At 35.5% G+C, this 246,464-nt stretch overlaps 1 long non-coding RNA gene across 1 annotated transcript; it reads right to left on the reverse strand.

Annotated features, from left to right (window-relative positions):
* Nucleotides 1–63,224: 63,224 nt before the first annotated feature.
* On the reverse strand, nucleotides 63,225–235,798 carry LOC120225718. The gene is made up of 4 exons (XR_005526873.1): nucleotides 235,737–235,798; nucleotides 156,119–156,196; nucleotides 154,814–154,980; nucleotides 63,225–63,335 (listed from the first exon to the last, which is right to left on the reverse strand). It is a non-coding gene; the product is annotated as an uncharacterized LOC120225718 (long non-coding RNA).
* Nucleotides 235,799–246,464: the final 10,666 nt, after the last annotated feature.

Below are 246,464 nucleotides of genomic sequence, written 5' to 3' on the forward strand. Positions count from 1 at the left end.
CGCGTCGGGCTCTGTGCTGACTGCCAGCTCAGAGCCTGGAGCCTGCTTCAGATTCTGTGTCTCCCTCTCTCTCTGACCCTCCCCTGCTCATGCTGTCTCTCTCTCTCTCTCTCTCTCTCTCCTAGAAATAAATAAAACATTAAAAAAAATGGATTAACATTCAGAAAATTTATCTTTTTATTAAGGTGACTGTCTTAAATGTTTAATTTGTTACATATATAAATGTAACCATAGAAAAAGACATTACAACAATCAATAAATACATTTATAAGCATATTTAGAAAAACATGATTTTCCTGGAACTGTCAGTATAGAAACTATAAAATAAAAAACTCTAACCCATAATTTATAATGTAAATAATGATAATACTGCCTGTGTAAAGACTAAAATTAAGTCTCATAGTTTTATATTTTATCTATCCAGTAAAGCTGCATAAATATTACGTAAATTATAATTATTTGCCTGATGTAAGAGTTTAGTTGTGCCACATTTTAAGTATGACATAAGAAATTATAGAAAGGAAAATGAAATACTTTCAATTCCTAAAATATATAGATTTTTTTTTGCTGTAATACATTCATAGATAGCACTTTTTCTTGTAATTAATTAACATTTGATTGAATTTCCTAATATTACAGTTCTGTTAACATACAAAACCTGTATAATTTGTGCAGTCTTTTTCCCATCAGGCATGAATGTAATTATCCCTTATCTTTCGAAACAGCCAAGCCCTGTAAATATAATTACAAATTTTATGTTTACTCAAGCATAAAAAAACTCCTAGAATTAATATTGTATTTATCCTCTTTCCTTTGTCAGTTATTAAAATGCACCAGGGTTTTCTTGAATTTACCCTCCATGCCTACAATTTCTAGCTAGAATTAATTTTTACCTTGATTTTCAAACTTTAACAAAGGCGCTTACATGTATTCAGACTTTAGGCAGTTGTTAGAAGTTTTTGCTTCTGACATTCATAAAGACTGAATTTGGATGAAATCTTAAAAACCAAAAAATTTTAAGTATTAAAATTAATTTGGAAGACCGTCTTTAATCAATGTACCAAAGCACACCACTTGGAAAATACATATATTTCAAAAATTGTCCTATGGAAACTTGGGTGTCTTTATTTCCTAATATCTCAATATGAAACTATAAAGTATACATTAAGTGATAATAAAAGTCATCATAAAAGGCCATTTCATCACAAGATGGATAACCCATTATTTTTAACATTTTTTTTAAATTTCAAGTGTTCAGTAAGTCAGTCGTATCCTAATAGCAATAGCCCTAGGTGATCCTATAAATTCTGAAGCCTAAGGAATTTTGATGAAAATTGAAAGGTGGTCTCTTTTTATCTGGGCAACAATATAATTATTCAGTAGATGGGATCTGCAGAAACTAAGTGCCAGCCTTCATGTTTGTCCTGCTGTTGGCTGGTTGGTTTTACTGATAACTTTTCATTCTGCATTAAATATAGGAAAACTGATATTTTTGATATTAGCCTCCCCGAATTTGCAAATTAACAAGACGTAAATAATGACCAACTCCTGGGATAGAACTTGCTCAAGAGGAAGTATTAGTTATATCTAAGCTATAACTTATTTCCATGGATTTGTTTAATTTATATTAACATGTAGTGTTTTCTATGGATTTAAACCACACATTCTATAGAATCATATATATATATTGGTTATTGACCCTAAAGTCTATAATTTTCACTTATATTTCAAAAAATTGATAAAAACCTATAGAAGTTTATATGTGCCAGATACATTTCAAAGCAGTTTATAAATAATACTCATATTAGTCTTCATAACAGTATCAACTCCATTTTACATATAAGCAAACTGAGGCACAGAAAGGTTATATAAATTTCTTAAGGTCACACAGCTATGAAGTAATAAAGTGGGTTTCAGAAAGGGGTATTATGGTTTTGAGAGTCCATAAACTCTATTCTGTTTCTCTGTGTCAAAGATGAAACAGAACTCTGTCCTGTATATTGTCTCAAAGGCACTAATAATGCTGTTTCTAGCTGTTTGCTCACTAGTTATTCACATTACACTAATATTTTATGCCCTTGTTATTTTACTCCTTCTGAAAGTAGTAAATAGAGTACAAAGGGGATATCTGTACTCTAGCATGGGCCAATCTGTTTTTAGATTTATTTTAACAAAAATCATTGTGGAGATAATAATTACAGAGTAGAATTAATCTAATAGTTACATTTGCATTGTGATAGAAAAGACATCAATATATCTCAAATCAAATGTATTCTGTGGTTTTCTGATACAGTTATGATGCTAATGAGATGGATGGATCCTATCTACTAGAAAATACCCTTGCCTAGAAACCTCTAAAACCAAAACTTTGTCATCTTTCTCCTTTCCTGAGGAGCAAGTTTAGCAATTAAGTATTTCCATGAAAGAAAAACTTCTAATAATTTGAAATCAACACAAGAAGTAATCTACCATTGGAGCATTTATAAATTGTGATATTAAAATCACTCAACTACTTGAAGTTCATAATTTTTGTCACAACTTCTTCTAAGTTGTTCAATTTGTTGGCATATAGTTTTTCATAGTATTCCCTGATAATTGCTCATATTTATGAGGGGTTTGTTGTAATCAGTCCATTTTCATTAATGATTTTGTCTATTTGAGTGCTCTTTCTTTTCTTTTTGAGAAGCCTGGCTGAGGTTTGTCAATTTTGTTTATTTTTTCAAAAAACCAACTCTTGGTTTTGTTGATCTGTTCATCTGTTACTTTGGTTTCTATATTGTTTATTTCTGCCCTGATTTTTATTATTTCTCTTCTCCTACTGGGTTTGGGGTGTTCTCGTTGCTCTCCCTCTAGTTCCTTTAGGTGCGCTGTTAGATTTTGCACTTGCGCTTTTTCTAATTTTTGAAATAGGCCTGGAGTGCAATGTACTTTCCTTTTAGGACTGCTTTTGCCGCATCCCATAGGGTTTGGATTGTTGTATTCTCATTTTCATTTCTTTCCATATATTTTTTAAGTTCTTCTCTAATTGCCTGATTGGTCCATTTGTTCTTTAGTAGGGTGTTCTTTAGCCTCCATGTTTTTAGAGGTTTTCCAGACTTCTTCCTGTGATTGATTTCAAGTTTCATAGCGTTGTGATCTGAAAGTGTGCATGGTATGATCTCAATTCTTTTGTATTTATTGAGGGCTGCTTTATGTCCCAGTATGGGATCTATCTTGGAGAATGTGCCATGCGCACTTGAGAAGAAAGTGAATTCCATAGCCTCAGGATGTAGAGTTCTAAATATATCTGTCAAATACATCTGGTCCAATGTGTCATTTAAGTCCATTGTGTCTTTATTGATTTTCTGTCTAGTTGATCTGTCCATTGCTGTAAATGGAGCATTAAAGTCCCCTGCTATTAGCACGTTCTTATCGATGAGTGTTTCTGTTTGTGCTTGTTTTATGTATTTAAGCGCTCCCATATTTGGTGCGTAGACATTTATAATTGTTAGTTCTTCCTGATGGATAGACCCTGTAATTATTATATAATGCCCTTCTTCATCCCTTGTTACACTCTTTATTTTAAAGTCCAGTTTGTCTGATATAAGTACAGCTACTCTAGCTTTCTTTTGACTTCCAGTAGCATGATAGATATTTCTCCATCCCCTTACTTTTAATATGAGGGTGTCTTCCTGTCTAAAATGAGTTTCTTGTAGACAGAAAATATATGGATTTTTTTTTTTTTAAATCCATTCTACTACCCTAGGTCTTTTGATTGGGGCATTTAGTCCAATTACATTCAGTGTTATTATTGAAATATATGGGTTTAGAGTCTTTGTGTCATTTGTGGGATTCATGCCTGTGGTGTGTCTCTAGCATATTGCATTCCTTGCCACATTTCCCTCAGAGAGTCCCCGTCAGAATTTCTTATAAAGCTGGTTTAGTGATGACAAATTCTTTCAATTTTTGTTTCTTTGGAAAGACTTTTATCTCTCCTTCTATTTTGAATGACAGGCTTGCTGGATAGAGGATTCTTGGCTGCATACTTTTTCTGTTCATCACATTGAAGATCTCCTGCCATTCCTTTCTGGCCTGCCAAGTTTCAGTAGATAGGTTTCCCTTTGTATGTTAGGGCCCTTTTCTCCCTAGCTGCTTTCATAATTCTCTCTTTTTCCTTATATTTTGCCATTTTCACTATGATATGTCGTGCAGAAGATTGATTCAAATTACGTCTGAGGGGAGTTCTCTTTGCCTCTTGAATTTCAATATCTACTTCCCTCCCCAGGTTCGGGAAGTTCTGTGCAATAATTTGTTCCAGGACTCCTTCAGCACCTTTCCCTCTCTCTTCCTCTTCTGGGATTCCTATGATATGGATATTGTTCCATTTGATTGTATCACTGAGCTCTTGAACTCTCCTTTCATGTTCCTGGATCAATTTATCTCTTTTTTTCTCAGTTTCTTCTTTTTCTATAATTGTGTCTTCTAAATCACTTATTCTCTTTTCTGCCTCTTCAATCTGTGCATTGGACGGCTCCAGTTTATTATGTATCTCATTTATCGCATTTTTAATTCATCATACCTATATTTAAGCTCCATGGTGATTGCAGCCATAGTTTCTTTGATGTCCTCTATGCTTTCTTCAAGCCCAGTGATTAATTTTATGATTATTGTTCTAAATTCTTGTTCAGTTATGTTGCTTATATCTGTTTTGAGCAGTTCTTTAGCTGTCAATTCTTCCTGGAATTTCTTTGGAGGAGAGCTCTTTCGTTTGGTCATTTTGGTTAGCTTTCTCTCTCTTGTTAGTTTTAAAAGCTTGTGATGTTCTCTGCACCTGTGAGCGCTGCTGTACCCAAGAAGGTTTTTTGACTGCCTAGGGCCTATCCGTTCAGAAAGTGTTCTTTGAATGGTATCTCTTGGTCTCTCTTGTTGAGACCTTGGTTATTTTATTTTCCTACTCGTAGTGGTATTTGGGACTCTCCACCATGTGTACTTTGGCTTGTTTCTTGAGGTAGCCCTTCCAGGAGCTGGAGTGGGAGAGACCTCACCTTTCTGCATTGCTTTCTTGGTTGAAGATCAATTGAACATATATGTGTAAACCTATTTCTGTCTCAACTATTCTGTTCCATTAATCTTTAATTCTCCTTTCATACACTATCAAAGCACTATCTTGATTATTCTAGTTTCACAGTAAGTCATAATATTAGAATATGCCTTCCAATTTTGTTCTTTAAAATTTCTTTTGTTATTCTAGATTCTTTCCACTTCCGTATAGATCTAGAAATCAGCTTGTCAGTATGTTTTTAAAAAGTCTACTAGGAATTTCATTATGATTGCATTAATCAGTTTGAAGAGAACTGGCATTTTTATAACACTAAGTTTTACAATTCATGAATAGGATTTATCTCTCAGTTTATTTAGGTCTTTCATTTTCCTTAACCATATTTTGTGGTTTTCACTATAATAAACTTGAGTGACTTTTACTAGGTTTATTTCACGGTATTTTATGAGTTTAAAAGATTGTTTTTTAATTTAAATAATATTTTGAGTGGAATTGTTTTCATTTTATTTCATTTTCTGAGTGCTGCAGGAATATAAAATGATGTTAATTTTTGTATATTAATTTTCTGTTCTTGCAAAAAACCTTGCAAAATTCATTAGTAATTGCTGTAGATTCCTTGGGATCTAGTTAACAAACATACAATTATAAAACAGGGACAGTTTTATTTATTTCTTTTTAAAAATTTTTTAATGTTTATTATTATTGAGACAGAGAGAAACACAGCATGAGTTGGGGAGGGGCAGAATGAGAGGGAGACACAGAATCTGAAGCAGGCTCCAGGCTCCTAGTTGTCAGCACAGGGCCCGATGGAGGGCTCGAACCCACGAACTGTGAGATCATGACCTGAGCCAAAGTTGGTCGCTCAACCCACTGAGCCACCCAGGCGTCCCTTATTTATTTCTTTAAATCTCTATGTTTTTTATTTATTCTTCTTGCTGTTTGGCAACATTTAAGACTCTTAGTGCAAAATTAAATAAAAATGATAAAAGTGATGAAAAGAGCCACTCTTGATTAATTTTTCCCAGGTTTTGGAAGAAAGCATTCAGCCTGTCACCATTAACTATGACTATATTTTTTCATACTCTTTATCAGCATAAGGAAATTCCCTTTTATTTTTAATTTGCTAAGTGCTGTTTATTATGAATGGAGGTTGAGTTTTGTCAAATGCTTTTTCTGCATCTTGAAATTATTCTGTGGATTTTCTTCTTCATTCTCTTACAAAAGTTATTAACATAGATACATTTTCAAATGTAGAGCCAATCTTGCATTGCTGAGGTAAGTCTTATTGATCATGGTATATCAGTTTTATTTTTTTGAATTTGATTTGCTAGAATTTGTTAGGAATTTTTCTATCTATCTTCATGAGGATACCAATTTATGACCTTCTTTTTCTATGTCTTTGTCAGGGTTTGCTACTACAGTTAACAGTTATGTTATTAGAGGTATATTATTAGAATCAGGCATTGTAAATTAGTTTCACAATATTCCCTCCTCATTTTTTTTTTGGAAAAAATTTTTGGGTAATTGTTTAAGATTGGCATTGTTCTCTCCTTCACTTACAGAATTCATAAGTAAAACCATCTGGGACTGAAGTTTTCTTTTTAGAGACTGTTTTGCTAATGAATTCCATTTATTTAATAAACAATGGCTTTATGTTTTTATTTTTTATGTCAGCTTTGAGTCTTGCATCACTTTAATTGTTTTTTTTAAGTTTATTCATTTTGGGGGGACAAAATAATAGGGGGAGAAGCAGACAGGTAGACACAGAATCCAAAGCAAGCTCCAGGCTCTGGACTATCAACACAGAGCCCCAAAATAGGCTGTAACCCATGAGCCATGAGATCATGACCAGAGCCAAAGTTGGATGCTCAACCATTGAGTCACTCAGCTGCCCTGACTCTTGCATTTTTTAAGGAACTTATCCATTTCATGTAAGTTTCTTGATCAGTCCTACTGAAGGTGTGTCAATATTGTTGATATTTATAAAGAACTAATGCTAATTTTTGGATTGATTATTTTCTCCATGTTTATCTATCTTCTTGACTGTTCCCCTTACATTTATACTTTTCTTCCTTCTGCTTACTTCGATTTCACTTTGCTCTTCAGTTTCTTGCTTCATGAAGAAGAGATTTTTGGCCATTAATTTTGGGCTTTTCTTCTTTTTAACTTGTGTAAAGCTATATATTCCCCCTTAAGTATTTGCTTTTGTAGCAACTAATAGTATTTTGATATGTTGTATATTCTTGTCATCCACTAGAAAAAATATTTTCTAATTTTCTTCTAATTTATTTCTTGACCAATGATTTATTTTGATGTGTTGTATTTAATGTTTTCCTGAGTCAGTTATTGTTAATCATTTCTAAATAAGTTCCATTGTGGCCACATAGTAGACTGTGAACGTATATATTTTTTGAACTTCCCTTTTAAAATACATGAGAATAGTCAATGTATGTCAGAGGTATTTGATGTTGAATGTAAAATGAAAACTACCTTGTTTACAGAGTCAACTCTCACATATTAATATTTGATATTGCAGGAGTGGAAGTAGACCCTGATTAAATGTTAGCTGAATGAGTAATCAATTAACTTTTGCTCTCCTGTAAGGGGTTTGTCATGAAGTATAATGAGTACAGTTTCATAATTTTTGTTTTTATGTTTTGAGTGATGGTCAGGCATAGGGAACAAGATAAAACTGTTGTTGACTTTTATATTTTCCAAAATAGTCAATGCTACAGGAGGAACTGCCTGCACTTGGTCTTTTTCAGGGATGGCTTGAAGCCCACAACACTTTGAAGCCACTAATTTCATAGCATATGCTGAAACCATAAGGGACTTATTAAATATATAGATATCTTCCACTGTAAAGAAAAATGGCTTTTACATACAGAAATCGTTATTTGAAGATCTTGTCATAAAAAGGAGGAAAAATCCTTTTAAATTGCTAGTTGGCCTCCACAGTGTTACTAATGAAAAACATTACTTGTCTTTAAATAAATAAATGCCTGCTACTAAATTTCCTGAGGCACTGCTATACAGGCTCACCCCAGCCCAAATGGAAAACAACTCCATCGCAAATCAATCTCTGCTCAGCAGACGGCTCCTTCATCTCCCCAAGGACCTATCCTCAGAAACTTCAATGGGAATATTGTGTATAACACCATAGCCACACTTTAAGTTAGACAATGCCAAGCTTACTCTCTAAAATTTGATGAAAATCATTTATCATTCCCTGATATGGTAAGTGACATATAGAAGGGTTTTCTTTTCTAGATAGGAAAAGAAATATACCTTAATAAGAAGGGTATGTTATTTAGTATTAAAACAATCATTCTGCTATAAAGGATAGCTCAACCTTGTTAAGTGTTTACCTATACCTCTTTAGTGTCACAATTCCTACATCACAAATGTGTTATAAAAACTAAGTGAAATCATAAGCCTTAGAACAATATGTAAACCACATTATAAATACTAGTTTATCTTAACCTCTCAGTTGCAGAAAATAGAGAGCAATCACTGAAGATATACATTGAACTACACTAAAACGGGGCAGTTGGTGGCTCAGTCATCTCAGCATTGGACTCTTGATTTCAGCTCAGGTCATGATCTCATAGTTCTTGGGATTGATCCCCAAGTCAGGCTCTGTGCTGACACCATGGAATCTGCTTGGGATTCTCTCTTTTCTGCTTTCTCTCTGCCCCTCCCCCACTCACACTCTCTTTCTCAAAATAAATAAATAAACATTTAAAAAACTACACTCAAATGTTTACGAAGTAGAAATTTTAGAAAACAAAGCTATTAAAAAGTAATTTTATTAGGGTGCCTGCGTGGCTCAGTCAGTTAAGCATACAACTTCAGCTCAGATCATAATCTCATGGTCCAGGAGTTCAAGCCCCACGTCTGGCTCTGTGCTGACAGCTCAGAGCCTGGAGCCTATCTCGGATTCTGTGTGTGTCTCTCTCTGCCCCTCCCTCACTCACACTTGTCCTCTCTCTCTCAAAAATAAACACTAAAAATTTTTAAAAAACAATTTAAGTTTATTATTTTAATAAAGATTGATTTTTGATTTACAAAATATGTCATGTGATATTCAGTTAAGTCCTAGAAAGATAATCTGATAAAGAGAACTGCCTATATTTCTAAACAATGTCAATTATATTAAAACAATTTTAGAACAAGACAATTTTTTTAAAATCAGAGGTATCTATACTAAGCTATGTAAGATCCCATTTATATAAAATGATTTTTTAATTCTAAAGGAACATATAAATGTATAAAAATGAATTAAATATAAAAATCGCATCCTCATTTATAATAGGTATATTTTATACATTAATATAAATTGTTTAATATCATCGGCTTTAGAATAATTAGTCCTTTTTAACACATGGTAATATTTCTTGGGAAATAACAACATATTTTCAAACTGAGGCAATTTAGTAATTGCAAATACTTCAAGTGATTTAAGTTTAACCCAAGACGTTATTATTAGATCATGCCAGTCTTCAACTTTACCTAGTCCTTGACCCTAGTTTGTAAGCGACCAATGTTGAGCTGGCTGCAGATAAGTCCAACAGATAAGAAATGATGGGTATAAATTTTCTTTTCGATAAAGTCTTTACTTAGAACTAGTGTAGGGAGCATATTTTTTCTTGCTTTTGTAGTTTACAGTTTAAGCAATGGAGATACTAAAGAGGGGTATTATTTGACCATGTGCGTAATGCAAAAATCACAAAAAGTTGCTGAACAATTCAACTCTCACCCAGAATATAGCTTACCTACCGAGTACTTAAAAAAAATCCTTGAAATTCTGTCTTTTCACTTTTTTCCTTGATTGATGAGGCTATTTGAGCTACTTCTGTTTTACGACTCTCTTATGTCATAGACAATAGATGTGTTATTCTGTGTCACATTTTGCAAGACATGACTGTCTGGAGTTACTTGTTCTAGACAATTACCTTCTCAAAGACAGGCACACAATACAGAAATTTAATTTTCTCTATTAAAATTAATATACATCAATTTAATGATCATTACTGGAGATTCCATAATTTTTAGCTTCTCCTTAGGGAATTGATTCTCAGCAAAGATAATCACATCCTTGGAGAAGAGGTGGCAGCATCATATTTGATATACATATAATTTAATACTTAAAAGAGTATCCTAAGTAAGATATTTTCCTAGAGACTACATTCTAGGAAAAGAAAATATTCATCAAGATTCTGGAATTATAGAAGTCTCTAATATGAAAGATTTCATTTTTTCTTGTATTCTGAATATAGAATTATTACAGGGAATTTCTATATACAGTATAATCCGTATCCAATTCCAGATTTACTGAGGCTGCCATGCTCTCTCTTAGTAATGAAAATATTCCCTTTGAACTGATCCAGATCTCAATTTCCTGGAAAGAGACATGACTTTAAGTTGTTTGATTCAATCATTATCCATTGCTTTTTTTTTTTTAAGTGTATCTATTTTGAGAGACAGAGAGAGACAGAGAGAGAATCCCAAGCAAGCTCCACAATGTTAGCATGGAGCCTGTTGCTGTGCTTGGACTCATGAACCATGAGGTCATAATCTGAGCCCAAGTCAGATGCTTAACTGACTGAGCCACCCAGGCACCCTCATTATCCATTTCTTCACTCTCCAGTGGTGTGGTTTTATTTTACTCTAGAACATCTTGTCCATTGTGGAGTAACATGAACATCTGCTGTTCTACAAAAACAAAAAGCTTTTAGACTCTGTTGCCTGAATATCTCATTCAATTAATTAAATAAAAATATCATGAATTTGTAATTTTAATTTAATTTAATTATCCATCAAATGAGAAAATCTCCCAGCACATCATCATTTCTCAGGAATGAGAAATTCTCTGATAAATTTCTTTTTGCCTAGTTTATAGTTTTTTCAAAAGATTCTGAAAGTTGACACAATTAATATTAATCAAGTAAATCCACAAAGTAAATTATGTATAATAAATACAGTATTTTTCATTTAATAACACTGATAATAGGAATTGCAGGTCAATGTTTACAACATTTTTAATTTAGAACACCAAAAATATCTTAATGATTAGTATTGTGAAAATCAAATGAACTAGTCTGATAAAATTTTCATTCTTCAACAAATTGTTTTGTTACTGTGGATAGTGAAGTATTACCCAGAGGAGCCCTAAAGGAAAAGTGCACTGGAAGGAAGTGCTATCAACAATACTGAAATACTATATTATCATTCCTATGGTATTTTGTAGAAGTTTACTATAACTATATTTTATAATTTTATTTCATAAGCTTTATTGAATAACTATTATAATTTACTTATGTATGCTAACTTAGGGATTATTTCTATGTGAAAAAGTTTTGGAAGTTTTTATTTTAATGAGCAATACTGGTTTAATATAAAGCCCTGACAAAAACACTCAATTAGGTAATTGGGTACTTTCATGCTTTACTGTTTAAAGATTAGAAAAATAAATACTTCTAGGGCCTCCTGGGTGGCTCAGTCAGTTAAGCGTCCAACTTCCCCTCAGGTCATGATCTCACGGTTCGTGGATTCGAGCCCACATCAGGTTCTGTGCTGACAGCCAGGTCAGAGCCTGGAGCATGTTTTAGATTCTGTTCCTCCCTTTCTCTCTGACCCTCCCCTGCTCATGCTGTCTGTCTGTCTGTCTCTCTCTCTCTCTCTCTCAGAAGTAAATAAAAAAACACTTAAAAAAATAAAAAGAAAGAAAAATAAGATGAGGTTGTTCCCATATTATCCTCAGCAAATAATATCATTAGTTTATAAGGATTCAATGAAATTGGATAACCTGATGTTGTAAGAAAAATAAACATTATCTTCTATGTATTCCACCCAATATAATTTGTCCTCCTATAGCATTTATTGACTTCCAGTGGGATTCAAATAGACATAGTCATTATCATAGGCAGTAGCTTATTTCATGATTGTATAAGTTTAACAGGTATCGTTGAATAACAACCACCACCCCCTGCCCAAATTTGGAGAGTTACAACAAGAAGCATTTAATTAGCTCAAGTCTTTGAGAACACGTGAGTGCTAGACGGCTCTGTGCATGGATCTTTCAATTGCCTGAGCTGTGGGCCAATTTGGTGTTTGGGATAGACATTTTCAAATGCCTAGATCCTCCGTTGTGCTGAATCAGTTAGCTCAGCTCTGCTCCCCATGGCCTCTCATCCCTAACAGTCTAGCTTGGGCTTATCCACATGGCAGCCACAGGGCTTAGAGACTGAGAATGTGTTGCAGTCTCCTTGTGCACGAAAATGATAACCACCATATCACTTCTACCATATTCTTATAGACAAAGCAAATCATAAGGCCAGTACAGATTCCAGGGATGAGAAAAAGGCTGCACCTCTTGATGAAATAAGTTGAAAAGTCATATTGAAAAGATTATGGATTAAAGGAGGAAAGAGTTGAAACATTTGTAATTCATCTACCCCAATATGTTTTGTTTATATATTTCTTTCCAATATTGAGCTGTCTCTTTCATAGCTGCCTTTGGAGGAACACAGACACATGGTATATGCTCTTTCCACCATGAATTTAATATTAGATTAATGTCTTCATGGGATGGATCTTTCCATCATTCCTCTCATAAACTCATCATCCTGGTTACCTTACTTTTGAAGCTTTCCTGTTCATCAAGATCCCTATTCAAATTTGACTTCCAGAACTAAAACCACAACTACTGATACAATTTAACAGTAAAGGGTACATAAAGGTACTTAATTTAAATGATTTGGACATTCCCTTTCTCGTAATTCAACCAAGAAAGCTAGCTTTTAGGGGAAACCCATGTATTAATGGCTCAGCTCAGTTTCAAAAGCATTTATCAAGCACTTGACATAAGCAAAGCATGGTCCTTACACTAGATACATAAAATAGAAGCAAAAACAACATCTCTGCCTTCAAAAAGCTTACATGTAATAGAAAAAGTAGTCCAACCACATTTCCAAGATGATAATTATTAAGGTAAAGAGCCACATAGGATTCTACAGGAGAACAGAAGAGCACAGTAGGGTATAAGGATTATTTAAAATTGTGATCAATTACTTCTTAGTTTAAGCTGCCAAAAATCACTAGAAAATGGAAAGCACAGATTTTGAAATCAGATTGATTTGACAGTATGAGCCATATTGTCAACTACTCATTAAAAAAATAAATTTCTACAGAATATTTTTTATTCTAAACATGTAAAATGTATTTTTTATAATTTTTAATGTTTATTTCTGAGAGAGAGAAACAGAGTGCATGTGGGGCATGGGGGGGGTGGAGGGCAGAGAGAGAGGGAGACAGAATCTGAAGCAGGCTTCAGGCTCTGAGCTCTGAGCTGTCAGCACAGAGCCTGATACAGGGCTCAAACTCACAAACCATGAGATCATGACCTGAGTCAAAGCTGGACACTTAACCAACTGAACCACCCATGCATGCCAAGGTATAAAATGTATTTTAAGGAGAAATACAAGATTTAATATTGAGTCTTTATTTTGTCTTTCATCATTTAAAAATCCTTCAACTTAAGTGAGTTTTCCAATCAATTTGGATACAAACTCTGTTACCTTTTATCTTAATAATCTCTTCCCATTTAACATGCACATTCTGTGACAATTGTATTTTCATTTAATTTTGAAATATTACTCTTCCAAGGAAAAAGTAGAATAGAAGTATTTTAGAGACTTCATTCCACTCTGTCCCAGAGAGACCAACATTCTCTATTCTACTGTTTAACCCACTACATGTGGCCAACTTTTCTCCCTCTTACTGAAATGAATTCTCTTTGTCAAATGCTTCAAAAATTACCGTATTCCTTTGCTCAGTTACATAACAACTTTGCCACAAAAACAAAACAAAACAAAACAAAACGAAGTTAATTTGGCATGACATTTTCTTCAGAGTTGTTACTGGCTTCTTTCTACATTCTTTTGCTCCATGTCACATTCTTTCCTAGGCCTCATAAACTTTCTACCAGATGAGTTTTCAGAGACTATATTAAGGGATTAATTTAAGCAGTTGCCCTTTTAGTAAATCAGAGTAACATATATCAGTATTCCAGTTTTCTGGACCCTGTCTCCATCTCCATGCATTTCTAACTCAAATTCTAATGTATGCAAATCTATTATTAGCTCCTCAGCTAATCTGAAGGAAGAACTTTTTCAACATTTGTTTATTATTTCCTATATACTTTTAAGGCTCTTTGCCTTTTTGGAGAAAATGGAAGAAATACAATTTCAGTAATTGTCCTTCTCAGTGATATCTGCTATCATTTTCACTGTAGATCTGTTTCTCTTGCCCTGCCATCTTCTTGCTTTCTACAGAGATGAATATAAACATTTCACTGCTATGAACTCAAGCCTTAACTAGTTTTGAGATTTTTGTTTCCTAAAATTATCCTATCAGGTTTATACTACCATTTAGAAGTTTTCACTAGGAACTTACTACCCTGTCCATTTTTCTAAATGTTATATAGAAATTTCTCTTTCAAGGAGCACCTGGGTGGCTTAAGAATCTGACTTTGGCTCAGGTCATAATCTCACAGTTCATGTGTTTGAACCCTGTGTCGGGCTCTGTGCTGACAGCTCAGAGCCTGAAGCCTGCTTCAGATTCTCTGTCTCCCTCTCTCTCTGTCCTTCCTCCACTCACATACTCTCTCTCTCTTAAAATAAACAAACATTAAAATTTTTTTGAACAAAAGAAATTTCATTTTCTTTTTAAATTATTGGATCATCAAAGAATTTCCTGTACAGTCCTGTTGTTTCATAGACATTCTTTATATCCCTGGCTATACTCCTGACCAATCCCAGCCATCATTCCATTACACACAGACACACAATGGACACAGCCCTTCTCATTTGTATCACTATGATGGAGTTCACTGAACAATCTATAATATTTGCTTATAATTTCATCATTACTTGCTCTCCCTTTGTAACACTAATTCTGTTCCACTCAGGTTCCATGCTCATGTTGAAAATTTACGAACATAAATTCCTTTTATTAAAAGCAACTTTAGCTTTTATCAAAAGCTAACTTATGTCCCATTAATATGATTCATTTATCACATTACAATGGTACACATAAAATTACATTTGCTTTCTTTTTTGGTACATTTTTTTGTTAAATGGTGTTCTAATAGATGTCTTAGGTCCTAATTATTATTTATCAGTCTTCTTGTTATTTTCGCTTAGAAACTGGCAAAATTTGTCTTCCTTTAAGTGTTTTTTACAATGTTAAATATATTTTCATTATTCACAGCCAGGGCTAAATGACCAAATTAGGAGTGGAGCAACAAATTAGACTGGATTAGGTGAGAATTGGAAGTCTAGGTAAACAGTTGCATCAGTAGAATATGAAGGCAGGGAACAATTTGGGAAAATATAATTAATTTTTTTCTCCCAAACTAGAAAACCTCTCCACAAAGGTAGAAGAGAAACACAACAATTTTGTTATGCAATAAGCATTAACCCAGAATGTGATGTGCATCACAGGCAATATGCTAAGAGGTTGCAAATACAGGAAGAAATCTCACCCTTCATATAGCCAAGCAAGTTACAAAGAATTATATACATGTTCTCAAGATAAGTGGGTCTTCAAGTAAGAGGTTTTAATAGCATCCATTTATCACAAAGAGTTTATCCTAAATTCACCTGGTAATTGGGGTGGCTATATGTATCAGTTAATTAAAAGAAAAAATAGGGGCACCTGGATGGTTCAGTCGGTTAAGCGTCCAACTTCAGCTCAGGTCATGATATCACAGTTCAGGAGTTCAAGCCCCACACTGTGCTGACAGCATAGAGCCCGGACCCTGCTTCAGATTCTAGTTCTCTCTCTCCTCTCTCTCTCTCTCTCTCTCTCTCTCTCAAAAATAAATAAACATTAAGAAAAATAAAAGTTTAAAAGGCAAAATAAACTGCTCTTTATGCTCATTATAACAAGAGGTAGTTTTGCAACTTAGAGTCAGGATCGTGTGGAAGGTAGACTCTTATTTTCCCAGAAAAAGAGAGAGATAGCCCTCCTATTTCCTTTGATGTTTGCATTTCAGAGATATGGATCCCAAGTCCTTTAAAAAAATTTCTGGACCAGCTTGATTAGATTTTTAAAAATATTTACGTTGGGGAACCTGGGTGCCTCAGTCAGTTAAGCATCCAACTCTTAATACCAGCTTAGGTCATGATCTCATGCGATGGAGCCCCATGTAAGGCTGTATGCTGAAACACAGATCCTGCTTGGGATACTTTCTCTTCCTCTCTCTCTGTCCCTCCCCTGCTTGTGCATCCATTCTCTTTCTCTCAAAATAAATAATTTTAAAAAAAAATTTTAAAATATAAAAAGATTTACATACATTTCAAAGACACAGAAAAACTTAGAATTACAAATTTTCTATGTAAATACTCTTAGTAAAGATCATGAAAAAAAAATTCCTCCCTTGTTTTCAATAGGGATAACTAATCCTCTTCTTTTTATTTTCTTTTGGTCTGTACAGTAGGCAACAATTTACATAGAAAAGTTGACTAGTAGAGGTAGAAACTGGAGTTCGGGAACTAGGTAATGGTGTAAGAAAATAGGGACATTACCTAATTACTGAAATTGGGGTACAAGATTTGATAAGGAACAAAGAAATGGTTTGTTTTGGAATTGGTATGAAAGGAGAGATATTAGCTAAGTCAGTTTGGAAATTTGAAATACTTGGCCTAGAACTTTCTCCATTCAACCTAAAAGAAGGCTTGATCCTAGAACCTATGGCAAAGTGGGACTGCACAAGTCACTAAGCAGATCTGGATCGATTTAAAGGGCTTGGGAGCAGGGAGTTAAATACATCTATGCTTCCAACACACAATTTTTTTGTTTTAGTTCATTTTTTTCTCTCTTGTCTTAAATTTAATTTGAAGCCATATTGATCAGCCCACCAAGCCTTTTTTCAAAATCATTAATTTTCATTCCATAATAACAGCTTTTCATTTTTATTTCATTAGTCATCATTTAGAAAATTCAATCATTTGCTTTACTTATATCTATATAGTTCACCCACTATTTCATCCATCCTCTTTCAAACAGATTTAAAAGAAATGGGAAAACAACACCTGTTCCCTCAAATTCCCTTGCTTCCTTCTTAAAAATTCACTAGTGTCTCATTCCCAATTGTTTTTGGACTTTATAATCCCCTCCACATGAATCAGCAAAAACACGTGTGCTTGTAATGACTAGCAAGTACCTCATTATTTGAATACATACATTCAATTCAAACAGCCTCCTTTTCACTTAGCTTTGGCAGGCTGCCATATAACCCTTAAGGGGAAATTTCACCAAACCCGAACTGCCAAGCTCTCATTCTTTGTCATTTCCTCTCAACTTCTAAGACTTGTGAATTCATTTCTTATTGTTTCAGTTGAAATGACTGTTCCTTCAAATTCTCTAGAATCATTCCCCTCCTGGTATGGGATAAAGACGTTAGAAAGCTGCTCACCCTGTCTGTGTAGCAAAATGGAGATAATAATAATGGTTATTATCACATAATACTGTTATGAGGGCTGCATGAGAATATATTCACACAGTGTTGAATATAGATCCTAGAAAATAGTGAGAGCTCAGAGGCTAATTATAAATATATTGAACTGTTATTTCTAATGCTCATTCAGTTGTTAATTCTAACATATAATCAACTCCAAGAAAATATGTTACATATTCACACTGTGATATGTTTTCTATTGTATATATTTAAATAGCTGGCCCTAGAAAATTGTCTCTTCTTCATCCCCACTGACTTCTTTCTTGAGTAGAATGCTTCATCCAGTCTAACAAGTACAATAGGGAGAAGTGTTATTGAAGCTTTTTCACATGTATCTCCAAAAGAATGAACAAGCTTTCACATTTGGCAGTGAACCACATCAAGAACAAAAGACGTTATTATTTATCTGTTAAAGGAAAAAAAGTGCTCATAGAAATGCTAAGGAAGACTTCATCAAAGACACTTCAATAGGGTTATTGCAATAAGGGAGATAGATGGAACTCAACTCTGAATAATGCCAAGACAGCTGGGAAGTTACAGCCAAGGAGCAGAATGAAGGGCTCAGTAGATAGCCAGTTACTAAGAGGAGATATCAAAGGATCAAGGGCAGGAGGAATCTTGTTAAACTGGCCTAACAGGATTCTTGCTGAAGACAGCCCAAGGACTTAGACATTCAAGGTGGGCCATGAGATACTTGATCGCATATCAAGGTGATCAGATATTAAGAGTGGGAGCATTCTAGCTAAACTGACTTAGCAGGATCTTGCTAAAACTTGTCCAGGCAGGCCAAAGACAAAATGGAGCCAAGATTGAGACCCAATTGAAAAGAGTCCTCAGAGAAGGCTGAATAAAGTTTGGTCAGGGAGTGAGTATTTGGCATACCCTATGTTCATATATTAGTTATTCAGATTAGCTTTAAATCCTAAATCTACCCCTGAAAAACTGCAACAGAAAATATGTGTTTCAATTATTACCCTAGTGTCCATAAGAGAAACTTTTAAAAACTACTTAATCTACTTCTCCATCAAGTTTAACATTATATGTAGCTAGTGAGTTTTATTAATTGTTGATAAACACATGCACAGAAAAAATGTACTTTGGTCATAAAGTATTTTGGAATATACTACATGACATGTCACTTTGGAAATCCATATTAATACATGTATGAGTCTATGGGAGATCCTTTAATATTTTTAAATTTTATTTTATTTTTGAAAGAGAGAGAGAGGGTGGGGGGTGGGAGACTGGGAGGGGAAGAGAGAGAGGGAGACACAGAATCCAAAGCAGGCTCCAGGTTCTGAGCTGTTGGCCCAGAGCTGACACAGGGCTCTAACTCATTAACTTCAAGATCATGGACTCAGCTAAAGTTGGGGCTCAACTTTAAAGACTGACCTTCCCAGGTTCCCTCATGAGAGATCCTTTAAATAAAAATAATGAAAAAAGCAAGCCTCTAAATTTCACTTAACCCAGCATTTCTCATTTTCCCCCAGAGTTTTTTTTCTTTACATTTGTTAACATCTGTAAATCAATGTTTCTTTTATTATTTTTATTATTTTTTAAATAGTTTATTGTCAAGTTGGTTTCCATATAACACCCAGTGCTCATCCCCACAAGTGCCCTCCTCCATGCCCACCAACCCCCTTCCCTTCCCCCCTACCCCCATCAGCCCTCAGTTTGTTCTCAGCATTCAAGAGTCTCTCAAGGTTTGCCTTCCTCCATCTCCCCAACTATTTTTCCCCTTCTTCTCCCCCTTGTTCCTCCATCAAGTTCCCCCTAATCCTCCTATATGTGCAAACATATGGTATTTGTCCTTCTCTGTCTGACTTATTTCGCTCAGCATAACACCCTCAAGGTCCATCCATGTTGCTACACATGGCCAGATTTCATTGTTTCTCATTGCCATGTAGTATTCCATGGTATAGATAAACCACATCTTCATGATCCATTTGTCAGTTGATAGACACAGGCCCTTTCCATGTTTTGGCTATTGTTGAGAGTGCTGCTATGAACATTGGGGTACATGTGCCCCTATGTATCAGCACTCCTGTATCCCTCAGGTAAATTCCTAGCAGTGCTATTGCTGGGTCATAGGGGAGTTCTATTGTTAATTTTTTGAGGAACCTCCACACTGTTTTCCACAGGGACTGCACCAGTGTAAACCAATGTTTCTTTAGGACCAATTATGGAAAGACTGGCTTAAGCATAGCAGTATTTTGAGAGAGCTTGTATATAGGGTAGGGGAGCACTGTATGTGTACTCTGCATGTGTTATATTCAGTATTATATCTCCAATACCTAGCAAAGTAACCTGCCATTAATATTTCTTGAGCAACTGTTTAACAGATTTCTGTCAAAATTTTACAAAATTTAAACTGTATGGAACACATAGAATAAGAAATATAAATTATTCTTCCAAACTTCAACTTGTGGCTGGGTTTACATCTACTTGTGTCTGATGCTTCTAGTAATCAGGTACCTCTGAGAAGTGTTTAACCCTGCTTAGCTCTGTGCTTCCTCTAATTGACAAACAGATAATCATCCTTTATTTAACAAATGATAGAGAAAAATGACTCAAAGTTTTTGTAAAATACTGTGTGACTTTTTAAAATAGGCAGAGATAGATGAAAATTATTCTAATCAAACTAAAAACAACAATTCTTTAGAATTTAACATTTCACTAGATCCAAACATCTTTAAAAACACTTATAAAATGGAACACAATATCAAACATTCACAACCACCCCAGAAATCCCATTTCTTTAATTGAGAACTATATGAAGCCAGGACAGTTAATTAAAGAAGCTAAACACTCAAAAGAAAACTGAAAAGGTTTTAGGTTACTTAGCATTCAGTATCTTATAAAAGATAGAGCTAAACATTTTTGGAATAATAAATATAACAATTATTTATTGACCAGGCTGTTTTACAAATGTCAATTGATAAAGTTGAATAGTTTCTCCAACTATGGTTTTGCAAAAAACATGGAAACAGAGTTCAAATGTATTATATATATCAACTATCAATGAAAATGGAAAATAAACACAGAGCACTTTTCAGTGAAGACAATCTTCTAGGACTTCAAACTATACCTATAGGAGCACCTGGGTGGCTCAGTTGGTTAAGTGTCCAACTTCAGCTCAGGTCATGATCTCCCAGTCTGTGAATTTGAGCCCTGCATCAAGCTCTTGCTGAGAGCTTGGAGCCTGGAGCCTGCTTTGGATTCTGTGTCTCCCCCTTTCTATGCCCCTCCCGAGCTCATGCTCTGTCTCTCTCTGTCTCTCAATAATAAATAAGTGTTAAAAAAATTTTAAATTAAAATAAAACTATAGCTATAGAGGTCTAAACTATAGTAAATACATAAAATTTACTGATAATCATATTTCTGTCTTAACACTAAGGTGAATCACAGACATCCTTGAACTAGACAAATTTTATCATTTACCAGTTAGATCATGTATCATTTTATCATTTACTAGTGGTTTGGGAAAGATTATGTAACATCTCTGAATTTCCATTTTTCATTTATAAAATGAGAGTAATGATTATACTTAGAATAATATCTGATTGCATTATAAATACTATGTAACTATTGGGTAAAAAATTAAAAAGCATAACTTGAAAGAGCTATCAGGAGTTAGTAAATTTTGCTAAATATTATTTCAAAACAGCCCTTGACAATTTAAGACTGTAGTTAATTTATGATTGAGTTATTTGACAAGTAATTGAAGTGCTGTGTTTTAATACTGTTAATTGAAGAAAAAACCATGAACTGATCTGTAAAGGAAAATTCTGTTGTGAAAGTTTGGAAGCCTGATTTATATTCTCATTATACAAAGGGTAAGCATATTTTAGATGCAGGAATAACTCTGAATAGAATCAATATATTCCTGCAAAAAAAAAATTGGCTTGATTATTAGAACAAACACTTAAGACCACAGAATTCTATTACACAGAACAAAAAGAATATGATTTTCCACTGAAAAAAAAAATTTAGGACATATGTTAAAATCAGCAGCTTAAACTATAAAAGAATCTTGGCCAGACACTTGGAAAACACCTAGTTTTTACTAGTTACAACTTTTTGTCAAACATTAGTTATACATATAATATATTCTAAGTATTATCATGAGCTGACCATTTTAATGGGGTTTGTAAGTAATATACTTAAATAAATGGAGATAAAAAGTTATTTTGGCACCATGGGTGGCTTAGTCTGTTGAGCAGTGGACTCGATTTCAACTCAAGTTATGATCTCAGGGCTGTAGGATTGAGCTCTCCTCCGTTAAGCCCCCCACTCAGTGTAGTCTACTTAAGATTCTCTGTCTCTCCCTTTTACCCCTCTCTTCTGCTCATGCACTCTTTCTCTCTCTCCAATTAAAAAAAAAAAGTAAGTAACAGGAGTTGCTGGGTGGCTCAGTCAGTTAAGCATCCATCTTGGGCTCAGGTCATGATCTCATGGTTCGTGAATTCAAGCCCCACATCGGGCTCTGTGCTGACAGCTCAGAGCCTGCTGCTTGCTTCAGATTCTCTGTCTCTGCATCTTTTTGTCCCTCCCTTGCTCATACTCTCTCTCTCTCTCTCTCAAAAATAAACTTAAAAAAATAATAATTTAAAAAAGTGATTTCTTGTACAGATTCAGTTGTTTTGTAAGTCAGTGTTCCTTATTTGAGATCATTTAATTAAATTATCTACATAGATAATATTTCTTTTGTGGCCACAATTCTAATTCCTCCAAAAATTCATGAATTATTAAAATTCATATTAGAAAAAATACTCACATACTCATATTCATTTCTTTCGTGGTTAGCATGGATTTTGCTGGTTTGTGACTTAACATCATTGTGCATCATTAGCATATGTACTACAATATCACTTCTGTATTTTTCAATAATGTATATAGTAATCTAGTACAGAAGTATAGACTCTCAAATATTCTTCTCATTCTGGAATACACCACTCTTTCTAGAATTTTCTTTTACTACCAGTCTGCACTGAGGAATCCCACCAGCCTTGTTCAGCACTTTTTCCCAAGGCTGTTATCTAAGTAGTTCCTCTTGCCCAATAAAATATCTGTCTTCCTCCCCAACTACAATCATTTTACCTTTCAAGATGACAACTAGCTATTTACATAAAGAAATATATGAAAACACACTAAGTGACAAAATTGAGTCACTTTTTGAGTGACCACTAACATAATATATGCATTTTTCCAAGGGCCTTTTGGTAATAATGACCATATTGTGTTGATAAAATCAAAAGAATGATTCCAGTGGAGGGAATTTCATGCCATGTAGCAACTGCAACACCTAAAAGGAAAGTGTATGGAATGAATCAAGACCATGTTGGATTTTCAGCATCAAACAGTTATTAGTCACCACAATTTTACTCCAAGTAGAAACATATTTTCTGTTTTCTTCCAAATATATTTCAAATAATACAACTGCCATTTATAAAATTTAGAATGTACATCAGTTTACTGTGATATATAATATGAATATTAATATTGCGTAGCAATAACCAAATATTGACAAATGTTTAGGAATCACTATATTTTTCATTATCTGTCTTCTATTGGTTCTTTAAAATGGCGGTGGTTCTGGAAAAATTACAGGTCTCTGTAAACAACAGATCAGTTTAGCAAGCTCTTTCATGATTGGCTCATCTTCATTCTTGGGGACTTTCATTCCTGTAAAAAGCTCATATAACCAGCAAAGTCACCTCTGTGACAACTAAAGCAGAATTTGTCATTAATTTCTATTCAATTAAAGGATAATTCATCCAGTTCTATTTCTAAAGAAAAATATACTCTACATACAAACTGCTGATAGCAAGAATTATAGACACTTTAAGTCAATGTAGGGTGTATACATGCACTTGTATACTTACACCTTAATGGAGACTGCTGGGTTAACCACTAGAAAAGTGGCAAAAGGAAGCTCTATGTTGATGCTCTGCATATGTATTCCTCTGAACAAATACAACCCCAGTCAGTCAGTTATTAAGTCATTTACCTGAATTAATAGAAACCCCTTTAATTCACATTTCTATTAAAGCTTATGACTGACTGAGTGAATGCTCCCACTCACTCATTTCAGTGTTAAGTATGATGTACACAATGTAGATTCTCTACTATCTAGGGGTTTTAAAAAACAGTTTATTGATATATGATTTCTCTACCATAAAATTCACTGGGTTTAAGTGAACAATTAAATGGCAATGAATTTGCAGAACTGTGCGTCCATCTTTCCAATCCAACTTTAGAATATTTCCAAATTCTGAAGATCCCCTTACTTCAACCGTGTACCAGACATTCATATTCATTATATTCACCACTACTCTGAAAGGTGGATTTTATTCAGGTTTCTATTAAAGCTTATGATGATTAAATACATTTCCATAGTCACATAACAGACCCAGTGACTACCAGAACCAGAACTCAAATCTGGGTCTGTTTGCTCCCAAAATCCAAGATTAGCCCATGACACATGCCATCATGCCTGTTTCTCCTTACAATTCCTGCTGCTGTGTACCACGGCAGTTTCTCCCTCAGTTTCCTCTCAGTTTCTCCCACCTTGCATGGTACTAAGTACATAAAAAATATTTACTAAGAACTTATTGCTTGAAAATTAAAGTACTCAGATTTTTAAACACTGTAATAATTCAAAAACTTGGGAAATTTTTCTTTGAATAATCAACACTGATAAATTAACTAACTTATTAATTAGTTAAGTCACAGATTAAGGGTCTCTCTAAGCCAGAAATCATCTGGCCTGACAGCTTTACAGGTTCTTTTGGAACTGAAGTTTTTGTTTTATAGAAAACCCAGGTTATAGAAAATTCCTTAGTTGTGATGCCTGGGCGGCCCAGTTGGTTAAGCATCTGACTCTTGATCTTGGCTCAGATCATGATCTCATGATTTGTGATATGGAGCTGACATTAGGTTTTGTCCTGATGGCATTGAGCCTGCTTGGTATTCTCTTTCTCCTTCTCTTTCTGTCCTTCCCCCTAGCCATGCTTTCTTCCAAAATAAATAAATAAACTTTTAAAAAATTCCTTAGTCAGTAAAATTCAGGGGCACATGGGTGGCTTTAGTCAGTTAAGCATCCAACTCTTGATTTTAGCTCAGGTCATTATCTCATGGTATGTGAGTTTGAGTCCCATGTAGGGCTCAGCCTGAGCCTGCTTGGGATTCTCTCTCTTTCTGCCCCTCCTCTGCTGGCTCTCTCTCTCTCTCTCTCTCTCTCTCTCTATCTCTCTCTTTCAGAATGAATAAACTTAAGAAAAAAAAGATAAAATAAAATTCAGTTGCTGAAAAGAACACCAATTTATTAAACCAAAGAAACTCTACTAGGGGATGATAATTAGTCAATACATTTAAAATCTAAGCATTGTGTAGCGAAATAAGTCAGGCAGAGAAGGACAAATATCACATGTTTACACATATAGGAGGATTGGGAGGAACTTAACTGAGGACATGGGGGAGAAGGAGGGAAATGGTGGGGGAAAGGGAGAGAGGCAAACCATGAGAGACTCTTGAATGCTGAGAAACAAACTGAGGACTGATGGATGTGGGGGGGAGGGGGGAGATGGGCATGGAGGAGGGCACTTGTGGGGATGAGCACTGGGTGTTATATGGAAACCAATTTGACAATAAACTATTTGTAAAAAATAAATAAATAAATAAAATCTAAGCATTGTGATCTTAGTTAACAAGAACACTGGAAAGCTGATGAACAATCTGTTTACGATAATCACTCATGCAAATGCTAATGGGTCTGTGATCTGTAGAAGATTCTCAGTAAATCAAATCTTCATAACTTCTGCCTAAGTTTCAGAAAAATCTGTATAACAATTACAGAAGATATGCCCATCTGAAAATGTTTTACCATTTTGTTTAATGACCATAAAATAAAGATGATGGAAGTCTTGATATTCATCTATCTTATGATATGTGAAAGTGAATCTGAGTCCATTAACTTTATATTTAAAAGAAGAAAGTAAAAATTCCAGTACAGAGGTCCAGATAAAATAAAAAGCTTCCTTTATTCCATCAAATGTTTGTTGACTTGATCCTTTGAACTTCTTTAAAACTGACAATGTATAAAATCAGCAAAACCTTTCCAGGACCTAGAGATCAGTCAATATAAAGAGGGTCTCTTGAATGGAACACAGCATAAAACATAATTATTTTATCATATAACCAAAAGCAACAGTGGGGAAAAAAATCCCCTGTCTACATTGCCCTATTCTAATGCTTAGCCCAACAAAATGACAAGTCTACTTTCTGCTCCTATAGAGTTTCTTATTCTGGACATAACAAATGAATGGAATCATACAATATAAGATCTTCTGCGTTTGGCTTTTTTAATTTCACATGATATTTTCGTGGTTCATCTATATTGTGTCATGTATCAACATGTATCAACTACTTTTTATTGCTAAGTAGTATTCCTCTACCATTGAGTTTTTAATATATAAAATATGAGCATAAAAAATAATGTAATTATCTTTTTAAAAAGATATCTTTTAAAAAAGATAATGTAATTATCTTTTAAAATGACCTTAGTTTAAGAAGATGTAGTATATTATATATATGGAATGGAATATTACTTAGCCATCAATAAAAATGAAATTTTGCCATTTGCAATGGTGTGGATGGAGCTAGAGTATATTACGCTAAGTAAAATAAGTCAGTCCGGAAAAGACAAAAACCATATGACTTCACTCACATGTAGAATTTAAGAAACAAAACAGATGAACATAGGAAAAGGGAAAACAAAAAAAGAGAGGGAAGCAAACCATAAGAGACTCTTAACGATAGAGAACAAACTGAGAGTTAACAACGGGAAGTGGGTGGGAGATGGGCTAAATAGGTGATGGGTATTAAGGAGGGTGCTTGTTGTGATGAGCACTGGTTATTATATGTAAGGGCTGAATCACTAAATTCTACTTCTGAAACCAATAACACTATATATTAACTAACTAGAATTTAAATAAAAACTAGTGGAAAAAACGACCTCAGTTTCCTCTAGTCTGTCTTTTTTTCAAAGTAAATCTGAAAAAATCAATTTATAAGAGAGATTATTTTGCTTTAGAATTATCAACATAATTACAAAGGGCCATAAGGGATTATTTTCAAGTTTCCTTAATGCAAGTTATTGTGTTATTTTTCTCTTTTTAATGTTTATTTATTTTTTAGAGACCATGAGCAGGGGAGGGGCAGAGAAAGACAGAGAGGATCTGAAGCAGGCTCCACACTGACAGCTGTGTGAGTCTGATTGGGGATCAAATTTACAAACTGTGAGATCATGACCTGAGACAAAGTCAGAGGCTAAACCAACTGAGTCACCCAGGCGCTCCTTAAAAATTAAAAAAATTATGAGATATTTTGTCACACTTTATCTTGAAATTGACAGATTGAAGCTTATACAGATTGTATAATTATTTTTTTAGCTTACTTATTTATTATTTTTTTAAAAATTTACATCCAAATTAGTTAGTTAGCAGGTAGTGTAATAATGACTTCAGGAGTAGAATCCAGTGATTTGTCCCATACATATAACTCTCAATGCTCATTCCAACAAGTGTCCTCTTTAATGCCCCTTGCCCATTTAGCCCATTCCCCTACCCACAACGTCTCCAGAAACGCTCAGTTTGATCTCTGTATTTAAGAGTCTCATGTTTTGTCCCTCTTCTTGTTTTATATTATTTTTGCTTCCCTTCCCTTATGTTCATCTGTTGTGTATTTTAAATTCCACATGAGTGAAGTAATATGATATTTTCTTTTTCTGACTAATTTTACTTAGCATAATACATTCTAGTTCCATCCACGTTGTTGTAAATGGCATGATTAAATGGCATGATTACATTCTTTTTGATTGCCACAGAATATTCCATTGTGTATATATATGTGTGTGTGTGTGTGTGTGTGTGTGTGTGTGTGTGTATGTGTGTGTATCACATCTTCTTTATCCATTCATCCATCAGTAGACATTTGGGCTTTTTCCATACTTTGGCTATTGTTGATAGCACTGCTATAAACATGGGGGGGGTGCCCCTTTGAATCAGCATTTTTGTATCCTTTGGATAAATACCTAGTGGTGCAATTTCTGGGTTGTAGAGTAGATTTAGTTTTAATTTTTTGAGGAACCTCCATACTGTTTCCCAGAGTGGCCACACCAGTTTGTATTCCCACCAGCAGTGCAAAAGAAACCCTCTTTCTCTGCATCCTTGCCAACATCTGTTGTTGCCTGAGTTATTACTGTTAGCTATTCTGACAAGTGTGAGGTGATATCTCATTGTGGTTTTGATTTTTTAAAAATATTTTTATTTATTTCTAGGAGAGAGAGAGACAGCGTGAGCAGGGGAGGGTCAGAGAGAGAGGGAGACACAGACTGACACAGGCTCCAGGCTCTGAGCTGGCAGTCAGCACAGAGCCCGACGCGGGGCTCGAACCCACGAACCGCGAGATCATGACCTAAGCGAAAGTCGGACGCTTAACCGACTAAGCCACCCAGGCGCCCCATCATTGTGGTTTTGATTTATTTTTGCCTGATGTTCAGTGATGTTGAACATTTTTTCATGTGTCTGCTAGCCATCTGGATGTTTTCTTTGGAAAATTGTCTTTTCATGTTTTTTGCCCGTTTCTTCACTGGATTACTTGTTTTCTGGGTATTGAATTTGAGAAATTCTTTATAGATTTGAGATACTAACCCTATACCCGATATCTGATATCTAATTATTTGCAAATATCGTCTCACATTCTGTAGGTTGCCTTTTAGTTTTGCTGATTGTTTTCTATGCCATACAGAAGGTTTTCACCTTGATCAAGTCCCATTAGTTCATTTTTGCTTTTGTTTCCTTTGCCTCTGGAGACATGATGAATAAGAAGTTGTTGCACCCAAGGTCAAAGACATTTTTGCATGCTTTCTCCTCCTATCTCATTTTTAGATATTTCATCCATTTTGAGTTTATTTTTGTGTATGGTATGAGGAAGTGGTTCAGGTTCACTCTTCTGCATGTTGTTGTCCAATTTTTTCCAACACCATTTGCTAAAAGACTGGTATTTTTTTCCATTGGATATTCTCTCCAGTTTTGTCTGTGGGTCAATTTCTGGGTTCTCTATTCTATTCCACTGATGTATGTGTTCTATTCTCTTGATCTGCTTTTGTGCTAGTACCATACTGTCTTGATGAGTGCCACTTTGTAACAAGTCTTAAAGTCTGGGATTGTGATGACTCCAGTGTTGTTTTCTTTTTCAGGATTGCTTTCACTACTTGGGGTCTTTTCTGGTTACATACAAATTTTAGGATTTTTTTCTAGCTCTGTGAAGAATGCTGGTTTTATTTTGATATAGATTGCATTAAATATGTAAATTGCTTTGGGTAATATCAACATTTTAACAGTATGTGTTATTTCAATCCACGAGTATGGAATACTTTTCCATTTTCTTGTGTCTTATTTAATTTTTTTCCTAAGCTTTCTATAGTTTTCAATGTATAGATTTTTCACCTCTTTGGTTAGATTTAATCTTAGGTATTTTATGGTTTTTGGTGCAATTCTAAGTTGGACCGATTCCTTGATTTCTCTTTCTGCTGCTTCATTATTGGTGTATAGAAATGCAACTGATTTCTGTGCGTTGATTTTATATCCTGGGACTTTGCTGAATTTATGGATCAGTCAGAAGTTTTTTGGTGGAATCTTTTGGGTTTTCAACATAGAGTATCATGTTGTCTGTGAAGAGTGAAAGTTTCACTTCTTTGCCAATTTGGATTGCCTTTTATTCCTTTGTGTTGTTTGATTGCTGAGGCTAGGACGTCAAACACTATGTTGAATAACAGTGGTGAGAGTGGACATCCTTGTCATGTTCCTGACCTTAGAGGGAAAGCTCTCAGTTTTTCCCCATTGAGAATGATTTTAGCGTTGGGTCTTTCATATATGGCTTTTATAATCTTCAGGTATGATCCTTCTATCCCTACTTTCTTGACGGTTTTTATCAAGAAAGGAGCTGTGTTTTGTCAAATGCTTTCTCTGCATCTATTGAGAGGATCATGTGGTTCTTATCCTTTCTTTTATTAATGTGATGTATCACATTGATTTATTTGCAGATATTAAACCAGCCCTGCATCCCAGGTATAAATCCCACTTGATCGTGGTGAATAATTCTTCCAATGTATTCTTGGATCTGGTTTGTTTGTGTCTTATTGAGACTTTTTGCATCCATATTCATCAGGGAAATTGGTCTGTAGTCCTCCTTTTTAGTGGGGTCTTTGTCTGGTTTTGGATTTAAGGCCTCATAGAATGAGTTCGGAAGTTTTCCATCCATTTCTATTTTTTGGAACAGCTTCAAAAGAACAGGTGCTAACTCTTCTTTAAATGTTTGGTAGAATTCCCCTGGAAAGCCAACCAACCCTAGATTCTTGTTTTTTGGGGGAGATTTTGATTACTAATTCAATTTATTTACTGGTTATGGCTCTGTTCAAATTTCTATTTCTTCCTGTTTCAATTTGGGTAGCATACATGTGTCTATGAATTTGTCCATTTCTTACAGATTGCCCAATTTATTGGCATGTAATTGCTTATAATACTCTCTTATTATTGTTTGTATTTCCGCGGTGTTTGTTGTGATCTGTCCTCTTTCATTCATGACTTTATTTGGGTCCTTTTCTTTTTATTTTTGATCAATCTGGCTAGAGGTTTATCAGTTTTGTTAACTCTTTCAAAGAACCAGCTTCTGGTTTCATTGACATGTTCTACTGTTTTTTTGGTTTCAATATCATTGATTTCCATTCTAACTTTATTATTTCCCATCTTCTGCTGGTTTGGGATTTTATTTGCTGTTCTTTTTCCATCTCTTTAAGTTGTAAGACTGGGTTGTGTATCTGAGACCTTTCTTCCTTATTTCAGTGGCATCGATTGCTTTATACTTCCCTCTTAGGATCACCTTTGCTGCATCCCAGAGGCTTTGGGCTGTGTGTTTTTCTTGTACACATTTTCTTTGGTTTTCTTGTACTTTTTAATTTCCTCTTTAATTTATTGGTTAACCCATTCGTTCTTTAGTAGGATGTTTAATCTCCAAATATCTGTGGTCTTTCCAAGTTTTTTTTGGTGGCTGATTTCAAGTTTCATAGCATCGTGGTCTGAAATTATGCATGGTATGATCTTGATCTTTTTTTATTTGTTGGGAACTGATTTGTGTCCCAGTATGTGATCTATTCTGGAGAATGTTCCATGTGCACTCAACAAGAATATATATTCTGCTGCTTTAGGATGAAATGTTATGAATATATCTGTTAAGTCGATCAGGTCCAGTGTGTCATTCAAAGCCAGTTATTTAACACTTCCATCATCTCCCATAATTAATGTGTGTGTGTGTGTGTGTGCGCGCGTGTGTGTACGTGTCTGTGGTGAGAACATTTGAGATCAACTCTTTTGTCAACTTGACTCATCTTTCTAAGTCTAGCCTATAAAAAAACTCCACTAGTTTCTTTCAGTTCTCATTATCACAAGTACAGTTTAAATAACATAATTGATGTGTCTCTTTTGAGGGACATCTAATTTACCTTATATAAGTGTTATTTATTCACTTTTCCTTGCCATCCTTACTAGATTATTAATTTTGTCATAACTTCTAGCACAGACCTTTAAAAAGTATTTAGTAGATAAGTAGATAATAACTAAGGCTCATGTATATTTATTGGTTTTTGCATAATTGTGCTTTTTTAACTCTATACAGTTGGGACAATTATAAAGTTATAAAGTAGCATTCTAAATATCACAGAATCTAATATCTAAATATGTCAGCAGGAAAAGGAATCTTGAGTAAGAGCAGTAACAAGCAGCTTCTGCTTTTTTTTTTTGTCCCATCAGAAGGAAATAAAGTACCCTTCCCTAGGGTAACATAATAGGCAGTAGGAGGAGCAGTAGAATAATGCTACTACTGTTTCTCTAAAAGCTTTTTATTAATTTTTAAAAATTTATTTTAGAGAGAGAGACAGAGCATGAGCAGGGGAGGGGCAGAAAGAAAGGGAGACACAGAATGTGAAGCAGGGTCCAGACTCTGAGCTGTCAACACAGAGCCTGATGCAGAGCACAAACTCACGAACCATAAGATCATGACCTGAGCCAAACCCAGACACTTAAGTGACTGAGCCACGCAGGGAGTCCTACTACTGCTTCTCTAGATGAGAACTTATGGCAGCTACACCATGAGCATAGTGGAGCTCCCTGAGCTGCAACACCATGGCCAACCTGTTTCATAATACAACCCAAAGAAGAATGACAACCTAAGAATAACCAAAACTAAGCAAAAAACAAAAACAAAATTTACCCACATAATTACTATTTCTACTTCTTAGACTCCTCTTTAACTCAAGATTCATAATGGGTTCATATGGGTGGAGTATAAGCAGATAAAATTATTTTTTATGTGTAAGCTCAAAATTTTTACTGATCTATATCATTCCATAGTATCCCAGCCATGACTTTATAATACTACCAATGTGTTGCTCTCTGTTTATGTGTTGCTAGGTAGGGCTTAAAGGTTGACTAGCATATTGAAGATTTAATTTCAGTGCCCCTGGAAGATACAATGGAATATTGAGTAACTGTCCCATAAGATAGGGTATGTGCTGAAGTAGGAATGGCCTTCCTATATATAAAATGTAACTGACAAAAACAGTTCTGCTGTTGAGAGGGTGTAATACCCCTGGAATGACTGCATCCATCAAGAAGAAAATAAGAAACAGATTTTTCTTAAAATTTTGTGTAAATTTTCTGGTTGATTTTTTCCCTATAGCTACAATAATTCTCAAATATCAGAAGCACATTGCAGACAGATTTCTTTGCCATTATATTTTGTTTTTAATACAACTTAACCAGTTTTTTTTGCCAAGTCAGAGATCAATGATATCTTGGATTTTGTTAAAATTATGTCACAAGATTACTTATCATAGATACATTTCACTTATGGCATTATGGCAGAATTTTTGAGCATCATGATGGACAAATATCTCCTGAACACATGCTTAATCCAACGTTTGAGAATAAGCAGAAAATTGCCCCATCTCTCTATTTGGGGATAGAAGACATACAGATATAAAACAATACAAAACAAAAGAAAATATCCATACAAAAAGTAGGAAATGAGTACTTTAGGAGGTGAAAAGGAGGAAAGAATAATTAGCTGCAGGTGCTTTAGGTAGGAGATGGGATCTGAAAGATTTTCAGAATTTATAATATCAGGAGCAGTAGTGGGTAAAGGCAGCCAGATAAAGGGACCTAAGTAAGCTGAGGCACAGAAAGACAAACATAGCACATGCACAGAGACCAGTAAGTGGGATAAGAGAGAGACACAGAGAGACAAGCTCAGGTTAGAGACAGCCAACTGCAAGGGGAAAGAGGGAAAAAATTAATGAAAAGGAAAAAAATGGCCAAAGCTGGAGAGAAATATAATAATAATAATAATAATAATTAATAATAATAAAAGAAGGGTACTAAATAACAAGAACACACATAACTTAAGTAAGGGTTCACTGTTGAAAGAAAGGTCATGAGTGGGATTATAGAGAGAAAATCACAATACACATGTCAATATATAATTCCAGTTTTGTTTCTATATAACCTTTTCACCTAACCTGAAATTATTCTGGAAAGGCTCACGAGAAATCCCCTAGAGATGAATAAAAAGGTCTCTTGCCCAATTTTTATGTTTTAGAGGCTTCTATCATGGTAGTTTTGCCTTAAAATTGTCATTCAGAATAACTATTACTTTTTCTATGTGACTAGGGAAGAAGCTTATTAAACGTCTAATATATTATTTTATCCAATAGGAAAATGTAGGATTTGCTGCTTTGGACATTATCAGAACTGGAGTGACCTTTTTTTTTTCTTTTTAACCTCCCCTTCCCCAAATGGAGTATCTTTTGTTCAACATGTACACGATTTAAATTATCTGATTCTGCATTCATCTGACTGCCTGGTGATAGATAGTTCTGAGAATGTCTGACAGTATTTCTTGTAAGCATCAGACATGATAGAGAGAAGGGTACTGATGGAGCAAAAGACTTTGAAATGTCATTTTGGATCAGTGCACAGCATGATTCAAGGTTGCATTGAAAGAAGAGTCAGAGGAGCTATTAAAAAATGTGTGTGTCGATATCTTGAAGTGCAATGTGAATCTAAACTGGCTGCTCCTTTCTTTTAAGCTAATTGATGTGTTTATCTCAGTTTTTCCCATGAGAGATTTTATGCTATCTGAAAACTAAGATTAATTAGGACTAATAACTTAATTTAGTTATTTGAAGCAAAAGTCAACATGTAGATTGAGTATCTTATTTTGATGATTGATAGACATTTCCTACACATTACAAGGGCCAGGCAAATCAGATATCTGTCTAAAGTTACATGCACACACATACACCACAAATATAGCTCTAAATAAGGAACTTAATTTGACATACCAGACAGAATATGTAATCACAAAAATTCACAGGTATATACTGATATGATCTTGTATGATTTCAAATTTGTGAAATCACATAGGATTCACATATACATATATATATGAATATATATATATATATCAAAATCTGTCTTGTATCGACAGTACAGAATGAAATCTTTTTATTAGTAGTGCATTTATGCATTAATCTTTGCAACTCCTGTAGTTTCTCTTTTTTTAAAAAAAATTCTTAATGTTCATTTATTTTCGTGAGAGAGAGAGACAGTGCAAGTGGGGGCAGGACAGAGAGAGGGAGACACAGAATCTGGAGCAGGCTCCTAGCTTTCAGCTGTCAGCACAGAGCTGACGCAGGACCCAAACTCATGAACCACAAGATCATGACCTGAGCTGAAGTCAATCACTTGACTGACTAAGTCACTTCGGCACCTCTGTAGTTCCTCTTTAAAGGGAATTGATGTTTATTGGTACACAAATGTTCATAACTATTGTATCTTCATTGTAAATGCTATCTTTTAGCATTAGAAGGTGCCCTTTATGTGATCTTTAAAACTTTTTAGTTTGTATTCTACTTTGATATAAGGATTGCAACCCTTTTATTCTGATTAATAAACCAAAACACTGCATTTGTCAATCTTTATGTTTAGCCTTCAGTATCGCTATTTTAGGTGGATTTTGAATACAATGTATGATAGAAACTTTTAATTCTGCCATATCAATTTGTTATAATTATGATGTGTGTTATAATTGCTATTTCCTCTTTATATATTTTATTTTTTAGCTCTTTTCATAATTAAAAAAAGGTTGATATTTTTTTCCTATTTCCCTTTGTTTATGCCCAGATCCCTCTATTTTGTTATTTATCCTTTAACTCTGCTATGTCTATTTTAGGTTTCATGAGCTTATTCTCTTTTCCTTTACTTCCTCTCCCCGTTTTTTTAGTTTTATTATTTCTACTACATGATAACATCTTCCACTGCTCCCCATGTTCTTATTGCCCTCCTTATGATCATTATGACCTTCTGCTCCAGGAGCTTACCTCAACTCCCTTGCCCCTCTCTTTCTGCACTGAAATCATCTGGCTTATCAGTCTCCTATTGCTACTGTAGCAAATTGCTACAAGCTTAGTGACTGACAACAACACAAATTTACTCTCTGACAGTACTGGAGGTCAGAAGTCTACAATTGGTCTCATGAGTCTGAAATCAAGGTGTAAGCAGAGCTGATTCCTGCAGGAGGTTCCAGGGGAAAATCCATTCCTTGACTGTTCCAGCCTCCGGAGACTGTTTGGTGCTCCTTGGCTCCTGGCTGCATCATTCCAATCTCTGCTTGAATCTTCACATTGCCTTCTCCCTGCTCGGATCTCCTGACTCTCTCTTACAAAGAGTCCTGTGATTACATCAGGCATATCTGGGTAATTCAAAATAATCCCCATCTCATTTGTGCAAAATCCTTTTCTGTTGTTGTTGTTGTTGTTGTTGTTTAATCATGTGTGCAAAATTCCTTCTGCCATATAAAATAGCATTCGTAGGTTCCAAGGATTAGGACACGGACATCTTTAGAGGTAGGGGTGTTATTCGGCCTACCACACTTGTAAAATCTGGACCTCCAACCTTAGAGATAACCAATTCTGTATCTATTCTGTGTTTCCACCAAAGTAATTGAATATGGCTGTGAATTAACAAGCAACCATGCTGTTAAGTTTCATGTTCAGTATAAGCTTTCAAAACTCAAGTGGGCCCTAGGGACTAACCAGAATCCTAATAATATCTCTATTTAATTTACTTCTCCACTCTAACAGGTGACAAGACAACTTCAATAATAATCTTTTAAAGCTTCTGAATAATCCTTTCTAATTCTTACCCTCAGCAAGGCCCTAAGCATTTATTTCACTGGAAAAAAAATAACCTATCAGAAGAAAACACCCATGTTCTCCCACTGCCAGACTTACATTCACGTGTTCCCGTATGATTCTGCATTTCCTTCTGGTACAATGGATAGACAACTAGTATTCCATTAAGATCTTCCTATTTGTTCACTCATCTTATCTATCTGAAAATTCTTTCTTGAAAATAGCTCCTCCTTTCCCTATTTCATCAGATCATTCCTCTCTGGATTATTCCCATAAGCTTGCAAACATGCTATCATACCTTTCAACTTAAGCGAATGCTGCCCATGACTCCAAAGTCACATTAATTTTCATCACATTACTTAACGTTGTCAAAAGAGTTATGTATACTTAATGTCACCATTCTCTCTTCTCTATTATCCTTACTCTGTCCCAATTAAACTTCCATTCCCATAAACCCAACAAACATGATTACATCAAGATTATTCAGGATCTATAAATTACTAAATCCAACGGTCAGTTCTTAGTCCTCATCTTACTTTAACTCTTAGCAATATTTACATATGTGGCTCTCGCTCCTTATTGAAATACATATATTTTTAGCTTGAGTGACCAAAAAACTGATCTAATTTGCTCTTTGCTTTTCTAATGATTTCTAAGCCTTCTTTGGTGGATCCCTCATCCTCTTAAACTTAATGTTGGAATGCTCCAAAACTTGTCTTTACATTGTTTTTCTCTTCTTGCTAGACTTCCTTTCTTGCTAAGTTCACCTATTCTTGTGGTTGTTAAGTATATGCTGATGATTCCCAAAATGGATTCTCTAATCCAAAATATTCCATTGAACTCCACTTGCATATTTAATTGCCTACTTAACCTCCTCTTAGAAATCTAGATGCATCTCAGATTTATTATTTCTAAACTTGATCCTTTATTTCCCATGCTTTCTTTCCCCTTAGCAAAACCTGCTCATCCTTAGAAATTCATTATTATTAAATGGTAACACTATTCAGTGAGTTACAAAGAGCCAAAATCTTGTGAGATATCTTTGCTCTTTTCTTTATACTCCATATCCAATTCTGTTATTGCTACCGCCAAATATTTTATGAATCAGACCACTTCTCCCCAGTGCCACTGCTAATACATAAGACAAAGTCATTCTATCTCTCACTTAGACTACTGCTTGTCCTCTTTCATTATCATGTAGTAACTATAAAATTTAAAAAAAGAATAAGATTATTTCAAAACTCTATGAAACCCTTTGATATCTTCCATTGCAATTAAAATTAAATTGAAGTTATTTACCCTGATCTATCAGGCAATGAATGATCAGATTCATGCCTACCTGTCTAACATCATCTTCCTCATATCTTCCTGTCTCACTTTCTTCTAGTCACATAAACATCTTGGCATACAATAAATTTGTTAATGGTAAACATTAAAAATTCTAGTTTCTGAGAGTTGCTTGTGAATTTGATATTAATCTACTAATTCAAGCTTATTAATTGCACTGTACAAACTCTATATCCTCGTTTATTTTTATCTACCTTAAATTTAAAAAATAAAGAAGCATATTAAAGTCTCCCATAATTTTTATTTCTGTGCATTGACCCTATGACATTTTGCTTTATATATTGATGCTTGATTATTCAGGACAAAAGGATCATGATTATTCTAACATTTTATGGTATATATGCCAATAAAAATGGAGTCTTTTATCACATTTAATTTTGTTGACTGGAATTATATTCAGTCTTGATTATTTAATTCCTTAGTCCTTTTATTATTGGTTGTGTTTTGTATTTACTTAATATATATTTGCCAATTAAAAAAATTTTAAACTTTATTAATTTTTAGAGTGAAAGAGAGTGTGTATGTGAGTGGGGAGGAGCAGACAGACAGGGAGACACAGAATCTGAAGCAGGCTCCAGGCTCTGAGCAAGCTGTCAGCACAGAGCCCAATGCCGAGCTTGAAACCACAAACCCTGAGATGATAACCTGAGCTGAAGTCAGATGGTTGACCAACTGAGTCACCCAAGCGCCCCTGTTTTTTGCCAATTTTTCATGTTTAATCTTGTGTACCATTTAAAAAATATAATTTCTTGTCAAACTGGCTTCCATACAATACCCAGTGTACCATTTGTTTTATAGAGGATGCTCAAAGTTACTGTGAGATTAAAAATTATTATTTTAACTTCTATATTATTTAACTTTTAACGGAGTCTAAAATTAATTCTTATATTTTGTTAATTTTTATCTTCAATATTTTCTCAATGCATTTATTTTATGATCTTTGTGTCTTATGTTTCCTTACTTTTCTTATTTGTTTTTTTTTTTCTTTTAGTCTGTACACCAAATTTGTTACCCTGCCCTATAATGTGGGGGTTTCCCAATCAGATGGGGGGGCACTAAATGTGGGGTGAATCCATCAGGTGGAGGCCTGTGGCACAGGTGGTAAAAGAATTCACCGAAGACAGAACAAAGGAGATCGAAGTTTATCGAATACATTGCAAGGGAGCAGTGGACAGGATAGCAAGGGAAGAGACTGCCACAAGCCCTGGATAGGGGTAGGGGGGATGGGGGGATGTAGGGGAAGTGGAGGAGAAGGTAAGGAGGTATGAGAATGTATGGAATTTTCTTTTTTCTTTTTCTTTTCTTTTCTTTTCTTCTCTTTTTTTTTTTTTTTTTTTTTTTTGGTGCCTATGTTTGCGTGTAAATAATCCATTGGTCAGCTAGGGTTTGTGGATATTTTGAGGTGGGTGACCTAATGGACCTGTTTGTATGTAGCCATTGGGCCATATTGGACCCTTCCACCTTACTCAGGTTTCCATTGTTCAAACTGGTTGCCTAAAAGAGGCCTCTACAGGGGCGCCTGGGTGGCTCAGTTGGTTAAGTGTTTGACTTCCGCTCAGGTCATAATTTCACAGTTTGTAGGTTCGGGCTCTTTGCTGACAGCTAGCTTAGAGCCTGGAGCCTGCCTCAGATTCTGTATCTCCCTCTCTCTCTCTGCCCCTCCCCTGCTCTCTCTCAGTAGTAAAAAAAAAACATTAAAAATTTTTTTTAAATAAATAAAAGAGGCTTCTACATATAAGGCCATGAATGATCAGATTCTCACTCTAGCTTCATCTTCATTTCCTCCTTGCCCATTTTTAGATTATTTCTCCATTTTCATTGCTTATTTAAATTGGCGTAGAAGGAAGACGTCCTGTTTCGAATTTAGTAGATTCTTCAAATATTATTTAGCCATTTTTTTTCACAATATCACACATATTTTTTCAAAATATTAAAACATTAAAAACTTCATCTTTGGAGTTTCCTCCATGTGATGAAGGATTTAGAAGAAACTCCAACAACAAAGTTCCCTTTCTTCCATTCTAAGATCAACCTCTCATTCAGTGTGAATACATCTTCCCGTAATTTTTTAAAGAGTTAGTATATTTTATGCGTTCTTGGATGTCTGAGAATATCTGCTGTATTCACACGAAAGACAAGTTTTTGGGTAAAATAATTAGGACAAAATTATATATGTGTTCTATTATATTCTAGTCATTAGCTTTAAACACAGAATCTGTGAAAACAATCTAACTTCCTTCCTCAATAATATTTTTTCTTCCACTCTAAAACCAATGGATTTTATTCTCTACCCTTATAATCCAAATAGTTGTCAGACATATCTAATTTGCAGCTCTCTTTTTATTGATTTTTGCCTACAGCAAGGTAAGTTTTTCAATCTGGATTGTCAGATCTTTTTCAGCTTATTACTATTTTCTTCAATATTGGGTATTATCATTTAGTCTGTTCAATTTTCTTCTCAAGCACACTGTTATTTTTTAAAATGAATCAAGAACATTTTATTTCTGTATTGATCATTGTATTTTCTCTTCGACCTTTTCTACTTCATCTAAGATTGTTTCTCAGGTTTGATCTTTTCAACTCTAATGTTTCATGGTGACAATTCTCTCCTTAGGGTCATCATCATGGATTTTCAGTTTGCTGCTAAATTTTTACTTTTTAATTCTTTCTTGCATCATGAACTTCTCAATTTAATCTCATGATATTTTTGTTTCTAGATTTTCTCTTCTCATGACTTTTTCCTATTTCATAGCTAGAATGCCTTGTATACAATGGATGAGAACAGCATATTTTCTGAGATTTTCTTCAAGTTTCAACAAAAAACTTTTCAAACTATGTCTTCCTTATTCATAAATATGATTTTCCCTAGGGTTCCTGGGTGGCTCAGTCGGTTAAGCATCCGACTTCAGCTCAGGTCATGATCTCACAGTTCATAGGTTTGAGCCCCTTGTCAGGCTCTGTGCTGACAGCTAGCTCAGAGCCTGGAGCCTGTTTCAGATTCTGTGTCTCCCCCTCTCTCTCTGACCCTCTCTTGCTCATGCTCTCTCTCAGAAATAAATAAAAAATATTAAACTTTTTTAAAAAAAATACATGATTTTCCCTTTTTTCTGGTAGGGCATTATTGTATTTAGCTATAAATTTTCTGTGTATATATCTACAGACACATATACATACACATGCACATATATATTCTTCTTCCACTCCTCTTTTTCTTTCCCTCCTTCACCTTTTAACTCATTCTCAAGGAAGAAAGATGTATTTATAGTCTGTGTTTAAGTACAAGCGGAATGTGTATCTAGCCTTCATCCTATTTAGCTGTCCATTTGGGTGCTGACCAGATTTCAGTCCAATACTTGATTTTTGATATTCAGATGGTTCTCTTGTGCTGGAATCATAATTCACTTATCCTATTCCACTTTGATATTTTGTGCTGAGTATGTGAAAACATAAAATGTCTAGAATGTCTTACTCCTATGGCTCAGTATGTTCCATTCTAGGGGTTTGCTTGGGAGAATTTAACCTCTCATAAAGAAGCCCAATCCTGATAACCCTTCTCTACCTAAGGCTCTATAGTATTCTGGATGTTATTGAATCTGAAGGACTATTTAAAAAAGCATTGAAAGGGGAAACTTGTGAAAGAAAACAGTACTCAGGCCCAATAAAAATGCAGAAATAGCACAATAACATTGTCCAAATTTGTATTTGGTACAGCTTGAAGTAGACAGTCATCTCAGGTATCTCTGTTGAAATAGGGCATTTTTAAATAAGTAAGACTGGGTTCCTATAGGAATTTTCTTTATTCAGTTGATTCACAGTTTTGTCTATTCATTCTCTTCAGTCTTAACCGGATTTATGAAACATTTGTGCTATTCCAGGTTCAACTACACATGGTTTTCACTATGTTCTATCAAATCCATTAGGGAGTAGTCATTATATGGTCAATGTATAAACATCTAAGGATCACATGAAAACCATGCCCAGCTGCATATTCTGAAACCATAACTGAGCATATTTATTCATTTATTCATTATTACTATGTCATTCATTTCCCAATAGAATGTCAGTCAGTCATTAACATTCTCAATGAATGTCAGTCATTCATTTCTCAATAGTTTACTGAGAAACTATTTTATGTCAGACATGTTTTGTGGTAGAGATATAATAGTGATAAAAAGTAAAATTCTTTACTGAGTCTACAATACAGTTTGAACAGTCACTAACCAAGCAATCATATTAACAAATATTAAATTAGACAGTAAAAGAGCTACTTTAAATACATGTTCCATAAAGCACCAAGATAGGGGATATGGTGACAGGTAGGGTCAGAAAATATATATTCCTAAGGAAATCTCCCTTTGACCTGAAATTTGAAGGAAGAGTGGAGATTACCTAGAGGAATAATACAGAGGAGAAATACAAACAGAGGGAACTGAATGTGCAAAGGTTGTATCAGTGCAAAGCACTGTTCCAAGTGCTTCTTTGCATACCTTTCTTAAAGCTCATTGTCAGTGTGGTAAAGTCATCTTTTTCTTTTCCATTACAGGTATTTAAGGAGAAATTTGGAGTGACTGTGTTTTGGGTTGCCAAATGAACACAAAATTTCAAGTCAGGTTTCTAATTTTAATATAATTCTACATAATATAGCAATTCTTAAACACAGTTGAATGTCAGTATCAAGGAAACACTGAATAGTCATCTGCAATCCTGAGTAGTGTTTTGTCTTTCAGAGGAAGCACATATAGGTTTAATAGTTTTCACATCATAAGACAATTGTAGTTCTCCTGTTAATTTTCTTTGGATGGCAGAAAACAAACTGATGTTAGGGAAAACTTACTTGCAAGGGTAACTTAGTTTTAAGAAAATCTTTTTCCCAGGCTTTTAGCCTAAAACTAATATAGACAAACCCAAGTAAAAGAGATATTTAATTCCACCGAACTTGGGTAAATTTTCATTCCAGTTCTATAGAGCCAATCAACTTGTTGGTATACAAACAGATCCCCAGAGAAACTGGGTCACACCTTTCACATTTTAGTTTCACAAGTAATGCAGAATTTCAGTGATTAAAGTTCACATGCCACACTTAGATTAGCCTTTGCAAGCACTGATTTAGGGAAGCTGGGATTGATAATACCCAAACAAACTTAAATGAATTTTCATTGAATTAAATTTTTAGGTTTTGGAGAGGGAATTAGTGAATTTAAAGTGAGGTACCAACATAGACAATAAGACTTAATGATGCAGAACCTAAAACATAATTACTCTCAGCTAGAGTGTAATAATGGTTGGTTATCTATACAAATACTGTCATAGACTTCAGGTCTGGAGTTCTCTCTTGTCCAGCAAGAGAGTGGGATGCAGGATTAAAATGTGAGAGAGACTGCTGTCTAGGAGGAGACAAGAGCCCCTGAGTAAGGATCCTTGCTTTGTTTTTATTTGGACCGGAAGGCTTACAAGCATGATGGGCATGCACAAAGAGACAATGAAACTGTGAACATTAACTCATGGGCATGGGGGAAAGGGGATTTTGGGATATGTGGTGTTAGGGGTTTGGGTCAGTACAAAACAAAATTCTGGTGCTGCGTGGAAGGTTGTTTACAGCAAACATGAGGCTACCTCTTTTTGCCTGAACTGGTCTAGGGGACAAGAAAGATAGAGCATACTACCTCAGGGTCAGCAAGGCACCTTTCTTTTGATAATTTGCTCCACTCTGGGCAACTTGTGGCTGCTGTCTAAAGTCCTATTTTCCTATTTACCTATTTTGGTCCCTCCTTCCTATGAAAGCAGCTTTCTGCTATTGTACTAAGTTGGGGGGCATTTCTACTCTGAAGGTTTCTCTCATTTTTGATGCTTTCATCCTGAGGCTTTCTATTCCTATACTTCTGTCCTATACTGAGGACCTTTGCCCTGTTTACCTAATCTTGTTTACCCAATCTTGGGTGTGTTCATCCTATGGCTTTCTAATTCTTTATGGCTTGTTAACCCATCCCTGCAGGCTCAGGGAATTCCTATGCTTATTCCCCACAAAATACCTTTTAAAAAAGAGATCAAAGTTGCACAAAATAGAATCTTATATATTTATCACATGTCCCTGCTCTTGGACACTGCTTCCCTTATTTTATAAGGCTTTAGGAGTGTGTGTGTGTGTAGTGTTGGGGGGTGAGGAATCAGCTACTATGATAGTGGCTGTGACAAAAAGCTTTGGGGACAGGGTTGTTTCCAATACTCAGCTGTGACCCTCAACATGTTGTGTCTTGATGGCCAAGTCTAATCAGAGCTGTGGAAAAGAGGCAGAAAAGCAAGTTCAGGAGTCTAGAAATCTGATATAAGTTCCACCTCATGATGTGTTCCCAGTAGTATGAGATATGAAAAATTACTTTCCTCTCTGATCTCAGTATCTCCTTTATAAGTTTGGGATAAAATTGGTGTCTACTCCATCCTTTTCATAGGAATTTGATGAGCATCATAGTGATGAGGGAGCAAGGGGGAAGCTGAGGGCAAAGTACAGGGTAATAGCACATCCTTCCTCTCCCCTCACCTGCCAGGTGGAATATATGTGATATTCCTCAGACACTCCTGGCTGCCCAAGACTAGAGGGAAAGAAAAGAAAGCAAATAGTTGACTGATAGAGATCATGGTCATGCAGGACAGGAGTCTCCTTCAGTTTGCGGATAACTTAGTAAATTGCAAGAAAAAGGCCATCTTATCCATAGCCTAATGTGCAGAAACCTATAGACTGTTTCCTGGAGCCCTAAGATCACCCTCCTCAAAATGTAAGGGGGTTTTAAGTGCTTGCCATGGTGATGAGGGAAACAAAGGCAAATGAAAAATTAAATTCCCTTACTACCTACAGGCCATTGACAACAGGCCTTGAAACAGGCAGAGTGACCATCCTCTGGGAGCTCAGTTGTGTCGATGATGACACTTTGCTAGGGAAAAAAGGGGAAAAGGGAAATATTGGCTTAACATTATCCTGATCCCCTCAGGATCCTGTAAGTCTACTTTAACATATAAAAATTTCTTTGGAAACTTCCTTTATCTCAACTACCTCAAGATATATGCTGGCAATCATACTCCAAGCTTCTGGCACCCTAATATATATTTGAGGGATCTCATGACTGAGTCTTACTAAATGGTAATAAATGGCATTTCTCTAGCAACAGCTAGCCCCTCAAGCTCCTAGAAACCTTGCTTATAAAATTCCTAGAGACTTACACTGTCCCTAACCCCCTCACAACCTGGGCGTATAGAATGAGTTACTTGTCACAACCGCAGTGCAGCTCTTTCTGTGTGCAATCCCACAGGTCCTATTCCCATGCTTTAATAAAATCACCTTTTTGCATCAAAGACATTTTCGAGAATTCTTTCTTTGCTATCGGCTCTGAGCCCCACTGTCATCATCTCATAACTTCATCAATATGAGATCATAGCTGTGAAAGTCTCTGGTTGATGGCCCTGCTACCCAATTATTTGTTTAATCATTAAATATGTATGGTTGCCTCTACTGTACCTTTGATTTCTTGATGCTCTAGAAGGCTTATGAATATTGTGAGGAAATGAAGAGATATGGTATACCAGAACTGAGTAATGTTTTCTGGGTACACATCTATAAATTAAATATTCCTTCTATATTCTAAACGTATTCAGACTTATTTAGCATACATTTTATGTGGTAACATCGTAACTTCAAGACAATGCTGCAAACCTCAGAATGTCTTAATCTTTCTTAAATTTTCTATTCAAGACTACATATATATGACTTGTTTAATGCCATCCTGTTGATAGAATCATTTAAATGTGCATTATCTATTTGATATTTATAAGTAAATTTTTCTGAATCTAACAGGAAATCTATCAGGAGTACCTTTCTCTACACTTGGAAAACTGTATATTTGTAAGGAATTTATTCATTTCTTTATTCTATATATTATCTATTGACCACAGAAACCTTGATTAGCAACAGGAGTTCACTCTGGTCCAAGCCATCCAACAGCTCTTGGCTTGATTACCACAATCAGCTCTTAGTCTCCTGGCCTCCTTTGCCCCTTTCAGTCCATAATCAACATGGCAGTCAGAGTGAAATTTGAAACACAAATGTCAGATTATATCATTCTACTTTTCAAAACCTTGCAATGTCTTCTCTTCCTTCACCTTACTGACTTGCTCCAGACATGCTAGCTGTTCCTGGAATATTCTAGTTATGAACTTGCTGTAGGGCTTTGTGTTGCCTATTATCTCTTCTCCCAGATAACTATTTTGTTGACTCTCTTCCCACCTCAAAGCTTTGTTTAAATGGGGCCTATCCCAACCATCTTAATATTGATACACATTCCCTCCCACCATCCCATCATTCCCATCAATTTTATTTACTATCTCTCTCTCTTCTCTTTTTTTCATAGCATTTATTATCTTCTAATATACCATCATTAAATTAGGGCTATTTTTGTATTAAATTAGGGCCCCTACTAGGATGAGAGTTTCAGGATGGAAGGGATCTTTGCTTTGTTTACTGATATATCCCAAATGCTTAGAACTGTGCCCGACAGAGAACAGCCATTTATTAGGTTCCCTGATCTTAAAATATGTTCTGCTTAAGAAAGGAATGCAGGGTCAGTTAAAAGTGAACACTCTCCATTTCTATCCATGTCTGTTTTCTGCTCTTTCTGGAACAATATTTTAGCTAGATACAACATTCTATCTGGCAAGTATTTTTAATCTATACTTTGATATCATCAGTGCTTCAATATGCTGTTTCTTCTGCATCTAATTTTGCTGTTGAGGTGGATGCTTTCAGACTAATCATTGTTCCATTGTGAGTCACCTTTTTTCCTCAAGTTATCTTTCAGATCTCTTTATATCTAAAGTTTTGCAGTTTCCCTAAAGTGTACCTAAGTGTACATTTATTTCCATGTGTGTGCTTTGGAGTTTGCTTTATTTCCTGAATCTGATGCTGTTATCTTTTCAAATATTCTTTTCTATACTACCTGTTTTCTACTTTTAGAATTTCTGCTAGACATATGATGGACTTTCACATGCTATGCTCCATGTCGCTGACATTCTTTTTTCGCTTTTTCCATCTCTTTAAGTCTCTGTATCTCAATGCACCTGCCCATTCCTTTCCTTTGTCCATATGACTTTACCTCCTTGTTCACCAAGTGAACTCATATTTAAAGAAGTAGCTAAGAGGCACCTGTGTGGCTCGGTCAGTTGAACAGCCAACTTGATTTTGGCTCAGATCACGATCTCATGGTTTGTTAGTTCAAGCCCCACATAAGTTTCTGTGGTGATAGCACAGAGCCTGCTTGGGATTCTCTGTCTCCCTTTCTCTCTGCCCCCCCATCCATGCTCCTCAAAAGATAACTAAAATGTCGTTGTTAGGACATTCTCTAGCCAATGAAAGCTTGATCTTAATGTCTCTAACACAAATGACTTATCTGTATGCCCTGCACTTTTAAGTTAGGTTTTGTTGGTAAGAACATTCTCAGATTAACACTCATTAATTTCTACCTCAGTTGTATTTATCATGCTGTTCAACTCATTAATCATGGTTTTATTTTATTTTAGTGACTATTTTTTACTTCTAGGAGTATTCTTGATTATGTTTAAAGATTACTATTTTTATCATGATATCTTATTATTGTTTCAACTGATATTTTTAACAACTTAAAACACATTTACTTCAAATCTCTTAGAGGGGTCTAATTCTGCTTTGCTACAGTTGCCCCTCATTGATTCTTGATTATTCAATTTTATGTTCCTTAATTTTAGATTGCTCCTTAAATTTGCATTGTGAATTTATCTTCAATCTATGGTAAACCCATTCTGCCTGGTTAAGGGCATGTCCTTCCCAGGTGCTCAGTGTTTGCTTCTGTTCAACTTTGGAGTGTTTAACTGTGAAAATTGCCCTGGGACCAATTTTGTATTAATTTCTCAGCTTGGGAGTTGCTGAACAATGTGTATAATGCACATTTCACCCCAAACCTGCAACACGTTAGGTCTATGGCTTTAAATAATTAAGGATGACTGACTATATTTACCTGTGATCTAGGAAAGAGACAAGTGTTTTTATGTTTCTGTGGCAGCTAACACAATATGCAGTCCAATTTTTTGACATGTTTTTAGACACGCAAAGATCATGACTAACTAAAGATTTCATTCTCATTACTTCCCAAGGTCACAGGTTCCTTTTGTCTCTTTAGGCATTGAAATTTAGGCCTCAGTATTGTATATTAAGAACCCCAACTCTAACACATTTTCCCTTCAGTGCAGGTACAAAATCAGCTCCTGCTCTCTTTCATAGGCCTATTCCCATTTTGGACTGTGTATATACTGTTTCCCTTCCTGTGGGCTCATCTATTTATTTAACATTATTGAGGGTGCCTGAGTGGCTCAGTCAGTTGAGCATGACTTCAGCCCAGATCATGATCTCATGGTTTGTGGGTTTGAGTCTCACATCAGGTTCTGTGCCAACAGCTCAGAGCTTGGAGTCTGCTTCAGATTCTGTGTCTCCCTCTCTCTCTGCCCCACCTCTGCCTCTGTCTCTCTCTCTCTCTCAAAAATAAATAAACATTAAAAAAATTAAAATGTTGCATTTTTGAATATTTTATTTATTTCTTCTGTAGTTGTACAGCCTTTCTGCTCAAGTGCATGAGCTTCCACATTGTCTGAAACTGAAATGTGTGCTTCAACAAAGAATAGTTTCCATACACCCACTATATATGAACATTTTAACCAAAAAATTCAGTCTTCTAGGAGTTGCATTGTGTGAAGGGGTGAAACAGCCAAATAAACAACTGCAATTAAATGTGGCAAGTGTTAGGAGGGTGCTCTGACAGCACAGAGAAGCTTTGTTAAATATAGGGAGGGTAAATGTTTATCAGGGAAGGTTTCATGGGGGAGTTAAATCTTCAGCCAGGATGAGAGGATAGATACTTCAGACCAAGATGAATGAAGATATTCAGAGAAATATAACTAATTATTTGTGGATGAAACACAGTGTAAATCTGGAAGAGTAACTGAAGGTAAAGCTGAATAGGATAGTGAAATCTAAGATCATGAAGAGATTTCTGTTATACTGAAGAGTTTAAATTAGAATATTTCAATTGGGTTAATGACATCAGCAGTTGTGCATGGTATAAAGTGTATTATAGCAACAATCAGTGTGAAAGGTGGATTGAGAAGTAAGGGATGGAGGAGCCCTTGCAGTAAAATACTCCATAAAATGATGGGAGACTCAACAAAGGCATTGGGAATGTGAGGGAGAATGGACATACTTAAGCAGTAATTAAGGGAGACATAAGCAAGTGCAGAACTTGTAACTGGATAAAGAAAGAAAATTGTAGACTCACTTTCAAGTTTTTAGTTTGGGCACCTGAGTGTTTATGTTAATCACTAAGAAAGAAACTGCAGTAGGCATATCTGGCACAAAGATAATATACCAATCTTCAGAAAAGTTAAATGTGAAATACATATGAGACATTTAGATAAAGATAACCTCCCCTCACACAAACACTGACAAAAACTCAGGCATACTTCTTTCACTGGACATACAAGCTTGGAATTCTGCCACTTGAATGTCAAAATAGGTATTTCCATTTTATCTGGTACCCTCGAAAAATTAGGCCTTCAGCCAGAATTATTTCCCTGGTTCTAAGTTCAAAAGATATTTTGAAAGTGTTCAATCAAAAGTTAAGAGACAGAATCACCTCCCACAGACCAGATTTCACTAGGTCTGAGTATAGTCCATGAGTACACATTTTTTGAAATAGCTATCTTAGCTGATTATCATGCAGTTATTTCACTGAACACTCATTGAAAAACACTGGTGAGGATCCATCTATTCTCAAAATGAGACCTACAACTTCAATATCTTGGTGTATTACTGAATTTAAATGCCAATCAATGTTGTAATAGGAGCAGAAAGTTTATGCTTTCACTGTTGATGTGATTGTTTGACAGGAATTTTACATAGAAATTGTATTACAAGATTTGACTAAACAGTGAATAAGTAACCAGAGACAATGTGAGTGTCAAACATCAAGCATTATACAACCTATAAAACTGATCCAAATAAATACCTAGGTGTCATATATCAACCTGTCATATTACCAATAGAGCATCAACTCCTGGTCATTTTCTTGGTTACAGTCTGGGTACTGGACAGTGGAAACTGTCAAATGTGTAGTGGTGAGAGGAAAGAGAATTTTCTCAGACAGAAATGATAGGTATAAAAAGCTCTGCCTGTCTTTTCAACAAATGGTGTCAGAACAATGAGATATTCACATGCAAAAAAAAAAAAAAAAAGAACCTAGAGACAGACCTTACAATTTTCACAAAAATTAACTCAAGAGCGATCATAGGCCTAAATGTAAAATACAAAACTACAAAATTTCTAAAAGATAACATGGAAGAAATCTAGTTGACCTTGAGTTTGGTAATTGTTTAGAGACAATACAAAAAGAATGTTCCAGGAGAGAAAAAAGGGATACATTGGACTTCACTAAAATCTCAAACTACTTTTCTATGAAAGGCACTGTTAGAAAATGAGAAGACAATCTGTAGAGAAAATATTCACATAACATCTGATAACTTCTGATAAATGACTAGTATCCAAAATATATATATATATAAAAACCTGAAAACTCAGCAATAAGAAAACAACTTAATTAAAAATGGCTAAAAGATATGAACAGATATCTCACCAAAGAAGATATAAAGATGGCAAATAAGATATAAAAAAGAGTTCAACATCATATACAATTATGGAAATGCATTTTAAAACAACAATGAGATACCAGCACGTACCTCTTGCAATGGCTAAAATCCACAACACTGTCAACATCAAACGCTAGCAAGGAGGTAGAGTGATAGGAACTTTCACTGTTGGTGGGAATGTAAAATATATAGCCACTTTGGAAGATAGTTTGGCCATTTCTTATAAAGCTAAACATACTATTACCACATGTTCAGCAATTATGTTCCTTGGCACTTATCCAAAAGAGTTAAAAGCTTACATTCAAACAAAAACCTGCACATGAATGTTTATGGCAGCTTTATTCATAATTGTTAAACTTGGAAATGACTAAGATGTCCTTCAATCTGTAAGTGGATAAACAAACTGTGATACATCCATACAACGGAATATTCTTCAGCACTGAAAAGAAATAAGATATTAAGCCATGAAAAGACATAGAAGAACCTTAGATGCATATTGCTAATTGTGAGGAGTCTATCTGAAAGGGCTATATACTATATTATCCCAATTCTTCAAATAATACATTCTGGAAAAGGTAAAATTATGGAGAAGTAGAAAGATCAGTAATTGGTAGACGGAAGGAAGGATGGATAGGTGAAGCATATAGGATGTTTAGGGCTGTAAAACTACTCTGTATGATACTAAAATGGCAGATATGGGTCATTATACATTTGTCAACATCCACAAAGTGTACAAGAATGACCCTAATAGGGGAGTCTGGGTTGTTGAGTGAGTTGAATGTCCAACTTCGGCTCAGGTCATTATTTTGCGGTTCGTGGGTTTGGGCCCATGTTGGGCTCTGTGCTGACAGCTCAGTGCCTGGAGCCTGCTTCAGATTCTGTGTCTCCCTCTCTGTGTCTGCCATTCCCCCATCTCATGCCCTGTCTCTTTCTCTAAAAAATAAGTAAACATAAAAATTTTTTTTGAAAAAGAATGAACCCTAATATAAACTATGGACTTTAGTTAAAAATAAGGTATTAATAATGGGCCATCAACTGTAACAAATATACCATACTAATACAAAATGACAATAATAGAGGAAAATGGGGAAGGGGAACTGTCTGTATTTTGTGCTCAGTTTTTTGTAAAACCTAAGAATGCCTCCACCTAATTAAGTCTATTAATTAAAAAAAAGAAAAGAAAAAGGATCTTTACCTGGAATGCTATACTCACTTGATACATTAATGCATTGTTCTGTCAACATCTCATTATTTTGCTTAACAAGTAGCTGGGATTATGGTTTGCAAATCTCTAACGTTTGGAGTTGAAGGGATGGGTAAATGCTAACAATTATGAGACAGAGACTAGAAAACATCTCTCCATTTTAGCAAAGACTTCTTTAGAGATCCAAAAACAGATGTGCTTGTGGTAGAGCCCACCCTAAGGAATGTGGTGGAGGCCTCCTCAGATTAAAGGAAGGCAGTGTGGCCCAATCAACTCCTATACATGTATGCATAGCTCTGATAGGACTTTCTAACTTGGACTGTATCCAATCAGACCATATGCCACCATATAGGGGAGACAAAGAAGTAGAAATTGTATAAAAGGCTACACCCTGCTGTGCTTGGGGCTCAGTTTTTGGGGAAAGAACCCACTGAGCCCATGCCAGCATGATGAATAAAGTTGCTTCCTAGACAGAAAAGCCTTGGTGTCCCATCTCACTTTGTGAGAATCCTGCTACATGCTGACCTATACATAAGAAACTCACTGTTCCTCAACTCAATTCTGAAAAAACTGAGACTTAAGACAAAGAAAAAGTAGAAAATTCTCAAAGTATGATCTTTCTTACTAATAAAATCAAGAGTTCAAGCTTATAGCTTAGGTAAAAAGCCAATGGGCTTCCTAATCCCAGATGAGGCCAATTTAGCCACTGAGACAGCAGTACTGAGACACAGCACTGAGCCTAGCAGGTGACCGTCCATTAAGGGAGGAGCCTGCCTCTGGAGGGACAGTACAGATCAATGTATCTTGTGGGCTGCCCATTCTTAATTGCAACAGAGCAACAGAACAACCTCAATTTAATATTCCTGAATTAACCAACCTTATAATGATCTCAGTGCCTCTGTACAAGGATAGAGAGGAGCTAGGATTGTTAAATTAATCCTTCACATTCAAGGAATCATCAAGAATAGAAAAGAAGCATTCACTCCCTCTCAACAATTATACTGTGAGAGAGACAGTATTATGTCCAAATATAAATTTTGAAAATATATCCCTTTATGCCTTTTACAAATATGTGGATCCATGAAGATTGAAGTGTCCTTCAAAAATGTTAAAGATCACCCACAGGAATAGGAAAATTATTTCTCCATTTGTTGCAATCATAATACATTGACAAAGGGCCAAAGTGAAGCATTATATTGAGGAAGAATGTGAGGTGAATCTTGGCTCAGCAATAAGGCTGTAGTGGCTCATATGGCAGTTCTGGATCTACTGTGTAGTTTGAGACTGCTAACTAAAGGTTGTAAGGTTAGATTCAAATGCATAATTTACAAGGTAAGATGTCTAACTTAGGTACTAAAATCTATATTTTAGGTTTGTAAAACCAAAAATTGTTCATGCAATTTTTATTCAAATGATGACATCTTACAGCTATTAATTGACACAGAATTCCAATTTAGCCTGGAAAAGAATGTAGCTGAAGGTGCAAAATCAAAAAAGCCTACATATCTTTGAGGAGGTACAACTATGTCCTTCTAGCATGGGGAGGATGAAATGGGGAGTGGCAGTAGGTGAGACTAGAATAGACTAGAACAATAGCTTGGAAACATGAGCTAAAAGACTTCAAATACCAGGCAGAGAGCTTTGTATTAATTCAGTGTGTAATAGAGAGTCACAGAAGGATTTGCACTAATGAGACCCATGATCCGTGCTTCACTTAGCAAAGAAGATTCACCTTTCAGCAGTGTGAATGATGAGTAGGAATGGATGGAGAAGGGAAAGAGTGACAGAAAAGATTTTTGATCAGACATCATCAGTGAACTGAAAGGTCACCAGAAGCCCTCCACAACATGCAGTCCAATCTGTGACGAGGCCATTAGAACACCTGGAGGAAGACACTCTGACTGTTGGAATATCCCTCCTCATTAGGTTCTGTCCATTTGTCCTAATTCCCCTTTTTTGACTTGTACAGAATGACCTAACCTTTGATCCTTATGACTGGACTTCAATTTAAGCAAATAATTGTTTGTTTCTTTGTTTGTTTGTTTGTAACCACATTAACACCACCAGTGGTTTTGAATGTTCCTTATACATATTTAGTTTGCTGACCCATGACTAGAACTGAAATCAGGCTGCCTATGTTTCCTGAAGACTGATGCTTAGAAATGAAACCCTATTATGTTTCATCTAGGCCAGAGAAGAGGAAACTCTGGTTTAAACATTCTAAATTAGATAATTCCATTAGTCCAACTCAACAATGTCTGCTAACATTTTTGAGCATTACTTACCTGCCAAGCATCATACCAAGCATACTACATGCAAAATATTATTCAGTACTCACAAAACCTCTAAGAATTAGCCACTATTATTGTCATCTTAGAGAGAAAATAAAGGTCAAGACAGATTAAGGTCACACATCTTGAAAGTAGTACTGGGACCAGAACGACTTTTATCTTACTCCAAAGCTCATGCTACAGAGGATGATTTCCTGAGCTCCTTCTCTTTAGATCACATCAGCTTTTCTTTATTCTTTTTTTTTCTCCAAGAGAAGGGAGAGATATCACACAACTAATCACAGTATGGTAAAACTAGTGGTTATGAAACTTGACTGCACATGTGAATCACTTCAAAAGCTTTTAAAAACTTCTGCTTGGTCCTTACCTGAGGGCCAATTAACATGAATTTCTGAGGGTAGATCATGTGCACTGGGATATTTAAAATCACTGAGGTGATTGCAATGTGTAGTCAGAGTCAAGATCTATTGCCTTTGGTCCTTTTTATATATGCTGTTGTTAAATCCAGTCTCCCTTATACTATACTTAAGTAGTTGATTTGAGGATACAAATACAGAATCTGATGTGTCACAATTAAAGTTTATCTTATTGGATTTTGTCTAGTATTCCAGCCTGTCAAGACCTTTATGAAACCTAATTCTTTCACCCAGCATATTTTTTAAACTTCCTAGTTTGTCATCTAAAAATGTCATAAGGATTCATTTGATATTTCATCTAAGTCTTAAAGAAAGTCAGTGAATAGGAAACAGCCTTCAAGCATATTGGCTTGATATCCTTAGACACAGGCATCCAAATACAAATATATATAATTATGCTTGCCTCTGGTTCATTTTCCCATTTTGTACATAAGAATGCCATAACTGACCTTTAAAAAGACTTAGCAACACATAAATATACTATGTGTAGCACATTTCTCTGCCCTAGCAATAAATAGCCTTTTGGCAAAAAGAAAACTGATCTGTGCCATGGCTTATTCTTAGTTATGGCTTATTCGCTATTCTTAGTTTTGGTTTATTCTTATTCCCTAAAAATTCTCCTGCATACTAATTCTCATCTCAGAGTCTTCCTCCCAGGGAATTCAACCTACAGCACAGAGGGTTTGTTCTGAAGTCACATAGTAAGATCATGGTAATGTGTGAGGCCACTGAGGAGATGAGTAAAAAACAGCAATATGAGGTCAATAGACACATATCATGTAATAACCATGTTTAGGGACTTAACAAAAGAAGTTTTGCATTGATAGAAACTAGAGACCTGGGAAACAAGAAACATTAAGAGTAGAATGACATAGTGGCCAAGAGAGAAAACAATTTCAAGAAGGCAAGTGTTACCAATATCCAATTATATATGAATGTTGAGGAAGATGACGCTTATGCAAAGGTGTCCCTATGTTCACGCCTGCACTCGGGTGCTTTAGGATGACCTCTTGGGATCATAATGTGTGGAAGGAAAGAGAAGGAAATGGAACTGGGCAGAGGAAGGAGTTGCTGCAGCTGTGAGGCAGTCTCAGGGGGAAACTTAGCTTACCCTGTAAGGAGTTCTGAAGGTAAACCATGAGGATGAGGTGAGAGAGTGGGCCCTTTATGCTTCAGTGTTGAGCAGTCATTAAATAGAAGTGAGTGGGGAAAAGGTTGACATTAGGCAGGAAGAGATAAAGGACCTTCAGGGAGGCTGACTGCAGCTGCAAGTCGAAGACTGAGGAAGCCACAGTGGCAGTGGAGTTTGGGAAGAGGATAAGATAAACATGTTTGGACCTGCCCAAGTTGGGTGCCATGCATGAAGTCTCACAGGCTTTCTGATACGGTCCTAATAAAAAGTCAGGGACAAAGCCCTCAGTGGCTACCCAGGCGGGACCCCTCTCATTCTTGAGAGCTTTGTACTTTCTTTCAATAAACTCTACTGCTTTGCTTACTCTCTGTTATCCATGAGATTCATTCTTTAACTCTGTGAAACAAGGACCAGCATCTCTCCCACCCTCCCATAACATGGGTGCCCCAGGAAGGGAGCAGTTGTCTGACTACCTACAATTGCCCATAGAGTAGCTTTGGTGGACTGTAAAACAGAAAATTTAGATCATTTCATCTGTCTCTCAAAGGTCTCGAAAGGCTTCTAAACACACTCCTCAGACTGATCCTGGCATCTCTGATTTTCCTGTCCATCCAGATCTGCTAATCCTCTGTTCTAGCCTTTAGGCTACTTCTTTAGCATGCCAGATGAAGTCCCACCTCAAGGCTTTTCCACCTTGCTATTCCTTCTTTTTATTTTTTTAAATGTTTATTTATTTTGAGAGAGAGAGAGAGAAAGTGTGTGAGTGGATGAGGAGCAGAGAGAAAGGGAGAGAGAGAATTCTTTGACATTGGGCCCAAACCCACAAACTGTGACACCATGACCTAAGCCGAAATCCAGAGTGAGGCGCTTAACCAATTGAGCCACACAGGTGCCCAGACATGCTGTTCCTTCTACCTCCTTAATCTACACTACCTTCACTTCATACATGTCACCCGCTCAGAAAGTCCATTCCTCACCAGACAAAAACAGACTTCCCCCTGACACTCTCTTTTCTTGCCATTGTTTTCCTCATAGCAGTTATTATTTCCTGACTGTGAGTCATATAGTTATATAATATAAATATCTAAAATAATGATTTTGTATTATACATTAAAAAGGTGAATCTTTGCCTTCAGCTAAACTGGATCCACAACTCAACATGGAATATATCACATACTATGGCCTGGAAATTTTACTTCTAAAAGACTGTTATTTAAAGTCTTACATTAAATAATAAGCATTAGAGGAGGGATTCATACTACAAGTCTTATATAGTGAGCTAAACCAGGAGAAAAGAATTATTTTGCTTCCTATCAATGAAAATATATTATTTTTCATCAATATCAAGTAAAGTAAATTACTTTTTCATCAAATCTAAACAGTATCCACTTAGAACTCTTGACTGCTTTGGGGCGCCTGGGTGGCGTAGTCGGTTAAGTGTCCGACTCTCGCTTGGGTCATGATCTCGCGGTTCGTGGTTTCGAGCCCCGCGTCGGGCTCTGTGCTGACTGCCAGCTCAGAGCCTGGAGCCTGCTTGAGATTCTGTGTCTCCCTCACTCTCTGACCCTCCCCTGCTCACGCTGTCTCTCTCTCTCTCTCTCTCTCTCTTAGAAATAAATAAAACATTAAAAAAAAATTAAAAAAAAAAGTCTTGACTGCTTTGTACAAAATTGAACTATAAATACCACCTTATCATTTTAATTTGGGGAAATCAAGTTGTTCTGACTTCATTGCATTATGTTTGATTATTACTGGTAGAAATTCCATTTTGCGCTCAAAAGTTATCTTTTTTCCTTTCAAAAAATGCATTTATTTATGACTTATTTCCTCCACTGGAATGTGAGTTCCATATGGGAGGGACTTTGTCTTCTGCACTCCTAGTCTTACTCACTCAGTACCAGAAAGTGTCTGGTACATAGAAGGCATCAAATACTTTTCAACTCATGTTGAATTTGTTCTCTAGGAACACTGAGAAGTAATTCTTAGGAGAATAGTGGAAGTACAAGCAAAAATGCAGAAGGATAATCTGTGAGAAAGTAAGGAGTATACGGAGCCAGCCAAGAGTCTATCGTTTAAGGGAAGCAAAGACAGTCCTAGCATAGACAGAGAAGAAAACTTTCTGTAATATGAGGGAAGAGAGGGGATCTTGGGGCATATCTACACTGAGAGGAGAAGCTATTAAATGAATGTAAGATAATTAAGAGTCAAATAAGGAAGAATTACATTGTTCAAAACTCTCCATTACAGAAACTCTCATTGAGCTAGATTAGACAAAACCTAAATTTTGACTCAATCAAACTTAAAGAAGGAGTATGGTGCTGGCCTTCAAAAACTAAAACTAGTAACATGTTTATTGTCAATATCTTTCCTTTTTTTCCCCCAACTCATTGTTGCTTCTTTCTCACAGGTTCATTATTATCTATCTACCGGCTTTCTGCACATGTGCAAAGTACCAGTGGCCTCTAAACTGATACTCTCAGAACTTTTTAACAAGTGGAATGGGTCTGTTCCCTAGAACTGATGAGAAAAAAATAAGAGACTCTGGCCCTCATTGGTTCAGGTGCTCACTCATAGGCCAATCTCTGTGATAAAGGAGGCAGGGACTTACAGAGTGTGATTCCCACTTGAAACAAAAGGTTAAAAGAAAAAAAGACAAATGTCGCTCCTCTACTAAAGAAGAAAGGCAGACAAAACAACTAAGGTCTATTACACATTATGATTAGTATAATTAAGTTAAAATTTTATTTTGAGGTGCCTGGGGGCTCAGTGGGTTAAGCCTCCGACTTCTGCTCAGGTCATGATCTAACCATTAATGGGTTGGAGCCCACAGCCAGCTATGGGCTCTCAGTTCAGATCCGCTTTGGGTTCTGTGCCTCCCTCTCTCTCTCTGCTCCTCCCACACTTGTACGCACTCTTTCTTTCTCTCAAAAATAAAAACAAACAAAAAAATAAAATGAAGAAATGCATTTTTATAACTGAAGAAATAAATCCAGGAAGGACCAAAAAGAGATTCCTTCTATGTATATCTTTCAGGATTCTTTATAAATACTCTTACCCACATTTATATTTCAAAGTGTGTCTTATACAATATATATTGCCTTACACAATAAGTTATTTTTCCTTAATGATTTTTTAAAAAACACTAAATAGCATATTTTGTCTTAAAGCTTCTTAAAATCAACCATAAACTTCTAGTTATGGATGAGATAAATAAATTTTCAAAGTTAAAGAGATCATAATTTTCATATACAAAGAAAGCTGTTTGTCTAAAAATATTCGTATTTTCGAGTAACACTGCCAATCACAATTTTAAATATATGGAAAAGAAATGCATTGACCTTAGGAAGTGAATGTAATTAAACTCTCAAAAGAATGCAACCTGGCAGCAGAGTGTTGTGAAATCGCTTCTAATGTACTTTGAATATCTAGTGTAAACTGTTTAGCCACAATTCCAGGAAACAAAATGTTAAAAAAAAACATATGTAGACACAAATATTGATATATCTGAGTGAAAACTGTTTCAGAATCACACATACCAAAGAGCAAGCTATGTATGTTTTCTTTGATTTTCTTCAATATCCAAAGTTTGGATCCCTAGTCATGCAGTTTCTTTTTTTTTCTTTTTCAGCCCTCCATCTTTGTTATCTTCAACATTATCATCAATTTTAAACTTCAAAAAGAATGAAAAATTTTATTTCTCCTCAGGCTCTTGCTCATCCTCCCTATTAAATCTTTATGTTTCTATTTCTTAAATGTCTCTATTTGCATAAAACTGTCTACAAACAATTACAGTTAATTAAGATAATTTATCACTTGGAAGTAAAGCTGTTTTATCAGTGGGTATCAGCTTGCTAAGCAAACAAAGAATAAGTTTTAGGGAAAACAGCCTTCTTACTAAGAAGGCACAAGTGGCAAAAAAAAAAGTTTTTAATTTTTAAAAAGAGAGAGAGAGAGAGACAAACAGAAAGAAAGAAAAAGGATCCCTTCCTAATACTTTCTGTTTGGAGGAGGTGTTTTGTTTTCAGTCATTAGACATAATTAGCTGATCATATTTCTTTAGCAGCTTATTTTGCAACACAACACTATAGATTTGATAATTTGCAATTTGTCAATCTTCTTGCATATGGAATATGATAACATTCTTATAAAAACAGCAAGTACTTTAACTGCCAAAAGAGCTCTGTAGCCAGAGTACTTTGGAAATTAAATCTTTTTAAGTGTATGCAACAAAGCAATACTCATTATCAGCAGTTACACTGATTTTAGACAGATATTTATGTAGCTTTCTTATATAAATAGCAATTAAAGAGTATTTAAAATGCTGAGACTTTCTCTGAGTGTAAAACAGGGTAGCAAAATGATACACGGAAGTTTTAAAATCTTTGAAAGAGGCAAACAAATCCTTCTGAAGAGGATAGGAGAGAAACTTACTAGCATACTAAGTGTCCTGTAAAAATGTAATAAATGGAAATATCACTATTATGAGTACTGATGTTAGGAGATGAAAGAACTTTTTAATTTTAGGAAAAAAAATTTCTTGGCTGATGAAACAAATGATTCCAAAACTACATAAATTTAAAATTTCATGTAAAATCTGCTTTATATAGGTGAGGAAAAAATAACTTTCCCTGTACCCTCCTGAGTTCTTAGCTGAGATCCCTGTAATAAAAGATAGATTAGTAACAGAAAACAGTTTATTAATGATGAGGAACATGAGGCAGGCTGAGGGCTAGAGCACAAGCTGGCATCCTCCCACCCAGAGTAGAATATGTGTGATACTCCTTGGATACTCCTGGCTACCCAACAACAAAGGAAAGGGGTTTAAATTCTTGCCATGGTAATGTGGGAAACTAAGGCAAATGAAAAATTAAATTCCCTTACTGCTTACAGTCCACGGACAAGTCCTTGAAAAGGGCAGGGTGACCTCCTTCTAGAAGCTCAGGTGCTTTAATGACGACACTCTGCTAGAGGCAAAAGAAAACCTTAGCTTAACATTATCCCAACCTAGAGGATCCTGTAAGTCAACTTCCTTTATTTCAACTGCCCTGAGATATATGCTGGCAATCATACTCCAAGTTTATGGTCCTCTGATATACATCTGAAGGGTTTCATGACTGAGGTTTTATTAAATGGTAATAAATGGCATTTTCCTAGCAACAGCTAGCCCCTTAAGGTCCTAGAAACCTTGCTTCCAAAACTTATTGTATCTCTGACCCCCTTCCATCCTGAGGGTATATAATGAGCTACCCATCACAATCCCAGTACAGTTCTTCCTGCCCATGGGTCCTGTCCCCATGCTTTAATAAAATCACATTTTGCATCAAAGACGTCTTCAAGAATTCTTTCTTGGTCATAGGCTCCAGACTATCCCACCATCACCCCAAAACTTTATCAATTAACATGTAAACTTCATGTATACATAGTAGATACCTCAGAAAAACAAGTAACTCCCCCACATAGCTTAGAATTAAACTTAAATATCTTAATAAGGAAAGGGGAGGGTGGCATGCATAGACCTCTTAGGGGAGAATAAATAATTTAGGGGAAAGATGAAGGGGCCCTTAGCAGAATAAATAGCAGATAGGATGGCTTATGACCCACTTTGTCTGGTGGTGATGACACCTTCTAGTCTCCTTCCTATGATAAGAGTGAATCTTCTCTGGTTAATGAAATTCCCAGGTAGAGGATTTCTGACAATGGAGTTCCTTTCAGAAGATCAGTCTTTAGGCAGATAAGAAGAATTCAGAGAAAGCCCTACCCTGAATTTGCTGTTTTTCAAGTGGCTATAGCTTAAAAAAAATCAATATATCAAAGTAGCATACTTTGGAGTGGCATGTCCTGAACTCACTGATAAGATTGCCTTTTTCTTACAATTTACTAAGATAATTGTAAACTGATGGAGAGTCGTGTCCTGTGTGACTGTGATCTCCATCAGTTAACAATTTGTTTTCCTTCCTTTCCTTTGTTCTTGGGCAGCCACGAGTGCCTGAGGAATATCACACATATCCCACCTGAGAGGAAGGACGTGTGCTAACTTGTGCTTTGCCCTCAGTTTACCTTATGGTCCCTCAGCAGTTACCACTTCTCTCATGAACATGGATCAAAATTAGTGAATCAAATCTAATCTGTCTATCTATCTGCCCATCTCTCTATCTAGCATTTATCATCTATCTATCCATTTGTCTATGATAATATATCACAAATGAAAAGAATTCATCTTAGAAATGCAAGATTGATTTAACTTTCAAAATAAATCTGTGAAGGTGGTTAATGAATACTATAAAACATTGGAAAAATAAAGGAGTATAAGAAAAGCCCTTTAACAAAAATCAACACCCATGCATGATAAAAATGCTCAGCAAACTAGGCAAAGAAGGGAACTGATAAAGAACATGAAACTTATAAATAGCAAACAGTGCTCTCAATAGTAAAATATGAAATATTCGGTAGCTGTGGTGAGCATTGAGGTAAGAATTTCCACTCGTAGCTTTTGTTTTTAAACATGAAAAAGTAATTTTTAGGTGACTTTAAGTCATGAAAAGTAAAATAATGGCAAAAAAAATCTGAAAAAAAAGCAATGTGATTAAATATTAAAATATACTCTAGCGGGGCTCCTGGGTGGCTTAGTTGGTTAAGAGTCCTATCTTGATTTCCACTCAGAACATGATCTCAGGATTAGATAGAGCCCAGTAATTCTCTCTCTGCTCTCTCTAGGCCCCTCCAACATTCTCTCTCTGTCTCTCAAAAAAATAAACACAAACACATATATTCAAGAGCCTCAGAAATTAATAGTGATACTGACATTATGTTAATGGGCACAGTATGTATGTAGAAATTAACTAAATGAACAAGAGATTTTAATATTTGATAAAGTTCTCATGTTAAATCATTGGGAAGATGATGCACTACAAGAAAATTTGTTTCAGAAAAAACGGATGAGCACTTGGAAAAACGAAACAAACAGAAAAACCAAACAAACAAGGTTTTATCAGGATCTAACAGTATATACCAGGGAAAATGCCAGATGGTCTTATGATTTATATCTGAATCATTAAAACATGAAATTACTAAGACAAAACAAAGGTAAATGATTTATGACCTAGGTGTGACAAAGACTTTCTAACTATGACACAAAATCCTGAAGCTATGAAGAAAGATGACTGATAACTTTTTTTTTTAATGTTTTATTTATTTCTAGGAGAGAGAGACAGCGTGAGCAGGGGAGGGTCAGAGAGAGAGGGAGTCACAGACTGAAACAGGCTCCAGGCTCTGAGCTGGCAGTCAGCACAGAGCCCGACGCGGGGCTTGAACCCACGAACCGCGAGATCATGACCCAAGCGCAAGTCGGACGCTTAACCGACTAAGCCACACAGGCGCCCCTGATAACTTTGATATAAAAATAAATAAACTTCTGTTTAGCAAAAAGCAATATTGCAAAAGGAGCAGATTTAAGTTTGTGCAACACTACATCTTCTATGTTGAAGCCTCCTGCTATTAGAAAGGCAAATAGTAGGCTAACTTTAGGAGACCAATCTGGTCTCAAATACCAAAAAGCTTTGCTACTCATTGTCTACATTGTTGTTGGCAAGATAATTAATTTTCCTTTGCCAAGAACTGTGAAGAGTCTAACATTTTACCACACTTGCAAGCCAACAAGTTTGCCGTCAGCAGTGTTATAGATTCTGGTAGAGAGATGAAACAACTGGATCATAGACAAAGAACTTCATTATTAATGGGACAGAAATCAGTATGGTTCTATGCTCACTTCAATTCCCCCTTGTCCCTCAGATCCCATGGCAGGCTCATGTAGATGCTGGGCACACACTGGGTTGCCTTTTGAGAAACTACAAGCTTAGGAGATGCCAATATTTTAAAAGAGTCTGTTAGCTAAATTGTTAAACACAAAAAGATACTATAATAAATATACTGTTCAGTGGGGGGAAATCTTGCCCTTTACCTTGGTGCAAGACGCTATTAATATCTTCCAATGCACTTTGCTAAACAAACATCCTTTAAAAAATAACCTGGAATATGAGCTGATACTATGTGTACTATGAAGAACTGTCTCCCAACATTCTAAGCCCTGGTTGTTTCAGTTGTATAATGTGGACTGTCAAGCACATTATCACCGGTTACCAATCACCAGGAGTAGAAGTCAGAACACTTTTGCCCATCTCATCTGGGTATCTGAATTGCCAAGGAAAATGCAACAGGTCAAGCACGGGGTATGGAACTATGTTTTACTCACATAGAGAAGAGACAGAGGCAGGTCAGCTTCATTAGTGAGCGCTGGTCCCCTGCAGTCAGCAAGTCCCATATTTCTATCTTAGTGCTGCTACAGAACCAAGGATCCTGTCTCCTACCTGCAGAGGACAGATATAGAGATAGAGCAGTGAGACTGGACAGATGCCACATGATGCATTTCCTTAAACATAACAAAGGAACACACACTGGGTCCAAAATAGGGAAAGATATTCCCACACAAGCTGACAAGCCTAGCACAAACTGTAAGGATTCTTCATCCCTTGGTAAGAAAGTATTCTGGGTCCAAAGCCCATTCATACGTGGCAAAAGGTGATTAAAAGGCTGCCTTTCTCAATATGGCTAATGCATATATGTAATATGTGATAATATACATATGTGACATATGTGATATATGCAGTGACAATAATTATATAGGAAAATGTCTGAAAGATATCTAGGGCAATGCTAGCACCTACTAAGTATTCATAACAGACACTATTGAACTTTTGGTCATAATTATATAAACTATCTTCAAAAATTAGTCTACATTTTAAAACACACATGCTAATCTATGTTCACATATTATTTATGTCCTATAACTAAAGACAGATTTCTTTTTTACACTGAAATACAGACATTAGTATCTAGTTTCTATTAATACATGTTTGGATCCACTATTGAAGGACTTTCAAACTTAACTCTGTATTTTCAATAGTCAAAATAAATATTTCCCACAATATCTCTAACTCCAAAATAAATAAATCAGTGCTCTACATATATTATAGAAAGAGTAGTAAAATTTATTAAAGTCATATTTTAAAGGAATCCTTTTTTATTGTGTACAAAGCCAGTTTAAATTATCCAAATGTTAGGTAGCAGGGTTCAAAATCCTAAGAGCATGTTAAAAATAAATGGTATACATGGGAAATTAGATCTATCAAACCTGAAACAGATCAGTGTGAAAACTACTGATTGGCTCAGAATAGAAGTCACTTTCCCCAGAAGCTTTTCCATTTTCGGTTTTGCATGATCTAGGATTATAAAATGCTAAAAGCATCAATGTTTAACTCATCTTGAAGATACCAGACACTAAACAGACCAGCGCAGTACAAATCCTTATAAAGTTAAATAACTTAATATTTAGAATCAAAATTTGGCATCATTGATTGCAATTTTAAAAGTAAACACACTCCCTATTATTTAATCCTTGAAACACATCTTTGATTGTTAAAACACAACCCCAAGAAGAGGTACACTGTTTAATTAGGTGTTCCTGTGAAGGGTTGCATACTTGCATTTATAAAGGTATTAGCTCATCAGGGTAAACTGAATTAATGTCGTGCTCAAACTGCTAAAAAGCACAAGGAACAGTCATTTTAAAAATTAATTTAAAACAATTTTTGAACATGCCATGGGAAAACAAAAGTCATTAAGCAGTATTATTAATATTCACAGCAGCTGTTACACAATCATGCATTAAGTCTCCGTGTTCAAACTTGCTTTCTAATATAGTGTCTTAAAATACTCTATTAGTCTGTAGTTCATCATACACCAATACACTGTGAATAGCTTTAATGTCAATTTCTTATCAGTTTATCAGATTGTTCAGTACAGTTTCCACAGTATATGTTTGGAATTAACTGTTTTTGAGAAACTTTAGAGAATCCTACTAAAAAGCCTATTGTTACTCCTAAACATAATCCTGCAAACAAATTGAGATTACTTTTTCCCATGCATCTGACTCTTCATTAGGCATATCCAGATGGCTTTTAGACAGTGAATCATGTCTTCTGCTCTGTCTTCAGGTTGTCCATGCCTTTATTTATGCTGCCTACTGTTCAAAGTACTTGCATTTCTCTACATAAATTGAAGCATTTGTATTGAATCCCACAGTTGAAAACATATATCTAAGCATATGACTAGCCAAACTGGGCTAGCCTTTTCTGGTCAAGATCATTCTAGAATTTAAGAATCATATGCTCTTGGGCAGTCCTAATGTAGGGTCTTTGAGAAGTTTTAAAAAAATGATAATCTCTTGGAAGAATGACTAAGAACACAGAACAAAGAGCACAAAGAATCAACAGCTGGATAAGAAAGGGAGGTTAAAGCTAAGAGAATATTATGTATATTATGTAGAATTTAGGCTTACAAATTTCAAATGTTAGTTGAAGCAGAAAGTAACTAGCAAAAAATGCTAACCAAATAGAGATAAGAAATAGGAAATATTAAAAGACTATAACTATTATAGATACTAAATCCAGAAATAGAATTCTTCCCACATGTAAAATTCATGAGTAGATGGTCTTAACTGTGAAATTTTCTAAACATTAAAGGCAGCATAATGTCCATCTTACACAAAGTTCTCCAGAAGAGAAAATATGGGAGCACTCCTAACTCATTTTTTTAAATTTTTTACAAATAGTTTATTGTCAAGTTGGTTTCCATATAACACCCATGCTCATCCCCAGAAGTGCCTTCCTCCATGCACAACTCCCTCCACCCCACCACACCCATCAGTCCTCAGTTTGTTCTCAGTATTCAAAAGTCTTTCATAGTTTGCCTCTCTCCCTCTCCCCCACTATTTCCCCAATTCTTCTCCCCCACGGTCCTCTGTTAAGTTCCTCCTATACGTGCAAACATATGATATTTGTCCTTCTCTGCCTGACTTATTTTGCTCAGCATAACACCCTCAAGGTCCATCCAGGTTGCTACACATGGCCAGATTTCATTCTTTCTCATTGCCATGTAGTATTCCATCGTATAGATAAACCACATCTTCTTGACCAATTCGTCTGTTGATGGACACTTAGGCTCTTTAAATGTTTTGGCTATTGTTGAGAGTGCTGCTATGAATATTGGGGTCCATGTGCTCCTATTCATCAGCACTCCTGTATCCCTTGGGTAAATTCCTAGCAGTGCTATTGCTGGGTCATAGGGGAGTTCTATTGTTAACTTTTTGAGGAACCTCCACACTGTTTTCCAGAGGGGCTGTACCAGTTTACATTCCCACCAGCAGTGTAGGAGGGTGCCCATTTCTCCACATCCTCACCAGCATCTAGAGTTCTCTGATTTGCTCATTTTAGCCACTCTGACTGGCATGAGGTGGTATCTCAGTGTGGTTTTGATTTGTATTTCCCTGATGAGGAGTGATCGTTTCATGTGTCTGTTGGCCATCTGGATGTCCTCTTTGGAGAAGTGTCTGTTCATCTACCCATTTCTTCGCTGGGTTGTTTGCTTTTTGGGTGTGGAGTTTGGTGAGTTCTTTATAGATTTTGGATATTAACCCTTTATCTGATATGTCATTTGCAACTATCTTTTCCCATTCCGTTGGTTGCCTATTAGTTTTATGGATTGTTTCGTTTGCGGTGCAGAAGCTTTTAATCTTGATGAGGTCCCAACAGTTTATTTTGCTCTTGATTCTTTTGCTTTTGGGGATGTGTCATGTAAGAAATTGCTGCAGTGGATGTCAAGGGCGTTGTTTCCAGCTTTCTCCTCTAGGGTTTTGATGGTTTCCTGTCTAACGTTCAGGTCCTTTATCCATTTTGATTATATTTTTGTGTATGGTGTGAGAAAATGATCTAGTTTCATTCTTCATGCATGTTGCTGTCCAGTCCTCCCAGCACCATCTGCTAAAGAGGCTGTCTTTTTTCCATTGGATATTCTTTCCTGCTTTGTCAAAGATTAGTTGGCTGTACACTTCTGGGTCCACTTCTGAGTTCTCAATTCTGTTCCATTGGTCTATGTGTCTGTTTTGTGCCAATACCATACTGTCTTGATGATGACAGCTTTGTAGCAGAGGCTAAAGTCTGGGATGGTGATACCACCCATTTTGGTATTATTCTTTAGTATTACTTTGGCTATTTGGGGTCTTTTATGGTTCCATACAAATTTTAGGATAGTTTGTTCTAGTTTTGAGAAGTATGCTGGTGCAATTTTGATTGAGATTACATTGAATGTGTAGATTGCATTGGGTAGTAAGACATTTTAACTATATTTATATAAAAAGCATGGAATGTTTTTCCATTTCTTTGTGTCTTCTTCAATTTCCTTCATAAGTTTTCTATAGTTTTCATCATACAAATCTCTTATATCCTTGGTTAGGTTTATTCCTAGGTACTTTATGGTTTTTTGTGTAATTGTGAATGGGATCAGTTTCTTGATTTCTCTTTCTGTTGCTTCATTGTTGGTGTATAAAAATGCAACCGATTTCTGTACGTTGATTTTGTACCCTGCAACTTGGCTGAATTCTTGGATCAGTTCTAGTAGGCTTCTGGTGGAGTCTGTCGGGTTTTCTATGTAGAGTATCATGTCATCTGCGAAGAGTGAAAGTTTGACTTCCTCTTTGCCAATTCTGATGCCTTTGATTTCCTTTTGTTGTCTGATGGCTGATGCTAGGACTTCCAGCACTATGTTAAACAACAGTGGTGAGAGTGGACATCCCTGTCGTGTTCCTGATCTCAGGGGGAAAGCTCTCAGTTTTTCCCCGTTGAGGATGATGTTAGCTGAAGGCTTCTCATAGATGGCTTTGATGATGTTTAAGTAGGTTCCTTCTATCCCAACTTTCTCGAGAGTCTTTATTAAGAAGGGATGCTGTATTTTGTCAAATGCTTTTTCTGCATCTATTGACAGGATCATATGGTTTTTATCTTTTCTTTTATTGATATGATGTATCACATTGATTGATTTGCGAATGTTGAACCAGCCCTGTAACCCAGGAATGAATCCCACTTGATCTTGGTGGATGATTCTTTTGATATGCTGCTGGATTCGATTTGCAAGGATCTTGTTGAGAATTTTTGCATCCGTATTCATCAAGGATATTGGCCTATAGTTCTCTTTTTTTGCTGGATCTCTGTCTGGCTTGGGAATCAGAGTGATGCTGGCTTCATAAAATGAGTCCGGGAGTTTTCCTTCGACTTCTATTTTTTGGAATAGCTTGAGAAGAATTGGGATTAATTCTGTTTTAAATGTCTGGTAGAATTCCCCAGGGAAACCATCAGGTCCAGGGCTCTTATTTGTTGGGAGATTTTTGATCACTGATTCGATTTCTTCACTCGTTATGGGTCTGTTCAGGTTTTCTATTTCTTCCCGTGTGAATTTTGGTAGTGAGTGTGTGTTTAGGAATTTGTCCATTTCTTCTAAGTTGTCCAATTTGTTGGCATATAATTTTTCATAGTATTCCCTGATAATTGCTTGTATTTCTGAGGGGTTGGTTGTAATAAGTCCATTTTCATTCATAATTTTGTCTATTTGGGTGCTCTCTCTTTTCTTTTTGATAAGCCTGGCTAGAGGTTTGTCAATTTTGTTTACTTTTTCAAAAAACCAACTCTTGGTTTCATTGATCTGTTCAATTGTTTCTTTGGTCTCTATGTTGTTTATTTCTGCTCTAATTTTTACTATTTCTCTTCTTCTACTGGGTTTAGGGCGTTCTTGTTGCTCTGCCTCTAGCTCCTTTAGGTGAGCTGTTAGATTTTGGACTTGTGCTTTTTCTAATCTCTTGAAATAGGCCTGGAGAGCAATGTACTTTCCTCTTAGGACTGCCTTGGCCGCATCCCATAGATTTTGAATTGTTGTGTTTTCATTTTCATTTGTTTCCATATATTTTTTAATTTCCTCTCTAATTGCCTGATTGGCCCATTCATTCTTTAGAAGGGTGTTCTTTAACCTCCATGTTTTTGGCGGTTTTCCAGACTTCTTCCTGTAATTGATTTCAAGTTTCAAAGCATTGTGATCTGACAGTGTGCATGGTATGATCTCTATTCTTTTATATTTATTGAGGGCTGCTTTATGTCCCAGTATGTGATCTATCTTGGAGAATGTGCCATGCGCACTTGAGAAGAAAGTAAATTCCCTGGCCTCAGGATGTAAAGTTCTAAATATATCCGTCAGATCCATCTGGTCCAATGTGTCTTTCAAGTCCATTATTTCTTTAGTGATTTTCTGTCTGGTTGACCTATCCATTGCTGTAAGCGGAGTATTAAAGTCCCCTGCTATTAGCACATTCTTATCTATAAGCTTGTTTCTGTTTGTGATTAATTGTTTTAGATATTTAGGTGCTCCCATATTCGGTGCGTAGACATTTATGATTGTTAGTTCTTCCTGATGGATGGACCCTGTAATTATTATGTAGTGCCCTTCTTCATCTCTTGTGATTGTCTTTAATTTAAAGTCCAGTTTGTCTGATATAAGTATCGCTACTCCGGCTTTCTTTTGATTTCCTGTAGCATGATATATATTTCTCCATCCCCTTACTTTTAATCTGAAGGTATCTTCCCGTCTAAAATGAGTTTCTTGTAGACAGCATATTGATGGATTTTGTTTTTTAATCCATTCTGCTACCCTATGTCTTTTGATTGGAGCATTCAGCCCATTTACATTCAGTGTTATTATTGAAATATGTGGGTTTAGAGTCTTTGTATCTTTTGTAGGGTTCATGTTTGTGGTGGTGTCTCTGGTATCTTTGTTCCTTGCAACCTTTCCTTCAGAGCATCCCCCTCAGGATTTCTTGTAGGGCTGGCTTCGTGGTGACAAATTCTTTCAATTTCTGTTTATTTGGAAAGGTTTTTATCTCTCCTTCTATTTTGAATGACAGGCTTGCTGGATAGAGGATTCTTGGCTGCATATTTTTACTGTTCATCACATTGAAGATCTCCTGCCATTCCTTTCTGGCCTGCCAAGTTTCAGTAGATAGGTCTGTCACCACTCTGATAGGTTTCCCTTTGTATGTTAGGGCCCTTTTCTCCCTAGCTGCTTTCAAAATTCTCTCTTTGTCCTTGTATTTGGCCATTTTTACTATGATATGTCGTGCAGAAGATCGATTCAAGTTACGTCTGAGGGGAGTCCTCTGAGCCTCTTGTATTTCCACATTTACTTCCTTCCCCAGGTCGGGGAAGTTGTCTGCTATAATTTGTTCCAGGACTCCTTCAGCACCTTTCCCTCTGGGATTCCTATGATACGGATATTGTTGCGTTTGAGTGTATCACTGAGCTCTTGAACTCTTCTTTCATGTTCCTGGATCAGTTTGTCTCTTTTTTTGTCAGCTTCTTGTTTTTCTATAATGCTGACTTCTAAATCTCTTATTCTCTTTTCTGCCTCTTCAATCTGTTGTTTGGAGACCTCTAGTTTATTATGTATTTCATTTATAGCATTTTTTAATTGATCATGCCTATTTTAGTTCTCCATGTTGTTTGTAGCCATAGTTTCTTTGAGGTCTTCTATGCTTTTTGAAAGCCCAGCGATTCATTTTATGATTATTGTTCTAAAATCTTTTCCAGTTATGCTGCTTATATCTGTTTTGAGCAGTTCATTAGCTGTCAATTCTTCTTGGAGTTCTCTTTTGTTTCGTCATTTTGGTTAGCTTTCTGTCTCTTGTTAGTTTTAAAGACTTGTTATGTACTCTGCACCTGTGAGCGCTGCTGTACCCAAGAAGACTCTTTGACTGTCAAGGGCCTATCATTTCAGAAAGTGTTCTTTGAATAGTATATCTTGGTCTCTATTGTTGAGACCTTGGTTATTTTATTTTCCTACTCATAGTGATATTTGGGACTCTCCACCATGTGTACTTTGGCTTGTTTCTTGAGGTAGCCCTGGAGAAGAATACATACAGACAAACACACAGGGAACAGAGGGACACAAACGTACAAACAAATCCAACAATCAAGCTAACCAAGAGGGAAAACTAAAAAGTTATGAGAAAAGATGGAGGAGGGAAGGCAAATGATAGAAAATAAAAATACACTAAAAAGTCAAAAATAAGAAAAGGAAGAATGAAGAAAACTGATAGACAAATATCAGTTTAAAGCATATAACCAGATATCCCAGCTACAATTAAATAGCAGGTGTATGCAGTGCTTGTTGAAGATCTAGACAAAGAGAGAGATAATAGGGTGGAGATGAGGCAAAATTGGAGATAGAATGAACAGGCAGAAGGGATAAGAAGCTTTTTTCAAAGAGCTAAAGGGTGGAATATGGTTGGAGAGGTGAGAGAAAGAAGGTGGTATTATCAAGAGAAAATATCTAGTCTGATTACTCCTGAGAGGCTTTGTTATACCGCCATTACCAGTTCCGCTGGTCACTGCTTCCCTGTTGCTAGGGGTTGAGTGGAGGGTGGGGGAAGTGCCACAGCCTCGGATCCGCCGGGGTCAAGCAGCAATAGAACCTGGGTCGTCTGGGGATCATAGCAACTTCAGGTCCGCAGCGTCCGCGTCGCCTCACCCCACCGCAACCGCTTTACCGGCTGCAGCTGCTTCAGCAGGCAACTTTTCGCTCACACAGCCGCCATTTCACCGGGACCGGCAGCACTTCACCGGGTCGCTGCCGCCACCGCTTCAGTGGGCCAATGTCACGCGCGCCACTGCAGCTTCACCCGGCACAGGGACCACCTCCGCAGGCGTTGCTGCCGGTTCACCAGGCCGCAGCCGCCATGGATGGTGCCGGGTGCGCGGCAGTTCAGTTTTTCCTGGCGCCTTCTGGGACCAGGGCACCTAGTTTAAAGTCAGCAGCCCAGCCAGAGCTAAAAAACACTGTCTTTCCAAGCCGAGGTTTTTTCTCTTCTCCAGGGACGGTTCTATGAGCAATCTCAGCTTTTCTTTCCTTTCCCCTGGACTCGTGGCAGCTCGCCACCACTCGCCGGTTTATCACTCACTGCAGCTGCACGCAAGCCGGGTACCCTCCACTCCTTCCGTGTCTCTGGTCCTGTCCTGCTTTTATCTTCCCCAGTTCGCACTCACGCACTTAGGAGGTTTCCTTCCCAGTGTACTCTGTCTCTTTCTCTTCCCAAACTCCTGTGGCTCAGTGTCCTACGACTTCAGGCCTTCTTTGAAAGATGAGTGCAGGCGAAATATATAGTGCTTCCTACTTCTCCGCCATCTTACCTCCTCCCAAAACTTTTTTCGCACTCCTAACTCATTTAAGAAGCTAACAGAATTCTGTTATGAAACCCTGGCAAGCATATTACAAGATTAGAAAATTTTTAGAAGGATGAGAATTATCACGTTGGCTGAAGGAAATCTATGAATTAATATCATTCAAAGATAACTTCAAGGATACTTCAGATGTTAACTGTACAGCCCTCAATACAGAATTACAAAGTGAGTGAGCTTGCGAAGCAGACCATGACAATAACAAAAATGTGGCACTTATCAATGCTTCCAAGATGTCAAGCATCTACTGTGTGCTTTACTCACTTAACTCCCTCAACAATTCTATATAGTGAACACCATTTTAACCTGACTAAATTATTCTGCTTCCCTTTCACTCTCTCTCCTCTCTTTTAACCTCCAGCTAAGTCAGCACTTGGACAAGGATTTATAGATTCCTGATCCATAGCACTTTCTCTGAATCATGCTGTCTTCCCAAAGCAGAACGAAAGGTAGTTTCTAAGTGGGGCAGGAACTGAGATTGGCAAACAAAGGACAAAGACGGGACTTTGTCAGAGGAAAAAAAAACCAGGGAGGCAACAGGAAAAAAAAATCCCTGAAATTTCCAACTCCAATGATGTTCTGGTATATTCAGTCCCTAGAAAAGATTAAACCTTGACATTGGTCTAAGTTTGCTCCAATTAGAATGAAAAGATGACGCAACTATAAGTGGAGTCCTGAGGAGGCATTAGAAAATAATGCTGAATTGCTTTTTCCTTCAAAAAGTGTCATGACTCTGCTGTGAAATTATCACTCTGCAGAAAGTGCCATGTCCTGATTCTTGATGTGCAAATCTAGTTATACATTAAATATATATGACACATGGAATGGGTTAGAATATAGCTCCTGCTATCTATGAAAATAAAGATACTTATGAAGTTTTGGAAAGTGCTTCAAGAGATCCCCAGAGAAAGACACTATGGTAAATACAAATTATTAATAATGTTACTTTGGATTTTTATAGAGCCTTTGCTCTAAACTGCTGGAAGCACTTTCACAGTATTATTTACTAGCTGAAATGTCTCTAGTATGTTTTCTCTGAAGGGCCTATTCCCTAATGTCTTGGGCATGAACTTAAATTACAATGCTCCAGATATTTCAAAGATGACACTCCCTCCCAAATAATTTATTTGTTATAGCATTTCTATGAGATTAAGAAGGTACAGTGGCCACAGTCAGACACAAAATTTGGTTAGCATCCCAAAGCTACACACTCCTAATCCAAAACACTTTTCATCTGTTTTTATTTGTTTGTTTCTTGTTGGTTTTCGGTTTTGCTGTATAACATTTATTCTATTTTTAAGAGAAACTGATGGTATAACCCTAATATTATATATTTTAAGTTATCATTATTAAACTGATAAACTATGCCAATTTAAATTTAACTGCAAGTATTAAACTGTATAAGAAAAATTGAAAGTATAACTTAAGACTGAGAAAATATTGATTTCCTGCAAGCAGCTGAACTACCTGATATAAATAGAAATTTTGAAAGTAACCTTTTTATCCATATAAGTTTGTTCTAAGTAACTTTTCCCTACTAAGAATATGGATTATCCAGTATTTTTACTAAAAATAAGGATTTTAAAAAGTGATTTCAAATTATTTTTTAACTAAAAGTACCATTTACTTGAAAAATTAAAAACAAATGCATGGTATTTTGTAATATGTTTCATATAAAAATTGGGGGATTATCTAGAAAATTATTTTCCTGCACATACTCTATGACTGAATATCATAGAAAAGTTATAAGAGAAATGAATATCAGAGAAGAATTATAAGAGGAATTCTCTTATAAGAGAATAAGAGTTATAAGAGAGAGGGATGGGAAGATACTGAAGAAACCAGATAGGGTTTTGGTGCAATTGTGTTGTTTAACAAAACCAAAACCCCAAAAGTCTAAATTCCAGTGACTTAAAATAGTAAGCATTTATTTCTCACTTAAAGCACCATATGCAGCCTTTAGATCTACTGACCCCAACTGAGATGTTCTGATCTTGGCTCCAGGCTACGGCTTATGTTTAAGCTACTCCATATGTCTTCTTATACCCCATAGACCATAGCTGCTCCAGTCATCATCTTCTCACGGCAAATGGTAGAAGTGTGAGAGGGCAAGCCAAAGCATGGACACACAGCAAAACCTATACCTATCACACCCACTGAATAATCCATTGGCCAAAGCAAGCTGCATGGAGAAGCCCAGAGTCAATGGTGCAGGGAGAATATACCTTTTCTAGTGAAACTTTTATAGAACTGCAAAGTAGCATGGCAAAGAGTGTGTGTGAACAATTCTTTTATAGAGAGAGAGTGAAGAATTGTTAACAATAACCCAATATGCCATTTTTGGGAAATCACCATTCCCGTATTCCTTGAAGAGTAATTCTGTCTGCCTAATCATGTGCTCAGAAATGCAAATATTTCCAAGTTTTATAACCTGAAACAGATTTATTTCTGTGGGGGCCTAGTAGGAAACAAAATGCTTGGGTTAATTTCCGTTCATTTTCATAGTTCAATAACAGAGAGAATAATTATCCAAAGAAAAACAAAAAAATTATTTGTGTTAAAAGTGAAAGTGGACAGCAAGCATTTGGTCCTACATATTCAGAGAAGTGGTTTCTGGAGGCTCCTTCCCTGAAATATTTACTAATCTCTATATTTGCATCTCTCAATCTAACACAGTTTTTCATAAAAATACAGTAAAATATAACTGAAAACGTAAGTGTCCTACTTATGTTTTTAATGAGATCACAAGTATTGCACTAAAGGTTTTGTATCAGAATGATAAAATGAATTATTCCACCAAAATAAACTCTAAATAGCTTTCTATTATATCATTTGCTATGTCAATAACCCTGAATATATTTAATTTGTACAGCTAAATTTCCGAGATAAATGATGATATTTTCTTTGGTACATCACAAATGTTCATGAAGGCATTTCTCTCCAATAAGGTATTGATTCCAAATACAAACAATATACATTCTGTTCTATAACCCTTTAAGTTTCTTAACTAGATGGGAAATACATGGGTAATATGATCAGCTAATAGCATTTCTGTTAACATTTTCTAACTGGAATATTACAGATGTAACAGCTTTACATACAAAGGAGCTCATATATTTAAATATCCCTTATATAATGCTCCAAACCTTAACTTTGATTAATTGTAATCCAGTGTTTTTGCTTTATTCACCTCCCTGATATTTTAGAGAATTTCCAGGGATATTTGTGTATACCATGAAATGGCACTGATATACTTCAAGAATGTGAGAGATCTCTAGCACACGTCTAAAGGATAGAAGCTGCAGTGACTAGCCTTGATCATCACCATATCTTGATAGGCACTGGTGTCACACTGCCATTGCCTCTCACTACTCACAGTTCTGGAAATATTTCACCAAGGAAGGATAACTACCTGCTCTATCCAAGAGACATTCCATAAAAGGAGGCCACAAAGGCTATCCCGCAAAAGCAGCAAGCTTGTGCCTGATTGGTTAAATTTCCCAAAACACACATGCATCCAGAATGGTTGAGTTGAGTAGCGTAAGTAGCCATCACTGCACTGGTAACAAACAACTCCTTCCAAATCTTGAACCTATTTTTTCTATTGAGATCATATTTCCTTAGTGAGTTTCCTCTCCAGGTCCTTTTATTTTCCCCCTACTATCTGACAAAAGTTGAAGACTACTCTATTGCATTATGTATATTTGCACACACCCAGATTGCATGAAGTTAGAGTAAAAAAGTTCTTAAATTAATAGATGCAAATAGAAATGTGGAAAAGAGGCACCACCCAATTCCACCAACCAGTAGGATTTAAGTCCTAATGTAACTGGTTATGTTTCAGTAAAGATGGAATATTTAGAATATTCAACTATCTTAGCTACAGACAACCCAACTGAATGCCTTGTTCCACCCATATTACATGCATGTATGCAAATAAATGCTTCCTTTTTTAATTTTAATTTTTCCAAATAAATGTTTTTTAAAATTCATGAACCCATGTTTGCTCATGTAAAAATATTTTAGTAGCTATAATCACAGTTTTGCCCTGGACACTTTCTTATACCTCCTAACTTTCTCCCTAAAAATGTGACCCAAGAATGACAGATTATTTCACATATGTTCAGAACAATCATGAGAATATTTTGACGTTCATTAAAGTGAATCTCACACTAGATAAATAATTTTTGCAACATCTGGTATACGTACTGAAAGAGTTTCATGTGGTCTAATAAGTAAGTTGGATTTATTCAAGCCATGTATCCAAGTCACCATATATTCAACTGAGTTTCTATACATCAAACTGTATGTTTTGCTTAAAACTCAATTATTTCTTTATTCCATTTAAATGTTCTTTACAGAAATATAATAGACTTTATTTTCTTGAATGTTATTTTTCCCAACAGAACCAAGTTTTTATCTGACATTTAGTAAATTATTTTTTCAGTATATATTTAATAGGTGCCTACTGTGTACCAGGTAAAGGATGGGGAGGGGGTTGGAAAGCAGCCAAGCAAAGAAAATAGCATATGAATAAAGCCAAATAAGCCTATGAGCATGAGAACTTTGGGTTGTTTAATATAGCAGGAATTTAGAATGAGAGGGAAGAAGGGTCAATAAATTGAGCCACTTTCAAGGGTTCAGAATATAGTAGAATTTGTAAGAAGTTTGGGCTTTGTACTTAATATAATGGAAAAGCACTGAAGGAGTATAAGCAGGCAAATACCATAATAAAATCTGCATTTTAGAAAGATTACTGAAGTGCAGAGGCTATATTGGAGAGAAGTTCAGGACACCAGCTAAGAGGTTATATAATCTAAGCAAGAGATGTGATGTAGGACTGAAATTAGTGGTACTGGGAGGGAGAGAATTGAAAAAAAAAAACCAAACATGGAGCTATATTTTGCAGGTGGAATCTGTAGAATGGTGATTATTACTTGGATTACAGAATAAGAGTCAGGGAGAAGTCAGAGAAAGCACCCAGGTTTGGGTCTCACACAGTAAACTGTAGGGTGTATAATCATTGGGATAACTACCACAAGGGGATTCACATGTTATATAAGGAGGAAGATGACTGTGGTGAGTATATGTGAGCTTAAGATGACTATGGATTTCCAAGAAGAAATATCCAATAGGAATAGAGAATGTAAGCTATAATAAGAGAACTGGGCCAAAAATATCCATGTGGGAGTCATTAGCATCTAGAATACTGGAAGCTTTACGAGTAAGAAAAATTACCCAGAAATGGTGTTCAAGAGAAGAGGAGAGAGCTCTAGGATAGAATTCTAAAAGGTGCCAACAATTAAGAAACAAAGGAGTACAGGATACACAATGGGCACTGATAAGTTGAGGCAGGCAAAACACCAGGACAATATATTGGCCCCCCAAAAGCAAGAGCTCATTTCTAGGTTATTGCTGGCAAATGTTATTAGGAGGTCAAGTATGATGAAGAAGAATTTTCTATCTTTAATAACACAGAGTTAATAGCTTAACCTTCTGAAAGAAATAATAAAGTTGTGATATAGCAACTAAGTTGTAATGCTTTAGGAGTGAGTGGGAAGGGGGAGTTGAGCCAGGAGACAAGTTTCCACAGTCATATTAAAGAAAGGACAGCATGGAAAGTCTAGGTCAGCAGATAGAAAGTCAGTAATAAGTATACAACGCCAAAATTATATGGCCTTATTCTAATTGCAGGGTGATTTTTATCTCAATCATCTGTCATATTGATACATGCTTCAGAAGATTTACAAATAACTTCATGCAAAGAAATTAAACAACTCTCTCAGGAATAATTGAAAGTACTGAAATGCTTTGACATTGTTATTAACTCCAATAATCCTGTGTCTATGACATCTGAAAATATTATAAAACCCCAATTTTAATTTTTTTTAAATTTTTTTAATGTTTTACTTATTTCTAGGAGAGAGAGAGACAGCATGAGCAGGGGAGGGTCAGAGAGAGAGGGAGTCACAGACTCTGAAACAGGCTCCAGGCTCTGAGCCGGCAGTCAGCACAGAGCCCGACGCGGGGCTCGAACCCACGAACCGCGAGATCATGACCTAAGCGAAAGTCGGACGCTTAACCGACTAAGCCACCCAGGCGCCCCTACCCCAATTTTAATTTTAATTTTAATTTTCAAGGCATTGGGCTTTAGTAGTTAGTAGAGTTAGTGTTTGAGTAAAGTCCACTCCTCATAAAAACTTATTTATAATATTATAAGTCTCATTTACTTAATCTTCAGTACCAGATTTGGAATGAATTATTTTCAAGGAGATGTTTTACCTGATGTTAGCAACAAGGAGAAGTATTTTCTAATTTTTTAAGAAGTTCCTTCAGAAGAAACCCCTCCTATTACATACATCTTTAATATGTTTTTTAAATTAACTTTCTAAAATAGAGGTTCATTTATTAATTCAACTGTTAAACACATTTATCTATTTATTCACCATATCTTTTTTTAAGAGCCACCATGTACTATATGACAGGGTTGAGTTCACACTATGGTCAGTATTATAAAGGGGGAAGTTAATGAGTAAATTGGAAGAAATAGTTCTCCTTATAAAGCTCAGCATCTATGGATGATGGCTAACAAGGAACAAGTACACACAAGAAAGAGAAATATTAAAAGGTTTTATTCAAGTGTTTAACAGTAGCTGGCCTACTGTGAAGATTTACGAGAGAGTATGGTTGGATAGAGGATATAACCTTATAAGCTTGTTTGAAAATTTAAAACTAATTGTAAAAAACACCTTACCTTCACATGAATCATTATTAGCATGAATAAGTGTAATTAAACCCTTGGAATATTATTTTTTAATGAAAGAAGCCCACTATAGTTATCTGCAATTACTAGAAAGAAGATAATGTAATTTATATAATATTAAATGATTTAAAAAATGGGATGCTTTAGAAATAAGATGTTGCAGCTAATTGGATTTTCTGGTTAATTGAGCGTTAAGAGTTTTTACCACAATGTTACATTTGAATTGAAAATTTTAGAATGATCATGTATGTTAATTGGCTACAAAGCTGTAATCTGAAAGATCCCTACTTGTACTTTCTGTGGAATGCATACATTTGAACCCTTTTCCATACAACTGAAAGAAAAGTCAACATAAATGTTTTAAACACAGGCGTACTTTATATTTCACTTTAGACTCACTCATTAACTATTTTTTTAAAAGTAGAATCACCACCTGCTCTACTGTTCAATGTCGGCAGTGATTTAAACATAGAGGAAATTTTACAACAGACCTAACCCTTCTTGTAAATCATCCCAGAGGACACATATTTTAGTCTGTCATTTCATGGAAAGAAAATATTAAAAGTGAGCTTGGTACAACATACAATTCAAAACAAATTTGTTCCTGATGCCTTTAACATGCATTACATCTCATAGTTGATGATAGAGGTGGGGGTGGGAAATAACATCAACTGATTCATCTGACTAAATGATAATTGTTTTCCTTTCAGTCAAGAGCAAGTCAGCTGTTTTTCTCCACTAATGCGGGATGTGTGTGTTTCTACAGGACCTCTTCTCTGTTAATGGACACAGGAATGACAGATTCATCGGTTAGACTCATGGGTGAAAATAACATAATTAATGTTTTAAATTTTGTTCCTAAGAGGGGCGCCTGGGTGGCTAAGTCAGTTAAGCGTCCAACTTTGGCTCAGGTCATGATTTAGCGGTTCGTGAGTTCGAGGTCCATATTGGGCTCTGTGCTGACAGCTCGGAGCCTGGAGCCTGCTTCCGATTCTGTGTCTGCCCCTCCTCTGCTCATGCTTCTTCTGTCTTAATAAATAAGTAAATAAATAAACAAACAAACAAACAAAGAAATAAATTTTGTTCCTAAGAGGTCCTTACCAAGTTTTAGTGATGTTAACATTTTTGAAAGCAGCATTAACATTCTTTCCTTTCTTCCTTCCTCCCTTCCCTCCTTCTTTTCCTGTTTCCTTTACTTTCTTTTTTTCTTAAGAAATTCCACTGGCCCCATATAAATAGATATTATTGAATTGATATATTTGTTCTCTTTTCCAAAAATTTTTTGAGGTGACAATAAAATGCATGGAAAATAACTTAGTGAAATAAAGATAGAATATCATAGTGAAGGAAGATACACTCACGCATGTTCACCTTGAATATATTTGTATTTTTGCCTATTACTTCCTGGCAGACTAGGGGAAAAAGGAGAAAATAAATTGCATAGCCCTATTATGAAAAAGGAAGAATTATATCATTATCTCAGGAGATAGTAAATTCTCCCTGGCAAGAATTACAAAAGTTCTCACATGGAAACTGAAAGGATATAATGCATACAAGAAGAGATACAGCACATTCAATTAATGAAGTAATTGACAGCTATATAGGTAAAACAAAACTACAATTTTATTATTATTATGTTCCTTTGAGAATGAAGTAAATTTATCATTTACTTAAATTCTTATCTTTGGTCTGGGTTCTAGGCTTATTTGCAAAGAGTTAACGTACTTGCTTGGGTGTAAACTCTCTAATTTTGGTTCCTTGGTTTTATAATAGTTTTATATTCATGCACACATCAGAAAATCTGTTTTTTTTCCCTACATGACAAAAATTCAAATGAACTTCATTTCCCAACAGAGGCTTACAAATTACATTTAAAAAGGAATCTTGAAATATTTTAAAAATAAAAAAGGATGCTTAGTAAATTTCCCTAACAAAAAACAAACTGCAGTTATATTTCAAGTGCAGGTATATATTGAGTTCTGCCCCCAGGACATTTGAATCATGTTACACTTTAAAGACAATTAAGTGCCTGGGAAGGCTCCTGTGGTGTAATATGTAATAATGAAAGCAAGATAAAACACATACATGAGAAAACGACTTGTAATTTTCTGGCAACTTAAAAAGTAGTCTTTTTTTCTTTATTATATGGAAAGGGATATATTTATAATATTATTTATAATCCACCACCTTCCTCTCAAATATGTGAGATTCAATATAAGATTTAGAGTGAAAGGATGGGAACAATAAAACAAAAACTGAATTCTAACTTTTAGGAATGAGGTATTTGTACAATAATGTTTAGTTTCAGTTCTAATTCCAATTAAACATACAGTGTTATATTAGTTTCAGGTGTACAAATTAGTGATTGATCACTTCCATACATCACCCAGTGCTCATCACAGGTATACTCCTTAACCCCGGTCATCTATTTAACCGATCCTCTCACCTCCCCTTCCCTCTGAAAATCATCATTTTGTTCTCTTTCTTAATTTGTCTGTCTCTCTCTTTCTTTCCTCTTTGCTCATTTGTGTTTTCTTAAATTCCTCATATAAATAAAATCATATGGTACTTGTCTTTATCTGACTTATTCTGTTTAGCATTATAGTTTCTAGCTCCACCATGTCTCTGCAAATGGCAAGATATTATTTTCATGGCTGAATAATATTCCATGACATATTTATATCACATTTTATGCATATATATTTTATATATGTATGTATTTATGTATATATACCTCACATCTTCTTTATCCATTCACCAATAGATGGGCATTTGGCCTGCTTCCTTATCTTGGCTATTGTGAAGAATGCTGCTATAAACATAGGAGTTTATAGAGCCCTTTGAATTAGTATTTCTGTATTCTTTGGGCAAATGCCCAGCAGTGCATTTGCTGGATTATAGGGTAGCTCTATTTTTTAACTTCTTGAAGAACCTCCATACTGTTTTCCACAGTGGCTTCACCTATTTGTATTTCCACCAAGAGTGCACCAGTGTTCCTTCTTCTACACATCCTCACCAATACCTGTTGTTTCTTGTGTTGTTGATTTTAGCCATTCTGAAAAGTTTAAAGTGATATCTCATTGTAGTTTTGGTTTGTATTTCTCTGATGATGAGTTATGTTGAGCATCTTTTCATGTATCCGTCAGCCTGTATGTCTTCTTTAAAGAAATATCTGATCATTCTTCTGTCCATTTTTAAATTGTATTGTTTGTTTTTTGGGTGTTGAGTTTTACAAATTCTTTGTATATTTTGGATACTAACATTTTATCAGATATGTCACTAGCAAATATCTTCTCTCATTCAGTAGGGAAGATGCCTTTTAGTTTTGTAGATTGTTTCCTTCACTGTGAAGAAGTTTTTTTATTTTGATAGAATCACAATCGTTTATTTTTACTATTGTTTTCTTGCCTCTGGAGACAAACATAGAAAGAAGTTGCAACAGCTGATGTCACTAAGGTTACTACCTGTGTTATCCTCTAGGATTTTTATGGTTTCAAGTCTCAAATTTAGGTCTTTCATCTATTTTGAATTTATTTTGTGTATGGTGTAAGAAAGTGGTCCAGTTTTATTCTTTTGCATGCTGCTGTCCAGTTTTCCCAACACCATTTGTTGAATAGATCATCTTTTTCACAGTGGATCTTCTTTCCTGCTTTTTTGAAGGTTAAATAACAATAAATTGTGGGTTCTTTTCTGGGTTTTCTATTCAGTTCCATTTATCTACATGTCTATTTTTGTGCTAGTAACATATTGTTTTGATCACTACCAGTTTGTAATATAACTTGAGGTCCAGATTGTGATGCTTCCAGTTTTACTTTTCTTTTTCAAATTTGCTTTGGCTATTTCAGTTGTGGTTGCATACCAGTTTAGGATTGTTTGTTCTAGCTCTGTGACAAACACTGTTGGTATTTTGAGGGATTGCATTAAATGTGTAGACTGCTTTGGATAGCACAGACATTTTAACAATATTCGATCTTATAATCCATGAGCATGGAATGTCTTTCCATATCTTTAATTTCTTCCATCAGTGTTTTATAGTTTTCAGAGTACAGGTCTTTAGTCTTTATTGGTTAGGTTTATTCCTAGGTATCATATGAGTTTTGGCACAACTGTAAATGGGGTTGATTCCTTATGTTTTCTTTGTGCTTTTTCATTATTGGTGTATAGAAATGCAACAGATTTTTGTACATTGATTTTCTATATTGTGACTTTACTGAATTCAGTAATAGCAATTTTTGGGTTTCCTTTATAGACTATCATGTCATCTGCAAATAGAGAAATTTTAACTTCTTCTTTGCCAATTTGGATTCTTTTTATTTCTTTTTGTTGTCTGATGCTGTGGCTACAACTTCTAGTACTATTTTAAGTAACAGTAGTGAGAGTGGACATCTCTGTCTTGTTCCTGACCATAGAGGAAAAGCTCTCAGTTTTTCCCATTGAGGTTGATATTAGCTTTGGGGTTTTTATATAATGCCTTATGTTGAGGTATATTCCCTTTAAACCTACTTTGTTGAGGGTTTTTATCAAAAAAAAAAAAAGTTTTTTTGTGTGTGCGTCTATTGAAATGATCATATGGTTCTTATCTTTTCTCCTATTAATGTGGTGTCACATTGATTGATTTTGAATATTGAATCACTCTTGCAGACCAGGAATAAATTCCACTTCATCATGGGGAATGATTTTTTTAAAATGTATTGTTAGATTCAGTTTGTTAGTATTTTGTTGATAATTTTTGTGTCTAAGTTCATCAGAGATATTGGCCTGTAGTTGTCTTTTTCAGTGGTGTATTTATCTGGTTTTTGTACAAGGGTAATGCTGTCCTCATAGAATGAATTTGGAATTTTCTCTTCATTTCTATTTTTTGGGAATAGTTTGAGAAGAATAGGTATTAATTCTTCTTTAAATGTTTGGTAGAATTTGCCTGTGAAGGTATCTGTCCTGGACTTTTGTTTGTTGGGATTTTTTTTAAATTACTGATTAAATTTCTTTCCTGGTTATCAGTCTGTTCAAATTTCTATTTCTACTTGTTCAGCTTTAGTAGTTTATATGTTGCTAGGAATTATCCATTTCTTCTAGGTTGTCCAATTTATTGGCATCATCTACTTTTTCATAATATTCTCTTATGATTGTATTTCTCTGGTGTTTTTTATTTCTCTTTCTCATTTGTGATTTTACTTGAGTCTTCTCTCTGTCTCTGTCTCTGTCTCTGTCTCTCTCTCTCTCTCCTCTCTCCTCTCTCTCCTCTCTCTCCTCTCTCTTTCTCTCTCTCTCTGAATAGTCTGGCTACAAGTATATCAATTTTATTTATTTTTTTCAAAGAACTGGGTTCATTGATCTGTTCTGTTTTTGAAGCTTCTATATCATTTAATTCTGCTGTAATCTTTATTATGTCCTTCCTTCTGATGGTTTTAGGTTTTGTTTGTTGTATTTTTCTAGTTTCTTTGGATATAAGAATAGGTTGTTTATTTGAGATTTTCCTTGCTTCTTGCGGGAGGCCTGTATTACCATATACTTCCTTCTTAGGACTTCTTTTGCTACATCCCAAAGGTTTTAGACCACTGTATTTTCATTTTCATCTGTTTCCATGTCTGTCTGTTTGTTTGTTTAATATCTTCTTTGCTTTTGTGGTAGAACAATTCATTGTTTAATGGTATGTTGTTTAACCTCCATGTACTGTGGTCTTTCCAAATTTCTTCTTAGGGTTGACTTCAAGTTCCATAGTGTTGTGGTCAGAAACATGCATTGTATGCTCTCAATCTTTTTGCACTTGTTAAGGACTGATTGATGACCTAGTATGTGATCTATTCTGGAGAATGTCCAATGTACAATTTAAAACAATGTGTATTTTCTGCTTTAGGATGAAATTATGGGGATATATCTGTTAAGTCCATCTGGTCCAGTATGCCATTCCAGGCCATTATTTCCTTGTTGATTTCCCATTTATATTATCTGTCCATTGATGTAAGTGGGGTGTTTAAATCCCCTACTATTATTGTATTATTATCAATGAGTTTCTTTATGTTTGTTATTAATTGTTTTATATGTTTGGGTTCTTTCAAGTTGGGGGCATAAATATTTACATTTGTTACATCTTCTTGTTGGATAGATCCCTTTATTATGATATAGTGCCTTTCTTTAGCTCTTGAAACAGTGTTTGATTTTAAGTCTAGTTTTTCCAGGACACCTGGGTGGTTCAGTCTATTGAGGATTTAACTCTTGATTTCAGCCCAGGTTATGATCCCAGAATCATGGAATCAAGCCTTGCATCAGGTTTCATATGGAGCCTGCTTAAGATTCTCATTCTCTCTCTCTCTCTCTCCCTGTCTACCGCCTTTCTACCACTCATGTTCACTCTCTCTCTTTATTAAAGAAAGAAGCAAACAAATAAAGAATGTCTATTTTATCTGATATAAATATTGCTACTCCAGCTCTCTTTTGACTCCACTTGAATGATAAATGTTTCTCCATCTCCTCACTTTCCATCTGAAGGTGTCTTTAGGTCTAAAATGAGTCCTTCAAGGCAAAGTATACATGAGCATTTTTGTTTGTTTGTTTGTTTTAATTTATTCTGATACACCAAGTCTTTTGATTGCAGCATTTACTCTATTTATTTATTTATTTTTTTAATTTTTTTAATGTTTTATTTATTTCTAGGAGAGAGAGAGAGACAGCGTGAGCAGGGAAGGGTCAGAGAGAGAGGGAGTCACAGACTGAAACAGGCTTCAGGCTCTGAGCTGGCAGTCAGCACAGAGCCCGACGCGGGGCTCGAACCCACGAACCACGAGATCATGACCTGAGCGAAAGTCGGACGCTTAACCGACTAAGCCACCCAGGCGCCCCACATTTACTCTATTTAAATTCAGAGTAATTATTCATAGATATGTATTTAGTGCCATTTTATTACTTGTTTTATCATTGTTTCTGGAGATTTTCTCTGTTTTCTTTGTCACTTTTGGTCTTTCTTGATCTCTCAAAGAGTCTGCTTTAATATTTCTTGCAGGGCTGGGTTAATGGTCACAAACTTCTTTAGTTTTTGTTTGCATGGGAAGCTCTCTACCTCTCCTATTCTGAATGATAACCTTGCTGGATAGATTATTCTTGGCTGCAGATTTTTCCCATTCAGCACTCTGAATATATCATGACGTCTGGCTTGCCAGGTTTCTGTTGAAAAATCTGTAGCCAAGTAATATTGAAGAAGAAATCCAAAATGGGGAGCATCACAATCCCAGAATTTAGCCTCTGCTACAAAGCTGTAATCATCAAAACAGTATGATATTGGCACAAAAACAGACACATAGACCAGTGAAATAGAATAGAGAACTCAGAATTACACCCAGAAATGTATGGTCAATTGATCTTTGACAAACCAGGAAAGAGTATCCCGTGGAAAAGAGACAGGTTCTTTAACAGATGGTGCTGGGAGAACTGGACAGCAACATGCAGAAGAATGAAACTAGACCACTTGCTTACATCATACACTAAAATAAACTCAGAATCGATGAAGGGCCTTAATGTGAGACTGGAAACCATCAAAACCCTAGAGGAGAAAGCAGGAAACAATCTCCTTGTCCTCAACTGCAGCAATTTATTACTAGAGACATCTCCAAAGTCAAGGGAATCAAGAGCAAAAATGAACTATTGGGGTCTCATCAAGATAAAAATCTTCTGCACTGCAAAGGAAACAATCAAGAAAATTAACAGGCAACCAATGGAATGGGAAAAGATATTTGCAAATGACATATAGGATAAAGGGCTAGTATGCAAAATCTATAAGGAACTCACCAAACTCCACACCCAAAAAACAAATAATCCAGTGAAGAAATGGGCAGAAGACACGAACAGACACTTCTCCAAAGAGGACATCCAGATGGCCAACAGACACATGAAACGATGCTCAGCATCACTCCTCATCAGGGAAACACAAATCAAAACCACACTGAGATACTACCTCATGCCGGTCAGAGTGGCTAAAATGAACAAATCAGAGGACTCTAGATGCTGGCGAGGACGTGGAGAAATGGGCACCCTCCTACACTGTTGGTGGGAATGTAAACTGGTGCAGCCCCTCTGGAAAACAGTGTGGAGATTCCTCAGGAAATTAACAATAGAACTCCCCTAAGACCCAGCAATAGCACTGCTAGGAATTTACCCAAGGGATACAGGAGTGCTGATGCGTAGGGGCACATGGACCCCAATGTTCATAGCAGCACTCTCCACAATAGCTAAAACATGGAAAGAGCCTAAGTGTCCATCAATGGATGAATGGATCAAGAAGATGTGGTTTATATATACAGTGGAATACTACATGGCGATGAGAAAGAATGAAATCTGACCAATTGTAGCAATGTGGATTGAACTTGAGGGTATTACGCTAAGTGAAATAAGTCAGGCAGAGAAAGACAGATACCCTATGTTTTCACTCATATGTGGAACAGGAGAAACTTAACAGAGGACTATAGGGGAGGGGAAGGGGAAAAATAGTTGAGGAGAGGGAGCGAGACAAACTATAAGAGTCTCTTAAATACTGAGAACAAACTGAGGGTTGATAGTGGGTAAGGAGAGGGGAAAATGGGTGATGGGCATGGAGGAGGGCACTTATTGGGATGAGCACTGGGTATTATATTAAACCAATTTGACAATAAAGTATACTTTAAAAAAAAGAAAAATTTGTATTTAGTCTTAGGGGTTTTCCCTTGTAAGTTAAGAACTTCTTTTGCCTTGTTGCTTTTAAGATTTTATTCATTATTACTGTATTTTGCAAAATTAATTACAATATGTGTTGTTTGTCTACTGTTGTAGATTTTGATGGGAGTTCTCTGTGCCTACTGGATCTAGATGTCTTTTTCATTCTCTCTATTAGGGAAGTTTTCAGCTATGATTTCCTCAAATAAGTTTTCTTCCCTCTATTCTCTCTTCTTCTGGGACTCCTATAATACAAAGTTATGTGTAATAGAGTTACTGAGTTACCTAATTTTATCCCATGTTCCATATTTCTTTTCCTCTTTCGTTCAGCTTCGCTATTTTTCCATTATTTTGTCTTCTGTATCACTTATTTGTTCCTCTGATTTTTCCAACTTATGTTCATTGCATCAAGCCTGTTTCCAATCTTAGTTATTGCATTTTTCATTTCTGATTGGTTTTTAACTCTTTTATATCTGCAGTATGGATATTCCTCAAGTCTTCCATTTTTTCCTCAAGTTTACAAAGTGTCCTTATGTTTGTTGCTTTAAATTCTGCATCAGGCATGCTACTTATATCTGTTTCATTTAAATCTCTATCTGTGACCTTATCTTGTGTTTTCACTTGGGATGAATTCCTCCATCTTCGCATTTTTGTCTAAGTCTCTGCCTTCTTCTCTGTGTTAGAAAAGTCCATTATGGGGGCGCCTGGGTGGCTTAGTCGGTTAAGCGTCCGACTTTCACTTAGGTCATGATCTCGCGGTTCGTGGGTTCGAGCCCCGCGTCGGGCTCTGTGCTGACTGCCAGCTCAGAGACTGGAGCCTGTTTCAGTCTGTGACTCCCTCTCTCTCTGACCCTCCCCTGCTCATGCTGTCTCTCTCTCTCTCCTAGAAATAAATAAAACATTTAAAAAAAAAAAAAAAAAAAGAAAAGTCCATTATGTTTCTGCTCCTGGTAATGGCTTTATAAAGATGTCATGTAGTGTCCAGACCCTGGTGTTTCAGAGAGTGTCTCTGATGTGTGCTACATGTACTTTGCTTGTTTTGTTTTGGCTGCTCTATCCTTCGGGCCAGTCACTGGTAGAGGCTCGCGCGCTCTCTCTCTCTGTTTATTTTTTTAAAATAGTTTATTGTCAAGTTGGTTTCCATATAACACCCAGTGCTCATCCCCATAAGTGCCCTCCTCCATGCCAATGTTTGTTTATTTTTTTGAGAGAGAGAAAAAGAGAGAGAAGGAGAGGAGCAAAGAGAGAGAGAGACAGACAGAATCCAAAACAGGCTCCAGGCTCTGAGCTGTCAGCCCAGAGCCTGATGTGGGGCTTGAACCCATGAACCATGGCATCATGACTGGAGCCAAATTCTGATGCTTAACCAGCTGAGTCACCCAGGTGCCCCTATAGAGGCTCTCCTTGCTGGCAGTGGGCAGTGCTTCGTCTGTAGCCAGAATATGGTTTTAACTAAGTGTTCTCTGGTCTGCTTATTAAATGAGACCTGATATTACTTCCACTAGAACTGAAGCCCTGCAGATCTCTTTAGTTGGGAGATGTGGTGTGGGTAGGGGTTTCTGTTGGTCATCAGGGAAGGGGATTACCATGCTGAGACTGAGGTAAGCTTGACCAAGAAGGGCAGTTCTACCAAAGCATAGGGGCTGGGACTTGCTGTAAGCAGATTAGGCAGCTAGTGCTGTGCTGCTTCCATCAGATGGCTCTATGTTTGTGTTGAGAGATGCAGAAGGAAAATGGTGGCAGCTGGCTCTTTGTCCCCATAGAAGTGAACACTGCCTCTAAGCGACGCACTTCAAGTAGTGTGAATAATGACCCAGGCATTTTTCATATCATTGTTTCCACACCATCTGTCCCTGGGTTGTTTTCCTGAGTTCTCTGGAGGAGCAGCACAATGCCTTTGGGACTCTATCCCAGCCAAGATTGCTAACATTTAAAACTCATCTTTAAGCCCTGCTGGTTGTAAGAACTCACAAAAATCATCCCCTCTTATTTTCACTGTCAATGGCTTTGAGGAAATGTTCTTGTGCATTCCTTTGTATGTTCTTCTCTCTCACCTTTCTCCTGGACCACGGCCCCTCCCCTCCACAGCACCCATGATGAGTTTCCCCCCTAAATCATGTCTCCACACTTCCTATCTTTTTCAATGTAGCTTCTTCTCTCCCTTTAATTGTGGAATTTGTTCCATCAGTCTTCACGTTGATTTCTGGGATATTTGGAATGATTTCACAGGTATCTATGTGTGTTCCAGGGACAAAATGAGCCTATGGTCCTCCTATTCTCCACCAACTTAGCTCCCCCACTGACCCAATTAATCCTTATTTTATCTGTTACTGAGACCAGTTCATGGCTGTCCCAGACTTAAAAGCTGAGTAATAAATAATTCTTATCCTATAGACAAGAAGTTTAACAGTACATTGAGATGGAGAAAATATTGCCTCTGTAAAGTACAAGTTTCCTAAGCCATTCTTCAAAGTAGAAAATATTATATACATATGGTTGATTCTAGAAAAAAAAAACACATAGCAGTATTGTGCAATAGAAATATAAGCCACAAAGGCAAAGTACACAATTTTAAATCTTATATTTTAAAATTTTCTAGTAGCCATATTAAAATAAAGTGAAAAGAAACAGGTGAAGTTAACTAATTAGTTAATTAGCTTGAACTAACTAGTTAATTTCAAAAACAATATATTTAATATATCCACAATATTATTTCCAAATGCAATCAACATAAAACTGTTGATATATTTACATTCTTTTGTTTATACTGAGTCTTCAAAATCCTGAGTGTATTTAATACTTAAAGCATATCTCAGTTTGTTCTAGACACATTTCAAGGCTCAATAGCCACGTGTAGTTAGTGGTACTTCACCGGACAGTATAAATTATTTTTATTAATTTTTAAAAATGTTTTAATGTTTTATTTATTTCTGAGAGAGAGAGAGAGATTGACAGCCAGGAGAGGGTCAGAGAGAAAGGGAGACACAGCATCAGAAGCAGGCTCCAGGCTCTGAGCCAGCTGCCAGTACAGAGACCGACGCAGGGCTCGAACCCACGAACCGTGAGATCATGACCGAGCCGAAGTCGGAGCCTCAACCTACTGAGCCACCCAGGCACCCCAGGACAGTGTAAATTCTGAGTGTCTTCATTCCCCCAAAACTCTATCTGACTCCTTTGTCTTTTTATAAAGATCTAAGTGCCATCAGTATATCCTGAGTAAAAAAAGTTAATGAAGAATCAAATATTTATCTTCTCTCTGATCTCACGGATCTTACATTATAATAAAAGAAGATATAAAAATAACCATAACATGTCAAAAATTATGAACAACAGAAATTTTAAAAAATGATGTGATATGGTTTAGGTACCAAAAAAATCAACATATCTCTCATACCTCTATTTGCACCATTTTCTTCTCTATCTATATTTGCACATGAAATTATTTTTCCCTATTGTATAAATTATTGATAATGGGAATTTAATTTCTTAGTTCCAAAGCAGTTAAATAAAATTGAATATATTCCTCATTTTAGCAATTGCAAGAAACTAGAAATTGCAAAATATTTTTTGCATGACAAAAACATGGATCTCAAAATAAAAATCAATGCTAGCAATCATCCAGGGAAGATTATAAAGAAAAATAAAATAAAGAAAAAGGTTATTAGAAATAATTTATTCCTCCCAAAATTATTATGGCATCATTATCCTTTATTTCCTATTTCTCTAATTAGACAGTAGAAAATAGTAATCCATTGTTAACAACATTAGGTTCTACAGAAAATTTCAGAGTATGTAATTCCTCCTCCTCCTATGTCTCTATACTCTTTTTTTGCTATTGCATGTAGGAATTCTATTCTGCTCTCTTTTTGTATATAAACACTCTTAGCAACAAGTAAAGAAAAAAGTCTGAATGGATTTATGCTGTGCCACCTCTGAGATTTAATGTTTTTCTGTGGGAGGTATATGTGAATGTCTATGTTTTATTCAATACTTATTCAGCTGAGGACTACAAAGAATGAACAGATATGTTTGCATCTCATACAAGTAGAGACCACTTGGGGACACAACTTGGAGTTCAAATGTCAAACACTCTAACAGGGCTGTTTTCTTGTACTAGAAGTGCAAAAAAATTATTTTGACCTGTCCTGCTATCATTTATACTGAATAAATGATGTGCTCTTAGAGATGCGCTGAGTCTCCGGATTACCTAGGCAGTAGGCATGAATTGGGAAAAGTGGCCATATCCTGTGGGCACATCTCTATGGGTGTGAGGTGGAGTTTCCCAAAGTCGTGAGAGGTAGAAATTCAAACAATAGAGTTTTGAGGAAGAAGTTCCTCTTTGAGAGGAAGGAAGGCCTACCTGTAAGAGCATTCAGGCTAGAAACTAGGTTTATTCCAAAAGAGGATTCCTATGCATGGGGTTTAACCTTATGCTACTCCTGAAATAAGGGGATAGTTATATTTAGCAAACAGTGTTAAATGTGAAAATCATTATATATTTGATTTTCTCAACACTTCAGTAAACTTTGACATACCCACCCACTTTTGGTAATGGTGGTGAGAGAGCAAAAGAATTAGTTAAAAGAGAAATGGGGTCTGCTTCATATCATTTTTTCACCCACACCCATTGTAGACATGGTACCTCACACTGAGAACTGCAGGCAGCGGGCGTTCAGGCAACCAGTATGGAGGAAGATCTAGGCCTCCATGAACTTGAGAACAACATGAAGGAACATGAGCCATCAAGATGGAGCTTCCAGGTGCTGAGCCAGAAAGGGACATGAAACAACCTCTTTTTTTCTTATCTATCCAGAGGAGGACAGTTTTATTAGGCAGAGATGATGCAGTATGGAAAAGGGAGGCTTGAGGAAGTTGCACTAAATTTTTACAATTGGCATTCCTGAGTAGGACAAGGTAATGATTAAGATATTGGGCTCTTAAGTCAGATAGATGTATTTTTGAATCTCATTATCTATCACCAAATAGATGTGTGAACTGAGACAAATATGCTCTCTTGATTTCCTATCAGTAAAATGCACATAATATCAATAGTAGTGTTGTGAGAAATAAATGACATAATACATGTAAAGTTTTTAGTAAAATGCCTATTGCATAGTCAAATGTTTATTTTTTTTAAGTTTTTTTTTAATGTTTATTTTTGGGAGAGAAAGAGAGAGAGAAAGAGAGAGAGAGCTCAAGTGGGAGAGGGATAGCGAAAGAGGGAGACACAGAATTTGAAGCAGGGTCCAGGCTCTGAGCTGTCAGCACAGAGGCTGACGTAGGGCTAAAACTCACAGACCGCTAGATCGTCACCCAGTCCAAAGTCAGACACCCAACCGACTGAGCCACCCAGGTGCCCTTGCACAGTCAAATGTTTAATACTATGTGAGGTTATAACTGATTTTTTAATTTTAGGCTCACATTTTCATGTTTATAAACTGAATGGTTATTACTTTAATAATCATAAAATCATTTAGAATATCACTCTAAATAAAGATATTTCTATGTTGTGGAAAGAAAAAAATAACTCTGGCCATTAAAGGAATGTTCTGAAGTTTCTAAGTAAAGAATTATTTTAGTCGACATTTTTGATATTCAATAACTCTCCTGGCAAGTTGCAAATCACTTTCAAAATAGAATTCCTTAATTTTTAATTACTCAATAATCACTCATTCTGATTTCTCAAACTAGGAAGTTATCTTTGGAGAGGGTAAGGTTGACATATGTAAATAAAAGTTAAACCAACACGTAACAGATAAATCTAGGAAACATAAGGACTGCCAAAGACTGGGTAAACAAGAGACAGACTAGAAGCTCCAGACAGACTGGAGAATAAAAGAAAGCACAATATGTTGGAAACCAAGAGGAGGGAATTACAAGACAGAAAAGATGATCTGTGCCAAGTGTCACAGAGAGAACAAGGAGAACTGATAGGATTATTGAATTAAATTTGGCAAAATGCCAAATTGAAAGAATTTTTTTTTTTTGTAAATAACCAACAAATTCCATAAGTATCAGTTTTAGGCTATTTAACCTAAGAACTTTCCAGAAAGTAGGGATAGTGAAACAGTAAAACATCAAAGTAGAATAAATAAGGGAAAAATACTTTTAGTGTATAGGAAAGCTGATCAGTTTGGAAGCACAGGGAAATTTGCAGATACATTTATTGGCACTAAGGTTTTAAGGACTTCAAGTGTTTATAATTCCTAAAGGGGTATACAGCCATTGAACTCTACAATGCTGCCCCAACATCCCAAAGTAATAAATCCGGAAACAATCTAGATAGAAAAAGAAGCAAACGTATGTTTGTCACTCTCTGTTTAGTATGGGCCTATTTGCATGGGACTGGGCATAACAGCTCCCAATTCACAAACCAAAGCCATCTGGATTGTTTATCTAGATTTACTATCCCTGACAAGGCTGTGCAGACTTACAGGTACCTTCAGTTTCCTTCCAAACCTCCCCATTCTGGAAAGGAGTGTCTCTTACTGACCATAGAGCTTTCTCTTCATCAAACGAGAACCAGAGAGAAACTAATTGTACATTTTGTTTCTCCTCTAGGCTGGATCTTTCACCTTTGAATCTTATAAGGTCTCCCGAATATATAGTTTCTGAAAAGGGTTGAGAGACTCTCTCATCAGATCAGCTCTAATACTGGTATGTTAAGCTTTTCAGAAAAATAGCATTGAAGTCTCCATCATGGTTACCTTACATGTTTATCTGCTGTAGAAAATGGAAACTCAGAGATACTGAAAGACTTGCCCAAGGAAACTGGCTTGTGATTAGCAAAGCTCCTACTGAACATATGCTTTCTAATTATTCACTCAGGGCTTTTTAAAATGAACCAAATTGTCTCTCAATTCTTGAAAAGACTAAATTCTTAGTACAAAAATTATGGGAGTTTTAATCAATAATTGAGCCTTCCTATTATCTTGGAATATATTTCTAGTAGGCATCCTGTTTTCACTTAATGTAAGAATGTTTCTTTTTAATTAACAGAACAGATTCTATTAATAGGTTGATACTATTCTATTACCTAAATAGAATAGTAACAACCTACATCTAATAGATTAATAAATTAATAGAGCAATTATGAAGGCTTTTATATGGTGCACTATTGTTACTGATGAATGTTTCTATCTGTCTAAATAGAAATGAGTTAGTCAAAATGGATGTGCCCTTCCTTTCCATAGCAAAGTATACATTGCATAAGTTTTACACTATATGGAATGATATGACTTTAAAAGGGCCACTTTTAGTCTTGGCATACCTCTTTCTCTGTATTTACATCAGAACTTGAACTCAAACTGCAAAGCTGTCTATCCAGCCTAGAAATTGATATGGTTGAATAAGAGAAATTGAATTACTTTGATGAAAAATATTTTTAATACTCTTTTTTATTTCAATTCCAGAATAGAGACAAGTTCTCTAATTTTTTACTTTTAAAATAAAATATATTAAAAAAACTTAATATTCGAGATAAAGGCTTATGAAGTTATATTTAAAGAAGCTCTTGAAAAAATATGATGAAGATTGCATTGTAATTATACTGTTTTTAAAATAATTTCTGTAAGACTTCAAAAACTATATCTTATGTCTACCCTAAACTCAGTATTATCTGAAATATCAGCAAGGAATTTTTCATCTGTTCACTCCTTGCCCTCTCTTTAGTACTCAGTAATGGACAGTTCTTGCTTCTTCTTAAAATTCCCATATTTATGGTATAATGACAACTTCCCCTTCTGATTATTTTCAAAATTCCCTAGAGACCTCAGTTTCCTTTAGTGGGTAGTCTTCTTTCTCCAGGACCCTGATTTTCTGCCAGTCTCCACTCCTCTCCTTCAACACCTTCTTCTCAAAGGACCCCAAAAAATTTCATGCTGATAACTGTCATCTAAACCTCATGCAGGTAAATTCAAGGGCTCCACTGTTCTAATTCCTCAAAGATATTCACACAAAGGGAAGGAAATGTCTCCACCTAAACCATACCTTGCCATATGGTCAAAATTTTACAGACTATTTCACCACTGTAAAGAATTAACACACCTATATATCACTACTAACCAAATCATCAACGTTAAAAACTATTAAACAAGGTCTCCTAAATGCATTACTGTATATTTTTCCATGTCACTGCTTTCACCAAGCTATTGACAAGATGAAGAATTTTTGAATGGAGCTATTAACAACTCTTTATCTTGGAACAGCTCCATTCCAAGGGCCCTCCTATCATATCTTCAGAACACTGTTTTAAAAATTCAACTTTATAGGGCAACTGGGTAGCTCAGTGATTAAGCGTCTGACAGGCTCAGGTCATGATCTCATGGTTCATGGGGCTAAGCCCCGCATAGGGCTCTGTACTGACAGCTCAGGCAGCTCAGAGCCTGGACCCTGCTTTGGATTCTGTGTCTCCCTCTCTCTCTGACCCTTCTCCACTTGCACTCTGTCTGTCTGTCTGTCTCTCTCAAAAGCAAATAAACATTCGGGGCGCCTGGGTGGCTTAGTCGGTTAAGCGTGTGACTTTCGCTTAGGTCATGATCTCGCGGTTCCTGGGTTCGAGCCCCGCGTCGGGCTCTGTGCTGACTGCCAGCTTAGAGCCTGGAGCCTGTTTCAGATGGTCTGTGTCTCTCTCTCTCTCTCTGACCCTTCCCTGCTCACGCTCTCTCTCTCTCCTAGAAATAAATAAAAATATTTTTTTAAAAAAGTAAATAAACATTAAAACATTTTTTTTTCAATGAAACTCTATGCATGTCAATTCCCTCTCCTTCACTTAAACCAACTGGTTAACACACTGCCCTTAAGAAAAAGCCCAAATCATTTATGAATATCTTTTTGCATGATCTATTTCCTCTTTATATTTCCAATCTCATATACATTCACTTTTTCCTTCACATCCCATCTTCTAACTAAAGAGGGATTCTCTTCATCTTTCCCATCATTAGATCTTAACAGAAAGGTTTTTTTTAAAGAAAAATTACCCCATTTCTCCCCAAACCCATCATATGGTTAACTCTGCATCACATTTCATATTCCTATTAAAAGTTACTTTTGGGGTGCTTGGGTGGCTCAGTCAGTAGAAGTGTCCAACTCCTGATTTTGGCTCAGGTCATAATCTCCCAGTTTGTGAGACTGAGTCCCATGTCCTTGGGCTCTGCAAGGACAGTGTGCAGCTTGCTTGGGATTCTTTCTCTCCCTCTCTCTCTGCCCTTCCCCTACTCAAGCTCTTGCTCTCTCTCAAAACAAATAAACATTTTTTTTTAAAGTTACTTTCTTTGGGACGTCTGGGTGGCTCAGTCAGTTAAGCATCCAACTTGGGCTGAGGTCACGATCTCGCGGTTCGTGGGTTTGAGCCCCACATCAGGCTCTGTGCTGACAGCCAGCTCAGAGCCTGGAGCCTGTTTCAGATTCTGTGTCTTCCTCTCTCTCTGGCCCTTCCCTGCTCACACTCGCTCGCTCGCTCTCTCTCAGAAATAAATAAAACATTAAAAAAATTTCTAAAGTTACTTTCTTAGAGCGTATTGCATAATATTGAAGCAAAAGTTACACACTCTTCATCTATACATCCATCATGTTATTCTCTCATGCTACTTAATACAAATGTAATTAGGTAATTGTCTATTTTTATTTAAAGTCAGTCTTCTATACTAGACTTCAGCTTTATCTATCCTTTTATCTGTCAATCAAACATGCCAAGAACTCTCGTGTCTCAGTCTTATTGGGCTTGCTCTTCCCTCTGTCTGGAAGTTTCTTCTTTGAGATGTCCACACTCTTCTGTTCTCTGCCTCAGTACCACATGAGCAGAGAGGCTTTCCCTGGCCATGCTATATAAAACTGTTTCCCATCCCCAGCTTCTTCTATCATTCATTATTTCCTTTCTGTCTGCTTTAATTTTCTTCATATTAGTTATGACTATCTAAAATATTTTATTAATATATACTAAATTCTTTTGACTGTCTTCCACAGATAAAATAGAAGCTTCATAAAAGTTGGGACTGTTTTTTCATTGCTGTATCGCTGGTACCTATAAATAACAATACTTGGTATTTTGTACACATTCAATAAATACTGTAGCTATTGAATGTCCGGCTAGATTAATAATACTTTTAATTTCACTTTTCTGTTTTGATTGTTTGTATGAAACTAATGCACTAAAAGATGAACAATATGAACTAGATGTGAACTTAAATTCACATTCTATATTCACACTGAATTTCATTTATCACTACATTCAAAATGTTATTCAGAATTGTACTATTTTTCTTTATTATTATTTTACAAACCTGTGATCTACTTTTAAGAAATAAATTGTTTTCTGTAAGCTGGAGATTTAATGGATCACATCAGTAACAACTAAAAAAAAATCAATGTCATGCAAATTAATTGAAAGCATGTTGCCTCACATGAACATATTAGCTAAGATAAATTATCAATTGTCTATAACCTGTGTGCAGGCTTTAAATAGAGCAATCATTCAGAAGAGAATGATACCTCATGAAATCATAACCTCACAGCTCAGATTTGATGGGATTAAACAATAATACTTTAAGCTCCTTTTTTTCTAAAACGACCAAAGTGCCCAGCCCATTTGCCAGACAACCAGATATAACCAGTGGCTTTATAGATTTTGATAGATCTTTTATAAAATAAGAGCTTTTCATCTAGCTCATATAAATAATCCATGTCTCATAATTATCTCAGGTTTTATATTTTGTTGAGAAAGCATGTTTTATAGACATTAACATTTGTCTGTCACTTGTTTCATCAAGATATTGGTGATATGATATAGCCAATAAGCCATAAGTAGGTAGCTAATATTCAATTACTGCAAAGTATTCTGTTCAGTATGTATTCATTAAGCTTTAGATAGACAAGACTCTCTAAAGACTATTTTGCTATAAAATTGGTCAGACAAAGGGAAATATGATAATAAAGCTTTATGACAGAGGCAGGCCAATTTTAAGTATTTCTTCTGCACCACAGATTATTTCATGGTATACAAATTAATAAAATATATAAAACAGTTCTCCTATAATACAAAGTTAGAATTTCTAAATGCATTTATATTAATTTACTCATAAATACACTCATCCATTCACAAAAATAATTGACTACTATGGGCCAAGAACTAGGGTTTCCAAAATAAATAAAATTGTCCTTGTATACAAAGATCTCATCATAAAGCATCTCTCTTTAAATATTTCTTTCTCTGCTGGGACAATGAGTGGTGACATTTACATATAGTATATTTTCCCATTGCTGTACTTATAGGAGAGGCTGAGGATTATGGGTAACCTTGGGCCACCAGCTATAATTCTTTCCTTCTGTACAACTTAAGAATTCAAATACATGGGAATGCAATGACTAAGTGTTATTATAGGGTTAACCTTGAATCTACTCTGACTTATCTATTTACAAATAGAAGCATCATAATTATCATCAATTGCAATGTTCTTCACAATATAGAATACTAGAAGAGCTGATCTAGTATATCTAAATGGGAGGGAGCTGACAAAAACTGCTTCATTTTTCTTCCCCAGGGAGTTATTTTGACAGACATCTAAACCAGAAAGAAAATCTGATATCCGTGTCTCATTCAAATATTGATAAGCCCCCCATTTGTCAATGTTTCACATGTTTAGCATGAATTATCAAAATAGCCTTTTGAATTCCACAAAAGACTTTATATAAGTGATTAATCATACTACTGTTGTGTGTAGTCTTTTCTATAAAAAAGTCACTAATTATAACTGTAATGGACCAGTTAGAAATAAATTATCCCCAAAAGAATCTACAATTATTATTTATAAGTAACTGTAGGCTAATACAATACCTGTTTTAAAGAAAAGTACAATGAATTTTAATAATCTACCTAATAAGCATTCTAATGTGATTTAAATAGCACATATTTAAAAGTAGAAGCCACATGCCAAAGTAGTAAAGGAGAATAACATTGCTTAATGGTTTGATGAATGTGTGGAGTATCTATTTGAATGTTTAAATGGAAGTATTTTGTAAATGCAATGCATTAGTGCTTAACCACTAATATTATCTGAATAAATTCAGTTTACAACAGGAATACAAACGTAAGGTATTCTCTTTGCATATGTATAATCCAAATAATTCTATGCAGACAAGGTGACATGATACAACTTTCTTCCTGAAACACGCTGCTGGCTAAACGAAGTAAGAATTATGCTAATATCAACCTTTTGCTAAATCAAAGCATCTGTAATAACTGCACCTTCCAACAAAAAAAAGAAAGGCATCAAGGAAAGTTTAAGTTTGGTACTTTCAAATTTTGTTTGTATAAGTCAGAGTAGAAATAAATTCCTACCTTCCTTCCTCTAGCCCACTTACATTGTAATTGAGCATATTTGGTGTTTCTTGTAAATAGACATATATTGAAAAATTATATCCAGAACGCACTGCTTTAATATCAACAATCAGTGCACTCTTTCAAAAGACGACTGTTTAAAAATTTTACTTGACTTTTGCTTCTAACTTTGACAGGGTAGTTATTACTAGACTTCCTTTCCCATGAAAAAAATTATTAAACTGGAAAAAAAATGCATGCAATGACTGTTTTCAAGCACTGAAAGCTAGCAGCAAGGAAAAGACACTGAGAAAGGGAAACACAAAAACACAGTGGCCTACGCTTCCCTTCCATTTTAAGAAACAAGAAAAAGCAAGGAAAGGAAGTCTAAATTAAATACAAGAAGCAATAATATAAGAAGAGAAATTAATGTAGTAAAAATAGAGAATATCAACAAGGCCTAAAGTTGGTACTTTGACTAGAGTAGTAAGCACATAAGGAGTAAAATGAAGATTATCATTATGAAGAATTAAAGATGGGAGATTACTACAGATTCTATGCACAATAAAATTAAGGAAATATACTAAATTATGCCAATAAATTTGGCAACTATCATAAAAAGACAAATTCTTTAAAAAATATAGTTTATCAAAAAGTTCTATATTTTTAAAGCAGTGGTTCTCAAAGTGTGGTTCCTGGATCAATAGCATTGGCACCGCTGTAAAACATGTTAGAAATGTAAACTCTCAGGTCCCACTCCAGATCTACTAAATTAAAAAGTCTAGGAGTGTAATTTACCAGTCTGTGTTTTAACAAGTTCTAAAGGTGATTCTTGTTTTTTCTTAGTTTATTGTCAAGTTGGTTTGACTCTTAAGTATGATAAAGTTATTTGCAATAACATGGATAAATCTAGAAGACACTATGCTAAGTAAAATAAGTCAGTTATAGAAAGATAAATACAGTGATTCTACTTATATGAGTAATCTAAAATGATCAAGAAGCAGAGAATAGAACAAAGTTGCCATGGGCTGAGGGAACAGGAAAAAGGGGAATTGTAGCTCAGTAGATAAAAAGTCCCAGTTACACAGGATGAATAAATTCTACAGATCTGCTGTAACATATAGTAATTAACAATACAGTATTATGCATTTCAAATATGGTAAGATAATAGATCTCAAATTGAGTATCTTTACCACCAAAAAAATAAATAAAAAACAAATACAGAGCAGAACACAGGAAATTTTAGAGGTAATAAATACGCTCAATACTTTGATTGTGATAATGGTATCATGTGTATGTTTCTGTATGTTTCACTTATACCTCAATAAAAGGTTTTTTTAATGTGAAAACCACTGGATTAAATAAATTTAATTACAGAATCTTCCAACAAAGCAAAAAAAAAAAAAAAACAGTTTAAATACTGTTAAACTCTACCAAACATATAAGAAAGAAATACCAATTTTACATCAATTCCTTCAGGTAATAGAAGAATAGAAAACCTTCCAAATTTGCTTTAATAAGTCTATTTTGACCTTAATACCAAAACCAAAGTAATAGAAAGCAAAAATGTGCAGAACAATATCCATAATGAGAATAAACATAATTGCAAAAATCCTCTTCTAAATTATTAGCAAATCAAATCTAAAAAAACATGTACTAGTTTCCTATTGCTGTTATAACAAATTACCAGAAACTCAGAGCTCAAAACAACATAAATTTAATATCTTCCAATTTTGGGGGTCAGAAGACTGTCAGCAAAATTGCATTCCTTTCAGAGGTTCTAGGGAAGAATCCATTTCCTGTCTTTTCCAGCTTCTAGAGACTGCCTGTATTCCTTGGATCATTGCCCCATATCACTCATGGTTCTCCTTTCTTGGTCATGTTCTGGTCTCTGACTCTAATCCTCCTGCCTCCCTCTTAAAAAGACCCTTATAATTATATTGAGTCATTTCAGATAATCCAAAATATTCTCCTCATCTCAAAACCCTTATTTTAATCACACCTTCTATGTCTTTTGCCATAAAAGGTAAAATATTCACAGATTTCAAGGATTAGGATGTGGACATTTTAGGATATTAGTCTGGCTGGAACAATATATAAAAGATCACATGTCATTACAAGTGGAGTTTATCTTGGGATTAAAATGATGGCTCAACATTTGAAAATCAATTAGCCCATTTTATCAGCAGGAAAAAGGAAAAAATATACATGACCACCTCAATGCATGCTCAAATACAATTTGGTAAGTCAAAATCCACTAATGATTTAAAAAACCAAAACCAAAAAAACAACCATCCCAGCACACTAGGAAGAGGGGAGGGAAAATATTTCTCAATCTAATAAAGGGATGTATGAAAAACCTACAGTTAACATCATACTAAATGATTATGTACTTACTGAATGCTTTCTTCCTACATTGATAATATGGCAAGGATGTGCATACCCAAATGTTTTTATTTAACACTGTACTGATATCTGACCTAGTATAATAAGAAAGAAAACACATGAAGACTGAAAAAAATTGTATTTTCAGATGACATGATTCTTTATGTATAAAATCTCAAGTAATCCACAAAGCAATTACCAGAACTGCTCACTCAATTTAGCAAAATTGAAGAACAGTCAATAAATAAAATCAGTTGAATTATGGGGTGCCTGATCTCAGTCATTTGAGCACCTGAGTTGGGCTCAGGTCATGATCTCATAGTTCATGACTTTTAGCCTTGTGTTGGGCTCTATGCTGACATCTCAGAGCCTGGAGCCTGCTTCAGATTCTGTGTCTCCCTCTCTCTTTGCCCTACCTTGCTCATGCTCTGTCTCTGTCTCTTTCTCTCTCTCTCAAAAATAAGTAAACATTAAAAAAAATTAAAATCAGTTGTATGTCTATAGACTATCAGCAAACAATGGAGATAAAATTTTAAAAATAATCAACTTACAATAATGTGAAAAACCATAAAATTCTTTGGAATAATTTATCAAATATATATGAAACTTTAGCAGTAAAATGCAGAACATTTCTGAATGTAATTAAAGAATATTTAAGGAAATAGCCTTCATGCTATTATACTTGAAGACTTCAGATGTCAATTTTCCCCAGACAGGTAGATATATTGAACATAATCTGAGTCAAAATTCTAGCAGGCTTTCTTGGCAAAAACTAACAAATTGAGCCTAAAAATATTGGTAATGCCAAGGACCTGGAATTTCCAAATGATTTTAAAAAGAACTATTCTGAAGACAACTTATTTAAAAACTCACTGTAAAGTTTCATTAAGAGATTAAGGAGAACCTGCGTGGCTCAGTTGGTAAAGCCTCTGATGCTTGGTTTTGGTTTAGGTCATGATTTCATGGTTTGTGAGTTCAAGCCCTGCATGAGGCTCTGTGCTGACAGTGTGGAGTCTGTTTCGGATGTTTTCTATTCCTTTCTTCCTGCCCCTCCCCCACTCATACTGCCTCTCTCTCTCTCTCAAATAAAATAAACTTAAAAAGAGATTATGGTATTAGTGTAAGGATAGAACAATGGAACAGAATAGTGAGATTAGAAATAGATCCATTGATATAGTCAGCTGATTTTCAACAAAGCATCAAACTAATTCAATAGGGAAAAGAATATTTTTCAACAAATAGTGCTGGAACAACTATATATTTATATGAGGAAATAAAGAAAAGGAAGGAAGGAAGAAAGTAAAGAAGGGAAAAATAAAAGAGAGAGAGGGGAAGAAAGTAAAAGGAACTTCATCCCTGGCTTCCAACTTTGAAAAAATTTAATTTTATAAGAATTATAAAAATAAACATATAAAGTATAAGTATAAAACATTTCAAAGAAACACTGAAGAGTATTTTTGCTACCATGGGGTAGACAAATGAACAGAAAAATGCCATTTCACAACTCTTAATATGTACAACTTTTTCAACTTTTTAAAAATTAGCAAAAGAAACAAAAACAGACACATAGACCAATGGAACAGAATTGAGAACTCAGAAGTGGACCCAAAAGTATACAGCCAACTGATCTTTGACAAAGCAGGAAAGAATATCCAATGGAAAAAAGACAGCCTTTTTAACAGATGGTGTTGGGAGAACTGGACAGCAACATGCAGAAGAATGAAACTAGATCATTTTCTCACACCATACACAAAAATCAACTCAAAATGGATAAAGGACCTGAACGTGAGACAGGAAACTATCAACACCCTAGAGGAGAAAGCAGGAAACAACCTCCTTGACCTCCACCGCAGCAACTTCTTACTTGACACATCCCCAAAAGCAAGGGAATCAAGAGCAAAAATAAACTGTTGGGACCTCATCAAGATTAAAAGCTTCTGCACAGCCAAGGAAACAACGCAGAAAATTAATAGGCAACCAATGGAATGGGAAAAGATAGTTGCAAATGACATATCAGATAAAGGGTTAATATCCAGAATCTATAAGGAACTCACCAAACTACACGCCCAAAAAACAAACAACCCAGTGAGGAAATGGGCAGAAGACATGAAAAGACACTTCTCCAAAGAGGACATCCAGATGGCCAACAGACACATGAAACGATGCTCAGCATCCCTCCTCATCAGGGAAATACAAATCAAAACCACACTGAGATACCACCTCATGCCAGTCAGAGTGGCTAAAATGAGCAAATCAGAGAACTCTAGATGCTGGCGAGGATGTGGAGAAACGGGCACCCTCCTACACTGTTGGTGGGAATGTAAATTGGTACAGCCCCTCTGGATAACAGTGTGGAGGTTCCTCAGGAAACTAACAATAGAACTCCCCTATGACCCAGCAATAGCACTGCTAGGAATTTACCCAAGGGATACAGAAATGCTGAGGCATAGGAGCACGTGTACCCCAATGTTCATAGCAGCACTCTCCACAATAGCTAAACCATGGAAAGAGCCTAAGTGTCCATCAACAGATGAATGGATCAAGAAGATGTGGTTTATCTATACCATGGAATACTACATGGCAATGAGAAAGAATGAAATCTGGCCATGTGTAGCAACATGGATGGACCTTGAGGGTGTTATGCTGAGCGAAATAAGTCAGGCAGAGAAGGACAAATATCATATGTTTGCACGTATAGGAGGATTAGGAGGAACTTGACGGAGGAGCAAGGGGGAGAAGAAGGGCGGAAATGGTGGGGGAAAGGGAGAGAGGCAAACCATGAGAGACTCTTGAATGCTGACAAAAACTGAGGACTGATGGATGTGGGGGGGAGGGGGGGATGGGCATGGAGGAGGGCACTTTGGGGATGAGCACTGAGTGTTATGTGGAAACTAATTTGACAATAAACTATTTGTAAAAATAAAAAATAAAAATTAGCAAAAGAAAAAATATCCTTAGGGAAATAAATATAAATAGTCAAGGCAAAGACTTGGAGAAAATATTCTCAGGTAAATACAATCTAAAACAATAACAGAACACCTAAAACAACAGTAAAAGGACAGAAAGTTGTTTTGTTTTGTTTTGTTTTGTTTATGGGCAAAAGACTTGAACAATTCATTTTTTTAATGTTTTTATTTATTTCTGAGAGAGAGAGAGAGACATCATGAGCAGGTGAGAGTCAGAGAGAGAGGGCAATACAGAATCTGAAGCAGCCTCCAGGATCTGAGCCAGCTGTCATCACAGAGCCCGACATGGCTTCAAGCCCCACTAACCATGAGGTCATGACGGAAGCGGAAGTCGGACACATAACCCACTGAGCCACCCCGTCTCCCCAAGACTTGAACAATTCAGAAAAGAAAATAAACAAAGGACAATAAACACCTAAAATAGTTCTGAACATCACCAGTCATTATGATAATCAAAATTAAAACCACAAAATGATAGCAGCATACACATATTAGACTGGCTAAAATTATTGTCTGACAATACCAAATGTTGACAAAAATATGAAGCAATGAAAGCTCATACTTTACTGGTAGGAGTGTATCATGATATAATCACTTAGAAAAGTAGTTTTCAGTTTCTTATGGTATCCATCATATATATACTCTTTGACCTAACAATTCTAATCCAAAGTATCTGTCCCCCCCAAATTCAAATATAAGTCTGCAGAAAGACAAATTACATGTGTCTGTGCATTCACATACCCACACAAAGACATACAGTTATGTTTACTGAGTGGTTTTAAAAGCATTGTCACAAGTAACAACAAACATGTATAATTCAGAGATCTTGATTTATTTTACCAATAGAGCCTAGAGGCAATGATATACCAGTTAGTGGCAGTTATCATACCTAAAGCCCAGAGTTTGGTTTCAAAATACCAGTTTTTCACTAAGAGGAAGCAGGTCTTGGCAAAATAGCTAATTTTAAGGGTAGCATAGAGAAAGTGGAAGATGAGCATGGAGCATATCTTGAGCCTAAAAGCAGTAGAAGCTATCAAAAAGACACAGGAAACATCTTGAAGGGGTTCCCATTGCCAAACCTGGAACAAACTATGCCAATTTGTTATATATACATACACACATATATATGTATATATAACATTTCACATGAAGAAGGGAACTTTCTTCATTAGTACAATGCCACCTAAAAAATAAAGAAGGATTTATGGAGTTAGAAAATTAATTAACGGATACTATAAATAGTGGATAAGTTTGATAAGATGAGTTGACTTGTAGAGTCTCAAAATATCTGCTCACCAATTAAATTAAAACATTAACCACATGAACAAAGCCAACATCACTAATATTGGAACAAACAGACACTACATACATCCTGATAAGATATATTGAGAGGGGCAAAATAATACTTTTGTGGAATTCTTGCCAAAAACTCATAATCTGAATCTAATCGTATAGAAACTCAGACAAATAGAAATTGAGGGAAATTCTGACCAATATTCTTCAAAATGCAAGTCAAGAAAGACAAAGATGGGCTGAGAAAGAAGCCCATTAAAGGACATTAAAAGGTACAACAAACACAAAGTTTGATCCTGGGTTGGATCCTGAGTAAGAGGAGTAAGGAAAGTGATATCACAGAAATTTAATATGTAATGTAGATTAGATAACACTATGCCAATACAAAACTTCTTATTTGAAATTTATTCGGTGGCTATATAAGGGAAAAGCCATAGGAAATACACACTGAAGTATTCAGGAGCAAAGTGTCACTATATCGCCAATTTACTTGCAAGTGGTTTAGGAAAAACATATAACTATGTTAAAAGCTGTATTGCATGTGTGTGTATGAGTGTGTGTGGAGAGAGAGAGAAGAGAGAGAATGATAAAGCAAGTAAAAGTGGAGCAAAATATAAATATATGTTGTGTCTGGTAAGAGTATTTACTTTTATTTTACTGTTCTTAGAATCAAACTAGGTTTGAAATCATGTAAAAAATAAATTACAGAGAAAAATCTTATGTCATGAAAGAGTTGTTTATAAGAAAAATCTTATATGTGATATTAAAAAAATTGGTAGCCTAAAAAGTCATTTTAATAGATAGCTGAAGGAATTTCTGAACACTGAAACAGTACAGTACCAAACTAGTTATGAAAAATGCTCTGGAAAGTAGATTTATAAAAAGACAATACCAGGTTCACAGGAATAAATTTAAGATTTAAGTTATAGTCTATATGACATAGAAATACATATACAGGTAATAATTTCTACTATTTAGTTTTTGATAAATATTTATTTTAAAAGTGAAATTTATGAGCAAGATGAACTATTTTACTCAACTAATTTTGCTAGCACCACTTAGGATTTAACATTTCTGTTATTTTTATTCACAATAATTATGAATATGGACATTGATCAATGAAACTACTATTTATCCCAGAAATGAATTAACTTTTATCTAAATGGGCAGTATATGGGTCCATCTCTAAGCAATGTACAATTTAGAGTGAACAATAAAATTATATTTTGTCTCCATTTTACACAGAAGCCCAATTTTATTAGGCTTTCAATTGCCTTCATACATCATTACTCTGCTGGTTAAGTCACTAGCCCATGAATTTCAAAGCAATGCATGGGATTTCACCATATAACTCCTACCGACAAAATTCTTGCTTTGTGCAATGAAACTATAGGGTTCACAGAATTTGGAAATGGAAATGTCTCATTAGGTCATCCTACCCATTACTTTGAAAGATTATTATTCATTAGATGGACTTTATTCCCAAATGGTTTACCCAGTCAGGCTTTTAACAATTCTACCACTACCAGTTTTTCTGCTGACTTCTAAAGACCATTTTATAATGCCCTATGGATTTCTTTATAGCCTACATGTATATTTTCTACAAAGAACTTAAAGGGTAAGGTATCAAATTTTCATGTGTCACCCTCTAAACTGAATTTTTCCATTGATTTCTTCAATATATTTTCTTTGTACAAGTCTCACAAACTTTTGCTTCAAATTTACGAGGAAAAGATACATAATTCTCTGTGATTTGCCTGCTCAAGGAATAAACGCCATTGAGATAATATGATTGTAAATGTTTAAACCATTAAGAAGAGTTCCATTAATCACTATTCAAAAAACAACTCCATAACAATATTGTTCCCTAAAATGAAATCTCACAGCAAAATCCATTTTAATTTATTATGTAATAGCTCAGATAAATAAACCAAAAAATGAAGCTTAATTTTTCTCAAAAGCATAATTTATCTCAAAGGTAAGAGGATCAATTTTTATTTATATCAGTTATATTTTGATATTACTTATAAACCAGCACTTGGAAACTGTCTTTCTTCTTACTTAGATCTTGTTTTCAGAAATTAGTTTCACACCTGGTTTTGAGATCAGGGATTATGATCACCACTAAAGCATTTTAAGATAGCTATGAAAGGATATCCTACTCCTTAAAATATATAGAAATTCAGTCTCTGTAATTCTATTCCATTTTCATATTAACAGTCTAAGTAGAATATTGTGATTATGATTGGAAAATATTAGTGCTTTCTGTGAACATCTGAAATCTAATTATCTGGTTGTCATTTTTAATCACCATGAAATATTTATTTTGAACTGTTTAAATACTTTATTAATAATTCAATTAATTTCTATAAAATATTTTTACTTAATACACAAAGGATATCTCAATAAATTCCAAAAATCTAAAATACAAAATACATACTTTGACCAGAGTGCAAATGAAATAATCTCAAAAAAAAAAAATGAAAGAGTTAAAACCTTATCAGGTATGAAATGAAGTAAGAACAAAATCATTTCCCTGACTTTTACATAAGAAAAGAGTTAAAAACACAGTTAGGAACTTGTGATGAAAGTTTCCATAAATTTATATTTTTAATTGGTAAGTATATAATCATGGTTATAAACAAGAAGAACTCTGTTACAAGTAGAAATTACAAATACCCCAAAATAGAAACAAATGAAAGGCACCACTGTATTGTTCAACTGCAACCTCAAGAATTCTATCAAAGAATAAAAGGCCAAAATCAAGAAAAATCAGTATTTTTAGGAAAGCCAAGACACTGAAATAGAACCAGCAGATACAACTTTCAGAACTTATACCTAAGGAAAGAGACCTAATAATTATAATACTAATATAAAAAAGTACATTTAATATGTGTACAAAGATAAAGAAGACATCATATTTATGAAGTACAGTGGTAAAGAGGTACAGTTTAAAAAGCAAAACAAGTTATGAAAAATATGTTAGAAAGCTATACAATAAATATATATACACATATATATGTACATATATAATTTTGAAATACAAATCTCCTTAGATTTTTAAATGTCAGTATGAAAACAGTAAAAGAGTTAGAGTCTTTAAAGTTCAACCTGAAAAATTATCTTCAAAATCACATATCACATTAATATTATCAAATTAAAGTTGAATAATGAGAAAAACATAAAAAAATTTTAAGATCTATCTAATGAGATTCTTTTTTAAAAGGAGCTCTATAATTTTGGCAACCTCAAGAAATTCATTGACCTTTTATGAAAAATAGAGCCTGAAGTGACTTCCAGGGAGGAGAGTAGGGGAATAAACACTCTTCTTCCTCCCTACATCTTCAGTTCTTAGTTGGCCAAAATCAATATGAAGACAGACACCATGTGAATTCTACTGACATAGCCACACAGATCAGCTTCCAGGGTCAGAGAGCACCATTGAGAAGGAAGATAAGTGTATCAGGGAGGCAAACAAATTTACACAAAATGACTTTTATCTTATTCTAATTGGGTTTTTTTTTTCTTGTTGATTTGTAGGATATAGATTTTTTATCTTCTCCCTGTTTATGGCTTACCTTTTTATTGTCTTTGTGGTTTCTTTGTATCCATAGAAAGATTAAATTTTTATATCATTAAACTTATCTTTACCTCTATATTGTTTTTCTACTAAGTCATTTTTATGCAATAGTCTTTATAATTCTTACAGCAAATATATGCTTTATATACCACTGTTTTTCCTTATTTTACAGATAAGAAAAAGTCTTAGAGAGGACAAATAACTCACCTAGAAATTCCATTCAGACATTATGGATACAGAACCCACATTTTTACCCACGTCTTACCTACCATGCTATATGCCCCTTGTCAAATATTTTTGCATACATAGCTGTACACTTGTATATGTCTCTAAGTTAACTCCTAGATTTGGACTTACAAAACTGGATTGTGTACATTTGAAATTGTGATGGATACTGGCAAATTTCCTTTCCAATCTTTCTACCTCCTTGCCATCCTTGAGTACTACCACTTAAAAGAAAAATTACACCAATCTTATAAATTTAAATGTTATCATGATATTTTCTTAACATGCAAGCATTTAATTATGAGTTAGGTTTTAGCATATCAAGGCTTGGGGCATTGGTTATTTTCCCCCCAGAAATTTCTTTTTTTTAACTTAGATTTTAACATTTTTATTATTTTTACTTTTTTGTATTTTTTTAAGTAAGCTCCTTGCCCAACATGGAGCTTAAACTCACAACCGTGAGGTCAGGAGTCACACGCTCTACCAAAAGAGCCAGTCAGGCATCCCTCGGACTTTTAAAAAATATTTATTTCTTCTTTTTCTATGTTGCTATTTGTCTTTTTCAAACAATTTGGATATTAAAAACATTTTCTCTTTTTAATTACCTAAAGTACAATATCCCCTCAATTGATATTTTGCTTTTGTCTTCATATTGTTTGTGGTTTTAAACAAATAAGAGGTAAAATTTTTATATAATTATATTATTATTTTCTTTAATAGTTTTATGGATTCTGTGACATGTTATCATTGCTATTGCAAATGGTGCTTTTTATTATATTTTAACTGATTATATTTACTAATAGGCATATATTTTAAAATAGTAATTGTATCCCACCCCCCTAATTGATTTTATCATTTCTTACAGTTTTTTCAATGGGTTCTCCTGGGTATAAAGGTATAAATCATACATTTAGAAATAATTAGGGGCACCTGAGTGGCTCAGTCAGTCAAGTGCCCAACTCTTGATTTCAGCTCAGGTCATGATTTTGTGATCGTGAGATGGAGCGGAGCCTCACATCAGGCTTGGCTCTGACAGCATGAGCCTGCTTGGGATTCTCTTTTACCCTCTCTTTCTCTTTGCCCTTCCCCTACTCGTGCTCTCTCTCTCAAAATAAATTAACACTTAAAAAATAATTTAAAATTTGGGGTTTTTCCGATAATTATATCCTAAATTTTTCTACAAACTAATTGCATGGCATAGTAATTTTGGAATAATGTTAAGTGATTATGGAAATAACAGTCATCCTTTTTAATCCTTATTGTAATGGGCATTCTATTTTTAACCTATGAACAATCTTTTAATTCAATATACATTTTAATATTTAGTCTGAATACATCAGTTTCTTTTTACAAAACTTTTAATAAAAATAGATGCAATTGTTTCTCAAATGCTTCATTAATACTTGTGGAAATAATTATTTTTCACCTATTAATATTCTAAAGTACCCAGATACATTTCTATATATTGCATCATCCTTGCATTTCATGAAGAGATTCTAAAATAAACATTGTTTATTATAGTGAAAAACTGAAATCCAATACATTTTTTATAATAGAATAATGATATAGATATTAAAGTTATTCCTTTTTTCTATAAGCTTGTATTAAAATCAAGGGAGGGGGGGTGTGAGTGGCTTAGTTGGTTAAGGGCCCAACATCAGCTTAGGTCATGATCTCATGGTTCAGGAATTCGAACCTGGTGTCGGGCTCTGTGCTGACAGCTCAGAGCCTGAACCCTGCTTCAGATTCTATGTCTCCCTCTCTCTCTCCCTCTCCCACTCATGCTCTGTCTCTTCTATCTCAAAAATAAATATTTTAAAAAATTTTTAAAAATCAAAATATAGAGTTACACAGGTAATGAAAATTATTTATTTAAACTGATTTAATACTTACTGTCAATCACAAAGTGGCTTACAAATATCAGCTCATTAAATCCTCACAACTCTATGATGCAGCAGGAGATTAAATAACTCAAGGTAATACGGCCAATAGGTGGCAGAGAAGGGATTCAAATCCAGAAATATACCTGAACATTAAAAAAGCCATATGCAAAAGGTTCACAGCTAATATCCTCAAAGGGAAAAACTCAGAGCTTTCACCCTGAGATTAGGAACATGACAGGATATCCACTCTCACTGATGCTTTTTAATATAGTGTTAGAAATCCTAGCCTCAGCAATCATACAACAAAATGCAATAAAAGGCATCAAAACTGGCAGAGAAGTCAAACTTTCACTCTTCACAGATGACATGATACTGTACATGTGAAACCCAAAAGATACCACCAAAAGCTCCTAGAGCTGATACAAGAATTCAGCAAAGTTGCAGGATATAAGATCCATGTACAGAAATCAGTCAGACTTCTATATGCCAAGAAGAAAGCAACAGAAAGAAATATCAGGGAATTGACCTCATCTACAATTGCATCAAAAACCATAAAATACCTAGGAATAAACCTAATCAAAGAGGTATAAGATCTGTATGCAGAAAACTATAGAAAACTAAATGAAAGAAATCAAAGATGACACAAAGAAATGGAAAAACATTCCATGCTCATGGATTAGAAGAATAAATATTGTTAAAATGTCAGTATTACCCAAAGCAATCTACACATTCTATGCAATACTAATCAAAATTGCACCTGCATTTTTCCTAGAGCTAGAACAAACAATCCTAGCACTTGTATGGAACCACAAAAGACCCCAAATAGCCAAAGTAATATTGAAGAAGAAAACCAAAGCTGGAGGCATCATAATCCTGGACTTTAGCCTCTACTACAAAAGTAATCATCAGGACAGTATGGTATTGTCACAAAAACAAACTGCAATGGAATAGAATAGAGAACCCAGATTTGGACCCACAAATGTATGGTCAACTAATTTTTGACAAAGCAGGAAGTATATCCAATGGAAAAAAGAATGTTTCTTTAGCAAATGGGACTGGGAGAACTGGACAGCAATATGCAGAAGAATGAAACTGGACCACTTTCTTACACCACACACAAAAATAAATGCAAAATGGATTAAAGACCTAAATGTGAGGGGAAAACAAAACATAAAAACCCAGAGAAGACAACAGCCACTTTGACCTCAGCTGCAACAACTTTTTGCTCAACGTGTCTCTAAAGGCAAGGGAAGGAAGTAAAAGCAAAAGCAAACTACTGGAACCTCATCAAGACAAAAAGCTTCTGCAGTGCAAAGGAAACAGTCATCAAAACTAATTGGCAACCAACAGAATGGGAAAAGATATTTGCAAATGACATATAGGATAATAGCTAGTATCCAAAATCTATAAAGAATTTAGCAAACTCAACGCATGAAAAACAAATAATCCAGTGATAAAATGGGCAGAAGACATGAACAGACACTTCTCCAAAGAGGACATCCAGATGGCCAACGGACACATGAAACGATGTTCTGCATCCCTCATCATCAGGGAAATACAAACCAAAACCACACTGAGATACCATTTCACGCAGGTCAGAGTGGCTAAAATCAACAACTCAGAAAACAACAGAGTTTGGTAAGGATGTTGAGAAATGGTAGTCCTCTTGCACTGTTGGTGGGAATGCAAACGGGTGCAGCCCCTCCGTAAAACAGTGTGGGGGTTCCTCAAAAAATTAAAAACAGAAATACCTTATGACCCAGAAATAGCATTACTAGGAATTTATCCAAAAGATATTGGAGTGCTGATTCATAGGAGCACATGTACCCCAATGTTTATAGCAGTGCCATCAACGATAGCCAAATTATGCTTCTCTTACTCAGCTCCATTAGTCAGAAAGACCATTCTTCTCTCCTGCCATAAAACATATTCAGTTTTATATTCTGAACCTATCTTGTCAATTTCCTCAGTAAGCTATGAGATAAACTTATCAAGCTTAAATTTCAATTCCAATATTTTTCCCTAACCCAATACAATAATTTTATGTTTATTCCCGAATTCTAAAATTAATTCACAAATAATCAGTTTTATAAAAGTTAATTTGATGTCAATGTAGGCAATATGAAAAATAAAGAGTGAGATCAAAATGTTCTTTTTTATTGAAATAAGTTTGACATGTAATATTATGTAAATTTAAGGTATACAACATGCCTGATACACTTATATATCATAATTGATTACCTTGCAGCAATAGTTAGCATCTCTATCATGTCACATAATTATCATTTCTTTTCTGTCATAAAAATAAGTAAGATCTAGTCTCTTAGCAAGTTTGATGACTACAATGCAATATAGTGATTATATTAACTATACTGTATGTTAGATCTCTATAATTCATTTATCTTTAGTTGCAAGTTTGTATCCTGTTGGAAGCCATTCTGAGCCCACTAGTCAAGAAAGCTCCTGGTGAGGTTAAAGCAATTTTGCATAGTCTCTTGTCGTCAGATGACAACTGATATCCACCCCCAGTCCATTATTTCTGCTTGAGCACCGACCCCCAAGGTACCTTATTGATCGGTATCGGGGGTGACTTGTCCCCTTATTCTGGCCCTGGTATGATGATTGCACCTTGTGAAGGAACTTACTCGGGAACTTCTTCTTTTGATTATGGGAACAGACATCGTGTCTCCAGCAGGTTCTGTTTTCCTCCATACTTTCCCTTGAGCTATGAACAGGCTAGTGACCCTTACTCATAAAAGATTGACCTTTACATGTATAATTGTTTCTACCGTTGTGTTAGTCCAAGAGGTTCATACAGCTCAAATCAACTAACCAAAAATGTCTTTCATGCCCTAGCTATTCAAGAAATCATAAAACTAGACACAAAGGTAAATGCACTCAAAGAGGTTATTCTACATATTGGAAACGAGCTAAACTCTTTAAAGGTATGGTTGGCTCTCCGGTGCCATAAGGAATATAACTGGACAGTTAAGTCTTGCCCAGAGACAAAGAGCCTAACTTAGGGAAAAAGAACAGATAAGGGCCAAACATAAGTTACCACCTATACCTTTGCTAACTGGTGATGTATAGCAGTCCTGTCCCTAAGGCCTACATTCAACAAACACCTTCCCTTACACTGGCAGCTGTGATGAGGATGGATAAGAGTATCTACAACTTAACCTATGACTTAATTTTAGCGTTATTAAAATATATATGTTATCCTGTTTTTCACTAAGAACACCCTGTTATTTTCTTAGTTACTCAACCTCACTATAATTGGAGTAGTTCTGCAAGAATACTTTTGTAAAACCTGTTTTTGTACACTTTCCAAAGCGTCTTATCAGAAACAACTATCCATTGTAAAAATTCCATTTTCTGATGCCATGTTAACATTTGTTCTATAAATAAAGACACCCAAACCGACAGGGCAGAGATGCCTGCCTGGTGATCAGAAAGATTCTCATGGCTCCCTCCCTCTCTCTGACACCGTCCATCCTGCAGGGACCCCTGGAGTGGGCCTCCAACAGTGTCCTTACACACCTCCCCAATCTCTCTTTCCTCCAGCCCCTGGTAACCACTATTTTACTCCATGTTTTTATAATATTGGATTTTTTATATTCCACATACAAATGATAACATATGGTATTTGTCTTTATCTGACTTATCTTACTTAGCATAGTATACTCAAGGTCTGCTATGTTATAAATGGAAGGATTTTTTTTTCTTTCTCCTGGCTAAATAGTATTTCATTGTGTTTGTAGATTGATCAAATAATCGATAGATTGACAGATAGGTAGGTAGGTAGGTAAGTAGGTAGGTAGATAGATAGATAGATAGATAGGTAGATAATAGACAGACATCGCATCTTTATCTGTTCATTCTCTGATGTGCACTTAGGTTGTTTCCATATCTTGGAAACTGTGAATAGTGCTGCAGAAAACATGGGAGTGATCTCTTTGCTATTTCTTTAAGATCTTGTTTTCATTTCCTTGATTATACACACAGAAGTGAAATTGCTGGATCATATGGGACATCTATTTTTATTTTTATTTTTTAAGGTAACTCCATATTGTTTTCCATAGTTTGTGAATTATTAACATTCTCACCAACAGTGTACAAAGGTTTCCTTTTCTCTACTTTTACCAACACTTATTATCTCTTGACTTCTTGATGATAGCCATTTTAACAGGTGAGAAATAATATTTTGATTTTGATTTGCATATTCCTGACACTTAGTGATGTTAGGTATCTTTTCATGTACCTTTTGGCCATTTGAATTTGTCTTCAAAATCTACAATTCCACCACCTAGATAAATATATTTATAAGATTGACTGTCCTCATTTTGAGTATCAATAATATAATCAGTTTGACTTCCTACTTTCTCAACATAACATTGTAGTACTTTCAGTTTCCATTTTCATATAAATTTACCAATTATTAAATATTGCATTATATAGATATATCAGAATTTATTTTAAAACTAATATTGTTGGCTATCTGGATGGTTACCACTTTTTTCTTATTATAATTCAATATTATAGAAACATTCTATCTTTCTAGATTGTACTTTTGTGTATACCATTTCCATATTTCCTTTTTTCCCTACCTGAAAATTTCCAACTAACCCTCGAACTATCAGTTTTGAGCATTTGTAAAGTATTTTTGTAAATGCAATCATTCTCCTTCAGTCTTCTATATAAATTTGTTCCTGACTTTGCTGTCGTTTATCATTTTGTATTACCATTTATCTCTCTGAATTCCAAACTCTGTGAGACTGCATTATCAGTTTCAGTAGCAATTCTGTCTTAGTCACTGATGTTTCTTTCAGTACCTACTCCAGCATCTAATCCACAATGGAACATCAAAAAAATTGTTCAATTATTAAATGAACAGATGAATAACTGAATAAATAAATGATTGAACAAGGAAACATAAATTTTGGTAAGCTTATTTTCATTTTGGAAAACATTTATGTACAATATAAACATATAGTTTATATTAAAAAATGAAGAGAAAGATGGCACAGGATCAGGATGACAAAAGCTATATGGGCCCTGAAAGATGTTAGAATTTATTTGTAGATAATTAGTAGCCAAAGAAGTGGTAAGCAGGTTAGTGCCATGAGTATTATGAGTTTATCTTTACTGTCAATTTTGTATTCACTACTTACCCACTTCTCATAAAAATCTTTTAAAATCTTATTTACATATTTATAGGATATGGACCACTATGTACATAATGATATGGAAAGAGTATATATTCAATATTGTTCATGTCTATAGCAATACAAACTAGGGAAGTTCAAATTCCATCACAGAGGAAAGAAGGATCTATGAACTCAACATGATTTTATGATAATTAATAATAGTGCAAATTAGTTATAGTCCTTTCAACAATTTCAAGATTATGAAAATAATTTCTGAGAAAATAATATAACTGTTCTGAGGTTGTTAATGAAAAAATTTATTAAAAGAGTTAAAATTATCTTCATTAAATGTCAGGTCACCTCTTAATAGCTATTAACTTATTAATTCTTTCATCTTGAAAAAGTAAAAGGGTAATGCCTTTTATTGTTAGAAACTAACCCTAATGATGTTATGCTGAGTGAAATAAGTCAGGCAGAGAAGGACAAATACCATATGTTTGCACGTATAGGAGGATTAGGAGAAACTTAACGGAGGACCGCGGGGGAGAAGAAGAGGGAAAATAGTGGGGTAGAGGGAGAGAGGCAAACCATGAGAGATTCTTGAATGCTGAGAACAAACTGAGGACTGATGGGTTGGGGGGAGGTGGGAAATGGGCATGGAGGAGGGCACTTGTGAGAATGAGCACTGGGTGTTATATGGAAACCAACTTGACAATAAACTATTAGTAAAAAAAAAAAAAAAAAAAAAGAAAGAAAGAAAGAAAGAAAAAAAAGAAACAAACCCTAATGAGAGGTTGAAATAAGAACAGTTCATGGAGCAATTCCTTCTCCTGTCCTGACTCTGTACTGTCTTCAAGGTGGATTCAATTCTGCTACATGAAAGAGATAGAAATTATTCTCTGATGCTCTATTCATGGATAAGAAAAAAGTAAAGGTCTTAAGCATAGTGAGAACCTTCCATCAAGTAATTTTCCTGAGAATTTTGGAATTTTCCCTATTATCATTGCACTAAGATAATTTAATTGTGTGGCACTTTTATAATAAAGATTATTTTTACAAAACTTCGTACAAAGAAACTATTGCAATTGTGAATTCATAAAAATATTACAATTTTTGACTGCAAAAAAATCCAGGAAACTAGAGAAATAAAATTCATGGTTGCTAAGAAAAGCTCTTTATAGAGGGTCTACTGATTGTGTACTATATTTATTATAGTTTTCCAAATAGTGTAAAGTCTTTTTGAATAACACAGAAAATATTTTTATGCCAAAGCTCACTGTATTAGCTTTTCTGTATGCCTTGCTACATCACGAAATTATTGATGAGTTTTTTATGTCCCCATTTACAAAACATAATTATTTCAAGAGTTGATAGTCAAGCGATTCATCAAATCATTGATGTGCTGGTCCCTTGTGAATACTCAAAATCTACCCTTTTCACCCCTAGTATGAGCTTTTAAGTAAATTCTGTACTCAAGTCTTATGCTACTGAATGCACTAGCAAATAGCTGCAACCTGCTGATTCTGTAGGTATTTTATGTGAGAATTTGCCAAACATTCCCTATAGAAATCCTTTTCTTAAATGTGATGGGGGCTTTGGGAAAATAATTTTAAAATCAAAGTTGTTTCCCTGTGTTCCAAAGTGAATGACTTTTTAATTCCCTAATGCAAAATAGGCTTTTGTGGGTTCCGAATAATGCCTTTCTAAGGCAGTGCTTGTAATTATACTCAAGCATCAGTGGAAAAGAAGAAAATAAAATCAGACAATGAGAATAAAATGTCAGAACATTAAGCTGTCAACATATTTATGTTCCCAAGATTATTCACATTAGGACATTACATTTAAAGACCAAGGTAAAGTTCAGTGAGAGCTGTTAAGTCTTTAAATTTCTGTCAAAGCCTTTAGGAAATGAAATAGAAAATGTATTGTTTTGGCTTAGAATCACTTTGTAAAATGAAAGCTTTCAATGCTTTCAAGTTTAGACCTTCACAAGAACAAACTGTTCCCCTGAAATTCCATCATCTTTTGTTTCTCTGACCCTATGTCACCTGCTTCTCCCTATTATTGCAATTCCAATAAAATTTAGCAAATTGATAATGGAGTAACATTTTATAAAGCAGGATCACTTATTCAGGAAAAGTTAACAGATGAGGACAAAAGGGATTATATTGTAATTTGTTAATGTATTTTCTTAATCATCATTTAATAAAGACAATGAACTATAGAAGTCCTTCTATTCCTTAAAAAAATCACTACCCAGTGTGTACTAAAATGAATATATGTTTTCTATATGAAAGAGAAAAAACAATCTAGCCCAGTCTTGTTTCGAATTATCTTCCATGAGCTGATACATAAATGTTGAAGATGTGTGTATTTTGTACACACAAAAGCACACACACATACCTTAAAAGATATTTATAAAATAATATTTTGTGAAGTGAATTCTACTATCCCCCTAAAAGAGTAACATTTGAGACATTATTTCCTAAAGCCATAAGAGAGTGGAGAATTCACTGTAGGAGAACTGAGGACAACAGAGAGAGTACTGTCTCCAATTCCATTACCTTTTAGCATGCTTTGGGGCAAGTAAGTTGATACCAGCATGCCACTCTTCCACCCAATCAATGTACAATGAAGGAGATTATACTAATCAGAGATGGCAAATAAGTTTGAAAATTAATCAGAGGTTATGGGACTTTAAAGCTCAGAAGGTAAGAATGTGAAGCATTAGAAAAATCTACCTTAACCATGGGATGGGTCAGTGCTGACATTTATGCCTGAACTTAACCATCCCTAGGCTACACAGCAGCCAAATGTCTCCTATATATGTGTATAAATATAGTAGCTCTGTAGATGTGCTTTAAGGACAGCAATAGGGAAAGAGAGAAGGTGAATGTATTAGGGCTCCAGTCACACACACACACACACACACACACACACACACACACACACACACAGAAGGTTTCAATCAGTAAACGTTTTTTGAAAAAATTTTTCTTTCAGACTACTTTATATATTGTGCTTTTACATAAAGTTCTCAGTTCAAAGTTATTCCACTGCACACATAACACATTAATACTTTAAATTATTGCATCAGGATAAGAATGAATTATTTTTATGAAAACATAGCATATTCTCATAAGTGGATGCTATGGAAAACAACCTTATGTGAATGAAAAGATTTAAGCTCTCCCAGCTCCCAAAGCCTGAGGTAATTAGAGAGAAATTCTGAAGGAAAAGATGTCAATTCATCTCTCACTGCATGAATGGGCTATAAAGTCCAACCACTCTTCTTCCCACATTCCTCTTAAAATTACAGATTATCTTTCCACTGACAACACTGGAGGACCTGGATTTAACTTTATTATGCATTTTGGCAGATTACTTAATATGTGGTTCCAGGAGTGGAATTAATGAGTAATCCTCAAGAAAAAAAAATGAATTTTGAAGCTAAGAGCTGAGACTACAAGTTTTGCCATTTTCTGCAGAGGGAGATTCTTCAAACATTGAAAATGTGAAGTTCTTTAAAAGAATCAAAAGTTCCCTTATACAAGTATGTCAATAAATGCACGGATGAAGTGTAGTATATTCAACCTCATTCTGTCACAAGAAATAAATCTGAAAGGAAAGACACTAAACAAGTTATGTTGATAAATATTACCAAAGAAAACTATTGGTACATAAAACAAGAGATCCTGATCTACTTTCTGAGGAAATTAAGAAGTTTTTTAAAATGTCTATTTATTTTTGAGAGACAGACAGACAGACAATCTGAAGCAGACTCTAGGCTCTGAGCTGTCAGCATGGAGAGACACTGGACTTGAACTCATGAACTGCAAAATCATGACCTGATCCAAAATGAGTTGCTTACCCAACTGAGCCACCCATTTGCTCCAAGAAGTTCTTAAGAAAAAAAAGATCTTAAGTGTGAAGAGCTTACCAGATTAAAAAAAAAAAAAGAGGAGGATATACTCAGATGGGGAAATCATATGCCGAAAGTGATGGCGATAAGCACAGCTTCTTCGTAAGATAAATGGAAGAAACACAGGAATTAAGTGGAGCAAGTGGAGAAGGAAAGAAGATTGGAAGAAATGAGACTGGTGACAAAGAGAGATATTATTATGGAGAAAATTGGAATGCTGTTATGGGATTCAACTAAAGCAATAGACAAATTTTAAGCTACAAAGGGACCTTGACCAGATTTACATTTTCATGTCATCTTGGCTTCAACATAGATGGAAGTCAAAAGTAGGCACTAGAAAACCCTTAGAAGTTTACTTCAGTAGTCCAGGCAGGAGATGATAATAGACTTGGTTAGGGAATAGTAATGGGTTTATAGATACATATGAAATTGCAAATTTATTTTAAAAGCTGAGATTAAAGTAACCTATGGCCCCCACAGAAGAAAAGGCTTTTTCTTATTAAACTTTATATCTCAACACCTGAGTAGAAATTGGGATAAATCATTTATTTGTTCTTCTAAGTCAAAAATAAGTCCACAGGGCAATATAATAATAAAAATATTAGAATCAAATATTCTAGAATCAAATATTATAAAACATGAGATTTAGTTTGAAACATTAAGTTATCAAGTTATACCCTTTTGCTTTCTGTATCACCACTAGAAATGATATAAATTTACTCATATTTTTATCCTTATGGTGCTGAAAGGAAGGGAATTGTGGGGGGAAATAGATTATTATTCTAAGTGTCCTTTCCAATTAATTCCAATTTTAAACTTTTTCCACACAGAAATATGATATCTGTCATGATGCGAAAACAAAATTACATTGACATTCCCTAAAATAATTGTTGTAGTGTAATAAAATTGAACCAAAGAGTATACATGCCTATAATGATATCATACATAGTGATGGATTATTAAAAATCTTGTAATTATATAGTATAAATGCTTGAGTTGAAAAAGCTTTCCAAAAAATACACATGGGGGCAATTTTAGCAGCTGTATTTCTAAACCACCCAACAGCAACTGGAAGCAATAGTACAATATTTGACTATAATTATGCACAATATAATGCTGTCTTAAAGACATTATCAAAAGAATATCATCTTGATAGGTAATATTCCACTACACCCCTCATTCCTGAGACTGTGTCTGGCAACCACTTTTAAGAAGTATAGTGATATAACTGATATATTGTCTTTATCAACGTGAGTTACAAAGCAAGGTCAAAGCACAAATCCATGACATCATAGAAATGTGTCTCTCTTCCCAGCTCCAGATCCCTTCCTGTGATAAGAGGCCTTCTTTCTATCCTAAGCCAAATGTCTCAGGATAAGCCACATGTCTACAGCAGCCAGTCCTGCATACGTTCTCTCATAAAGGGTGGAAAATACCGTGTTTATCTTATGAGGGCGCTTGTTGTCTACTGAACAGTCTGAAAGTAGTTTCCTAACTTACAGGGAACATCACAACCTCACAGATATTTATTGAAATATTCTTTCACTTTACAACAAGAGTTTTTGCCTCACTGTTATCATAATCTGTGTCCATGTGGCTGCCGTAGCTGGGTATGGAAATGAACCACAGTATCATTCCCAAAACTCTTTTCTGAACGAGCTCTTCACAAGACACTTTGAGCTGATTCTCTGTTATGAGAATCACCAGACTAGAGTCCTCCTTATTAAAACGGGATCTTTGCTAGCATTGTGGGCTTCTAATATTATTTCCTATCACATTTCCACAGTTGAGTCCACCTTGATACATAGAGATATTATAATGGCATTGAACTCCAAAGGGAAAATAGTCTCAGTTGTGGCCCTCCCAAAAAGAGCCTTTAGCCTCTATGCAAGTTTGAATATTACAATCTCAAAACTTTCTATTTCTTGGATCTTCCATATGTATAAGATATATACAATATTCAGCTCAATATAGCTACTGAGCTGGAATTTCAGCCTGAGTACCTCATCCCAGGAAAATTGGTATTTATTGACTGCTTATATGCATAATCACAATGAACCATGCATATAGATAAACGGTTATTCAAAAGAACTCAATTATTTTCTTCTAGAAATGGCTGCCAATTTCTCTTGTAAAAAATATAAATAATAATACCAAATACAATAGCAGGAAGAGGACAAGGACCCACCTATTTTAGCCACCTTTTAAATTCCAAAACTTATGTTATCTGAAGGTTCACAACTGTTCAACAAATACTTAGCGGTCAACTAGTTAGTATGATGTACATATGTTACAATACATGTAATAATGTACTCCAAGTAAAATGTGTACTTATATTTTCATCTTTATATTTTTAGCTAAGAATAAACCAATTTTATTAATATGTTACCATTCTGAAGTTGAAGTATTTGGTTATAAGTATATTTATAACAGTGGAATATTGTAGATAGACAAGATTTAAGATCCTTTTTAAGGTGGTGATTTCTAAATGACAGTGAAACATAGAAAACTGGAGAAGGGGTGAAAAATCAGTCCTAAAAATGCATATCAGGATGTCATCTGCATGTAGATGATAAAGAGCTGGCAATGTAGACCAAAAGTTCTAGAAAAAAGCATGCTTTGGGGCACCTGGGTGGCTCAATTGGTTAAGCATCTGACTTCAGCTCGGGTCATGATCCCAGGTTTGTGAGTTCGAGCCCCACATTGGGCTTTGTACTGACAGCTCAGAGCCTAGAGCCTGCTTCAGATTCAGTGTCTCCCTCTCTCTCTACCCTTTGCCTGCTCACCCTCTATCTCTCAAAGATGAATACATGTTTAAAAAGAAAAGAAAGAAAGAAAGAAAAAGACATACCTCCTTGTAACCTGAATAATATTATGCCCCAGTACCTATTTGTGTGATCCTATTTGACAATAGAAACTTTAGAGATAATTAAGGTTAAATGAGGTCATCAGGGTTGAGCCCTAATCCACTAAAACTGGTGTCCTTATAAGAGGCACCAGCGATGCACATACACAGAGGAAAGACAATGTGAAGACACAGCGAGAATATGGTCTCCAGAACTGTGAGAAAATAAATTTCTGTTAAGTCACCTAGTCTGCAATATTGTTATAGAAGCCCTAACAGACTAATATACCACATTAGGCTGAATTTATGTACACTTCTTTCTGTTCAGGTAGACCATGAATCATAAAATAATCATTCTATTTTTTACTTTGTATTTCTAGTGGCTAGTATAGTGCCTATCCATACTAAGTCTCTAGTAAAATTTTGATGAATGAATTAATAAACTCTCAAAATCCTAACTGTGTGTATTCCCTCTACTCGTTGTCTTTATTCTCTGTTCATCTTTTTCCAAGAGTTTAACTAAATTTTTCTCTAGGCCTTTCCTCTATTTGGAGTCCAGGTTAAAAATTTCTACCTGACTTCTCTTCATTTCCAGTTGGCCATCACAACTTCACTTCATATTGAACTTATCCATAACTAATTTAATATCTCTGCCTTCACAAAACAGCTTCTCTTAATTCTTGTCCACTTATCCTTACACTTGAAATTTTAATTTCATTTCATATATCTTTCCACTGCATCCCACTGATGGTGGTATTTGCCCAAAATGTCTCTCCAGATTGTAGACTTTGTCTTCCTCAGTACTTCTTTCAAATCAGCTCTTATGTGCATGTGTACTCTTGCAATAGCCATTATCTAAGCTTTGTTCCTTCTGTTCCTCCTTTTCTCAAATGTTAAAGTATCAATTTTATCACTTACATATTTAGCTGTATAAAATATCAAGGCCTATCAATAGATCTTAATAAATACCTACTAGGCTGCCTGAGTGGCTCAGTCAGTTAAGCAACCAACTCTTGATTTCAGCTTGGGTCATGATCTCATGTTTGTGAGTTCCAGCCCTGCATGGGGCTCTGCACTGACAGTGCAGAACCTGCTTGGGATTCTCTCTCTCTTCCTCTTTCTCTGCCCCTCCACCATTCACACAGAGACAGTGTGTGAATACTCTGTCACACTGAGTATTCACAGTAAAAGTGAATACTTTTACTCTCAAAATAAGTAAACTTAAAAAAAAAACAAAAACCAAGGACAGATCTTAAAGAAAAGGAAACTAGGAAGGGGATAACACTAGAATTTGTGGAGAGTAATACAAAACTAAGCTCATAAATATAGGAATGTGAATTGAGGATCAGGAAGGAACATACATTAGGTATATGAAAAAAATGACAAATCCTGGTAATGTCAAAGTAATTCCCACACTTAAGAATCATGATTACAAATCAGCAAGAAATAGACTCTGAATGCAGTTAGTTTTCAGTTATCTGGAAAGGAACTACCTCATTGAGGATTATCCTCTATCCTATCTTCCCAACACCAATCTTTCTCCAATCTATTCACCATTTGTTTTCCATACAATCACAGGACAAGGCATTGTAACTGCATTACACAAAGAGTGCACATCTCAAGAAATGTGGAGATTTGTTGTGATTGGCTAGAAAAGATGTTTGAGGGATTATCTCCGAATTACATTTATTAATGGAACAGTAGACTTTGTAATAAAATAAAAGTTTATACCAAAATCAATCATTCTCAAATGTTATAAAATGCTATTCTGACTGAGGCTATCAGGTCCAGATTCATGGAAGATGATTTCACTTCATTTTCTTCTCCTTGTCCACGTATTGACAAGCTGGCAATCTAAGCCATCTGTTAATAATATTGCATTGTATATTTGAAAGAGAGTAATCTTAAAATTTCTCACCATAAGAAAAAAATTGTAGCTATGTGTGGTGATGGGTGTTAATTAGACTTATTATTTTGATCATTTTAGATATATACATATATTAAGTTATTGTATAGTATACCTGAAACCAATATAATGTTATATGTCAATTATATCTCAAAAACTGCCATGAGTTTTTAAATAAAAATTTTAAATATATTTAAATAAAGGTTTAGGTTTTAAATTATCTTAGTCTTGGAATTAGTCAGCTGATTCTTTCCCTAAGTCTAACTTCAGTAAAGGGCAAGAGATCTCTGATGAGGCATTTATTAGCATACAAGAACAAATGGATATTACTTTAAATGATTCCCAATGTTTATTATGAGGTAAGTTTCAGAACCAAATTTCAAGTTTAGATCCTCACAAAAACAAACTGTTTCCCTGAAATTCCAACATCTTTCCTTTAGATGTTGGCTTTAGAAAAGCAATAGGCAATTGATTTCAAGTATTCCTGGAATCACACAGGCTTTTATTTTTAACTGTCACTCATTTTTTATCTTTCAAATGCTGGTTTGGCTGATATGGATTCCTGTGTGTGTGTGTGTGTGTGTGTGTGTGTGTGTGTGTGAGAGAGAGAGAGAGACAGAGACAGAGACAGAGACAGAGACAGAGAGACAGAGAGAGAATCTATAAAAGGCAGAGTGAAGTGTTTTGTTTTTCTTTTAAAACAGTTTAAATACCAATTACAAAAGTGCTGCACTTTGAGGGAACATTGAATCTTGAGTTAAATCTATTACTTTTTAATTTAATTTAATTTAACTTAATTTAATTTAATTTAATTTAATAAGAGAGAGAGAGCATGCATGAGCTTGGGAGAGGGGCAGAGAGAATCTTAAGCAGGCTCCACACTCAGTGCAAAGCCCAACATGGGGCTCAATCCCATGACCCTGGGATCATAACCTGAGCTGAAATCAAGAGTCAGATGCTCAACCGACTGAGCCACCCAGGTGCCCTGAAAACCCATTATTTTAATATTTTTTTATCTACAATAACAAATTAAAAATAGGATATATGAGTTCACCTGTTATTACTGCCATGGTTTCCTCTCCAGTCATAGTTCTTTCAACTTTGATATTTTAAAAGCAAAGTGATTTGTCATACAATTTCTTATTTTGTTAAAGTTTATATGAAATCTCCTTCAGTGTATGTACATGAGGGGGATTGAAGTGGTGGCTGAAGACTGCAATCTAGAGTTGTTTCTGTTTTATTTTTGTAGCCACATTTTTATTTTTCCTGAACTCACCTTTCTAGAAACAGAAAATAATTAGTGAGCTGTACTCAAGTTGGATAAAAATATTTTACTGACAATTTGGATCATCTAGATTTTCACTTGAACATCGGATAATTACATCTATACAGGGATTGTACATTGAAGATGAATCACCAGACAGGTTAGGCACTCAGTACAAGATAGTTTTAGTTGTAAAGATACTATGGAAATAATTTTCATACTGATTCTCCTTACCCTTAGAAATAATTCATCAAATGTTTCTGGTGTTACATGAAGAATTATTTTCTTATCCTCCAATTAGACCATTAAAATTTTAGTAATAGTTTCCACATATCAGAATATTTTGTTTGCTTATCCCATTAGTCTGCAAATTTGAAATCATTTTTTTTACTCCTTCTTATCAGCCACTATTTACTTTTTTATTCATATATGCTGAATGTCAGCACATATATTAGGCACCTATGCTTAAATAAATGTTGTCAACACTCTGAGAAGAATATATGTTAGCTTTAATAATATATTCTAACATGCTATTTTATGTGACTATAGATTCCATTTTTTATCAGCTACTCTACAGCTTGAATTACTAAACCATTTACAGTGTAGACAGCATGAGGCCAGGTTTCATAGAGATTTCTTGAATAACATGGGCATCATGACACATTTATTAATAACTATGTACCCTGAAATAAGCAATGCCATTTTTATACTATGTTCTCTGTAGTGTGAACAAGTAAAAGGATTTTTTAAAAGCCATGTAGTACACACAGCATGCTCACTACAGTAAGAATGGACTCATAAAGTGCACAAAATTTAGACAAGTATGAAAAACATCCCCTACTTTGTAATCCCTGCTTTTCTATTCTTTAAACTTCCTCAGGAAAGATTGAAAAATATATTTTTCAAGATTGACATATCCCATATTTTTCCCCTCTTTTTTCTGACAGTGAGAATTTTCACAAAGAGTGAGAAAAGCATTTCTAATAAGTAATGTGTTATTAGGGACAGCCCAATCTGTCAAAAAATAAATTGTAAACTGTATATTATTTTTAAATGATTGAAGAATTTAAGTTTTTTAAATCAAAGCAACATATCCAGTCACTAAAATTATGTAGTCATCGTTTTTCCAAATGAAATTACAGGTGACAGAAGGTCTCTTTTGTGGGTTAAAAGTAAGTTTACAAAATCCAACCATCGTAACAAAAACATGCTTTATTAATCTTTAATAGTCAGTCCTCTGGCCTCATGTCCTTCCCAAATGCAAAATACATTTAACCCTCTAAAGGTGCCCAAGGTTCCCAAAAGTTTCCAAACATCCCAAAAGTCTCATCCCACTGCAGCATCAGGTTAAAGCACATAATCTAGTAATCATTTTATCTACTCAAAGCCCAAAACCTAAGTCAGATTCAGGAACAGATTAGGATTCTTCATTTAATCCATCAAGGAATGCGCTGAGAAAGAATTCCTGTCCATCTGTCAACATGTGAAACTAGAGACAAGTTTTCTGACATTCCTAACATACAGTAAGGGGACAAGGAGTAACACTTATAGATACCCCAGTTCAAAAATAGGGGAAATTAAGCTAAAAAGGACATAATGGGTAAAAACTTCTGGGGTAAAATAATTTCCAAGGATGATGAACAATATATAGAAAAGTTGTTAAGAGAGTAAATCCTAACAGTTCTCATCACACAGAAATGTTTTTTTTTTCCTGATAAAAAATTTCCTAGTGGTTCTCAGCTCCTCCTCCTGAGCTCTGGCTTCTGCCCTTTGAGTCATTTTTTTTTTAATGAAAGAGAGCATATATTTGCTTCTGTCCAAAAATAAACTGTAAATGGATATTGTTTTAAGTAATGGGAAAATTTAAGTCTTCTTAAATTAAAGATTTTCTCAATTCTTTTAATATCTGCTTAATATTTCACTGTATGAATGAATCATGTTTTATTTATTCTGTCCACAGCAATGGTTATTTTGATTGGTGACTTTTCCTAATTATAACAATGATGTAGTTAGTACCGTGTGTGTGTGTGTGTGTGTGTGCGCACGTGTGTGTGTGATTATGCAAATATTTGTAGGATAAACTCTTTGAAATAAAATTGCTATGATAAATGTTATGCCTACTTAACATTTTTTTTTACAAATAGTTTATTGTCAGATTAGTTTCCACATAACACCCAGTGCTCATCCCCACAAGTGTCCTCCTCCATGCCCATCCCCCCCTCCCCGCCACATCCATCAGTCCTCAGTTTTTGTCAGCATTCAACAGTCTCTCATGGTTTGCCTCTCTCCCTTTCCCCCACCATTTCCCCCCTTCTTCTCCCCCTTGGTCCTCCGTCAAGTTCCTCCTAATCCTCCTATACGTGCAAACATATGATATTTGTCCTTCTCTGCCTGACTTATTTCGCTCAGCATAACACCCTCAAGGTCCATCCATGTTGCTACACATGGCCAGATTTCATTGTTTCTCATTGCCATGTAGTATTCCATGGTCTAGATAAACCACATCTTCTTGATCCATTCATCTGTTGATGGACACTTAGGCTCTTTCCATGTTTTAGCTATTGTGGAGAGTGCTGCTATGAACATTGGGGTCCATGTGCTCCTATGCCTCAGCATTTCTGTATCCCTTGGGTAAATTCCTAGCAGTGCTATTGCTGGGTCCTAGGGGAGTTCTATTGTTAGTTTCCTGAGGAACCTCCACACTGTTTTCCAGAGGGCCTGCACCAGCTTACATTCCCACCAACAGTGTAGGAGGGTGCCCGTTTCTCCACATCCTCGCCAGCATCTCGAGTTCTCTGATTTGCTCAGTTTAGCCACTCTGACTATGCCTACTTAACATTTTAACTTATCCTCAAAATGATTGAAACCGTTTACATTCCAACCTATAAGTCATAGGATTTGTGTTCTATAAACTACAAGATTTTTCAAAAATCAATCTATTCTTTTACAATATTATATAAAATTAATATTTCACTATAGTCTGCACTTTACTAATGAAGTTCAGCAATGCTATAAGTATAATTTTCTTTGTAGACATATGTGCATGTCTTTTGTTTACCTATCTTTGAGGTTGTTCATGTTTTTTGTGTTGATTTATATGAGTTTTTATAGAGTTAGCAATGTCATATGTGTCATAAATATCTCCATGATTTTATTTCATTATTAACATGTTATACAAGTAAATATTTATTAGTATAAATATGTACAATTTACAGGATGTGTTAGAAGGCCTTGGAGATTCTTCAAGGACCCTACTCTTCATAATATATTTTTCTTCACAGGGGAAACTGATCAAATTTTTATTAAATAGGAAGCATTAAATCCCAGTACACAATATTGACTCTTCTTGATTCTAATATTGATAGTTATTATAATAAATTAATGAGGATTCAATCTTATCAGTAATCTTTGCATGCTTATCTCAAGGATCTGCTATTAAATTTGGCAAGAAATTGGGTCTCCAACAAAGAAGGAGCATTGCAGAGCCTTGACAGAAAATCCTGATTGTACATTCCTCACTATGCAACATTGAAGAGAATATTGCATTCTTGGGATTCCAGTGTAAACTGACATCATTACCATAAGTGGGCCATAGTGAGATAGTAACAGGAAATGAATCAGATTTCCCAGAACTCTTTATAGACCAAAAGCAGATGATGTTATGAAAGGAGAGTGCTAAACCAAGATCTTAACAGGATAAGAAATAATAAAAAGGACGGAATTCACAGATGAGAAGAATTAATTGCGGTTGCTTTAGAACAATGTCTTTAAAATTTTTTTTTTTTTTCCGGGGCACCTGGGTGGCTTAGTCGGTTAAGCGTCTGACTTTCGCTTAGGTCATGATCTCGCGGTTCGTGGGTTCGAGCCCCTCGTTGGGCTCTGTGCTGACTGCCAGCTCAGAGCCTGGAGCCTGTTTCAGTCTGTGACTCCCTCTCTCTCTGACCCTCCCCTGCTCACACTGTCTGTCTCTCTCTCTCCTAGAAATAAAATAAAACATTAAAAAAAAATTTTTTTTTCCATCTCTTGATGAGCATCTCTGGAAGTATGCTGCGTCTTCATATATCTCTAAGTTATTCTTTAGATATGTGTTTTGGTTTTGTTTTTTAGATGATTTGGGAATTTAAATACAATTATTACTTTGAATAATTGACGAACTAGTTTATTATAAAGTAGTTGGAGTTATAGTCTCATCAGAAAAGTGAAGAACTTTTGAAAATAAAAAGGATCTTATACTCCCACATAATGAAAAAAAACTGAAGCAATAATAATCGGTAGCGGGGCCTCTGAGTGCCTCAGTTGGTTAAGCTCCAACTTCAGCTCAGGTCATGATCTCATGTTTCTAGTTTCAAGACCTGCATCAGGTTCTGTGCTGACAGCTCAGAGTCTGAAGCCTGCTTTGGATTCTGTGTCTCCCACTCTCTGTGCCTCTCTCCCACTTGTGCTCTGTCTCTCTCTCTCTCAAAAGTAAATAAATATTTTAAAAAATCATTTTAAATAAAAAAATTTTTTAAAATAATAGTTGGTATAAAACATTTGTCACTGAACAAATATATTTGAGTTTCTACTATGTACAGGATAATTACCATGCTGAAAGAATGCAGAGAAAAGTAAAGCATAAAATGTTCTTACCTTTGCTGAACTTACATTCTAATGATGGGGAACAGACAATGTTTAAGTCAAGAGACAAACAATTAAGAACATTTTTTGATGTAAAAAATGTATGTAAAAGGAAATACACAAGGTGATGGAGTAGAAAGAACCTTGAGAAACAGAGGAATAGGTCAAGTGAAGCCTATTTGGTGAGCTAAGACCTGAAAATGAGAAAAATTCAGTATACAAACATGCCAAGAAATAACAAATTAAATTTTAGACAAACTATAAGTCAACTCTTTAAAGGAAATAAAATACACACACACACACACACACACACACACACACACACACACACAAATATGGCACCTGAGTAGCTCAGTGAGTGTCTGGCTCTTGTTTTCAGTCTGGTCATAATCTCACAGTCTTGAGACCTGGGCTTAAAATTCTCTCTCTCTCTCTCTCTCTCTCTCTCTTTTTCTCTCCCTCTGCTTCTCCTCTGCTCACACTCTCTCTCAAAAAATAAAAGAAAATAATAAAAAATAAATGAAATAAAATATAAAAAGCTAGAAAAGTATATATAAATATTTGTTATTCATATTCTAAGGATTAAAAGCAAAGTAAAATACACATGAATGAAAAATTTGATAGATTTGACTAAAGAAAAGCCGCAACCTGAAGAAAGTATTGGCTGTGACCATGACAGAAAAAAATATTTATTGGCTTTAATATATAAGCATATATATTTTAAAACAATTTAACAAGAAGAAATAAATTTCTTATTAATAATTTTATATTCTCATTTAAATAATAAGTAATAAAGGGGAAAATTCACAAAAGGAAAATATAAAGAATTAACATGACTAAAATATTCAAACCCTCTATTTATTAGTCAATCATCTGAGAGGAAAGCAATTATATATAAGATATAAAACAAGATGTGGTATTTTGTGAGCATGTATAAAAATCTCATACACTGGTAGGAAGACAAGTTACTTTCTGCCTTTCATAATGTTATTAAAAATCTTCAAAATATTTACCACCCAAATTTTATTACGACAAATTTATTCTAACTTATTCTAAAGAAATATATGATGTTATTATGAAGATTTATGATAAGGAATGTCTTTCTCAATATATTTTATATAAACGATTTTTTTAAATAATCCAACAAAAAGAACTGGTTAAAATCCTGGTAAAAATACAGTACTGAATATTGTGCCACTCTTAAAATATTGACTTATACCAGAGGTTTTGACCACTGTAGCTATGCAGTATATTTTGAAATTAGGACACATGATGCCACATTTTACAAATGTAAATGTATAATATTGTGTACAAATTTTACAAACATTTTACACTTCTTTACAAGAGAAGCTTTGTTCTTTCTCGAGATTGTTTTAGCTATTCATAGTCTTTTGTGATTCTATATGAATTTTAGGATTTCTTTTTGTTTCTTATTACTATAAGAAACTGTTATTGAAATTTTGAAAAGAATTTCATTGAATCTGTAGATTTATTTACATGGTATGGAAATTTTAACAGTGGAATAGAATAGAGAGAGAGATCCTGGAAATAAATCCATACACATACCATCAACTGATCTTCAACAAGGATGCTGAGAAATACATAATTCGGAAAGGATAGTCTTTTCCACAAATGGTACTGGGAAAATTAAATTGAATATCCACATGCAAAAGAATGAAATTGGGACTTTATTTTATAGGATACTCAAAAACGAACTCAAAAGGGAAATTTGAGACCTGAATGTCTGTAAGACATTAAGACCTGAAACTAAAATTCCTACAAGAAAATATAGGAGGAAACTTCATGATGTTAGTCTTGGCAGTGATTTCATTAGTATGACACTAAAAACACAGGCAACATAAGCAAAAATAGACAAGTGTACTATGTCAAACTTAGCTTCCTCACAGCAAAGAAAATAATCAACAGAGCAAAAAGACAATAAATAGAACAGCAGAAAATATGTGTAAACTACATATGCAATGAGCTTAATATCCAGAAATGTGTAAAAAACTTCCACAATGTAACAGCAAAACCTAATAAGCCAATCAAAAAATAGGCTAAAGATTTGACAGACAATTCTCAAAAGAAGACAAACAGCCAAAACCTGAATAATGATTAGGTCACTCAGGGGAATGCAAATCTAAACCATAATCATCTCACACCTGTCAGGATAACTATTATCAAAACAAAACAAAACAAATGTTAGCAAAGATGTAGAGAAATTGGAACATGGTATGAAGACAAAATGGTGTATCCTTTACAGAAAACAGTATAGAGGTTCCTCAAAACATTTAAATCAGAATTACCATATGACCCAGAAATCTCTCCTCTCTGGGTATTTATCCAAAATAACTGAAACCAGGCTCTTAAAGAAATATCAGCATTCTTGTGTTTACTGTAGTACTATTCACAATAGTCAAGATATAGAAACAACTTAAATGTCCATCCACAGATGAATTGGCAAAGAAATGTGGTATACACATACAATAGAATATTATTCAACCTTTAAAAAAGAAGAAAATACTGCAGTATGTGACAACATAGATAAACCTTGAGACTTTATGCCAAGTGAAATAAGCCAGTCACGGAAAGACAAATATTGCGTGATTCCACTTCAATGAGGCATATAAAATAATAAAATTCATAAAATCAAAGAATGGAATGGTGGTTGCCAGGGGCTGGGGGCAGGAGGAAATGGGAAATTACTAACCAACAGGCAAAGAGTTTCAGTTAAGCAAGATGAATCAGTTCTACAGAATTGCTGTACAATATTGTACTATAGTCAAGCTTTACAAATATATCCCATTACACTTTGTTTTAAGGCACTGCAGAACACATAAGGCAGTGAAGAATTATCAGGATATCCTATTAAAGGAAAACCTAGAGGAACTTCTGGCAGAAAGAAAATGTTCAGAGGCAGACACAAGAAGAAATGTAAAATAAAAATTAATAAATGAAAAAGTTACATATGGGAAAATATGAAAATATGAAAATGCTGCTGTATAAAAAAGTACTAACTAACCATTATTGCATTGTCCAAGAAGACAGTTAAAGTAGAAGTAACACAAGATCTTGTTAAGTCCAGAATGTATTTGTAATCTTTATGATAATTGCCAAACATATAACCACTAAATTATGTGGTTATATATATTATTATATAACTATGAGCTAACAGGAGAAAAATTGTAAAAATAGTAAATGATTAAAAATGAAGGCAAGAAAAGACAGGCAAAATGATAGAATAGATGTGATAGAATAATCACATAGATGTGATGGTTAATTTTGTGTGTCAATTTGACTGGCCACAAGGTTCCTAGATATTTGCTAATATCATTCTGGATGTGTCTGTGAGAGTATTTCTCTATGATAGTAACATTTGAATTGGTAGACTGTATAAAGCAGTTTACCCTCCCCAAAGTGGGTAGGCCTCATCTAATCCTTTGAAGGTCTAAATAGAACAAAAGGCTAAGCACTAAAGAAATTTGCTCTGTGTCTGATGGTCTTCAAACTGGACACTGGGCACTGTGACTTCGACTGGAACTACCACCATCAGCTTTCCTGGAAATGTGGCTTTCTAACCATCGATCTTGGGACTTTTCAGTCTCCATAATCATCTGATCCAATTCCTTATATATTTATATCTATAGCAATTGGTTCTATTGGTTCTGTTTCTCTGGAGAATCTTGACTATTATATTGTATAATACAATATAACCCAAATGAAATTTAGTTGGTTCTTTTTCTCTGGAGAAACCTGACTACTGTATTGTACAATAAAATACAAGCCTAATGGAAATTCAAGGTTTGTTTTAAAAATTGATACATTTATTCTAAAATTTATAGAAAATACAAATAATTAGAATTAAAAATTTTGAAAGTGAATAATTTATAAGTCTCATATATCAGATATCAATTTAAAAATGATAAATTCTACTTCAAAAATATTAAATCTTTCTGGTCTTTTAAAGTTAATATAAACAAAATGAAAAAGTGACAAAGTGGTTAAAAAATGTGTGCAATATATGTATTATATATGATATATATGTATATCTGATATATATGATAAAAACTTAGATAATATCTGGAATATATAAAGAATAGAAGTCAATTTTAAGAAGGCAGACACTTTTTTTTTAAATGGGCAAAGATTTGAACATATACTTTCAATAGGAAGATACATAGAAAGCCAGGAAGTATATACGAAGATGCTCATTAGCTTTCAAGAAAATAATTAGAACTACAAGATGCTACTAATATGCACATATAAGAATGGCTAAAATAGATTGACAATCCAAGTATTGGTTATGATACAAGGCAATTGGAAATCTCATCCTGTCATTAGCACTGTTAAATGCTGTCATTATTTTTGAAAAAGTGTTTAGCAATTTCTAAAACAATCAAATTTATACTGCTTTTACCTTGGGAATTCCCAAAAGGGAATCGTGTCTACAGCCTTTATATAAATGAGTATGGAAGCCTTTTTTTTTTTTTTTTGGTAACCAAAGCATTAAAAAAAAAAACAAAAAAACCCTATGTTGATTAGCAAGTGAGTAGAGAAAAATTTGTGGTGTATCCATAAAATGGAATGCTATTCAGCAATCAAAAGAAAAAAAACTAATAATTTTCTATTGCTGCTATAACACATGACCACAAACTTAACACAAATTTATTATTACAGTTCTGTAGGTCAGAAGGTCAGAGTCTGGTTTAGCTTGGATGGTTTCTCTACTCTAGGTATAACAAGGTTAAAATTAAAATGTTGATTGACTGGGCTCATTAAGAAACTCTAGGCAGACTCTGCATCTAAGCAAATTGGGGTCGTTGCCAAGATCCATTTCTGTGCTATTATAAGACTTAGGTACCCATTTCCATGCTGGCAGTTAAGGGTTGAATTGTTCTCCATCCCCAAAAGATGCCTTGATGTCCTAACCTACAATTCCTCAAAATGTGACCTTATTTGGAAATAGGGTCTTAACAAAATAGCTCAATTAAAAATAGGTCATTAGGATGAGTCATAATCCCAAATGACTGGTATTCTTATAAAATAGGGGAACTTTGGACACAGAGGCAGACATGCACAAAGGGAAGATGATGTGAAGACACACAGGGAGAAGACAGCCATGTGACTGGAATGATGCATTCAGCAGTTAGGGAACACCAAGAATTGCTGGCAAACATCCAAAGCTATAAAAGGCAAAGAAGTATTCTCCCTATCAGTCATTAGAAAGAGTGTTGCCCTACTGACATCTTGGTTTGGACTTAGCCTACAGAATTTTTTCAACTTTCAGGAAAAATTTTAAAGTTATGAAAGTGTTATTTTTTATGTTATACATAGGTCTTCTAATAAGCCTATTACTTTTTTTTGCTTATAATTGAAATTCAAGGTAACTGTTCTCACTAAAGTTGCCTAAGTTAAGATATTATTTTAATTTCAGTCAGCCTTAGAAATACACCTTAGAGACATTAATGGATGGATATAACCATATCAATCCAAAAGCTTACTTACTTTCTGGTCCATTTGAAGAATATTTAATACTTAATTTTCTTTCTTCAAACTGCGTAATGTGGCAATACAAATCAAATGAGTCCAATTTTGTGCTAAATTTTTTCTCTTAAAAATTTGAAGGTAATGAGTTATAACATAAGGCAGTTTTAGCTAAATTGACAAAAAGATAATTTTATGGGTTTTTCACTAGATTTCTAGTTATGCTCTTTATATCAGCCCACATTTTTACTTTTAGAAGAAGTTCCAATATAGACATTTATTCATATAATTTAATTTTCTAAAATTTCTCCAACTCAAATACAGTATACTACTTAAAATAAATTGTGGAGACTTGAGGAGGTATAAAATAATATTTTTAACCACACCTTGTTTAAACAAATTGAAAAAAATAGCTATTATCCAGTAAAGTCTAGCTGGGTTGGTGGCTGAAACAGATCACTTAGGAAAAAGGACTTTTGGCCTAAGTTTACATAATTATAAAGAGTAGTTAATTCTCCACTTTTGTATATCTGAAGAGAATGCATTATTTCTTCAGGCAGGAAAGAAAGCACTTGAGAAAAATATTTTATACGTAAGCCAAAATGTATTTTCATTCTGAATGATATTTGGTCACCTGCACAGACCCAATTTACCAATTTGTCAATATTACAACTTAATTTTTCACTGTGAAGATTCAATTTATACCGTTAGATCTTCCATATATTGACTACTTACCCTATGCCAGACACTACTCAAAATGCTTTACATACAATCAATGCTGATTTAGTCTGCATTAAATCCATTCAAGATGTGTATTATTTTTCCTGTTTCACCCTTAGACTAAGGTTCAGAGATCTTAAGCAGCTTGTCCAGGTTGCACTGTAAGAAAGGGCAAGAGCTGGGATTCAAGTAGAGGTATTCTGATTCCAAAGCACTTAACATGACATCACATTGCTACCTAAAATTTCAGAAAATTTCTAATGCCTTGAATTTATTTTATTTACAGTTGCTTTCAACTCACTTGTTTAACAGTTTATTTACGGAGGAAGTAAAAAATATTTTTTAAATATATCACTGAAACATTCATGTTGTATTATGCCAAGTTTGTTTCTGACCTACTTTCTGAGATGAAAAAAATATTTTGATTTAGTATTAATTCATTCTAGGGTGACATTTTTCAAATATTTTTAACCTTTCTTTAATAAGAAGTTATAAGGGGCATCTGGGTGGCTCAGTTGGTTAAATACCCGACTTTGGCTCAAGTCATGATCTCACAGTTTGTGGGTTCAAGCCCCACATTTGGCTCTGTGCTGACGACTCAGAGCCTGGAACCTGGTTTGAGTTCTGTGTCTCCCTGTCTCTCTCCATCTGCCCTGCTCGTACTCTGTCTCTCTCAAAAATAAATAAAACATTAAAAAAAACAGCAAGAGTTTGCAATTATTTTATGATTAATTCAACATTTTCTGAACATCTATGAGATTAATGTGTTATGCATCAGACACTGCTCTGTATACTATTTGAGTTTCTATGAAATTTGCTATACACTTAGCTCTGTATTTGCCTATACATTATGTGCCAGAAAGAACCACTCAAAGTTCTTATATTTTTACCTATCACATCCATCTCTCATGGTGAGTGAACTGAAAGCTGAGTTGATGGTTCATAAAATTCCCTGAAGTAAATTCATTTCAGGTTGCTCTCCCATTTCATTTTTGCACATGACATGTTTTACAGAGGCCATCGAAGTCATGTTTTCATTTGGTGTGAATTAAAAACAGATAAAATATGAAATCCAGCAATATAAAAATCTAAACAACTTGTTGATGTGCCATTTAGTGAAGCTATTTATAAAACTCATATTTCACCCAGAGCATTCATATGCCACATTATGAGATTTGCTTGTTTGTGGATGAAGGAAAGTCTGAAAAATATTCTATTAATCTTTGTGAAAGAAGTAGTGTGGTGTACGGAAATCTATAGACTTTAGATGGGTAAGGGTTTCAACACCATCTTGAATATTTAACCTCCTCAAATGCCAATCTGTTTAGCTATAAAAACATAATAACTTGATTTTGCAAGATTATTGTGAGACCTTAATAAGATAACATATATGGGTAAAGGGGATGGCAAGTAACTGGCATATGGTGGAAACAGATTCTCTGACAAAAAGCTCTAGCGGTCATGAATTTAAAGAATCTAGCAATCTAAATAAGAAAAATCTCTTGCATTTTTCAAGTATATTTTATATGTATTATCATCACAATAGTATGTTGATGAAAATAGAGCACTTCCAAATTTTACAAAAAGAGCAATGAGGAACAGAAAGTTTACCTAAACTGAGAGCAACATGATAATAACATAAGTTATTAAAGTTTCATCTTTTTAAAACATTTTCAAAACCCAGAAAGAATCCCATACTCATTATCAGTCACTCTTCATTTCTCTCCAATCCTCCCCCATCTCTAAGCAAATATTTATCTACTTTCTGTCTCTAGAGCTGCCTATACTAGATATTTTACATAAATGCAGTCATGTGATATTTTGTGTGTGATTAGCTTTTTTCACTTAGCATATTGATTTCATGTTGTAGGATGTACCATTATCCTCTCCCTTTTTATTTACAAATAATATTCCATTCTATGAATATTCCATATTTTTACACATTTATCAGTTGATGTAGATTTGCGTTGTTCCCACTTTTTGGCAGTTACGAACACTACTGTATTATAAAGATTATGACTCCATTTTTTGAGGTTTGATTGCTAACTTTTAGGATTCACCTTTCCTTTTTCCCCTTCTGCTCCACAACTGGGAAAGCTAATAACCAACCATAGATATCCCTTCCTTTGGCACCAATGGAAAGATCACACCCTTGATAAAAACCCTCATCCCAACTCTATCGCTTAACCGCCGTGAAATCCATCAGCCAGTCACCTTCCTCTGCTCTTTCAAGCCATTTTAGATCTGTTTGGGAGCCTCCCTTTTCTCCCTGCAAAGCCTTGTATGTTAGTAATCAACCCTTACATAGCCTTTTGGTGTTTTGTATGTATGGCATAATCAGTCTCAAAATTTTTTTAAGTTTATTTACTTATTTTTGAGAGGGAGAGAGAGAGAGAGAGAATTCCAAACAGGCTGTCATCATGGAGCCCAATGCAGGGCTCAGTCCCATGAACTGTGAGATCATGACCTGAGCCAGAATCAAGAGCCAGACACGTAAATGACTGAGCCACACAGGTGCCTGCAGTCTCTAATTTGAACCAAATTTTGGGTGGAGGTTCAACTGCTTCTTCAGGATGATTACAAAACACACTGCCATGAACATTTGTGTGCAAATTTTTTAATGTAGCTATGTTTTCAATTATTTGGAGTATATACCTGGGACTAGAATTATTCAGTTATATAGTGAGTCTATGTATAATTTTTTAAGGACATGGAAAATCTTTCCAAAGTGCCTGCATTGTTTTACAGTCCCCCCAGGAGTGTATGAGGGTTCTAATTACTCTATGTCCCTGACAACACATTGCCTGTCTCTTTTACTATAGCCATCCTAGTGTGTATAACATGGTATCCCATTATTGTTTGGATTTGTATTTCTCTGATGCCTAACATTGCTCAGTATCTCTTCATGGCCTTACTGGGAAATTGTATACCTTCTTTGAACAAATAACTATTCCAATTGTTTGCCCATATTTATATAGGGCTGTCTTTATATTGTTGAGTTGTAAGACTTCTTTATGTATTCGGGATACAAGTCCCTTATCAAATATATAATTTGGAAATATTTTTCCCATCCTGCAGATTTTCTTTTTTTTATTTATTTGTGTGTTTGTTTGTCTGTTTGTTTGTTTGTTTGTTTTTAGAGAGATAGAGTTCAATTGGGGAAGAGGGACAAAGGAGAGAGAGAGAATTTCAAGCAGCCTCCATGTTCAGCATGGGGCCTGATATAAGGGTTCAATCCCAAGACCATGGGACTGTGACCTGAGCTAAAATCAAGAGTCAGTTGCTCAAACACTGATATACTTCATTTTAGGTCATGAATAGTACTGCATTTCCAGTGAATATAACTGTATAGCTCCACTGAATATTATGGCATCTCACAATTTTCCAAATTCACTGTTTAGTATTGACTGCTTAACAGAAAATATAGAACTATGACTAAATTCAGAATGTTATTCATTTACTATGTTATTCATTCATTTACTCAATACTATGTACAGGACGCTTACACTCAATGAGTTTATAGTTTAGAAGTTAGCCATGGATCTCCATGTTCGTTGCTGTTCCTCATAAGCGAGGAGACAGATTCAAAGAGGTTAAGCCCCAGGAACAAAAAGTATAGTTTTTAAATACTGATATATATATAGCCTTATATATATATAATATATATAATATATAATATATAAAAATAATATATAAATAAAATATATATATATATATTGCCTTTTAGATTTAGCCATGTTGCAGGTGCTTGAAGTATCAATTTTTAAAAATTTTTTTAAAATGTCTTATTTATTTCCGAGAGAGAGAGAGACAGAGGCAGCGTGAGCATGGGAGGGTCACAGAGAAAGTGAGACAAAGAATCCAAAGCAGGTTCCAGGCTCTGAGCTAGCTGTCAGCAGAGAGCCCGACGCAGGGCTCGAACCCACGAACCGTGAGATCATGTCCTGAGCCGAAGTCGGACGCTTAACCAACTGAGCCACCCAGGCGCCTCAAAGTATCCATTTTTAAACACAAATTTAATTCAGTTATTTACATAGATCCAATTCAAAATACTGTTTAATCTGTTCCTGAAACTTTTGAAAAATCCAGAATTTTTACAACATGATTATTGCTTAAGTGTCTTAATTCAGCGTTTCAGCTGAACACAGGCACTTATAGGGTATGCAGCCAGCATCAGTTGCACGCATGCTATGAAAATGAAGCCAGTGACATGACTGTGTGACAAAGTTATGTTGCCTTAACTCTTTACGTTGGGTTTAGAAAGACAAAATGACTGGATATACTTTAATAACTATGTAACATTTAACATGCAGATACCTTTTAAATGAAAGTAAATAATATATAAAAATGAAAATTGAATATTCATGTTTCCTATAAATGAGTATTTAGCATAAATTACAAATATTTTCCAAAATGCATTTGACAGTTTCTGTCATTTATAATTTTCCTAATATTATCATCCAAGGCAAAAGTAGCCAGATATTTTAACTTTTTCTGAAGTAAAATATTTTGATCTGCCACCCAAATCTGCCACCACCTTCTTATAATTCTTCCAGTCATCTCTGCAATATTGAGAGAAAGGGAAAATGAGAGAAATAGGAGAAAAGGTACGTAAAGCAGGAGCAGTACTATAATCTTGCATGATTATTTGATCTTGGAGATATTCTATACACTCAGAGTCAACCATGCCTAGTTCTCTCTGAGCACTTTTCAGGTTATTGAAACATGATTTATTTAACATCACCTTGGCTGCTGAAATAAAGGGGCAGAGATCACTGAGGCATGTTTCCAGGCCCAATACAGAAAGTTTTATATCATCAGATGGTTCCTTCCAGGTGATAGCCACAGACAATGCTGTTTCTTACTGTGACTTATCCCTCCTACCAGTTGTTCACTTACTCATATTTGCCACTCTATTTTTTATGCTACACAGTGCCCAGACCCATATCAATGTCATGTCATTATCTGTAAAGGGCATTTTCCATGGTCATGAAAAACCAATACACTAAAATAGTTTAAATACTTTTAAGCCAGATATAAGGAGTAGGCGAGAAATGTCATGCATAGAGACTAATCCTACAGTTGGGGTTGGAAACATTGCTATTGCTTTTCTCATGTTCGCGTCTACCATTCAAAATGGGCTGGATTTGCTGTAGATGGGCATGTTTCACATCTGAATAAATATTTCTGCCCAATCTAAATTCCAGACCATTTAGCATATTTTATACTAAACTTCTTACCCATTAACATATTCAAGGAAACCTTCTCACTTCCAGCCAGATTCATGGATATATGCCATGGGCCCTGAAGATATCCGAGACTATATCAAGAATACACAACACCTAGTATATAGTGTATAGAGAAAAACTACCTAATCCAAGTTGGACTTTAATTAACACAGTTAACATATCATTATTATGCTCAGGACAAGATAATGTATTTCCATTAGAGATCAACTTATGAAAGATGTCAGAACTTAATCTATTTAAGAATTTCATTCAGGAATATATAAAAGGACTCTGGTACATACTGTATAACATTTGATAATTTGGTGGAAAATGTCTGATATATATATATATATTTTTTTTTTTAAATTCTGAAATAACGTGTAACACCAAGATGCAACATCAAAAGCACATTTTAAAAAAGGATGTGTAAAGTGCCACATGATAAACACCAAAGGGTTTTTTTTAATTGGCAAAGTACTTGTACCATGCTATATAACTCTAAATCATGCTTTTGAAAATCCTGCTTCTCTGAATTATGATAAATTTACTGTGCTTTATCTTCCAATGCAGACAATAAAATGCACCCTGATGAAAGTACCAAAATGTTTATTTTTAATGGAACACTAGTCCTAGAAATGAAAATAAATATGCATTATATTAATACATGGTTTATAAAACCTTCAAAATATATTGTAGAGAAGAGTTCTATATAGTATAGAATTGTATCCATTATTATACTTGTTTATAGTCACACTCATTCAGCTTAAAGACAAAGATATTCAATTATATGGACAGTTTTTTATATATGACACATTCAGTTTTCTCTGAAGTCTACTCTGAGTACTTACAGCATCTCAGCACTGCTATGAAGGCATATAAACTTTCATGTGCATTAGAAAATCAAACACTATATATTTTTAAAAATTATTCTTTTCACCATTACTAACTTCTATTTTTAATCTTTCTTCCTTCTTTGACAGAAAGCTTTTATTTACTATAGAAAAGCAACCAAAAACTCAGAACTGGCTGTGGGGGATATGGGAGGAGGTGGGGCCTCAGTGACAGAGAGAGGAATCGGGTCTCATCAGGACCCGCTGTGGAGGATTCCAGAAGACTTGATGCCACGTCCACTCATACAAAAACCTGACCTCCTCGGGACCCGTGCAGAAGAGGCAGATATTGCCCAGGTGTCTGAATGTCTCCCTTGGGGTACCTCTGTTTCCAATAGTCTATGTTCCTGGCTACCTCAAGAAACAAGCCAAAGTATACATGGTGGAGAGTCCCAAATACCACTATGAGTAGGAAAATAAAATAAACAAGGTCTCAACAAGAGAGACCAAGAGACACTATTCAAAGAACACTTTCTGAATGGACAGGCCCTGGACAGTCAAAGAGCCTTCTTTGGTACAGCAGCACTCACAGGTATAGAGTACAAAACAAGCTTTTAAAACTAACAAGAGATAGAAAGCTAACCAAAATGACGAAACAGAAGAACCCTCCTTCAAAGAAATTCCAGGAAGAATTGACAGCTAAAGAACTGCTCAACACAGATATAAGCAAAATAACTGAACAAGAATTTAGAACAATAGTCATAAAATTAATCGCTGGGCTTGAACAAAGCATGGAAGACATCAGAGAAACTATTGCTACAAAGACTATGGAGCTTAAAGATAGTTGTGATGAATTTAAAAATGCCATAAATGAGATGCAAAATAAAATGGAGGCATCCAATGCACGGATTGAAGAGGCAGAAAGGAGAATAAGTTATTTAGAAGACACAATTATAGAAAAAGAGGAAGCTGAAAAAAGAGCTTAGATAAACTGATCCAGGAACACGAAAGGAGAGTTCAAGACCTCAGCGATACAATCAAATGGAATAATATCCATATCCTAGGAATCCCTGAAGAGGAGGAGAGAGGGAAAGGCACTGAAGGAGTCCTGGAACAAATAGCAGAGAACTTCCCCAATCTGGGGAAGGAAACAGACTTTGAAATCCAAGAGGCACAGAGAACTCCCCTCGGACACAACTTGAATCGATCTTCTGCACGACATATCATAGTGAAACTGGCTAAATATAAGGACAAAGAGAAAATTCTAAAAGCAGCTAGGGATAAAAGGTCCCTAACATACAAAGGGAAACCTATCAGAGTGGTGACAGACCTATCTACTGAAACTTGGCAGGCCAGAAAGGAATGGCAGGAGATCTTCATTGTGATGAACAGAAAAAATATGCAGCCAAGAATCCTCTATCCAGCAAGCTTGTCTTTCAGAATAGAAGGAGAGATAAAAGTCTTTCCAAGTAACAAAAATTGAAAGAATTCATCACCACTAAACCAGCCCTACAAGAAATCCTGAGGGGGACTCTCTGAGGGAAGTGTTGCAAGGAATGCAAGATACCAGAGACACCACCACAAGCATAAATCCCACAAAGGACACGATGACTCTAAACCCATAATTTTCAATAATAACACTGAATGTAAATGGGCTAAATGCCCCAATCAAAAGACACAGGGTATCAGAATGGAAACAAAACAAAATCCACCTCTTTGCTCTCTACAAGAAACTCATTTAAGACTGGAGGACATCTTCAGATTGAAAGTAAGGGGATGGAGAAATATCTATCATGATACTGGAACTCAAAAGAAAGCTGGGGTAGTTATACTTATATCAGACAAAATGGACTTCAAAGTAAAGACAGTAACAAGGGATGAAGAAGGGTATTATATAATAATTACAGGTTCTATCCATCAGGAAAAACTAACTACTATAAATGTCTATGCACCAAATATGGGAACACCTAAATATATAAAACAATTAATCACAAACAAAAACACTCTTATGGATAAGAATGTACTAATAGCAGGGGACTTTAATACTCCATTTACAGCAAGGGATAGATCAACTAGACAGAAAATCAATAAAGACACAATGGACTTAAATGACACATTGGACCAGATGGATCTGACAAATATATTCAGAACTCTACATCCTGACGCCATGGAATTCACTTTCTTCTCAAGTGTGCATGGCATATTCGCCAAGACAGATCACATACTGGGACATAAAGCAGCCCTCAATAAACATAAAAGAATTGAGATCATACCATGCACACTTTCAGATCACAATGATATGAAATTTGAAATCAATCACAGGAAGAAGTCTGGAAAACCTCCAAAAACATAGAGGTTAAAGAACACCCTACTAAGGAACGAATGGGTCAATCAGACAATTAGAGAAGAAATTAAAAAATATATGGAAACAAATGAAAATGAAAATACAACATCCAAACTCTATGGGATTTAGCAAAGGCAGTCTTAAGAGGAAAGTACATTGCACTCCAGGCCTATTTCAAGAAATTAGAAAAAGCGCAAGTGCAAAATCTAACAGCACGCCTAAAGCAACTAGAGGGAGGTAACAAGAGCACCCCAAACCCAGTAGAAGAAGAGAAATAATAAAAATCAGGGCAAAAATAAACGACATAGAAACCAAAGAAACAGTTGAACAGATCAACGAAACCAAGAGTTGGTTCTTTGAAAAAATAAACAAAATTGACAAACCTCTAGCCAGCCTTCTCAAAAAGAAAAGAGAGAGCACTCAAATAGACTAAATCATGAATGAAAATGGACTGATTACAACCAACTCCTCAGAAATACAAGCAATTATCAGGGAATACTATGAAAAAATATATGGCAACAAATTGGACAACTTAGAAGAAATGGACAAATTCCTAAACACACACATCCTAGCAAAATTCACACGGGAAGAGAGAGAAAATCTGAACAAACCCATAACTAGTGAGGAAATCGAATCAGTTATCAAAAATCTCCCAACAAATAAGAGTCCTGGGCCAGATGGCTTCCCTGGGGAATTCTATCAGACATTTAAAACAGAATTAATATCCATTCTTCTCAAGCTATTCCAAAGAATAAAAATCGAAGGAAAACTTCCAGACTCATTTCATGAAGCCAGCATCACTCTGATTCCCACGCCAGACAGAGATCCAGCAAAAAAGGAGAATTATAGGCCAATATCCTTGCTGAATACATATGCAAAAACCCTCAACAAGATACTTGCAAATCAAATCCAACAGCACATAAAAAGAATTACCCACCAAGATCAAGTGGGATTCATTCCTTGGTTACAGGGCTGGTTCAATATTCACTCAATGTGATACATCACATCAACAAAAGAAAAGATAAAAACCATATGATCCTGTCCATAGATGCAGAAAAAGCATTTGACAAAATACAGCATCCCTTCTTAATAAAGACCCTCGAGGAAGTCAGGATAGAAGGAACCTACTTAAACATCATAAAAGCCATCTATGTGAAGCCCTCAGCTAACATCATTCTCAATGGGGAAAATCTGAGAACCTTCCCCCTGAAATGAGGAACACGACAGGGATGTCTGCTCTCACCACTGTTGCTTAACATAGTGCTGGAAGTCCTAGCATCAGCCATCAGACAGCAAAAGGAAATCAAAGGCATAAGAATTGGCAAAGAAGAAGTCAAACTTTCACTTTTCGCAGACGACATGATCCTTTATCCAGAAAATCCAACAGACTCCACCAGAAGCCTACTAGAACTGATCCAAGAATTCAGCAAAGTCACAGGGTACAAAATCAACGTACAGAAATCGGTTGCATTTTTATACACCAACAATGAAGCAACAGAAAGAGAAATCAAGAAACTGATCCCATTCACAATTGTACATAAAACCATAAAATACCTAGGAATAAACCTAACCAAGATACAAGAGATCTGTATGATGAAAACTATAGAAAACTTATGAAGGAAATTGAAGAAGACACGAAGAAATGGAAAAACATTCCATGTTCATGTATCGGAAGAACAAATACAGTTAAAATGTCATTACTACCCAAAGAAATCTACACATTCAATGCAATTCCAATCAAAATTGCACCAGCATACTTCTCAAAACTAGAACAAACTATCCTAAAATTTGTATGGAACCACCAAAGACCCTGAATAGACAAATTATACTGAAAAATAAAACCAAATGGGAAGTATCACCATCCCAGACTTTTGCCTCTACTACAAAGCTGTCACCATCAAGACAGTGTGGTATTGGCACAAAAACAGACACACAGACCAATGGAATAGAATTGAGGACTCAGAGCTGGACCCCAAGGTATACAGCCAACTAATCTTTGATAAAGCAGGAAAAAACATCCAATGGAAAAAAGACAGCCTCTTTAACAGATGGTGTTGGGAGAATTGGACAGAAACATGCAGAAGATTGAAACTAGATCAATTTCTCACACCATACACAAAAATAAACTCAAAATGGATAAAGGACCTGAACGTGAGACAGGAAACCACCAAAACCCTAGAGGAGAAAGCAGGAAACAACCTCCTTGAACTCCACCGCAGCAACTTCTTACTTGACACATACCCAAAAGCAAGGGAATCAAGAGCAAAAATAAATGATTGGGACCTCATCAAGATTAAAATCTTCTGCGTGGCAAAGGAAACAACCCACAAAATTAATAGGCAACTGACAGAATGGGAAAAGATAGTTGCAAATGACATATCAGATAAAGGGCTAGTATGCAGAATCTATAAGGAACTCACCAAACTCCACACCCGAAAAACAAACAATCCAGGGAAGAAAAGGGCAGAAGATATGAACAGGCACTTCTCCAAAGAGGACATCGATATGGCCACAGACACATGAAATGATGCTCAGCGTCCTCCATCATCAGGGAAATAGAAATCAAAACCACACTGAGATGCCACCTCACACTGGTCAGAGTGGCTAAAATGAACAAATCAGGAGACTATAGATGCAGGTGAGGATGTGGAGAAATGGGCATCCTCCTACACTGTTGGTGGGAATGTAAACTGATGTAGCCCCTCTGGAAAACAGTGTGGAGGTTCCTCAGGAAATTAACAGTAGAACTCCCCTATAACCCAGCAATAGCACTGCTAGGAATTTACCCAAGGGATACAGGAGTGCTGATGCATAGGGGCACATGTACCCCAATGTTCATAGCAGCACTCTCAACAATAGCCAAAACATGGAAAGAACCCAAGTTTCCATCCACCGACAAATGGCTCAAGAAGATGTGGTTTATCTATACAATGGAGTACTACATGGCAATGAGAAAGAATGAAATCTGGCCATGTGTAGCAACCTGGATAGAACATGAGGGTATTATGCTGAGTGAAATAAGTCAGGCAGAGAAGGACAGATACCATGTTTGCTCGTATAGGTGGATTAGGAGGAACTTAATGGAGGACTGTGGGGGAGAAGAAGGAGAAAATTAGGGGGGAGAGGGAGGGAGGTAAACCATGAGAGACTCTTGAATGTTGAGAACAAACTGAGCACTGATGGAGGTGGGAGGGAGTGGAAGGAGGGAGATGGGCATGGAGGAGGGCACTTGTGGGGATGAGCACTGGGTGTTACATGGAAACCAACTTGACAATAAACTATTAAAAAAAATAAAAGCAACCAAAAGACTTTAAGTTTCAGTATTAAGTATATATAAACAATCTATAAGTACTTTGAATATATTTTCTTAACTAGTACAGTGTTCAAATTATAAGTCTGTTAATAATTGGTGAGGGGTGATGAGATCCTTCAGGACCATCTGGATATAAATATGGTAAATTATTTGATTATTTTATACAAAGAAGTCCCCAGGGTCAGTTGGCTTTGGAATCAATTCGGTGTTTGAATCCCCACTTATTATGTATCAGCTAAATAAAAGTCTCTTCTGTAAAGTATGAATAATACATACTTCACATTATTTTTGGGAAGGATTATTTAAAAACGCAAATGTAAAGAGTTAAGCAACTGACCCTGAGTAAACACTAAGTTAGATTTTCTCTTCATCAATAGCTTAGAGTTATATCTGAAAGTAAAATAAGTAAAAAAAAATAAATTCTGACTATAAGGCTATTAAAGTAACAAACTGGACTATAGAGGATCTTGTAAAATATCCTTCTGTGATTATCTTCCCCAAATAGATAAATCTGTTTCTAGAATAGGCTATGTATGAACCTTACCCCTCACCAGACTCTGTTCCATCTTTATTGACCTTCAATCTCTTGTTGCTTCCACATATGATTTAATAGCTAGAAGCATCTTGCTTAAGAAATAAGAGCTTCTATTCCCAGAGGAATGCAGAGCTATTGATTCAAATTAAAATTCATGGTGTGAACTTCAAAAATCCTTCACCATTGCTCAATCTTCATTATATTTATCTCCTTAACTTATAGTTCAAGATAGTGGATCCTTTTATGTTAATTACTTGTTCTAGGTTATCTCTTACCGTCATGACAAGACCAAGAAAGTATAGATTTAGAATGGAAATACTTAATATTAGTCTTGATTCCAGGATTATTCCTGAGCATTAGGTCTTACATTTGTAAAATAAATAAATAAATAAATAAATAAATAAAATATCTTGTTTAAGTCACAGGATAAAGTCAGCATTCAATCACATGATGGGGCACGTATAAGATATTAAGCATAAAAAAATGAGAAATACTTTCAGACAAAGCTGAATTAGGAATTCCAAACAATTAATCAAGATAGAGTGACTGGTGTCATAATCAGGGAAATTCATGCTTTCATTTTATTATAAACCTAATATAGAATACCTATTTTACTACTAAAACATGTATTCTACTACTTTTACTCACGAAAATTTCCTACTTTAAAATTCTATAAGGGGCACTTGGATGGCTCAGTCAGGTAAGTGTCTGACACTTGATTGCAGTTTAGGTCATGATTTCATGGTGGTGGGATCAAGCTATGCATCAGGCTCTGTGCTGAGTGTGGAGCCTGCTTGGGGTTTTATCTCTCTCTCTCTCTCTCTTTTCCCTTCTTGCACTCCTTTTCTCTCAAAATAAATAAATAAACTTAAAGAAAAAGGGTAAAAGAAAAAACCTCTATAAGGCTCACTACTAAATGTCAAAACTTACCAATCCATCTATATAAGTTTCCATGTATTCTTCCAACCTCTCTATGTATATGTGTATACATATAAACATGTTCACTTATTTATCCAAAAATACATGATTGATGGATTGCATGAATCTTTCACTTGGATACATAAATATTTATCAATTTGCTTTCCTCCTCTTATTAATGACCATATTTTACTTTCATTCGTGATTTCTCACTATCCTAATATGTTTCAAGTTACAGTGTTTTAAAAAACAAATTCCTCTTGGAATTTAGTAAATAAAGCAGATATCTCAGGTAGATGTCCAATTATTCTTGACATCGTTTCCAAATTTAAAAAATAACCTAATAATCCTTATTTCTTGAACACTCAATTCTCATTTGGGTTTATGGTAAGAATACCAGATCAAACTTAAGGGGGGAAACTTGTTTTAGTATACACATATTTTTAAAATTTTTTAATGTTTTTATTTATTATTGAGAGACAGAAAGAGACATAGTATGAGCATAGGAAAGGCAGAGAGAGTGGGAGGCACAGAACCTAAAGGAGGTTCCAGGCTCTGAGCTATCAGTACAGGCCCAACAAGGAGCTCGAACTCACAAACCATGAGATCATGACCTGAGCCGAAGTTGGCCGTTTAACTGACTGAGCCACCCAGGCACCCCAGTATATTCATATTTTTTAAATGTTTTACTTGCATATATTTCACTATTATACAAGCAATATGTATGCATTGTTGAAAAAACAGTAAAAAAAACTGAAGAGAAATTAAAAAGAATCACCTATAATTCTACCAGACTGCTTATATTTTGGAGTGTATGTTTCATGACATTTTATGCATGAATAAACCATACTTTTAGATGTGGAATTTTATTCCTAGTTTTATAATTAGTTTAATTATATGTGCTAAACATCTCTTCCTTTTTTTAAAAAATAGTATATTGTCAAGTTGGTTTCCATATAACACCCAGTGCTCATCCCCACAAGTGCCCTCCTCCATGCCCATCACCCCCCTTCCCCTCTCCCCCATACCCATCAGTCCTCAGTTTGTTCTCAGCATTCAAGAGTCTCTTATGGTTTGCCTCCCTCCTTCTCCACCTCTATTTCCTCCCTTCTCCTCCCCCACAGTACTCCGTTAAGTTCCTCCTAATCCTCCTATACATGCAAATATATGGTATCTGTCCTTCTCTGCCTGACTTATTTCACTCAGCATAATACCCTCATGTTCCATCCAGGTTGCTACACATGGCCAGATTTCATTCTTTCTCATTGCCATGTAGTATTCCATTGTATAGATAAACCACATCTTCTTGATCCATTTGTCAGTGGATGGAAACTTGGGCTCTTTCCATGTTTTGGCTATTGTTGAGAGTGCTGCTATGAACGTTGGGGTACATGTGCCCCTATGCATCAGCACTCCTGTATCCCTTGGGTACATTCTTAGCAAGGCTATGTTTAGAATAATTATAATGATCTCAAAGTATTCCATTGTATACACCAAATTTTATTTATCAATTCCATATAATGGGACATTCACATTGCTTTATTGTTACATAGACAGTACCATAATTGGGGCGCCTGGGTGGCTCACTTGGTTAGGTGTCCAAATTCGGCTCAGGTCATGATCTCACAGTTCGTGGGTTTGGGCTCCACATCTGACTCTGTGCTGACAGCTCAGAGCCTGGAGCCTGCCTCGGATTCTGTGTCTCCTCCTCTCTTCGTCCCTCCCCGCTCATGCTCTGTCTCTCTTTGTGTCAAAAATAAATAAAAAATGTTTTTAAAAATATACAGTATAATGATAAATACACCTGAATCTTTGTACAATTGTCCAATTACTTCCCTTAGGAAAACTTTAACACTAGAATTTCTTAAGTCAAAGAATATGTATCTTTTCAGCTTTCATCATACTTTGACAAAATCCTCCAAAGGATTTTGGGTTGAAGAATGCCTTTTTCTATATTCTATTTCTATATTGAGTTTTAATTTTTAGAGTTTTCTGTATATGGAATATCCTGCTTTACTAATATGTTTTTTACTACTACTAAGCTTCATATTTACACATCTCTTACTTGGCCACTGTTTTTTCTGATTATATGAAATGTCATTCCTTATCCTTTGCTCATTTTTCAATGGAGTAGTTTTCTTTATATTACATAATAAAGAGATTTTTGTATGTTAATGTTGATAACATTTTACCTGTGTAAATGTTTCAAACGTTTTCTCAAGGCTTACCCCCGCTTTACATTTACTTATTGTAGTTTTTGATGTCTGGATGTTTTAAAATTGTATGTATCAGGGTGCCTGTGCGGCTCAATCAGTTAACTCTTGATTTCTGCTCAGGTCATGATCTCGCAGTTTGTGACTTCAAGCCCCGCATTGGGCTCTGTGCTGACAGTGTGGAGCCTGCTTGGAATTTTCTCTTTCCCTTTCTCCCTCAAAATAAACAAACATTAAAAAAGTAAAACAAAATACTACATATCAATTTTGCTCTGGTTTTGTTATTAAATTTTTCCTAATGCTAAGAATACAAATATATAGTGGGGAACTCTAAGCCTCCTTGGGCTTTAAATTTAAAGTCTGTGTATCTTCCATAGCTCCCACAATGTGAAGGAATATCCTTTATGCCTCCAAGGCTCCTCTGCTTCCCCAACAAAACATTTAACAAGCTATACTACTATCATCCATTTACCTTTCGGTGTCTACCTCAGACCATAAGCTCCTTGAAATTATGAACAGTCTCACTTATATTTGGCATAAATAAGAACTCTGTTAAATTAGGTCTTTAAGTTATTGTCCAATAGGCATTCATAACCTATACTTGAACTTATTACATATTGCACTAACACAGTGTTATTAGTACAAGTTTTCCATTCTGTAAGTTCCTAGTACCATATACTTTCAAACAAGATGTTATATTTATAATACCTATGTTTGTTATGCAATTTTTAGTTAATATTTGTTGCCTCTATAGAGAAAAATCAAGCCTATTTTGTACATTTTTGGATCCCATTATATTTACCAATACTAGGTGTAGAATAAATAATTGAGAATTGTGAAAAAATCAATAAATAACATACAGTTTTAACCGAGAACCTCTAGACAAAATATATCTCCACTGCTCTTTCTTGAAAATAATTTAAAATATTTTAGTATTTCTATCTGTACTACTATAGGAAACACAATATGATAGGAAAGATCATGAAGAGATTTCTAGAATGATTTCTGCTTTCATCATTGTATCATGCTTAAATAACTCAAGAAATGTATAATATTTAAATTTTAAAATAACCATCATTGTCATGCTATCAAACACTTTATTGCTAAAGCAATTTACTTCAAGTCACCAAATGAATTGTCTTATTTTATATTTATCATGAACTCATTGTATGTATAAACAGCAAAGTACAATGCTGGACAGGAGAATAATAAAAACAGATGGAGGACATTTTCAGTTGGATGACCTTTTAGTTCACAGGCTTGCATAAGACTGAATCTAGTTCTGCTAAATAACTAGTGGTACCTCTTAGCACCTGCTCAGTCTCCTAAAAGCATTCAACCTTTGCTTCTGGGTTCTTGAGAATAACACAAGCTTCTGATGGGAGGCAGATGTGACTTGATGTTGATGTGGCTGTACTAGCCATTTCAGTGAATCCTCAAGGGTAAACAATGTACAACCTTGAAGATGATCTATAAAGATGCAAACATTTGCATAAGGCCTTTGCTCACCATGGAAAAAATATTTCAAAATTTATGATAAAGAAAGTAAATGCTGTATTCATTTGTCAATATTTTAGCATGATAGGTGACAATGAAATTAAACTGGGTTTATTCACAACCTTAAATAACATATACAAGATAAAAAGTGTTAAAGTCGGTTGTAGCAGACTAAAAACCTACTTTATTTAACAGAAGAATACAGTAGCTCAGATGCTGAGGTCAACATCCCTGGACTCAAATCTTGGTTCTACCTCTATATTGTAGCAGTTATTAGCTGTATGAACTTGAACAAGTTCCTCAGCTTCTAGGGTTTCTTGGCTACACAATGGGGTTTATAATATTAACTATTAACAATAATCTCCATTAGTTTTTGAGACACTTCATGCTAATCATCACCATGGTGTACATGAAAATTCTCAGTAACTGTTAAAGATTATTAACAGTTTTATTGGCATAGATTCCTATGCATCCATCAAGATCCAGATCATAAGTCACTGGTTTTATGCAATCTTTCTTACCCAGAGCAGATCTAATTATTTTTCTTTTGAGCTCCCATTTCCTTATAATTAGTTAATATAAGATTAATTTATTGGGTTGACTATTTAGATAAGTCACTTGGCTTGGTAAGACTCTTCTGATGGGATGGCTTGAGGAACAAGTATTCACAATTCCATTTATTATTGAATTTTTCCTTTACTGGTTGAAGGGCACAGACAATACTGCTCAGGGTAATGAGATTTATAGAGTCTATGTACAAGAGGGAAAAGTAGAGTAAGGAGGTAAGAAACTGTAGAAGGAAGAACATATATACCTACAGAATTTTATTAAGTTTCTGGTATGTATTGTGTAATGTGAGTTTTCTTTCCCAATAAATCTTTAATAACATATTTATTCCTTATTAAAGCTTTATAAAGTTTGATGGGTTTGGAAGAAGGGTATAACAAAATAGTGTATTCTAGGTGATTTGAAGGAAAAAAGAAATTGCCAATGAGAGTTCTGTCACCTGCCCATTTCTATGTCTAGCCTGTGAGTTCCAGCAGGTGGGATAATATTGATAGCTATTAATTTCCAGAGTCTAAATACATGATGAAGAGATGTTCTTACGTACTTTTAACTTTTCCAAACTATGAAGTCCTGTCTTCCATGAACATTGTGAGCTGAACTCATAAATGCAGTCATATTACCCCTTTGAAAAGGGAGAGAAATTTTGATAGTAATGATGTGCCTAAATCTGATGACAAACACATATAAATAGAAATACCCATGATCATATAGATACAAATGAATATATAGCCTACTTACTATTTTTTAATAAAGTTTTCCAAAAATTTAGAGATTTAACATGGCATTCTAAAAACCGATTTTAAGGGCAACTGGGTGGCTCAGTTGGCTAAGTATCTGACTCTTTTTTTTGGCACAGGTCATGATCTCCTGATTGGTGAGTTCAAGACCCATGTTGGGCTCTGTACGGACAGCACAGATCCCTGCTTGGGATTCTCTCTCTCCCTCCCTCACTGCCCCTACCCTGTTCACTCACACACTCTCTCTCTCTCAAAATAAATAAATAAACATTTAAAAAATGTTTTTAAAATTTTAAAACATAAAAACACAGGCTAACATTTAAAAATAAATAAAAACATAAAAACCAATTTTAGGGCCATGATATATCAAAACATTTATGTTAAAAATTAATAATTACACAATGATTTTCCAATATTTCTTAATTAAATAAATCACATTTTATTTGCCAGCTAGATATTATACCTATTTCAGATGGAAATAATGAAGCTAAAGCAAAATTTAAAGGCTCAGGAATGGCAAAAGTATAGTAAAAAAAAAAAAAAGGTGTAGTAGTATTAGAGCAAAGAAGAATTAAGAAAATAAATCTGAACACATGGCAATAAATGTTTTATTACATATTTTGATAAATTCCAGGTATAGTTTTCAAATTTAGGTCTAAAAATAGCCACTACTATCACTTTATAACAAAAATCCACTGATGCCTAGAGTTAAAAACATCAGTACTTCCTGGGTACCTAAGAAAATGTTGGCAAATTTGTCAATATATATACCTTAAATAGTGTGGATAGACTTGCTACATTGTGTTTCTTTTGCCTTTATTTTCTATTTAAAGACCATGAGATTAGACATGGATAATTGTAACTAAAACAGGAAGAAAATTGAGAAATGAGACCATTTATGTGACACTCCACTTGAGATGGTCAAAACTACACAACTGTAAATGGTGTCTCACATAGGGCTCAACCATTTTAATTGAACTCAGTATTCACTAATGTGACCAATTGTACTATTTAGATCTGCTGAGCTCAAGCCGATAAAATCATCTCTGAGATGCACAAAAATTCTGAAGTGACTCATTTCTCAAACTCCACAAGACATTCTAGGAAGAGGGAGACAACTAGGATGGGAGAACATGAAAGTCATACATACACTTTTAATGTTTCCACGGTCTCTGCTTGAACATTCTAAGAATGTCTACGTCTCCATCCAACTGTGATGCTGTCTCTAATTTAAAGTTATGAGATTACATAACAGAGTGAAACTTTTCACATCTTTTAAGATATTAGCTGCAGGAGATTTTTTGTTTCTTCCTTTTTTTTTTTTTTTTTGTCTTCACTCAGCCAGGTCCTTTTTTATTAAGATCCTATTAGCTGGCTTTGGGATGATGATAATATATCTTGGCCAGTTCAATCACCACATTTTGTCTGTCATTTTCCTCTCATGCACTTAATGGCTGCCTTGTACAAGATAAAAGATACGGAGAGCAAATCCCTCTTGAAAGGGAACACAAATAAGTTCACATAGTCATAAATTAATAACAGGCAATCTTTCATTTCTACCTGCTTGTATCCTTTTGTCTGATTGCTCCATTAGTCCCTCTTCTCTGAAGTTTCCAATAAAGAAAATGTAATGCCACTTTTAAGTATAATTAGAATGGATAAATGAACAGAAAAGGAAGAAGCATTCTGAATCATTAATTGTTCTAATAGGCTCAATCTGGGGAACAAGAATGATGAATATGCTAAACAAAAGAGAATGTGCACATTATGCTTAGAAGCAAAGTAAAACTCAGTGAGATCAGCATACAGGAGGAAAATACAGGATGCACATTGCTAAGCATCACTTAGCAAATGATATCTGCTTCTTCATTATGGTATTGTTACTACAAGCATGATAACCATTCTGGTAGAAGCTTTGTGTTTACGTAAATTCTGGAAACCCTTACTAATTGATGGGATTATTATTAAGATCCAAAGCACTCTTTTTTAGATTGTGCTTAGTATTTGAACTATTTAATCATTTATTTTTTTGTTTTGTTATTTTAAATTAAAGTAGATTTTGTTGTTTGCGTGTGTTAAAAGATAAACTGAGGCATATTAAAAATTATGAGTTTGAGCAAAAATCCATTCTATTTGGAGAGCACCAAACCAGAAGTTAGGAGTAATCCATGGCCAAAATCTTGGGGAGAGACTTTTATAAGAAGTAAATCAAGGAAACCAATTGGGTATAGCTTGAAGTCTAATTGGGTGGTTTGTGATTGGCTGTCCTTAGACTTAGAGTTTGGTAATCCTGAGGCATTTAAAGATTTAGATTTTGATGTGTTCAGGTAGACTACCATGGCATTAAAGCCACTTTGGTGTAATGGCCTCCTTGTTTAATAATTTAACACGTGTGTGTGTGTGTGTGCCCCTGAGATTATGTAAACAAGCTATTGAAGTAGCCTTAGTTGCTAGCATTTTGGCAAAGAATAAATAGCAAGAGGTGACAGACCAATTGTACATACATATGAATATCTATAATCCATAAACTTATCAGAGAGCCAGTGTGGTGAGGCAGTTAGGACTCAGAAATCATACTCTGTGGGCCCAAACCTCAGCTCTGTCACTTACTTACTCTGTGATCTTGAACAAATTACCTTTTTTCTGTTCTGGTTTTCTTTGTAACATGGGAATATTAGTAGCTAATTAATGGGATCTTGTGAGATATACATGATTAAATATATATAAAGTGCACAGAACTCTACAGAGCCCATGACAAACACCCTTACCATTTCAGGATAAATATAAAACATCATGATGGGATATAGTACTGTCAACTATGTTCTGGTTGATATTTTTATCAAGTTTTCACTTGATAATCCAGGGTTCAAGCAATCTATCCAGAGTCTGAAGGGAAAGGCATTTGCAAAATATAAAAATACTAACAATTGTTATTTGCACTAAGAGACTAAAAGATATATTGAGCTGCCTATAAGAGATTTCATGAAGATCTTAAAGGTAAGCTTGTTATGGCAGAGGCCATGAGAGGTTGTTTCCTGCTATCGCTGAGACTGCTCCCAATTCTAAAAGCGTTATAAATCAGAAATGCAAAGTTCATGTAAACTAATAGTCCAATTCTCCATAAAATGAAAACAAAATTAAAGTTGCCTAATTCTTATCTGATACTTCTCTTCTCTCTCACTTTAGCAATTTATCAATAGACAAAAAATAACAAGTTTGTAACCATAAGCAGAGAATTAGCCTAATATAGAGAATAGTTGTGGAACATCTCCTAACACAACTGTCTTCAGCAGCAAGCTAGTTTCTCCCACTTGCCCCACCCACCATTAAAGCCTAAGACAATAGGGCAGAGCAGATGGGGAAATAGGAAGATAGGATTTAGTTGGAAATCTACCAGATATGAAGAGGAACTTGGAAGCATCTTTCTACCTTGTGGCTGTTAAAAGGAGTAAGCAAAATAGAGAGAAGGTGATTAGAGCATGCCTCTTTCTCTATCTCTTATTCCTAGCTCATATCTGATGTGAACTGTGAGAAGCTGGAGGTGAAATGTAGATATATCCAAATAGGAAAAGGAGAAAATGGGAACTAGGGACGCACTGCCCTGAACATGACCTGGGGGAGTCTACAAGCTGCTAGAAGACCCCCTCAAGGCACCTCAGAATAACATCCAGTATGACACATGATGGACAGTTCTCACATATGCCATAGAGAATATGCAGAGGTACTAATGGTGACACAGAAGCCTACAGTTAGGAAGATGAGCAGCCAATGGCAAACATGCAATGCCTGAGGGCCAATTTAATACTTAAAGGCCTAATGCTGGCTAAATCAGCCATTATAGGCCATTACATTCCAAAAGGCAGTAACAAGCGTAGCCTAGCAGAGCAAGTTCAGAGACAGCTGACTGAGCCAGCCCTCCTAGATGGACTAGATCCACAGAACTTACACAGGAGGCCCTCTCCCTTGTGGCCAGGAGGTCAAATCATTCCTCCACTTGAACACACCCAGGTACAACAGAGGGAGAAACAGAGAGAGGAGAAGAATATCTGAAAGCCTGATCATTTCACCAAAAAAGACTTTAATAACCACATTAAAGGTGCTTAAAGTTCAAAGAGACTAACATGCTTTAAAATTTCAGTTGAAAGTTTTTATCTACAGCTCTATACATTGCTCTCAATCCAGCTGAGTGGAGGTTTCTATGAATAATTAAATCAGGTATAGTATAGAAAATAGAAAAACTGCATTTTCTTTCTTGATATTAATATTCATAAAACATGACCCTATTACACTTCCTTTCCATGAAAAACACTTGTACTAAAATATATGAAAATTGGGTCTATATGCACTATCAAAAGACCAAATGTGTTCTCACTTAGGAGTCTAAATAAATGGTTTTTCTTAACAGAAATAAAAGGAATAAGAAAAAACAGTTTAATGAATGAATAATTAAAGTTGCTTTGTTTTGAGTTGGTTTAGAGGGAGGTTGTTTACTTTAGATTAAGTTATAGCTTTTCGTTGTCATGTGTATGAAGTGTCTGAGGGACCAGAAAGTACCTAGTGAAGTAAAGAAGACAAATGGCAGAGCCCAGAAGGGATTAGTATGGTTTCCTAGGGTTAGAATTTGCATGTAATTTGTAAGCAGTGGGAACCCAAAAGGCCAAGTGTGAACATTCGGTTTGCAGCACTTAACATCTCAATTTTCCCTAAAAAAACAAAACAAAACAAAACAAAACCAAAGCCAAACCAAGCAAAACAATAAAACCTCTTCAGAACACACACAAACAAAATCTCTTTTAACTTTATTGACTGCATAGTGCTTAACAAATCTTTTCCCAGAAAAAAATGTATATCATATTTCCCATTTTGTATTAATTATAGCCTCTGACACAGATCCAATCTAAAACCAAGTTCCATGAGGACTGAGGGGACTGGAGATATTCTTTAGTATCCCAACATGACTATAATATAAAAATTTTAGTCCAATTATCTTGAATAACCATAAAATATTTCTAAACTTTACAAAAAGTAAATAAAAACTAACATAGGTATTTTTGTGTTAGTAACTGTTTCTCTCACTAAACATACAAAATACGTTCTGTCTCTTAAACGGTCATATAGAATATATATATATAATCTGGGGTCTGAATATTTTTAAATGAAACTCAAAATTATACCATAATATGGAGACAGATTTAACTGAATGATGTTGATACAATTTTAATAGGGACAAAAATTTAAATACACTCATAATTCACAATTTCAAAGGAAAGACATTAGTATTCACTGAATATATAAGTTAAGAGAATATAAATTTTTCATTGTTTAAGATAAGAGAGAAACATAGTAATAGACAGGAAAATCTGGTCTGTGGAGCTTAGTTTTAAAGAGAGTTCACCAAGCTCTACTGGGATAAAGATTTCTACATCTTTTCATGACTGTCAGTTTCAGACATAGTATTAGAGCAAATCTAATAGACTAGTGAGAAGTTTAAGAACAAGTGTCCATTGTATCTTTGGTAGCCATGTCTCCATCAAAAGCTGGGCAATATTCTGGATTTTTTGACTCTTCATTTGTTAAAAGCCTATCTAGATCAACATGCTCACTGTTCTATCACCTTCCAATGCATGCAAGGAAGTTGTGATTTAGACTAAAATTAAAGAGAATAAATGACATGCTATAATCCATACCCATGTTTCACCTCCTCCTTAAGTATCTATACAGGAATTTTAATGAATACCATTAAAAAAGGATAAGGTCCAATTCATAATTAACAACATGAATCTTCAACTGATAAGAGATTGTTAAGGATGTAGTAAGGCAAGAATTAATACTATAGTTGACTTTGTTAAAAGCATAAGTCTATTTTAAAATCTCCTATTCTATTTCTTTTTTGTAACTTTGGTCTTAGTCACTCTTGACTCACTGGATTGTTTTATTGGCTCTGAGCTCATGGCTTATGTGATGGCACTTTAGCTGTTTATGGATAGCACTGTGATTAGAAAGGTCAAAGTATTCTGAATCTAAAAACTATGTAGAAGCAACAGAGAAATTACTTTTAGAAGTCCTTCTCAGGGGTAAAACTCTAAGAATACTAATTCTTCTGATTTAGCTCTATTCTTCTCTATGGAACCCATTACTTCAGTGTCTGTGTGAACATGTTTCATTTCTTTCCAGAAAAATGATATGATAAGAATTGTTCAATACCTCCTCTTTTATTTCTAATTTTACTTATTTGAATCTTACCTCTTTTTTTCCTAGTCTAGTTAAAGAGTCATTAATTTTATCTTTTCAAAGAAACAGATTTTACTTTCATGGATTCTTTCTGTTTTTCAGGTCTCCATTTTGTTTATTTCTGTTCTGATCTTTATCTCCCTCCTACTAAATTTGGGTATAATTTGTCCCTTTTTTTCCTAGTTCCTTGAAGTGTAAAGTTATTTGGGGCCTTTATAATTTTTAAAAAAAATTTTTAACATTTATTTATTTTCCAGAGACAGAGAAAGAGCACGAGGAGGAGAGAGATAGTGAGAGAGGGAGACACAGAATCCAAAGCAGGCTTCAGGCTCTGAGCTGTCAGCACAGAGCCCGATATAGGCCTCGAACTCACAAACTGTGAGATCATGACCTGAGCTAAAATGGGACACTTAACTGACTGAGCCACCCAGACACCTCCCTTTCTAATTTCTTAATATATGCATTTATTGCTATGAACTTTCTTTTCAGAACTGCTTTTGTGGCATTTCAAAAAATTTAATATGTTGTATTTCCATTTTCACTTGTTTCAAGATAATTTTTATTTTCCTTTTGATTTCTTCTTTGACCCATTGTTTGTTTAGCAATGTGTTGGTTAGTTTGCACCAACCAACTACTCTCACTTTTCTTTTGATATCTAATTTCATGACACTGTGATAAGAAAAGACCATTGGTATGATGGCAATCTTCTTAAATATGATAAGATTCACTTTGCAGCCTGCAATTCTAATCTGGAGAATGTTCTATGTACACTTGAGAAGAATATGTACTCTGCTGTTACTTGATGGAATGTTCTATATATGTCAATTAAGCACATTTGTTCTAAGGTATGGTTCATTTCCAACATTTCCTTATTCTCTGCCTGTATATTCTATTCATTGCTGGTAGTGGGGTAATGATGTTCCCTACTATTATTGTATTTTTGTCTATTTCTCCTTCAAGATCTATTAATATTTATTTAATATACTTTAGTGCTCAGATGTTGAGAGTATATATATTTATGATTATTATATCTTCTTAATATATTGACCCCCATTATTCTCATATAATGACCTTCTTTGCTTCTTGTTACCATTTTTGGCTTGAAGTCTATTTTTTCTAATAAAAAAGTACAGCTATACTCACTTTCATTGCTTAAGTGTCATTTTCCAGGCCTTCACTTTGAGGCTATGTTTGTTCTTGGAACTGAAATGAGTCTCTAAAGCCAACATATAGTTGGCTCTGGTTTTTTAATCAATCCATCTAGCTGCTCTGTGCCTTTTCACTGGTAAGTTATTGATATACGAGAACTTACCACTGCCATTTTGTCTTTTGTTTTCTGGATGCTTTGTGTCTCCAATGTTTCTTTTTCCTTATGTTTGTCTACCTTTTTAAGTTTGTAATTTTCTATCACGATTTGTTGACTTTCTCCTTTTTTGCTCCATATCTTTGTTCTAAATTTTGTTTTGTGACTATCAGTGTTTGTATAAAATGTCTCATAGACATTTTTTTTTCTACTGATAGCAACATATCTTCATTTCCCTATAGAGGTTCTGTTATTTGTCTCCTCCCCTTATTTGTTCTCACAAACTATTCTTTTCTGCGTGTGAGTTTATCACCAAATTTTAGTAGCTATAGTTATTTTTGATGCTCTTTTCCCCTTTAATTCTTATGCTATAAAGTTCAACATTCTATTCTAAAACAGAGTTACAATTCTCTGATTCTATTTAATAGCTTACTCAGAGTTTTGGTACTTTTGTCTTTTAAGTTCAGGTAGAAGAGCTTCTTCCAACATTTCTTGTGAGATAGATGTAATAGTGGCAAAATCTCTGACCTTCTTCTTGTCTGAAAAAGCCTTTATTTGTCTTTCATATATGAAGGATAACTTTGCTGGATAGCCTTGGATGGAAATTTTTATTTTTCAATACTTTGAATATGTCATTCTGCTCTCTCCTGACTTGTAGTTTCTGTTGATAAATCTGCTGATAGTCTAATGGGGATTCCTTTGTAGGTTACTTCCTTTGTTTACCCTTGGCTGCTTTTAACATTCTTTCTTTAGGAGACATACAGACTACTAACAGGCACATGAAAAGATGCTTAGCATCACTCCCCATCAGGAAATACAAATCAAAACCACAATGAATTATTACTTCACATCTGTCAGAATGGCTAAAATTAATGACACAAGAAACAACAAATGTTGGCAAGGATGTGAAGAAGGGGAACGCACTTCCAATGTTGATGGGAATACAAAGTGATGCAGCCACTCTAGAGAACAGCATGGAGGTTCTCAAAAAGTTAAAAAAAGAACTATCCTGTGGCCCAGCAATTGCACTACTAAGTATTTACTCAAAAGATACAAAAATACAAATTTGAAGGAATACAATGCATTCAGATATTTATAGCAGCATTATCAATAATTGCCAAATTATGGAAAGAACTCAAATGTCCACTGACTGATGAATGGATAAAGGAGAGCCAATTAAAAAAAAACCCTCAACCATAAAAAAGAATAACATCTTCCATTTGCAATGATGTGGATGGAGCTAGAGTGTATTATGCTAAGCAAATAAGTTAGTTAAAGACGAATACCATATGATTTCAACCATATGTGGAATTTAAGAAACAAAACATATGACCATTGGGAGTGGGGAAGAGAGGCAAACCAGAAAACAGACTTTTTCTTAACTATTTAGGACAAAATGAGCATTATTGGAAGGGAGGTGGGCAGGTATGAGCTAGATAGGTGATGGATGTTAAAGAGGGCAATTGTTGTGATGAATACTGGGTATTATATGTAAGTGATGAATTACTAAATTCTCTACCTGAAACTAATATTGCACTATATATTAACTAATTGGAATTTAAATAAAAACTTGAAAGAAAAAAATTCTTATTTTATTATTAATTTGACAGCTTCATTATATGTGTCTTGGAGAGAGTCTTTTGCATTAGAGATAGTAAAGTGGTTTATTAGTTTCTGGTAACCATGATTCTTATGTTGGCTCTCCTAATAGAGTCTGATAGTCTCACAAGGTTTCTTCACTTTTTTCAAAATCTTTGTTCTTTATCCTTCTTCAACCTGAACCATTTCTAGATTCCTGTCTTCCAAATCACTTATTCTTTCTTCCATCTGATCTGCTGTATTACCAACAGACACCAGAGAAATACAGAGAGTCATAGAGACTACTATGAACAAATTCTCTAACCTAGAAGAAATAAATATATTCCTAAAAAGACGCAATGTACCAAGACTGAATCAGGAAGAACAGAAAATCCAGAGACCAATCATGATTCAAGAGATTGAGCCAGTAATCAAGAAACTCCGAATACAGAAAATTCTAGGGCCAAACAACTTCACTGGTGAATTCTAATAAATATTTCAAGAAGAACTAATACCAATTCGCCTCAAATTCTTCAAAAATATTGAAGAAGGAACATTTCCATACACATTCTATGAAGGTAGCATTACTTTGATAACAAGACCAGATAAAGATCCCACAAAAAAGTATAGAGCAATATCCCTGATGAATATAAATGCAAAAATTCTCAACTGAAGTCAAGAACACATTGAAAGAATTATACATCATGCCCAAGAGAGGTTTATTCCTGGGATGCAAATATGGTTCAACATATGCAAATCAATAGAGTAATTCATCACATCAATAAAATGAAAGATAAAAATTCCAAGAGCATCTCAAGAGATGCAAAAAAGCATTTGACAAAACATAACAAGTACAGTAAAGTATAAGAGATATGGAAGAAATATGCAAAATGTTTTGGTGTACTGATAAGAGCACAAAGGAAAACATAGACCCCCATATTTAAGGTTCACACAGGACAGATCAACTTCAGGCAAGGTTTTAGCAAATGTGTGTGTGGGAGATGAATGGCAGTAATTAAGGGAAATAGGGAAGATTTCAGTGAGTAAGAACAGATATGACTAGGCCCAATCTCAAATCTTATTGATTCCCCAGATGATTGGTGAGGGATTAATTTAAGTATGCTTAAATTTGATTCCCAACTTTTAGAAAAGCCTAACTCTAAAACAGTAACATGACTGCAAATAGTTCTTCAAAACAGGAGAGTGCTTTCATATGGCCAAATGGCAAGAGATAAGGTTAGACTATAAGCAGGAACTACATCATGAAGTGCCCATAGAGCAAGTTAAAGAATATTTTTATCCTGAAAGCAATTTGTCCAGAATAACATGACAGATGAAAGATGAAGTAGGATTTTGAACTTTGTCTGATTCTAGAATTCATGCTTTAAACCATCACGACTATACTGCACTGGATTTTAGAAAGATGGCCTTATGCTGAAAAGTGTTTCAGAGAGTTAGACTAGACTGTCAAAGCAGTTGGGAAACTCTGGCCATTGAGATGATGAGGTACTATACATAGAAGGAAAGGGCAGGACATGGAGTAGCCAAGGAAGGAGATTAAAAGTCAGTTCACGGATTTTAGAATATTAACAAACAAGTCATATAAATTCAGTTTCAGTCTGTAACTACCACAAATCATCTGTGAGATAATGAAAACATTTAGGATCAGGTAGACCAGGTTTTGCCCTCAGATCTTTGATTTTGCTAGCTGTGCATCTTGGATCAGTAACTTAATCACACTTACCCTCCACTAATTGTCTGTAAATTAATAGTAATTATGCTTACTCTTATGGAGATGTCATAAAAATTAAGTGAGGGAATTTTATATTTATCTATCTATCATCTATCTATCTATCCTCATATCAAGGCTATAATCAAGGTTCAGCAAGTGAGGTTCCTTACACAAGTATGGTACTTCATTTTAATGATGTCTCTCCAAAAAAGCATATAAGTGTGTATGGTGAACACTATTTCCTTCAGGAGATAAACTGAAAGGTCTATCTACAGGTGCAGATACCACTAATTTGGATACGCTCATCATGACTTAGCTTTCTTATAAAGTGAAGCTCTCATTTAGGAGAAAAGTATACATTTGAAATATAAATCAAATAACAGGAATACATGAATTGGAAATAAGGATTTCATAGCACATTTGGCACCATGATATGGACTCAATGTCTTTCTATTAAGATCACAGAGATTAATATTTTTAAGTCAAAAAAGAGTTTATCAGCAAATAGGAAGACTCTTAAGGTATTAGCAACTAGAGCAATTTGACAGGTATATCTATTTTTTTAGGTTTATTTATTATAAGAGAGAGAGAGCATGCATGTGTGTGAGCAGGGGAGAGGCAGAAAGAGAAGGAGAGAGAGAATTCCAAGCAATTCCATGCTGTCAGAGCAGAGCTCAATGTGGGGCTTGACTTCATGAACCATGAGATCATGACCTGAGATGAAATCGAGAGTTGGGACCAATTGAGCCACTCAGGTGCCCCATCTTTTTTTCTTAAATATAACCTTTGCATGATTTTCAAAGACAATATGATATGCAAACTATCAACGCGATTCTGAAATATAATCATGTAAAAATAAAACCACAAATCACAACCTTCCTGAATCTTTTCCAAATTAAAACTGTGGATAGTAACTATTCAAATCAGAAGCACAGATATGGTAAGACACACCGATTATAACCATGGAAAGTTTTAAAAGATTTTAATTTCCTTATCTGAATGCTTTTAAAAGTAGATAAGTAGATTCATCATCTATCTGAAATTCATCCTGAAGAAATTAAAGCAAAAAGAAAAATTCAGCATAGACAATCAACCAAAGATGTGTGGGTCATGAAATTCCACAAATCTTTTATGTTTTAATTTTTTTAATGTTTGTTTATTTTTGAGAGAAAGAGAGAGACAGAGCATGAACAGGGAACAGGCAGAGAGAAAGGGAGACACAAAATCTGACGCAGGCTCCAGGCTCTGAGCAGTCAGCACAGAGCCCAACATGGGGCTTCAACTCACCAGTTGTGAGATCATAACCTGAGCCAAAATCAGACAGTCAACTGACTGAGCCACCCAGGCATGAGTCTTTGATAATACATTCACTTTTCTAATAAGAAGCTAGAGTTTATATCTCTAATCTAAAGTAGGATAATTTTTTTCAATATATGGTTGTTTGTTTTTAATTGAATAGGACTATATAGGGGGGTGGTCAGAGAGAGAGGGAGACACAGAATCCAAAACAGGCTCCGGGCCCTGACACGGGGCTTGAACCCACGAACTGTGAGATCATGACATGAGCCAAAGTTGGCTGCCCAACTGACTGAGCCACCCAAGCACCCCAGAAGGGAGGAATGAAGTTGTCACAGCTATTACTGAGAAACTTCCCCATTGCTCTGAAGAATTGGAGGATATACAGTCCTACTTATGTTTCTCATGGAATGTAGCATAGTCCCACCCATGCATATAAAGGCAATTCACACTCACCTGTGATACTTTTCACAGGGGTAAAATTATTGCCTGCTGCTACCTGATTATTATGTGCTTAGAAGAATCAGATTCATAGTTAACACTTTTATTTTTTTTCTTAAATAGTTTATTGTCAAGTTGGTTTCCATATAACACCCAGTGCTCATCTCAACAAGTGCCCTCCTCCATGCCCATCACCCTCCATTCCCTCTTCCCCCCCCATCAGCCTTCGGTTTGTTCTCAGCATTCAAGAGTCTCTCATAGTCATCACTTTTAATGTTTACTAGAAGAACAAGGCACTTCCTTTTGCTCTGGCTGTCCAGATGTAATTAATTTAGAGGCATTCAAGACTGACCATTTGTACTGAAGGTACCTAAGTCTTCCTTAGCTTCTATTTAATGTTTGGTAACACAGTCACCCCATACTGCTTTTTGGCACCTCAATACATTTGTATGAATGTTAAGTATTTTTCATATATTCTAAAATCTAATACTATGTTTCAACAAATTCATTGAATATAAACTATTACCTCCCTCCAAAAAAACTCCTTATGCTCTTTTAGCACTCTAGAAAACAATTTTAGTTTTTAGTTTGAAACACAGATCAGTATTACTGGCACTTCAACATCATCCAGATAACAGTAAAAAGTAAATAAAGAAATAAAGAAATTTTCTGTTTATGTTGGTCCCAACAGTCCAGAGGTTAACAATCTCCCAGGATAAAAACTTGTGTTTGAACACTGCTTTACAGTTTATTTACTACTCATGTGACCACTACTAAGTACTTAAGCTTCATTTTTTTTCATTGTCTATCGCACTTGATGGAACTTTCATACAATGTTATAGAAGTGATGAGACTGGCCACACTTACCTTATCCCTGTTTGTAAGGGAGAAGTGTTAGATACTACCATTGAGTATAATGTTAGCTTAGGGTTTTTATGGAATATCAAACATATATTAAACAAGAACTCTTTCAACAGCGTAAACTATCCCATTCCTCAAATCTCATAGTTACACAATTTACAACTTTGTATTTGCAACTGATATTACCAAGACAAATGACAAATTAAAGGTTAGTGACATTTTAAAAGTCACTTTAAAAGCTGAAAAATACAGTGCTTTTGTTTTTAGACAGTGGAATTATTATGTGCACTACAAGTTCTATTATTCTTTCAAGAAAACCCTCATCATTTATCCCTTTTCAGCTCTCAAGCATTTCAATTTCCTCTGATAATTTTACCCTGAAATTAAAATGCATGTTAATGAAACATAATCTTAGTTTTTCCCTACTGGGCTGCTCAGAACTGAGACAATCTAAAACTTTATTCTTCCTAGTTTGATTGAAGCTGTGAGAAAATGTTCTTCCTTAACAGATCAGTTTAAAATATAATCCACAGGGACACCAAGCTCACATGTGCACATAGTATGCCTCCATTGTTAACAAAAAATAACTTTCTCTTTGCATGACAAACTTGCTCCACTTTGTAGGCTGCTTCAGATCCAGAAACACTTTACAAGATTGATCTTTCATGAATGTTTTATATGCTCAATAATCCAGAATCTTGATTTATACTGGTGGTCTTCACAAAGGACAATATATGTACTAAATGAAATTGTGTGATGTATTTGAGATGCCAAATCCTTCTATTTGAAGATAGTCCCTCCCCTTTTGTGTGTAAAATAAAAAATGTCATATATTCTTCGAATTTGACAATGAAACCTGTGGTTGCCTCTGGTGATATTAGTCACTATTACACTCCTCTTGCTTACTTCCTTAAGCAAGAAATTTTCATGTTTCAGAGTTATTTATTAAATTATAAAAGTATGTGGGGGAGAAAGTTCTGTGTCCTAGTGAATGAGCGACCGCCTGAATCTGAATCTCTTTATATACCATCAAAAACACATATTGCTCAATATAGAGAACAAACAGAATCACCTGTAATCCATGCCTAGAGTATAGCCAAAAGATAGACAATACTGTAAAAATTACTCTGCAAGTGTATAGGGAAACAAACATTCCACACCAGCAAAATCAGCCCCAGAGTCCAAGGTAAACTGGAAAGCTAGGCAACCCCTATGCAGAGAAGGAGAGAGAGCTCTGTGTACCCAGGGGAGAAAGAAGATAAATAAAATCATCATCACTATTATAAAAAGAGGCCTCCCCTCTTTGGGAGAGGATCCTAAGCAGAATCTAATACTACTGTGTCAGAAAATTGACTATAGAAGAATTAAAGGCAGAGGACTTAAAAGTGCATTGAATAACAGGTTTGGGAAGGCATTACTTCATAAGGAAGGAAGTAATTTCTTCCAGAAAGAAGTGTGCTTTAGATATTTGATGGTGTAGCAAAAGAAAAAAGCAAGCAGTAAAATTCAAAGATCCTACAAAAATGAAAGAAAATCAAAAGATGTCTAAAAAAGCACCATATTTTTAATAACCTGAACATCATACTAATAGAAGTGGACAGTTCTCAACAAAAATACAAAGAAAGACTCTCCAACTCCTCACTCCTGCCTAGATAGCATCACCTATTACTACTGATCCAGGAAGTATGACTGTGAAAAGGACTGAGAATGGAGGTAATACCCATACAAAGTCACTATAAAAAGAAAATGAAAATGAGAATCAAAATATTTTAATGGATAAAAATTCTCCCCTCAAAATTAATCTTGAAACAAAAGAATAAACATAATACAACATCATATCCTGGATTAAATATCATTAAATAAGCATTTACAAATATGAGAAAAACTAAAACAAACAAAAAACAAAAAAATCTCGAAAGAGAAGTGGATATAATTAGAAGTTGTGAAATTATTCATGGCATTTGAATTCAGGAATAAAACTGAAGAAATTAAACAAAATTATCTCAGATTTTGAAAAAAAAATTAGAAAGTGACAAAGGGAGAGAAAAGATTTGCATAAAAATATTTACAAATCTTTTATCTAACAAAGGACTCACATCTAAAATCTACAAAGAACTCTTTACACTCAACAGTAAGAAAATAATCCAATTAGAAAATTAACAAAGGAATGTAACAGACACTGCAACAGACACAACTGGCAAAAAAGCATATGAAACAATGGAAAAACATCATTAACTATTAGGGCAATGCAAATTAAAACATTATGCGATCTTATAGTTAATAGAATGTAAAAAAACTACTACTAAATTACAGTGGGGATGCATAGAAACTTAATCTCTTAAAGTCTGACTGCAGATGCAAAAATGCTACAGCCATTCTGGAAATTACTGTGATTATCATTGAACAAATAATTAACTTGATTTGTGAAAATTTGGTGTAGATTCAGATCTCTAGTTATTTATCCTTCTAGTCAAAATAAACAATCTGGTATATTTTTCAAAGTTCTGTTCACCAGGAGATTTTCTTATACCAATGTCCTTTAGGGACACTTGAGAGAGAGTGCTAAACCACCTATTAACCAGGCTCAAATACGTTTTCTTCAGTCAACTTGTCAAAGACAACTTTCCATACAGTCATCGGTGGAGTTTGAAAGGTAGGGGACAATGTAGCCATAAATAGGATTATGGCATTGGGCCACTTACTCATGCAAATTACTGGTGCCTTCAGGACTTCCTCAAACCTGGTCTTACATATGCTACATTTATTTGTGGATTGCTGCTGAGCAGGCCCAAATTTATGGCTAGTTCATGTTGGGGTAACTTACTGAACAATGGTCAAGCATTCAGTACTTACTAAGGTTTACAGCTGTTTTTCAAAAAGAATATAGTTATCTGCAGAGGATAGCACACTTTGCTCCAAAATCCTACAGGCCTATGGCTATTTTAGAGACATGCTGAAGGCTCTATATGGCATTTGTATCTGCCACAGACATTTCAAATATCACTGCATTTACTGGGATACATGCCCCAAGTTGCATAGCAGCTGGCACGGAAGCCTAGTTCTACTGCAAGTCTTTTCTTATTCTGGGTGCTACTCAAACCCATCAGTTCTTCAGCTACTTGGTAAAAGAGTCAGAAGAGCTTACCCAAATGAAGTATATGTTGCCTCTATAATTCAAAGGAGGCTCAAGAGGCACTGTACCTCTTTCTTGGCAGTAGAATGAACCAGATGCAGCAACTTTCCTTTACGTTGGAAGGGTATTTCAACACATCCCAGATCACAGGATCTTTAGAAGTCTTATGGAGGTGACAGGCCCCTGAAATTTCATGAAATTTATTTTCTATTCTTGGCCATGTATGTGCTTTACCAAGGTACCTATAACAGTTGCTACTTCCTGATCACAGGGTCTAATTAGGTTGATATCAACAATGTAATAGACTTTCCACTATAGATTGCTATGGAAAGGAAAAGCAACCAAGTTCACTGCAGATTACAGTTTGACATAGGACTAAAGAGTTGATATAGTCCTGAATTAGGACATTGAAGCTATAATATTGGTTCTGCCAATAAAAGCAAACAGCCTCTTTATAGAAGGGTATCAAGAAGCATTTGGCAGATATCAAATCTGCATATGAATTATCAGGAGATATGCTGATTTGGTCTAGCAAACAGCAACAACAACAAAGAAATGAAACTTCCCTCTCCAACAACTCTAGATGTGCAACTACAACTGGCATCATCATTTTATTAGGCTTATGATGATTCATTCTTCATAGGCTCCATCTGTCTTCTGCACAGGCAAAATAGGCAAGTACAGTGAGAAGTGGTCGAAGTAACCAGTTCTGCATCCTTCAAGTCCTGGATAATGGCATTAATCTTCAGGAATGTGGTATAGCCTTCATTTTACTATTTTGGAAGGCAAAGGTACTATATTAGCCATGATTCTCCAGAGATACAGAATTAACAGGGTGTGTGTGTGTGTGTGTGTGCGTGCGCGCACATACAAAGACTTTAAGGAACTGGCTCACACATTTGTAGAGGCTTAGCAAATCAAAAACCTGCAAGGTAGGCTGGCAGGCTGGAGACCCAGGGATGAGTTGCAGTTTGATTCCAAAGGCAGTTTGGTGGCAGAATTCCTTCCAGCTTGGTGGTCAATCTTTGTTTCATTTAGGCCTTCAATTGATTGGGTGAGGCCCACCCACATTATAAAGGGCAGTATGCTTTAGCCAAAATCTTCTAATTTAAACATTAGTCTCATCCGAAACATAATTTCACAGAAACATTAAGAACATTTTTTGACAGAATATCTGGCTATCAGGGCCCAATCAATTTGACATTTAAATTAAATACCATCCTTTGTTCCAGTGGCTTTTACTTGGCCTTGCCTACCATAATGGCCCTTTTTCCAAGCATCAGTTCCTAATGTGTAGATGCTGCCAATTACTGAGCATATCATTTCCAATTATTCCTACTAAAATCTGAAGAATAACAATAGGATGGGTTTAGACACTGTACCTACTATGAGATAAGCCTGAGACAAAGCTTTATTGAACACTCAACCTTTATAAACCCCTACTCTCTATAGTAAACAGAGTTTTGCATCTCTAGAAATTTGTGTCAGTATAAAGCCATTGTCCACCAATCACCAGTCTTATTATTACCCTTACCCTAATTGCATAATCCCCTAATAAATGGTCACAGATCCATTTGGGAAGACTAGGAGGAAGATCAACAGCATAAATTAAAGACCCTTCATCAGAAGACAGAGGACTCAGACCTTCTTCATTAAACAGGATTTGGTTCTGAAAATTGGCTGAGAAGCCTTTACCCCCAATTTCAGTGATTCAGGTCTGACTTTTAATGATACTTAGGGTTTTTTCACTCATACAAAGCAAGTAAGCTTTAGGATGCCGCCTTTTTGAGTTCTTGGAATATCATAATCAATTACCTAATACTAAAGATCATAGAAGTTCATAATATTTTGATTGTTGCTTCAAATATGCTTCCCAACATTCATAACCATCTTGTCTTTGGTGACAAATTCTCACCACTTGCATAAATATCATCATCCACATAGCATTTAGGAGCCTCAGTTTAATTTCTACAATTCTCACTATAAATTTGGCCTAGAGAGAAAAAAAACAACAACACATACTCCCTCCATCATCCCACAGAGAATGAGAGGGAGAGAGAGTGATGGGGGAGGGAGTGAGACTAGAGACTATATATTTTTTTTAAAGGCATATGAGTTAATAGTCTCAAGGATCATTAACATTGACATATATTATGTGATTTTTTAAAAATCAAAAGTTTGATAAAGCAGGAATAATATAAACATTATTCAGAATGCAAAAAAAAATTAGAAATTAATAACTAAAGCAAAAAGAAACCCTCACATCTGAGAATATTAAAGCTATCACATTAAAAAAAAACTCTTGGGTTAAAGTGGAACTCAAATTATAGCATTTCTAAAATGTACTAATGATGAAGATACCTCATATCAATGATCGGAAACAAGTTCTTAGCCTTATCTCAATAAATCTGAAAAACAGGATAAAAATGAATTAAATTCCCAACTCAAAAAATTAGAAAAATAACATTTTATGAGTATCTACTACATAACAGTTCTTCTTAGCAACTGTGCTTATTATTAAAAACACTTACTGAGTATTTACTATGCCTAGGCATTATACTAGGTATTCTATGAACATGCCTCATTTCATCCTCACATCAATTCTATGAGGTAGCATTTTCTCCATTTTACAGATGAAGATCCCATCTGTCTTAATCCATTTGGGCTGCTATAACGAAATACCATAAACTGAATAGTATGTAAACAATAGAAAATCATTTCTCACAGTTATGGAGACCAGGAACTCCAAGATTATGGTGACAGCATGGTTGGGTCCTGGTAAAGTCTCCTGTATTGCAGACTACCAAGTTCCATGTGGCAGAAGGGGTGAGGAATCTCTGTGGGGCCTTTCTTTCAAGAGAATTCTGTTCATGTGGGTGGAGCATATGTTTGTGACCTAGGTCTCAAAGACTTTATCTCCTAATATCATCACATTGGACATTACGATTTCAACATATGAATTCTGAGGGGAATACAAATATTCAGACGATAGCACCAGCCTATTGCACTTCTCTATGATAACTATGGTTAGACATCTCTTTCAATCACGATAATTATATTGGTCAAAGTGAATTGACTTTCACAGTTCAGTCTTCTAGAGCCCTGGAACCCAATAAGATAAGAGGAATAGCCATTTAGGCAAAGAAGTTCAGGAAGAGCTTGCCTATGCACAACCCATATCAATATAGAGTTGATCTAGCTAAGTGCCAGAGGCCTCAAAGAAATGAAGTGATGTTTAGTGGGATAACTATGTTTTATGGATCTAGAGAGCTGGATTATACTTTCTACTCTACCATGAGCTCACTTTACGACTATGGAAAAGTCACTGTCTACTCAAACTACTATTTCTAAACTATTCCATGAAGAAAAAAGTACATATAATCTTTAAAATTTGTTTAAGTTCTAATGTTCTGTAATATATAATTCTTGGGAAGATAGTGAACTAAAATAACTGGCTGGCTCCATCCCCAAAATCAACCTTGGAGAAACTATAGCTTCCAGAAGGAAATACAAATTCAAAGAACTAGAAACAGGAAGAGACAGATATGGAGAGTTACCAGTAAAGAAGAAAAACTTCTTGAACAGTTTTGTGGAGAGTGAAGGTAAGGTGGTCATAGGACTTGAAAAATAGATTGGAGAAAAGCAATTTAAGTTCATTTCCTGCCTCTCTCTTGCATTCTTTTTGGACTGAAATAAAACCTAAAATATTAAAACCTAAAACATCTTCACAGGTTATTACTAGCAATAGCCCAGAATACTACTGTGGAGATATACACAGAGGCCCTATCAAGGCATAATGAAAGTTCTCAAGGGAAGAGAAGAGGTCCCACTAGCTGCTCCAGGCATTTATTCAACCGATGTTTCTACTTCAAACTTTCAGAGCTGGGATACCTTCCCCAAAGTGTACTTAAGGGCTTAAAGCTAAAACCCTGAACAGAGGAATTATCTGGTAGGGTGACAGCAAACAAAAGTCACTGATAGTAGTTTTATGGATTGGAACCATCTACTCTAGGACTTAAAACCTCACTTTCCTTAAACTCAGTAGTAGTGATACAAACAAGGTTCTGGTCTTTGGCCCTTTCATTGTTTGGATTATCAGAAAGAAGAATTGCTATCCTCAAGAAAGGTAAGATCACAGGAAAAGTAAGTAAACAATTAATGAGTAAAATTCCTCAAAAGTAAAACAGCAACTTTGAAAAGTGAAATTTGGAAAATTCAGCCTAGAGTAGAATTATTAGAAGAGTAGACCAAGAATTGAAATAAGAATGATAAACTTAGGAGTGCTGGGTTTCTTAGTTAGTTAAGCATCTGACTCTTGATTTCAGCTGAGGTCATGACCTCATGCTTCATGGGTTTGAGCCCTGCAACAGGCTCTGTGCTATAGCATGGAGCAATAGTTTGTTACACTTGCTATTCCACTAGAATCCATTAGGATTCTCTCTCCCTTTCTGCCCCTTCTCCGCTCCTTCATGCTCTCTCTCTCTCTCTCTCTCACTCTCTCAAAAAATAAACAAACACTTAAGAAAGTACAAACTTACATTAGGAGATAAGGAAATATATAAAAATAACAACAAATTATTAAAAATAAAAATGTTTAGGGGCACCTGGGTGGCTTAGTTGGTTAAGCGTCTGACTTTCGCTTAGGTCATGATCTCATGGTTCATGGGTTCGAGCCCCGCATCGGACTCTGTGCTGACTGCCAGCTCAGAGCCTGGAGCCTGTTTCAGTCTGTGACTCCCTCTCTCTCTGACCCTCCCCTGCTCACGCTCTCTCTCTCTCTCTGTCTCCTAGAAATAAATAAAACATTAAAAAAAATTAAGAATGTTTAAATATAAAAATAATAGTTCAACAAAGAGAACACTAAAGAAAAAGACAAATATTACAGTAGATACAGCCAAAGATATAGCCTGGCAGACTTTGCTAGTTAAGAAACAACAAGCCCTGGTGGGAGGAGCCAAGATGGCAGAATAACATGGAAGTTTTTTTGTGTGTCTCACTTCCATGAGATACAGCCAGATGAACATTAACCATCCTTCATACCTAGAAAACTGATTTGAGGATTAACACACAACAATCTGCACAATTTGAACCACAAAACTCAGCACGTACATGGCCAGAGAGGTGAACTGAGGGAGAGAGAAGCTGTGGAGGGCAGGGAGCTGTTTTTGCTTGCAGAGAGAGGATGGATGGAGAGAGGGGATGGACGGGGGCCCCCAGCCCCCTCCAAAAGCAGCTGGAAAGAAAGTGTAAAAGGGGAAACAGCCACAGTGACTGTACAAAAAAGGGAGAAAGGAGAAAGGAGAGGGTTTTAAATTCCATTAAGACTCTATAAACAGGGGGAGTGCAGAGTCTGAAACTCCACAGCTTGATACCTGGTGATGCTTGGTTGGAAGGGTTAATCCCCAGGAGCAAAGAGTGAGGTCCTCAGGGTCCTCAGGACACACAGGGAGAGATAGTTCCCCTGCTGGGAGGACATTTGGTGGAAGGGGTGTGGGCCCCTCACAGGCAAAATCCCCAGTGGACACCAGAGAACAACTACATTCACTGGTGCTTGAGCAAGGTCATTAAGGGTGAAGCCTAGGTGCCATATGTGTATTATGATTTTCCATAATCCCTGAAATGCTGCTGCTACACCATTGTGTGAACTTTTTCTGGAGTGGGCTGGCACCTGTCTGCAGTCCCTGGGCATTGGCAACAGCACAGTCCCATGAACCTTCCTGGGGATGGGCAGGAACCCCACCATTGCTTGGTGAGACCCTCCCCCAAGAGAGTCAGAAAAAGTCACAGCCAGAGTCCCTCCAAAGTAAGCCACATCTGAGATAAAACTCAGGTGGGAGGTGCCGTGTGGCAACCTGATGGCTTGGTCATGGACAGTGTACAAGTGGGAAGTGGACAGAAGCCAGAGACAAAGGAGGGGTGCATGATTGCTGCTCTGGGAGAACAGCATTCTGATACTAGAGACTGGGTAGTTGGGTGACACCATGTTAACCCTCCCTGCACCAGCACATACACACCTACATGCACCATAACGGTCCACCCCAATAAGCTAAACAGTTCCATCTACTAAAGAACTAAGCCCTTACACTAACCCCTGCCCAAATGGGCCAACCTTGCTCTTGAGGAACCCAAGTCTCTCTGCCTGCTAAGTTTATGGACTCTAAAGTGCTTCATAGTTTGACTTCTAGGGTAAACTGATGTAATTTCAATTGTACTTCAGTCTATTTGCTGGTCCATCTATCTTTTTTTCTTTTTCTTTGCTTATCTTATTCTTAAGTACAGAACGAGAAAAAAATTATTTCTATTTTCCATTTTTATTAAAAATATTTTTCTTTAATTTTTTTCTACTCTATTTTTTATCTCTGTAAATTTTTCAAATTCTATTTTATTTCCATCATTTCAATTTATTCTATTTCACTGCATTCATTTTTTCAAATATTCAAAGGTCTTCCTTTTTCCCCCCTCTTTTCTTATCATTCCATTTTTTCCCTCTAATCCATGAGGCTCCTTTCAACAACCAGACCAAAACACACCTAGATTCAAGCATCATTTATTTGATTTTTTTTGTGTGTATTGGTTTTAATTTTTTAACTTCATTTTTTTAACCTTATTAATTCCTTTCTTCAGTCAAAATGAGTACAAAGGAATTCACCCCAAAAGAAAGAACAGGAAGAAATGACATCCAGGGACTTCATCAACACAGATACAAGCAAGATGTCTGAACTAGAATTTAGATTCACTATAATAAGAATACTAGCTGGGGTTGAAAATAGATTAAAATCTCTTTCTGTGGAGATAAAAGAAGTAAAATCTAATCAGGATGAAATAAAAAAATGCTATAACTGAGCTGCAACCTTGAATGAATGCCATGGTGGCAAAGATGGATGAAGCAGAGCAGTGAATAAGAAATACAGAGGACAATCTTCTAGAAAATAATGAAACAGAGAAAAAGAGGGAGACTAAGGCAAAAGAGCAAGATTTAAGAATTAGAGGAATCAGTGACTCATTAAAAAGGAACAACATCAGAATCATAGGGGTCCCAGAAGATGAAGAGAGAGAAAAAGGAGTAGAAGGGTTATGTGAGCAAATCATAGCAGAAAACTTTCCCAAGCTGGGGAAAGACATAGACATCAAAATTCAGGATGCACAGAGAACTCCCATTAGATTAAAGAAAAACCAACCATCAACAAGACATACCATGCTCAAATTCACAAAATACTGGGAAAGAATCATGACAGCAGCAAGGGGGAAAAAAGTCCTTAACCTACAAGGGAAGACAGATCAGGTTTGCAGCAGACCTATCTACAGAAACTTGGCAGACCAGAAAGGAATGGCAGGATATATTCAATGTGCCAAACTGGAAAAATATGCAGCCAAGAATTCTTTATCCAGCAAGGCTGTCATTCAAAATAGGAGATGTAAAAAGTTTTCCAGACAAACAAATACTAAAGGAGTTTGTAACCACAAAACCAGCCCTGCAAGAAATTTTGAGGACTCTCTGAGGGGAGAAAAGACAAGGAAAAAAAAAAAAAAAAGACCAAAAGCAACAAAGACAAAAGACCAGAGACCACCACCAGAAACTCCAACTCTACAGGCAACATAATGACAAGACATTCATATCTTTCAGTACTTACTCTGAATGTCAATAAACTAAATGCTCCAATCAAAAGACAAAGGGTAACAGAATGAATAAGATAATAAGATCCATCTATGTGCTTTCTATAAGAGACCCATCTTAGAGGTAAAGGCACCTTCAGAATAAAAGTAAGGGGATGGAGAACCATCTATCATGCTAATGGACACCAAAATAAAGTCAGACTATACCGACTATCTACATTTTAAAATGAACTATGACATGAGATAAAGAAAGGCATTGTTTCATAATTAAGGAGTCTATCCACCAAGAAAAGTCTAATAATTATAAACATTTATCCTCCAAATGTGGGAGTACCCAAATATACAAACTGATTAATCACAAACATAAAGAAACTCATTGATAATAATACCGTAATAGTATGGGACTTCAACACCCCACTTACAGCAATGGACAGATCATCTAAACAGAAAATCAACAAGGAAACAATGGCTTTGAATGACACACTGGGCCAAATGGACTTAACATATATATTCAGAACATTTCTTCCTAAAGCAGCAGAATACACATTCTTGTCCAGTGCACATGGAATGTTCTCCAGAATAAATCACATATTGGGACAAATCGGCCCTCAACAAGAACAAAAAGATCAAGATCATACTATGTATATTTTCAGACCATAACGCTATGAAACTCAAAATCAACCACAAGAAAAAATGTGGAAGGATAACAAATACTTCGAGATTAAAGAACATCCTACTAAAGAATGAATGGGCTAATCAAGAAATTAAAGAGGAAATTAAAAATCACTTGGAAGCCAATGAAAATGATAACACCACAGTCCAAAAACCTCTGGGATGCAACAAAGAGGGTCATAGGAGGGAAGTATATAGCAATCCAGGCCTTCCTAAAGAAGGAAGAAAGTTCTCAGATACAAAACCCAACTTTATACCTTAAAGAGGTGGGAAAAAAACAGCAGATAAAACCCAAAACCAGCAGAAGACAGGAAATAATAAAGATCAGAGCATAAATCAATGCTATCAAAACGAAAAAAAAAAAAAAACAAAAACACCAGTAGAACAGATAAATGAAACCAGAAGCTGGTTCTTTGAGAAAATTAACAAAATTGATAAACCACTAGCCAGTTTGATCAAAAGGAAAAAGGAAAGAACCAAATAAATAAAACCAAGAATGAAATAGGAGAGATCACAACCAACACAGCAGAAATACAAACAATGAGAGAATATTATGAGCAATAATATGCCAATAAAATGAGGAATCTGGAAGAATTGGACAAATTACTATAAACATGCAAACTACCAAAACTGAAACATGAAGAAATAGAAAATTTGAACAGACCCATAACCAGTAAAGAAATAGAATTAGTAATCAAACATGTTCCAAAAAACAAGAGTCCAGGGTCAATGGCTTTCCAGAGGAATTCTACCAAAGATTTATTTATTTTTTTAATGTTTTTTATTTATTTCTGAGAGAGAGAGAGAGACAGCATGAACAGAGGAGGGTCAGAGAGAGAGGGAGACAGAATCTGAGGCAGGCTCCAGGCTGTGAGCTGGCTATCAGAACAGAACTCGACACGGGGCTCAAACTCACAAACCGTGAGATCATGACCTAAGCCGAAGTCAGATGCTCAACTGACAGCCACTCAGGTGCCCCTCTGCCAAACATTTAAAGAATAATTAACACCTATTCTCTTGAAACCATTCCAAAAGTTATAAATGGAAGGAAAACTTCCTAATTCTTTCTATGAAGACAGCATTACCTTGATTCCAATACCAGACAAAGACTCCACTAAAAAGAAGAACTATATACCAATTTCCCTGATGAACATGAATGCAAAAATCCTCAACAAGATACTAGCCAACTGGATCCAACAATACATTAAAAGAATTATTCACTACAACCAAGTGGGCTTTATATCTGGGATGCAGGGCTGGTTCAATATCAGCAAAATAATCAGTATGATACCTCACATCAATAAAAGAACGGACAAGAACCACATGATCCTCAGGGCGCCTGGGTGGCTCAGTTGGTTGGGCGTCCGACTTCAGCTCAGGTCGGATCTCATGGTTCATGGGTTCTAGCCCCGCATCGGGCTCTGTGCTGACACCTCAGAGCCTGGAGCCTGTTTCAGATTCTGTGTCTTCCTCTCTCTCTGCCCCTCTCCCACTCATGCTCTGTCTCTCTCTGTCTCAAAAATAAATAAACTATAAAAAAAAAAAAGAACCACATGATCCTTTCAATAGATGCAAGAAATCATCTGACAAAACACAGCATCCTTTCTTGATAAAAAAAAAAAAAACTTAAGAAAGTAGGGATAGAAGTATCTATCATAACTTGAGATCACAAAAGCAATATATGAAGGATCCAATGCTAATTTCATCCTCAATGGGGAAAACTAAGAGCTTTCCTCCTAAGGTCAGGAATAAGACAGAGATGTCCACTCTTGCCACTGTTATTCAACACAGTATTAGAAGTCTTAGCCTCAGCAGTCAGACAACACAAAGAAACCGGCATCCTCCAAATTGACCAGGAGAAGGTCAAACTTTCACTCTTCACAGATGACATGATACTCTATATGTAAAACCCAAAAGAACCCACCAAAAAACTGCTAGAACTGATCATGATTTCAGCAAAGTCACAAGATATAAAATCAATGCACAGGAATCAGTTGCATTCCTAAACACCAACAACGAAGCAGCAGAAAGAGAACTCAAGGAATCGATCCCATTTACAATTGCACCCAAAAATAATAAAATATCTAGGAAGGAATCTAACCAAAGAGGTGAAAAATCTATACAATGAAACTATAGAAAGTTTATGAAAGAGATTAAATAATACACAAAAAAAATGGGAAAGTATTCTATGCTCCTGACTAGGAACATATATTGTTAAAATGTTGATACTAGCAAAAACAATACATATTCACAGCAATACCTATCAAAATAATACCAGCATTCTTCAGAGCTAGAACAAACAATCCTAAAATTTGTATGGAGCCAGAAAAGACTCCGAATAGCCAAAGCAATCTTCAAAAAGAAAACGAAAGCTGGAGGCATCTCAATCTTGGACTTCAAGTTTAATACAAAGCTGTAATCATCAAGACAGTATGGTACTAGCACAAAAACAGACACTCAGATCAATGCAACACAATAAAGAACCCAGAAATGGGCCCAGAAATGAATGGCCAACTAATCTTGACAATCCAGAAAAGAATATCTAATGGAATAAAGACAGTCTCTTCAGCAAATGGTGCTGGGAAAACTGGACAGCGACAGGAGAAAAATGAACCTGGATCACTTTCTTACACCATACACAAAAATAAACTCAAAATGGATGAAAGACCTAAATGTAAGACAGGAAGCCATCAAAATCCTCAAGGAGAAAGGAGGCAAAATCCTCTTTGACCTTGGCTGCAGAAACTTCTTACTCAACACGTCTCTGGAGGCAAGGGAAACAAAAGCAAAAATGAACTATTGGGACCTCCTCAAAATAAAAAGCTTCTGCACAGCAAAGGAAACAATCTGCAAAACTAAAAGGCAAGTGACAGAATGAGAGACGCTATTTACAAATGACATATTAGATAAAGTGTTAGTATCCAAAATCTATAAAGAATTTACCAAACTCAACCCCCAAAAAACAAATAATCCAGTGAAGAAATGGGCCAAAGACATGAATAGACACTCTTCCAAAGAAGACAACCAGATAGCAAACAGACTCATGAAAATAGCTCAACATCACACATCATCAGGGAAATACAAATCAAAACACATTGAGATACCACCTCACACACGTCAGAATGGCTAACATTAACAACTCAGGCAATGACAGATGTTGGTGAGGATGTGGAGAAAGGGGATCTTTTTGCACTGCTGGTGGGAATACAAACTGGTGCAGCCACTCTGAAAAACAGTATGGAGGTTCCTCAGAAAATTAAAAATAGAACTACCCTATGACCCAGCAATTGCACTACTAGATATTTATCCAAGGGATACAGGTATGCTGTTTTGAATAGACACATGCACCCCAATGTTTATAGCAACACTAGCAACAATAGCCAAAGTATGGAAAGAGCCCAAATGTTCATTGACAGATAAATGGATAAAGAAGGTGTGGTATTTATATATACAATGGAGTATTACTCAGGAATCCAAAAGAATGAATCTTGCCATTTGCAACTACATGGATGGAACTAGAGAGTATTATGCTGAGCAAAATTAGGCAGAGAAAGAAAAATATTATATGACTTCACTTATAAGAGGACTTTAAGATACAAAACAGATGAACATAAGGGAAGGGAAGCAAAAATAATATAAAACATGGAGGGGGACAAAACATAAGGGACTCTTCAATATAGAGAACAAACAGAGGGTTGCTGGAGGGGAAGATGGGCTAAATGGGTAAGGGAATTGTGGCATCTAGTCCTGAAATCATTCTTGCATTATATACAAACTAACTTAGATGTAAATTTAAAAAATAAATATTTTTTAAAAAGTCTGAGAATATCTAACCTGAATTATTTTGTTAGTAGGTTTCTTTAAAACGTGAGGTCCTTCATGTCTCTTTAGCCACAGCTCCAGAGCTTAGTCATCAATTCCAAAGCATAGGAAAATAACAGTATCATTATGATAGCTTTTAAAATATATGACAAAACATTTCAAATAAATACCAACTCAATGAGAAACTCAATATGTCCCTAAAAGATGAGGGGAAAGAATGGTTCCTCTCTGCTGGAATGTTCAGGGACTAGACTTTATGAAGGAGGTATACTTCAGTTATACTTAAACTTCACAACTTCAATTATAGTATAAATGGAGAGGAGACAGCAGGAGGGATAGTTCATGTAGTAACTGCATGGAATTTGAAGACTTTTTGGAAGTGGAAGCAAAGAAATGGGATGTAATCATCTAACTACAAAATTTTAAACCTGACTGATATGGAAAATAATACAATTTGACCAAATCAAAGAAGCCTGGCAGAGGAACTAGGAGTAAAATAATGTTTTCAGTTTGAGACTTCTTTAATTTTCAGTGACAGCAGGAATAAATTCAGTAGAAGAAAGATGCTAATGGAATGTGGGGCAAGGTCAGCTCCAAAATTGATCAATTTGCATTATAAAGTCACATCCTCCTTTTTAAAAGTGGCTGATTCAATCAATTGCCTCGGAATTCATGTTCTCCTGGAAGCAATATTTCTTGCTATTTTAAACTTACTCAAAACTTCAAATAAGGACAAAAATGTATCTTAGTTGGATCCTGAAATCCTATTCAACAATATCTTTGCAGGATAAGAAGAGCAGGGCTTATTTAAAAATAGCTTGATATGCTCAAATTTTGATTTTGGAATGAGTCACTAATGAGTCACTACAGATGATTAAATATAAATTAGAATTAGTGAGCATTCTGTAGAGTATGAATTATTATTGTATCTTTATTCAAAAGAAACTAAAAATAAAGGCAATATGAATACTTTAATACTTCTGGACACTGATGACTCTATCACTTCAGCAAAGAAGAAATAAAAGGTATAGTATTCTGATTCAATTTATGCTGCCTTTCAGGAGCTAAAATTTAATGACTTTAAAAAGAGTTTTTTTAACATAAAGTTTTTTTCTATGTGAAATGAAAACCCACTGACATCTAATTTAGGCCACAATATGCAATCATCTAGACAGCTTTATTTTTCATGATTCTTTTATCTACATGGTATTGAGAACAATTCTCACTGAAATTTTCATGAAATACATTCTTAGGTATAATAAAGCATGAAATAAAGTATTAATTGATATTTTATAGAAACATGGGAAAGTATTTGTATAATGAAATAGAACATTTTATTACTGGTGCTCACATTTTGTATGGAAATTTTTCACAGAAGTTCAAGTTAGTGTTTAATAATTTGGAAAATGTAAAATTCATAGGATGGAAAATAAAGCACACAAAACAAAAAATGTATAAAACTAGTATTTTCTCTATTCTCATTTTCCCTCAAAGAAAATGACTTTTGCATTACTCATCATCACCCCCTATATGTGGAGACTGAGGATCTCGCCTTTCAATCATAGTCGACTCCAATAGCCAGTGACAAAGTCACAGCCACTTGGAAATGGGGGGAAACAGTCTACACTTCCATAGTGATATTCCTACATGACTTTTTGATGTGGCCATTAAAAGAGAATTATATCAATCAGGATAATATTAGACTCAAAATAGTAAAAGCAAACAAAAAACAAATAGTGACTTTTACTTTAGTAATTTATTTCAGCTCATGTAAATTTAGTAGTTTATTTCAGCTCATGTAAAAGTTTGGAGGTTAATACTATAGAATGATACAGCTGCACAAGGACATTGATCTTCCTGATCTGCTGCTCTGAACTTCTATGCATATTCCCTGGATGGCTACTGCATTTCTAGGCACCATGTTACTGGTTTAGTCTTGAAAAGGAGAAAGGACCGAAAACAATGGGACATGCCAGCCAAAACCTGTCCCAGAATACATACCCAGAGCTTCTACTTACATTTCATTGTTTTGAACCAGATCACCTTAGCTACAAGAAAGTCTGGGAGACATTTTTAGCATATTGAATACCAGCAGAAAGTAAAGGAAAAAGAAAAGTGGTGGTGGCTTTGGGCTGCTAACATATAGCAAAGAGAAAAATGGAAGGTCTCTTTAAGTATTCATATGAGTACTTATAATATATATGAGCACATTACAAGTGTATGCATAGTATATGTAACTGAGGCCAGGAACAGAATCCTCTGAAAGGATTAGAAGAGTGAAAGAAACCAGATAAAAATGGTACACACTATATGATTTCATTATATAAAATTCTAGAAAATGCAAACTACTCTATAGTGATAGAAAAGATATCTGCAGTTGCTGAAGAAAGGGACAGGATTCAGTAGGCAGGAAGGATTAGCAAGAGGTAATAAAAACTCTTGGAAGGAATGAGTATGTTCCGTATGTGATTCCAGTGATAGTTTCATATTATGTATGTACATACATCATAATTCACCAAAATGTACACTTCAAATATGTATAGCTTGTTGCATGTCAATTATACCTCAGCGTGTTAAAACAAAAACAGAACTCTGTTAACTGGCACCTTAAATAGCAAATGGAGGCAAAGAAAAAAAATTGTTGGGAGTAGGACATACTTACACTCTCAGAATATGCAGCATGTTTGAAAACCGTAATAGAATACACTACAGCACAGTTAGTATATGGATAATGATGAAAATGGGTGTTTCCTGGTTCAATAGCAAGCCTGATAAATCCTAGAACATCACTCAAGATAAAGAGGTTCCCATGTTTATTTTCAATGATAATTCACCTACCTTTGCTATACTTCATGTCTCCTTAGTCTTCAGAAAATTTGCTCTCTCAATTACTCCTTGCTTTTGGGCATCTTCACATTTTTAAAAAATGTTTTATTTATTTTTGAGAGAGAGAGAGAGAGAGAGCAGGGAAGGTTCAAAGAGAGAGGGAGATACAGAATCTGAAACAGGCTCCAAGCTCCGAGCCGGCAGTCAGCACAGAGCCCGACACGGGGCTCGAACCCAAGAACCCTGAGATCATGACCTGAGCTGAAGTCAGATGCTTAACCTACTGAGCCACCCAGGCTCCCTAGGCATCTTCACATTTTTTGCTAGTTGTATACTTGTCTGCCTATCAACATACATGTCTCAGAGACTAATATCAAAAGACAAAAAAAAAAAAAAAAAAAAAAGAAGAAAAGAAAAGAAGAGAAAAACAGTAACAACCAAAACAAGTTCCCGACCCCTTAGCACTTCCTGACAATTTCTCTCTCCCTTTCCCTCTCCTTCCCTCTATCTCCTTCTCCCTTCCTCACTCAACTACTTCAAAGACTTACTTACATTCACTTCCTTTTACTTGTTCTTCTTCATTAATGCAACTATGACAATCAGTCTTCTACCTCCACTTTTCCACTGACATGGCTGCGGCTCAGGTCAAAAATACCTGTTTTATTATGAAATGCATAGAGCAATTTTCATCTATTTTGACCTTTCTGTGTATAGTGTTTAACTCTTAACCACACCTACTTCTTGAAATCTTCTTCCAAGGTCTATGGTCATGGTTCCTCAGTGTCCCTTTAGAGTCCATCTTCTGCCTTGTCACAGAAAGCCTCCAAATATCATCTTCCAGAGCTCTTCACTTCCCTTTTGTTTCCATGACTTCTCTATGACCTTTATGTTCCAGATCATCAGTTGGCTCACAGACACAAATTCAAATGGAACTTAGCATTTTCCTTCTCCTTCCCCAATTTCGACTGGCACCAACAACCGCCCAGCTATTCAAGATGAGCAAAGCTGGACCATCCTTCTCTCCCTCCTACACATATTTAATCAGTCACTAACTACTACTTATACTATAACTTTAATATATCTTGAAATTATCCTTTCATTCACTGACATTACCTTTATTTTGTTCTTTTTCTCCTTTCAAAATCTCTTAACTTGTCTTCCTGCCTCTGTTCTTGTTCTACTCTCATCCATTTGTCATATACCTGTCAGAGTAACTTCTTTGAAAGTAATTCTAACCCTGCTCTTTTCCTGTTAAAAATCCTTCTTTTCTTATCCATCATCCTTAAGACAAGTTCAAGTTCCTTAATACTCTTTTGCTCCCCTCTCCAGGCCCATCCTTAAGTCCTCCCAAATCTATTCTATTTACTCTAAGCATACTGAATATTTTGCATTTCCTCGAACATTCTTGGCAGTGCATTTTAATATTAGATCAGATACCCATGTTTCAAATCCAAGGTAAAGGCCTTTTTGTGTGTCTACTTTGTTTATGGCACTCCCACATGTGTCTCCATAGCCATATTTCTACTATGTGACTTTGTCACATCATCCATAACTAGCTGGTTGGACCAGGGATAAACATCTGTCCCAAAATAAAACAAACAGATTTTTTCTTCTATTTGGATATGCGACAATTTTGACTATTTCTGATGTCATGTGGACCACGGACATGTAACATTAGGATCTGGGGAAATATATATTTAGCCATATACCTAAGAAAGCAGTGAAAAGTAGACTGAATCTGAAAGGAGACAGAGTTCAGATATAGGGGATAGAGAGTAGCAGACAGGAAAGAAAAAGCAAAATTCTAGTAATCCAAAGACTGAAAGACAGACAGTTGGTAGGTAGAAGCTTGGATGCCCAATGACTTTCAAGTTTCCAGCCCTGATCAAATCTCCTTTGGCTTTCTGAGCCCTTCCACTATGTTTCCAATTAATTTCTCATCTTCACTTGTTAGCGCTACAATATGTAATAACACAATATTACCATAAATAAAGCACCTACAGATTGGTGAGAATAGATAAAGAGGAGAAAAATAGAAGAATATACATAAAAGGAATATTTCACATTGAATAAGAAAAATAGCTAGACATTTATGAAATTATAAATTGTCCAGATGAGAAATGTATTATCCACCAAAACTCTAGAAAAAAAAAAAAAAAACAACTGACTTGCATTCACATGGTTGGAGGAAGACAGATTCAAAAACATGATACCACCCCATCACAATTGATTAGTCCAGAATCAGACAAAAAACTGGACCATTCAGTCTCTCTGTCGACCTTATCTGAAGAACAATGAAATAAACAACTCAACCAAATGGGACTAAAGGTCTTTCTTTGTAAATTTGGAACTGGAGCTATGAGATTTAAGTCAGTCTTTATCTTTATGGCTTGATAGATGATAGGTAAGATGCAGAACCTTTAAAGAACCCTTTTGAGGGGCGTTGGGTGGCTCAGTGAGTTGAGAGTCCAACTTTGGCTCAGGTCATGATCTCACGGTTCATGGGTTCGAGCCCCACGATGGGCTCTGTGCTGACAGCTCGGAGCCTGGATCCTGCTTCAGATTCTGTATCTCCCTCTCTCTCTGACCCTCCCCTGCTCATGCTCACTCTCCTCTCTCTCACTCAGAAATAAATAAAACATTAAAAATTTTTAAAGAAAAGAACCTTTTGAAACTTCACATGGGGGTGAAGAGGTGGGGAGAGAAAGTCAGTATGTGAAGAGAAAAACAACGAAACAGACATGTGGAGAAAAGGCATAAATCAGAGGTAAATCTCCTGCCAGAGGCAAGGAGGGACAACTCATCCCTGTATTCTATGATATTCTCCAATGTCCTTATAATAAACTCTGCCATTTTTTTCTTACACAGTTGCAACCATGTTTCTGTCGCTTGAAAGTATGGTGCCTGGTATCTTACAAGAGTTGTTTAACAATGTAAAATGGAAATAGACATGAAACAGAAAATTTAAAGAAATTTTATTTGCATGTACCTTCTTGCTTATATTCATATTTTGGAGAAGAGAGGGACTTTGTGGACTCATGCACTAGCCTTTAAATAAAAAGATAAAACTAACAAGTTTGAGCACTTCTTTCTCTTTATTTTATTCTATGAAAGAAAACTGGAAGAAAAGATTTATAAAGAAAATCATTCAATCAAGAAAAGTCAACTAAAATTCAAATCACTATTACTTTTGTCTCAAATTCTAGCAAATGTTTGGCAAAATTTATTTTTGAATATGTGAATTTTACTAACTATATAAATTTTTTAATTTTTTAAAAATTTATTTCTGAGAGAGAAAGAGAGACAGCATGATCAGGGGAGGGCCAGATTGAGAGGGAGATACAGAATCAGAAACAGGCTCCAGGCTCTGAGCTGGCTGTCAGCACAGAGCCCAACGTGGGGCCGAACCCACCAACTGTGAGATCATGACCTGAGCCGAAGTCCGATGCTTAACCAACTGAGCCACCCAGGCGTCCCAATTAACAATACAAATTTAACAGTTTCTCTGGCAATAAAGGATCGTAAGCTGAGACTGAAAGACGCTGTTGAATAAATTGGCACTCGTCTAAGAAAAAAATATAACCCATGGAAATTGCTTGTTTCATTTTGCCACGAACCTCTGAATACTTTTGACTTGTGAGGCTTAGATTTTTAGAATAGGAAATGAAAAAAATAGAATTTTTTTGTCTTATTCTCTGAGGATATATATATCCTAAATTATGCTAAAGTATTCTTTTGGATGTGAAATTTTATAAAAGAAAGTGATTTTTATATGAGTGTTTCTGTGCTTTAACTAGAAGTATTATCAGAACAATAAGAAATAATCTGATCTTAAGTTTACTGTCTGACAAAAAAAACAATATTAAGGATGGAAGTCTGAGTAATATCCACATTTGTCTCCAGTGCGTAGCCCACTGTGGAATACAGAGATGTGGAAATGAGCCCTGAATATGGCTCTCAGTGAGTCCACACCTCCTGGCATTCACACGCCACATGGTACCAAGGTTTGTTGTGTACCTCCAAGATGGATGGATGGATGGATGTCACCTCCAAGGTTAGGTTATATAAGACACTGTAGCTTTTATTTTTGATGTGCTCTCTTTCTTTTGGGTCACTCAATCTGGACAAAGGCAACGGCCCCACATGAGAAGCTGATGCCTCCTGCCATCGCCACATTGAATGAGCTTAGAAACAGCAGTTCAGTCAAGCCTTCAGATGATTATAGCTATAGCTGATATCTTGAATGCAACACTGTAAGAGATCTTAAGCTAGAACCATCTAACTAAGCTTCTTTCAGATTCCCAACTTTCGGAAGCTGTGAAATAATAAATATTTGTTACTTAAGCTGCTATAATTTGTTATACAGCAATAGGTAACTAAAACATAGATAACTGATAAATGTTTGCTGATTTATAAATAAATGAATAAATAAGTATTTTAGGGTAAATTATAATTTTCAACGCTTAATTTTAAAAGTTTGAGTAATACCAGGGCCAGTAAAAGCCCTAATTCATATTCATTCCAAGACAGGGCAGACCAAAGCTGTGGTAGTATTTCTATTTTAATTCAAATCATAGTTTGTTGGTATTTTTTTAAGATTTAATTTTCTTATTATATCTGTAAAGGTACTTTTACTTTTTACACCTTATCAGTTTAAGAGTCTCCTTGTGATTCCCTCAGAAGTTCTATTCTGATGAAGGTTAAAAGATTTCAAGTGCAAATTCAACCTTGTTTGTATTTCTTACTGTAAAATTTTCCTCCCCCAACCCCCCAAAAAAAAAATGTGGGCAAAGAAATAACATAAGCAAAAGGCCAAGTTTAGAATAACATTTTCCCAATGGTCAGTAAGTTTCAAGTTTAATATTAGATACATCTTTACATTTAACCAATTATTTCCTTGGAAGATTAAAATCAATTTATTAAAACATGTATCAGTTTACTTCTCCCAAAAGCAACACTGCATGTTATTTCTTGGATGCATAAGCTTCTATTTAAAAAGAAAGAAAAACTTAGACCTCTAAAACTTTTATATTAATATGATACAGAATCTTTCAAGCAAGTCAGATAAATGTGTTCTAAAGCAGTTCTTCATTATACCAGTGCCATGAAATACAATCAATTTCCAAACTGTGATTCACGTCCAATTTAAAACGTGTTTTTGTTATATGCATAGTTGGTAGCACTCTTTCTTTCTGTGAGAATAAAAATTACAGAGAGAAAAGATAGAAGGCAAGCAAAGATTAATAGGATCCAACTTCAATGGTTTGATACTTTCTCAGTTGCTACAATAAATCAACAAATAGGTCAGAAAAGCCACCGTCTCATCTTAAAAGCATCAACCATAGAGTATAATGGGATTTATGCATATTAAAGTAGCAAGCTAAAAATGCCAACAGAAAGCACGTTGTCATTTAAGAGAAAGAAAAAAAAAACAGCACCACGATCGACCACACAATACAAATTAAATGGAAGATCACAGCTATTTAAAGGGCTTGCCTAAAAGTACAATAAATTTAACATTAATAGAATTGCAGTCCTTGATTTTTCACTAGACCTAATATATTCACTCAAAGCCATTACTTTAACAATATAGAAGTGTGGAATTCACTCACCAACAGTGAAGAATGTGTTTATTTATAGCTTAGTTATTTTCATTGTAAAATATATCCATTACAGTGCCTCTAGACATGTACAAATAAAATTAAATACAAACTTATATTTTCCCAAAAGACAAAAATGAAAATGAGGGTTATTTGATCCCAAAGCTAGTTGAATTTAATTGTAATGTAGATCTGTTCAGTTTACTTCAGCCTATCTAAAATAGCCAGATTCCACAGGGGTTTAAGAGGTGGGGATCCTAGCCTGTAAAACACAGCCCCAAAGTAGTTTAAAAGCTGAGGAAATAAGAAGAAAATTTGAATTCAGTGTTTAGGGTGAAAACTTACAATTGTGAAAATGCATTTAATACCTTTCTATAGATAACATGAATTTTCTCCTTTCTCACCAGAAAAAAAGTTTAGGTGCCTTTTGCTTCCTTAAATCCCACTTTAGCTTCTTCAACTTCTGATTCCTCATAAATTCTCTAAATGACCTTTGCTTTCTCCCATAGGCCTACCTCCCCAAATTCTCATTTCCTTAGTTTTACAAAGTTTTAAACACACACACACACACACACACACACACACACAGTTAATTCACAAAAGTATGTGAGGCACTCTCATCATCTCAACCTTTGAGAGGATTTACCAATCAAAGGAAAATTCCTAATGAATCTCAAGAGAAAAACGTGCTACTTAGGGGTCCATGTATGTTAGCCTCCAATCACTAGATTTATATTGCCCACTAAATATAGTAAAAATCATTTTCTAAGCATTCCATTTAAATCTAGGCTGAGATACTAACCTGGTCTCTTTTTAAAAACTAGACTAAAACTAACTAAAATAGCCCTTCAAAACAAAAGTTGAGGCAAAATTGTACTGGTCACAGAGGTTCAGAAAAGCACTCTCAAGTTTCTGCCTGATGGTTTAACCTCATGGAAATTTGATGTCTTTCTCTCTTGACATTGATTCTTGATTTGTTAGAATGTTACACAAATATAACACAAATGAACCTTGTATTGGGTACTTAAATGTGAGAGCACATTTATTATAGCAACTCTGTCAGGTATGCATTATTATGTCCATTTTATATCAAATAGAACTGAGGCTCAGCAAGATTAAGGCTCAGCAAAATTAAGGATAATTAGTAAGAGATAAAAGAGAAATTAATATCCCGGGAAGTCATTTCAAAGCCTAAATAATCCTTCCACTCCATTATGCATCCTTCTTCTTAAAGTATATAATCAGATGACTTTTAAATTACCTATTTAAATATACTGTGATAAGCCTATAACTATATAATTTTGGGTACACTGGAACTTCAGGATTCCCTTTTATGCACTAGTAACAGAGTCTTCTACATCCCAACATGATAGATGAGTGCAGTTTTCAAATGTTCAAAACACTGTGACTCATCTATTTCCCAGAGAAATATGTGCTTTTGTAAATAATAAACTTAAAATTCACCTAGAAAAATCATTAAAAAGTTGCATAGTTACAAGTTTACAAAAAGCCATCTATCCATGTATTCCTTCTATCTCTTTTGGTATATTTCTGAAAAAAAGAAGTCATAAATATATCCAATGTAAAAACTGCTCTAGCTCAGCTAACTAGTTTCATCTGTTTCTTTTTATCTATTTTCTACTTAGTGTTTCTTTGAAGTATATTTATTAGAGAGAGAGAGAGGGAGGGAGAGAGAGAGAATCTCAAGCAGGCTCTGTGCTGTCAGCACAGAACATGACACTGGGCTTGATCTCACAAACTGTAAGATCATGACCTGAACTGAAATCAAAGAGTCAGAGGCTTAACCAACTGAGCCACCCAGGTGCCACTTCTACTGATTATTTAATGCCTTCATTAATAATGTTAAGGACACTATGAAAGATACTAAAGTATTCCATAGCAGTAATGCAAATCAAATGTAAGCTTTGATTTTGCAAAATGATTTAGCCAAAGCAGAAAGGAAAATTAAAGGAACTAGTATAAAGAAAGCAATAAAAAAAAACAAAAGTTCAGGGTAGTAATTGATGACCCAGAATACAGTAGTTAATTTTATTTTTAAAGTAGGTTCAGATACAAGGAAATTGAATTATAGGCAATATGTTGAGAAAGATGAATAAATATATGAATAACAGAAGAAACTATCTTTTTTACCACATAAATATTTAAACATAAAACTAACCCTCTAATCATTTATTGCAATAAACTGATTATTACTGAAAACAAAGAAATTACCCACAAGTATATGTGAGCAATTTGGCTTCTTGTTAGCTTCAATGGAATACTAAAATTAGAAAATTACAAATAAAAATTATCAATTATCAAAGATAATGTAATACATTTTTTAATTCACAGTTTATCTTATCTATCTATAAAACATGAACTTTACTCATGTTTTAACCTAATTAGAAATACAAGTAAATCGTTTCTAACTTACTAATAAAAAGCTATGGTTAGGGGCACCTGGGTGGTTTAGTTGGTTATTATCTGACTCTTGATTTCAGCTCAGGTCATGATACCAGGGCTGTGGGACTGAGCCCTGCTCTGGCTCCTTGCTAGACATGGAGCCTGCTTAGGATTCATTCTCATTCTCTCTCTCCTCTCTGTCTCTCTCTCTCCCTGTCTCTCTCTCTCTCTCTCTCTCTCCTCTACTCATCTGCTCATGGATGCACACACAAGGACATGCTCTCTCTCTCTCTCCAAGATAAAAAAGCTATGGTTATCCCCACATGTTGTTACTAGGCTATTATAAGAACTTCTGACTTTTGTTGCTCATTGGATAGTCTGTACAGGTCCAATTTTGACACAATCAGTATTTCCAAAATTTTCTGGAATATTGCCCATCATGGAGAGATCAAAGTGACAAGTTGGCCAATCTAGAATCTTGCAGACTGGTAGGATTCATCAATTATAGTTATAACTCACAGTTTCAGTTTAAATTCATAACTGATAAGAAGGAAGAGACCACAAAGGATTTTACTTTCTCAAAAGCATAGCTAATTAAGTGAAATTACCAATAGATTGCCACTTTTGACAGACATTTTCACATTTGCTGACCGTCTAAAGGAGGATGTTAGAGGCAGTGTTGTGGCAGGATACCTCTCTGGCCTCGATCAGAAAAGACAGGAAAACTCGAGGATGTAGCAGAGAGCAGGGTTGTCTTTCATAAATGCTCAGACACATCATCCTAAGTTTTACAACCATTCTGAAATAGATAATGTTCAAATTGAGACAAATCTTGAGGGTGTAAAAGTAGCCCTTTTAATTCTTTTATGTTATATAAAATTTGGTGGTCTTTATTCCTTTTTTAAAAAAATCAAATACATCAGCTTCATTTTTCTTTGCTGCAAAGGGCATTAGAAAAAAAAAACCGGTGGTAGTAATTAGTTATTCAAGAATTTCAGGAGATGCTCGGGGCTCCTGAGTGGCTCAGTTTTTAAACGTCTGACTTCGGCTCAAGTCATGATCTTGAGGTTTGTGGGTTCGAGTCCTGCATTGGATTCTGTGCTGGCTCAGAATTCTAGCTCAGAGCCTGGAGCCTGTTTCAGGTTCTGTGTCTCCCTCTTTCTCTGACCCTCACCTGCTCATGTTCTGTCTCTGTCTCAAATATAAAAAAATTATTTTTAAAAATAGTCAGGAGATGCTTAAGATACCAGAATTATAGCTATCTTTGGGCCCCATAAGAACAAATATAGCCCAGAATTCTTTTAATAACACAGACTAAAATTTTTCATAAGGAATTTATGACCAAACTCTCTTTTCCTTTGAATGTTTCTCTTGAGAAAGAACACCTGAACTAGGCCTACTTGTAGTCTAAGATAGAAGCCAAAAAGAAAACAAAATAATATATACAACTGCTCTGCATTTTTTAAAGAGCTATTTTCATCAAATTTTAGTTTATACAAAACCCTTGAAATGCAACCCTGCATTTTCTGTGACTCAGTCTAGATCAAAGTCATGATATGTACTTTGAATCCTTGTTCAAGTCATTCTCTTCAGCAAGATGAGTTCTATAAAGGTAACTCTACCATGGAGCCTGCCCCTCAGGTGCTCAACATCTAGTTTTATGAAGATTATTATGCAGTGTCTACATGTGGCCCCTGAAGAAATGCATTAGTTGAATGGGGTAGGGGAGTCACTGGCTACCACTATGATTTTGATCAGTAAGTGTGGCTGGAGAAATACTGTTGGGGTATGTACTAATTGCCTACAAAATAGAGCTTCTGCTGAGACTATTATCTCTGCCTATAATTGGACCCAATGCTTTCTTTTAGTCCCTTATTTAGGATAGGCAGCACTCACCAAATACAATGCAGGAAACAAAAACAAGAAATAAGCAAGCCAAAAACAAAACCGAAAATAAATACCCTTTTCGAAGTTATTTCATATTAGAATTTTAAATTATATCATACTAGAGCCAATGCATAGATATAGGGTCTTTGGAAATCTTTCCCAAAAGTACTTTTCTATTTCTTTGTTAGTAACCATTACCATCAAATTAATATTTTGAGGGTTATATCCTTGAGGTGTACTCATGATTTACCTTAATGCTATGAAAATGTGGATAATAGCTTTGTTCCCCAAATTCTCATTCTGTATAGTTGCCTAATTTCTGGTCTATGTGCACTGTGGTTTTCTCCTCATGTAATGAAAAGGCATTACATAAATTCCCACTGGAAATTAAATAGAAAAGCCATGCTTCGACAAACTGGGCATATTTCATGGAATTCATGTCGACTAACACACTGCACTTTAAACCAATTACTCTAATTTTCTCAAAGAATGTGTTTGAATATCATCATTCTGCATTGTTCTCAAGAGCCTGTCTTTATATACAGTGACTACATACACTCTTAAACAACAGATGCCTTAGGTGCAAGATGAGTCTGTCATAAGGTATGTGCCACCTGCTTTTGCCTATCATTATCCCTTAAAGGCTTACTACCTGTGGGCACATTGAGCCACTGAAGAGTAGTGTCATTCCCCAAAGTACCACCACAAAAGCAATACTTATGAGGCTGGCAACAGAAAGCCAGCTGAACAGCATCTCCCAGTACACTGCCACAATATGTCATTTTTGAAAATGCCATGTTAGTGGATATGACTTTGGGAATTGGCTTAATAACAATAATAACAATAAAAATGGTTGGCACTTAGCTAGGAAAGTGTTTTTCATCCCAAAGGGCCTACAAGTGCTTCAGATTCAGAAATTCAGTCAACTCTAAGAAGGGTGATGGCATGCTGCACAGTAATGAAAGCTCAGAAAATGATCACCAAGGAGAGCAGTACAGGTCTCATCTAAAAGAGATATCATAAGCTTTTTATTTTACACATGGAATGATATAACCTTGGATTTTTATCTCTTCAGAAGGGTACCCAATATGTCAAAAATATACTTTTGTGTCCCACTCTATGCAGAAACAATTGAATGGTGAGGGAAATTGAACTTGCAGCTATGGAGCCCAGGTTTAGAAGATATCGCAAAATGGATCAAAATCACGTTGGCATTCTTTTTTACTACCAGGATCTCAATATAGACATCCCATTATAGACACATACTGTTAAAATAGGAGCCAAGTAGGTTTCCATTTTAAAGAAAGAGAGGTAATAGGATTGAATTGCTGGGTAATTGTGACCCTCACAAACCAACGTTCACACAAAAGGTTTCATGATGCCGGCAAGTGGCTTTTTGATCTTGCTGAATGAAACTGCCATAGTTGGGACTAGCTGACTTCTTAGGCTTATTTATTACATTCATGCATGATACCGCCTATAAAGACCTTTTTTCATGCATATGAAGAAGTATTTGTGTGCAAATGATTGTCAAGAATGTGCTTTTCTTAGGGCAGGAATAGATATTTTCTTTTTTAATTTTTTAATGTTTATTTTTGAGATGGGGGGGAAGGAAGGGAAATTCAAAGTGGGAGAGGGGCAGAGAGAGAGGGAGACACAGAATCCAAAGCAGACTCCAGACTCTGAGCTGTCAGCACAGAGCCTGAAGTGGGGGCTCGAACTCAGGAACTGAGAAATCATGATCTGAGCCGAAGTTGGATGCTTACCTGACAGAGTCACCCAGGTACCTCAGGAAGATATTTTCTTCTCTTTAACATAAACATGTTCTAAGTACTAATTTCAAGAATTGGCAAATTTGATATGAAATCACTTTGATTTAGTACATATCTTACCATTAAAATAACTTAGTTTTCCCTTTAGTTCTCTTGATAACCATAAACTAACCATATTGAATGAATTTGTGAGGGTTTGACTTTTCCCAATAGGTTTCAAAATTTCAGGATTATTCCATTATTTTGATAAAATGATACCTTTTCTTCTCTGCCCAAACCCTATCTTGTAAAACTTTTACAAATCTATTCAGTGTTCTGTTTTTCCTTCAAAGATATTTTTTTCTTGAAAATGTAACTATTGACTCATTTGGAGTGGATCAGGCATGGTTTTCCCCTCTGAGTAATGCTCAAATGATGTTCCACATACTAATTATTTTTACAATCCCTTTTGACACTTGACAGGAATTTGCCTCTGGAACTGACAAGAGCTAATATTCATCCTGGAAATAAAATTCCCATGACCCATGATTTATTTTAGAGTATAAAATCTACAGCATTATACTCTAGCATAGTGGTTCCTAAGTTAAATGGCCCGGGGCCTGATCCAACACCCACTTAATAAAAGTCTGGAGCTGGAGACCTGTATCTTCAAAACCCTCCATAAGGGGTTATCTATCAGTTAAAATGTATACACACCTGCAAGTAATAAGAACTTGAAATAAAATTACCTGAATACACTGAAAGTTTACTTACTTCTGGTTTTTTTTTTAGAAGTTAGGAGATAGCTCAAAGCCACAGTGGTAATAGAAGCAACACCAAATCAGTAGAGTCTCAGGATCCTCCCTTCTGCTCTGCCACTTTTATTTTTTTAGGTTTATTTATTTTGAGAGAGAGAGAGAGAGAGAAAGAGGGAGGGAGGGAGAGAGAGAGAGAGAGAGAGAGAAAGGGGTGGGGGCAGAGAAAAAGAGAGAATCCCAAGCAGACTCCATGCTGTTGGCACAGAGCCTGATATGGGATTCAGTACCCTGACCCTGGGATCATGACCTGAGCTGAAATAAAAAGTTGGATGTTTAACCAACTGAGCCACCCCTGCTCAGCTCAGCCACTTTTAATCACGACCTCCATCCTCAAAGTCATTTAGTCCTTCAAAATAGTAGCTCACTATCCTTTCCTCATTAAAGGCAGGAAACAGGAGACTAAGAGATAAGGAGAAAATGAGGTTCCAGTTCAAGATGGAGGCAAGGAGTCTCTAGAACTTAACTCCTACCCAAGGCACACTGGATCTACAGTAATACACAAAGTACTTCCCTCTGAAAGAAATCCAGAAACTAACTGAGTGACTCCTACAGTTTGGGAAAATGAGACAATATGCATATTACTCACATCTAAATGGCTAGGAAAGGCTGAGACACATTGTCACAATAAATACCACTCCCAGCATAGCATCATACAATCAGGAGGGAACTCCCAACTCTCAGCTCCTCCTGAGCAGCAAAGATTTTGTATCTAGCACTCAAACTTTTAAGACTCCCACCTGAGGCATGAGCCCCTGAAACACCTAGCCGTAAAAATCAATGGAGCTTGCATTCACAACTCTCAAGACCACCAAAAAACAAACAAAAAACAAAAACAACACACACACACACACACACATATAGATACACACAAAAACAAAAAACAAAACATACACACAAAATAACTAGTTCTTCAGGGGCTCACAAGGACTCATGGGTGAATAGTGAATATCCCTTGGGACTCAGTGCAGAGGCAGAAGGCAAAAAATGTCCATCTCCCACTATTTTCTTCAGAGTCCTACTTGCATACTTTAAAAGCTACTGCCTGAGGGTCAAGCTTCTAAGTTAGTGCATATCTAGGAGCTGACTATAATCTTCCTCAGATAACAGGAAAGTCACGAGACACACCTAGCCTTTTCATTTCAGTTCATACCAAGTCATCAATGTCTCCCTGGAAAGAGTGTGTGCATACATCTGGCACTTCAGGTTTTATAGATGCTGATAGAGTTTTATTCACAATTTCCACAGGACTGTAGTGAACAAAGAAACAGTTATTAACCAACTATCCCCCATGGGTAGAGAGAAACACTTGTCTCCCAGGCTTTCCTGGAAACAGGCCTATTTGCTTTAAAAGCTGCTGCTTGAGGGTCAGGGTTCTAATCCAGCCTGGCTGATTGTGACCCTTTACTGGCTGACTGTGATCCTGTCCGAGTTTGGGGAAGGCAACAAACACTGCCTCTGACTTCTCACTTTAGCCCACTACAAATCACTATTATCTCCCTGAAAGGACACTGTTCACAAGTCTGGCACCTAAGATTTTGTGGCTGCCACCCAAAGGATGAGCACCTAGATCACTTGGCTCTGATAGCCAAAGGCGCTTACCTTCATGAGTCCCACAAGAGTGTAACAAACAAAGAAGCACTTCTTAACTAGCAGGGGAATACCACTTTGCAGCTGTATACCTGGGCCTGGCATAAATGGAGTAGACAAAATGCCCATCTTGCAGTTTCCCTCAGGAATGACACTAAATATGTATTTTCCTTGCGTATCCAGTTTCTAAATAGCTTGCGTCTAAGGACTGAAAAGTCTCCCCTTTACGACACTAACAGGTTTTGGCACATCCTTAACACCTGGGATCCACTAAGAACAAAAAGGCAGGTTGGACAATCACAGAGGCTTGAGAGACAACCAAGAGTCTGGGCCTGGCTGACTGATAAACTTTATGTCCCACATGAGAGCATTCTATCAAGACTGACAGACGTAGCTGTTTTATCTAGCACACAGAAACTAAGGCAGAAAGTCAAGGGAAATGAAGAAACAGAAGAAAGTGTATGTTCCAAAGGAAAGAATAAAATTCCAGAAACACACTTTAATAAAATGGAGAAAAATTTATTACCTAGAGTTCAAAATAACGGCCATAAGGATACTTGTGGAGGTCAAGAGAACAATGCAAGAACAAAGTAAGAGTTTCACCAGAGACCAAAAATATAAACAGTACCAAATGAAAACACAGAGTTGAAGAATAGGATAAGCAAATTGAAAAATTCAAAACTGGGGTTCAAAACACTCGACATCAAGCAGAAGAAAGAATCAGAAGACACAAACACAGGACAATGTAATTTATTCACTCAAAGGAGCAAAAAGAAAAAAAGAATGCAAGATTGAAGATAGTTTAAAGGTCTTATGGGACAATATCCAGTGAAGCAATATTCATACTATAGGAGTCTCAAAATGAGGAGAGAGAGAGAAAATGGCATGAGGCCTATTCAAAAAAATAATGGCTGAAAACTTCTCTAACCTGCAAAAGGAAATAAACATCCAGATCCAGAAAGCCCAGACAGTTCCCAATAAGATAAATTCAAGTAGAACCATACTTAGATCCATTAAAAGTGTCAAAACTTAAAGACAAAAATCAAAAGTATCAAGAGAAAAACAATTTGATGCATACAATAGAATTTCCATAAAACTATCAGCAGATTTTTCAGCAAAAACTTTGCAGGCCAGAAGAGGGTAGCACAATATATCCAAATTGCTAATGAGAAAAAAACTGCCAACCAAGAATACTCTAACCAGCAAAGTTGTCCTTAAGAATTGAAGGAAAACTAAGGAGTTTTCCAGACAAATAAAAGCTAAAGAAATCATAACCACCAGTTCAACCTTACAAGATGTTAAAGGGACTTCTGGAGCTTAAACAATAGAACACTAATTGGTAACAGGAAAGTTTGTCAAAGTATAAAGCTCACTGATAAAAGTAATATACAGTTAAATTCAGAATACTCTAATGTTGCCATATTGGTGGATAAATCAGTTATATCTCTAGTGTGAAGGTTAAAAAAAAAACTATGAAAAATATTTAAAACTAAAATAATTTGTGGGGCGCCTGGGTGGCTTAGTCAGTTAAGCATCCAACTTCAGCTCAGGTCACGATCTCACGGTTTGTGAGTTGGAGTCCCACATCAGGCTCTGTGCTGACAGCTCAGAGCCTGGAGCCCGCTTTGGATTTGTGTCTCCCTCTCTCTCTGCCCCCTCCCCATTCATGCTCTGCTCTCTCTCCTTCAAAAATAAACAAAAATTCAAAAAAAACTTTTTAATGAAAATGATTTGTTAACAGATACACAAGGAAAAAGATATAAATTGTGATATCAAGAAAACAAAATGTGTGGAGAGTTTTTGCATTCAGTAAAACTTGTTATTAGCTTAAAACAGACTGTTACAGTTATGTTTTATGTAAGCCTCATGGTGACCACAAAGTAAACACCTACAGTAGATACACAGAAGATAAAAAGGGGGAATCAAAGCATACCATTATAGAAAATCACTGATTCACAAAGGAATATGACAAGAGGGGAAGAAAGGAACAAGAGAACTACAAAACAGCCAGAAAACAATATCAAGTTACCTATCAATAATTACTTTAAATATAAGTAGAATACATTCTGCAATCAACATCACATAGAGACTGAAAGTGAAGAGATGGAAAAAGATATCTGTGTAAATGAAGCCAGATGAAAGCAGGGTTACCTATATTTATGTCAGAAAATATTGGCCCTATGGGGCACCTGAGTGGCTTAGTCAGTTAAGCATCCAACTTGAGCTCAGGTCATGATCTCATGGTTTGTGAGTTTGAGCCCCGCATTGGGCTTTGTGCTGACAGTGAGCTCAGAGCCTGGAGCTTGCTTCAGATTCTGTGTCTACCTCTCTCTGACCCTCCCCTGCTCACACTGTCTCTCTCTCTTTCAGAAATAAGTAAAAATATTTTAAAACAATTTTAAAAAAAGAAAATATTGGCCCTAAATATCATGTTAAATCCGATGGAATTAATAGACATTTACAGATTATTCCATCCATCAACAGGATACATATTCTTCTCCTCCAGGAGAGGTCATAAAATAGGCCTTAATAAATTTAAGAAGAATGAAATCATAAGCATCTTTTCTGATCACAATGAACCTACAAAACTATTATAAAAATGCTGAAAAATTCATGATTGAACAACATGATATTGAACAACCAATAAATCAAAGGCAAATTTAAAAAAATTTTGAGACAAGTAAGATGGAAATACAACATATAAAAACTGCGGGATGCAGAAAAAAAAAAGGAGTTCTGAGTGGGAAGTTTATAGTGATAAACAACTACATGAGAAACAAGAAACCTCAAACAAACATTCTAACTTTACATCTCAAGGTACTAGAAAAACAAGAACTAAACACAAAGTTGGCAAAAGAAAGGAAGTAACAAAAATCATAGCAGAAATAAATGGAGACTGGAGCACTTGAGTAGCTCAGTTGGTTAAGCATCTAATTCTTGGTTTCAGCTCAGATCATGATTTTACAATTTGTGAGTTCGAGCCCCACATCAGACTGACAGCTAGGAGCCTTCTTGGGATTCTCTCTCTCCTCTCTCCTCTCTCCTCTTCTCTCTCTCTCTGTCAAAAAAAAAAAAAAAAAAGAAAGAAAGAAACAAAATTTTTCAAGAGGGTGCCTGGGTGGCTCAATTGGTTAAGTGTCAGACATCAGCTCAGGCCATGATTTCATAGTCTGTGAATTCAAGCCCTGTGTCGGGCTCTGTGCTGACATCTCAGAGCCTGGAGCCTGCTTTGAATTCTGTGTCCCTCTTTCTCTCTGCCCTTCCCCTACTCACACTCTGTCTCTCTCTCAAAAATGAATAAACATTAAAAAAAATTTTAAGTCGTTTTAAAGAAATAAATGGAGACTAAAACAGTAATAAAAAAAAACAATGAAAGTATGAGAGCCAGTTTTTTTTTAAAAGATAAAGTAGATAAGCTTTTATACAAGTTTACCAGAAAAAAGAACTCAAATAAATAGAATTAGAAATTTAAAAGGAGAGGGTGCTTGGATGGCTCAGTTAAGTGTCCGACTTTGGCTCAAGTAATGATCTTCCAGTTCGTGGGTTAGAACCCTGACAGCTCAGAGCCTGGAGCCTGCTTCGAATTCTGTGTCTCCCTTTCTCTCTCTCTGCCCCTCCCCTGCTCATGCTCTGTACCTCTCTCTCTCTCAAAAGTAAATACTAAAACATTAAAAATTAAAAAAAAAGAAATTTAAAAGGAGACATTACAACTGATACCACAGAAAGACAAAGGATCTTAAGTGACTACCAGTAACAATTATATTGTTAATAAGAAGGACAAACTAAATGAAATGGATTAATTCCTAGAAACATACAATCTTCTAAGACTGAATTAGGAAGCAGTAGGAAATCTGAACAGCAAAATTTACTAGTAAATTACTAGTAAAAAGATTGAATTAGTAATCAAAAACCTTCCAACAAAAGTCCACTACAAGGTAGATGGCTTCTTTGGAGCATTCTAAAAAATTTAAAGAAAACTTAACACCAATCTTTCTCAAACTCTTCTAAAAAACAGAAGGAAAAGAAATAGATACTAACTCACTATACCAGGCCAACAATACCCTGATACCAAAACCAAACAAGGACACTACATGAAAACTATGTCCCTGATAAACACAGATGCAAATATCCTCAACAAAATATTAACTTACCAAATTCAACAGTAAGTTATAAGGATCATAAATCATGATCAAATGGGATTTTTTCCAGGGATTAAAAGATGATTCAACATGCACAAATCAGTGTGATATATCACACTACCAAAATTAAACATAAAAATCATATGATTAACTTTATAGATACAGAAAAAGCATTTGACAAAATGCAACGTCCTTTTATGATTAAACACTCTCAACATATAAAGAGTATAGAGAGAATGCAACTTAACATAATAAAGGCTATATACAACAAGCCCATACCTAACATTATACTCAATGATGAAAAGCTGAAAATCTTTCCTTTAACATCAAGAACAAGACAAAGATGCCCACTCTTTTTTTTTTCATTTCATTTTATTTATTATTATTTTTTTACAAATAGTTTATTGTCAAGTTGGTTTCCAGATGTCCACTCTTGACACTTTTATTCAACAGAGTATTGGAAGTCTTAGCCAGAACAATTAGGCAAGAAAGAGAAATAAAAGACATCTAAATTAGAAAAGAAGTTGGGGCGTCTGGGTGGCTCAGTCAGTTAAGCACCCATCTCAATTTGGGCTCAAGTCATGACCTCTCACTTCATGAGTTCAATCCCTGTGTCAGGCTCTGCACTGACAACCCAAGTCTGCTTAGGATTCTCTCTCTCTTTCTCTGTTCTTCTCTTGCTCTCTTAAAATAAACAAATAAACTTTAAAATAAAAAGAAAGGAAAGAGGTATTTTTTTCTCTATTTGCAGATGAAATATATATATATATATCGAAAACCTTAAGGACTCTCCTGAAAAGCTGTTGGAACTAATAAACAAATTCAGCAAACTTGTAGAATACAAAATTAGAATGCAAAAATTAATGCATTTCTGTTCACTAACAATAAAGTATCAGAAAGAAAAATTAAGAACACAATTGCACTTACAATTACATCAAAAAAATACCTAGGAATAAATTTAAACAAGGAGTTGAAAAATCTATACACTGAAAACTGTAAGACATTGATGAAAGAAATTGAAGACACAAGTAAATGAAAGGATAGTGTATGCTTATGGGTTGGAAGAATTAATATTGTTAAAATATCCATACTATTCAAAGCAATCTACAGATTCAGTATAATCTCTATCAAAATTCCAATGGCATTTTTCACAGAAATAGAACAATCCTAAAATTCATATGGAAACACAATCTTCTAAGAAAGAACAAAGTTGGAGGCATCGCCCTTCCTGATTTCAAACAATAATACAAAGCTATAGTAATCAAAACAGAATGGTAATGACATAAAAACAGAAAAAAAAACAGTAGAACAAAATAGCCCAGAAATAAGACCATACATATACTGTCAATTAATTTATGACTGTTAATTAATTTATGACAAAGGAGCCAAGGATATTCAATGGGGAATCGATAGTCTTTTCATAAGATAGTATTGAAAAAACTGGAAAGCCACATGCAGTCTGGACCTCCACCTTATGCCATATACAAAAGTCTTTCTAAAAATGAATTAAAAACTTATGTGTAAAATCTGAAACAATAAAACTTGACACTGGTGTTGGTGATAAGTTTTTGGATTTGATACCAAAAGCAAAGGCAAGAAAAGCAAAAATAAATATGAGACTATAACCAACAAAATGGTCTTCACAGCAAACAAAATCATCAGCCAAATGAAAGGGCAATCTACAGAACAGGGGAAATATTTTCAGATCCTATAGGACAAGGGGTTAACATACAAAATATTTAAAGCATTCACACAACTCAATAGCAAAACATAGTCCCATTAAAAATAGGAAGAGGGACTAAATAGATATTTTTCCAAAGAAGACACACAAATGGCCAATAGTTACACAACAAAGTATTCAATACCACTAATCACCAGGGAAATCTAAACCAAAACCACAAAGAGATATCACTTTACACATGTTAGAATGGCTATCATCAAAGACAAGAAATCACAAGTGTTGGTAAGGATGTGTAGACAATTGTACACTCTTGGTGGGAATGTAAGTTGATGTAGCCACTACAGAAAAAAGTATGGAGGTTCCTTAAAATTTTTTAAATATAACTAACATATGGTTCAGCCTATCCCACTGCTGAGTGTATATATGCAAAGGACCCAGAAACAGGATATCCAAGAGATATCTGAACTTATATGTTTATTGCAACATTATGCACAATAGCCAAGATATAGAAATAACGTAAGTGTCCGTCAATAAATGAATGGATAAAGATGTTTTATTTATATACAATGAAATATTATTAGCCATTAGAAAGAAGAACATCCTGTCATTTGCAAAAACATAAATAGAACTTGAAGGCACTATGCAAAGAGAAATAAGAAAACAAAGAAAGAAAATTATACATGGTATCACTTAAATGTAGAATAAGGGGAAAAAGTCAAACTCATAGTAAGAAGGAGTAGATTGGTAATTACCAAGAGCTGGGATTGAGGAGGATTACAGGGAGGTTGGTAAAAAGAGTAAAAACTTTCAGCTACATGATGAATAAAGTATGAGGATCTAATGTATAACATGGTGACTATAGTTGATAATACTATATTATATAATTGATATTTGCTGATAGAACTTAAACATTCTCAGAAAAAAAATAATATATGAGGTGACAGATGGATTAAGCCTACATAGGAATAATCCTTTCTTAATGTATTATACATATACCAAATCATCACAACATACACTTTATTTGTATTTGTCAATTTTACCTCAATAAAATTGAAAAATAATTAGTGTTCTAGTCCACTTAGGTAATAGTGATTAGCTAATAGACTTTCTACTATAAATTGTTGCATAATGGGATCAAACAATACTAACCAGTATTAAACCCAGTTCGGCAGGTATATGTCTAAGAACTTTACATGATATGTCATTTAATCTTCACCCAAACCCTATAGAATAGGTTCTATTATTATCTATCATTTATCTGATGAGGAAAAGAGGCAGAGGTTGAGTAACTTGTCCCAGACCACACATATAGTAATTCATAGAGGTCAGGGCCTCAGAGAGCCATCAAACTACACAACTTCCCTTATTTTATTTTCAAATTAGACACATTTTTCTTACAACAGACACTGCAGAAATTGAGTATTTTTCATATAGTTACTGAAAGCCAGAGCAAGTTTATTGCCTTTCTAGTCACCAGCTATTTGCTGCCTTAACACCTTCATTTTGAAACCTCAAAAAGGCAAAACTGTAATTTATCTTGATAGAGAATATTCCCCAAAGAAAAACTGACAACTTTACAGAGTTATTAAGATATTTCCATGTCAAAATACTTTTTATCCCACAGAAACTGCCTTTCCTAGCAAAATCCCCAAGGTGAATCTGCCAAAGTTACTTAGGTTTGTAATGCATGCTTCTTACAACTCCCACATCTATGAAACCTTTTTTCACAGCACTAGAGGATGGACCTGAATGTAGCAGAATTGAATGTTGCTGAAAAACTCAATGGATTTGATCCACTGTGGCTAGAAAACGAGTTTTTATAAGAGAATATAGGAAAGCACACTACTGTTATCATTCACGAGGCAGCCTTCTGAATGAAGGTGGATAGAGCCCAATAAATATTGTTGCTATGTCAATTCTGTCTATGTAACTCATCACATAAGAAAAATCTACCATATTGGATATGTTTCTCTGTCACTATAACTCTTTATAGCCTCAGGGAAATTGCCTACTCTCTTGAGATTCAGTGTAATCATTTATAAAAAGTAGGTTAGAGTAAATGAGCCTCAGGTTTCTTCATGTTCCACAATTCTCTGTTTTAGTGACCTTGCCTTAAACACATATTCTCTAGCGATATGCACACTCGGAGTTGTGAGCACTCAGTATATATTGTACTGTTGGATGAATAAATGTTTGAATATAAAAATAGATGAAAACAGGTGAATACCTAGCTTTATTTACAAAGTAGTTTTCTCGCATTTATTTTATTTACAAAAATTTTTAATGTTTCTTTATTTTTGAGAGAGAAAGACAGTATGTGGGGGAGGGACAGAGAGAAAAAGAAGGAGACACAGAATCCAAAGCAGGCTCCGGGCTCCTTGCTGTCAGCACAGAGCCCGATGCGGGGCTCAAACCCACCAATCGGGAGATCATGACCTGAGCTGAAGTCGAATGCTTAACCAACTAAGCCACCCAGGCATCCCTAACTTAGCTTTTATTTTTTAGCCCTAACACATAATTTCCTCCTTAAATATATCTTTTATTTTGAGCTTGTTATTGGAAATTTTCAAACACAATAAAAAAGATAAGGGCTCAATAAATATACACATACCCATCACCCAACTCAAAAGCATCAACTTGCTACCAGTCTTTATTTTATCTGTCATCACCATTTTTATACTAAGACATTCCACTCGGGAATAAAAGCTAAAATAAACCACATTAATGATAATTTCTGCTTTCTGGTTTACTATAGAAACGAATATTCTGCCCCAATTGGATTACTGGAAGTCCACCTATTATTTTCTGCTTGTTTTGAATGTATTCAGAATACTAAGAGAAAAAATTCCTTGAAAATTTAAAATTTACACAGCATTTGTCCTTTCAGAGGGATATGAGAGGGGTAAGAATGTTTGGCCTGTAATTTGCGTTATTTCTACTGACAAACAATTTATTTCCAGTAAAAGCTGAAGGAGATATTTATAAAGATTCAGGAGAGGAAAGTGGAATAAATTCCTGAATCAGAACTTTATAACATTTACATGTTTCCTTGATTCATATTCCAGACACAAAACATGACCATAAAAAATTAAGTTCCATATTGAACTTAAAGCATCGATGTGCGCGTGTGTGCACGCGTGCACGCACACACACAAACTCTCTCTCTCAAAGCTAAATATAAATATATAAAATGCATCCACATTATATAATTGGCAATATTTGTTTTTCTTATTTATCATAAAGCAAAATACAAAATTAACTAAACTAAGTGTACACTTTTTACTTTTCCAGCTTCTCCACATCTTTACCCATCTATTCTTTCTTGGGATGCTTTTATTTGCAGCCCTAAATTTTGGTTAGATATTAGTCATTAAAACTTGCCTAAAGCCCTAATAAACTCAACCAGACATTCTTTTCTTATTGATTTCTAAACTCTTTGATTTATTCACCTATTTCTCTCTGAACTATGCAGATCAGCACAATGCCAAAATGAACTTGAATTTATATTTCCTTGTAAATCTAGCTTTCTGATACACCCATATTAAATCCTCATTCCTAGGAAGACTCTCTTCAACATTTCCTCAAAGATCATTTCTCTGAAATGCTAGGGTTTTTTTCCTTCAAACTCCAAGGTAAACAATGAATAGGAAAAGGAAAAAATAAATTTGAAATACATCAAATCAAGATGGTTAAAAGATAGAACCAAATAAGTAGGTCAAAACTAAAAAACATTTAAATGATAAATAGGAGACTATCTTCATAAACCAATGTAGAGAAGGATTTCTAGGTAAGACACAAAGTTATAAACAAAAAGATTAATAAATTTGGCCAAATAAAAGTTAAGAACTTCCTCTAATTAAAAGACATTTTAAAGAAAAGTTAAAAGCAAGCACCAAAGTAGGAAAAGACTGTTGCAAGGCATATATCTAACAAATACCCTGTATCCAAAAAACAGAAAAATACTTCATCAGTCAAAAAAAAAAATCCAAGACATCCCAAAAGAAAAATAAGAAGATATGAACAGTGACTTAAAAAGTTGAAATCCAAGTCACCTATAAACACTAGAACTTGGGTTCATTAAACATCAGGAAAACAATAATTTTATTTGCAAAGAGATAGTATCAGATGCTCATTCAATTGGTGAAAAAATTCAAATATAATTAACAACAAATGTTGGTAAAGATGTAGAGGAACTGGGACTTTGAAAACCTGCTAGTAAGGTGCAAACTGGTACCATCAGCTTAGAAGACAGTTTGTGTAGTAGCAGAGTTAAAGGTAAGCATCCTCTATTACACTTTAATTTCACTCCTAAGCATTTGCCTTAGAGAAACTTGTGCATGTGTGCACTAAGATACATGTGTATTATTGTATATTCACCACATAGATGTGCTGACCAGCATTGCTTATATAGCCAAAAATGGAAGCAACTCAAGTGTCCATTAACAGGTGAATGGATCAATACCATATGACATTATATGGGATAATGAAAACTACATACAATATCATGGATAATCTTACAAAAACAGAATTGAGCTAGAGCAGTAATAAACAAAAGGATATAGTGTGATTTCATTAATAAAAAGTTCAAAAATAGGAAAACTAAGCCCATTTTAGTTGTAGATGCTATAATGCTGTATTTCTTTACTTGAGTGGTGATTATGTGGACACTTACTTAATAACTACTTGTTAAACTGTGTATATGTATTTTATGCTCTCTTCAGCATGCATATTTTATTTCACAGTAACAGTTTTAAATTATGTTGACCTAAGATGTTCTAATATATGTTTTTCCTTGTCATTCCTTACATAATATCTATATGTAATTATGAATATTAACATTTTAAATGTAAGGATCTTTAAGTGTATTTTTTTCTTAATGTTTTAACATTAAAGAATAGTTTAAGGAGGACAAGATTAAAGAATTGACTTTTTTGTCATATTTGCTTCAGATTGATGTATTAAAAAAATAAAAATTATAAACATAGCAAAAGCTACTCCCTTATCCATTTCTTTTTGCTTCTTCCCCTAAGATAATCATTTTTCAAAACCTGTGAGTATCATCAGTTTGTATTTTTTAATTCATATGTATATAGTTAAAACTAGAAATAATATAGCAGACTTGTTTTAAAATGTATATAAACAGTATCATATCACAGCTACGTTTTTGCACCTAACTTGTTTGCTTCAAAATTATGTTTTATATTTATGTATGCTGATTAATGTCCTATTTTCTTTTTTACATTTTAACTCTTGGAGAGTATTCTATTGCACTAATTAAACACTATCTGTTAATTTGTTCCCTTATTGAGAGACAATTAGTTATTCTACTTCTTTGCTGTGACAAAGAATGCAGCATCAAATTTTGTGTGTGTGTGTGTGTGTATATATATATATTCCACATATTAGAATATCTCAAAAATTACAAAAATATACAGACAACACTAAAACTTAAATCAATCATAATCTCACCACTTAAGATTTATAGCTTTATACAGCTATTTGTTTTCAAACACAATGAAATTGGGAAATTGTATGACACATACACACATTGTGGTTTTCTATACTGCTTGTTACTTATGATGAATATTTCCAGAAAATAGCCTGTAGAAACATGTTCACCAATGGCTACGTGGTATTCTTTTGTACAGACGGATCATAATTTATAAAATTGCTTTTCTGTGTAAGACATATAGCTGTTTCCACTTACTCAGTTCTCGCTCCGGTTTTCTGTACCTAGCCAATCTAGTTTTCTTTCAGTTCCTCACACGTAACTGCTTCTTTCATGCATCATGGCCTATTCACATAATCATGTTCTTTCTCATACTTTACACATGGCTGGTTTCTTCTCATCTTTGAGATCGCAATGTCAATAACCCCTGGCAAAAGAGACATTCTCTAAGAGCTCTTTCTAAATTATTATTCTTTCTCAGGTGCTCTTTTTTACCCCAAATAATATTTATCAGACAACATAACTATTTTTCTTTCTTTATTTTTGAGAGAGAGAGAGAGAGAGAGACTGACTGACCAAGGGAGGGGCAGTGACAGAGAGAGAATCCCAAGCAGGCTTCGCAATAGTGCAGAGCCCCACACAGGGCTTGAACCCACAAACCACAATATCATGACCTGAGTTCATCCAAAAGTCAGATGCTCAATTGACTGAGACATCCAGGCACCCCATCATAACTATTTATTTATATGTCTTTATTTTTGTGTCTCTCTTCATGAGGGCGAGGACACAACTGTTCTTGATCACTTTCAGCATTGGACAGGTTGTGCACTGCACAAATGTTGGAGGAACATTCATATTGTAGTTATAACAGGTTTGTATATTAATTCCAACACTGTTGCAGCAGATGGCCTAAAGTACCTGGAGAAAGAGGTCCCTTTTGAAAGCTTATACAATATTAACTTTGACAGACTCAATAAATAGCTATTGAATGAATGGATGAATTCACATAATAACTTACTGGTTATCCTCAACACCAATGTTTTTCATATCTTCTTTCTCTCTACAGATTCCCAGAATTCATTGCTGCCCTGATGTTTACCACACAAGACGAGTGCAGGAAGCATGATCACAGAATTTTTTGTGGTACTTGGCTCAAGGTCAGTAATTTGACATACAAAAAGATTGGATGAAACACCAAGTATTTTTGGTCCTTAAAAATATGAGACCTAACCCACCACATTTAATTAACTCAGTAAAAAGAACTTAAGTATGTAGGTGAACAACATGTTGTACAATGGGTTTAAGAATTCTGTCTTGCTCTCATAAAGCTACCATTATATTGTGATTTCTTGGGGCATTATTTTCATCCTGATATCTAAAAATTAAATTTTATTATCTACAAAGACAAATATCAAATACTTGCTAATATTGAAATTACAAATGTTTCCAATTCTGAAAATACTATGCATTGACACTTTTTTAGACCACAAGAATCATTAAAGCAAACATCAGTCTATGCTTGTAAAGTCAAGAATAATGAAAGCATATTTGGCACACTAAGAATAAGCCTTTCTTTACATCTGACAGTATGAAAAATAAACCTTTGCAGCTGCATTTCAGCTATGATAGGAACTTTCTGACAGCTTTCCTCTCTATTGCTCATAAGAAAAGGACTTAAATGAATTAATGTCAGGTGGATTAGTCAGATTCTGTTCAAACTGACAGAAGATCATGTCTGTACAGCTACTTTAAACTCTCAACATTAGTCTAAAGAATGGGAGAATGTCCTGTATTTAAAATTGAGTGAGTTTTGGAATATCAAACGTGTATCTTTTTGAAAACATCACCTATAATTTGGGAAAGACAAAAAAAAAGGTATAGCTCAGTGACATACAACACTAGAGCTATCTGATACAACCTGGTTATAGTTTATATACTTATGCAGTTGAGTTTTTATCTTATAGACTCTTAGCCAATTTGAACCAGATGCAATAAAATAGCAATTCCAGTCATTAAACATAGTTTCAGTCATAAAAATATATTTTTTAAAAAGTGGGGGGGCACTTGTGGGGATGAGTACTGGGTGTTATATGAAAATCAACTTGACAATAAACTATTTGTTAAAAAAAAAAGTGGCAAAGATGTTTTAAGATCAAATATAGCAATAGCTTTATTTTACATGTAAGAAACTAAATGAGAAGAAGGGAAGTAAAAAGATTTATCTGAAGTCATACAGCTAGTTAATTTCAGAGTTAAAGAAATAAAAAGTTTGACTATATACTATTGAAGAATTTTATTTATTTTAGGGCATTCAAAATGGCATAAGTGACCAAAGGACAAACAACACCATACTTAAAATTATGGAGTACTTTTGGCAATCATTTTTGAAATAATTATATTTACAATTGTGTGACAGTTGAAACTTGAGATTCAAGATTTCAAATATTGAACTTAAAATATTTGGGGGAGTCAGGCAAAATGGTTGGAACTGTATATGATTTATCAATATTTAGTGTATAGGATAGATTGGAATGAGAATAGATGGGGAAATGGGAAGCCAATTGGGAGGATATTCTAATAATCTAGAAAAAAGGTAATAAAGGAAAAATTATGGTAAATCGGTTTAGGAATTGATAAAATTAATCAGGCAGTAAGAAATGATCTAAAGAAAAGACTCCTCAGAGTATTAGGAGCAGAAGCTTGTGGTATGAGGATGGGAAATGTATGGGAAGTGAAAAATCAAAATCAGTGACCATAGAATACTGCTCAAAACTTTCTAAAAATTAAATAAAAGTGAGAAATATGAAAATAGCTGGAAGATAGAGAAATGTTTGTGTATGGAAATATGATCATGTAGGCAGCCTAGTGGAGAGCTTGACAATATAAAAAAGTGTCGATAGATGATAGTACATGTCACCTGGAAAGATAAAAGATATTCCTTTCCATCTAAGCCACAGAAATGAAAGAGTCTAGTGCATCTAGCATGGATAGAAATGCAGCTTTCTGCAAGGGCTTAAGGCTGGTGATTTCTGTTTCCTCTGAAAAAGGAAGGTACAGAATCTGTAAAGTCAAGAAAAGTAAAGATAGGAAAGCAGAATGGGAGAGAGTAAAAATAGTTTAAAATATTGATACACATTGGGCACTTCTTCTGCAACTTGACATGGTATGTCACCATAATCAGTAATGTTTTCCATAGAGAAAACTTGTCAAATATGAAAAATAATGACAATGGCAGAAAGAACCCAAGATATCCCCAAAGCTCCTTACCTACTGGTATTCGTACCTTTGTGAAAACACTTCCCTTTGAGAGCTGGTGCAACCTGTGACTTGATTCTAATGAATATAATATAAGGTGATGGGACAGATGTCACTTCTGTGATTATGTTACACAAGATTGTAACTGCCATCATTCTAACCATCCTTCTTCCTTGCTGGCATTGGTGAAACAAGCTGAAATGTGGGGAGCTGCCCAACTTGTTAAGGAACTGAGAAGGGCCCCTTAACTTAACAATTATGCTTCTTTAAAAATTATTTTAGTGGTTATCTTAGAGTTTACAATATACGAAGTTTACTTTCAAAGAATGCTATTCATCCCCATGCGAAGTACAAGTACCTAATACTGAGTATGCCAATTCTTCCTTCCCTTCCACTAGAACACCACTGTCATTCATTTCACCTTTCCATATACACTAATCACCCAATATAATGTCACTATTATTACCTTACATAAAAACTTATCTTTTAAATCAATTCAGAATTTAAAAAACAAAAGATTTTTAGCTTATCTTCATTCATTTCTTTTCTAAGGCTTGTTTGAAGATCCAAGTTTCTGATGTAGCATTTTTTTCTCCCTCAAGAGCTTCTATCATCTCTTGCTGAGGCAAGTCTGCTAGAGACGAAGTCCTCAGTTTTCACTTGTTTCAGAAAGTCTTAATCTTCCTTCAATTTTAAAGGATAATCTTAGTAGATATAGAGTTCTAGGTACATAATGCTTTTATTTTATTGCTTTAAATATCTCACTCCACTCTCCTCTTGCTTGCGTGGCTTCTGAAGAGCAATATAATTTTTTTCTTATTCTTCTATCGATAAGGTGTTACATTCCTCTTTTTTCAAGATCTTCTCTTTGTCTTCGGTTTTCTATAGTTTTAATATGTCATTCCAAGGTGTAATTCTGTTTTGTTTTGTCGGTATACATTCTTCCTGTTGTTCTCTGGACTTCTTGGATCAGTGGTTTGAAGTCAAAAAGTCCACACATAGTACCTTATAGTGCTATCCTTTAACTTGAAAAGTATCCACAGCCAGATTCAGGTTGTAAACTGGCATTGGAGTACACTCTCTATCATATTGATAATGTAAAACCAGATACAATGATTTGGAGGTTTATCACATACTCTCTAATAGCCAAGTCCACAGTCTTTGTCTAAGTTTTCATTCCCTTTATAGTATTTGACATTTAACTCTCAAAGTACTCAACTCACCTGGATAATGTGCCCTTTTTGACCATATTATGTTCCATGCATTTTAACTTCTCTGTTTAGCTCTACCTTTATTGTTGTTAATAGTTGGCCTCTACCATGTGTGAACTTTCAAAGTCAAGATAGGCATATCTAGTTCTACTGTGCTTCACTTTATTGTGCTTTGCATATATTACATTTTTTCATAAGTTGTTTGTGGCAACAATGCCTCAAGCAAGTCTGTTGGAACCATTTTTCCAACAGCATTTGCTCCTTTCATGTCTTTGTCACAATTTGATAATTATCACAATATTTCAAACTTTTTATTATTACGATATTTGTATGCTGATCTGTAATCAGTGATCTTTGATGCTACTTTAATTGTTTCAGAGTGCTATGAAACATGCTCGTATAAGATGGTGAACTTAATAAACATATGTGTCCTGACTACTCTACCAAACAGCCATTCCCCCAACTCTTTCCCTCTTCTTAAGACTCTCTATTCCCTAAAAAACAACAACATTAAAATTGGGCCAACTAATAACACTGCAATGGCTACTAAATGTTCAAGTAAAAGGAAAAATTGCACAACTCTCACTTTAAATCAAAGCTAGAAATGATTAAGCTTAGTGACAGAGACATGTTAAAAAGTGAGATAGATCAATAACTAGGCCTCTTGAGCCAAAGAATTTGCCAAGTTGTGAATGCAAATAAAAAGTTCTTGAAATGAAAAATGCTACTCCAGTGAACACATGAATATTAAGAAAGTGAATCAGCCTTATTGCTAATACGGAGAAAGTGTTAGGGGTCTGGATAGAAGATCAAACCAGCCAGTAAACCAGAGTCCAAAACAGTGAGTCCCTACCTCTTTTCAACTCTATGCAGGCTGAGAGAAGTGAGGAAGTTTCAGAAGAAAAACATGAAGCTAACAAGGTTTATGAGGTTTAAGGAAAGAATCCATCTCCGTAACATCAAAGTGTGAGGTGAAGCAGCAAGTGCTAAACCAGAAGCTGCAACAATGTGTACAGAAGATGTAGCTAAGATCATTAACAAAGGTGAATACATTAAATGATAGATTTTCAGTGGAGATGAAACAGGTTTATAGTGGAAGAAGATGCCATCTAGGACTTCCATAGCTAGAGAGGAGAAGTCAATTCCTGGCTTCAAAGCTTCAAAGGACAGGATAACTCTCACTAGGGGCTAATAATCCTGTTAACCTAAAGGTGAAGCCAATGCTCCTTTACCTTTCCAAACATCCTAAGGCCTTTATTAACTATGCTAGTCTACTACTCTCTCTGTATTCTATAAATGGAAAACCAGAACCTAGATGACAGTACATCTGTTTACAACAAGGTTTACTGAATATCTTAAGCCCACTGTGGAGGTCTACTGCTGAGAAAAAATGATTACTTTCAGAAAATGACTGCTACTTGGCAATGCACTTGGTTACCCAAGGGCTCCAATGGAGATGTACAATGAGATTAATGTTTTCATGCCTGGTAACACAACATTCATTTTCCAGCCCATGGATCAAAGAGGCATTTAAACTTTCAACTTTAATTACTTAAGAAATACACATTATCAAGCTATAGATGCCATAGAAAGTGAAACCTTTGATGGATATGAGCAGAATTAATTGAAAATCTTCTAGAAAGGATTCACATTTTAGATGCCATTAAGAACGTTCATGAGTAATGGGAAGAGTTGAAAAAAATCAACATGAACAGGAACTTGAAAGAAGTTGATTTTAACCCTCATGGATAACTTTGAAAGAATCAAGATTTAGGTGGAGGAAGTAACTGCAGATGTGGTAGAATCAGTTAAAGAACTAGAGTTAGAAATGGAGCCTAAAGTTGTGACTGAATTGTTGCAACCTCATGATAAAAGTTTAACAAATGAGGAGTTGCTTCTTATAGATGAGCAAATAAAGTGGTTTCTTGAGATGTAATCTATTCCTGGTGAAGATGCTGTGAAGACTGTTGAAATGACAACAAAAGATTTACATTATGACATAAATTTAGTTGATAAGGTAACAATAGAGTTTAAGAAGATTGACCCTAAAGGCGCCTGGATGGTTCAGTACATTAAGCTTCGAACTCTTGATTTTGGCTCAGGTCATGATCTCACAGTCCCTGCATTGGGCTCTGCACTGATAGCACAGAGCCTTCCTGGGATTCTCTCTCTCCCTTTCTTTCTTTGCCCCTTACCCCTTTGAGCTCACTCGCTAGCTCTCTCTCTCTCTCTCTCAAAATAAACAAACACTTTAAAAAAGAAGAAGATTGACCCTAATTTTAAAATAGATTCTACTGTGGGTAAAACACTATTCAACAACATTGTATGCTACAGAGAAATTGTTCAGGAAAGAAAGAGTCAATTGATGTAGCAAACTTTATGATCTTATTTTAAGAAATTTCCACAGTCACTCCAACCTTCAGTTACCATGACCCTGATCAATCAGCAGCCATCAATATCCAGACAAGACCCTTCACCAGCAAAAAGATTACAACTTGATGAAACCTCAGATGATGATTAGCATTTGTTAGTAATAAAGTATTTTTAATATGTACTTTTAAAAAGATATAATGCTATTATACAGCTAATAGACTACAGTATAGGGTCAACATAATTTTTATATGCACTGGGAAACTAAAAAGTTCATTTGGCTTACTTTATTGTCATATTTGCTGTATTGTAACATTTACTTTATTGCAGTGGTCTGCAAGTGAATCCAAAATATCTCCAGGGTATGCCTTTATAAAATATTATCACTTTTAAAATAAAAAATAGACTTAGATCTTATTAACTCTTGGACACTCCCTCATTTTAGTTCATTTCTCAAAGGCAAATGAATTTTGTTTTACTTTTAGAATTAAGGTTTTTAGAAAATTTCTTACAATGCATTAACTATTTATTATATTATCAATATAATTACACATTCTTCCAAGAGGCTTAATGAAGCACTAAATTGCAAAGTAGGCATTAATCTTCAAAATACCCCTAAGAGGTAGATAAAACTAAATGAGAATAAGATCTCTTTCAAGGTTTAGGTTCTTTAAAAAGGTAAGGCAGGCAATTAATTATTAAGAACAATACTTCTTACACATTGTCACACAAGTTAAATCATCACTGAGTCCAGAAATTCTGGAAACATCTTTGATGATTAATTTGACTCTTACTTCAACAAAGAATCATTTTTTTCACTATTAATCTGCCCTAAAATCTCTTATCCACATACTTTCTTGAATCTACTACAATAGACTTGAGGTATACACATGATTTTTAATCTGGTATTTCTTTTTTTAACCTCACTAGACTTTTTATCTTCCTTATAGATAATCAATATTTATTTTTGTTAGGATCTAACTCCTATGTTAATGATTTGACATCACTCAAAGACTGACTGCATTTGACAGAAATGCTAGGAGCTAGAAATATTGGGATGAACTACATTCTAATTTGGGTGATTTCTTTCACTTGGCACTGTTCCCTTTACCCTCAAAAAACAGTACCCTCTATAAGAATTCTGGCTGCAACTGAGGAGACTGGCAATTTCATTCTCTAAAAATTACTATAAACTTAGAGAAAACTGACCAAAAAAAAAAAAAAAAAAAGGGAGGAGGAGGGGGAGGGGAAAAATCAGTGTTGTGAAACCCAATCAAAGAGATACAACAGCTGAGAAGGATCTATGCTTGAAAAACTGCTGAAATTCAGGTAAAAACAGTGAAAATCTCTGGCATTCTAGTTGAAGGATGCTTTCATACACCCTTCCCCAACCTTGGTCAGTTTGAGTTTTGGGTCTGCTCTGCTAACCCAAGGTTGTGGTACTGATTGGACACAGTTTTCCTGGATCAAGTGCTGTACAAGTACAGCTGTGTCAGGGAAGTCCCAAGCTCTTCACACACTCCTGTTCTACCATGAAGCTATAAACATGATAGAAAGACCTGAAATGAATAAGCAGAAAATAAAACCCAGGGCAGATTTGAAAACTGCCTAAACTGTTAATGTGTTCTACTAACACACAGATCCATTGGCCAGATGATGGAAATCTTACTGGCCAAAAGAAAATGCGACCTGAAGGTAAAAATAGAAACCCACAAGAATAAAGTAAGAACATCAGAAATGGGAAAAAATATGTGGTTAACTTAAAAGACTCTATAAATATTTTTTTCATTTCTTCTATTTTTTTAATGCTTATTTATTTTTGAGAGACAGAGAGAGACTGAGTGCAGCTGGGGGAAGGGCAGATAGAGAGGGAGAGAGAGAGAGGGAGACACAGAATCCAAAGCTGGCTCCAGCACCAAGCTGTCAGTGCAGAGCCCAATGCGGGGCTCCAACCCACAAACCATGAAGATCATGATCTGAGTGGAAGTCAGATGCTTAACCAACTGAGCCACCCAGGTGCCCCTACATTTCTTCTCTTAACTTTAAGAAAAAAAAAAATTGTGTAAACAATAATTATAAAACTATAATGCCAAGTTTATAACAGATATTGATGTAATATATATGACAGCAATATCATAAAAGAATGTGATAGGAAAGGAGCAGTTATATTAGAGCAAAGTTTCTGTATTTTACTGGAATTTAATATATGAAGGAAATTATGATAAATTAAAATGCATATCATATTCAATGGAGTAACCAATAAAACACAGTTAAAATAATTTACACGATATGCTTAAAAAAGTGTCTAACACACACCAAAAAAAGAGCAATCAAGAAGGAGCAGGGTAACATGAAACAAAGACAAAAAACAAATAGCAAAGTGTCATGTATAAATCTAGACAAATCAGGGGCGCCTGGGTGGCTTAGTCGGTTAAGCGTCCGACTTTCGCTTAGGTCATGATCTCGCGGTTCGTGGGTTCGAGCCCCGCGTCGGGCTCTGTGCTGACCGCCAGCTCAGAGCCTGAGCCTGTTTCAGAGTCTGTGTCTCCCTCTCTCTCTGACCCTCCCCCGCTCACGCTGTCTCTCTCTCTCCTAGAAATAAATAAAAAAATATTAAAAAAAAAATAAATCTAGACAAATCAATAACATGTAAATGTGAGTAGTAGGGTGCCTGGGTGGCTCAGTTGGTTGAGCGTCCAACTCCTGATTTCAGCTCAGATAATGATCTCACAGTTTGTGGGACTAAGCCCTGTGTCAGTCTCTGCACTGACCAAGCCCAAGATTCTTTCTCTCCCTCTCTTTCTGCCCCTCCACTGCTTGTGTGCTCTTACTCTCTCTCTCTCTCTGTCAAAATAAATAAATAAACATTAAAATAAAATAATAAAATAAAATAAATGTGAGTAGCCTAAGCATTCCAAAAACAAAGTGGAGATATCCAGACTGGATTATAAAAGCAATATCCAATTACAAGAGATATATTTTGGATTCAATACACAAATAAGTTAAAATCCAAAGGAAGGAAAAATATAATCTATGCAAATAGTAACAAGAACTATGGAGTGGCTAGAGCAATATAAGACAAAACAGAATTTACAGCAAAATTTATTAGAAACAATATTAGAGGGGCATTTCGTAATGATATAAAAGTCAATACACAAGGAAAATAGAACAATCCTAAATATATATTCACCTAATAACAAAAATGTAAATGCAGCAAAAACTGATAAATCAATTCTATAATTTTAGTTTGAGATCTCAATACCACTTTCATCAACCATTAATAAGATACCTAGTGAGAACATTATAGTTATATAGAAAACTTGAATGACATTAATATTTTTATCCTACCTGCAGAATTCACCTACTGTAAACTGCATATGGATTATTCTTTGGTATAAAACATACGTTAGGTCATAAAACATGTCTCAATTAATTTAAAACAATTTAAATTATAAAAAATATGTTCTCCAACCACAACAGAATTAAGTTAGAAATCGAAACATTGGTGAGGATGTGGATAAAGGGAACCCTCTTACACTATTGGTGGGAGTGCAAACTGGTGCAGCCACTCTGGAAAACAGTACGGAGGTTCCTCAAAAAATTAAAAATAGGACTACCCTCTGTCCCAGCAATTACACTGCTAAGTATTAACCCAAAGAATACAAAAATAGATTCAAATGGAAACATGCACCCTGATGCTTATAGCAGCATTATCAACAACAGCCAAATCATGGAAAGAGCCCAAATGTCCATTAGCTGATGAATGGATAAAGGTGGTATGTACAATGGAATATTACTCAGCCATAAAAGGAGAATGAAATCTTGCTACTTACAATGGTGTGGATGAAGCTAGAGTGTATTATGCAAGGTGAAAAAAGTCCATCAGAGAAAGATAAAACCATATGAGTTCACTCCTTTATGGAATTTAAGAAACAAAACAGATGAACATGGGGGAGGGGGGAGAGGAAGGGAGAGAGAGAGCAAGAGAGAGAGAGGCAAACCAGAAAACGGACTCTTAACTACAGACAACAAACTGAGGGTTATTGAAGAGAGGGGAGGGTGGATGGGGTGATGGGTTAAATGTTATGATGGGTATCTAGGAGGGCATTTGTGATAAACATTGAGGTTATATGTAAGTGATGAACCACTAAATTCTATACTTGAAACTAATATTATACTGTATGTTAACTAAATGGAATTTAAATTTTAAAATATCACATAAATGACAGACAACGAAACATATTTTGAAAGGAAGATCATTTATCAAATACTTTAATAATTTTTCTGACACATCTGCTATCAATTCTAAAAATCAGTATTTGCTTGAATATTCTTTTATAGTTAATCAAACATTATACAATTGAAATTTCCACATCTTACATTCTACAATAGACAAGGACTACTCATATTTTGACTAGCTATAATCAAGGTAGTAAGACTTATTTCAGCTAAAAAAATGATTATTTTTTAAAGTTAATTTACTGAGGGGCGGGGAGCAGAGGGAGAGAGAAAGAGAGAATCCCAAATGAGTTGAGGTACTCAAACTCATGAACTGTGACATTACAACCGGAGCCAAAATCAAGAGTTGGATGCTCACAACCAATTGAGCCATGCAGGCACCCCTAAAAAAAGGTTATTTATAAAAGAGTAATGATCAGATATCACTAGTTTCTGATGAATATGGAAATAATATGGAACTCCTTGGACACATGCTAAGAGTCGGGGATTGCTGTTCTTTCAGGGAATTGCTGCTCTTTTTAGGGTGCTCTTAGGTAATAGTATTGAGAGAACACTGAGCAGAAACAATGCCCTTCAGTTAAAAAGGATGTGTTACTCTCAGTGGAATGCACATTCAGATAGATAGTAACATATATTAATCTAAAATACTGAGTATATAACCTAAAATTAGAAATGGTTCTTAACACAGCCAGACAAAAGTAATCAAAATTGAAAAGGAATTTGTATAAGAAACCTGATTTTTAAAGTTTAAATAATGTAGACCATTATTTTTACATTTACCTTCCAATATTGTAACCATTGGATTTTGTTTTGTGTTTGATTTCCAAATATGGGAGGTGATTCTAGTGGTAAATAGCATAAGCAGGTGCCTGGGTGGCTCAGTTCATTAAGTGTCCAACTTTGGCTCAGGTCATGATCTCACAGTCCGTGGGTTCAAGCCCCACATCAGGCTCTGTGCTGACAGCTCAGAGCCTGGAGCCTGCTTCAGATTCTATGTCTCCCCCTCTCTGTCCCTCCCCAGCTCACACTCTGTCTCTTACAAAAATAAACAAATATTGAAAAAACAAATAATTTTTTTAATTTAAAATATTAGTTTAACTGATTTAACAATACTTTCATTTGTATCACCCTTTTAAATTTTATAAAAAGTGATGCCAAATCTTTGACCAAGTATTTGACTTTTCACTAGATATAACCTAAGTTTCATAAAATGATCCAAAATAACACACTTGTGTTAGAATAATTATAATTGCACAAGATAAATATGATACATGTGGCATCTTCTATATAGGACATTTCATTAATAATATGGTTATAAGCAAAATTCAAAATCTTCAAAATACAAAAAAAGGTTATAAATATTTCATGACAGACCCAAGCTATTAAATCACACTTACAGAGCATTTAGCAATCCACACACCAGACAGAGGTAATGACACTTGGCATCAAAGTGTCAAAAGATCCACCTGATATGGAATAAATAACCCCATTTTATTTAAGCAGGAGGTCAATGTTCAGCAAGCTTTTCCTCCCTGGAAGGGTAATGATTTCAAAGCAATTACCCCTCAGTTGTCAGAATCCAAAGGTCAGATTTGACCATTTGCTATTTTTAAATGCCTAGCCCTATCTATCAGCTAGCCTAAAATCTGAGTTAACTATACAACTAATTTTGAGTGGGGGTGAGAAAGGAGGGAATCATGAAACAGAAACTGTAATTTAACCTGTGAAATAGATACTCAGTAACAAATGTAATATGAAGCTTTGAAATATTAAAGTTTGGAAACTACTTATCTCCAATTAATGAGAAGGTAAAAACAGCTTTCATTTTCTCTAACCTACCAGAGAACTGAAAAAAAATTACATTTCCCCCCGTATTACTCAACTTTCAACAATAATTTTTTGGTGTTTTCTTATTTTATTGTCTCTTTCTGTAACCTTAAGCAAATTGCTTAATCACTGAGTTTATTCCTCAGTGTACCCCATAAAGAATGAAAACCTTTCACAAATTTTCTATGGTATTATTAATTCTATAAGAAACTTCGGTTATTAGGTTGTGTCCAAGTTTTTTTCAACCTATAATTTGAAGGGCCCGTCCACTTAAAGAGCTAAGGTATGATTAGCACCTCCACACAGACACAAACATCTGATCGAAACTTTTTTTCTACAACTAAAAGAATCGCTCCCATCCCCCACATCCCCCCACTCTTTTTTTCCACTGGATTTGTTTACAGTTTTATTGAGGTATAATTTACATTAGATAAAATTTATCCATTATAGTATATAAATAGATGGACCTGGGGACTTGTACAGTTACGTAGCCATCACTACCACCAAGATATCTAGGAGTTCCATCACCCTAAAACATTTCCTCTGTCCCTTTGAGTCAATCACCCTCCCTGTCTGTGCCCCATGGTAAATAGGATACAGACTGATAATGATTTACTGTTAATGTAAAATGTATATTCTTAGCCTATAAACCTTTATATTTTTAAAATGTTGATTTACACTGGAAAGAGTACATGTGCTCATTAAATCTTTTGACCTTTTGACTTGTAAGGAAAATAAAGATTGGCTAAATAATAGGGGTTAATGAAAGGACATTACCTTTTTATGTTCTTATGCTTGGTCATCTTGGTATCTCCTTCTGTATCTACGCCTTTCCTGGAGCTTTGGTTAGTGACACTGATAGCAGTGTTGTCTGCCTCTCCTCTCGGTAGCTATTGATACTGAGGTAGCTGGGTTTCTTTCTTCCCTGTTAGTTCAACTGCTATCAGGCCTTAGGTTTCTTTGGACTGACTGGTCAATGCACAGAGTGAGGAGAGCTATGGGACGAACCTTTGACTTTACCACTAACTCATTCCACTAAGCTCTTCAATGTTTATCTTTACACACTGAATAAAAGCTTAATTAGGGCTCCATCTTTCCGGTGATCAGTCCCTATCCAGAAGCCCACCAAGAGTTGCTTCATTAGAACAAAATATACTCCTATCACTCAGGAAGTTCCAAAGGAATTAGGAACTCTGTGTCAGATACCTTTATTGCTTAAGAAACCACAAGGGTCCGGGGCGCCTGGGTGGCTTAGTCGATTAAGCGTCCGACTTTCGCTTAGGTCACGATCTCGCGGTTCGTGGGTTCGAGCCCCGCGTCGGGCTCTGTGCTGACTGCCAGCTCAGAGCCTGGAGCCTGTTTCCATCTGTGACTCCCTCTCTCTCTGACCCTCCCCTGCTCACACTGTCTCTCTCTCTCTCTCTCTCCTAGAAATAAATAAAACATTTAAAAAAAAATAAAAAAGAAAGAAACCACAAGGGTCCTAGGAGCTGATGTCAGAAACTGGGTTCAGAGATCAAATATTAAAACAAAAGATCTTCCTAGTACTCCTTTCTTTCAAGGTTTTAGGAGCTTTATGTCAGGAATGGAAGCAGAGACCAAATATATTTCTTACTATTTCAAAGGGGTCATTAATTGTGGGCATTATTAATGAGAATAAACTTAAAATAATCTAAACAATATTACATATAAGCTACATTTGCCTATTTACTAAGAATTGCTTTCATTTGTTCAATGATTTACTATGTTCAGCGCTTTACTTACGTTAGCTTATTTAATTCTCACACAGCCCTATGAGAAGGCTGTATTTATAATTTTCATGTTACATGTAGAAAACAGAAGCATGAGAGGTTAAGTCACTGTCCAAAGGTTGGGGTACCTGGTGGCTCAGCCTGTTAAAAGACCTACTCTTGATTTTGGCTCAGGCCATTATCTCATGGTTTGTGAGACAGAGCCCCCCATCAGTTTCCATGCTGACAGTGGGGAGCCTGCTTGAGATACTCTCACTCCCTCTCTCTCTTTGCCCCTCCCCTGCTTGATCTCTCTCTCTCTCTCTGTCTCTGTCTCTCTCAAAATAAATAAATAAACTTAAAAAAAAGTAACTGCCCCAAGGTTGCATAGAGAAGGCATGGCAGGAGCAGGCAGTCTGACTTCAGGGCTCATATCCTTCAGAAGATGTGGCCTCAACTTATACACATACTTATTAACAATATTACATAACTAACAATTAACTTAGCCACAAAGGCAGTTAATTTTACTAAGCACAACTCAGAATCAGCCTTGTTACATCACAAAGCAAATCCCTTCTCACTAAGGAGTAATAACCACATTTAGTCAGTGTGGGCAGGAGTGAAATTTTTGTTTAAGGTCCTAGATCCTACCCTCCTTCAATCTGTCTATTCCTTCTGTCGCTGACTTGTACTTTCTCCTTATTGGGCCACATGCTAACTTTTGATAATAGTCAACAGGCCCTTTCAGATCTCCTCTGCAGTGGCTCATTGTCAGATTAGTAAAGGGTAAGGTTTGCAATACTTACAAAGGAAAGCTTCTACAACTGCTGCAATTACTGTTTTATAGTCACTAAGTTTACTTCCAATTAAGCTCTGTGGGTAAGGGCTTACAAAACCCATCCCCCTTCTGCATGAATATTTGAACTCTGGCTAACTTTCTAGCTCAGTATTTTTTTTTTTTTGAGGATTTATTGAGTATTTTAATATTACCAATGCAATTACCAAACATGTCAGAAGCTTCTAAAAAGCTGTTCTTTTATTCACGTTGATCAATTTCTTTTTTTTTTAACTTTTTTTACAAATAGTTTATGTCAAATTAGTTTCCACATAACACCCAGTGCTCATCCCCACAAGTGTCCTCCTCCATGCCCATCCCCCCCTCCCCCCCACATCCATCAGTCCTCAGTTTTTGTCAGCATTCAAGAGTCTCTCATGGTTTGCCTCTCCCCCTTTCCCCCATTTCCCCCCTTCTTCTCCCCCTCATTCCTCAGCTCAGTATTTTTTTTTTAATGTTGATTCATCTTTGAGAGAGAGAGACAGAGCATGAACAGATGAGGGAGAGAGAGAGAAAGAAAGAATGAGAGAGAGAGGGAATCTGTGCTGTCAGCACAGAGCCTGACGCAGGGCTCAAGCTCATGAATGTGAGATTATGACCTGACCTGAAGTCAGATACTTCATTGACTGAGCCACCCAGGTGTCCCTCTAGCTCAGTTTTTCGAAAAACTGATAAAGATAGAATATCAACTTTGTTATTAGGCAACTTCACGTGTAGAAAAAGTAACCTCTAACAGATTGCATTTGAGCTGTAATAACTATAAATACTTTGTAGAAAGTCAGAATTTAAGGCATATACTGATTCTCACGATTAGGCAAGTCACATGTGTTACATGCATTTTCCAGGTCAGTGTCCCCATCTGATCTAGAGTACAGCCCAACCCTGAAGGCATCTGAGTTTGCAGTTCCTAGTAGTCTTCCATCCCTGGGAGGAATTTTATAGTGGAGCACCTCATCAAAACTGGACCCCAAGGAAAAAATTAAAAAAAAAAAAAAGACTTTTCTTTCTTTCATTTTTTCTTTTTAAGCAAGCATTTGCCATACCTAATGACATCATTATGTTGCACATTTAAAACTTAGATTTAGAGGGGCGCCTGGGTGGCTTAGTCGGTTAAGCATCCGACTTTCGCTTGGGTCATGATCTCGCAGTTCGTGGGTTCGGGCCCCGCGTCGGGCTCTGTGCTGACTGCCAGCTCAGAGCCTGGAGCCTGTTTCAGTCTATGACTCCCTCTCTCTCTGACCCTCCCCTGCTCACGCTGTCTCTCTCTCTCTCTCTCTCTCCTAGAAATAAATTAAAAACCTTAAAAAAAATTTAAAAAAAAAAAACAACTTAGATTTAGAATAATAGCAAGAACAGGTGTAAATGTCCTCTATAAATGTTCATACTAAGAAATTTAGAGTACAGTATGTTTCAAGGTTTTTAAAAATTACTTTGACAAATCTCAGATGAATTCAGTTACTTTTAATGAAATTTCTTACTCTCATGGTGAGTTTTTAAGACAAATGCATAGTGAAACAGTTAAACATGTTTTTCTCCAGTTTCATCAACACACATAATTATAAAAAAATAATAAATCTAAAGCTAAGACTAATGATTTAGGCAAAACCACACTAAGTAGATTCAGTTTACCTTGACTTATGGAAATAGCATTTTAAGGTAAAGAAGTAACAAAAAGTATCTTACTATTTAGAGAACAATGCAGCTTCAGAGTGGAAAACAAATCATGCGCATGCATTCTTTCAGTTGGTTTAATTCTACCACTTTGCATATTCACCTAGTCTTAGAGAATGGTAAAACTATTTATCTTAGAAATAGAATTCAAATTATGAAAGCCAATTTCCCCCCAGTAACAATCAGCTCAGTACTCATGAACTCCATTTTAATAAGTAAATTTGTTCAATATGTAGATCAAATTCTATGTTAATTAACATCTTCCTAGAAAACCCTGAATAATTCAAATAGAATTTAAATTATAATTTATATGAACATTGATTTCTCTTTTGATAAATTATTTTCTCATAGTAACTTGAATTGTAATTGGAAGGGTAATGATTCTATGTAACCGAATTTTTAGTTGTGGAATCTGTGAGCCACTAAAACTTAAAACATAAGAGAAGCATAAGGCTTAGGTTGAATTAACTAAGTGAGGAGATGAGTGGCTAGAAGTAAAAGGATTAAAAAAAGAGATAGAGGGGCACCTGGATGGCTCATTCAGTTAAGCCTCTGACTTCAGTTCAGGTCATGATATCATGGTTCAGGAGTTTGAGACCCATATTGGGCTCTCTCTGCTGTCAGCACAGAGCCCACTTCAGATCCTCTGTCTTCCTCCCTCTCTCGGCCCCTCCCCCACCCTCTCTCACTCCCCTCTCTATAATAAATAAATAAATATTAAAAAAGAAAGAAAGAAAGAAAGAAAGAAGCAAGTAAGTTTGGAAAGAAGCAGGCAGGTTGCCCAGCTATAGGATTGGGAGAGGGAGAGAAAGGGTATTACATTCTTTCTTCCTGACCAAGATATACTCTTTGGACAGAGCCAAAAGAAGCTTAAACCATATTCCAACTTAGTGGTCGCTTTCATAGAAACAGCACTGAAGAGGTAAAAGAGGCAGATTTTCAGCTAGGTGCATCAATGTTGGGGTTGATGATACTGTGCTAAATAAAGGTGACCTTTAGACAGCAGCCTGGAACATTCAGGGAAGTGGCCCTCAACTGAGGTAATGGCTAGAAGCTAAGAAAGCAGACAGCACCATGAGAGAAAAAATAGATTTATTAATAGTTGATGCTGCAGCAATACTCAGCAAATTAATTCAATTTAGAAAATTTTTGTTAGTTATGACTGTTCTCTACAGATCCCAGGTATAATCACTTCATTAGTTTACAGCACTTTTTTAATCCTCTTTTTTTTAATGGTTATTTATTTTGAGAGAATGTGTGTGAAAAGGAGAGGAGCAGAGAGAGAGAATCCCAAGCTGGCTCTGTACCAACCATGCAGGACTCCATCTCACAAGCTGTGAGATCATGACCTGAGCTGAAATCAAAAGTCAGACACTTAACTGACTGAGCCACCCAGGCCTCCTAATCTTCTGACTCTTGACAAGTTAACTGACAAGCTAATAATTCCCAGCATAATCAGATATGTAATGGAAAGAGACAAAGACTAATAATGAAGCATGAGGAGACAAGGATAGAGGTAGAATTTATAATAACAATTCCTAACTTTTAATATGCATATGAATCAACTAGAAATCTTGTTAAATTTCAGATTCTTATTCAGGAGGTCTGAGGATGGTCCTCAGATTCTGTTTCTAATAAACACCCAGCTTATTCCAATGTTATGGCCCACGGGATATACTTCAAGCAACAAAGAATTAAAGAATGGGAACAATTTCTAAGCATAAAAAAGTTAAAATACAGCAAGACCACAGCCAAACAACAGTCTGGTACATCACAATTCTGGCCAACATGATCTTCTTAGCAAGCCTATTCGTATGGGCAGCGTGACACCCAGGAAATGAAACACTGGTCTGGTTAAAAAAGAATAAAATAAAATAAACAACAACAAAACCTGTGTATTTTCCTCTACAAGGTCAACATTATTGGATAATACATTTCCCCAAGGAATTATTTTAACTAATACTAAATCTTTATAAGATTTCATTAAATTATATAATTTCCCATAAACATTTTCTTCTCACTCCAATCAGAAATACTATAGACCCTGGGTAGATTTGTGAGTTGTGAGGAAGGTAAATTGCAACCTAACATAAAAAGACATTTCAAAGTGAAGGATGTTTTTCCCATTAACCTTCAGGGTAACAGAGTTATGACATGAGATCAATATGTAGTGACTAGAGAAGAGATTAGAGGAAAGAAGGAAGCAGGAGATAGAATTCCACAACACCCATGCTTGCTCAAATAGGTAGCACTGCAACAAGTGTGCCATTTGTAAACAAGCAAATAAATAGGACAACTCAAAATATAAAAGTCAGGAGCCTATGGCATCATGTATAAATCAAATGACAGCTACACCTAAAAAAATGATAGTTGGCTTCAGAATATACTCAGAAAGTATGATGGTACAATCAACTGGAAAACAAAGGATGATCTACAAGTTCTATCTTTGTCACAATGCAGAAAAGTTAAAATTTCCTTAGGAAGGCCAATTTGCAAGGTTGGCCCTTGGGTAGCATTTGAAAACTTAAGTATAAAGATGAAATTTTTCCAACATTTTTAGAGTAGATAAGTCACTCACTGTGCCTTAACTCTGTAAAAACAATGTGGTTTATACTGAACATCTACTTTCCTTCTGGGAGTCTAGAAATTTGGTAGAGTCTAAGTAGAGGGTGCCCAAATGATCTGGATTCAAACATCCTAACTAACCTTCTGTCTTCCATTCTTACCTTCTATCCCTTCAAAAAATTCCCCAACATTAAGTAAAAGAGATCTTAATAAAATGTGATTCTCATGTTACCTTTCTTCTTAAAATAACTAACAGCATTGTGGGCCAGGGAGTGAATGAGTTTGTAATAACTCTTATTAGGTAGGTGAGAATTAAAAGGAAGATTAACACAGTTCTATACTCCTGCAATGTTACATGTTCAACTCCACAAATGCTGGTGTGATGTCAAGCATAAGGGCAAGAGCAATATGAGCAGAATTTATATACCCTTTCAAGTTTTGTTGTACCATTAGGGCTCCTGTAGTCCAGCAAGCCCTACCTAGTCTTTAAGTAAATAAAATGTTGTAGAGGATTAACTTCTGGGGAAGATGACAGATGAGGAGGACCCTAAGCTCACCTTGTCCCATAGATACAACTAGATAGCCACCACATCAGTGTAAATAACCCAGAAAACAAACTGAAGCCTGGTGGAACAGACTCTCCACAACTAAAGGTAGAGAGGAGGCTACATTGAAGAGGATAGGAAGGGCAGAGATTCAGTCAGGGACTGAGACCCTTGGGACTATCTCTGCAGGAAGGAGGGTCACAGTGGGCAAGAAGAGGGGACAGGAGGAGACGTCCAAGCCAAGCACCCCAGACATGAGGGACTCACATGGGGAAGATGAATCCTCGTAACATTGGCTTTGAAAACAAGAGGGGCCCAAAATTCAGTGGGGCTTACTCCCTGGAATTTTAAAAATCAGTAGTCTCAGCTCTGAGAGAGTCTGGAGGGCAGGGTGCCCACCCTTAAAGAGACAGCACAACAAACAACCCCAATGAGATACAAGGTACAAGTAGCAATTTGAAAAACATGAAGATTTATTTACTAATCTCAGGGTTAGTGCTGGAGGGGCAAGGATCAGTGAGAATTCTCCAAGAACAAAAATGCTAACAGGCACCATTTCTCTTCCCCACCTCCCAGTGCAATAGAAACTATCTGCACCTAGCTCGTTAACAGCTTACACTCTGCCCCTGTGTTCTTCTGGGAATGGACATGCCACTCTCAGCCCCACAGGCTTCAGCAGAATTTTTCCCAGGCAGCTGCAGGTCCCCTTCTGCAGCAGACCAGCAAAGACCTTGCTAACACCACACACCCTGCCCCTGCATTTTCCTGAGGAACCGTATCCAATAGGTCCTTGGTGGGAGCCCATCCAAAGCAGTGTCACAAGCCTGGCAGCATGCAACCAGCCCTGACAGGGGCAGCACAACTGCAAAGTGATTCCTGCACTGGGGAGAGGGGAGGATAACCACACACATGGGTCCAGATGAGACCCCAGCAATGGGTTGGGGGCAGACATCTGGTCTGACTGCAGGCCCTGCCTACCAACAAACGTTTCCCAAGGGACAAAGAGGGAAAGCACCTTGCAGTTTAGTGCTACCCTGTGTCTGGCAAACACCTGGTCTGACTCAGCTCAAACTCAAGGCAGGCCCAGACTTGCCTACTAAAAACACAGGGAACAGCCCTTGCCCACAACAGAGCCATTGCAGATGACTCTGCAGTGAAGGCAAACACAGTTCAGCCACAAGGGTAGGGCACACATGTAAGAGGCATACATGAAGTGCCAGTTTCTGTTAAATAGGGGTCATTGCCCTGCAGGACATTACAAGATCTCTTCTTCATAAGATCACTACTTTCAAGAGCAGAAGATATAGCCGAACTTCCTAAGACAGAGAAACACATACAGAGAGGCACACAAAATGAGGACACAGAGGAATATGTTCTAGATGAAAGAATAGGAAAAATCACAGTTAAGACAGCTAAATGAAATGGAGATAGAGAATTTACAGTAGTGATCATGAAGATACTCATTTGACTTAAGAGAGGATTAAAAACAGAATTACCATATGACCTAGTAATTCCACTTCTTGGTGTTTACCCAAAGAATACAAAAACACGAATTCAAAAAGATACATGCACCCTCGTATTTACTGCAATATTTTCTTAATAGCCAAACTGTGGAAGCAACCCAAGTGACCCTTAAGAGGTAAATGGATACAGAAGAGATGGTGTGTGTGTGTGTGTGTGTGTGTGTGTGTGTGTGTGTATTTAGTTAGTTAGTTTTAGCCATAAAAAGCATGAAATCTTGCCATTTGCAACAATATGGATGGAGCTAGAAAGTAGTATGCTAAACAAAATAAGTCAGTCAGAGAAAGACAAATACTGTATGATTTCACTCAGATGTGGAATTTAAGAAATAAAACAAACAAAAAAGGAGACAAACCAACAGATACTTAACCTATAGAAAACAAACTGATGATAATCAGAGGAAAAGTGGGTGGGAGGATGGGTAAAATAGGTGAAAGAGATTAAGACTACACTTGTCTTGATGAGCACTGAGTAATGTATAGAACTGTTGAATCACAATACTATACACCTGAAATGAATATAACACTGTACGTAAACCACACTGGGATTAAAATCTTCAAAATAAATAAACTGAAAAATGAAATTTCATAGAGGCAAATTCTCACTCTATCCTCATGGAAATGACAGTCCCAATACAAACTACATTTTTTATGAAGAATACTAAAATATTATATAGTGTAAAGAACCATACAGTAAACAAAGGCTGAGCTTTCAAATAGTGAGGAGTGGTACAGATGAAGAACAGATTAATGCCCTGGTGGGTCCGGACTACAGTGCTAGACTACATACTGCCAAAATGACAGCTGCTACTGTGCTCAATGGACTGAGTTACCTGCTTCCAAATGGCAGATCTGTCTTTATTGCAACATGCCACCTCTGAAAGTAACTGCTTGAAGAGTGGGAAGAGGGAATATCTAACAGTTCTGATGCCTGCTGGCAAGTTTGGTGACCATTATGAGGTCACCTGCAGGTTTCTCCTTGCTCTTAGGATAAAATCCAGAAGTGTCATTGTCACCTACAGTGACTGCATCATCTGATTCTATGGTAATTTACCAATTCCATTACTCACCACTGACTGGTCAGTATACTCTCTATTCACATGCTCCTTTCAGCTCCTCCGAGGCCATGTTCCTTCCTTCCTTTGAGTCTTCTTTCATGCTGCTCTATCTGCCAGAAAGCTGTCTTCCACCAATATTTCATCCAGCTAACTTCTACCACTACTTAGGTATTCAAATTTCCCAGAGATACCTATACCAAATTAGGTATCTCTAATTTCCCAGAGAAACGCAGTCTAAGGTCTACGATAGAGATGCATGGTCAATACACTTAAGATATAGTGTACTTCTGTGCTGCAGCTCCTAACTCAAGCATAATTAATATTTATGTGAATATTTCTTCAATGTCTATCTCACCTACTACATTGATGTTCTGTATTGTGATGGACCCTGTTTTATCTTGTTCATTACTGTAATGCTATAATCTAAAATGATGTCTGACCCATATTAGGCACTTAATATTGAACAACTATGTTTGAAGAATCAAAGCATTCTATGAAAATTAAACAATATAAGCAAAGTCAAGATATCATTAGGAGATAAGCTATGAGATCATTTAAAGATAAATTGAGAAAGAACTGACTTTTCTGGTTAATTAAAACATATTGAGTAATTAAAGGATTTTTGTTAAAAAATAAGATTAAAGTATCATGTGTCAGCTGTGAGAGACTGGTTAGAAAGGCACTGCGTTTATTTAGGCTTCGGGAAATGACGATCTCAGGATGGTGGCAATGATTGCAGCAATGGTTGAATAGACATAAACAACATTCAGAAAGAAGGAGAGGATTTAATTTTGGGTGAGAGCTTGAAGATGAGAAAGGAATCAAAGAAGATTTTGAGATTTCAAGACTGAATGAACAGAGGCATTTTTTGCTTCTGGCTCTGATGGAATAAAACGAAACTAGCTCTTTCCCTATAAACTACCATAAAATTAGAAAAATACATACAACAACTCTTTTCAGGCACTGGACAATGATCAGTGAAATCCAATGATTTCTGAGAGATGAGATACTCATGACATAAACCCAGAATTGCCCTCTCTCTGTGTTTCTCAGAGACAATTTCCCAATCACAACACAATGAGCTGGAGACCATGCAGAGTACAACTATTCCACTGAGCTAAGAAAGCAAAGATCAGAGTTCATGGCACTTGGGGAGTGGCTGGAATTTGTGAGGCAGAACACCTAGGAGGAGGGACCTATTCATAGAATGGGACACAGAATTCCATGTGGGGCTCCCACATAGGGGTTCCTTGGTTGAGGACTGGGTTGCACATATACAGGGAAAGACTAAAGTCAGAGAGTATCTGCTATGTGTTAAAAGTAAAAGTAGAGCAAAAATAAATAAATAAATAAATAAATAAATAAATAAAAGTAGAGCCTCTTTTGGCATGCCAAAGCAAACCTTAAAACCAAGTATTAAAGATCTGCAGGAGAAAGAGTTTAAATGTTAGTCTGCCAAGATATAGAGACTTGGGAAACACCTTATGAAAACAAATACTATAAGTCATCCTAGCTTCCCAAAGAGTTACCGTTTTTGGCCCTCAATAGAGCCTCAATGAGTCTTGAAGGAATTAAATAATACAAGATATTGTGCTAGGCACAGGAAATGCCAGACAAATTAAGTCATGGTCTTATGCACAGGAAAGGGACTGTACAATTCCATGGAGAGAACTTTTCAGCTCGCATGAAAAGATCAGTAGTCTCATGCTCAATATCTGTAAAATTTCTTACTACTACTGGCCAATCTTTCTTTTGAAACCTACTTTCTTGGATTCCAGGACACTCCATTCTAATTTTTCCCTTCTTTAGTCTCAGACTAGGCTCTTATCAGTCATTTATTCTAATTCTGTCTCCTTTACCTTCACCCTAAAGCAGGTGTCTCCCAATGTTTAATCTTAGACTCTGTTTCCCAACTTCACAATCTTACAAATTCTCTCTGGCTGTTTCAAGTACCAAATGCCTATAGTCACTTCTCTGTATTTGACACACAATCTGCCTGCCTATCTAGCTATGAGCTCCAGACTAATACCTTCAATTATCTCCAGAGAGATGCCTCATTAACCACTCAACTTTTAACTAAAACCAAAATTTAACTTATTAACAAAACCTGTTGTTCTTGTATTACTTATACTGATTAATATTAGGCCACTCGGTCTATCATCAACTTAAGCTCTACATAGAAATGAAAAAGCAGAGGTGAACTTTGTTATTCTTTTGCCCATTGCAACCTTATCCAAGGATAAATAAGATCATCATTTTTCAGGTATTTTAATCCTCAATTAGGCCAATCAGCTATTTTTAAAATATAATATCAACTTTTATAAAATCTCTAATCACACCAGGTGATCCATTTCAATTATTGGATGCTTACTTGATGGCAGGCACTATTATAAGAAATTCCCACAGTTATTTCATTTAAGCATCATAAAGATAATGTAATTCCCATGAAAGCATTTTAAAAATAGAAATTTTGATAGAGTATGTCTCATTTGAGACCCAAGAGTCTATATTTTTGACAAATATTCAAATGCTTTTTAAGCATGTAGGCATTAGATCCACTGTTTTATAGTCTCTCTTTAATATGACACTAAGTTTCAATTCCTGGCATTACTGTGTTAATTCATGACTTACCTCTCTCTCTAAATATGTCAAATTCTATTTTTATTTACAACTGCACTTCTTCCCCACTGTAAAAATTCTGTACTTTGTCATCAGCAAGTTTTTTTCAGCCCCTTTAGCTCACTAGAATAGAATTGCTTTGGAAACAGATGGTGGTACTATCTCCAAAGATATTCAATTAATTAATATGATGGATAACGCAACACTGTTCATATATTCCTATATATTTAAAAACTCTGAGCTTTTAGTTTAAAATAGATCTTGTAAGTGATATTGGCTTTATTATAATTAAATAATATGTTCCCAATTTCAAGAAAATTCCTTCTGATCATTCTAAACATAGAGGCAACTGATTTTAAACAAGGAGAGGTTCACTAAATAAAATTAGAAACCCCCAAATATCAGTAGTTTTATACATTTCTTTAAGTTTATTATTTATTTAGAGAGGAAGAGAGAGCACATAGGTGTGTACCAGTGTGGGAGGGACAGAGCAAGAAAATTCCAAACAGGCTCCACACTGTCAGTGCAGACCCGATGTGGGTCTCGTACACACAATCGGTGAGACCATGATCTGAACTGAAATCAAGGGTCAGATGCTTAAATGACCAAGCCACCCAGGCTCCCTAGTAGTTTAATGTATTAATAGTTTATTTCTCCTTTTCATGTCACAGTTAATAGACATATACATGTCACATGTCCATTCACAGCATGTTGGGGAAAAAATGGGGAAGATCTGCTTCATATAGTCATTTAGGGACACAGAAACCTTCCATCTAGTGGTCCAATCATCTTTAAGAGTCTCTTTTTATAAACGCAGTATATGTATAAATACATACTCCTTTAAATGACTCCCTAAAACCTTCAGATTCTACTTCCACTGCATTAAGATTACATTTTTCTGAAAAAGAAAAGGAAATCACTGAATCTAAATAAACTGGAAAATCTTTAATAGAAATACCTCTTTATAGAGTAATTTTCCAGGATGCAAATATAGTATCCATAGGCATAAATGTATAAAACTATAGTCTAAATTTTGCTAGTAATTCACATTTAAGGGATAAAAGAAGGCTACAATCTATAGCTCAAAAAATTGCACACCTTGCAGGAAAGGAACAAAACTTTATTTCATCATATTACAGAGGCTAAAAGTAGCTAACTATATAAAATATAATCAGTTATTAACACTTCAAATGTCCATGTCCTGCCTTTGTACCTACAAAGCTAGTAAAGTCTGATACACTAATGTGAATGTTCAGATAGCACAGCAATACTTTAACTCACACTGTCCATTCAATATGAACTATGATGCTAGGGTACAAAAGGCCAATTAAAGATGAGGTGGGAAGTATTTTTCCAGATTCATGAATTGGAAGTGATCCAGTTCACTCTATTGCCATTTGATTCCTAAAGTTTATCTAAATCATCCAACCTACTGGAGAACATATGGAATAAATGCAACTCTTGTGACTAAATTCATAGAAAACTGTTCCTATATGAGGGCTCAAATTTCCCACTAGACTTCTTGTCTTTTTATAATAGTTATTTCAAACAGCTTTTCCTTACTCTAGTAAATAATCTGAAAGTTAAGAGTTTGCATTTGGCAGGCTAGGCCAAATTAATCAGAAGAGCGTTATCATAATGAAATGAAATGATTCCAAATACTGTATCTGAATTTTGTTTCACCTATCAGTATCTTTGATTTTTGAGGAAGATATTAAGGGGAGACACTCCAGGCAAATACACATGTAAAAGGATGCTAAAACACAAGTCTTTTCACTTCAATTTCAATTAAGTCAAAAAAATATGATACACATCAATAAAAATGACTGCAAGACAGATGACCATACACAAAATCTGCAAAGAAAATATTAATACCAACTATTCTTGGGTTTCTGAAGCAAATCAGAGATAACTAATAGGGTCAAGGTATGGAGAGAGTGGATTTTTGAAGAGACCTATTGATGGAAATCCATCCTCTCCCCCAAGAGAAATGGGTAAGTGTGGAAGGTGTGAAATTTTCTAAAACCTTAGAATGGGCTTTTCCATTGGACTACTCCCAGATCCTAGAACGTCAATTCTTTAAAGTTTGAAATTATAGCAAATGCTTCAGAATTTTAAAATGGCTTGTGGCAGCAGAATAAATGTAGCTGTGTTGGGACTGGCCTTCATATTCAGAGAATGCCATGTCTAAGATGGCAAGCCATACCAGAAACAGAAAAAGCAATGTTGCAGTCATTTTAGGGCAAGTTCCTACCTTTCCTCCTGAAAAGTTTAGACAACACCAATAGCCTTTTTGTGTATGATTACCAGAGAACAGGGGCTAGAGGTAGAGCAGTAGACTGGGGAAAGGACTGTATAATACATATCATGACACAGAGCTAAACAAATTCTCAGTGATGGAATCTTCAGAAAACACACACACAGACACACACACAGAATACCACCTATAAGAAAATAAAAATCAGCACCTGTGACATCTACCATGCCCAAAAAGCTTGAAGTCAGTTTATGAAATCATAAACAAACATCTCCCAAGTAAGGTATTTCTCTGTCCTGTGCCATTTTCGTTTCTCTCTGCTTATTTCCATTTGTTGGAGCTAGCCAGTAGAAGAAGAAATAAGGCAAGAAGGGGGACAGAAAAAAAGCTGAGTAGATTATCATCCCCTTATTAGATCAAAGATTTTCATCTGCTATAGGTCTTAGCTAAAGAAGGGAGAAACTATCGAATGCTAGATCTTCCTATAGAGGGAAAAGACGTTATAATCTTCAGTGAAGTTTAAAATATTAATTATTATTTATAGTGATATTTTTACATAATGAATTAACACTGTATTTGTAACTTAGAAGGACTAAAACCACAAAACCGTTATCAGAGAGGGACAAAAACTCGTGGGCCTACCAAAATTTCATCAAGGGTCAGAGTAAGAACACTGCCTCTCTGAGTAAGTTTCCATGGACATAAAACATAGAAATAAAATTGTGCTTTGATACAAATAAATTACATGTGTTAAACATCCAAATGAAACAATACTTACAATTAAAAAGGTCTTGGCCCCAAATAACCTTGGGGTGCCCCATCTTTGAAAAGTGGACTCAGTCACCTAGAAATCATAGATCATCAGTTTACAACAGGTAGGCCTAAGAAGCCAGTCCCTAAGGCCACAATTGTTCTTTTGTTATCAGTATTTCATCTGCAAATGGTAGTATAACACATCAAGGAGAAAACTAGTTTCTCCCCAAAAGTATAACACATTTGATTCAAACTTTTTAAGCCCATAGCAAGTAAGAAACATCCCCGATGGTCTTATCAAAACAATTGGGAGATAATATTCCAAAAATATACATTATAGAACAACCAAAGGACCACTGAATGGATAAAATATATGTTCACTCCAATATCCCTACCGTGTCTAGTTCTGATGCTTCTGTTTCTTTAAATTGTGTTTGTTTGGGGGCACCCGGGTGGCTCAGTTGGTCAAGCATCGGACTTCGGCTCAGGTCATGATCTCACAGTTCATGAGTTCAAGTCCCACATCAGGCCACTGGGCTCTGTGCTAACAGCTCAGAGCCTGGAGCCTGCTTCAGATTCTGTGTCTCCCTCTCTCTCTCTGCCCTCCCCTGCTCATGCTCTGTATCTCTCTCTGAAAAATAAGCATAAAAAAATTTGTCATCTTTAAAAAATAGATAAATAAAAAGTAAAAATTTGTTTGGTTTGCCTTTCATTTTTTTGAATGTTTATTTGAGAGAGAGCTAGCACACAAGCACATGTGTGTGGGAGGGGCAACGAGAGAGAATCCCATGCAGGTTCCATGCCACCAGCACAGAGCCCCATGTGGGGCTCAATACTGTGAACTGTGAAATCATGACCTGAATCAAAATCAAGAGTCAAACGCTTAACCAACTGAGCCACCCAGGTGCCCCTTGTTTTGCCTTTTAATACGCCTTTATTTTGTTCTTGATAGCCGGGTATGAAGTACTGTGTAAAGAACTGCTACAAAAAGGCCTTTAGTAATATGGTAGTGAGGGAAAGAATTTTTAAGTCCTTTTATTAGGTCTCTGTCTTTTAGTGAGCCTATGCCTCTGCACAATAAACTTCACAAGTTTATTTTTTCTTAGATTTTTTCTTCCCACTTACGTGGTGCAGGAGAGCTAGAGGATGCTAGAGTTAGATATTTCTATTCCCCCAAGTCTGTTGGGCTCTGATAACGCCCCAACAAGTTAGACTCCAGTTAACTAGTTTCTCCTGAGGGCACATCTTGTTAAGAGGAATAGAATGCTCTGAGTATCTCAAAATGTTTCCTTTGCCCCTCCCCCTGCAAGAAGCCTGAGGGCATTATTCTCCCATGTATTGTGGGCACCTGGTCAAGTTTCTGGAGGTAAATATCACATATTGCGGGGCTCCTGCCCATGACTGGTGCCCCTGTTTTTAACACTGAGAATTATCTACCCTGAACTTCTAGCAATTTGTTAGTTACGGTTCAGGTTTTCCTCCCCTGGCACTAGTTCCTGCCATGGTTTCTACTTCTGAGTTTCTACTATCAGGAGCTCCACTTCCTGTATTTGCCTGACCGTTCAGTCTTCGGGACAATAGTTTGTCCAGTGTCTCCCCTCACCTACAGACCCAAGAAGTGTTGATTTTTTAGTTTGTTCAGCTTTTTAGTTAAGATAGAGTGGCAACTTCCAAGCTCCTTATATATGAACCAGAAACTATTTGAACTAGTCTTAAAATAGATTTTAATCTCTTCCAGCATAATACAAATCCTAACACTGTTAATCAACAGTATCCTTGACTTTGACCTTTCAGCACTCCTCTCAAAGTTTACAGTGAGAGTGGGGCAGGATGAATGACTCTAAAATGCATTTAAAAGACATGTCTTCTAAACCATAACTTAGTTGAGATATGGGCTTGAACGAAAGCAGATGCTACAGTTTTTTCCATTTTACTACACTGATTAAACAGCCACAAATTCAGCTTTGCTATAATCAGGTTCAGTGTACAAGTTTGACACTAAACTAGAGCCTATTGATCCATATCACATAACTTTCTACCAAAGGCTTCTATCTTTACCATGTATGTAAATTCTTACTTGAAGAACACAAAGAACTCCCAGTTTTAGTTATTTATTTTCCAATACCTAGTCCAACATTCAGAAAGCAAGTAGCTTAGAAAACGATGGTTTTGAACCCAAAGTCTCCATGGCCATGAACAACATCCCAGTATTTTTAAAATTCTGAGGACATATTCCTAATCATTCTGAACAGAGATACAGCTGACTCCAAGCAAGCAGAGTTTTACAACGCTAACTAAAGTACACAAAGAGAACAGGTAACTATTGCCATTGTAATGACTGTAGATGTTTCTTAGAGCCAGAGATTCACTGTGACATGATATCAAGTAAATTTGGAGTTCTTCCCACCTTCACAAAATTAGGAAGTTAGTCACTTCTTGGTGGACATTATGTGTTCAGATAAAATGAGAATAATAATACATTCAATGTATGATAGATTATTACAGGTAATCCCAGTGACTAAGAGGAAAGAAAATAAAGGTCATGGTCACTGAGGAATTTCATAGCAAGATAAAATTATTTTTAGTTGAGTTGCTGTCATCCTTCAGGCTGTTAAGTCAATGTCCTCTCATTAGTTCTGGGCTCATAAATGGCCTGTAAGGATTTCCAGTCTACAGATATCATTTTTACTCACCTGCTAACTTTTTAGAATTACACCCTTAGGAATCCATGGTTTTGGCTTTAAGACAGTGATATTTAGCCAAGCTGGTACATTAGAGTCACCTGGGAGCTTTTAAACCTAAATATTCTCCAAACTACAACTTCACAGTTTCTGATTTAATTGGTTTGGGGTAGAGTGCAAACAAGATTTTTTTTTTAAGTGACAAAAGAAGACTTAACTTGGGACTGAGTTTGACACATTCAGTCCTTATGCAGAAAGGTGAAACTGTGTATGCTAGAGTAAATAGAAGATAAAATCCATAGATATATTATAGACCTAAAGAAGAGAAAAGAATAAAAAGGCAAGGTAAAATTTTAAACTGTTCACTGCCATATTTTGCTTACAACCAATTCTGGGAATGGAAAAGCCTAATGAAGAGTAGATGGACTTGGAAAAGTTTGGCACAAGGTGAATTTTAGAAAACTTGTCCTGAAATTCTATTTATCACAGTTGACTTCTTCTGAGAAGTAGTATAAAAATGTTTGACAAGGATTGTCTTCACCATAGTCCTTAGCTCAGCAGGTATTTTTTCTACTTTGGACAGAGGGAATTTTCAGAGACAATAAGTAACCCTACAAAGGTCATCCAACATTTTCTGTCACTACAACTGGGAAAATAATAAGTTAAACTTACGTAATGCCTTCTTTTCAAAGAGAAATAAACACACATTTCCAGGTGGAGAAAGGTGACAAGAATCATCATCCTCTGTTATGTCAATTTGAAGTTAGACCTACAGATTTAACAAAATGCAAAAGAGTTTATGGCAGACCTTAATTTCAAAAGCTTATATGCCTTAATCTCAAAAGCTATAGCACTAGTAAGATTTAAAACATTTTCAGAGTGCTATAATTGTTTGTGGAGTAAAGATTTATTTTAAAAATATAACAAAACTAAACTGTTTACACAACGAAAGTAACATTCTGGCTTTCTAAAATATTACAACAGTTTAAAAAAAAACAGGACCATTTAAAGAGATAAGCAAATCTTTACGTCTCTGTAACTTATTTAATTGAGAAGCCAATAAAATATAGTGTTCTTTGTAATTTGAAAGTAGGGTTTCTTCGCTTACTGGAGCATAACATTCTGAGCACTTAAAACAAACTAATCAGGTGTGTTTTACACCAATGTCAGATTATTACAGCAACATATTTCAAATTAAATAGCTCCAATACAAACATTTCATTCATTTTTCTTTTTTTTTTTTTTAACAGAAATTAGATTTTGGAGTTAAATTATTTAGCAACCTAATGGAAAATAAACAAAAATATAAGATTGCATTACCTCTAGATGATGATGTTAGCAACCAAGACTAATGGCTGGGATATACAAATTACTGCCCTAAGGTGAGCTGCGAGTCCATCTGCTCCTCCCTATTTGATTTCTTGAAGTGATTCTAACTGCTAATTAACCATGAAAAGTTGTGCTGTGAACCTTTCACCTGATATTCTTCTGAAACAGTTCCTAAGGAGTGCTCGGAGCAATGTATGTATAATCAATTGCTGTTTCAGCGGTGACCTGCTGTCCTAAAGAACAGAGCCTCAAACTGTGATTGTTCAGCTCTTGGGGAGGAAACTTTCATTTTTACTTTTTATTGGACAATATACACAAACTATCTACTGGACTGTTTTGAGTCATTTGGTTTGCTTCTCTCATAAACCTTAGCTCCTTAGATGATCAGACCCAGGAGGAGGGCAAATCTGACTCCTACTTTATATGCAGACAGTGCTGGAGGTGGTCTATCTTAGCATGCAGAACCCAGGCTCCAGAGTCAAAATTTCTTGCTGTTGCTTCTGGCGTCACAAATTAGAAAACTAGTGTTCAGCCTTGATTGCAAATTGGAATCACCGGGGGAACTTTAAAAAAATGCTGATGTCTGGGTCCCACCCCCAGAGATTTTGATTTAATTGGTCTGGGGCGAAGCTTGGGCATTCGAGAATTTTTAAGTTCCCCCAGGTGATTCTAATGTGCAGACAAAGCAGAGAACAACTGACTAAGGAGGACCTAATTAGATCTGATTATTACCTTCTAAGATACTTTTAAGACTAGATCTAGAGAGGGCAAGATGGCGGAGAAGTAAGGAGCTCCGTACTTGCACTCGCGCCCATACATCACACAGAAAAGATCTGAAGCCATTGGAAACCTTACAAAACCTGA

This window comes from Hyaena hyaena, unplaced genomic scaffold (genome assembly GCF_003009895.1).
Source record: "Hyaena hyaena isolate Hyena2069 unplaced genomic scaffold, ASM300989v1 scaffold_1489, whole genome shotgun sequence".
Classification (NCBI taxonomy): domain Eukaryota; kingdom Metazoa; phylum Chordata; class Mammalia; order Carnivora; family Hyaenidae; genus Hyaena; species Hyaena hyaena.